The sequence below is a fragment of the Rhamphochromis longiceps genome, linkage group LG12 (assembly GCF_057381845.1).
Source record: "Rhamphochromis longiceps isolate RC_006_pf linkage group LG12, R_longiceps_female_GT1.1, whole genome shotgun sequence".
NCBI lineage: Eukaryota > Metazoa > Chordata > Actinopteri > Cichliformes > Cichlidae > Rhamphochromis > Rhamphochromis longiceps.
In genome coordinates, this window is record NC_140568.1 from 34,227,996 (window position 1) to 34,468,837 (window position 240,842).

Here is a 240,842-nt window from a genome sequence, read left to right on the forward strand (position 1 = left end):
AGAAAAAGACCAGTTAGAAACAATCACAAAACTCGCAGATTCCGATTTGCAGATTTCAGAGAGACTGACGCTAATGGCTCAACGGTCCAGCGAAGAATGACACAGGTCCGTCATCATAAATAGTGTTTCAATCCGCTGGGATCAACTGCAGGTGTGACGGTGAGCACAGGTGCATGGGCCAAGGGCGGGAGCCTGTAATGAACACCACCCCGGCAGAGGAGAGATGCACGGGGACCATGACAAAATCCACAAAGAGCAGTGAATATCGTAGAAGTACCACAAGTCAACTGATCACAGTCTGTACACAAAGAAAAATCTACTGAGCTCACAAAACAAATCATCATGTGAGTTATTTCTGGGTAATCCTTTTCCTTACCCTGCACCGCTGCCCCTTATCTTAGTGTTCCCCCACCTGCTCAATCCTATTTTAACCCATGGGTCTAAGGAACCATTTCATGATGCAGGTGAACAAAGGGAGAGCATGAAAGCGATACTATGCCCTCTTCAAAAGCCAGAAAACCTTCACATCCCCAACCCTACGATTTATATCAACCATCAGGTCAGCTAATAGCTAGTTCTTTGATATTTTTGCATAGTTATGAGAATGAAACTGAGCTTTTTTTCTAACTCTCTGCACAAAAGAAAATAAGCATGTTTCTAAGAGTGTCAAATCATTAATTTAAAGACAAAGTAACTGGGTTATATCATTAATTCTGCTTGTCTTTAATTAATTATTTGCCCCACTACGAAATAAATTCATGAATTCATCGGGGGGGCGGGGGGTGCAATTGTGTTGCACATAATTATACAGAAAGCGAAATTTATCCATAACACCATTTTTTAAATGAGGCTGCTGACCTTAGGTTCCTGGCATCATCCCAGTTTCTTCCCTCTGCTTTGAAGCCCAATACGGAGGCTGATTTCAGTGGTTGGCCTTTCATCATTAGTGTGGTTTAAAAGCTCCATGTGACTAACAGGAGGAGAGTATCCAGCATAGCAAAGAGAAAGGGGCATTTATTTCTTATCACAAACTCAACATTCAATCCTTGTTTAGGTCTTTGTATCAGTACTCTCTTTTGGTTTCAGAGGTTTTGTATGCGTTTTTTTAGCAATATGTTTTAGTCCACTTCTGAAAACCAAGAATGAGGCCAGCAGACAAAGACAGTAAGAACTCTGTGCTCTGTTAATACAGCATACTTCTTTGCTTAGCTGCTTCTTTGATGATATTCAGAGGTCCCATTACTCGTTAAGCTCTCAAATTGTGCATACACCATCTATTTTTGTGTGGGCAGTTTCATGCTCACAGCACTGAATATTATGTTGTCAGACTTCCTAATTACTATACATAAAAGGTTAGGGCATGTAGAGAAGGTAAAGTAGCTGCACTGTTTAGGCATCAGTAGCATCATATTATCGCATATATATATATATATATATATATATATATATATATATATATATATATACACACACTAGGGGTGCAACAATACACAAAATTCACGGTTCGGTTCGATACTTTGGTGTCACGGTTTGATATTTTTTCGATACAAAAAAAAAAGTTCATGCCTTTTTAATTTGTCATTTATTAAATTTTCACGGCACATTCCGCACCACATCTCTGTGCGTTCATCATTTGTTTGAAGCCTGCTCACCTCCTGCAACTACTTTTCCGAGAATACGTGCTTCTTTTGTGGTTCGGACTCCTTCTGACATTTCTTTGGAGGTGGAGGAACATCACAGTAATTGCTTAAAGGAGCTTGCTTCTTCGACATCTTTAAGAGTTCTAAACAAATGTCTGTCCTCCTTCTGAAAATCTTATGTATGCAAACACGCGTTGCAACTTCTTATCTTGTGCCCGTTTTTTATTTTGACAGCGAATGCGCACCTGCGGACCACTTATGTGCAGCCCTGGTTATTTCGCTTGTCATATTGCAGCCACAGAAATTCTTTTGTCCATGAAACCATAAAGCTGCACTTTCTTTTTGCCTTATAGTCTGATTTGTAATAACTTTTCCGTTTTGTGGTAAGCTTTTCTTTGGCTGTCACTTCTTCACCCTGACCTGTCTTATTTGGCTCAGCAGAACTAAAATATTGTGGCGAGCTCAGACAAAGAGGAGACGGAGGTGTCGTTTGGTCTTGCTTCCCGTGAGCTAGCCAGGGAGCACAGCCGTTTATTGACATCTGCAGAAGAACACTGCCGCTAGCTAACTGCTCAGCGCAGCAACAGCACAGCAACAACAACAACAACAACAACACCACACAGGGCGCCCTCTGACCCCGGAAGGACACGCCGTCGCAGCGAGAGGGCGTCACCCGTCACTATGGCAACATAAACAAAACATAACTGTACAAACAGAACCCCGAACAGCCCTGACCTGCTACAATATATATCCTGCTGCTTTTACACACGCACTCACATAACGCTCAGCGATTCTCTGCGCGATCAACCTCTCACATGTTTAAGCTTGCTGCGGGAGATTTCACTTGTCATGTTTGCATACTAGTAAGCTAACGATTGATAAGACTATGTCAGAGGAATTGGTGCGCAAATTATCATCACTCACCAATCAGTGCTGTCGCTCTCTATACACAGTTCGCACGATTGCAAAGTGAAAGCAAAAAAACAAGCGCAAATTCAAACGCGATTTCAATATGTCACATATAGGCAGTGGCTCATCGATGCCAATGACATAATTACCCAGCTACATTTCCGAAAGAATGCAAAAGCATTGACATATATTTTTCCTTCCTACGATAGCCCGACGGGCAGGGCAGAGATAGATTTTGGTAGCCCGACTGGAAAAAATCGCTAGCTCCAGGACATCAGGCAGGCGATTTTGCGATCCCTGTATCTGATTGAGGAATCATTCATCTTTGGAAAAGAGAGTTTATTACAGAGAAATGGCTCTTTTCAAAATAAAAGCTATACTATCCGCTTCTTCTGGGCTTTATTCTCAGCAGCATATTAAACATATCAGGTCCCCATAAGGAGAATCATGTGCTAACGGCTGTCTAAATGACTCGGGTAAAGTTTGTAGCATGCGTGCTTGTTGTTTTTGTCTGCTTCTACTTGTCTTTGCACTAGGATGATGTCGGTGTAAATGTGCAGTCATATTTGTTGTGTTCCCACTAGTGCTGTCAGCGTAAATCTCGTTGAAATGAGGTTAACGCCACAACACGGCAAATCTCCGTTAATGAGCTACTGCGGCCAACACGTTAACGAGCTAACTGCGCTAACACACTAGCTCCCACCCATGTAATTGAGCATTGCGTGGCACATCCAACATACTGTTTTACGTTTAATTTGCCATGTTGCAAGGAGAGCTTAACTTCTGTCTTGCTAGCTTGCCCTGCGCTCGGTGAATCTGCGTTCGACTACTCCGCCTAGGCTGCACTGTCGAGCGCAGATCCACTGAGCGCTCAAAACAGACAGCATCGTCAGAAGGAAAGTTGATCAAATAAATTAAAATTTTATTTTGTATTGTTCGATACATATGCGTACCGAACCGAAAGCACTGTATGAATGGTTCAATATCGATACGAGTATCGTTGCACCCCTAATACATACACACGCCAATGGAGCTGTTTAAGAACAGGTGATACGAGCAGCTGTATTTTGAACCAACTGCAGTTTATGGAGGGATTTATGAGGTAAACCATAGAGAAGAGAATTACAGTTCTGTTACTGTTCCAGGAAGATAACACGCTGGATGTTAAAATACGCATGCAATGTTCCCATGCCAGTCATTTGATAATGCTGAATAAACAAAAAAGCCGATCTGCAAAGCACTGAGCTGATTTTTCCGGTAGCTAAAAGTGTCTACTTTAATAGATTTAGCATTACTGTATATTTGTACTGTCCTTATGCATGTGTTAAGTGCAAATTGTTTTGGATATTGTCACTTTTCTTAGATGTTTGATTTCCACAATATAAAATAAAAAATATGTTCAGTTTTCCGTTAGAAGCCTGGTTTTCAAATTCACCTCATGAAAGTGGGAAAAGCTAGTTTGGGATTAGTCTGGAGTTCAGTCCTAATCCCAAAAGCAACCTAAACAAGAAACTTGAAGTCTGCATTGTACCTGAGAGTGAAGAGAGGTGTGGTAACATTTCGAGATGAAAAAACTTTCTATTTACAGAGATTTAGAATTTCTCAATCAGCCCAGGGAGCCGTCGTGTCATTTTTAGAGCTAAAGCAACCAAGCATTCCAATGTTTTATGGAAAATTCATGTCAGACACACATTATTCATCCAAGAGGCACATCTTTATGCTCTGTGAAAAGCCCTAAAGTTTAAGCACTGCAAAGGCAGAGCTGGTACCACTTGGCATGATCTTATAAAAGGAACAATTACTGATATTCAGTGACTAATTCATCCTCTTCAGGGTCTGAATGACATTTTTTAACCACCAGATGGTCTTTACAGTAACTTTCTTTTGGGGGCCGGACCAAGCCAGCAACACCACCAGCCTTTTCATAGTTATTTCATATAGTGAGTAACAGTGTTATTAGAGATTGCTTGAAACCCAGCTTGTGGTGGAACAGAATAATTGATTTTCTGGGTACTGTGTGAGAACTTTCACTGTGCAACTGTGCAAAAAAAGTTAAGTATACTCATATAAACATTTAAAAAATCGGAATTTCTAATATTTTTTTGAAACTCATGCTTTTAGAAATATATTTAAAGAGCAACTTAACATTCAGCTGGGGGCCCAAGTAAAAATGAAAAAGTAAACCATTCCTATTTACACTTCTCTATCATTTGAGGACAATAACACCAGACTGCATAGCTGAAAGTTTTAGAGATGCAAAACCCAAACCAAATACTCAACTTGGCACTTTAATTCAAAAGCGTGCATGTGTGTGCTCATGCTTTAATGTACAATCCCCTTGAAGACATTTCCCACTCTTATTCCAGGGTGGGAGGGGTGGATGGAGATTTTGCAGTGAATGATTGTTAGAGGCAGATCTCCCCCTGTGGATGTCACTGTGTGCCAAATCACAAAAGCAATTGACTGTGTGATCAGAGACTGGAGGGGACCTGGGAGAAAAGAGGGTAATTTGATTGGCATGGGTGTTATTGATTGAAAGCAGCGAAATTCCCTAAATTGCTTATGAAGGATGGTGACCAGTGAGTGTTGGAATGAACGATAATGAATCACGACACCAACCTAACATAAATTGGCATCCGCTGGTGATTAAAATCTGGTCACTATGAGCATCTCCTACACCCACAATCTACCTTTGCCTGTTTGTGCCTGCTATAGTCACATGTGGACAGACACACGTCACAGTCACATTAAAAATGTTCAATCTTTTTTTTTTTTTGTGGCTAAAAGAAACTGTGCGACTTCTCTTCCAGAAGTAGCAGCTCACAGTGAGCCTTAGGCTGCAAGCAGTGATCAAAATCAGCTGAGCTTTGGTGAATACAAAGCGCACAATTGAGTTCTTGACATAGCTAGAGATAACTGCGAGTCGTATAATGTGTCATCAAGGTAAATTTGGCCACACATGTGAGTCTTGTATGAGTTATGGAGACACAATTGTGCAGACATAATTATCACAGCTATATCCTGAGATGTCTCGGAACTTCCCCTCACAATCCAGTCTGGCTATAGTACAAGTCTGCCTTCTGAATAGGATCCATATGTGGGTGGATGCCTAATCATCTCAATATTCTGCTGGCTGAAAGTACACTAAATACTTCATTGACACCACATTTAGGATGCAGATGAACACCCACACCCGGCAGATATACATTAAAAATATTCAAAGCAGTTATGGTGAGTCACAGTCAGTTGGTGAAGTGCCTCTAATGTGGAGATAGTTGAGAGACGCAACACTTGGCTTGAAAAATGTGTGAGATTTATACACCTGTGATAAATTCGTTATTGGGACTATAATCACCCAAAAGCATATGGTTGTTTTTTAACTACTGTGCTAAAGACAGTCTCAATAATAGCGGTAACTTTTCAATACTGCTACTTCCATAAATTTAAGACAAGAAGAAGGAAATAGTGGGGGGAAAAGGAGAAAGGCAGGTGGAGGTCACTGGCATATATGTTTATACACCATAAAATAAAGTATTACTCCAAATGCTGTAAGATCTGAATACTGAATTGTAGCAATAAAATTAAATAAAAAATAAAAATCAAATTAAAAAAAATAAAATGAGGAAGAAGAAAGAAGAATGTTGCACAGAGTTCAGGAAGGAGTTGAGACAAGCTCTGAGTGGTAGGGAACAGAAATACAGCTGAAGTGGTGAGGGGAAAATGCCAAGAAGGTATTTGGTGTATCCTATAGACAGAGTAAAGAAGACAAGAAGAGTTGGTGGTGTAATGAGGAAGTACAGGAAATTATTCGAAGGAAGAGGTTGGCAAAGAAAAAGTGGGATAGACAGGTAGATAAAGAGAGGAGTAAAAGTCGCAAAGGCAAAGTAAAAGGTGATGCTGGACACTGAGGGAAAGGAAAATATTTATTTAAACTGGCTTCTAGGAGAAACTGGGCTTGAATATTACGTGCAGCAGTTTGGGGTGGTTAAGGACACAGATGGAAATGTACTAATGAGTGAAGTGAATGTGCTGAGAAGAAGTACTTTGAGGAGCTGATGAATGAAGAAAATGAAAGAGAGGGAGAGCAAGAGAGAGGAGGTACAGGGGTCAGATGGAGGAAAATCATTGAATCGGCAAGTGCAGACAATTAATAAGAAGGAAGTGAGGGCAGCTATGAAAATGACAGATACAAGAAAGGGGGTTGGTCCAATGACCTAATGTGGAGGTAATGGAGATGTCTAGGAGAGGGGGCAGTGGAGTTTTTGACCAGATTGTTTAACACAGAGAGTGGGAGGAGGCCTGAGGAAAGGAGAAAAAGTACTGCAGCCTTTTTCAATTACTAGGGTGATTTGCAGAACTGTGGTAACTATTGAGGAAGAAAGCCGATGAACCATGCATTGGGTTTATATGGGAAAGAGTTGCTGAAGCAGCGAGGAGTATGGCTCCATGCCAATAAAGAGCACTACAGATGTGATGTTTTCTTTGAGAGTGTTTATGGAGAAGCATAGAGAAGGTCAGAAGGAGTTGCACTATGTGTTTGTGGATCTAGAGAAAGCATATAATAGAGCACCAAGAGAGGAACTGTGGTACTGGATGAGGAAGTCAGTAGTGGTGGAGCAGTATGTGGGTGGTGAAGGACATGATGAGGACAGCAAAATAGTGGTGAAGTGCGCGGTAGGAGTCACTTCAAAGTGGTGCTGGGATTACATCAGAGAGCAGCTCTGAGGCCCTTCTTGTTTGTAGTGGTGATGGACAGGCTGACAGATGAGGTACTGAGAGTGGGGAGCAGGTGGAAGAGAGTCTAGAGACGTGGAGGTGTCCACTGGAGAGAAGAGGGATGAAAGTAAGTAGAAGCAAGACAGAATACATGTGTGTGAATGAGAGGGAGACAGGTGTAACAGTAAAACCTCAGGGAGCAGAGTTAGTGAAGGTAGATGAGTATAAATATGTATCATGTATCATATCATCCAAAGCAATGGGCAGTGAAGACAAGCGAGAGGTGAAGAAGAGAGTACAGGTAGGGTGGAGTGGGTGGAGGCAAGTTTCAGGAGTGATTTATCACAGAAGAATAGCAGCAAGAGTGAAAGGGGACATTTACAAGAAGGCAGTAAGACCTGGTATGTGTGTGGTTTGGAGACGGTGGCGCTGACTAAAAGGCAGGTGGCAGAGCTAAAGATGTTTAGACTTAAATTGGTAGTGACGAGAATGGATTATAAATGAGTATATCAGAGGGATAACTAAGGTCAAGGAATTTGGAGATAGTTGAGATGGTTTGACATGGAGGAAAAGTGAGAAAGGATTGGAGAAAGCTGCCAGAAAGGAGGAAAAGAGGAAGACCTCAGAGAAAACTCATAGATGTAGTGAAGGAGGACATGCAGAGGGTTAGGGTGCTGGTGATAGAGAGAGACGATAGAGCAGATGATTCACTGTGACTATGCTTGATGGAGCATTGACAAAAAAAAAAGTAACTTTCATCCTGTCACAGCTGTGATTGGCTCCAGTCCTCCTGCAACCCTGAACTGGATAAATGGGAGAAAAAATGGATGGATGCAAAATAAAATGAATAAATGTTGGCCTTATTTGACGATATCATAGAATATTTAATAATTAATTTATGCTTAAAACATTTTTGTTAAACCAATTTTCCTGACCTACACTAACCTCACCTGTACTGTATACACAGGTAAGAAAGGAGAGTCACAGAAAAACCATACATTTCTGAGTAATCCAAAGAGGGGATCCGGAGGCAGGTTGGGTCTACTGGTGTTTTTCAAGAGAAGGGTGACTAGAAATCAATACAGAGTTGTTCTGAGTGATCGTCTTTATGCCATGATCAAACATTTCTGTCCTGATCTGTCTTTGCTTCCAGGAAGACAAATGTCTCCATCCACAATAAGGGCTCAGTAAATGTAATGTAAAACTGATGTGAATCACATGACATGCACTTCACAGTGATCAAAAACAAGAAATGCTTCTCTGGGAATCTGTGCTATGAAGACTTAAAGCAGTTGTAAAGTCAAAAATGGCGACGACCTGTTGCTCACAAAGTACTGTATGCCTAATAAAGTGGCAGTTTAGCATTGTTACGGCCCTGGGCCTTGGAGAGAGTGAGACTACCCTTTTGTGCTTATGCAAATCTAAGTGTGCCAGGACTCGTAGATGACTGGCTGCTGGGAGTCCTGTGCCAGCCTTCTTTTATGCAGATCACAGCATGCCAGACCTCGTGGACGATTGGCTGCCTGGAGATCCCATGACCACTCCATGACCAATTGACTGGCTGATTGTCTGCACCTGGGAGTATAAAAGGTTGAAGAGCCTTCACACTATGGTGAACTGCTGCTCTGAAGTGAACATGCAGTGTCTTCCTTGGCTGCGGTGCATGTGAAGCTTGTTTGTTAAACCTGTTTGCTGTGTTGCTCTTTGTTTAACCCTTAGCTTTTACTCTTGCCTGTTCTTTTCATTGTGTATTAATTGTTTCCCCGGTGGTCTGTTGAACAGCCCCGTCGGTTTTCAGTTTAATGTTTGTAATAAAACCCCTTATTAACTCAGATTTCGTGAGAGGGCTTGTGTATGTTTCTCCCCTCCTGTCGCCTAGCAGAGGGGGTCGTAACAAGCATATATTATAATGGATCAAATGGCTCTTTAATGTGAAAGGCCTCAGTTGTAGTGATAAATCTAAGGGAGAATTACAAACCAACACTGCGTTGTACCTCCTGTCCTTGGAGCTTTTCCCCTGTTTTAACTCAGAGTTTTGTTTTTCTTGTCTCTTTACACCAACTTTGTTTCTAGTAGCAGCGAGCAGGTGGTTTAAACAAAGCTCTGGATCTGTTTTACACAGCTTGCACTGCGCTAATAAACAGAATGACAAAGTACAATGATGAGTGAGTATTGAGCTTTATTCATCAAACAACAAGAGAGGACGGCTCCAAATAAATGCTAATGTTGCTGTGCATCTGTTAGATGAATAAACTTACATTTCACCTAACTACATAGATAACAGAAGATAACAGTGTGCCATATGTTATTCTGCTGCCCTCAAGAGAACATAAAATTAATTAAGGCTGCTTAAAGAAGGAACCAAACAACAAACTTTAAGCAGGAAAAAAAGGAAAGTCATCCCACATATTGTGATTTATTATGCTCTGATGCATCCATTCGGCTGGCGTTTCTTTAATTATGTTTGTGAGGGCTATGGTATGTTGTGTACTGTCCCGTTGAGGCTTTTAAGATGGAGAAGGAAAGGAAACACCTGTGCCTCATCTGAAAGACTCTTCAGGAGAAGCTCCTATCCAGCATGTTTTCTTTCATTACCAGCATTGGATTTTTATGTCACATATGAAATAGGCATGACTTTGGACCTTTGGGGCTCACTCCAGGTGATTTCACTGATTTACATGGCTTCACCTGGAGAGGTGAACTAATCAGTGAAATTACCTTGGAAGAATAGCAAATCCATCAGTCCTGCATCAATACTTCTGTGCCTAGATACAATGGAGAAAAATTTCCCCCCAGATGTCTAGAAAATAAGTATTTCCTCAAAAGATGGATCAAAAAGAGGTTTGAGATGCACTGAGTGCTTGGTGTTACACGCACAATCAAGTGTGCAGCTCTTCATTTCCCCATCTGTTAAAACTGGCTCAGTAAAACACTACAGCACTCACTGAGAGTCTCAATGATTACCATTCAGCCAAGATAAAATCTATTGCATTTCATATTGGCAGTTCTTTATTTTTATGTTGGTTTGGCTCCTTAGCTTTGGCAATACTTGAGATAAGTGAACACTGAAAATTTTTTATCTGACTTGACCTTTCCTTCTTTTGACCTCTCCCGTATATGGTGTACAGTTTATCTGCATTGCCATGATAATCTGCTTTTTTGAAGCAGCCAGATCACAGAGGCTGCAGAACTTGGAAAGACTCTGGCCTGCATTAGGTTTAAACACAAATCAGGTGTAGTTGGACTAATATTTGTTGAGAATTGGTTAACTGGAATAATAAAAATAATGAATAATATGACAGCACACTCAGTGTCTTTCACATGGACACAGGTATACACACTAGCCAGCCATTTTACACCATACTTGTAATGGGTTGGACCCCTTTTGCATCCATGGCACAGATTTGAAAAGCTGCTGGAAACTCTGGAATTTCTGGAGAGAGATCCAACCACATCCCATAGGTGATCTGTTGGGTTTGGGATCTGGTGATTGTAAAGGGTGGTTGGGTACAGTTTTTGTGACATGATGTGTTATCCTGCTGGAAGTGGCCATCAGAAGATGCGTAGGCTGTGGTCATAGACATGATCAACAACAATACTCATGTAGATAGTAGATGTTGGCATTTAAACCGTGCATGTTTAAGGGGGCCCAAAGTATGCCAGGAAAATGTCCTTCTTACCATTAAACCACCACCAGCAGCCTGAAGTGTTGATAGACAGGATGGCTCAAATGCTTTCATGTTGTTTACACTAACATTGAGATGTTGAGGTAGTAACTGACCTCGGGCATCAACTGCTCGCTGGATATTTTCTTTTTCCAGCCACTCAGTAAATCCTAGACTTTAATCTTAAGTTGTGTAGACCAGTAAAACTCTTCTTTCTACTAGCCAGTGTTCTGGTAGGTAACAGGAGGCTAACAGGGGTTATAGGGACTGTTCTGCCATTAAATTGTTTATCTAACATTCAATTATGGTATAATATGAATGGCCATAGGGGCAGGAAAATCTGTAAAAACACATTAAAATACAGTTAAAAGTCTAAATGTTCACATTTTCTGAAGATGTCTGATGAGCCACATAAAAGTCTTTGCCGGGGCCCCGGGCCTCATGTTTGACATTCCTGCAGTACATCAGCATTCTGAAATACTTAGAAAACTCCTCTGGCACCAACAATTGTCTCACATTGAAAGTCACCTAAATCACCTTTCTTCCTTTTTCTGTTCCCTTCCTCCTCCTCCTTCTTCTTCTTCTTCTTCTTCTTCTTCTTATTATTATTATTATTATTAGTATTAGTATTAGTATTAGTATTATTATTATCTGCTATCACTCTCATCAGTACAGCTCTGATTTGAAAACGGTTATTAATTAAGTAACTTCTGTCGGTGCTGTGCTTTTGGAAACCGAATTTCCCAGAGGAACCCACCCGAGGGATTAATAAAGTTTTATCTTATCTTATCTTATCTTATCTTAATTATTAATATTCTGTTTTTCTTATGTTTTGCTTGATTGTTTGTGGGTTTTTTTAAATTTTTTTTTATTATTTTAACATGTTCAAAATAAAGCTGCATAATGAAAAAGTATAAATACAACATAAAAATTAACTAATGAATAAAAGCCCCAGGTCTCTTTAATTCTTTTCATTTATTGCATATTTATTACTTTTTACTTTCTCCCCAAATTTTTGGGATACTTATTTTATTTATGTATTTAATTTTATCTTGTTGAATGAGAGAATTTTATATAATTTATAAAACCGAATTTTATTCAATTAGAAATAAGAAGTTTGTTGCATAGTATAAACCACCTGTATTTATGTATATCGTTAGCTTCATAGCATAAGTGCCTAAGTCATTGACTTAGTCAAATGACTTAGGCAATTATGCTATGAAGCTAACGATATGTGTATGTGATAATAAAACTACCGCTGCTTCTGAAATATAAATTATTATACATTATAAAGATAATGTATAAAGGATCGTTTCCAACACCTTGTTGAATCTATTCCAATATTATTATATTGCAGGTATATAACATTGTCACAAACAGCAAGGAGATTACACTATTCCATTTCCGGTAGACATCTTTGAACGTGAGTTAGACCAGCTGCACTTTTCTTAAAAGCTCAGTTATTTTTCTACGGTCTCGATTTTGCTGTATTTTTGGAGGGGAGTGGGGTTTTTGTGGATACAGGAAACGTGTTAAAAACTCCGGTGAGTTATTTTTTAAGCACACTGTTGTGGATTTTAAACGCTTACCTCAGAAAAAAACAGATGCTGTGATGTTCATTGATTGCGCACGCGGGGCTGCTAGCTTCTGAGCTATCTGTGCGCACAGGTGCTGTGGAGCACTTCATGAGGCAGGTGAGCAGATGTGAGAACAAGTTGATCCACAGGACTTTTGATATTTGCCCAAAGCTTATTTAATTGGCACTTTTTTGCTCTGCAGCTGTAAAGATAAAACACTCCAGGGGCTGCTGTGTTTGTTTTGGGATGGTAAATATCAGAAACGGGCTGCATATGGTGAATCACGAGCCCAGTCATCTTTATCTGCTCAGTCGGTAAGGCCAAGTTAGCTAACAGCTAACGAGCCTGCTCAGTCTGCTGTAAATCTAGGGATAGCGTTTTGATTACTGTTAATTGCCCTGGGTAGCCAAAAGACTTTCTTAGAAGAAGTATGTATCTCAAGTGCTTTGCAGTGTTTACAGGTGTTGTTATGCTGGGATAAATGATTTTGCCCATTTTTTTTGTTTTTGCTGACAGTGCTGGTTAATGTTTAAATAATAATCACATCTTTTTCACCCTCTAGTAAGATTTTTATTTTTAATTTTTTGGTATATGCTGCATTTAAAGTAGAAATGGCAAAAGCCCACAAGGCCAAATAAATATCTAAAATACAGTTGAATTCACAACTGTAAATGCTTTTTTTCTGTTGGTGTCTAAGCAGTAGGAAAACAAAGTGTTTTTTTAATTCAAATATTTTAAATGTCAGCATTTTGGATCCATTTAAACAGATTATATTGCAGTACATCAAATATTTGGATTAGGTTAATTAACTGGGCACTCATAAAAATACTGAAATAGAGGCTACAGCAAGTAATATGGTTAGTGAGACTTGCTATGATATATGGTTTGGAGATAGTGATGCTGACAAAAAGACAGCAGGCAGTGCTGGAGGTGGAAGAGGTGAAGATGCTAAGATTTTCACCAGGAGTGACCAGCATGACAGGATTAAAAGTGCATCAGAGGGACACCTCCGATCGAGGAGTTTGAAGACAAAGTTAGAGAGACAAGGTTGAGATGGTTTGGACATGAGTAGAGGAAGGATAGTGGATATACTTGACAAAGGATGTTGAGATGCACCAGGCAGGGGAAAAATACGAAGATATCAGAGGAGGTTCATGGATGTACAGAGGACTGGTGTGACAGAGGCGAGTGCTATGGACAGGGTGAGACACATTCAGATGGGCGCCGCAGAGATATTTATAAAAGTTTTGCATTCATTTCTTCTTTCTCTTTCATTTGATGTATTTTGGCATTTTTTTTAATACTGCAAGTTTTGTAAATTTTGTAAAAGTGATTATTGATATTATTACCACATTTAAGAAAAGGCCTATGCACTTTTTTCTGACATTCTGCCTTGGCTATTATGTGGCTGTAGTTTAATCATAAAAAAAACAACAACATTGTGCTTTAGTCAGAGCCTACACGTCATTACATGAAATTTCAGTAATTATTTTAACATAATGATTTTGAAAATGACCCCAATTATCTGCATTAACTCTCAAGTAGTGACATAATCTCAGTGTTGAAGCAAACAAAGTGCATGTTAGTAGTAGTGATATGATGGAAGTGATGCAGAATTTAAGAACTAGCAGTGACAAATATATTTTGTCTCCAAAAGCGGTCTGTTTTATTCATTACAAAAATTTGAACCAGATCACAAAGCTCCACTAAAAATCTTTGTCAATAATCATGTGAAGACAAGTTTGACAAGCCAGCAAGAAGTAGATATTCAGAAATGTTCTTTATGATCGGTTTAACAAGTCTGTTGGGATAATGTTGGAGAGAGTGCCAAAGTACAGGACTCAAAGGCTGTTGGTTCATGCAATGTTCATTGCTGATGCCAAAAAAAACGGAGCACTGAGTTTCAACGGGCAAGTAAACAAAAACAGGAACCCACAAAAAGGGCAGAAAAGACACATGGAACTTAAAAGCAAAGAAAAAGATGAGGCTATATATCCACCATTTGGGGTGACTGGACTAAGGCTTGAAAGACATACAGGTGCAAAGAGTTAGACGAAGGTAAATGTATTGAGGGTGCAGCAAAGCAGGAAATAACATTAATTCTGGATGGAAGAGAACATTAACCTTCAAAGGAAATGAGGAGTAACTAAAGATAGGAGAGAAGAAGGTAAAAATTAAAACTGGAAAATATAAGAACTGAAAAACAATAAGTGTGTTACAGACACCCAGGACCACAACAACATTGGCAGTTACGGTATATCCATATTTTGTTGAACAAAGACACAATTTCTTTAATTTTGCTGCTGTACACAACCTCAGTGGATTTTAAATCCGTCAATATGAGATTGAGATGCGGACATTCAGCTTTAACTCGAGGGCTTTTACTGCAGCTGCTTTCAGTTGGTTCTTCTTTGGAAGTCCTTTTGCTTTTAGTTTTGTATTTCATGACTGAGAAGCTGCTATATTAGTTTGAGCTCAGGTGTCTGAGTTGGCCATACTGAAGAGCACCCCATTGCTTTGTCCTGAGAATCTCTTGGGTTATGGCTGTGCGATATGACCAAAATCTCATATCCCAATATAAGACATATCATCCTGATAACAATATATATCCCACAATAGTGCATTTTCTGTAAATTCTGTGAATCTCGGGCAACAAATAATAGTACATACGGTTATGGGGTAAGATTCAAAATAAAACAAAATTGTCCATAAAAGAAAAACGACTTCTTCCACCTCGTACGATTAGCTTAGCTTTTGTGGGCTAAATAACAGCCATTTCTCCCACCTTTTCTCTCCCACCTCTTTTTGAAGTGTTATTGCATATGTCAGCTGTTCATAAGCATGTAGATTTTTAACAGTGTGTCTGAACAAGGTGTTTGTGGGTCGGTTGCTCTGGGGCCAGCACTCAGTGATGGCTTTTTTGCTGGCTTCTTTCCGCCTATCTTTTTGTCTGTGTGAATTATTTCATTTGGAAAGTGTCCAAGATAGTGTCCTGTTCTTGAGTGAGTCCAGCAGTTTGCACCTTTTTGTAAACTCTCTGTATTTACATTTATGAAGATGTCTCTTGATTGTAGACCCTGACTTCTTGAGAGTGTCCTTGAGAGGGTAAAATATTATGATTTTTTTTTTCTCTTAACCATGGAAAGAATTCTGTCATGGTGTACAGCAGACAAAATACGTCTTTCTGAAAGTGGAACAACATTTAATTTATTCCTTTGTTATGTTCTGCCGTGTGCAGCTACCAAAACTCCCATAGAGGTTCATTATCTTGTTAATAGTGTTAGCTCCTCTTTGTGTATGATGCTGGCTTGTGGGCTTCTCTGAGAAAGAAACAAATCATATAGGTTTGGCTTCCTAGTATAACTCATAAACGTACACCTTGAAGCAAATGATTCATAAGCTGGAGAGAAAATGGAGTGGGGAAAGGAAAATTTTCTGCTCCATTAAAAAAAGCTAGGACATGTTACTGGGAACAACCCCCAGTGTTTTTTCAGCACTGCAACTGGGCTGACAAAGAAACAGAGTTTGGTTAAGCCACTTTAAGTAGACATTACTTGATGAACTTATTTACAAATAATATTGTAACTGCAAACTACCAACCCACAAATAAAGCTGTCAGATAAACAAATAAAGCAAATAAATAAGAATACATTTAAATAACAATAATCAAATCAAAATAATTCACGGCTGTCCCACCAACTTATGATTAAGTAGAGCAACTTCAGTAACTGCTGATATTATTTAAGACTCTTTCTCTCCAGTCAGTTTTTCTATACTAACTTCATTAATTCTTCCTCCAGTGCAGATTCAACGTGTCTACCAAACCCTGTTCCTACTAGACTGTTCAAATAAGACATAATTAATGGTAAGACTTAAGTTTTAAATATGATAATTTTATCTCAATTAAGAGGATATGTTGAGACATTCCCTAATCTACTGCTGCTACACACCCACTCCGACACACAATGAATAAGCAGTGCAGATTCAAACTTTAGAGTTAGTTAAACTTGCACACAAAAACGATCAAATTCAGTACAAGGACACACAAATACAGAGCCAAGATTAAACCTTAGGGCGTCTCTTTAAGTAAGAGTTCAATTATCAGAGCACCAATCAACTGATAAACAGTGGACATTAGGTTTGCTTCTAGAACAGCTTAATTACTATAAACTCGACTAAATTCAGCATCATTATACAGAGAGCTATCACAGCCTCCTCTGTCCAGGTCAGGTATCTATGCAGTCAGAGCATTACTTGCCTTTGAGATCCAGCCGAGGTTGATCAAAGTAACTGAGCTCACCTACATGTATGTGGGTGTACAGAGTAGGGTTGCAAAATTCCCGGAATTTTCAAAGATGGAATCTTTCCATGGGAATTAACGGGAATTAACGGGAATTTATGGGAATAAACGGGAATTAACGGGAATTTATGGGAATAAAGTGGGAATTTTCAAAATTGAAGGTTGGCTCTTCTTAGGGAACTTAAATATAGTTGAGGAAAGTATATTTTAGCATAATATTGACAAAAACAAACAAATGCAATTCAAATACACTTGAATATCCATGCCATTCCTTAATCACATGTACAGAGCACAAGCTTGCTGCATGGCTATTGAGACCACCTACTGGCACTGTGCATGCCTCCATCACATGTACACATGGACCACACTTTTGAGCCTGAAGGACAAAGAGTATTAAAGGCACACATTTGAGCCTGTGGACTTAACAAGTGAGGTAAGTTTTGATGATATTATGGGAAAATATATTCATTAAATGTTTAAATTGTGAATATCACATAAAATGTATTAATCTGGTAGATAGCAATCTGATAAGATGCTAAATAAAATGCTAGCATCTGATAAGATGCTAAATAAAATGCTAGCATCTAATCAGATGCTAAATAAAATGCTAGCATCTAATCAGATGCTAAATAAAATGCTAGCATCTGTTAGATGCTAAATAAAATGCTAGCATCTGTTAGATGCTAAATAAGCCATAGCTAGTATAACATAAAGAAGATGCTAGCTTCCTCATTTGGTTGTTTTGTTTTGAAGATCATTCCAGTTGTTTAGCTAGCCTTACTATTTATATCTGTTTATTATCATATTGCAATTGTATTATTACGATCTCTTGCATTGCATTAGCATTTTTACAAGCTCTTGTTTTATTTTACAGAAAAATGCCACGTGCGCTATCTGATGTGTGTAGACATTTTACACCAGCTAATGTACAAGGGAAATCTGTATATATGTGTAAGTATTGTGATAAGACGTACGTGAAGAATGCCACAAAAATGCAGCAGCACATTGCAAAGTGCAAAAAAATTCCTCAAGGCCCAACACATGCAGCAGCCAGGAGTTCCACTCAAGGGGAAAATGAATCTGTTTCAGCTGTATCAGAGTCAGATACCCACTCATCAGCTCCTGGTCCCTCTGGCATCAGAGGATTCTTTGATTTTATGGATGACACTAGCCAGAAAAACGCAGATGAGTGTTTCGCTTGTGCAATCTATGCAACTGGCTCACCCCTGATGCTGACATCCAATGTGTACTGGAAGAGATTTTTGAATGTTCTCCGACCAGCATACATTCCCCCAACCAGACATGCATTGTCTACTCATCTACTGGATGAAGAGTTCAGTCGAGTTCAAGCAAAGGTGAAACAGACCATTGACCAAGCTGACTGTATTTCAGTCATCTCTGATGGATGGTCCAATATCAGGGGACAAGGAATTATTAACTACATAATCACCACTCCTCAGCCTGTGTTCTACAAGAGTGTAGACATAAAGGAAAACAGACACACAGGCCAATAAATTGCAGATGAGCTAAAAGTGATCATCAATGACCTTGGACCAGATAAGGTTTTTGCACTGGTCACTGACAATGCAGCCAACATGAAGGTTGCCTGGGCACATGTGGAGGAGACCTACCCTCATATAACTACTATTGGCTGTGCAGCCCATACACTAAACCTTCTCCTAAAAGACATAATGGCACTAAAAACAATGGACACTCTGAATAAGAGAGTGAAGCAAGTTCTGAAATATGTTAAAGGCAAACAAGTAACTTCCGCTACATTTCTGTCAAAGCAAAAGGAAAAGAACAAGAGTACTACACTGAAGCTTCCCAGCATAACGCGATGGGGTGGTGTTGTTATCATGTTTGACAGCCTTCTGGAGGGAAAGGAGTCTCTGCAAGAGATGGCCATATCCCAGTCTGTAGGCATCAACAGTGACATCAAGAAGGTCATCTTGGATGATGTGTTCTGGGAAAGAGTATCTAGCAGTCAGAAAATCCTCAAACCTATTGCAGCAGCAATAGCGAAGATAGAGGGGGATGGTGCCATCTTGTCAGATGTCCAGTGCCTTTTTGCAGAACTCAAAGAAGAAATCCAGACAATTCTGCCCACTTCCCTACTACTGAAAGCAGAGGAAACGGCTGTGGTCAAGTCATTGGAACAGCGGAGGGAGTTCTGCATGAAGCCAGTGCATGCAGCAGCATACATGCTGGACCCCAAATATGACAAGGGCATACTTTCCGGGGAAGAGATCAACGGTGCCTATGCGGTCATTACAGCCATGTCTGACCACCTGGGTCTCGATAAAGGCAAAGTTCTAGGCAGTTTGGCAAAGTATCGAACAAAGCAAGGCCTTTGGAAAGGGGATGGAATATGGCAGTCATGCCAGCACATATCTGCAGCCACCTGGTGGAAGGGACTATGTGAATCTGAGGCCCTTGCACCTGTAGCCTCCATCCTCCTCCAAATTCCACCATCATCAGCCGCCTCCGAGCGCAACTGGTCACTGTTTGGGAACACCCACACAAAGGTTCGCAACAGGCTCACAAATGTGAGAGTGGAAAAGCTGGTCGGCATTCGGGCAAACCTACGGCTCTTTGAGCCTGACACAGAGCCATCCTCAACAAAGCTGGAAAGTGACACTGAAGAGGAAGACTCAGAGTTGGATGCTGAGGAAGTGGACATGTTGTTGGATGATGATGAGGTCCAGGAAGAGTCTATTGACTGAGCAAAAATGAGAAAAGAGGATTGCTTGAAGGAAGATTTGAATGTTTAATGGGACGTTTTGGAGGATAAGTGGCATTTTTCATTTAACCTTTTGAATGGGACTTTGTGGAGATTTTTGGACAGGGGGCATTTTTGAATGAGCGGGGTTAGGGGATGGTAATATTGAACTCAACATTTCTGTTTTTATTCATCCATGAAACAAGTTATTGAAACGTGTTCTATTCTACTGTACTTACAAATAAATCTGTTTAAATATCTGTTGAAAACATTTTGCATGGAGGTTTTCTTATGATTTCTGTTTATATTTATGCTTGGAAATAATATATTCCCAGTTAGTTCTCCTAAATTCCCATTAATTTCCATAATTCCCATTATTTCCATGGACAGTTTCCAATATGGAATATTTCCAAAATTCCCAAGCTTAACTTACCATGGAAATTTACCGGAAACTTTTCGGAAATTTACCGGAAATTTTCCGCCCCTTTGCAACCCTAGTACAGAGCTTTGAAAATGCTGGAATATAAAAAAAAAAAAAAACGTCCGCTCTAGAAGCACAGTGTGCCTTTATTATATGGCTACTGCTAACCCCAAATGATAGTGAAAGTTATTTTCATTATGATTTAATGTTATGTGAAATTATTATATTTATAGCACATATAATTGCAGTTTATTCTTGCATGGATTTTCTTTTTGGATTTGTTTAGTGGAAAGATAGTCCCGCTCTCTGGCTGGAGACTCCTGCAGGACTCAGTCCCATAAATCTGTAGATATACATTTACTTCGTGTGTGCAGAATTACTGGGAGCATAAATCCCTGTGATAAGCTTCCTCCCCGATGGCCTGTGCTGCTGCTTTTTTAAGGAGATTGTTTTTCAAAAATGCTGACACATGACAGGGTACAGTGGTATTACCAGATTGAACAAAATATTAGCCTCAGAAATACAATACTTGCAGGAAGGATTTCTAACCATTCATCATATTTCTGTATGGTTTTAAATAAGATTGTGTGGGATGAGCGCAAACAGGCAGACGTATTGATATCGTAACTGTAGTCTCAGCACTATATTAGCATGCCAATAGCAATCAGTTGATGTGATGTTCCACCTGAACTTATTACCATTACTGTTAATATTATTATTATTGTTGTACCCACTGTCTGAAGAAAGAAGAAGAAAAAAAAAACCTATTGGAGGATAGTAGATAAATAACATTCGTACTCTTAGAGACTCGTTCAATAAAAATCTGACATCAGTGCAACAATATACTCCTTTCTGTTGCAGAACTTCAATTTTACTCTGCAGTGAAGATTAGTATCTGAAGAGGCCCCGTAACTTTCAGTAGTTTTTCAAAATATTTTATAATAAGAATTTGATTTTTATGCTGTCTGCATCAGATTGCACGTTTCTCTACTGATTGACAAACTAAACGATATCACGATACGGCTTGGCTCAGGTTGATAAACTAAAAATTAATTTTTCTGAAAAGGTGACTTCATGGGAATTTTTAAAAGTGATAAACAATGCTGTGATCAAAGTTAGATTTGGTCACAGATTTGATGTCATATTCTATCTCAAACTATAAAATGGTAAATGGACTGGTTCTTATATAGCGCTTTTCTACTCTTCTGAGCACTCAAAGCGCTTTACACAACTTGTGCATTCATCCATTCACACCCATTCGCACAAGCACATTGTTCTAGGTGCTTTCTAAGTAACATTCACACACATTCATACTCCGATGGATGCATCGGAGAGCAATTTGGGGTTAATATCTTGCCCAAGGATATTTGGCATGCAGACTGGGGGAAGCCAGGATTCGAACCACCAACCTTCCGATCAGTAGATGACCTGCTCTACCGCCTGAGCTACAGCCACCCAAGGACATAATCAAAAGAGATAATAAAATGCGCATTTAGATAGAATATGGATTACTTCAGCAGACTTGGCAGTGCTTTTGACATACCATCTTTAATAATTTTACATTATTAAATAAACCGGCAGATGCATCTGCAGCTGTCTGGCTTATTATGAGCATTTAAGACTAAATTTAGTCATTTGGAAATGGAATCACAAGTGTTTTCTGCACGAATATCCAGACAAACATAAAACTTTAATTGATTTTAGAAGAATACTACTTGCAGCCTTCTTGCTATGCATATTAGGGTAAAGGAAAAATGAAAAAAAATAAAGTGAGACAGTTTTCACCCTCTGACTGGGACTACGTGAGGGAAGCCTATATGTGTGTCATCTTACATGAGCTGATCCACATTTCAAGTGGCTGCATGTGTACAGGGCTGTTCAGCGACAGTTGGTAATGAATTGGATTACCTTCATTAAAACAGTAATGTCCAGCTGTATACAGTTTGCATATATCATGGTAAAAAGAATATAGTGTTCGTTCACTGCAATCAATTGAGCTCTTAGTCAGAGGATTTCTCTTCCTCTCACATCTTATCCCTCTCCTGTCTCATTTGTCTTCACTCACTGCATTGATGTCTTCCTATTACCACTGATTTGACTTGTCTGTTAGTGAATACCTAATCACAGTGAAGATGCCACGCTTTCATTCCTTGAAGGCTTTCTCCTTTGCTCTCATTTCATCGTTGGGGTGACAACTGTTCCTTGCTGGAAGGGGAGATGTGCCACATTCAGTTTACACAGCCATAAAAGAAGCCTGTGCGTGGCATGACCTGCTTTGCACACCTGCCTACACACAGACGCCCATGCGCATGCATGTATTGTTTGAAATGTAATGTTAAAGGATTTCTTTATGCACCCAAGGACAGTTCTGTAGGTAGCTTTGGGGGTGCCTTCGGGGTTGATCTCAAGGTCTTGGTCAGCAGTGCATAGCTATGCTATGGAAAAATGTATGAATAAGTGATGTAGTGCTGTCCTGTCTAGAAAATTCATTTTAACCTTATCTCTTCACTAACTCAGTCTTGGTGTCACTTAATTATGGGTAAAGTTAAAGCTTTTCTTTCTGGCTCATGTCGCTAAGAAACATATTTTGTAGTGATAATTTGACAGTACCAAGACTTTGTGTCATATTTGTTGATATTTTTTTAAATTTGATCTCATCTTACTTAATGGTCCTAACAAGTATTTTTGATTCTTTCAAGACAGCGCTGAGCGTCCATTCTCCAGTGGTCTTCACCTGACAAACCCTGTTGCCGCTTCAGCTTAAGGTAGGACAGATTCTGTCTTTGCCATCATAGTCTTATGAATATGTTGGCACATTTGAGTCCATTGTTTTAAGTCACTTCCAGTAAATAAGATAACCTTTATTAGTCCCACACGTGGGAAATTTGTTGCTCTGGAGGGTCAGCTGTCTTTGAGATGTTAATGTCTTGGTCAGTGATCTGAAACTGTTCTGAATAGGTAACTTAGTTGCCATGTTAAAAGTGACCATAGCAACAGGAAGTTGTGGTCACTATTACAAGTATTTTTGTTAACAGTGGCAAAAAGAAATGTTGTTTGAACTTTGAATGTGGTGTTTCGAGAGGAATTTAAAATAAATGAAAGTTCTCTGATCAAAAATAAATTGTTATCATATAGAAAAGATGTCTTTGTAAAAAAAGAAAGTTTTGCAACTTTTTGACACCCCTCATACATATTTTATAGCAAAACAAAATTGGCCAGCCATACTCGGTAAACACTATGATACATTCAAAATTTATCTTTGCATCTCAAAGCCTGTGCATGTCTACTCCTATTTTAAATGCAGTAGTGCTACAAAAGAGCATGAATATGGCTCAAGTCTTAGGATTTTTTTTTTTTTAAAGAAAAGGACACAAACTTTTCTTTTTAATTTAACAAGTTGTATCTCGTGTTTATGTGTTGCTCTGCACAGCACTACAGAGGTGCAGCAGTTATCTCCGTCTCCTCACAACAAGAACGTCTTGGTGTCTAATGCACAAGCTGGCTGGAGTCTTTGTCTGTAGAGCTTGCATGTTCTCCCTGTGCCTGTGTAGGTTTTTTCTTGGTACTCTGGCTTCCTCCTATAGTCCAAACACATACATGTTAGGTTAATTGGTGACTAAACTTGCCTGTTGGTGTGAATGGTTGTCTGTCTTTCAGTTTTAACAGTCCAGGTTGTACCTTGCTTCTAGGATAGATTACAGCCCTCCTGTGACCCTGAACTGAAAAGGCAGTTAAGAAGATAGATGGATAGATTTTTTTTTAATGCTTTATTTTTGGAAGTGTGGTTAGTGAGTGTGCTAAGTTCTGTTCAGCCTGAGATCAATCATTTGTAACACAAAGATGAAAAAAAAAAGATGTCCAAAACTCCATCCACTTCAGGTCCCAAAGTCAAATGAACACCGAGAGTTAAAAACGGTCTAAATTCTTCCATCTTTAATAAAATCATCAGCGTTGCTGCTTTACCAGGTGTAACAATTTAACATCCAGGCATCCATGAAAACAGAATTTATTAAATTTAACGGAGTTAGAAGTTAACAGGAAGTTAGCTCGCTAGTTTCCACCTAAACATTTCATGGGGACAGAGATTTTTGAAACTAATTAAAACGTACAGCTTGCTATTATTATGAAAATAAGAAGCAAGGTTCAAACGTACCAAAACTAAACTGAGACAAGCAAACCAGCTCTGGGGATTATATTGGAAGAGCAGTGTTTCATCTTAGCTTACATCTGTATGTTTGCACAAGGGTAAGCCTGACTTCCTTACACATATCAGAGCAGGATTTTCATAGTTACTAAAATTGAAGTTATATCAGATTTTTGGTTACTAAAGTAAAAAGTAAACTATATTATGTCTTTGTAAAACTAAAAAGAGACATACTTAAGAGATGTCTTTAGTTTCGGTCTTTTGTCAATTTGGTCAACACAATAAGTATTGTGTACAAGTATTGATACTTTTACACTGAATACTAATCAAACTACTGAAATTAAACAGATTAAAAACAATATTTAAAAACTGAAAATGCAAACTAACAAAATAAAACAAAACAAAGCTTTTATAAAACAAGTTTTAACAAATCAGTCAGTACAAACAGTGCTACTCCTTGACAGCTTCCCCTATGTAGCACAGACTGTTACACAGTGCTACTATGTTTTAGACATCACAGACATCACGTTGTCACAGAAAAGCCAGTTGATGTTTTAGACCACATAGCTGAATTCTTATATACTTTGGAAATGTTAATATCAGTCTCATTCTTCTAATAATATTTGTGTTTGAGGAAAGAAACAATAATGAGAGGATAAAGTTATGCACAAGTTTGTTAAATGGAAAATTAAATTAACAATTATTATTTTGTAAACATATTTCTTATTTTTACATTTTCATATTTTAAAGTATGTCATTAGTAGTAGTCATATCTACAGCAGACAAATAATTATTGGAAATTAATAACAGCCCTCGAAGTACTACTCATGTCTCAATTTTTCTTTTCTTAAAATTGTTATTAAATCTCAAGTCCCTGGCTCTTCAGTCTCTAACACTTCTAAATATTCTTACGGAGCTTATTGTACTTCTGTCCATTTTTGTCTCCAGTCAACTGACAAACTAACCTCATACCGTCTCTTATTTCTCCTGAGATGTCACTGACTTCTGAGCCACAGGAATAGGCTTGAGGGAGGCTTTTAATACTGTTGATCTCTTTTTACTTTTGTCCGTGTTTTGTGCTCTCCTGAAGCATATGCTCTCACACAAAGCCGGTATTCTCTCCCTTAACTGCGCATCGTGTCACACTTTTTCTTGCCAGGAGACAGAGGGTGGGCATCTACAGCCTTGTGGGTGTAAATGTATCTATAAGTATCTTTTTATCTTAACACCCAAACCACCACTTCCACCACGTGCGATCAGCCATCCCTCGTTCTGGCCAAACTTGTAAACAACTTTTCATCTGAACTCATGCTGGTGGTATAAAGGGCTCTTTTAAATTTAAAAAAAAAAAAAAAAAAAAAAAAAAAAAAAGAACAAAACTTTTGCTTCAGTTTCTTACTTTACTAGGTCATGTGTGGGGATTAGGATGGAGGGGGGAAAAACCCAAATTACAAAAACAGTTACTGAGAGTGTTCTAGATTGATCATATTATTCAAAAGGAAAAAAATGCATCGGTAAGTCTTGATGGTAATAAATAATATGTAATTCTGTCACACACACAAATATCCTAAATATCTTTTGTAGGCAAAAGAGAACTTAACATTGAAGTTTGCTGTTCGGTCATAGGCAGGGACCAGACTCTCATTAGCAGTGATGGTACTTGAGAGAGCCTCTTCCTAGTTGGACATAACGAGAAACATTTCACCACCGAGGAGTAGCAGCTTTACTTCACCCTATCTCTAAGACTGAGAACAGACGCAGTTCAGAGAAAGTCCATTACTGCTGTTTGTATCCTGAATCTAATTCTTTGGATCACTACCCACAGCTCCGGGCCATAGGTGAGTTTAACCTTGGGACTTCTTTTCTGGCTTAAAGCCACACTTTAAGACCCAGAGAGGGTAATTCTGATACTAGCAGCTCCGCACTCTGCTTAATCAATAGAGTCACATCATCTGCAAAAAGAAGTATTGAGACTTCTGAACTTTGCTGCCTCTCAAGTTCCACAAACTAAGCAAGTTCAATAGGACTTAATGGCTATCTACATCTCTGGTGTCCACAATTTGGTTCAGGAGTTGCTACAGTGATGGACATCAAGCTTAAATCCATAACTCTGTATAGCCACTTCAGCAGTGCGCTGGAAGTTGATTATCTCCTAGACCAGGGATGTCAAACTCCAGGACTCGACGGCCGGTGTCCTGCAGGTTTTAGATGACTCCCTGGAAATAACACACTTGAATCAAATGATTAGTTCATTACCAGGCTTCTGGAGAACTTCAAGACACGTTGAGGAGGTCATTTAGCCAGTTAAATCAGCTGTGTTGGATCAAGGACATGTCTAAAACCTGCAGGACACTGGTCCTCAAGGCCTGGAGTTCGACACCTGTGTCCTAGACTGAGCTGCTGCCAGATGCTCCCAATACACCCGCACAGTGCATGTAGTCCAGCCAGGCCTTTCCAGCAACTTCCCCTGATGCCTTTTCTAGCTCACCCAAAGGTAGTGATCTACAGATCAGATGATCATAATTACAGGGTCAACGATGAACCCGAGGCTTGAGGTCTTCAGGTGCCAAGTGAACTTGCAACGTTATGTTTGAAAGTATTATCAGATATGAGCAATTTATGATAATCACAGAAGCCACCACCTGGTTTCAGCTCAGCTCAGCTGTTTCTCCAGTCATGCCCCTTCGGGTTTCACGAGCTTTGAGAGTCCCCAGATGGCTCAAATAAAGTTGGGTACCTTGAGTGCTGAATGTTTGGTGCATAAGTGCAAATGACAGTCAGGGCCTGATCCTCAGGAAAATTGCAATGTATAAGCATTAAACCAGGGGGGAGATAGCAGTTCATTTATATCCATATCCATTTTTTTGTGTGTGTTTATTTCACTTATTATATTATTAAAGCCAGTAAAGGTTCTAGGTAAACTAGAACACATTTTGATTGTTCTGCCAGTGCCTTGAACTGTATTGCAATTTGTTGGAGCCTATAAATAATGTAGTTAGCACTGTGAGGTTTACTGATTCATAAAAAGTATGTAGAGAGGAAAAAAAACACAGAAAAGATCAAAGGGAAACCACCGGCACATAGCAACGTCAGTTTTGCAGCATGAGGCTAAACAACTGATTTAAAAAGGTCACTGTTCCAGCAGGATGCAGGGTGCCGCCGGTGCATCGAGCCACCTGGGGGGCTCTTCAACTGGTGGGGGAGATTGTCACATCTTGCAGGAGCTTTCCTCTCCTCAGGAGCTCCCTCTGCAGGAGGGGGAGATACAGGAGAGGTGGAGGAAGATCTCAGCCTGGGTGTTTATTGTCTTATGTAGTCTGGAAGATGAGTGGATGGTGGGGTGGGTGCAGTTTTCTCTGTGGTGGGGTTGGGTGGACTGTCCCGGGCTCTGTGGGGCCGGGCGGCGCTGCTGCACTGGGCCCCGGTCTGGATGGGCCTGGGCCCCCTTTCCCTGGCGGGTCGCGGAGTGTGGGGGTGCCTACTGGGGTCAGCGGGGGAGCTGGCCCCAGGGAGGGGTCACTTGCCCCTCCCTTCCTTCCCTCCCCATCTCCAGCTGCCTCCCTCTTCCCGCTCCACCACAACCACCCACACATGCAGGGCCTTGGAGTAGGGGTATGTCACCAGGGTGCAGAGGAGGCTACCCCCCCCTCTGTCCCCTTCTGGCTGCCTCTGCCTCAATTTTATCCCACAACTTAGACATTCACATTACTCACACTCTCATTACACATACATATAGGATCTTGGGGGTGGGCACGATACACGGAGTCCAAAGTACCATCAGGGTGTACACCCCACCCCTGGCATCGTTGCCCACCTCTCAATTTTAAATACACATAGACATTGAGGGCTAGCAGGAGGGACCATGCGCTTACCTGCTGCTCTCTGGCAGGTAGCTCCAAGCCCTCCTGGGTTTTAAATGCACCTTAAAACACACATGCATCAACACTACAATGAGCGGTTGGAGGGAGGTTTGGAGTCTTCTCTCACCCCCATTCTCTGCGACCTGCTGGAGCAGGGGGGCTAGGAGGAGGAGTTGGCCGTCCGACTGCGGTCTGGAGTGTGGAGCCTTCCTGCTGCTGCGGAGTCGGGGCGGTCTGCCTCCCCCCACCGCAGGGAAAAGGGAAACACCACCTGGGTCTGGGTGCAGTTCCCCCCTCCAGGGGCGGGGGCACCTAGACCCGGTTTGTAGAGTACGCTTGGGGAGTGTGATCGTGTGTACAACGTCTCTTTATGTCTGTCTCCACGTTGGTTGAGTGTGGAGTAAGTGCATATGAGAGCATGAGGGTGGGAATGGATGTTTGTATCTGTGTGTGCCTGTATGTCTGTGTCTATATGTCAGGTTGGGTGTCAGGCGCCACCTCTCTGGGGACATCTCAGGCCCTCCAAGGTTTGGAGGCCTATCTCCCCCTACCACCACTTCCCCTGCCAGTGGCGGACCCCCTCAGACATCGGTGCGTTGGTGGTTCTTTGTGTCCGGGGGTGGGCGTCCAGGTACACACCGGCTCACTCCTTGGCGGCCGCTTATCGGGGCCTGGAGCCTGGGGCTCGCTCGGGCCACTTCGGAGGTGGGGTGCCCCCGGCCTCTCGGCCTGGGGCTCGGTCACTCAGGCGCAGCTGGCTGCCGGCGGAGCTCACGGGCGCGTCACTGCAACTCCCCCTGGCTTCTGCTCCGCGGCTGCTGAGTGAGCCCTCATCTGGGACTCTCCTCAGCTCTTTCCGGGACAGTGGCGCAGCTGCCCCTCTGTTGGTCTTCCTTGGTCTCTTGTGTTCTGGGGGCCTCTGGATGTCTGGAGTTTTGATCTCCTCCACACCTGCTTCATGCCCTGGAGGACGGGGCTGTGGCCCCCCCACACCCTCTAGCAGATTATTACATGAAGGAACCTTTTAAAAAACAAAAAACAAGCGCGTCCATGCTCACAGGTGTACACACGGGTGATCACACCCACAAACTACACCCTTTTTGGCTCCTACCTCAAAGCACACTGTGTTCTGTTGATCTTATGTGCTGCACAATAATGTTTAACATTTAGTATTTACTGTCATATTCCCATATATCATTGTGATGTTGTTTATTCTATTACTCTTGTTCTCTTCTGCTTGCTTTCTTTTTTCTTTCTCAGCAGGTGACCCAGGTGATTGATATATGCATTTTTTTTCTCTGCCCGTTCTGTTGGTTTTTGTCTTTTGCCCTTCTCCCCCGTCCCTCTTCTCAGCTGTTTCTCTTTCCCTCTTTCTTTCTCCCCTTCTTTCCCCCAGTCAAGTCTGTCCCGTATTCAGTAAGTGAAAATAAAATAAACAATAAAAGGTGAATCAAATGGACCATTACGGCAAGGCTGGGATGGTCAGTTTGGTAAAGTAAATCCGTTGGGCATCTTTCTTTGCCTTTAGACAACAATTCTGAGGGCAAAAGAGCCAAACGGGACAGGCCAAAAAAAAAAAAGGTCACTGTTACAGCATGTATAAAATAAAATAAATACAATTTGCTGTATAAAGAACTGCAAGACAATGTTTCAGTAGATTTAGCAAGGACATTGTAATTATTTTTTTTTTAATTTTCTCCATGACTCCTGCCTTGCTTGCAGTGGACTTTGATGGACATAAATTGAATGCTTTCTACAGTCACATTAAATTTTTCTGCAACATGGTAATGTAACTGTACTAAATTCAGTAATCACATTACAGTTGTGTTACTTCAGTTTAATACGTTTATTCAGTTATCTGTCTGACGGGCAAGTAGAAATGAAAAATGTCCCTTTTGTTCTTGCTACACACAGCTAGCATGAAGTTAGAGTGATGTCAAGCTGAATACATGCTAACCAGCTGGGCAGTCAGAGCCTGATCTTTGGTAGTAACAAAAGCAGTGATGAGCAGATACCGTCTCGTAGCATCATAGAATTCATTTCTACCCAAACATGGTTCCCCAGTAGAATAACCAGTATTCACAGTGAAGATCTTTTTGAGCTGGTTTCAACTTTGTTGTTGGCTTGGTTGCTATACTTGGACATTGAAAGATTCAATGTGTGCCCTTGTTAGGATAGGAATTCGTACCAGTGTGTGGGACTGTAGCCTAAGTTTAATATTGTTAAGTGGTAATTACGTGACAGTGCATTTCAGGGCATGTTATTGAGTAATGTGAAAGTAATTCAAAAACAAGTACAGCAAATTACTTTTCCCTGGGAGTAATTAAGGTAATGCTTTACTTTTACAAAAGTATCAAGTAATATGTAACACATTACTTTTTATGTGGAGTGGAGTTGCTTACATTTGAAGTACATTTGTTTTTAGACTCTTAGCTGGCTCTCAGAAGCTGTCTCAGAGTGCATTTGATACGAGCACAATCAGTTGTGCATCAAGGACTTGCTGACGTAAATTCATTTCCATACCGTTGGCCTCTGTGTACCAAAGTCCTTTGTGGAGCTTTGTTTGTGCATTGTTTATGCCACTTCACATTGTAGTGCCTGCAGGACCATCACATCTGCATGATGTGGAGAGGCTTGTGGAGTGTTTATTTGTTTCAATATCCCTGCAGGAGTCTGCTTTTTAATAGTGCATGAGCAGCTTCATACCTCTACCAAATTAACACTCTTGTGATGTTTTTGTAATGTCTCATTCCTGTTTGTATTTCAATTTCACTGTCCTCCTCTAACACCACTTTTCCCCCCCATTTATCAATTTGTTGATTTTCTTCTCTCTCACTCCCCATTTCTGTGAAACTCTTCTCAACCTCTCCCCCTTCTGTCACTATGCCAGTCACCTGGGAGTTGGGGTGCATTTGCTTGGATGTTTACCTTTATCAGTGATAAACTGTTTGGCTTGATCTGATCTGAGGTCTGGAGGTCGCCTTGTAATCGGAAGGTTGCCGGTTCGAGCCCCGGCTTGGACAGTCTCGGTCGTTGTGTCCTTGGGCAAGACACTTCACCCGTTGCCTACTGGTGGTGGTCAGAGGGCCCGGTGGCGCCAGTGTCAGGCAGCCTCGCCTCTGTCAGTGCGCCCCAGGGTGGCTGTGGCTACAATGTAGCTTGCCATCACCAGTGTGTGAATGTGTGTGTGAATGGGTGGATGACTGGATATGTAAAGTGCTTTGGGGTCCTTAGGGACTAGTAAAGCGCTATATAAATACAGGCCATTTACCATTATTTACCATTCATTTATACTGGTTAACTGCATCTGGATTGTGGGTATAGCGCTGCCCAGATCTTACTTTTTCCTCATCATTGCCTCCAGCTCTTCTGGGGGGGATACTGAAGCATTTCCAAGAGCTGTGATCTCCTCAGATCATGGCTAAGCTCCCGTTGCCTCCATCCCTTAAACACCTAAACACCTTACCTGTCGAAGAGGCAGAAAAGAGCAGTGCAGAAGACAACACACTGAACTTGCCGTCTATTGATGTGGCAGGGTAGCAATATGGAAAAACTGTAATTAGCATAGAGGTTCAATAACTGACAATCTCTCAGATCAGCCAGGCAATTATTCGTAATCACATCCTCAAGTCCCCCAGTGGAACAATATAGTCCACAGAAGATGATGGTCTCTGTAGATGGTGGACCCACACAAAGATGGCTCCACATAGTTTTTCCTGTTCACCGGGTGATACTTCCATCCTTGGTGAGGTAACTGGAGTTTGTGATGCTATAAAAGTTGTCTTTGGAGTCACACCCGTACTCGAACTAGACGCTTTTCTGTGTATCGCACCAGAAAACATTTGTCCTTCCTCCCAAAGAGTCCATTGGCCTGGACTGACATAATGATTAGCACACTAGGCTTCAGTTTGTCTTTTTTGCTTTCCCTGTTTTATTCCACAGAAAGGGGCTTTCTAAGTCTCTCTCTCCCTGGCCCACTTCCAGTCCAGCCCCTGCACACTGTAACTCTGTTTTTGTGCTCCCATGGAGTTGCCTCCAAATTAAGTTCTGTTCCAAACAAACTAGCCATAAGCAGAAGTGGCCCTCCAACACAAAGTCTGCATCAGCCAGGTTTACAAAACACACACACACACACACACAGTGAAGGTGCAACACCTGTTTTTGTTCGAGTCAGCTCCACACACGTGCAGATATTAATGTGTTAAAACTGATTATCCTTTCAGAAGAACACACAGAATTGAACCGTGCCAGTGTTCAATGTTCAATTACAATGCTTCCCTAAATCCTAAATAGGGCCTAATCATTGCAGAGTGTTTTTAGTCTTAAGGATTTTTTGAGTGACGACAGATAGTAGGATTTTGTAAACAACAATAAAATTAAAACAGACAGGCACATTTTGAGCACGTAACAGGCGTCTTAATTGTTCTATTTGATAGTATTGTGCATCCCTTTAGATACCAAAGTTTCTGTTGTTCTTCAGAGAAAGGTGAAAGTGTCCAAAAGGTCATACAAGTAAATTCCCTCTTATTGTGAATTCAATTAGCAGCTACAGTAAGACTCCACATGCAATTACACTTGTCATGGTGGGTGTATAGGCTGGATTGGACACACACGCACGCACGCACACACACACACACACACACACACACACACACACACACACACACACACACACACACAGAGCCACTCTTCATCACAAAGTGACTGTTTGTGTTTTGACTGGCCACCATCCTGCATCGCACAAACATGGTCATGATTTCTCTCAGTTTTCAGTGGGCTGCATGGAGGCAGCTGACACAGTCCAGCTGAATTCTGCCTGAGCCCGACCCTTAAAGCGGGCCAGGGTATAAAAATCAAACACACTGGACTTAAGGGATCAGATATGCTTTTGCACATCACGGATGCGTGTCAAGCCCCTCATTTAGGCTCAAGTTACCTTGGAAAGTCCTAGCAGGGGAATCTTGCCCCTGATATTCTAGGTGTCTGAGCCCATCCAACGTGGTAAGGGACACGGATGTATTTTTCACAGATGAATACCCAGAATTGCTGAAACTAGCATTGACTTGAATATCTTATAATCTTAGTCGCCACATGTCCTTACAGGCTAGTTCAATGTAAAGAAGTGTTTCTCTAACAGTTTTTAACCTTAATTGTACCTAAGATGAAACATACTCTAACATACACTGGTCCTCATTTGTAGCTGGATAAAAGAGCAGCACTCCACTAGCCCGCAGAAGCTGGATTATTACAAAACCACCTAATTTTTCATTCTGCATGTAATGTGGCCCAGTTACTGTTGTTTACATTCTTTCACTGACAATTAGCATTATTTGCTGCCCTCACGTTGACATGTTATCCTTTTGTGGACATTTTTGCTGCATTCCCATGACATTAATCAGCTGCTCTACAGGGCTCTCAACTTTTTGTTAGCATGTGTGCATGCTTTAGTGGATACTTGTTTAAGTGCGCTAATGGCATATTGCTGTGTGTCATGTCCAACCCCAGTGGCTGTTTTTCGTCTTTTTTTTATGCGTTTTTTCCAGCGTAGGGCTTTCTTTCCTCTAATCAAGCTACAGTAGAGTGAAAGGCTAGTTTTCCTTAGACTTTATTCAAATCACTGTCGGTGATATGAAATGTAGCTTTCCATGTATAAATTGTTACTCTAAATACATTTTGCCATTTGTCTTTTATTTTATGACTTTTACCTTTTTTTTAATGGATTGGTGACTGTGTACTTTGATTTTTAAACATTGTCTATGTTATTTTAACTCTTTTTAATTAACATGTAAAACATTGTTCACATTTGACATCAGTTATGACTATTTGTATATGGAATGCAGGAGTAGATTATCCTTATGCTTTTGGGTATAAGCAGTCAAACTACTTCTTCTGCAGGATACCACTGCTCACCTTTATGGATCGGGTGAGTAGTGTATAGGAATTTCTTTTACTTATGTATTAATCACATTATTTTATTGTTTAATGCCTTGGTGCCACTGGATTTTAACAAGTCTCACACTCATACATTAAGACAAATGGTGGGGGTGTAGTAAGGAAGTTGGGGGAAGCAGACAACTCCACAGGAAGAGTCTTTTGTCTCTTTGAGGACTCTGGTAGGTAGCAAGGGAGTGTGAACCTTAAGGTGTGAAACAGCTGTGTACTGCTTTTTGTTCCTGAAGAAGGTATTTAACTGAGAGCCATGCTAGGCTCAGGAAAACTCTGCTGACCGTCTGCCCCGCGGTCATGTAGGCTCTCCACAAGCTTGGTTGCCTGTTCTTCGTGTGTTTTAATTAAAGGATGTTAGCTACCCCTCACCGCTCGTCTGCAGGCTTTATTTAATGGAAAACTTCCACAACAGTAGTAAACATTTAAAGCAGCCACAGTTGTGGTACTGAATCAACTTGCTTCTTGGATGCCCCACTGTGGGATTATGCTGGAGAGATTGCGTATCATTTCTGCCCTGAGCTCAAAACAAAAGCTGCAGGTAGAGGCTGGGCAGAAGGACCTGCCGCTCCCATGGCCTGGACCTGGATAAGCGGGAGAAAATGAATAGTTGGGTGGACTGATAGATGGATAGCACAGTTATTTTGTTCCAAAGCCTGTGCTGGCAGGTTAAGAATGCTTATCATTGCCTTTTTTAGATGAGGAAGCACAACCGAAAGAAAAAAAGAACAAACAAAGCCAGTAAATGGTTTGCTTATCTTTGTGCTTTTGTGCACCATAATTACATTTTGTAGCAGTTCTTTGGAGTGACTTTTCCTGCTGTTTACATCAAAATATAGGCAAAGTCTTGGAGTGAATTCAGAAACAGGCAGGAGATAAACATCTTAATGAGAGGACAGACACAACAAATGCAGTTGGTTCTGTGGGCATGAGCACACTAAGTAATTTGGTGATTGTGAAAATGACGTTAATTGTATGCTGTGGTCTTCTCAGTGTCACGCAGAAGAGTAATTTGAATGGGATAAGTCATAAAAGACAAGAAAGCACGAATAAAGCCATGGGACCCTTAAAAGGAATAAAGGCAGATATTAAAACTGTAGGGGCGGTAATATTTCTGTATTGCATTATATTTTAAGATGTTCCACGTAGGATTGTCCACCCCCATGCAGATATGACATTGAGAATTATTCCTTCCAGTCTAATTCTTAGAGTCCTTACAGTCTAAGGAGCACAGGAATCAGTCACAAAATGACTCTCTTGTCACACATTTTGTAGCAACTACAATATCACTTTTATAACCAACACAAGGTTGTGTTGATTAATGTGGTACTAAAGCATCCGAATTAAATAAAGCCACTGACGTAGTTCTGAATTGCAAAGCATTATTGGAATCAAAGTAAATTAAAGTGATTTTTATTGTATTAACACCGATGTTCATAACCGATTCAATCACTAGCTATGCGTCATTTTACGTCATTACTTGCCTGGAAGCTTGGAAGGCAGAAATCTAGCTCTCATTAAGCTTGTCATTATCTGATGTTCTATAAATTTTAAATGAGCTTTTTCAGCATGTTAGTTAAAAAAAATATTACTAGTCCAAATAAATGAGAAGTAAAATTAAAGTCTTTAATGCAGCAAGGTTATTTAACAAGCTTACATTGGCTTTTGCAAGCCAGGATGTTAGTGTGCTTGAAAAAAGACCCAAAAACACAATTTAAATGTACTTTTACCTTCCTGCTATGCATGGCATTGTTGAATTGAACACAGATTTTTACAGAAATTGGGCTGTTGTTAAACTTAATTGGTTCTCTTTCTACAACCCCTGGAAATAAACTTGAGCAGTAGCCTCAGTGAGGGTGATAAACACAGCAAGGTTTTAGACAGGATTGTTGTGTTGTCCTACACAGAGCGTGTTGAAGAGGCAGAAAAGCTGTGCTTGCTGTAGAAAATCCTCCAGAAAGATATAGGTTTTTCCAATTACTTGCTTTTGTCTTTCCTTTCTCGCTCTCTCTTCCCCTTGTACAGCAGTGATTAAATTGGCTCAGAAATGTAATATCAGAAGTTTTAGTTAATTCAATTCTTTTGAAACAGAGGCTGTAGGCTAAATCCACTTTCTTTCAAATAGTAAATTGATGATTGTTTTTGGCATTTTTCATCCCAATGATTTTTTAAAAACGTATAATGGAGGAGACATGGTGCAGTATGAACAGCGCAAGGTAGCAGATTGGACTGTAATGGCATTGTTTATGCTACGTTGTTGTTGTTAAACTATTTTTGTTTTTGCATGTAGTAGTTATGCAGCCTTTTGAGGGGAAATGTTTATTCATAATATGCACAGGGTTTTATTTGTTGCTTAATTTCCCTCTTTATTGGATTTCCATTGTATTGATAGTTAAGGTGGTATTTAATATGCATGAACAATTCTCAGTTGGAAGACTAGTTTATTGAAATTTTAGTTAAATTAGAGTTGCTTTTTCTCCTGCAGAGAAACGGGTGCAAAAGAGGGTTATTTATGTGGGATGGTGGCTGAAGAGCTAAAACGGAAGTGTTTTTCAGATTAAGGGAAAGAGAAGCTGACACAGCACAGACTTAGTGATGGGAGAAAGCTGTGAGGAGAGAATAAGCCAGCGCAGACAGTGAGGAAGGGAGTAAATCTGACCTCAAGAGGACTGAGAAATTGCAAAGCCTCTGAGGCTCAGAGTAGGGATGGAGGGATGTTGATTGATGGGGGAATGGCTAGTCTGTTGTTTATCACTGGAGTTAAGATCCTGTTAAGTAGCCATATGCTGTGATGCGGGAGAAGAAAGAAGCAGGCAGAAGAGGGATGGGGAGGGTGTATGAGAGGAAAAATAATAGTAAGGTGGAGATTTAGAAGCTTACAGGCACATGATATTAAGAATATTGACAATATAAGGTCATATGGCAGAAATAAAGTTGATGTGAGACTTGGCACAAAGATTTTGTGGCTTTGTGTTTTTTTTATATGATATAATTTCACTTCTAGAAATTGTATTAAGCAGCCAAAAGTTTGGCCAGTTGCTTCTATTATATTCATTCAGACACAGTGGGCATATTTCATTTTCACTGCCATGCCAATCCTTTTTCAGGATCTACATAGTTATTTATTTTTTCTTTCTTTCGTTTATTTTTTTTTTTTTTTGCCAGCAAGATTTTTTTTTTACTTTGTTGCAACCAATACCATATTTAAGGGGCTGCTGAAAAAGGGTTTTATTTTTCCTGCATGGGCACCACTGATGGGATTTATTACATAATTTACCTGATTTAAAATACAGAAGATTTGAGAAATGGCTTTATATTTTTGAAAATATTGCTTCGAGGAGGCATGTTTGTTAAGCTATACAGCCAGCAAAGCACAGCATGGTTATAAAGTAGTGCAATTTAAAAAAAACAAACAAAAAAAACACAACTGAATTTCTCTTACATATTGCTTCCTTGGCTGTCTTATGGGGCACATAATAGTTTTCATAACTGAAGCCATGGTAATATATTTTTGTGCTTTTTTTTTCATAAGTCCAGACACACATGAATGCCATATAGGAAGAGGCCACATTTTTTGGTACACCTGTTCAGCTGCTACAGATCGAAGCAACTCATTGATTTAGTCATGTAGATGTGGTCAACAGGACCTGCTGAAGTTTAAAATGAGGGTCAGAATGGTAAAGAAATTTGAAGGTGTGGTTGTTGATCACACACATTTTTTTGTTTTGTTTTTTCCCCCCAGAAACTGCTGATCTACTGGGATTTTCCTGCACAACAATTTGTAGGTTTGATTTCTGTAGATTCTCAGTCCGCCCAGAAAAGGTAGCCTAAAAAGCTTAAAAACAAAAGCAGCTGGTCTTCAGCAAACTTGTCTCAGGTGACCTCAATAGGTCGTGTGATAGGTTGTCTGAGGGGTTTCACCATTAACTTGGGTTATGATAATGTCCCATGCCTTATGTTTTTTCATACTTTGGCTCATGTGGTGACTCACATGATCGGCACCATGAGGAAATCTCTTAAAAAAAAAAAAAAAAAAATTTTGAAAATTTGTTTTTAGAACTGAAGAAGTCTCTTGGATAATAGAAGTCCAGTTGCCTCTTCTTTAAGCCCTTAAGACATGTCTAGGTTTTACAGAGAAAATATAGAGTGGCAGTTCATTGGGCATGTTTTTGGTGCCAAAGGTCAGGTCAGAGGCGAATGGCCAGACTGCTTTTGAGCTGACAGAAAGGCAACAGTAACATAAAATAACCACTTATTACAAATAAATTATCCAGATGAGCATCTCTGTATGCAGATTTGTTAAAGCAGATTGGCTACAGCAGCAAAAGACTACACCAGGTTAGGGCTGGGCCATGTTGGGCAATGATAAGAAAATGAAATATAGCTATAGAATATGGGTAAAACGTGCATGTGCAGTGCCTTTGTTTTCATAAGCACATGGCGGAAAAAGCATGGCGGCAACAGAGAATGAGAATGGCGAAAGTGGATCGTTGAATGAAACGGATGAACCAGAATTGGTTTGTAAAAATGCTGCAACTTCAGTGGTGTGGAACTGGTTTAGCTTTCATCCGTCAGATACACAACAAGGCACTATTTTTGGTAGAGCATGCTAGCGGGCCGTCGTTATTACGTGTTGTTTGGAAAATACGGCACACTTAAAATCAATCCTTTGATATTTTTTTTTCTGAAAATCGACAGTGCCCCTTATTATCCTGTGTGCCTTATGTATGAATTCTGGTTGTTTACTGACCTCAAAACGATTTTATGTCGTACACGGCGCTCGAAAATCTGTCAAATGTTTTAGTACGACTTTGCTAAGCTACGAAGCACCGCTTGATGGATTGTTGGAGCATTATGGCTATCATAGGCAGGAGCCTCGCGGAGTGATACGTACTGTGCTTCAACATAGTATTACTGTATTGTGTGTGTATAACCTCTTTTTAAGTTTTGTGGATATTATACATGGTTATGCTGAGGATCTGTCGGCCAGTTTCCACTGGAAATGCCTTTTGGTTAGACTGTCAGCAAGGAATTTGCATTTGCACTGTTACATTTTTATATAACTTTAATGCACATAAAAAACAGCTGCTTGTTTAAGTGAAAATACATTGATGTTTTTTTGGGGTTTTTGCACTAATAAAGTTGTGGAGTTGTAAAGTATTTTGTCTAGTGTCAATTATATCATCAGTTAATTTGTTATCGCAAATTTTCAAATGTATATCGTGATAAATATTTTTGGTCATATCGCCCTGCTCTACACCAGGTGCCACCCTTGTTAGCTGAGAACAGGAAACCTGGCCTTGAGTCCAGCATCTTTTCCAACATAGGATTATATTATGTCTCGATTTAAAATTAAACCAGCAGGCAGAATGAAGATGTTTGTTTTCTGTTTTCTTTTTTGTTTTTTTGACCAATCTCTCCAGCTTCTTTCAACGCAGACATTCATTTCAAAGTTTGCAGTGGGGCAAGCGTGGCCCAAAAGCAGCATGAAGGGATACTTAATTAGGGGTATGAATGGATATTAGGTTGATCAATTTCCTGTGTTCAGCAGACCTATGTTGAGAGTTAATGATTGCTCATTAAATGTGGCTCTTTTCTCAGTGTTTTCATTTTAGTAGATGCAAATCTGATGCTGTTTATCTCCATGAATTTTATCGCTTATAACTTAGTTTCCAAAGTCAATAAAAGTGACAGAGTGTGTGGGAGGTTTCATTCCTTTGAGTTCATGACTAAACAAACATTCTCAGCAGTTATTTTCTTAGTTATGACCTCTGTGGTTTCAAACTTTAAATGTCTCAACAAATTTTGTATAAAGTGCCATAAAATATTCTGACACAACTAAAATTCCAACAAAACCAATCAACTGTAAAAATTTTCATCGCATGTTTCCCCATAGCACCAAGATGAAGTTTGTCTTCTGTGACATTTTGACAGCTACTTGATAGCCATGGAGTTTAGTATGGATATTCTTTGCGTTAAGCAATCTCCAAACAGTACTGTGGGCTCCCCAAGGGGAACTAACCACTGGGGAGCTCCTTCAAAAACAAACTACCTTCTTTTTCTGTGTTTGCAGTCACACTATGCAATAACAAGTAAAGTGAAGTTTAATGATGGATCGCAGGATGTGAATTACAAGTAACCATACTACTTGATATTCTTAGTTTCTGGGTACTATTCAGCTATCCTTCAAGGAGCTCACCCCACTTAACAACTCTGAAATGACTTCACCTACAGTACCTGAAACAGAATTGTGACCCTGCAGACCCTGTTTTTGTTAGGTTGAGCATGTATCATACAGAATTGCAGTCGTTTGATGTGTTTGCAAGTTTCTCCTGTTTGTGGAGTACTATGTTTTCTCACAGCGCCACACATCTTTTACACAATGCCTTTTACTTAGCATGTTTTCTAAGTTTGTTGTTTTTAACAGTAGTTGTTGCACATCATGTTCTTGTAGATGCTGGTAAAAACAAGTGAAAATATATACTTTAAGAAAAAGCTGCATACATTTTTAAGCATCCTTGAAGAAAATCAGAGGTTGGCATAAATAGTCATGTTATAATTTCCTTAGTCTAATTAAACTGAGTTCTCCATCAGTCCAGTGGTCTTTGTTTTGTTCTGTATCTGTATTAGTGCTTTGACATATTGGCTTATTTTTCTCAATCAAGTAATGAGAATGACTGATATCATTCTGTTTGTTTAATTGGGTTCTTTTTATCTAATTTTCCGACATGCTAAAATTGTCTTTTTATAGAAATACAGAAATCTCAGTCACAAACTTTTATGTATATTCTTAGTGTTGCACTCAGTGTGACCCATTGCCTGATCTTTTCTAGTTCTCTTAAACTGATGAGGTAATCTTGCTTTTACTGGACTCTTTATTTACCTTTTTGTTTTCCAGTAGGGCTGCCACAAACGATTATTTTGATGGTCGACTAGTCACCGATTATTTTTGCGATTAGTCGACTAATCAGATCGTGCATCCAATGGACGTAAAACGTACAGCTTATTGCATCTGCTCTTATATAACTATCATTAGCTTACAGCTTTAAGTGTTTAAGGTATGTGCTAACTAAAAATGAAGACAAGATGATAGTTTATTAAATTTTAATGACATTTGCAGATTGTTTCGGTGGAGTTTAATAAACTCAGCCTTCTGCTCCTTGCTAAAATATAACAGGACACCGGAGTATATTCTCGAGCATCTCACACTTCTGATAATCAGTTGTCTGCTTGACGTTTACTCAGCTGTGTAAAAACTATAACTTTAATCTCAGCCAAACCGATTTACTCAGGAACAAATAAAATACTGAAAAAAGCCAAACAATAAATTTTTTAGGTTGTCTAAGTTACTTATATATCATGTTTAACCTGAGGAGCGAAAGACGGCGTTGGGTTTGAAAACGATTTGCCGGGAGTCCGGTGTTCTCACGGGCTCTAGTAAGCCTTGAACCCCGGCTAGCTATCGAGCTAGTGGGTAACAGACGTCGGAGTGCTTTTGAAAATATGTGGTGTCTTAATAAACCAAGCAGATATTTGAAGTTTACACAGCTACATTCTCGCCTGAAAATATGTTAAATGTTTATTTTGTGACCCAGAAAGAATAATAAGAGTAATATTTAAACTAGCTGCCGCCATTGTTGGAAACTGAGCAGGGCCGCGCTATGAATTCTGGGAAACAGCTTCTTCTTCTTCTTCAATTAGTCATCGACGTAATCGTGACTAGTCGACTAATTGTGACAGCCCTATTTTCCAGTCATCGTTATCTTCCAGTAATTGAGATCAGTTAGGGCTTCACAATGGATTCCACAGGGCGTGTTTATTCCCTGAACATCGTACTGCTGTGCGTTACTTAAATGTTTATTCTGAACCAAACCAAATTTGGTACACACATGTAACAAGCCAAGACTGACAAATAAGTCCACGGGACCCAATGACGCAAATCCAAGACGTAGTCTGCCATTTTAAGTTAAAAATGTCATGTTTTACACTGGTACAGCTTCAAGGTGGTTGACCCCAGCAAGCTCAAATTGGTCAAGGAAAGCCTCAAGAAGTTGGTCTTACATTACACTGAAAAACTGGGTACTGCTCCTCCCAGGTTGACGCCATCCACCTCGAAAATGTTGAGAATATACATCAGACCCTGATGATTCTTCAGCACTTTTTGCTATTTTCAGACGTTTTTGAAGTTCAGAGTTTGTTTTTGGTTTTTATGGTGGGTTTTTGTGCTTTTGAGCGCTGCATAGTGGGAAGAAGAAATATGGAAATGCACTGTAGGTTATAATTATAATTCGATTGAGATGTGACATTTGGCCAGATGGTATTCTCCATCGCCACCTAGTGGCCATATAATGTGTTCTGCAGGGCTCAATGCGCCGGGGTGTGAGGGGCCTTTCATCACAGCTTGCAGCTTTAATTTATACACAGATGTTTCAGAGAATGCATGGTTGCATAAATTTACATATGTATATAAACTGTGATTATATCAAGATAAGGAATCTTGCTGATATTTCAAAGCATCCGTATCCAAAATGTGCTGGCCACAAACAGAACATGCCAAATGTACTCTTGTTTGCCGAAGGGCGCAAACAGAAGAATATCCTTGTAATTCTGAGACTGCTGACCCTGCATGGTCAGATGGATCAGCCAGAGTTTATGTTTAGGGACGGTCACAGATTGTAGAAACATAGTTTATTTGTGTCAAATTAAAGAGTGATTTGTTTTTCATGTCAGATTTTGTGGTTTATAGTTTTTTAGCATTACTTTAATGGTAGAAATGTGAAAAAGGAATGATTATAATACGAATAACTTAAAAGAAATGGTAATGCCATTATGCTTGCCTAAAGTGTATATACGTTATATGTATACTTTTAGAGCCTTTTTCTAAAAGTCAAAAACAGTCTATGGAATTTATCATGTTTTTAGTTGTGTTAAAAAAAATACAAATATAGTTTTACATTGTGTCAGTCAATAACTAAAGATACATTATTTTTTCCCACAAATGCTAGAAATTCAATGGAATTGGTCCTGCGATCTATTTCCAACACTCTGAGAAGCTTTAACTTTGTGATCGTTGAGATAACGGCTCACTCTCTCTCTCTCCACAGAATACCAATGTCATACTTACTCTCGTCACTGCAGCACTTCTACACTGATTCGTTTGAGGCACAGAAGCTTTTCCTTTTTTCTTTTTCTGCTGCTTGAGAAAAAATGTGAGTTAGGCGGGCAGTGCCAGAACCTGGGAGGAAGGACAAAGTCTTCAAATGTATCTGAAAATCCCAGAGGTTTTCCCTCTTTGTGGGTTTTCTAATAAAACAGGTGTTATCCATATCCGTCTGATATGAGAGCTGGAAATTGAGATTACCATTGCTTTGTTCGATGTGAATATAAATGAGGCAGGAGTAGGGATGGGTATCGTTTAGGTTTTATCCGATACCGGTGCCAAACCGGTACTTTTGAAACTGTGCCGGTGCTTAAACGGTGCTCAAACCGGTGCTTAAAGAATGGAGAACACAAAATTGGTCCAAAAACCTCTCATGTTCAGCTGTTTTTTGTTTTTTTTGTAAAAAGATAACAATGTTAGCCTTTTCTGCAGCTATGGGGCATATATGGTATCACTCTTTGCTGGAAGCAGTGCTTAAACAATAGAAAAAAACACAAACTTTGTCCAAAAACCTTTCATGTTTAACAGTTTTCCACTTTTTCTTTGGTCATTTTAGCCTTTTTTGCCAGGGTGAAGGGAGTATCTGCCATCAAACAAGAAGACAGCCGCATGTAGCTATGATGATGTTTGCTAGTTCACCTTACATGCATTAATTTAATAACGTGGTTAGCCTACTCAACGTAAATTACACACGAACAACATGAAGCTACTCACGCAGAGAAGAACGGCTGCTGCTGCATCATCATCCGTCATCATTTCTGCTATGCGTCACCAGGTGTTTCATCGGATTTGAGGTGTTACCTCCTTTGACAGTATCACAGTATCACCTTAAAGCATTTGTTGCAGGCTGCTGACTTTGCATCTTTTGCTGTGAAGTACAGCCAGACTTTGACCCCTTCGCTTGGGCATTTTTAATCTGTAGCTCTGCTCTAAAAGAACTTACGTACCTGGACCCACCTACTATCCTCGGAAACGTAAAATGATTGGCTAGAATTCAAAGTGTATGACATCTCGGGGGGAAAAAGGCACCGAAATGTGCGCTGCTTTTTGGTCTGGTTACTACCGTTTATGTCAGAACCACATACCGGTACCCATCCCTAGGCAGGAGTAAAGTAACAAGACTTTTCATCCCATCTCCTGTAATTTGACTTGGAACACTGTGGTTTCCCTGGCCATCAAGATACACATTTAATCTTCTTTGGCCTGCTGACACGGATAATTTAACAACTGAGTGAGTGTAATTAGGTGTCACACTTAAAGTTATCATGTCACTCTAAAGCATCGTGTTAACTGACATTAAAAGATCAGGCAAGAAGCCTGTGATACTTTAGCCTGTGATACATTAATTAGAATGTAGATTGCATTCATATTAATGTCGTATCAATGTGTGTATGATATAGCGGTTAAAATCAAGATTCCTGATGAATTACAATAAAATTCTGACAAACAGTTTACCTTATAGCTAATCAATATCTGTATTATTTAACATTGGGATTGTGACAAAATATCAACAAGGCTGCATATTTTATTGGTTTACTTACCAATACACGCTTGCCAAAAACAGGTATTTTTATGTAAACGTGCAGATGTTTGAGTTTTTTTTAATTAATTATTTTTTTTATTGGTTTTGGAATTTGTAGATGTTCCCTGTGCTCATTTCTGCACATAGAGATGTGTTTTATTTGTTCAGCTTACAGGACATTTTGTTCTGATTAAAATTAAGTTATGGCCTGTTAAACATAAAGGTTAAAATAAACAGAATATGCAGATTCTCATAACCATTAATCAACAACCACTGATCCAAGGTCAGCACTAATGATCAAGGAACTGACCTCCCACCCCATTGTTCCCTCGGTGGTGCTAGTTTCAGTCTTTATGCAAATGTACTGTTTTTTAACATTGGGGAAACCTTCAGGTGAGACTGAAGAAGTCACTTGGGTGAGTGACGAAATGTTTTTCCCACTGAAAACGCTGAGCAGAATAAACTTTTGGGGATTTACTAGAGCATACATCAAGACGTCCTATCTGATAAGTAGGAAGAAAATGAGTTTAACACGGAACCAGATATATCTGCCAAAACCTTCAGCCTGTTATGTAGGGCTTTGTGGTCAATGGTATTGAAGGCTGCACTGAGATCAAGCAAATGATCACAGAACAATTCCCTGCATCATTATAGACCCTTAAGAGAGGGGTTTCAGTGGAGTGCTGCTTTTGAAAGCCGAACTGAAAAGGGTCAGAAATCTGTAATCTGCATAATAAAGACCTGAAAAAATTCTAGTAATTTTCTTATAAATGGCAATTTTGAAATAGGCCAATAATTACTAGTAGAGCCAGGATCTACAGGGTGGGCCATTTATATGGATACACCGTAATAAAATGGGAATGGTTGGTGATATTAAAGTCCTGTTTGTGGCACATTAGTATATGTGAGGGGGCAAACTCCTCAAGATGGGTGGTGACCATGGTGGCCATTTAGAAGTCGGCCATCTTGGATACAACTTTTGTTTTTTCAATAGGAAGAGGGCCATGTGACACATCAAACTTATTGGAAATGTCACAAGAAAAACAATGGTGTGCTTGGTTTCAATGTAACTTTATTCTTTCATGAGCATGATGACCATTTTACCTATTACTGTAATTAAGTCAATTGGAGAAAAAGAAATAAATGACCCAGGACACCAAGAGCCATCTTCATAAGAGGAGGCACTTGAGGAGATTTTGGATCTCAAGCCCATCACCTTATTTATAAAGTGATTGAGAAAAATATTACAGTCTTCATCAGAAAGCAACACAGCATTCTGAGATGGAGGAGAAACAATACTGTTGATGGTCTCAAACAGAACTCTAGGATTATTCTTATGACGATTTATAAGATTATTGAAATAAGAGGATTTAGCCTCTTTCACTGACTCATTATATAGGTGAAGAAGTTCTTTGAAATCTTCACGATGGACATCAGACCAGTGGACTTCCACAGACATTGTGCTTTTTCACAGGAATGTCAAAGACCACGAGTTTGCTTATTTAACCAGGGTGTGCGGGATCTAACAGAGAGATTCCTAGTTTTGAAAAGCACACCCTGATTGAGAATGGCAAGACAGTGTTCATTAAGAGTTGATAAGGAGCTCCGCACACAGCAAATCAGGATTCCTGCTGCAATGAGCTGTGGCTTTCCTCGCTTTGAGATGACAGCCTAGGTAGTAAACATAAGGACTTGAGGGGATTAATCCAGCTCCCACAAGTCTCAGGCGTATCTTACCGGCAGCAGCCCAGTAATGAAGCTCAAGAAGATCCACTTCTCTCCGAAGCTGACGAAGCAGCACAAAAAAACCGACTCCCGCTTCCTCCAATGAGACCTCTGAAGCAACAACTAGCTGACTGGCAAGAATGGAGGTAAACTGGGTGCTGCGCCGTGCTCAAGTGGAAAACAACCTCGTTTCGTTGACTCTGGAAATTATCCATAGCAGATTTGATCGCCAATAACGCATGGCGATCATATATCCGAAGGGAGATGACACCAGACAGATCTGTAGCAAAAACACTTGCACAACACATAACGTAAACAAACACATGGATAAAGCCAGAGGCACAGCCAAACACATGTGCCATCTTGCAAGCAGCCATCCCACTTTCTATCACAGTGAGCTGTGACACCTGCAAGAAAGTGTGTGTAAAAGGGGGGCATGGAGTGTACTAGACCACATTGCATTAAAAAACAACAACATTATTTTTCAGATTCAAAGTGAAACATTTTGTTTGTTAATAAAATTGTGTTTACACACATACACACACCAGTCCCCCCCCCCCCCCCCCCCCCCCCCAACAGACCAATAAAAATGTACATGGACCAGCCAAGCTCTTAGGTTAGACACTGAGTTTTTACTAACATTAATTATTTACGTTGTAACGTCTGTTTTCAGCAGCATAAAATTTAGCATCATAGCACAGGATGCAAACTTCAGAATGCTGATATCCTGGCTTTTCTTCATTGGAGCCACCACATATTTTTAATGGCTTATAGATACGCAAACATGCTCATTCACTTGCACACTTAAACGTGAAGACACACATGCACAAAAACACATAAATGAATAGACACCAAATCCATGTCACCCAGGAGATAAAAAACACCGTCAGAACTCTTTTTGCCTCCAAATAATGTCAGAAGCCTTCCAACAAGTCAGAGTATGGGGATTATTATTTTATGCCTTAGTTTGGGTTGCATGTGTCCCTTATTTTATTTGACATTACTGTACTTGAGATAATTTAGATGCACAATTGATGCTCTGTCATGGTTTGTGGTTGTTTCATCCAGAGGTGTTTGGGATCTTGTTAAAATTGATGGATTTAAGGGCACAGGAAAGATACCATCAGATGATGCAGTGCCATTATAGTGTTCCATAATATGTTTTTCTATCAGTCATGGATTGGCTTGACCTCAACGTTATTGAAGCAGTATGGGATCAACATCCTAAGAAGAGCTTTGAATGTCCTTGACAAAGCCTGGAGAACTATTCACTGAAGACTACTTAAAAAAAATTAAACCAAATATTGACTTTCATGCGTGTCAGAACTGTAGAAACTAAGAATTGTTTTTGCTTTTTACATACTGTATTTCTATATGTTTCAATAAATTGCTGTACCTATTTCCTATTTTCCAAGCAAAATGTAAAGAAATAGATGGTTCAAGACTTTTGCACAGTGCTTTATGTCCCTGTACTTTTAGACTGAGTGGTGATATGTGTTATATATCTCAATATTTTCTGCATGCGAGCTATCACAACCACTTTTATTCAAACAATTTAAAATATAAAATGTATGAATTTTTTCGTAGCCTGTATTTCAAAGCAGTCACTTTCTCAGTCAGGAGCTGCTGCAGTTTTCAGGAAACGTTGGAAAATCATATTGCATATTTCATTATAATGTTTAATATAATAGCAGTTTTGCTGGGGAAAAATGTTTTTACTCAGTATGGGGTATTTTCGTTTCTTTGAAGTGAGGTTGTATGAGATACTTAAATGCTTGGTGTATTAATTACGCTGGATTGTGGCACACCACCAAACAGGACTGCCAGCTGGCACAATGTTTTAGGTTTGATCAACAGCAAAACACATTACAGTCACCTAAAACAAATTAAAAGCCGTTTAAGAGTCCTTTATATTAATTTTCAGTGCTTCAAGTGCCAGCAGACCCCTTTCATCAGACTGTAGCCATTACACTCTCTTCAAAGCCGCTGCAGTCCATTGCCAAAAACAGTAATTTTACCTTGCAAAACGTAGAACCTTTACATGTTCTGTGTCGTTATAGGTAATAAGCATCATATTTTTCATAGGATAGTTTCCTTTCCACTACAAAATATTATGCTATGTCTGTCTCTATACTGCATGTTAAATTTGAGAGCAAGCTTTAAATTGTATATGTATAGTGGAGGAGGGGCTATTCTGTGTTAGATGTTATTGATGTATATTGACATAAATGGTGGTGTCTCATTTGAAAATATAATATCTTAAAAAGTATATTATCCACCACAGATACAGTACTACAGTACTGTGCAAAAGTCTTGAGTCATCACTCTGTTCTTTATATTGTGCTAGGAAAATTAGAAATTGTTGGAGGATTTACAAATTTATATACAAATACAGTATATAAAGCAAAAACATTTTCTGATATATTTCTGATGAGCTTGAATGATTATATTTGGTATAACCACCTTTATTATTTAACATAGTCTGAACTCTCTTAAACAAGCTTTGTTTACATTTTAGGATTAGTTCTCCAGGCTTCTTAAATCATATTTCATTATATGTCAAGATGATACCACCTTGCTTCTTTAATATTGAGTTGCTGTCTCTGGGGAGCCCAGTCCATGACTGATAGTGTTCCACTGTGTGTTTTTGTACCAAGCTGTGCTTCTACTGCATTGGTTGTGTGTTTGGGGTCATTGTGATGCTGAAAAATTAAACTGTTGCCAGTTAGATGCTTTGCAGATATAGTACTGCATAATTAAAATCTGACTGTACCTTTCTGCATTAATAATTTTGACAATTTTGACAAGATTCCCAACACCACTGGCTGAAATGCAGCTCTAAATGATGACAGAGCCTCCACTGTTCTATACAGATGGCTGTAGACACGCTGAAATTCTCTCCTGACCTTCTCCATACATACTGAGGACGGCTTATACAAAAAAAAAGTCAAACTTGGGTTTGCCGTTCCATGAGTTGTTTTGTAATTTGGCATACCTCAGCCTTTTCTTGCTGTTTCATAACAATGACTTCTTGACAAACACTTTCAGGTATTGTTCATAGCTAGTTGTTTAGGCCAGCCACTTCTTTTGTCCTGCACTTTTCCACTTTCCTCAGATTTATTTGTAAGGACACCCTGCACACTATACTGAGATTTCGTAAATCACCTTGTTGATGCAAAAATATATATATTGTTCCTGTCAAACTATGTCGTCTTTGGCATTTTTCATAGATACAGCTAAAGAAATATGAACCAGTTATGTGATGTTTACATTTTACTAAAAACAATGTGCCTAAATATACAGTTTAAAATTGGTGCTTTCCAAAATGTTGCCTATTATGTATAGGCGCATCACCAATTCATCCCTTGAGGTAGTGTTTATTTGTGTTGCTTAACAAACACTGAAACCTTCTGATAAAGGTCAGGTACAAGGACTGGATTGAAAATGAGTGAAAATGCATCCATTGCCCAAAGAAAACCTGAAAAAGTTTCAGAAAGCCTGGAGAACTATTGCTCAAGAGCAATTATAAAATACAAGAAAGCCTGGCATCTTAAAAGCAAAGTATAATGAAATAAGGAGTGGCTCAAAACTGTTGAAAAGTACTGTATAATACACTTTAATCTGAGTCTTCTTTTCTTTTTTGGATTTATAGTGTTTCATTGTAGATATTGGATGTAAAGGACTTTTGTTCTTTTGCTGGATCTGCTTTTAAAACCAGGGGTTGAACCAGGTTGTTAAAGTGCAATGCCTAGTCATCTGAGTTAGTTCATTGTGCTTAATATGGATACTATTCCTTGGATCTCTCACTTATAAGTGTTGGTTGATTTGTTAAGCTATTTAAACAGATCATAAGTGATAGGTCTTTTAGTCTTTTCCTCCTCACAAAGGATGTGAAAGAAGTCTGAATACTGCATGGAAAAAAGGATGCTTTAGAAAGAGAGAAGACCTTTTATGCTTGATGTTTAATTAGCAATAATTTGAGAATTTTGTCCGTCTTAATTTGCAATAAAGCTTAAAGTTGGTAAATATCTCCTTGTTTAGAGACCTTTTGCTTAAGAGTATGCAGCATTACACTGGCACGTACAATAGGAATGTCATGCCAGAGTTAGTGTCTTTATTTATGTGGGACATTGCGGTGTAGTTATCAGGTCACATTCTCTAACTCTGTCAGCTACTCGGGCCTGTGTGTCGTCTGCAGCACCTGCTGTGTATCCCAATCCCGAGGCTGCGCACGGCTCTGCTTATCTGCAACCTCTGTGACAGTGTCAGTCTCTTTGTGGCTCTGTACTAATGGTTTCCTTTGAAACATAAATTAGACTTGAAAGAAGGGAGAGAACGAACACATGATTGAGGACTGAAAGGTACAGAGAGAGCTTGATAGATTTTTCCGTCATTAATAATACAGATTGTCTTACCACAGAGCCTCTATCATGTAGTCTAATTACATTGATTTTGTATGTCAGTCAAGTATTTTACCAGAGTGTAGCCTTCATTCGGTATGCATGTGTGTGCCTGTTGTAGAGAATTAGCCAGGTCAAGCAAAGGGCTGTCAGAGGACTTTGTAATTAAGGACTGTGTGGCAGCAGCATGTTTCCCATTAGGGCACCAGTATCACATCCCAGCCATGTGAGTCAGCCTTGGCAGTCTTGCCCTGTTTAATAGAGTTAAACAGAAACGCTTAGGCTAATTATCTACATCACTGATAGGATTTGCCTGTAGCAGTCACAGTATAAAGCAGCAACAGCTATCAATTGAACAGAAATGATTGGGAAGAGTGTAAGTTTTAGTCATGTGTACCTTTTTTTTGCACATTAATGTTCACAAAATGTAATTAAATTATTTTCAATTTTTTTTTTTTTTTAAATATGCAGACTGCACTGTTATTAGTTGCATTTTGAGAGACTCTGAAAAAAACTATCTCCGGTCTAAATTAAATCAACAGTGATCTGATTTCAGAAATACTACTCTGAAAGAACATTTCCTTCTCCTCATTTTTTTTTGTTGGTGTTTTTTTTAATATGTCCAGTTGTGCTCCTCCATTCTCTCGGTCTGTCTTTTTGTCATTCAGCTTGCTGTGTTGTCTCCAAACCCTAGTTTTTCCTCCACCATTGTCTGTAATGTTCCCAACAGGCCTCGAGTAACTTTTTTCAAAAAACGTCTTACAACAGAGAACATAATAATTAGAGATGCAACCTCAGATATGTCTGAGTTTTGTGCTCATCCGGAGCAGGCTGATGTTCACCTATCCAGTAATGTCATTGCACATGTAGCAATGCAGAACAATTGTGATTGTTCTGTTTGGTAACAATATGCGCGACATATTGATTGGCATGAGGATATTTCTTCTGTGATGCAAAATTTAAATGAGATGGGCTGCAATTGTGACTGGCTTGCTAATAATGCCAGTGTTAACAATAATGCATTAGCTGGCAACCAACAAGTGTAGTCTGCCGTTTTCTAGTTTTGAGAATCCTGCAAGTCCATATGGGAAGTCTTTCTCTTTTCCTTTAATAACCCTGGGGCCATCTGGCATTTTGAAGAAGTATTTACAGAGACATTTAGATGGGGACTCCATACTGTAGCAGTTTACTCATTTACTTAGCATGTGAAAGTTCATTGGTTCAATTCCAGTTGGAAACACAAATTCCTTTTGGGGTTAGTGTCCAGACCGCTGCCAAATAAAACAGAGTTCCCCACCTGTAACGAACCCCTTTTGGCAAGAGGATGGAAATGTTTTGTGTAGTTGAATCCTATTTATTCTTCAATGTGACATTTGTTTTTATGAAAATGACAAAAGGACCTACAACTTGGTGCAGATCTGGAAAAAAGTGTCAAGTGTTTTATGAATGTGCATTGAATTCTTAAACTTTGTAGGAAGAAATGTACAAAATGAACCATGTAAACTGTTAATTATATTCTGAATTAAATTTGCAGTTGGCTAAAATCTAAATGACCAACACTAAATCAGAATAGGATGGAAACATGGCAGTCTGACTCTGAAAATGCATCCATACAGGAATAGACTAGCAGTGATATAGTGACCAGGAACTGAGGAATGCTAGTGAAATTCAGCTACTTGCACCAATCACAGGTGACATACAGCCCTGTGGAAATGGAGTACAAAGCATGATGTAATAGCTTGTAGAGTCACCTTTAGCAGCAGTTACTGAAGTAGTCATTTTCTGTATTACTTAATCAGACTCTTAATCAGACCGCATTCTTGTGGAGGAATTTTCGCTTACTCTTCTTTTAATCAGGTTGACATCTGGACTTTGATTCTTTTCTTTAGTCCGTGACTCTGTGGTAGATTTGTGCTGTGCTTGAGGTCACTGTCCTGCTGCATGACCCAATTTCACACTGTGGCTGTATAACATGCCCAAATCATCATCCATCCTCTACTGTGCTTGACAGTTGATGTGAGATATTTGTGCTGATCTGCTGTTTGTTTTTCACTTACTGTGGCATTGTACATTATAGCCAGAATTCTTCATTTTGGACTCGTCTCTGCAAAGGAAAGATGTAGCTTTTGGGGTTTTTCCAGTTTCTCTGAGCATTCCACAGTCTGTATGGGGTGAATTTAACGAGGTGTGTTCTCCTGGGAAGATTGTGGCATTCTATTAACACATACCTAAATGTGCCAGAACAGCAAATTGCAAAAAGTTCTGCTTTTATAGAGGTGGTCACAATTTTCTGTAAGGAATAAAGATATACTTAAATTTCCACAGGTCTGTGAATTGTACCCTTTCACTAGACAGGGATATCTGTCCAACTCAAGACTGGGTATCTGTGATCAAAAAACCATCAGCTAAAAAGTGATATGCAATGAGTAGTGGTGCAACGGATCACGGTTGATCCGTAATCCGAACTGATCCCACTCCATGGTTCGGCATGCACGTGATCCGAAGATTCGAAAAAGAAGGAAAAAAAGTATGTGTATGGTGCGCGTGGTCTGTCTGTCAAGCAATAGTTATGGCTAGTGCTAGCGATCCAAGTGGAGGAGCAGAGGAGTTTGCAGCATTTAAGCAGCCCTTTGCTCCCCAATCCGACCGGGCTAAAGCTACTACAAAAGCTACTGGGGTGTTTAGCTGCAGACTGGAGGCCGTATTCCCTTGTGCAAAACAAGGGGTTTAAACTATACATATATATATATATATATATGTGTGTGTATATATGTGTGTGTGTGTGTGTGTGTGTGTGTATATATATATATATATATATATATATATATATATATATATATATATATATATATATATGTGTATATATATATATATGTGTATATATATATATATATATATATATACACATATATATATATATGTATATATATATATATATATATATATATGTGTATATATATATGTATGTATGTATATATGTATGTATATATATATATATATGTATGTATGTATATATGTATATATATATATATATATATATGTATATATATATATGTATATGTGTATATATATGTATATATATATGTATATGTGTATATATATGTATATATATGTATATATATGTATATATATATATACGTGTATATATATGTATATATATATATATATATATATGTATATGTATATATATATATATGTGTGTGTGTGTATGTGTGTGTGTATATATGTATATATAATTAATAGAATACCAGAACAAGAATAAAAACAAGAATACCAGAGGCGCAAAACAGAGAATACCAGAGGCGCAAAACACCAGCTACTGGTAGACAGAACAGTCAGCCGAGACTGCAAGACCAGACTGACAAACCTATGCACTGCCTGGATTGATTACAAGAAGGCCTATGACTCAATGCCCCACAGCTGGATACTGGAATGCCTAGAATTGTACAAGATCAATGGGACCCTAAGAGCCTTCATCAGGAACTCAATGGGGATGTGGCGTACAACACTAGAGGCCAACTCCAAGCCCATAGCACAAGTCACCATCAAGTGCGGGATCTACCAAGGAGATGCTCTGTCCCCACTGCTGTTCTGCATAGGCCTGAACCCCCTCAGTGAGATCATTAACAAGACTGGCTACGGATACCGACTACGGAACGGAGCAGTTGTCAGCCACCTCCTGTACATGGATGACATCAAGCTGTATGCCAAGAGTGAACGAGACATCGATTCACTGATCCACACTACCAGGCTATACAGCAATGACATTGGAATGTCGTTCGGACTGGAGAAGTGTAGTCGGATGGTAACAAAGAGAGGGAAGGTAGTCAGAACTGAGGGGATTGAACTACCAGAAGGCAACATTGCAGACATAGAGGACAGTTACAAGTACTTGGGGATCCCACAGGCGAATGGGAACCATGAAGAGGCCGCTAGAAAAGCTGCAACCACCAAGTACCTGCAGAGGGTCAGGCAAGTCCTGAGGAGTCAGCTGAATGGTAAGAACAAGATCCGGGCCATCAACACGTACGCCCTGCCCGTGATCAGGTACCCTGCTGGGGTAATAGGCTGGCCAAAGGAGGAGATAGAAGCCACTGACATAAAGACAAGAAAGCTCCTTACCATGCATGGAGGGTTTCACCCCAAGTCCAGCACCCTGAGGCTGTACGCTAAGAGGAAGGAAGGGGGCCGGGGACTGGTGAGTGTCAGCACCACAGTCCAGGATGAGACAACGAACATCCAAGAATACATTGGGAAGATGGCCCCAACTGACCGAGTGCTCAGTGAATACCTCAGGCAGCAGAAACCCAAGAAAGAGGAGGGAGACGAGGAACCATCATGGAAGGACAGGCCCCTGCACGGTATGTACCACCGGCAGATAGACGAGGTGGCTGATATCCAGAAATCCTACCAGTGGCTGGACAAAGCTGGACTGAAAGACAGCACAGAGGCACTAATCATAGCAGCACAAGAACAAGCTCTGAGCACAAGATCCATAGAGGCTGGGGTCTATCACACCAGGCAAGACCCCAGGTGCAGGCTGTGTAAAGATGCCCCAGAGACAATCCAGCACATAACAGCAGGGTGCAAGATGCTAGCAGGCAAGGCATACATGGAACGCCATAACCAAGTGGCCGGCATAGTGTACAGGAACATCTGTGCCAAGTATAACCTGGAAGTCCCGAGGTCAAAATGGGAGATGCCCCCAAGGGTGGTGGAGAATGACCGAGCTAAGATCCTATGGGACTTCCAGATACAGACGGACAAAATGGTGGTGGCTAACCAACCGGACATAGTGGTGGTAGACAAACAGAAGAAGACGGCCGTAGTGATCGATGTAGCGGTTCCGAATGACAGCAATATCAGGAAGAAGGAACACGAGAAGCTGGAGAAATACCAAGGGCTCAGAGAAGAGCTCGAGAGGATGTGGAGGGTGAAGGTAACGGTGGTCCCCGTGGTAATCGGAGCACTAGGTGCGGTGACTCCCAAGCTAGGCGAGTGGCTCCAGCAGATCCCGGGAACAACATCGGAGATCTCTGTCCAGAAGAGCGCAGTCCTGGGAACAGCTAAGATACTGCGCAGGATATATATATATATATATATATATATATATATATATATATATATTAGGGGTGCAACGATACACAAAATTCACGGTTCGGTTCGATACTTTGGTGTCACGGTTCGATATTTTTTCGATACAAAAAAAATGTTCATGCCTTTTTAATTTGTCATTTATTAAAATTATAAATATATATCCATCCATCCATTCGCTTCCGCTTATCCTTTTCAGGGTCGCGGGGGGCGCTGGAGCCTATCCCAGCTGTCATAGGGCGAAAGGTCGCCCTGGACAGGTCGCCAGTCTGTCGCAGGGCTAACACATAGGGACAGACAACCAACTCAAAAGTACAGTTTTTAAATTTAACCCTAACCCTTGTGCGTGTTTTTTTTTTTTTTTTTTTTTTAATATTTTTATTGAGAGACAAGTGTACAGTAGTTTACAATGACAACACAATCTGTTCCCCTCACATATTTTTTAGTTTTTCTTACATGAACAGACACAATAACACACACACACAGGCACACCTACACACACGCTTAAGTAAACAAACAAAACAAAACCTAATAAGAAACCCAAAACAAACACAAACCCCAAAAGGGGGGGGGGGGGGAAAGGGGGGGGGGGGGGAAGAGACATGATATTAATCAGCTGGTAGAGCGTTTAATGACTTGCAATAGTCCACGAAGGGGCCCCAGATAGAATAAAATTCTCTGTATTTGCCCTTCGCCACAAGGCCTATCTTTTGCAATTTAAGAGATGACATCACATCTCTAAACCAAAAAGAAACTGAAGGTGGCTTTGAAGATTTCCAAAGGAGTAAGATGCAACGTCTAGCCAAAAGTGATGTAAAGGCTAATATTTTGAAGTGTGTAGGGTCGGTTAGACCAGTGTTGACTGGAAGCCCAAAAACAGCTAGAAAAGGGTCCGTGCAGATTTGGGTCCCAAGAGCTTTGGAAAGAATAACTGAATACTGACTCCAGAAGCCATGGAGTCTTGGGCACAGAAAGAACATATGGCCTAGGTCACATGGGGTGGCATGACATCTCTCACACTGATCCATCACTTGTGGGTAAATCTCAGACAGACGAGACTTTGAATAGTAAACCCTGTACAACACCTTGAACTGGATGAGTTGTAACCTGGCACAGGACGTACTATAACGGACATTGGATACTGCTTTCTCCCATTGCTGATCCGAAAAAATTATTCCTAACTCCTGCTCCCAAGCCCCCCTAATTTTAGCAACGGAATGGACATTTAAATCCATAAGTTGTTTATATATTAAAGATATAATTGACTTCTTATTGGGTTTAAGGGATAAGAATTCCTCCCACGGTTGGACATTTGGGAGAAGAGGGTAGGAGGGGAAGAGAGCAGAAGTGCAATGCCGTGCCTGAAAATAACGGAATAGATTGGTAGCCGGAAGATTTGTTTCTGAACACAGGTCTAAAAAAGTTAAGAAAGTGCCATCTTTATAGAGATCCTTAAATGTATTAATACCATGACGCTTCCACTGTACATAGGTACCATCAATGAGGCCAGGAGTAAACAGATGGTTCTGCGTGATGGGCATGTGTACTGACGCAGAGATGTACTTAAAATGACTCCTGAATTGTGACCAGACCCTTAGACTAGACTGTACCACGGGATTTTGGGTGAAATGAGAAGGCTTAAGCGTGTTTTTTATTTTGACAGCGAATGCGCACCTGCGGACCACTTATGTGCAGCCCTGGTTATTTAGCTCGTCATATTGCAGCCACAGAAATTCTTTTGTCCATGAAACCATAAAGCTGCACTTTCTTTTTGCCTTATAGTCTGATTTGTCATAACTTCTCCGTTTTGTGGTAAGCTTTTCTTTGGCGGTCACTTCTTCACCCTGACCTGTCTTATTTGGCTCAGCAGAACTAAAATATATATCGTGTTGCTTTTACACACACACTCACATAAGCTCAGCGATTCTCTGCGCGATCAACCTCTCACATGTTTAAGCTGCGGGAGATTTCATGTTTGCATAGTAAGCTAACGATTAATAAGACGATGTCAGAGGAATTGGTGCACAAATTATCATCACTCACAGATCAGTGCTGTCGCTCTCTATACACAGTTCGCACGATTGCAAAGTGAAAGCAAAAAAACAAGCGCAAATTCAAACGCGATTTCAATATGTCACATATTGACAGTGGCTCACCAATGCCAATGACATAATTACCCAGCTACATTTCTGAAAGAATGCAAAAGCATTGACATATATTTTTCCTTCCTACAATAGCCGGACGGGCAGGGAAGAGATAGATTTTGGTAGCCCGACTGAAAAAAATCGCTAGCCCCTGGACGTCGGGCTAGCGATATTGCAAGCCCTGTATCTGATTGAGGAATCACTCATCTTTGGAAAAGAGAGTTTATTACAGAGAAATGTCTCTTTCCAAAATAAATGCTATACTATCCGCTTCTTCTGGGCTATATTCTCAGCAGCATAAGGAGAATCATGTGCTAACAGCTGTCTAAATGACTCAGCTAAAGTTAGTAGCATGCTTGTTGTTTTTGTCTTTGCACTAGGATGATGTCGGCGTAAATGTGCAGTCATATTCGTTGTGTTCCCACTAGTGCTTTCAGGTTGATCTCGTTGAAATGACCTTAACGCCACAACACGGCAAATCTCCGTTAACGAGCTACCGCCGATCGCCCCGTGCATGGGGCTAGACGGCCAACACGTTAACGAGCTAACTGCGCTAACACACTAGTTCCCACCCATGTAATTGAGCATTGCATGGCACATCCAACATACTGTTTTACTTTAGTCCATGACTCGCTTACCTTCAGGGTCATACGTCACATGAAAACCAAAATAATTCCAAACGCCAGATCTGAATGTTGCAAGGAGAGCTTAACTTCTGTCTTGCTAGCTTGCCCTGCGCTCTTCCTTCTGACTATGCTGTCTGTGTTGAGCGCTCAGTGAATCTGCGTTCGACTACTCCGCCTAGGCTGCACTGTCGAGCGCAGATCCACTGAGCGCTCAACACAGACAGCATCGTCAGAAGGAAAGTTGATAAAATAAATTACAAATGTTGTATTGTTCGATACATATGCGTACCGAACCGAAAGCACTGTATCGAACGGTTCAATATCGATACGAATATCGTTGCACCCCTTATATATATATATATATATATATATATATATATATATATATATATATATATATATATAAAAATAAATAATTGTATCCATCTTCGAAACACATCTCGATAACCAAATCTAGTCAGAACATCAAAAAGATAAGGTCACTCGACCCTATCGAATGCTTTTTCAGCATCCAGTGAGAGAAAGGCCCTCTCTGAAGAATTGTTTAGTCCGTCTATGTTAAAGACTCTTCTTACATTATGTAGACCTTGACGCCCCAATATAAAACAGTTTTGATCTCTATGAATTACTGAGGGGAGAGTATCTTGCAGACGTGTTGCTAATATAAGTTGAATGTTTTTAATAGGCGAAAAATACTTAAATAAGTTAATACGTAAATGTTAAAATCTTTGTCTTTTTCTTTTTTTTGCTGATCTGAATATTGATCCGATCCGTGACTTAAAACCGTGATCCGATCCGAACCGTGAGAGTTTTGATCCGTTGCACCACTAGCAATGAGCAAATCGCTTTATGTGTGGATGGTATTTAAGGGTATTATCAGATTGGGCATAATTGCCTTGTACCTTTGCTGAGAACGATTGTTCCCCTTTCCCTCTCGCCCACTGGCCTGCACACATTGTATTTAAAGATCTGAGTGCTTCAGTTTGGCTCAGCATCTCTTTTCTCTGCCATGTAGAGTATTCATGATTTAATGTGTTTTGTGTGCGATTTTGGAAACAATAACACGGTGTCCTCTTATCTATCTGTTAATTAACCCAGTGATTTTTTTTCTTTCTTTTTTTGTTACCAGAGAGAGCTGTTGTTGAAAAAGCACTGTAGTTCAGTAACATGTTTACTGATCATGAATCCAACTGAACCAAGCCCACCACCTCAAGAGGCCAGGCCATGGTACGCAATGATTTTGTGTGGATTTTGGGGGTCAGAGGTGCTCAGACATGATATCAGTTGCCAAGTGTGAGCACTCCCTAATGTTGCCTACAGTATGACATTGTTGGGTGTGTTGTGAACTCACTGTGAGCAAACAGGAGAGATTTCCCGTAGAAATGATTTGCACACCTGTTCAAAGGGAAGGTTAATTGACTCAGGACATGCTGAGTCACTGATGCAGCATGATGTGCAACAGGAAGAGGTGCTCGGTTCCTTTATGCCATGCCAATTGGCACATGAAGGCCAAATCAGGTTAACTGGACAGGTTAAAGTGTGATTACTCAATGACACATAGATGGAGTCAGAGGGAGAAAGAGAAAGACAGACATATGTTGGAGATAAACAGCCTCTCTCCCAGGGCGGCCTGTTTGTTTTCTATTTTACATTTTACCAAACAAACAGTCTATAAATGGCATTTTTTGTTTCTTTCTCTGTCTTAGAATATCTGGTGAAAAGCCACTTTTTCCAAAAATACTTTTGACCTCATGCTGCACAATTTATGGCATTTTAGTGAGGCTGCAATGGTACTTGTATCCTCTTTCGAGGTTGAAGTAGAGCTCTCTGAAAAAGTGAAGTTAAACTCATTCATCATGTTCGGTAAATCATTCTTCATTTATCACTCAAAAAAACCCTTTATCATATGTGTAATTCAGAGAGAACATGGTTATCTTTATTGCCAGACTAGAAAGTCTTATTGAGCACTCGAAGTGTCTTAACTACAAGTCATATTTAACTATATCGTACATCATACAGTTGCTTCATGCAATACACTTTATCAATATCATCCCTGGATAATTTTAAATCACCGGTTAACCTAACATGTGTGTCTTTAGACTTTGGGAGGAAGTGAAAGTACCTGGGGGAAACCCACAGAGGCATGAAGAATTTGCACACTTGGCACTGAAAGTCCCCACCCAGGAACCTTTTTGCTGTGAGGCCACAATGCTAACCCCCGCACCACAACTCCATCCAATGTCTCTACAATGTCTCCTTAAACAGCATTAAATAACACTATATAATTAGTCAAGTTAAAATGACCAGATGATTGGTGGACAGATTTAACAGCTGGTTTGAAGTCTGTTTCTTTAAAAATGAATTTGAAATTTCTTTAAAGGTAAATAACAAGGTGCTTGAATTTGACTTAAAAAAAAGAAGCTTTTAGTAAGAAACTAAAACTGTTATAGTTGCTGCATTTGAATTATTGGGTTAAAGATATGAACAAGGCTTTATGTTATCTCTGCATCCTAATTAAACAGCTCTTAGGATACATTACAGTTTAGTTCATTTACTTTCAATAAAATTCCCACCATAAATGTGTATGAGGTTGTAAAAAAATATTGTCTTACTCTAAAAACTAACGATTACCCCCACCCCGCCGCCCTGAAACAAATTCTAAAAAATAAAAACAGGAAGAAATCCACTAAAAAACAGTTTGCACTGTTCAATGAAAAACTTTCAAGCAAGTTTATTTTTCTGTCTGTATTACCGTAATTGTCGGGCTATAAGCCGCTACTTTTTGCACCAGCTTTGAACCCTGCGGCTTTTAGTCAGGTGCGGCTTTTCTATGGATTGTCCATGATTTTTGTCATATCGTAAGACGATTTGTTTTGTTTGTTCCGCTGTTGTACGGCACTACGTTGCCTGGCGGAAGGGCATGTGATCAGACACACAGTATCGGGGTTCAAGAGTGGTATGTTGGTCACATGTCCATCCGCCAGGCAACATAGTGCCGTACAAGTAGCGCGAAAAACAAACTTCAAAGTAGCGCTATGTGTTCAGCGGGAGTCGTGGATGACGAGCGGCGATAAACTTGCGAAAAGCAAGTTATACTCAATTCCACCGGTGGATTCTGACAGCGTGGAAAAGTGTGAAAACATCCACGATCACCAATGGATTTCAAAGGGCTGGACTGTTGCATGATGGAGAGGAAGACACCGCCACGGCCCTTCTGAGGGTGTTCGACTCCGACACTGACAACGAGGATTTCTTTGGTTTTGAAAGTGACAACGAAGGAAAGAAGCTGAGAGTGGATGACGAAGCCACCCTGAACCTGTTCATATCCGACACTGGAGAAGAGGACTTTGGTGGTTTTAGTGCGCAGGAAGAAGAGAAAGATGGTGGTGAATGACTGACTTTTCTTCTTGTTAAAGCTGTGTCACTGCACCTGAGCCTAAAAGGTAGTCTGAATCTATTTTTCTGGTGTGCTGCAGGTTATTGTTATGTACTACATTTGTTACTCATTTATGAAGCACAGTACATGTGTCCTACTTGTAATTACCGCTACTTGTACATATACCTAAAAAGTTATGCAAATATGTACCCATAACTTGTTTTTCAAAATATTAATAAAAGGGGTGTGTCTCCAAACAGCCATCTCTTTCCTGACAATTCCCTTTGTGTATATTCTTTTACATATGATAAGTCAACATTGAAACACCTGCGGCTTTTGGTCAGGTGCGGCTAATGTATGTACAAAACAGGATTTTCCCCTGATTTTAGCTTGTGCGGCTAATATTCAGGTGCGCTTTGTAGTCCGGGAAATACGATATGTTTGGTTGGCTGCTTGAAACTTGAACTCACACACATGTTTGCATGTTTGTATCAGTTATTGCTAAAATTTCAGTTAAATGCCTGCAAAGAGACATCCTGTTTGTTGCTTGTAATCAGGTTATGTCAATTGACTGACCAGCAGATCCTTTAAAGAGGGCTGCAGAAAGACTGGAGACAGAGCATTGTTATCTTTTGGTTTCTTTTTTACACTCACACACAGTAAGAGAAAGATTCACATTACATGGCTTATATTACATAATATTGTTCTCCACTGGAAAGCAACCCCATAAATCATTGGTCCTTATGTCCATGTCACCCTGTTATCCTAGAAAATAGAGTTTAACATGTTTCTACATTGTGAATGTTTTAAACCATCATCTTTTTCCTTTTTGTTGTTGTTGTCGTCGTCGTTGTCATTTGTTGCAACTGAAAACTTGTTCAGTACTAGTCAGGCCTGGTGACGTTGTCCCTCTTTTAAAGTGGAACCAATCCTACATATTTTTTAAAAATACTTTCATGGGTCATTTCAAATGCTGGGGACAAACAACTGATATGATCTTTTGGTTGTGGAACTTGTCTTATACAAAGGACAGGGCCTGTGTTCAGATGTTATTGATATGTGTAATCATGGAGTGTCCTACTCTAATAGAAGAAAAGTCAGTGCCTCTCAGGAAGTCTGGCCTTTTGAAATGTCACAGCTGTTTCAGAAGACTATCCTTTAAAAGACAAGATTTTAGTCCTTCGTCTTCCATTTGTCTTTCCTCTCCCTTAGTCATGTTCTTTCTTTTTGCACTCCAGTTTCCATTGTTCGTCCTCTCTCTTTGAAGACTTTAAAGCTTTGAAGAATGGCACAGTGTGCTTCTTGATTCAGGAGCAGGTAATGGGGAACAGGACTGTCCTGTTGCATTTAAAGGTGCTGTGTCACACCTTAATAGGTCATTCAGCTTGAGCTTGGTGTGCATATAGATGGATTGTAAAATGAAATGCTCTGTATAATCTTCCCTGGGGATTTCCCTTTGGAGGAGACTGCCATATTTTGAGCTGTTATTCAAATCCCTTTATATTGGAGACATTCACCTTTTCAATGAGACTATTGTTGGTGTTTTAACCTGACAGTGCAGGAATTTGAGCATTGGTCAAAGTCCAGACAGAAAACTAGTTAAACCTTTTAATTAACAAAAAGGAAAAGTAGGCAAACTGTTGCAGCAAGTAAAGCTTGTGTTTTCAGCATTTAAAAAAATCCTACATTTTTCATTTTAATTTCAATTTAATCCTTAACCCGTTACCTAAAATCTCAAAACCTGTAGATTAACATGCAAAAAACTGATATATTTACCTGTCTTTGACTTGTTCCTATGAATTTTTAACTTGAAAATGTCAAACTGCCTCCCCTTTGTGGTTCAGTAATGATACAGACATAGTTTTGAGAGACAGGCAGTGTGGTGGTTGGTTTTGTCACCTCCCAGCAGGGACCTTTATTTGTGTAGATCGTTCTCTCTGTGTCTGAATGTATTCTCACATGTTTTCCGGCCTTCTGCCACAGTCCACACACATGCATGGTGTAAATCGATAGTTTTGAGAGATATTGAAGTCAAGTTAAAATAACAAACATCAAAAATATTGGAGAATTGGGTTGTTCTTGATTGCATTATTGTTTGGCTGCGTTTGTCTATGTAATAAATACAGTTTAGACAAGTGACCCGCCACGTGTAAGCATTAAGGGATTTGATAATGATGGTAACATAAGACTTAGGATACATGTTACAAGCTCTAGATCTTTCCATCCGTACATCTGTCCATCATCAGGCGTGTAACAAGAAATGTTGCATTTGACCTTCACTGTTAAGTGGCATAAAATGGACCCTTCATCTTTCTAATGTATATTATTAGCTTTCTTTTGTTATTAGCCTTTTTACACATTTAAAAGAGTGCCCTAAAAAATTTGCTTAACTATATACATTTTTAAAAAGAAAGGGGAAAAAAAAAAACATCAAATGTTGTGACTTTGCTGTGATACCGTTATGTCCTGATGATGAAGCCTATGATACTTTCACTTCATGCTGGAAGTGAAGAGATCAGCTTCCTCTCTCTTTCTGTCTTCTGCTGTTTGGACAGAGTTACACTTATGCAGCTCTGATATTTGTTTCGGTTTTGTCTCGCAAGAAAAAAATAGGAAACAAAACATAATCTCAGAAAAAAATTTACACATGAAAATCTATTTGTCCTCCTTTTCGGATCTTTTTTCTAGGGGTATAGTCCTCCCACCCCCTGCCAGTAGGACCCAGCTGATATGAGTCTCAATCACTTGACCTTAACATAAAACCTTTACACACTCAGACAGGGAGTGAAGTGCTTTGCTTTACCAAAGGTCACTCCCACAGATTTCTCCCACTCTGCTGCAGAGCTTGGCAGCAAGGAGGAAAAGGGTGAACCCAGCAGGCTGCCGTTTTAGGACCTCAGGCTGAATACATTCCTGGACAAATATACCCTTGATCTGTCTTTACACTACAGTTTTAGGCTTTTAAACACCAACCTCTCAAGCTTAAGGCTGACACTGGGTATTTCCGCCTTAGCTCTCAATTTGGTCAACCAACAAGAGTCTGGTTTTATAAGCATGGCAAAATACCCATACACAAGACTTCCAGACATATGTGCAGGGATTTTTTAGCTCCATTTGGATGTGAAATGATGACTCGAAGAGAAAGTTAGGAGTAGAAAGTCTTACTTTTTTTTCTCTTTCAGTGCACCACTTACTCTCTGTCACACAGCAGTGTGAGAGAGAGAGCAGGAAAGCTGCAGGAAAGCAAGACTTTATTGCAAATCAGTTCTGTTCATAGATTTTCATCAAGATGCTTTTTTAATGGAAAAAAGACACTTACAATGCACTAAAAGTCTAGTAAATCTAGTGGCAGTTGATAAGTTGGCAAGTTAGGTGAACTTGAGTGTGAAAAGTGAATGCTAGAATTCCCAACAAATTAATAACCAAAATATTCAATAGTTAAGCTACCCTTAACGTTTATCGCACCCCATGTTTTTAAACAATGAATGCTAGTGAAAAAATTCCTATGTTTGAAAAACTCTGATTACTGCCAAGATTATGTCATTAGCCTGTTAATTAGAGCTGCGACAGTTGTTTTGTTTCTCGTGTTATAGATCAGGCACATCCCTTTGCTTTAAGACAGTGTGCTTTCACCCCTCCAAAAGCAAGCCAAGATGACTAAAAGAGAACCTTTGGCCAACAAGATTTTTCTAGAGTAAGCACAACTCCCAAGGTTTTCAAAGGTGAACCTGTGAAAGGACTATTAATGGTTGCCTGCAGCTCCCTTTGCCTACAGATCACTAGGTATGAGATCAGGGTCTGTCACCTGGTATGCATTCGGCAGCACACGACAGTTTTTTGTCGCGCTAACTCTGTCTTGCCCGGGGCTAATGTGCAGTCTCCTGAGGAGCCCAAGTCAGCTGCCACCTCTGTATCTTGGTGACTCCCATGCTGGAGATGGCTGCAACCTGTCAGGGACCAGTGGCTCCCCTTGCAGGATGAGCTTTGAAAAAAGTCCTCAGAGTTCATCATTTGAATAAAATTAAAAGTTCGAGTTCAGTAAATTCTTGTTTGCTAAGTTACTTTTGTGTTAAATAATCAAGATTTACAATATAATTATTGATCAAAATAGCCCTGAACACAGCTCACAGGTTCTTCTCTTCATCATGTTCTCTGTGCAAGTACTGATAATTCAATTTACATTAAATTGCATTTTATTTGTGTAGCACCAGGTCTTGGAATGTGTGCGGGTAGCCAACAAATATTCTAATTGTTAACATAATGGATACCGAATGCCGGCAAATTGTTGTGTCCTAAATAGAGATGGACCGATCCGATATTACGTATCGGTATCGGTCCGATACTGACCTAAATTACTGGATCGGATATCGGAGAGAAATAAAAAATGTAATCCGATCCATTAAATATCAGAAAAGCACCTCACAAAACTTGCAACACGGCGCAACTCGGCTCATAACCGTAGCATGTCGGAGCAGTATGCCTCACGTGATAGAGCGGCTGTGTGTATTTGTAGCCTCACTACCAAACCAGCATTTCATCTCTGAAGTTATCCCAGAGAGAAGTAAAGCAAGTGTATAAGTTTATCTCTGAATGTTTGTAAAGCATTCCCACGCTAAGCTTAACAACCGATATATGGAGCGACTGCCTCTTCTCTCTCCCTCCCTCTTCTTGCTGCTACTTCAATCGTGAAACTGATTAATGATCAGCTGATCGGCTTTTCTGTTGCGAGTCTGTCTCTCTTCTTTGTTTTTGGATCACTTTGCACCAGAAAGAGGAAACCAGCGGCTGAACAACAGCAGCACGTTTAAGCTTGATAAGCTGTTGTTAGAATTTATTTAATATTACTTTCTACACCAGGATCCTTTTCTACGCAGCTGACGGCTGTTAACTGTGCAGGGGCGGATCTAGCAAAGTTTAGCCAGGGGGGGCGATAGGGCATTAACAGGGAAAAGGGGGCACAAAGACATACTTTTCTTTCTTATTCTCATTTAAAATGTCTAGCTTTTAATAAATAATTATCTGAATCTTACACCCAAAGTTTTAATCTGATGTAAAATGAATAGAAGTCCATTACTGTATATATTAACTATTAAGTCTAATATGCCCTAGTAAGCTATACTACATTTTTCTTTGGGAAGATACCATCTGTGCAGTCTGCAATTCTGTAGAAGAAAGATGTTGAATCTATTTAATTATTCTTGAAAAATAATTGATTTCTATGCATTTTTTCCCCACACTGCATCAAATTAAAGTTGATTACGTCGATTAAGCATCATGAGGTGGGAGTGCTCATGAGGTGCTGGGAGTTTGGAACCCTATTAGTTAGGTTGCTTAATATTTCCACTAAGTACTCTTTAAAATACCAGAATAGGGAGGATGGAGTAGGTTTAAGTTTATTAAATTGATCAGTATTGCTATTACTATGAAATATTTTGTTGTACTTTTTACATACAGGTATAACAGAATAGCTTTAGTATTGTTGTTTATTTAAACTTGAGTATGAACTTATACAAAATGCAGCAAGATATAAAAAAAAAAAACAGTTTTATTGATTAAAAACACTATATCGGATTCATATCGGTATCGGCAGATATCAAAATTTATGATATCGGTATCGGACATAAAAAAGTGGTATCGTGCCATCTCTAGTCCTAAATGATATGCAGCCATCTGCTACTAGATGGAGATGCAGTCCCGACACAGTTATTGAAAAGTGCCAAAAAACGTTAATCTATTATTGTACGTTATTTTGAAGGTGAAAGAATTAGTTCGCAGACGTAATAGCCGAAATGAGCTTTCTCCGAAAGGGGGACGGGTTCAGTTATTTGGGAGAAGCTCAGAGTAGAGCTGCTTCTCCACTACGTCAAAAGGAGCCAGTTGAGCTGTCCCTGGGTGAGGTGTTCCGGATATGTCCCATCAGGAGGAGACCCCGGGATAGATCCACGATACACTAGAGAGATACCATCTTCCAGCTAGTCTGGGAATACCTCTGTGTTCCCCTGAACGAGCTAAAGGAGGTGGCTGGGGAGAGTATAATGCGCAGTATTCACAGTGCATGATATGAGGCGCCAAACAGTTGAGCAGCATTTAAATTATGATTAATTTTTAAAGAATGTCATTAATTGTTTTAAATTCCCTTGTTTAGACTGTTTTTGACATTGTCCATTAAACAGTCCTCAAATTGAACTTTATACGTTTCTTAGTTTTACAATGATGATGCTTTATATTGTATGGCAAAGACCTTACAATAACAGAGAAAACCCCAACATTCAGACGATCCCATAAAAGCAAGCACTTTGCGACAGTGGGAAGGAAAAACTCGCTTCCAACAAGAAGAAACCTACGGCAGAACCAGGGTCAGGGAGGGGGGCAGACATCTGCTGCTCCAAAAGACACGATACATTGTGACACATGTTCATCGTATGTGCTTTAAATATAGTCCCTAATTCTGAAAATTTGAAGCATATAAACAGAATCACTGGAAACAGGACTGTTCTAAGTTCATAACAAGCTTTATGATATTAGATTTCATGTAAATGTGTTCTTTGTTTCTGCCAGTGAGCCTCATGGGCTTAGGTGTTAACAACATTAAGAGAGCTGAATATTGACACAGCACCTTTCCTGGCGTCTCAAATTCATTTATACTCTGGTCTGTTGGCCTTTGAGATTCTGCTGTTTCTGATCTCTAGCGTTTCTAATCTGTATGACCTCAAATGTGACTGAGTCAGTCACTCCTCGTCTGTCTTTGATTCAGTCAAACACACACTATGCGCCTCTTTCATCTCTCTTCCCATCGTTTGCTTGTTTTTTTCCTTCCAGCCATAGCAGTGTGATGAGATGAGGACACTCAGTGTCGCTGTTTACAAAAATGACTGCCAACCTGACATTCAACTGTCCATCAGCTGCCTACATGAATTCATATTACCCACCGTGTCTTCGTGCCTGTCATTTTCTCTCTCCATCTCCAACATAACATGCCTTTCTTCAACACTATCTCAACTCCTCATTCTTTCTTTATTTCCATTCTTTCCTCAAATCACTCCTCCTCAATCTTCCACAGCTAGCCAAGGTGTCAGCTTTAACCTTTCCTCCTTTTCTGGCTATTTTTGCTTCCCTTTACCCCTTTACTTCTTACCTCTCCACTTTTCATTTGTTCATCTCACTTTCCTTTTTAGAGTAAACACAGCAGCCTTCTCACATCTCGCAATGTATCAGTTTGTTTGAACTGGAAACGGCTCTTTCTCCCTCACTTGGGTTTCCTCCCACCACCCTATCACATTTATCTTCATCCCCTCACTCTTCACATCTTCCCTGTGTGCTTTTCTGTGTCTTCTTCTGCCTGTTTAATGTTGTTCCATCTCCTCTGTATCATTTATCTTCCTCAATTTCTCCTACTTTAAAAAACTTGCCTTGCCCTGTAGTTATTTGAGATTAATGTACCTGTCCATATGTCAGGATTTTCTACTAGGCTTGAGGAAGTGTATATATTCCAGGAAACTAGAAAATCTGTCCCAGCCAATCAAAAAGTTATCTCAATTGGCTATTCGCTCATTCGTATTTCACTTCCCTGGCAGTTTAAAGTATCTTTTAGTTGATGTATTATGATTGTAGTGCACCAAAAGAGTTGATGCTGTCGAATTTATTTATTTATTTTTGGTTGTTCAGATTTGGTCCCTTTCTGTGAGCTGCTCTGCAGAGTTGAAAGACCTTGCCTGTGGGGTCCGCGTTCAGAGTGGTGGAAATGACCTCTTCTGATTTTTTTTGATTTTTTTTTTAATCGACAGAAACCTTGCTGATCTCACAGCTCCCCCTCTCTTCCCCTACTGGGCAGATGAAGACCTTTATCCCTCTATCTCTCTGTGACACAGCAAGACTCTGTATTCTCCTGCTTTGCTCTTCATCCACCTCTCCTTTATATTCCTCATATATTTTCTCACCTTTAACCTGCCACGACCGTTTATCCTGCACACCATTATTCCTCCCGGGACCCCCAAAAAATCAAAATGTCACTGCAAAGACTCATCCTGTGCTTTCCCATTCAAAACACATAATTTACACACATTATGCTTTTTAGATTTTTGCTTTGTTTGCATATAAAATTTTGCAAAGTCCACCGATAAAAGGATTTAATGTGTCCACCAATAAAACCCTGCTGTTTTAGCCACCTGCAATGCTTCAGTTCTATACCTCACTATATAACACACTGCCAAGCAGCTAGCTGTCAAACAAAAACTTACTTCAGATGAAACCATCTGTATCACAGCCAACTATTATTTCTTGTTCTAAACTCTAAAATATCTCAACTGTGCCTCAGCGAACCATGCCAAATCCTCCAACTGTTACAAGATTAAATATGTGTTGATGCACTTGCAGGATTTGACAAAAATGAAGAGCCCACAATAGGTGAATACCTGTCTGTTTAGTCTCTGTGCAAAACAAAGCTAATATAGCTAACACTACCATCTTGTCTTCTTTGTGCTGCCACATGTGCGACAGCCACAGTCGCCATTAACACCTGTTGCTAGGGTATACAAGGGTCATGCTAATAGATGAGGACATTAGAAATTGACAATGGTCAAAGTGATTGGCGAAGGCTTGTCAGACAGGGTGATTTTTAGCTAATTTCCCTATTGAGTTATTAAATTAATATCATTATCATGGTTATGGTGATGCTACAGCGGGCGATAGGATGATTGGACCAAACCTAATGTATATGTGTAAAATAATAATTGAAGGAATCTTAGAAGAAACAGGACATATTAACAGTATGCCTGAAGTGGTTAACATTAGTATTAGCTCTGACTGAATGCCGACAGTTTGGACCTGTGATGTAAAACTGAATGCTAATTATTAGTGCATGTGTATTGTAGTGACTTCTCATGAATCTCTCCTTTCTAGGTTTACATACCAAGCCTGTTTCAGAAGGTTATCATTGAGCTCCTGTGTTTTTAGCCAGTAGCTACACTGGGCTTTTTAAGAGGAGAACCTTAAAGAGATAGAGGAGCTAAAATGGAGCATGAAAGCAGGTGATCCGGCAATGTGCATGATTAGCGCACTCCCTAAAACATAACCTATAAATAAGGTTAGTAAGCACTTCAAAAACAGTGAATGCTGGAACACACCAAATAGTAATTTTTGTGATTAGTACAAAATGTCCTATTTAGAAAAAACTGCAATGTATTGATTGACTCAGTGTGTGTCTCTCTCCAGGGTAATAATTTCATAAGAAGAAGCTCGTTAAGAAGTGGGTATTTGGTGTTTTATTGTATTTATTTTTAATGTGGAAACGTAGACCATCTCAGCTTGGGTGCCAGACATCTCTGTCACTACATTTAGTGATTTCTTTTTTGCATATGCCTTAAGCTACTTTTTTCTAACTGAAAACCACCTACCATGAAAATCTATGGGCAGCTTTGCTCCAAGGAATTCAACATCTTTGTTAAGTGGGAGAACAGCAAACGGCAGCATCCAAAATGAGGCTGCACACTATGTGAGAGACATAAGTAAGACATCTATGTTAATTCTAACTTTACCTTTGAGTGACCCTTTTATATGTAACTAGAGTGGAAATCACAGAACAGAACTTTAACTTATTCGATACATAGGCTGTATGTAAAAGATGGACATCGACAGATGTGATTGTGCTGACCTGTTATGAAGCCTTCACTTGAGTGAGAATTCACTGCAAGCTGATAAGGAAGAGACCTGTCAATCACAAGCTAGGCCCACCCTAAGCACATCCTCTTTTATCCCCCCTTTTGACTCTAATTACAAGTTATTTATAAAATGATTAGTGTATTATGCTAAACAAGATGTAAACCTAGCTAATTAGACCATAATCCTTTTGAGGTTAAGACATTAGCCAAGAGTTCAAGCTCATTCCATCATGTCAGCTGAATATTTTATTTGTTGTAAATGTTTAGATTTTTTTTTTTGTGGCATTTTGCTAAAAGAAATGGCGACTTTTTACTTTTATTGGCAGGTGCCCTTTAATTTTGCTCATGGTTTGAATGTTTTGTATGAATGTACAAATGTTTGCTTGTATGTGTGTATGCACAGCAAGCTAGGATATGTACACTTCATTTTGAATTCAAATTTTTATCATTTTAGGGAGCACAGTGGTGCAGTGGTTAGCACTGTTACCTCACAGACAGAAGGTCCAGAGACATGAATTTTAGGTTAACTGGTGATTCTTATGTGTGTTGATGCATACTCAATCATCCAGGTAAGGGAATCCCAGAATTCTGAATTCTGCTGATTCTGTTCATTTGGCCATTGAGTTTTCAATGTCTAGATGAATACTAACATTGGAGTGACTTGAACATCTGAATTCAGTAATCTGGATGGATGAGTGGATACTTTTGGTAATATACCGTATTCATTATAGATTTTTCGACTGGGGAAACACCCAAGTGTATGTCTGTCTACTTCATTTTTTTTCCTTCCGAAGGAAACCTATTCAACCTTGGCACTGTTTTTTTCATAATAGTTGGGTTGCGGTCACGTGGTTCTGATGACGTGCGGAGGCAGCGCGATTTTTGAGTGGAGGGCGGAAGTAAACATGGAGGACACTGTGGAGAGTCAGGAGAGCAGCTATTGTGCAACTTTAGACCCCGTTTCTCGGGAGAGATATAAACAGATAGTTAAAAAATATATCGGACGTGATCCGTATTCTTTGAAAATGTCCGAATACACCACAGAAGTAAAGGATTTGCCTACTATCGAGGCTGTGGATATCACCAACTACTTGGTCCTCCAGACTTCTTACTACACTAGGCAGCAAATGAAAGCTTTCAAGAGTCTGGAGGCGTACAATTTTTTTGTCAGCGGGTGGGTCCACAACCTTGGAACAAAACGTCTCCGTGATGGATACAGTTTGGTGTTTGCAAGGGTGAGTGTTTGTTCTTATATTGCTTTATCTTAAACACGCTAACAGTTAGCGGTAGCGGCTTTAACGTCAACAAACATGCCACATCCTTAGGACTTCGTTAGAGTGACAGTTGTTTGTTTCAAGGTAAACCATTCTCAGCGGTCTAACGAGACACCTCTGAAGACTTGGGTAATTGCAAAGGAGGATGGAGAAGTGATTGCAGCTCATTGCAATTGTATGGCAGGGTTAGTAGCCTGTTCTCCACTGTCACTAGGCTCAAATCCGGGCTCTCAGCCGTCTGTTGCATATCCAAAATCGCCTCTGCACATCGATGCTGTTCTGCCTTAAGCTTCATTCTTTTCTCTCGTTTGAGAACTGATTCCGATCTGGGTTTTCGTTCGTAGCCGAGATTGACCGTCGGAGCCCAGTCCTCCGACTCTTCGTCATCCAAAGCACTTGGGCAGCCTATAGTCCCAATCAAGTCAATATTAGACTACTAACTTAAAAGCACTAAGTAAACGAGAATTTAACGACAACCTAATGCTAATAAGTTCGTTTGCAAACATAACATTACCTCTGACGAAGTGGTCGCTGCAGACACGGGCATTGGCAGACTCTGCTCCTCCCGACTGTAAACGTAAATTTAAAATCCATTTTTTCCTACGTTTTTCGGTTAGAATTTTCCATTTTTCTCCTCTTCGTTGGGCTATTTTTGGTACCCTAAAATACCATTTATCAGTTTCTCTGGTCGACCTACTGGAGCATCCGTAAACACAACAGGACATAGGCATTTTGCGTACTGTCTGTCTGTGATTTTGCGCTTATCTTTTTCACTTCCGACCGCCAGTCAAATTTCGCGCTTTATGTCGACGTCACGTCTACGTCAAATGAAACCTAGCTATTGCTGACTTTCTAAATATGTTGCCAGGCTAGCTTTGCACTTTACTCCTCTGTTGTAGATAGTTGGAAATGCAGTTCCAGCAGTTAAAATTGACTGTGAGGCAATAAAGTAAGACCAGAAAGTAATACCCAGAATTTTGCCTCTGTCACACTTTCGGATCCTCTGTAGTTAAGGTGTTGAATTCAAGTGGAAAAGCTGTTTTGTGCCATAGTTGGCACAGTCAGTCTAAGACAATAAGGTGCAGATTTTCTATTCAAAGAGGAAAGTGAAGCACTGGAGTAGTGGAAAACATCAAGGAGCTATGTGAAGTTGCGCCGTAGTTGGTCCAGAGGTCAGACATTTCTTTGTGTGGCTGTTCTGATAGAAAAGAGATGGCAGTGCTGTTGTTCTGATCTGCTTTACCCTCTCTCTCACTATCATATTTCTCCAAATTGCTTATCCCTTACTCACCAAATGCATTTTTTTTTCTGTCTCTTATTTCCCTCCCTTCCTGTCCCTCTCCAGTTCAAAAAGTGCTGCTTTGTCATACATCAGCTGAGCTTCCTCTTCATATTTACTTTGTAGCACTTTGCAGTGGCAATGGGAGTAGTGTCATCATCACTGAGATGAGTAGAGGCACAGGCATCAGCAGATTTATCACAGTTTTCTCCAGGCACATTTAAGCATTAGTGGGAGAGAAAGAGGATCAGGGTGATGAAAGCATGACTAGTGGGCTGTAGTGCAGTGTGGAAGAGGTTATTATGATACTTTGTGTTCATCTTTCTGAAAAGTCTTTATTTGTCCACCATGTGGAGCTTTGATCACCCTTTGTCCTCCCTGCTCTCATCTAAAAGCTGAAAAGCACTACTGTTAACCTGTGCTCATAGCAATTAAACAACTCCCTAAACTCGGAATCCATAATTAAGCAAATCACTTGTCTGATTGAGTAATTAAAATGGGCCGTGTTGTTCCCATTCCCCAGAAGAATTCAAAAAGAATTAACTAGCGTGGGCCTCTGTAATCAAAATAAACATATTCACTGCATTAGACTGTATGTCACAGGCTGGGTCTCTGACCCAGCGCTCTGAGTTCATGTTTGTATTTGTCTCATTTTGTTATGTGATTTAGTTTGTGTTATTTCCTATCTGCCTTTAGTTTAGGCAGTTATTGTTCCTGGGTTTTCTATGTTTTGGGGTTTTGTATTTATTCATCACATATTAGGTCTGTTAAGTTGTGTTGTCATGTTTTAGTTTTAGTATTTCCTGTTTTATTCTGACAATGTCATGTGTTCTTTGTTTATTGTATTTAGCTTTCCTCTCCTGGTCCTGTCATTAGGTTTATGTCTGTCAGCTGTTTCCCCCATGTGTCTCCACCTCCCCTGATCACCTCATGTATGTATTTAAGCCCTTTGTTTTCTGCATGCCATTGTCAGGTCGTCTGCTCATCCATGTCTCATCTCCAGGTACCCATGTCAGTTCACTATGGTTAAGGTTTTTCATGTTTTGTTATTAGTTCACCCAGTTTAGGTTATTGTTTAGTTTTCACCGATGCCCTATTATTTTGTACCCTCGTTGCTAACCTCAATAAACGGCTTGTTTTGTTAATCCACACCACGTTTTGGTCTGCGTTTGAGTCCTCCTCTGCAACACATACGGTCTGCCTCAGCCAGACCGTGACACTGTATAATGCTGAGTGAATTTCTGTGTCATATAGTTCAATGCAATATGTAAATATCCCCTTTGCAAAGCTTTTAATGGTCAGTTTGTGTTGAGAGCTGTTGAGGGGCTGGAGTGAGTGCGCTACTTTGTGTGATGCTCCTGTTATGATGAGTAATAAAAACAAATGCCTCTTAAGATATCATATACTATTTGTATTTCATATCATTTATATTTTTGGTACTAATGTAATGAAGTCTAATGCAAAGTAAACACTTTACTCTTACAGGTGGTAACAAGTACTTAGTGGATGTACAGTCGTACTTATAGGTTGTTGTACATGTGCAAATATGACAATTTTTTTTGACAATATCAGATTAGTTATTACATACTGTGTAGCAATTTCTATCAATCTTATGATACTTTTAAGTGTCAAGATATGAAAAGGTGCATTTTGTAGGAGCATACATGAACTGACTCAACCATCCACCTTCAAACAATGGAAGCTGATTCGTTTAAATGCATGCATTGATGCCAGGCTATTACCATTTCCCTCCTGTCCTAATTAATTGCACTGTGAAAATTTCCCCTCAAACTCTTGTCTTGAGCTTGACAGTTTGTTTGATGTGTGTGACTTTCCATTGTTCTCTGTTGGATCCCGTCCGTTGCCGTGCACCGTGACTCCTGGGCAGAGTGAGAGCTACCCCACACACAACGCGCACACACGCACACACACATGGATGTTCCTGGCCTTCCCTGTGCTACTAATTACCTTGTTTCCCATCTGGACTATCTGGCACTAGTGGCGCTCTTTCTCTTCTTTATACATCTCCTAATTGTCTTTTCTTCACTTTTTCAGCCACCTGCCTGATCAGAAAGTGATCCAGCTTTACAAACTCATATGAGAGCAATTTTCATTTGTTATAATTATTAATGTAGAAAATATCAGCTAATCACCTAATTTAAACAAGCAAATAGAAGATATTTTCTTTAGTTTATTTTGTGTAATAAACTGTTCCTAACAAAGTACAACAAAAAAGTAATTATAAATATTGTAATGTTAAATCTTAAGTCTTGAGAGGACTGGAAAAGGTTTTCACTGAGAACACTGAGATTATTTTTCTCTATCTGTCTTTCCCTTCATCTAGTCCCTGTTGCAGAAAATAACTACCACAGCATGATGCTGTGGCCTGTGTGTGGCCACTGGACTGTAAATAAAAGAACAAAGCTTCTGGGTCTGAAAGATGAGGGCAGTTTGGAAGTATTTTAAATGTGTATTCTTTTTACTAACCAGCAGTTGGAGGCTCCTCTGGTTGGCTAAAGAACGCTAACTGTGCAGAAGCCTATGGGGCAACAACCACATGGTTAATACTTGAGTTGTGACCTCAGGAAGCATTTTCCCATTGCTTGTTTTATTTATTTTTGTTGACTGTAACATGCGGCTAATTTAGTAAATTAGAGACAAAAACAACTTTGCTTACTATGGCCTTGTATTCTATAAAATACTTCTTCTGCCAAGACCTTGTATAAGTGCTTGTTTGTAAGTGCACTTGAAGTTTTAGAGTGTTTTAGGGAACCATGGTATAAGGATGCACCAGAGCTAATATAGCATATAAAGCAGAGTTCATGGTACCTATTTTGTGTATATTTTGCCTATGCAGAGTGAAGGATGTGGACTGTGCAACTAATGTAGCCATGTCTCCTCCAAAAAAACCAATCGTGTGTAGCCTGATTGAGATGAAGCTACGTGTAGGTAGAAGGCTGATTGGTTGGACCTGAACATAAAAGAGAGCAATGAGCAGAGTTCAGCATGAAGAAAAGTAAACACAAAAAAGTTTTTTTTGTGTGATGTTGGATGTTTTTCTCCAAAAATGAGATTTTTAAATCTTAAAAAAATACACTCCACCTGCTCTTTTAAATATTAATGAAAGATTAATAGGTTGTTTATACATAATAAATTAATCAGTATCTTAAAATTTGTTGTAGACGCTCCTTATGACGGAATTCTTGGCCCAGTTTAACCTGAACCATACTATATGAACAGTATGTAAGGGTTAAATAAGACAAGCCAGTGTTTTATTGTCAGTAATTGTGTAACACTACAAAAGCCTGTTTTTCCTCCGTCATCATTATTAATATTCCACAATGAGAAAACAATAAACTCACTGTGCATTTTAGGATCAGTCAAAACAAAATGTGGAAAACTTGAAAACTTCAGAATCCTCTTTAGATAATTACTTTGCTTAGAATCATGATTGAGCTTTTACCTCCATCACTGACGATGTTACAAGGCAGCACAACATTTTCTCATTTTTCCCTTTTTTTTCCAAAACGTCTCGTTGACTGCTTGGCAGCAAATCAGACAGCTCTGCTCCATATTAAGCACTTCTGTGTCAGTATCTGTTTCTCATATTTATTTGCCTTTTGTAGATGTTCCAAAAAGTTAATGTTTCTGTTCAGTCCGATATTAATTTATGGTTTTTGACAGATGTGACTGCCCTTTCAGGTGGTGATTCTGAGGAATAAGGTGCTTTATTTGAGGTGCCCCTCAACACTTTGTCAGTTGCTGTGAGTTCACTGAGAGTTCAGTAGAAGTTATTACACAATAGTCTTTATAATCTAAGTTTTCATTAATCAGCAGATACTTTTTTTTCTCCGCAGGCCAAATCCCTGTGTCATTTAGAATTCATGGACAGAGAAACAAGGTTAGCCTTTTATTTAGTGACTCTGATGATTTGTGACAGGCAGAAAATTAGATCATTAAGACCAGCAATGAAAATAATCCTCACAGCATGTTATTATGTGTTACTGGCAACATCTTTGTATTCGATTTTATTCATGTTCAACAAGTTCCAGATATCTGCTCCAATATTTATGATTCTGTGGTCAAATGAAATGTTATAGCCTGGGTGCATTGTAGTGTTTTATCTTTTTAAACAGAGTAGCTCAGGCTGAAATTGGTGGAATAACATAAATATTCATGTATTGTGAGATTTTGATTTGGATGTATGACATCAAGAAGAAAGATCAGTCACAATATGTGGCTGTCCCCCCCAAAAATTGGTTAATGATAATATTTTGTTTTATAAACAGAGTGTTTAAGTTTTCTAATTAATCAGAATATCTTAAAACAGACATAATATTAAAACAAAATATACTTTATAAAAAACTACTAAGGTTTCAGTCTTAGTAGGCCTAGAGACCGACCCCTGATTGTGGGGGGGAAATGTATATTCTCCAACTATTCAGTGATTGGTTGCTGGTAATCTCTGTGTGACATCAATTGCAAAGAGAGGTGTTTCACAAAAAACGTTGTAATTAAATAGTTGATTCTGTTCATCTGGACGTAGCGTTTTTGGGAGAAATGTCTCATCACTCATCCAAATGACTTCTTCGGTCTCAACTGAATGTGGCAGAATAAATGTGGTTATTTAGACATTTGTCAAAGCTGGGAAGGCACCTAAAGGATGCTCCAGGCGATCCAGAAGAGAAGATGGACAACTGCTGCCTAAGCAAAAACCCTTAGTGTGATCCCTTGTGTGTCATGAGTATCGGAACAGCTAAGACACATTTTCTCAAACACTGCGTCTCTGTCTCTGACTCTGTGTTTGAGGACAAGGGAGCATCTTCAATTGGCGGTACCATTTATTCATTTTGTTTGCTTTGGTCTTGGTTGCCCACAATCAGAGCTACTGGCTGAGCAACGCTTTCTCCTGAATATACCAGAACTTGGTTTTGCTTGCCTTGTGATGGCCAAAGTGTCAAAAATAAAAGGTGTCAAAAATAAAGAAAATAAAAGGCTAATAATATATTTAAATACCTACCTAGGCTAGATTTACTTTCTTTGTGAAACTAGAGCATGCCTCATCTTGGAACAAATAAAAATAAATGGAAAAAATTGATGTCCAATAAGAAAGATTGCATAATAATAATAATTGCCAAATAATAGTCTATTTCATGGCAGATGAACAACAGTTATTTCAGCATCAAGTCATCGTCACTGTGAAATGACACAATTTCCCAGATAATACGCAGTACAGTACATCATGCAACATTGTAAAGTCTTCTAATAAAGTTAAGCAACAAAATAAATAAATGTGGTATAAAATATAGCAATATACAACGAGAAGAGGAAAGCACAAACACAAATATTAAACAAAAATGTTTGGCTCAGATGCTCAAAAAGCAACAAAACATTTTTGTTTAATATTTGGTTTAAACTTTGCTGGCAGACTTAAAAAAATGGCAAGAAAGTAGACTAATGAGTGGGTAGGGGATAAATAAAACACATCATAACAATATAAAACAACAACGATAATAAATGGTCCTAATAGATGATGATATTATTATTATTATTATTATTATTATTATTATTATTATAATATCGTGTAACCTTTACTATGGAAAATATTTTGGAACATATCCGCGCACATAATCAAACACATAATTTATCTGCTGCTGTCAACAACTTCAAGCAGAAGAAAGTATATTTTACTTTATGGTTTTGCCAAGTCAATAGAAATGATCACTACAGAGAAGCCTTTTGATTATATAAAATTGGGAAACATCTGTTTAGACTGCTGAAAATATTGAACAGATAGGCCTATATCATAGAAAAGAAGTTTACAGATTTTCTAATTATCTTATCAATGTAGGGCTCAGTAACAGCCCTAGACACTAGTTAGTCACCATCTGTCAGATGCTTGTCATTAGGGGAAAATGGGTGTTCCCTGACCGACCAGTAAACCCACCAAACAATCACCAGGTGATTGGTTTCTACAGGTTGCTTGCATAAAATTGGTATTAATTGGCAGTGTATATACTGCTTTGGTTACTACCAGGTTGTTATAGTTGCCTGAAGGTTGCATTGAAGACACGGCTGTTCTGCAAACACTTGTCAGCTGCTTGCCAAATAAGACTGAAAAGTGCAAACTAGAAATAGAAATCATTTGCCTTTACAGTAAAAGTTTCACCATTTGAAATATGCTCTTTGCAACAGGCAGTTTTTACTTTAAAGTTTTCTCTTTCCAGTAGCAGCTTTAAATTTTACTACAGTTCAGAGAATACTGTTTTTTGATGAGTCGACCTTTTTCATGTTAAATCAGGGTCAACCTCTAGGATTTACGTAATGTACAAAAAAATTTGTTGTAAATTAAAAAAAATGTTTAAAAAAGGTGTTTAGTGCAGCGCTGTCTTTGCAACTGATTTTACTCAACACCAGTCATCATCTTCCAGCAAACAGCTGAATTTGCATTCTTCCTAAGCAACCAGAGGCTGCCAGAGGGTAACCGACTGGTCTCTAGGCCTGTGTAATTTATAGGGAGACTCTAGAATATGAACAACTAGCAGAAAGCAAACCCAGATAAGTATAGACAGGTACAGCTTCTTATTAGACATGGTAATCATTTTTTACTTTAATGGCCATTATAGCCAGTGTTTTAGAAGCTGGTACTCCTAACGTCTTTGCTAGTTAGATGACAAAACCAAAGACTAAAAAATTTGAAAATACGACGGATGTTGAGTCTTAAAGGCATTGTGTCATTCTGGCAAATGTCATTGCTTTTCATAGGTGTTCCAGAGGAATGACATGTAATACTCCAGGCTTTCCAAAACTGACATTCGGCATAGCAACCACAAGAACGTTTTAACATTAAAGCATGAATTACCTTGAAAAAATCCAAAAGGAAAACAAATTACCACAAAATTAGTTTAAATATATCTGACTTAAAAAAAAAAAAAGAAAGAAAAGTTTTTGCTTTTTGGTAATTCAGTGCAACACCTGCTTCTAAGGCCTGATGGCTATCCCTCAAATGATCTGTAAAACTGGATGACACTGTTTTTTTGTTTTGTTTTTTTTTGCCTATCAAAATTTCAAAGTGTGCCAATGTTGACAACTGTTAAAACGCTTTGGGATACCGAGATATCCAGCCAATAAGATACCAGGCTTACAACACCAGGTCTTAAAATAGTGTCGACTTGGTAGAATTTGCTCAGATGTTGCAGCCAAACACCAAAATGACAGCTTAATAAAAGACATAAGCTGACACGGCTAAAACAGTTTCTGGCAGCTCCCACTTAATACACTGATATATATATATATGGTGGGTTTCTTTTAGTAAACAACCCAAAGCGTTCCACACATTTTGGCTTATTTATCATGTATTTTCAGCTGCTGAGCAAAATCGGTGAGGCTAAATTTAAATCAGAGTAGTAAACAAGGTCATGTTTGTTTATTATTTGAACAATACATTTAAAAATGAAACTGCTATGGAATTGTGTTAGTGGAAACAGGTTGGCTCCTATGAATAAAATGTAAAAACTATTAATGCTATGAAATTTTAAAAATTTAAATCCATTCAGAATGGAGTTAAAACATAGAAGGCCTATAACACAAAGATAAAATGTTGTCAGTCCAATTGTGCCTCTAAAGTAAGACAAGTATTTGTTATACAAGGTGAAGGCAACTTTATCAGTTAATGTGTTAGAAGCTTCCTTACAAGTGCTCTTCAAATATATTCCTGATTTGTCTTAAGAAAAATCAGTAAAACCTAAACAAAGGGGTTGATTGAAGGGGAAAAACTGGAAGCTGTTAGAGAAGATGGATACGCCTGTATTTCAGCTTATACTGATTGGCAAATTTTTCAGGAAACTTTATTTGTATACTTGTTCAACTACTCTTCAACACAAATATCTAATCAGCTAATCATGTGGCATCAACTCACTAAATTTAGACATGTAGACAGAGTGAGGTTCAAACTGAGCATTTGAATGGGAAAGAAAAGTGATTTAAAGGCCTTTTAATAAGGCATGGTTGTTGTCTGATGGGTTTGTGTAAGTATTTCTAAACGTATCTCTAAACTGCTGATCTACTGGCATTTTCCCAAACGATTAGCTCTGGTTGTACAGTATGTAGGGTTTACAAAGAATATTTAAAAAAAGAGAAAATATCCAGTAAGCTGCTGTTTTCTGAGTGGAAAATGTCTTGTTGATGTTAGAATGGTAAAGCTGATATAGGAAGGTAACAGTATCTCAGTTAACCACTTGTTACAACCAAGGCATGCAGAAGAGAATCTCTGAACCTTGAAGCAGATAGACCATACCAGGTGCAACTCCTGTCAGCTGAGAACAGGGCATTGAGGATACAGTTCACACGGGCTCACCAAAATTGGACAGTAGAAGACTGTAAAAATGTTCCTTGGTCTGATGAGTCATTACCTACTACAATGTTGATGGTAGGGAAACAATATAAAAGCAAGGATCCATTTTGCCGTACATCAACACATCAGACTGTTGATGGTTGGGGATCTTTTCTTGGCACACTTTGGTCCCCTTAGTTCCAACTGATCATTGTTTAAGTGCTACACTTTGCTTGAGTATGGGTGCTGACTATATATTTCCCTTTAAAACGACAGTATACCCACCTTGTATGCGGCTGACAAATCTTCAGCAAATGTGTGATGCTGTCATGTCAACATGGATCAAAATCTGAAGAATATTTTCAGCACCTAATTGAAATTTATGTCACAGGAATTAAAGCAGGTCTGAAAGTAAAAAGGGGATCCCAACTGTTACTAGCAAGGTGTAAGTAATCAAGTGGCCAGTGAGTGCATATATCAGTTGATAATCTAATATCTAATCTGATATCTACCATGTTGACTGACTTTGGCATATTTGCTATTAAGAGCACATGGAAACACATGACTTAAGCAAAGACTTCTTAGATGGTCCATACCTCATTGCAAGTCACATTATTTGTCAAGTAACTCCATTAAACACAGTCACATTGTCCAATTCAGTGACGTGTACTGGTTGTACACGTCACTGAAGCTGAAGCTGGTTGTTAGATAGCGTTTTAAAACCAACAGTAGCTTAGCAGTATCCAAATGAAGGAGTTATGTAATATTCAGTTATTAAGAAGGGAGAAATTATCTGTAGATACCAAAACAGTTTGTGTCCCTGATTACTAATGCTGTTAAGGCATTTTATCATGGGACTATATGGGAATTAGCTTTCCCTAAGAGCCAGATTCTAGTGGCCACCCGACTTACTGCGGTTTTTTATCTCTTTCATGTTGGCTTAACTTGTCAGCCCCAGAGGTGCCCATTTTCTAGAGCAAGTTATATTTCACAGTGTTAGAGAGAATAAATAACAAAAAAACCAACATTTTAAAGCTTTCTGATATTTAAATCCTATAATTTTATAATGGTTGTAATATATAGGGTTGTGTTTAAATACTTTCAACACTAACATTCAGAGTTGAGTGGGGGGGTTCATTTTCAACCCAGATGCTTTTTGCAGGATAAACCCTTCCCATTAAACTATTGTGTAACAAAATGTTTTGTTTGTAGGAAATGTAAACAACAGGTAGATCATTGGCTTTAATTTTGTCTTTTTATCACCACAGACAGGGTCAGAGGAGGTCTTTGAATAAATGGATTGGAAGTTCAGAGACACAGATGCTTGTTCAAGTTAAATGGAGTTGTTTGTAAAATCCACTCCACCCCTGCAGTCGTATTGGCATCCATTGCTCTGACAGCTTGTATTTTTCATCAAGACTAAATTGTATATGTTTGCCCTTTAATACATTAGCTGGACGAAGATAAAACGGTGGACTGGGGTCAAGCATTTGAGGGCACAAATGCATGGAAAATTCCATTTAGCAAAGACAAAGTGCTGGGAGGGGTCTAACAGAAGAGGAGGGTGGCAAGGATGCCCACACCTTGGGTTAAGCGACTGTCCACCCACTCTGCTTTTTAATTCTGTCTAAAAACATTTCGTTGTGTCTCAGTTTGATAGAACACGTTTTGAAATTGCTGTCTTTAAAATATATTATGAGTGTTGCTGTGAAAGGATTTGTCACCATGATAATCTGTCAAAACAGGCTCGTCTGTGTGCTGTTTGTTTTGAGTTCATTAGTGAGATCGACAGGGTTTCCTGTCAGGGCTTATTCTCAGGACTTCACCGTTTTGATTCATTGCAATTTAATTTTCATGTGACACTGATTCTGTTGTTGTTACCAGGAGATCCCGTTGACTCTTAAGTGTTCCTGTTTTTGCCCAATAAATGATTGATTATATGACAAGCTTATGCCGACGGGGGGAAAAAAGAACAAAAGGGAAAATCTAATATGACAGACACGGCCTTGTCTGCCAGGTTAGAATGAACAGAATTAGCAATATGTGAAACATATGTGTTAAATGCACCTTAGAACACACATGCATCAACACTACATATGAGCGGGCAGAGGGAGGTTTGGAGTCTTCACACACCCCTGTTCTCTGTTGCCTGTTGGGGCCCTCCAAGGTATGGAACCGATCTCCCCCCACCACTCCCCCTGCCAGTGGCAGACGCCCTCAGACATCGGTGCATTGGTGGGGTTTTTTGTGTCCGGGGATGGGCGTCCAGGTACGCACCAGCTCATTCCTGGTGGCTGCTTGTCGGGGCCTGGAGCCTGGAGCTCACTCGGGCCCCTTCAGGGGTGGGGTGCCCTCAGCCTCTCAGCCTGGGGCTCGGTCACTCTGGCACAGCTGGCTGCCGGCGGAACTCACGGGCTCGTCACTGCAACCCCCCCTGGCTTCTGCTCCGCAGCTGCTGAGTGACCCCTCATCTGGGGCTCTCCTCAGCTCTTTCCGGGATAGTGGTGCGGCTGCCCCTCCGTTGGTCTTCCTTGGTCTCTTGTGCTCTGACGGCCTCTGGTTGTCTGGGGCCTGGATCTCCTCCATACCATGCCCTGGAGGACGGGGATATGGCTCCCCACACCCTCTAGCAGATCATTACATGAAGGAATCTTTTAAATACAAGCGCACTCACGCTCACAGGTGTACACACGAGTGCTCACACAAACAAACTACACCCTTTTTGGCTCCAACCTCAAAGCACACTGTGTGCTGTAAGTCTTACGTGCTGCATAATAATCAATATTTAATATTTACTGCTATATACACATAGAGTATCGCGATGGTGTTGTGTTTATTATATTTCTGTTTTTGTTTGCATGTTTTCTCTTTTTTTTCTCTCTCAACAGGTGATCCAGGTGATATATATATAAAAATATGTTTTTTGCCCCCCCCTTCTTTGCCCATCATCACTATTCCTCTTCCCCACTGTCTTTGTTTCCCTCCCTCTCCCCGGTCATGTCTGTCCCGTCTGTAACAACTGAAAATAAAATAAAATAAATAAATAATAACAACAAAGGTCAATCAAATGGACCAATACGGCAAGGCAGGGATGGTCCACTTGGTAAAGTAATTCCGGTGGGCTTCTCTCTTTGCCTTCAGACAATAATACTGATGGCAGAAGAACCAAACGGGACAGGCGGGCGGGGGGGAACAGCAATATGTGAAAACAAAACAATTCAATTCAACATGGTTTATTTATATAGTGCCAGTTCACAACAACAGTCACCTAAAGACACTTTGTGATGTAAAGACTACAATATTCAAAAGAAACCCCAACAACCACGCCATGAGCAATAGGAAGGAAAAACTCCCCTTTGACAGGAAGAAACAATACAGTGCAATCCCAAATCATGATTTTATGAATGAGAAATATCTACCAACATATTTGATGGAGTTCATGCAAGTGAGAAAAGATAAACGGGAAGAACACAAAGAAAACAACATGGGATCATCTGACCGAAAAGTTCAATTTGGCTCAACATCAGCCATTCAAAGCAAGAACAACTCGGTGTTCAGCATCTCAGATACCATTGAAATCAAGGAAGACCAGAATCACAGATTGTCAGACTTATTATTGACCACAGCACAGATGTTTTTAATATCACATTTTCAGACTCTGAAGCTCCTATTAAGTTAGAAATTAATCTTTCTAGCTCCAAATGAAAATTAAATGGTAGAAATAAGGAGTTCATGTTACACATTTGACAGAAATTAAACTCATTTGTTTTGCCACTGCTGTGTCCTGCCCGATAATAATGAACGGTGAAACACAAACTCTGTGAAATAAGAAAGGAACAGTTAAAATATATCAGTTCAGTGGTGATGGTAAGGAACACCCAGCCCTAGAAGAAAGGAGAAAGTGACAAAGCTGCAAATGTGTTTTCTTGGAAATGAAATGGGGATGTTGAAATTACATGAAATGCTTCACCGGATTACGGGAACTGTAGTTTGGACAAAATTACCTCTCTCCCTCTCTGTGTGTGTGTGTGTCTCTCTGTGTGTCTATAGATATAGATATTGTGAGTACAAGAAAACAATGATTAGAATATAATGTGCTTAAGTTTGATTAGATGAGAGGGTCCAGCTGTAGATCAGGTTGGTTTAGCTATAGGCCTGAGTGTGTGTGTAATTGTGCAGAGAGTGAGAGGAATTTATTGACACTGGGGGTCTGCCTGTCATAAAAGGAAATAGGAAGTCACAGTTAGGAGATGCTAGGACTGTATGGAACAGATAGGAAAGAGAGGAGAAGTCTGTTACCCTTGTCCCTGAATGTAATAAAGGCTCATAACTGTCACAACTTAGAAGTAGGTTTGCAGGAGACCCTCCACATGCTTAGCTGTAAGAGTAAGACAAACAAGAAGCCAACAGCTTAGTGGAAATTCCCCAAGGGATACCTGAGTGGGGGTCTCAGTGCTTGTGACCTGATAACCATGTTTTGTTTGGTGTAGCTTGGGTGAGGGGAGATGGACTTTTATGACCGGCAGGAAGTCACATATACACACCCAGTGCTGTAACTGTTACGACACACACATACTCACTCACGTCGCACACTCACAGGTACGCCCACACGCAGGCACTCACGTGCTCGCACATACATACACAAACACAGTGTTTTGGGTTTACAACACTCCATGTGGGTTTTACAATGGGGCGTCGTTTCTATAAAACTGGTTGTAACAGACGAAGGAGTTGAGATCTACAGAGGAATTGCCGGGCCCTGTATATCTCCCCTTCTAGAAGGTGCATGAGTGACTGAAGATGAATAAAGGTTTTGTGAAATAACTACTGAGTTCCGGTGTCGTCTCTGGAGGCCTGAGGAATAAAAAGAACTGGGGTGAAACTGAAAACGCAACAATATATAGGATAATCTCTTACACACTCTTAGACACAAGGCTTTTATTTATCAAAAATTGTGAGGAAAAAGTTGTGGCGTCACTTTTGACTGAAAAAGTCAATAACTGTAAAAAAGGGCCACTTAGAAATGAGTTCACCTGAATAATATGGGTGCTGTGTTTGTAACTTATGCAGTTTATGAATATTCTTAGCTGTTTAAATGCTTGGATAGCTGTTATCGGCAATGTTATAAAAAGGAATCGATTATCTATGTCAGTCTGCCTGATTGACAAGTGTAAAGATTACAATACAACATATTTAATGTGGCTGGAGAAGATCTCCAGAAGTGTTGATAACCTTATCTGGCTTGTGCGGTCACACCGTATGTGCTGCACAATGTCAGGCTTCGAAGGTCAAAGGCAGCTTTGTTGAAGTCAGATTGACAGATCAATAATAAATCATAGCTTCTGTAATATTGCAGATGTTGACTGTTTCCTGTTGTTTTTCACCTTCAGGTGACAGAACTGTATATATGTTTAAGCCGTTGTGATGTGTTTAATCATAAAAATGTTTCCCACTATCAATCTGCTTCGGATCGGATTTTTCAGACTTGCCCTGGAAATAAATTTTTTTAAGTTAAAGGCTTTAATTTTATTGGAAGTTTTCACTTCCATCGTGCCATGTATTGCAGACCTAGAACAAGATTCAGACATCCTGAAGTGCATGCTTTCACAGACATTTGAACAGTGGTTGTAGCCTGGTTACCAGTAGGGCTGGGCCATATTATACCGTTCACGGTAATACCGGTATAATGTTATGCAACGATAGGAAAATGAAATATCGCGATAGAATATGAGTAAAACGCGCATGCGCAGTGGCTTTGTTTTCATACGCACATGGCCGATTGTTGAGTGAAACAAATGAACCAGAATTGGTTTGTAAAAATGGTGCAACTTCAGTGATGTGGAACTGGTTTGGTGTTTGTCCGTCAGATACATGACAAAGCACATTTTTTTGCAGAACATGCAAGCGGCCGTCGTTATTGTCGGACTAAGATGCTCTTAAATCTGGGAGTAATCTGGGTCCTAAACTCCGTATGCTTCAGGTCAAACGAACACTGCAGCATCACTGAGAATTAAAAATTGTCTAAATTCTTTCATCTTTAATAAAACGATCAGCATTGCTGCTTTACCAGGTGTAACTATGAAGTTTAACTTCCAGGCATCCATGAAAACAAAATTTATTACATTTAACGGAGTTAGAAGTTAGCAGGAAGCTAGCGGAAGTTAGCTCGCTAGTTTCGCTAGTTACCTAAGCATGATATTGCATGTTCTGACTGAGAGACTGAGAGATTTCTGAAAAAAAATCAAACGTACAGCTCTGCTATCACTTCCAACATAAATGAAGACAGGAAACTAAAAAGCAGTGACGTTTATAGGGTTACTGAAGTTGGGCTAGCTGGTATTTAATGATGTGCTACGTGATCGCTAGCAACACAGCTATGTTAGCATAATATAAACAGTGAAGCTGGAGGACGAACACTAACACTTTTCCACTTAAAAAGGTTAACGTTAAGGTTTCTGATAGTTAGAGACAAATGCAATCGCATGGCAGGATGCTGTAAACGGACCAAACTTCAGTCAGAAGAACAACTGAGATAATCCATCCACAATACGAGGTCAGTCATTAATATACTGCAACAACATGGGAACAGAGCAGCTGCCAGAGAATTCAACATTAATGAATCAATGGTACAGAAGTGGAGGAAGCAAGAAGAATGAGTTTAATAAAGTTTGATTTATCTGACTGCTTTGTTTCGCTTAATGTGCCTTATAATCCTGTGCACCTTATGGTCCGAAAAATACGTACTGCACACTGCAGTTTAATGTTGCAAAGCACCTCTTTTTAACTTCAGTGGATATTATACATGGTTATGCTCAGGATATGTCAGCCCATTTCTACTGGAAATGCCTTTTGGTTAAACTTTCAGCAAGGAATTTGCATTTGCACTGTTACATTTTTATAAAGCTTTAATGTACATAAAAACCAGCTTCTTGTTTAAGTGAAAATAAATGGAAGGTTGTCTTTTTGCGTTAGTAATGTTGTGGAGTTGTATTTTGTCTCGCATCAATTATATCGTCAGTTATATCGTTATCGCAAATTTTCAAATATATATCGTGATAAATATTTTTGGCCATATCGCCCTGCTCTAGTTACCAGTACTATATCCTGGTACTGATCTCTGTGTGGGTGAACTGTTAATAGCTTTTAAAGGCAGGTGCAGTTTCTGTGATATCATTCCTTTTTAAACCAGCCAAGTGTAAAGCTCTGGTGAAACTGTGATGCCAGGACCCCTTTTTGCTTAAAAATGGCTAAAAACAATTATTAATAGAGGAGTTGTTGTGGTTAAAGAAGGCAAAAGGAACATTTTCCTGTATAAATAGGGCCATAACTGATGCCACTAAGTTTCTAAAGAAGTTTGGTCACTTGAGGGTTAAATGATGAATAAATATCAGGCTTTGCCACAGCTTTCAAAAGGGGATCAGGAAAGGTGGCAGCTTTACACGTTTACGTCTTTCAGTGTTCGTTTTGGTGTCTGGATCAGTTTGCAAGTCAATGTGCGTGAAAGGTTTCAAAAGGTTGGTTATAGGGACTGATTCCCTGCGAGTGTTTCTTACAGATAAAACCCATGGGCCTTCTTGCTGCAGCAAATAGTCCATCCGTGCTTGAAATCTTGTTGGAGCCAAGTCTTCCAGAGCTGCCAGCTCCCAGACAGTGAAGAATGATTACCAGAATGGGCATTAATATGCAGCATCCACCAATCAGGACAGTGCAGCTGGTATACAAATCAGCATTCCTGAGTGGTTGACTACACTACTGTTATATTTGATAGTACTGCGTTGTGTGATACTTGTGAAGTGACACATCCGCTTCTTTTATGTTTCTGTGTAGTAAAAGCTTATTCGTGCTTTTTAACAGCATGTAAACCAGCTGAGGTTATTTATTTATGCATTTTTCTTTTTAAAATGTGGCTTTAAAACGAGGAAGATGACTGCTCTGTTTGACTCGATTTCATTGTTGCACCATAATTGCAACATTCTGCTACACACAGCATGCGTTGTTAGAGGACTCTGTGTGTGCATGTGTGCACGTCTGTGTTTCTGTATATCTCAAAGGAAATGTTCTTCTTGTTTTCTGTAGCCACACAACACCTTTAATTGCTTTCAAGGCAGCACATTTTGTTGTGTTCTTAGGAGTTCAGAAGAGTTCACAAGTACTTGGCAACACAATCTATGTTGACTTTACATAACTTTTTATAAGTTGTCAGCATGGAAAACAATCTCAAACTGACCCTGGTGTCAGACCTTTGAGTCAGAGTAAGGTACGAATGACTAGAGTTTCGTGCAGAATTTATATTGTATGGTCTTTCACTTCCTATTCTCTTTGGCATTGTAGAGCAAGATGCTGAAGTATGGAGTATTGCTGTCATGGAGCCTATGTCCAGAAGCTATCCACTAAATATTAATGTTCAGTGTGTGTGTGTATGTGTATGTGTGTATGTATGTATGTATGTATGTATGTATGTATATATATATATATATATATATATATATATATATATATATATATATATATATATATATATATACACACACACACACACACACACAGGTACACATAGAGAGAGAGACTGTGCTGGGGAGTAACGCAATACATGTACCGGCGTTACGTATTTAAAATACAAAATATGAGCAGCTGTATTCCGTTACAGTTGAAGAAGTTGATATTCACAATACCGTTACTTTGTTGAAATAAAGGGATTATACTGCGGCCCTTTTCTGTTTCATATGTTAGGCTATGCCCTCTCTATTTTTGGTACTGTATTTTTCGAACCATAAGGGGCACCCAACGTATTAGCCAGAGGTCCCTTTACTATGGTTCGGAGCCGTGGACCTGTTTTATATACGCAAGGAATAGTTTTCTATACAGGATCGCTGCAAAAAGTGCAGCGTTACCTAATGTCAACCTACTGTTACTCATTTTATATTAAGATTTAAAAATCTAGTTGGTAGTGGTATGGCAAGTAGCCTTCAGTAATAGTAATAAACCACACAGCAATCGTATATTCAAGTAGATGTAAAAAGCATGACAATATATTAAGTAATCCAAAGTATTCAGAATACGTTACTCTCATTGAGTAACGTAACGGAGTACGTTACAAAATACATTTTGGGGCATGTATTCTGTATTCTGTAATCTGTAGTGGAATACATTTTAAAAGTAACCTTCCCAACACTGTGTGTGTGTGTGTGTGTGTGTGTGTGTGTGTGTGAATATATATATATATATATATATATATATATATATATAATATGTATACACATATACACATGGGCAGCACGGTGCCACGGTGGTTAGCACTGTTGCCGCACAGCAAAAAGGTCCTGAGTTCAATTCCACCATCAGGCCGGGGTCTTTCTGTGTGGAGTTTGCATGTTCTCCCCGTGTTTGTGTGGGTTCCCTCCGGGTACTCCAGCTTCCTCCCACCGTCCAAAGACATGCAGCTTGTGGGGATAGGTTAATTGGATAATCCAAATTGTCTCTAGGTTTGAATGTGAGTGCGAATGGTTGTCTGTCCCCTGTGTGTTGGTCCTGCGACCTGTCCAGGGTGTACCCCGCCTCTCGCCCTATGACAGCTGGGATAGGCTCCAGCGCCCCCCGCGACCCTGAAAAGGATAAGCGGAAGCGAATGGATGAAAATATATATATATATATATATATATATATATATATATATATATATACACACACACACACACACACACACTGTATGCTGTAGTTAAAGTTGATGTTTTAGGAAAGGACAGGATAAGGACCAGATCTGGACTCTTTGATGTCAGTGTATCATGGATTCATTGTGGGGAAAGATTTTAAGGTATAAAAAGTTAATCATTTATATTAATAGTCTCTACTCAACTTTTGGTTTTCTATACATATCAGCAGTTAAAACACGTTTGCTGATCTTCTCTGTCTAAAATACATGATAGGCATATGTCTCTGTTTATCGCTAAGACTCTAATTGGAAGGCTGCCATTTTCCACCACTTCTATGCTAGGATGGCACTCTGGTCCATATCAGCCCTAGTCCTGCTTGGCTATCATTGCAAGTCCAGCTTCTAATTTCTTCGCTCTAACCACCTGAAACTCTCTGCAATGCATCCAGAAAATGAATTCTTTGGTTGCTCTCAGTCAATTTAAATTCATGATTACAAATCATTTAGGTTCCATCGTTATCTCTTGAATGAATTTGCCTTTTAACTCTAGATTTAGTCTCCTGCAGTAGTGTATTATTGTTTTTTTTTTATCTTATATTATCTGTATCCTTTGATTTAATTTTAAACACTAAAAATAATTGTGAATTAGTTTTTTATGGCCTTTTTTTTTCTTCTCTTTTTTTGAGAATAGTTGCTCAGATTACTGTAGACTCATGTGAAAAAACCTACATTTCTGACTAAAAACAGACCTGCGATACAAACGTATTTAGGAGCACCATGTGAATAAAAAGCCTGACAACATTAAGCCCGCGCAGCCACTAGTTTCAAACAAAAACACTGATAGCAGTGATGATAACGCTGGCACATTTTAATGTGGAGGCAGAGTTGTTTTACACAAGAGCAAAGAGGCAGAGCCGAGAGGCTTAGCTCAGAGTGAAAAAATGTGCTTCTAGCTTTCAAAACAGCTGCGCTGTTCCTGTAATCACCATTGAAACCTTTACTAGAAAAAAGTCTTTCAACAAACTCCAACATGAAGAAAAGCAAACTTTGTAGTTGCTCCATCCACTGCTGTTTGTTTTGTACACAGAAACATCTGCAGTAAGCCTCCAGAAGTTGTATTAAAAGATGAAGATGAACTGTTAACTTAGTCTGACACCAGACTGGTTAAATCATACAGCTTGCTGAAGGCTAAATTAAACTAAATTGCATTAATATTTATTAATAAAAGCGGTTTTCACAAGCCAATAAAAATGTACATGGGCCAGTAAGGCACTGGCCTGAGGTTAGGTTGGACACTGAATTATTATTAATAATAATTAATTGTTCAATCGATAGATTAATAAAATGATCAATAGCTGCACCCCTAGTAGCCAGATGCTGCTAATCAAAGGCACTTGATTAATTGGTCACGTTAAGCGTTAGCACCTTTTTATAAACAGGGTTCATACGGGTGCTTGAAATCCTTGAAAATACTTGAATTTTAATGTTGTCTTTTCAAGGTTTGAAAAGTGCTTGAATCTCAGATGTGGTGCTTAAAAGTGCTTGAAAGTGTAACTGTATTTCATTCACCACAAATAACTATCTGATTGAATAGTTTTCTTATCAGATAGAGAAATAAAATGAGTCGCAAAATGTAGAGGCAAATTTTCTCCGCCTGGGCTGCCTTGCCCCTCTGTCTGTTTCAACGTGTAACCCCGCCCCTCCCTCGGACAGTCGGGGATGGGTGCGCTAACATACTTATAGGTTGCTGTTTTAATGAGTGTTTGATGGAAAACAACAATGGCGGAGTTTGCGCTCTCCAGTCACATGATAGGTGAGTCCTAGTAAATAATTTTCCAGTACGTGTACGTTACACATGCTATTTTTAAAAAATTATGATTATTATTTTGCTAGCTATCAAACTCGCTGGAGAAATGATTGAAATGCACTGCGTGTGATGCAGTATGGCAGCGCTATTATGGAATATGCTGTGAACTTAGCTAACATTACTTAGCAGTGAAATGAGTTAATTTACTCAAGTGAAAGCTTTAAACATTAGCCTGATACATAACTTGCTAACTTAAGGCTTTCTGGTTAACCCTCTGGGGTCGACCAACCCAGAGTCTCCATTTCAACTTGGGTCAAACGTGCGGACTTCAAACTATATACCAGTGTTTAAATTGTGTTGATACGCCACGTAAAACCGGTGTTTTTTGTTTTTAATAAAACAGTGGCGTTTCCTCCGGGAAGAAACGGTAAAAACGGCGTTTTCTAAGGAGAGCGCTAGCAAACACGCTTTGCTTGTGAGTGAAAAACAACAGTTATTGGTGAAAAAAGAAAAAACACTCCTTCCCTATTGGTGGAAAAATGTACCACGTCGACCAATCAAAAAAATGATATGGCAACATGTGGCATTTGGTTGTTTGGGAAGAGGGGGAAGTTTTAGGAGTGAGCGAAAGAGAGAGAGAGACAGTTTTGATACATGAGAAATTTGTGACGTGTACCGTGTTTGGAGTCTCAAGTTAGTGTGTTGTCTTGTGTAGTTAGTGTGTAGTGTAGTCGTTGTTTTGTTTTGTGTGTCAGTTCTACTAGTGATCGTCACAGTTGCTGCAAAAAAGCCACCAAAGGCAGATTGCAGTGTAAACACTGAGTGACACACCTGCTGTCAGACCTGCAGGTTTATCCCTGTGCTGTTCTCATCTGTGTTATAGTGGACACAAACTATTTTTTGGAGTTGCATAAATATTTTTTGTGCTTTCTTATTTGATGCAGAACACCTGATTATTCCGTAAATAGTTTGAAATGGTTATATAAAAAACGTCTGAGCCTTGGCTGCATTTTTAGGTAAATAGTACCATGTAACTTTGTTGTTTGCAAAACTTGTGCATATTTTTAAAAATGTACAATTTCTATTTGCATTTCAAGTTATGAAAATGATTCGTTAAACGTGCTCGTGGTTTCTACTTTCTACTTGTAAAATTTTGTCTGAATTTAGATAAATTGTGCTGATACAGTTTGTCAAAATGAGAAAATAACAGATTGGCAAGATAAACAGTTTTTAAAGGTGAAATATAGAGGCCAAATCAAAAGTAGTCAAAAACGGCCAATTATACCCTGGATCCCAGCTTCTTTGAGTATTTGAAATAATGGTAATATGAGTGATCCATATGGTCACAAAGATTAGCCACTTGTTTCTGTGCTACCAAAGTTCCCCGGCTTTCATTCAAAATGTGTTTATCGTCAGCACCTGCACATTAAACTACTTAAACATTATAAATGTCTTCAAGCTCACACTGAAGCCTGTGGGGCACCATCAGCCACTGAGAAAGTACACACATTTATATGTGTATTTGTATATGAATATTTCATGCTTTAAGGCTGCCTGTTTATTTAAGGGAGATGAACAAAATACATTGGACTTGTACATAATATCACAGATGATAAATTAAATAGATTTGAAGTAGATGCTTGTGCATTCTTAAAGCATTAAAGCATGTGCTGGAAAAGCTTGAATTTGACCCTGAAAAAGGCGCATGAACCCTGTCTAAAGCTGGAGTTGTGGGAAGTTGTTTATCTGGAGTATTCAGGTGTGTGTTAACACACTGCAGTAGAAAGTAGAGTAGACATCTCAGCAAGTTCACCCCAAGGTCAGATACTGCTGAGATACTCAGAGAAACTGCAAAAAAAATCTAAGAGGTACATCTTAAACTCTACAGGCCTCAGTTGGAAGTGTTGGAAAGGTTACCTCTTCCCTCTAAAAAATAACATGGCAGCACAGTTTTGGTTTGCAAAGTTGCATCTGAATAAACCACAAGACTTGTGAAACAAGGTTTTCTGGATAGGTGAAATCAAAGTGGAGTTGTTTGGCCATAATGCACAGCATCACATTTAGTAAAAATCAAACAGCATAATGGCACAATCACCTCGTACAAACTTTCAAGCACAAGGTTGTCAAGCTTGATCCAAACTGGGTCATGCAACAGGACAGTGATCCCAAAGTCAGCAGCAAAGCTACAACAAAATAGCTGTGGGAAAAAACACAAGTGCCAGCAAACTCCACTGAGCTGAAGCAACATTGTAAAGAAGAGTGGGCCAAAATTCCTGATAGAGTTACTAAAGGTGAATAGACAAGCCACTGAATCATGGGGTGTTCTTAATTTTACAGGACTGCATCTAATTTGATTGTATAAAATATGCTTTCATTTTTGATGAAGAGGCTAATTCACTAAATTAATTTCAATTATTTTTTACCACATGCAAGACAACACCAGGATCTAAGTAATATGGATGTATTGCCTGGGATTCTCCTGCATAGAGATAACTTTTGCTAAATTAAGAGTAAGGAAATTTGGAGCCTCTTAGATGTGTTTAATGTTTATATCAGTGTCATTTTTCATCTCTCTGTTCATGTTAGGTATTCATGCTTCTGGATTCCTACAAATGTGCTATGCCTTTAATAGCAGCTGTGACTCATAAATTAAACCACTGTAGAGCATAATATATTTTGCTGAACTTTTGAGTCGCCTAAATTTACAGCCATGTATCCAGCTTCATTGCTGCCAAACAAGAAGCAACAAAATCTAATGTTGCCTTTTAAACAACCACTTCCCATAAATTTAATTTATGCGTAGTAGAGCACATTACCGCTGTCTTCAGGCAGTAGATTGCTTGTGCAGATGCTTATAAAAGACCATCTAAATAGTTGATAATTTTCAAATATGTCACAGCATGATATTAAAACAATTTCTGGAACTGTATTTGAGTTTGACACCACTGTTGTACATGATCTGTAAAAAGTAAGTCAGTATAGCTTGGGAGGCACACTAACTTGGTTCCCTGTGATAACTTTGTATGTCATCATTTTATATAAATTGTGAGCCCGGTCAGTCTCTATTAGAGCACCGAATGAATTGAATACATGTGAGGTACACACTACCAACTACTCCATTGGTAATCGGATCTATAGGAGCATTAGGAGACAGAAAGGTGCTAAAGCTGTGGGGCTGGATGTTAGGTTTGTGTGAGTTTGCCAGCATGGCTGAATATTGAACAGTGGATGAAAGCAAGTGCTGAAGAATTAGCAGCATTAGAGTCTGAACATTACCCTAATGAGCTGGAATTGCATCTGTACTTTAGGGGAAATGTGACTCATAACTAGGACCGGGTAATAAGCCGGAGCTCTTTTTATATGCTTGGGTAGAATATTGTAGTAACCATTTTAGCTTTTATATAAACTGCATCAAAATGGCATTGGTTCAGAGCAATTTACTGGATGATGATGATGATGATGCAGAGGCAGCCCACCATCTCAGTCTAATCATGTACTCCTCACCTCAGTGAAGAAGAGAAATCTTTGGTATGGGAATAAAACGCATATTCAACACATAATGGTACCTAAATAAATCAATTATCTGCAGAGTCAAGCAGGTTCTGTAGTCGTGAAACATTTTAACAAGCGAATGGGTGTGTATTGTTAGCACAGTTATTTGATCTTACTGGTGAAACTCACAAACAGGACTTCAGTCTTCATCCTTCATCATTTTCTATCTATCATTTTTTATTTTGTTTATTCTCATTTACAATTCTTGGTTTCCAGGCTTTTCCTAATGAATCTTGGGGGGTTTCCTGATAAATGGCTGTACATATAGCTTCTCATAGAAACAGTGAGGATAAATTCTGCACACTGCACCTCTAAGAATGTAAAAATGGGTGACAAATTGAAGGAAATTACTGAACATTTGTCCACTAATTGAGAGGATCTGATGGTTCTGTTTTGTTTTGGGCATGATTTAGCACACCTTTTTTCCTGAGATCAGCAATAGTCCAGATCCAGACCCAGATGCTGTTTTTTTTTTTTTATGCGCCCAGACCTATTACTAGACTTTGACTGACCTTTTTAACCTTCCTTGAATTTACCATGGGGCTTTAATCTGTATAGTGTTTTCTTTTGTCTGTCATGGGATGCTACTCAGCAAATCAAATCATTTATTCAGAGCGCGTATGAAACAAAAAACTCTGCCAGGAGATGAGATGCAGAACTCATCTCTAGGGTTAGATGTAAGGTCATCTGTCCAGTCATCCCTTTCCTCACTTTATGAGGAAAAAGGGGGAGTTAATGCCTAGATGGTTAGAGAAATACAAGATAAAGGGAAACTTACACTACACCTTTTACCCCTCACACGTAAAAGCCTAATGGGGTTTTGTCAAAAACCCGCCAGGTTGGCAGGCAACATGAACACCCACGTTTGGGAATGGGATAAATCGAGAACTAAGCGACCTCAAGGTCATAGGTCAAGTTTTCAGAAAATCTTGTGAATTGAATAACTTGAGAACGAAGTGACGTAGGATTTTCAAATTGATACCATAGGTGAATCTACTGGGAGGCCAAGGGGTGCCACTGGCTACAGTCACCATTTTTTTTCTAAAGTCAGCTTTTTCAAAAGCTTTTTTTTAAAGTTCAGAATGCAAACTTATTTTACTTGAAATGAGAAAAGAACATTTTACTTTTAGAGTACCCTCTAGGTCATTGTGACAATTTATTTGTCTTACACACCCAACCAAACAGCAAATAAAAAATTAAACAAAAAGTAAGTTAAAAATCAAAATGTCTAGTCCAGCAAACATAGAATAAAATCTCTGACGTAATGTTAAGTCTTTTGTGCGATTTGGTGCATCTCAAATAAATAAATGAATAATCCAAAAAGTAGTTATATTAATACTGAAATATTTCCTCCAAACAAAACGTATAAATTCTCAATGTGCCAATCAGTCCGTGCATGATTCATTGCTCCGCCCATCAAAAAGTCACCTGCGCGAATATATCGCCTATCGTCATTTAGTGGACTGACGACTGTCAGCTAGAAAATTTTACATATCGGCCAACCTTAGTGTACAGAGGAGTTTATGGTTGACTCAATGACTTCAAGATGCCAATATGCTGTGGCTGCAAAACGAGCCCAAATCATCACCCCCTCTATCACTGTGCTTGACATTAGAAATGGGGTGCTTGTGCTGATATGCTGTGTGGTTTTCACCAAACGTATCACTATGCATTATGGCCAGACATTTCTGTTTTGTACAGTGTGCCCAAAGGACATTGTTCCACAAATCTTGTGATTTATTCAGATGTAACTTGTAACTTGCCAAACATGTTGATGATCAGTTAATCAAGCACATTTTAATATCAGCACCTGGCTGTTATTTATCCTCTTAATTCCCGGAAGTAGTAAGAGTGTACTGGAAAAAACTGATTTTCACATGACTTTTATATGGTGCGGAGAACCAATTATTTGATCCTCTGCTGAATTCTAAGTTTGTTTTCTTACAAAGGGATGAACAGTTTCTAATTTTATGAAACTAATTTTATGACACAGAATATCAAAAAAAGAAAATCCTGAAAAAACAAATTGCATAAAAGTTACAAATTGATTTGTATGTCACTGAAATAATCATTTGATTCCCTACAAGCTAGCCGGAATTGTGCATAGCAGAGATTGTAATCTGTCTCCCACATGGGCATGCAGATTTCAGTCAGTCAGTCTGTTACAGATACTCCTGATCTCAGTGATTTGAGGAGTATCTGAAGAAATTGATTCAGTCCACAGAATCAATTTCTTCTATTCCTCACCTTCGCCATAGGCAAGAGAATAGAACTGTCAAAGCTCACTTCAGAGACAACATTGTACACTTGCACAAGGCTTGAATGGGCTACAAGACCATCAGTAAGAAGCTTGGTGAGAAGATGACAAGTAGTGAAATTACTTGGAAATGGAAGAAATATAAAATGGTCTTCAGTCACCCTAAATTGTGAGCTCCATGCAAGATTTTGCCACATAGAGTGAGGATGATCATGGGGAAAAGTGGTGGGTCAGCCCAAAACTACATGGGAAGCACTTGCTAATGATCCAAAGGTAGTTGGGACCACAGTCACCAAGAACACCATTGGTAGCACATGCCATAATGGATTGAAATCTTGCTCTGCCCACAAGGTCCCCTTTATTTCACTCAGTGACATGAAAATCACTTTGTAACTTTTATGTAATGTCTTTTTTTTCTGGATTTTTGGTTGATGTTATGTCTTTCTCCATTAAAATGAAATTACCATAAAGAGTGTCCATTTCTTTGTAAGTGAGCAAACTTACAAATTTAGCAGTGGATCAAATATTTCCCTAACTGTAGGATAACTTCTAATTTCAAATGAACCTGATAAAAACAAACATACAAACTAAGAAATACACAAAGAAACAGCATTTGTCAGAAACTTTTGAGACTACTTTAGAGTATGTCATAAAGCAAATAATGGTAGAGGTAAGAAATAATTTGTCTTTAGAGTTTCAGAGCTTTCTAACTCAGAAGTGTTAAGAAAAATGCTTTATGATTATCACTGGGGTGTTGGATTAAGTGCTCATCCCCATGTGCCTAAACAAAAGATGATGTGTCTGTTAACAAGAGCAAGTATCACTTTCCATTAACACTTAGGTGGCTCATGAAAGCTACACTAATACACTTGACATTGATAACAATTTTTCAGGCTGAGCCCATGAGTTCTGTCTCCTGCAGCGTGTAAGGCTGCTGCTTGAAAGGCATCGTCTCTTAGCAGGATGTTACTTGGTGGGGGGGCTGTGTTTGTCCATGCAGCCTGTGGCTCCTCTCACACCCACTCTGTTAATCCAAAGTTAGCAGACAAAGTATTTGTTAGTTTAAATTAGATTCTTTTATCAAAGAAATGGTCTCAAGTCATTATTGATACAGTTTTGTATTTGTACATATTTACCATCTTTCTGATTTTTGAGTTTTTTGCATATTTTTCAAACTTGAATGTTTCAAGTTGTTTCAAAAACGCATTCTGTGTGTGTGTGTGTGTGTGTGTGTGTGTGCGCGCGCGCGCATAAAATTGGAAAATGAAAAATTGATCCTTAGAAATACAAAATAACTCATGTGAGGATACACTTAACATATGATCATACGCTAATTACTAAGATGTCCAGAAATGTGCAGGCTGGAACTTTCTTTTTTTCACAGTTAGAGAAATGTTGAAGTCTTTTTTTTTCTTCTTTTTTTTTTTTTACTAATCCATTATTTACTGATCCATTATTCATTTAACAGGTAGGACTTTATTAAATGAATAATGGATCAGTCTCCACAGCGTAATGATGGTATTTAAAAGAAGCTAAAGAAAGCAGAGAAATTCTTTCTGTGAGAGCCCTTTAGAAAGTTTGAACTGTGTGAAAAAGAACTCGACATGATTAAGTTGGTGAATTTAAGGTTGTCCCTAGTTATAAAAAAGCCATTGTCCTAGGACATTACGACGATGTCATGTCTATTAGATCCAAGGTGAGTCTGTCAAAGGACCTTTGCAATCCTTTATCCCTCGGTCTTTCATCAGCTGTTGTTTCCTTCCTTTGTGTCCTCTTACTGTCTTTGACTTTAAAGCCAAGCTGGTGCATAATCCCTGGAGGCTTCTTATAAAAGAGTGATGTGTGCCTTTCAGTACAAAGGCCATTTTAGCATTTTCAAGAGAACAAGATTCTGATATAGATGGGTTTTGTTAGAATTTTGTCAGTACCAGTATTGATACCTTTACTCCTACTCTGTTATTTTATTTTATCTCCTGAGGGGGAAGATGAGGTGGAGTTGCTTTATCTGTGCTGTTTTTTGGTTGTTTACCGTGTGATCGCATTATGCTGAAATTACCAGGCCAAAATCCTTAAAACTTGGGAAAGTGGAGCTGGGCAAAAAAAAGGAACCCATTTAAATTATAGTGTACTTTAAACTTGTAAAATGGGTCATTGTCCTCCCCAGTGGATACACTGTCGGTGAGCCCTTTTAGGCTTTTTCAGTTTAAAGGGTTACAATTTCAAGACCTAGTGCAACAGTGCTTAATATGCCCTTTATTATTGTAATTTGTCCGGGCCCTTCAGTTGTGTGTCAACTAGGGGTGGGTTTAAAAAATCGATTTCCTGATTCATATCGATTTTAGCTTGAATAATGCAATCAATATTGATTCATTAAATCCTAAATTTATTTTCAAATATAAATTGATTTTGCCAGAAACGCCAGAATCTCAGATTAAAGGTCACAAAACTATTTCAAAGAGTTAAAACACTTTGAGTTAGAACACTTAAAACACGATTAATAAGCAGGTAGACGGATTTCACTGCACGTACACGGACACGTTGTCTGGTGCTGGAAGCCGACATCTCACAGATTCTGAACCTGCAGGATTTGTCACTCTCTGTCCAAAATATACTGAACCAACAGCAAAAGAAGATCAAAACTACGCTTCATGTTTGAAAAACATTGTCACGAATTCCCGCTTGCTTTGGCTGTTTTGCTTCCACCAAGATAAAATCACACTTCCTGCACAGCCCTCTCTTTCTGTCTTATTATGCACCAGTCTACCATTGTGTACAGTGCTGTCGGTCACTATTTTGTTTTTTGTTTTTGTTTTTAAACAACCTCCGCTGAGAAAACCTAATTTAAACTTTTTAAATTGAAAAAAGCTTAGCTGTGTCTCTAATAAAACTTCAGTAACTTTGTTCTGTTTCACTTTTAGCAGCATCAGATAATGTTCATATGCTGATTCATGATTTTCTTCAGTTTTTTTTAATCTACTGCAGAATATTTTTAAGGCGGTTATCTGCTATGAAAAGCCAGGCCAGGAAAATCTCCATGTTTTTCTGTGTTTTATCCTCAGTTACTTTGACACAAAGGCAGCTGCTGTGATGCTTACACCTCTGATGAAGTCTCACAAGTGTCAGCTTTGGCTTTATAAAAATATGGATATGTACCGATAAATGATCTGAATTATAATATTTCAGATTGTCTCATTCAGAATCAAATCCAATCGGGACCTTGCGAATTGGAATCGAATCGATTATAGAAATCAAAATCGATACCCAGCCGTAGAGTCAACACAATGTCAGTTTTCCTCAGAGGAGATGTCCGAGCTTGCATTGCTATGGCAAAAAGCAGTAGAAAGTCCGACTGAAGAAACTTAATAGTGTCTGAAGGAAGCCAGAAATGGTGCATCTTTCCAAAGTGTTTCCATTGCAGTGACAACATTTACAACACACAATTAATTCTTTCCAAAATAAAATAAAAGTGATTCTTGTTCTAAAATAATGTCAGATCATGACTATTGTTTCCTCTGAGTTAATTACTGTAGCTCAAGTAACTAAAGAGTTTGGAGTTTATAGGAACAAAAAAAAAAAAAGAAAAGACTGGGGTGTGTGTGCAAACACTAGTATATATGGTCAGAGGCAAGCAAACCGTGGAAAATGTCATACAGATATTTAATTAATGGTGATATAAAGAATTAACTTTAGCTGGTGCTGCAGCTTTTTGAAATGAATGTGTTTTGATTTGCTGGAAGCGTAACTTTGTAAAGATAATTACTGTAGAGTTGTTTAATTTAAACGTATTCAGTGGATTGGAATTAGTGTGTTGATATGTGAACTGGAGTTTCTTGGGAATGACGTATTGTAGTTTATTGTACTTTTACAGCTGACCTACAATTACATGCAGTTGTTCACATAAGTTTGGCTGTGGCATTTCAGGTGTTTCAGGCGAGCACTTTAGCATTTCAGTCTGTCCAGAGTGAGTGTATGTAAGTAAACATAAGTCAAAACAGCAAATAGTTCCCTAATTTAAGACTGGTCATTAATAAAAATCTGTATATACTGAGAAGTCTTAAGAAATATGAAAGTGTCAGTTAATCATCCCAAAGAAAATTTTAACTGAATATCACCAAAAATGGAATTAATTTAAGCAAACATTATTGTGAGTAATATACAAATCTTGGCCTTTGAAAAGCTAAAATATTAGATGACAGGATTACTTCTGTATATCTACAAAAACGCTTTAAGGGATCCATTTATGGAAAATGTATTTGAGTCCTGCATGTACAGCCTGTTACTAATATGTCTATGATTTCCTTATACCACTGCATTATTAAAAGTTTCTAGGCACTTAAATACAAGCCTCTATGCTGAATTAAATATAAAAGGCATTAAACAAAAGGTTTTCAGATGAGATTGCATTTCACTGCACAAAGTGGCAACCCATGGGTAAAATGTAGGCAAAGCCATATGCTGTAAACGAGCTAATTCAATACACCAGCAGAGCAGAAAAACAGCTGATTGTTGCTCCTGATACAAGCTATAGCTCGTACAATTGTAAAGCCCACAAGGCAATTTCTCAGATTTCTTCACAAAGAAATTTGCTTTTAATTAGACAAAGTCTCTCAACAATTAACCTTTGCGTTCCCTCGCTACAACTAAAAAACAATAAAACGTTTTATCTTCCTTTATTGCCAGTTTTAAGAACATAATACCCACACGAATGACAATTTAGCGTTGCAGATTTGAGATGTTTAACCCGTTTAAAGTCAAGGATCATTATAAAACAGTGAGGTTTTATGATTAAGCATTACCTAAATTTTGCTGTGAGTGTGGAAGCAATGAAAATTGTGCTTCCCGCTCTCTCTCTCTCTCTCATACAAACTCTCTTATGCAGTTTCTGAAGTGGTGGATGTGTGCAGGCTTCTCTATTACTCCCATGCCTTAAACATTTTTGAGCAGCACTCAGCTCATGGGGCTCCTGCTTGTATCGAGTCCAACTTGGTAAACTCTGACACATAAATCTGCATCACTGACAAATAGCAAACCCATATAGACAGTGTTGACCTTTGAGGGAACACAGAGCTAGAGAATACAACATCAGGCAAGCTTATTTTCTATATTGTACAATCGAATTTTATATCAGGCTGCAGTGCTATGGTGTAGGTCATTAAAAAAATTAATGGCTTGCCAACAGTTGATTTGTTTGTTAAATAAACTTTGTGAAATCATTGCTGTTACTCTCTGATTGAAGATAGCAGGCAGGTCCTGAATGAATTAGAACATTCAGTATATTCCTGCTTAATCAAACGCTGTTGCCATGTTAAACTGACATTTGGGCAGGGTCACACATAGAAGACAGAGGCCAGACTTTAAACAAAACTTGTTCCAGTGCAGGCAAAAATGACTTTTTATAGTTAGAGGCACGTTCTCGAGTGGTTTAACCCTTAACACCTCATGTTCTCAGCCCTTCTCAGCTGCACCTAGCCTTGATGAGGGGCAGGACCTTTGCTAAAGTGCCCCTCATCAAGGCTAGGACCCAGTCAATCAGATCTGGCAATGCCCTGGCAAGTATGTGAAGTATGCTCTCGCTACCAACGGGATTTACCACAATGCAGGAAATGGTATCCAAACTATGTTCCTGTCAACGTTTCATAGCTAGTAGGTATTTGTTATCAGCTGCAGCTTGTAGACATTTTCTTAACTTTTATGTGGTAACATAAATTTGGGGGCACAGTGGAACAGTGGTTAAGACTGTTGCTACAAGGCAGGAAGTGTTTTAGGTTTGAATCCATCATCTACCATCCATCTTCGACAGTACTTTTTATTATCTAATAGAATAACTTGCTATGAAGTGGATTAGTCATTAGAAAAAACCTTTTCCAGTCATGTAAACAAAGATGAAATGTGTTGATTAAAGAAGGATTTAAAAAAAAAAATGAATGTTGCATACTTACTGTGGGAAATGGGATGACCAAAAAGAACAAAAAAAGCCCATTATGAGAAACATTCATCACCCTTCAACTTTACAAACACTGGTCTAAACATCAGCAATAGATCAAGTCCTAGATTCTGGGATACAATAAATGTTATCCAATAAAAGATAATGATTATTATCTTTGATGATTCTTTGATGAGACAAATGAGTGAGACAAATGAGCAAAACAAGGCTTTCCTTTGGTCTCTGATCCCGTCTAATACCTCTATGACTGACGTAGGGCTGGGCGATACGACCCAAAATTCATATCTCGATATTTTTTTAGCTGGATGGCGATATAAGATATATATCTCGATATTTTTTTTTAAAGCCATAAAGTAAGAACAAAAAGAGAGTTCTTAGTCAAAGCTGTGTCCCAGATGTCACACAGGCACTTTTATTAACATAGAGCAGATGTACATAAAATTTACTCAAAAATAAATTATGAGCATTTATTAAATAATAATGCTCCATAAATAAAAGAAAACAATGTTGTTTTTGTGCATAACAAAAAGCTCAAAATTGTGCAGTCAAAATGTAAACTAAAAGACGCTGAGCACAATAACAAAGACAGATTTCACAGCTGCTCTGTTCCCAACTTGTACTGCGTGACTGACAGCCTGGAGTTTGAAATCCGCTTCGCAACCACGTCTCTTAACAGGTGCCATTTATGGTCCTTATACACAGTAGGGTAATATTACGTTGAAGCACAGTACGTATCACTCCGCGAGGCTCAGCCGTAATGCTCCGACAATCCATCAAGCGGTGCAGCTCCGTAGCTTACCAAAGTCGTACTAAAATTTTTTTTGACAGATTGCTGAGCGCCGTGTTCCACATAAAATCGGTTCGCAGCCATCAAGCACAACCAGAATTCATACATAAGGCGCGCTGTCAACTTTTGAGAAAATGAAAGGATTTTAGTCCGTGCAGCACCTCTGGGCTGCATGGCGTTAGCGTGGTTAGCTCGTTTGCGTGGTTAGCTAGCTAACACGTTGACGCCGTCCAGCCCCGCGCACGAGGCGATGCGCAGTAACTCGTTAACGGAGATTTGCCGTGTCCATCTTGTCGCTTCCTGCAGGTGAAGCGATGGGGGAGGAGGGGGAGTTGTGTTCAGTGAACGAGAGGCGAGGCCGAGTAACGTTGCGTAAAGACGAAAGTGGACGAAAGAGAGACAAACTTGCGGCTCCACAAGTATAATTATAACGTAACATAGACTATATCGATATAAAGGATATTGTCACATCTTATATCTCGTATAAAAATATATCGATATTTTTTAAAAACGCGATATATCGCCCAGCTCTAGACTGACGCCACAGTTCACTCCCAGAAATTGTATTTAATTTGAGGGGAAAGTTTTTAACCCAGTCAAAAGGAGGTTAAGTATTGTGGGATCTTGTTCACGAGTGAAAAATTATACAGATAAGCAAATCAGTGTAGCCATAGCAGTACGGTTTCCAGTTACCAGGGGATCTACTGTGTACTATGTAAAAGTCTTGTGGCATGCAGGAGGACGCCAAATTCAGGGCTCGAGAAACGAGAAATAAACTTAAAAGCAGATCAGCATCCAGGAAATCTAAACTAATTCTCATGTTGAAAAAAACAAACAGCAAGGAGAGAGACAGCCATGGGGATGATGATGGAGCAACAGGTGACACTAATTACAGGTGGCGAGACAGGGGAAGTAGAACTAAAGAGACAGAGGCCACAAAAATTAAACGGGGAGAAACAAAACGCAGGAACAGAAACGCAGACTTCACACAAAGACGGAAAGTCGAACAAACATGGAGACAAGACAACATGGAGACAAGACTTGAGGCATGATGACAGAAACGAGAAACAGAATACAAACAAACTAAAACCTAGACCTAAGAATGCAAATACTGAACAGAGGAAATGGAACCGATATCCAAAATCAAGGACTAAGCACAAAGGAATAACAACTATAATAGGAACCAAAGCCTGAAACTACAATCTTAAACTCAGAATAGTAAATGAACAAGCAGAATTCCTCCTTGGCTCCTTCCTTTGGAGGCTTTCCAGGCTTGCCCAGCTGGGAGGAAACTACACAGAAGACCCAGAACTTGCCAGTAGGAATATATATCTTCTCTGGACCAGGAGCATCTTGGGCTTTCCCTGGAGGACCTGGAACATTTTGTTTGGGAGAAAGACTACAGAATATGCTGCTTAGCCGTTGTGACCTGACTTAGGATAAGCGAAAGAAGACAGATTAAGGGATGTCCTATCTAGATTTCTTTATTTAAAGACGTTAATAAAAAAAATCACAGAACATAAAACTTTTTTTGGGTGACTCCAAACTTTGCAGCAGTAATGTATCTGTTCGTGTCGACACCACTGAACTTTGGCCTTTACAGGAAACTCATAATTAATAAATCACAGAGCGTTGCAGACGTGCTGGTGTTTGATGTTATGCCTACTGTTTCACTGAGCAGTCTTCTTGTTCCTGTAGCCCAAAACCACAAGTGGCTAAGTTAGCAATATTTAATCAAAAGTAGTAGTTTGAGAAAAAATTGGAGGAAAAGAATAAGAACCTTTGCAACATGACAGTGTTTTGGAATATGTGTTGAAGCTCACAAAGCCAGTTACTCACTGATATCATTATTCCCCGTTAAGGGAACTCTTGCAGAGAGCACTTCACGAACCACCTAGACTATGAACTCCAAATTGAGCTACATTTTCTTTTTGCGAAGCCCCAAATGAGACGCATGAATGCGAAATCAATTTTCTGAACTAAGTGGTAACACAAAAGCTTAAAATTATTTTTTTAATTCAAATATTAAGTGACACTGGGTGTTAAATAACACAATCTCATCCTTTTTGAGTTGGTGATATAGCAGATGGAATGCTGGTACTTGAATTATTCCTCTTCAATTAAAACAACACTCTGTCCCACATTTAGCCTTCTGATGACATTCATTAAAAATGCATTAGCGTCTGCATTCATATTGCATGTGTTTGCATAAAGTATCCATGGGAATAACAACAACCTCAAATTCTGGGTAGTATTGTCATCTTCCACCACATTTCTAGTACACCCACTTCTTCTCTCATCAAAGCCATCATTATCAATTTGCCGTGATTTATTCTAGACTTTTTGTGTATTGATTTATACAGTTTTAAAAATTTGGATAGCTTTCCAGGGTTGCAAACAAATAAGGTTTTGTTGGAATCTGAAATAGCAAGACTGAATGTGAGGGAGTGGGCGACAGATGGGAAGCACAGAATCTGGTTTCATGTGAATGAGCTTTTGCCGGAATTATTGGTCAAATCAATCTGAAGGCTAGGGCTGTCAACCTGCAGGGCAGGAGTAGGAGTTTTATTATATCCTTTTCCTAGAAACAGACAGACGTACACACATACACAGACTGAAACTGTACTGGTTTTTACCTTGTAAGGTCTCTTGCCAATTGCTGTAGTAGGGTTGTACTTAAAAATGTTCTTTAGTGTATTGTTGATTTGTCAACAACAAAATGTGCTTTATTGTTATTGTACAGCAAATGAAAAGTTATAAAAAGTATTCAATACATTCATAATTTGAAACTTTTGAAAAAAACTTTTTTGAAGACGCAATTTGCTTTCGTAGTGTTGCACTGGATTACCTTAACTTGTAAATATGCAATTAGTATATTACTGTATATGAGACCTCTAAGTTACATGGGACAGCCTACCTCCATTCAGTATAAGGCAGTCTTTCTCGACAGTATTAGAAAGTGCAGCATCACAAATTATCATAGACCTGAGTCAGCACAGTTCTGCTACCAGTCTTAATAAAAGCTGAACATCTTAAGGTGATGCAAGGTCCAGGGCTGTTGTGTTTCATTAGATTGTGCAGCTCTCATGTCTTATCTGATTATTTTCTGTAAGTGTATTTTTTTTTTTTCTCTAGCTGAAGCATGCCTACTTGTCTGGTGATTGTGCTATGTTCTATTTACAGGAACACATGAAGTAGAAAATTCAGTTATGGTTTCTGCATTTTCAGCAAAAAAAGTAATGCATTTCTTCTTTATGGATAAATTAAAACATGTTTGAAAAAATATTCTGTAAGTCTCTCTATCATTACAGTCACATTAGAAAAGTTTCTAAATATGTAAATATAACTGTGATTATTCAATCTAGAATTATAATAAAGACTAAAAATAAAAACTTCCAAAATATGACAAATGCAGTAAACATTCAGAGTTGATAAGCTCGCACCAGAGTCCAGCTGAATTTGATTGCAAACTTTGTGGCACACGTTGTTCTGTCATCACAAAGAAGACGTGTTAACGGCTCAGTGTTATCTTTGACCTGATTGTCGTTGCTGTGTGTGAAGGAGGGTTCAGCACACAAACACGGGCGCCAGAATGAAGGAAAGCAAATCTTAATTTTTAAAAGTGAAAAAGTAGGAGAACCAGCTTTTTGTCTTGGTCCAAAGTTATTGTGGTGCATCTTTAAAGAAAAAATACCCCTTCCCTATTGGTGGAAAAATGTACCATGTTGACCAATCAAAAAATTATATGGCAACATCTGGTATTTTGTTGTTTAGTTAGAGGGAGAAATTTTAGGAGTGACGGTGCCGAGAGAAAGCGAGCAAGCGAAAGAAAGAGGGACAGCGAGTTTTGAGACGTGAGAGATTTGTGACGTTTAGCGTGTTTGGAGTCTATAGGTAGAGGAGCTTGTAAAGAAAAGAGTCTGGACTTCTTTAAGTTGCTTGAAGACGTTTCACCTCTCATCCGAGAAGCTTCTTCAGTTCTGAAGTAGCTTCTCTGACACTTTTCTTTGCAAGCTCCTTTGACTACGATGACCTGGATGACTGAGAACCTTCACAGACAGTCTATAGTTAGTGTGTTGTCTTGTGTAGTTAGTGTGTATTGTAGTCGTTATTTTGATTTGTGTCAGTTATACAAGTGAATTTCACAGCTGCTGCAAAAACTCCACCGAAGTCAGATTGCAATGTAAATGTTGTCTCCAGGTGGAAGACAGGAGTGATACACCACCTGCTGTCAGACCTGCAGGGTTTAGGCCTGTGGTGTTCGCCTTTATCTCACAGTGAACAGAAACTATTTTTTGGAGTGGCACAAATAATTTGTGTGACTTCTTATTTGATGCAGAACACCTGATTGTTCTGTAAATAGTTTTAAATGGTTATATAAAAAACGCAGGCATTGGCTGAATTTTTAGGTAAATACAGTGGGGCAAAAAAGTATTTAGTCAGCCACCGATTGTGCAAGTTCCCCCACTTAAAATGATGACAGAGGTCAGTAATTTGCACCAGAGGTACACTTCAACTGTGAGAGACAGAATGTGAAAAAAAAATCCATGAATTCACATGGTAGGATTTGTAAAGAATTTATTGATTGATTGATTGGTAATTTATTTCAACATGTGAACAATATACAAGTACATTTAGAAAAGAAATAAGAGAGAAAAAAAATACTATACAAATTACATACAAAAAAACATTCTGATTAATTTACATGTTGAAAGGGAGTGGGAAGAAGTATACACTTATTTAATCCCACCCCTTTGCCATAAATTATCAGTGAATATTTAGTCAGCTTCCTTACTGATATAATTTGTAATAAAAATAGTGAACAGATTTCTGATATACTATATACTATAATATCACATCATGAATTTTTTGTTTGTTTATTTGTTTTTAAATAGAGACATTCACTTAATTTAAATATTTTCCTTTTCTTTATAGATCGAGAAGATCATATTTTTATAACTCTTTTTGAACAGTTTTATGTTTGGACATTGCTTTAATTCCATATTCAGTTTGTTCCATAGTTTCACTCCATGAACAGAAACACAAAAGTCTTTTCTTGTAGTACGTACCTTCATTGTTTTGAAGTTACAAAAACCCCTTAAATTATAACTTCCTTCTTTCAACAAAAACATACTCTGAATATTACCTGGCAGTTCTTTATTTTTTGCTTTGAATAGAATTTGTGCTGTTTGGAATTTCACTATATCGTCAATTTTCAATATTTCAGACTGCAAAAATAGTGAGTTTGTATGTTCCCTATAACCTGCATTGTGGATGATTCGAATTGCTTTTTTTTGAAGAGTAAAAAGTGAATGTAATGTGGTTTTATAGTTATTGCCCCAGACCTCTGCACAATAGCTTAAGTATGGTGAAACCAGTGAACAGTAGAGAATATGAAGTGATGTTCTGTCGAATACCTGTTTTGCCTTGTTTAGTACTGCAATGCTTCGTGATACTTTGGAATGAATATATCTTACGTGAGCTCTCCAGTTAAGTTTTTCATCTATTATTACCCCCAGAAATTTATTTTCACTGACTCTTTCAATATCAACACCATTTATTTGAATCTTTGCATTTGTATTTAAACTACTATTTCCAAATAACATCAGTTTAGATTTATTCAAATTTAATGATAATTTGTTTTTATCAAGCCAGAACTTCACTTTACTTATTTCATTAGTCATATCCTCCAATAAATTCTGCAGATCATCACCAGAGCAAAAAATGTTTGTATCGTCAGCAAAGAGAACCATTTTTAATACTTTGGACACTTTACAGATGTCGTTAATGTACAAGTTGAAGAATTTTGGACCCAAAACTGACCCTTGGGGTACACCACAAGCAATGTCCATACATAAGGAGCAACCACCATTTATTTTCACAAACTGCTTTCTGTCACTTAAATAACTCCGGACCCAATCTAAAACTACCCCTCTGACACCATAACGTTCCAGTTTTCTTATTAATATATCATGATCTATAGTGTCAAATGCCTTTGTCAAGTCTATGAATAACCCAGCCACATATTGCTTTTTGTCTATGGAATTTGTGATGTATTCTATTGAATCTAATAGTGCCGATGATGTTGATCTGCTTGATCTGAATCCGTACTGACTCTCAGTGAGTAGTTTATGTTTATCTATAAATTTTTCCAGTCTGTTTTTAAACAGTTTTTCAAGAACTTTTGAGAATTGAGGTAGTAAAGAGGGTGGAAAATAAGTATTTGGTCACCTCAAACAAGGAAAATCTCTGGCTCTCACAGACCTGTAACGTCTTCTGTAAGAAGCTTTTCTGTCCCCCACTCGTTACCTGTATGAATGGCACCTGTTTGAACTCATCATCTGTATAAAAGACACCTGTCCACAGCCTCAAACAGTCAGACTCCAAACTCTGCCATGGCCAAGACCAAAGAGCTTTTGAAGGACACCAGGAAAAGTATTGTAGACCTGCACCAGACTGGGAAGAGTGAATCTACAATAGGCAAGCAGCTTGGTGTGAAAAAATCAACTGTGGGAGCAATCATCGGAAAATGGAAGACATACAAGACCACTGATAATCTCCCTCGATCTGGGGCTCCACGCAAGATCTCATCCCGTGGGGTCAAAATGATCATGAGAACGGTGAGCAAAGATCCCAGAACCACACGGGGGGACCTGGTGAATGACCTGCAGAGAGCTGGGACCAAAGTAACAAAGGTCACCATCAGTAACACACTACAACGGCAGGGAATCAAATCCCGCAGTGCCAGACGTGTGCCGCTGCTGAAGCCAGTGCATGTCCAGGCCCGTCTGAAGTTTGCCAGAGAGCACATGGATGATACAGCAGAGGATTGGGAGAATGTCATGTGGTCAGATGAAACCAAAGTAGAACTTTTTGGTATAAACTCAACTCGTCGTGTTTGGAGGAAGAAGAATACTGAGTTGCATCCCAAGAACACCATACCTACTGTGAAGCATGGGGGTGGAAACATCATGCTATGGGGCTGTTTTTCTGCCAAGGGGACAGGACGACTGATCCGTGTTAAGGACAGAATGAATGGGGCCATGTATCGTGAGATTTTGAGCCAAAACCTCCTTCCATCAGTGAGAACTTTGAAGATGAAACGAGGCTGGGTCTTCCAACATGACAATGATCCAAAACACACCGCCCGGGCAACAAAGGAGTGGCTCCGTAAGAAGCATTTGAAAGTCCTGGAGTGGCCTAGCCAGTCTCCAGACCTCAACCCCATAGAAAATCTGTGGCGGGAGTTGAAAGTCCGTGTTGCTCGGCGACAGCCCCAAAACATCACTGCTCTCGAGAAGATCTGCATGGAGGAATGGGCCAAAATACCAGCTACTGTGTGTGCAAACCTGGTAAAGACCTATAGTAAACGTTTGACCTCTGTTATTGCCAACAAAGGTTACGTTACAAAGTATTGAGTTGTATTTTTGTTATTGACCAAATACTTATTTTCCACCCTGATTTACGAATAAATTCTTTACAAATCCTACCATGTGGATTCATGGATTTTTTTTTTCACATTCTGTCTCTCACAGTTGAAGTGTACCTCTGGTGCAAATTACTGACCTCTGTCATCATTTTAGGTGGGGGAACTTGCACAATCGGTGGCTGACTAAATACTTTTTTGCCCCACTGTAGGTGTTTGCAAAACGTGTGCATAATTTTTTTAAATTGCATTTCAAGTTATGAAAATGATTCGTTAAGCATGTTTGTGGTTGTTATAGTAAAAATTATCATTTTTTTCTACTCAGATTTTGTTTTTTTTGTCTGAATTTAGAACAATTGTGTTAATACAATATGTCAAGATAAAAAAATGTAAATTTAGACATGTTAGGTTGTGTTGAAAAGAATGATATGAAACAGGGCAAGATAAATGGTTTTTAAAGGTGAAATATAGAGGTAAAATCAAAAGTAGTCAAAAAGGGCCAATTATGCCCTGGACCCCAGAGGGTTAATATATTGCTATTTCTGTTATTTTCTTCTTGGTTTTTTCCAACCATATTACCAAATTTCAATAATTTGTTGTGATATCTAAACTAGTCAGGACTACTGTCTTTAAACCAGTTGATCCACCTGTTTTTTGTTTTTTGTTTTAATCTGAAAGTAGTTTTTGTATTTTTATACTTACTGCATTTTGCAATTTAATTCATTTTTATTGTATTCCTGGGACAATTTTTTACAATATCACTTGAGACTTTCTGGGTTTGGCTTACATATTGTTTGTCTTGGCTCTTATATGAAAGCATTACCATACATGTCTGTGAAGGTTCTCAGTCATCCAGGTCATCGTAGTCAAAGGAGCTTGGAAAGAAAAGCGTCTGGACTTCTTTAAGTTGCTTGAAGACGTTTCACCTCTCATCCGAGAAGCTTTTTCAGTTTCTTCTTCATTACCATAAATCTACAGTTTGCAGTAACTTGTTCTAAGACCTTTGTTGTTACTGTCAATAGTTGTTGGATTCATTTGTCAGTCAGACAAATTGATGATGACCTAACCCTGACTGCCACTTGGACTTTATTGATTAAGGCAGGATGAGTTAAATGTGCTGAAACAAGAGAATTAGACCACATTTCAATAGCAGTTCTTGTATCCAATTCTTTTTGTGAGCTCTTGGTAAGGAACAGAGCAATCCTTGGAATCTTGCTAATTTTGGAGAGCCACAATGATTGAAGATGATTTGATTGGTAGTCTCCAGAAGGGAACTTCATAAATTAGAAAGTTATGGCCTGATTATCACATAAATTGCCCGTTAAATAGATTTTACTTTCTTGGCAGTGTGCATGCTTGAATTATATATGTGTGTGGAGTGGGAGAGTCAGAAAGTGAGATCCATTCATGATAACTTGCTCACCATTACTTGTATCAATGGCGCAGATAATGCTGGTGTGGTTCTTTTATTACCGTCATCAGTTTTATTGCTGTTGTTAATACTATGGTTTGTTCCCCTGGCAGTCTAATGCAGAAGAGATGAGTGGATCCATCACAGCTAGATTGGGTCCTGGAGGAGAAATAACCAGCGTCAGGCACAATGAGAGTTGGGTAACGTGAGCGGCAGAAAGAGATAAAACGCAATAACGAGAGAATCAGGTGATATGAAAAAATGAACAAAATAATTGAACAAACAAATGGAAAGAGATTAATGATTTGTCAGGAGAGAGGAGCTGAAAGGGAAAGACCAGAGGAAATGGGCTTTCTCCCTTCTATAGGCTTAAAAGTGATTTTAACTTCAGAAAAACAACAACAAATATCCACACAAAGGCTGTCTTTTTTTTTCTTGAGGGTGAAAGAGTGAGCTTTTGCAGGGAATGAGGAGTGCCAAGATGAGAATTATAGAAAGACTGCCAAAGCAAATAAAGTGAATGCTTTACTTTTGTCTGTGTTGCTGAATAAAGCACTATCAGCACTACCAAGACCAGAGTCTCTCTAATACTGATACAAACTGCTGTGTCTCCTGCTGTAACTCATTCGTTTCACTGATGGAAACCTTGGCAGAAGACAAGATGTGTTGGATTAGGTTTTGTTTTTTGTTTTTTTTGTTTTTGTCTTTTACTGCAGCCGCTCATCATTGTGCACTTTATTAAGTACTCAACATTACAGAGAATAGGTTGGTTCAACAGCTTGATGCAAAGACGTAACACACATAGCCACCAGTCCCAATTTATTAAACTATATCACTAATTTATGGCAAGTTGAAGACAAACAAGAGGCTGTTCAGTTTCAGTCACTGAGTCCGCTACTGGAGCTCAGAGTTAGGAATGCAAATTTTAAACTTACTACTAGCACTGTTGCCTCACGGCAAGAAGGTACTGGGTTAAAGACATGCCATTAGTGGGGTTAGGTTAATTAGTTCTAAATTGCCCATACATATGAATGTGAATGGTTATCTGTCTCTCTGTGTTAGCCGTGTGAAAGACTGGCAATCTTCTTCTCACCCTATGGCAACTAGTATAGGCTCCAGCACCCCCATGATCCTGACTTGGATAAGCGGAAGAAATGGATGGATTTTACTATTTCTTCTTCCTTTGGCTGTTTGTTTAGGGATTGTCATAGCAGATTTTCTTCCTCTATCTCACCCTGTCCCTTGCATCTTCTGTCACTTCAACCGACTGCATGTCCTTTCTCACTACATTCATAAACCTCCTGTGTTCTCTTGCTCATTTCATTTTGTCTGGCAGCTCCTTATCCACTATCCTATGTTCTAAAATAAAACAGTTTTTCACCCCTGACATGTACTGTTGGGAATTTGAAGAACAGAACGCCACTAAAATTAAAAATTTAATGGCAAAAATTCCAGTAATGGCTTTAACTCTCCCAGGAATTTCTAAAGTATTAAATACAGTAACTAACTTGCAGTCTTCCATAGTATATAACCTGTAACTTTAGAACTATTTAGTTATTGTAGGTTTGTATTAAATAATCATCATACCTGATCTACATGTTGTATTGATTCTTTAGTTTATGAGCTGCTGGCAACAGCAGATGTTCATCTGTAACAGATGTCCACAAATATAGTCAGAGAAACTTTAATATAGTCAGGGGAAATCTGTCATGATTTACTATCATCTCTAAAATGTTTTAATATATCAGTTTAGTTGTAATGTTCTTGGAAGCATGTGTAATCAGAGTCCTGCTGCTCTTTCTAAACGTCAGCAGCGTTAGCAGCTAAAGCTAATCGCTGCTGACAGAGACGAAGCTCCCGGCCTCTGTTAGCATTTTGAAATCCGAGTTTAGCGCGAGCCTTTGCTAACCGTTTAAACTGGACAGGGTCTCATTTGGAAATTGAGATTTAAATGGTCTCAGTCCTTCAAAATGATAACTAGCATTACTTTTTTTTATATAATACTGGTGAGAGAATTTAACGTTTGGAAGCATTAGTCAACAGCAAAATGTACCAGCTGTGATTCACTATAAGTTGCTTGATTAGATTATTTTCAATAAACAATGACTAAATAAAAAAACAAAAAATGATTAAAAAAATGGAACAAGCACTGTTTTCATGTTTGTATTAGTCCATCATCGCTACCAGGTCTCAACACCTCAGTTCCCCAGTCTAGATCCACACAGACTACCTTTTGAGCAGAAGGGACCGATATTTTTAAGTTGAGGGAACCAATGCTAGAGGTGGAGGGAAAAAAAATCAATACAACATAGTATTGTGATATTCTCCCGAGAACCGAGGGAGGTTGGGAGGGGGCAGCAGGGAGGAGGAGGAGGTGGTATCTTTGATTTTGGTTTATCTTTAGGGTGGCTCAAATAAGTCAGACCAAAGATATAGACCAAAAACAAATGACCACTATAGAGGACATGAATAATTGGGCTGGGTCTCATGCGGATTTATCTCAGGATGTGATATTGTATCATTTCAGGGAATCCAAATATCAGTATTTCATTAAATAAACTTAAATACTTAATAGTTAACACAGATTGACAAAGTTGAACTTCGAGGGCATAATTACCTTTGAAAAAAGGTGATAAATTGCAAAAGAAAAATGCAATAATATGTATCGTGAATGATATTATTGTATTGTTGTGTGTCTGGTGATCCCCACCTCTAACTGATGCTGAAAGTAATGATAATAATAATGATAAGTGTTACAGTTTTTTGTACTTCACATCAGGAAAATGTTGTGGCCACAGTGGATTTTAGTATATATAGGATATGTGTAGGAACAGGTGTTGGTGTAAAGAGAGGCTGGAATGCTACCAGTATAACTGCTCATCACTGTTTTTAGAACCCAGATAAAGGCCACACAGAATTCCAGTAGCAGACACATCTCTACATCCACTGTGCAAATCAGGCCCTTGTGGTCAAATAGCTGCTAAGAAACCACCACTAACAAGCAGAAGACTTTTGCTTGGACCAAGAAACACAAGAAATGGGTATTAGACCTGTGCAAATCTGTGCTTTGGTCTGATGAGTCCTAATGAGATATTTGGTTTCACCCCTCATGTCTCCCGCAATTAGCTGGGCTGACCTTATGGAATATGTTAGGTTAACTGAAGACGAGCTGGAACCATGCAGCTCAGGCTGAAGCCGGCGAAACGGCTGTCTCACTGGATTATAGAAGTTATATAGCAATACAACTTAAAAACACAATACAAGTTATAAACAATAAGAATTTAAAAACTAGGCATAGAAGGCGTAGAATTAAGACATGTAGGATAGGGTGAACAAGTGGGTCTTCAACATAGTTTTAAAAACCTCCACAGAGCATGCCTGCCTAATATCGTGAGGGACGTTGTTCCACAAAAATGGGGCATGAAAAGAAAAAGCAGGCTCTCCAATAGTCTTTTTTCTGGCGCTAGGTAGTACTCAGCTTTAAGAACTGACAGAGGCGAGGCTGCCCAACACTGGCGCCACCAGGCCCTCTGACCACCACCAGTAGGAAACAGGTGAAGCGTCTTGCCCAAGGACACAACGACCGAGACTGTCCGAGCTGGGGCTCGAACCGGCAACCTTCCGATTACAAGACAAACTGCCAACTCTTTGAGCCACGATTGCCATATTGGTGATGGGTTTGGAGTAATATAACATGTGCTTTTGCCCATTTCTGTTACAGTGGTGGATGTTCCTATTAAACCTGGCCAAAGTTTCACACATCAGCATATGTACAAGTAATTCCTATAAGCCTAAAGCTTGAGCTTCAAACTGCTCTAAATGCAGGGTTGGAGACTGCAGAGGGGTTTTTTTCTACGCTGGTTTTAGGGAATAGGGAAGAGTACTGAAACAGCTCATTTTAGACAGTGGTTGAACTAATTATGCAAATACTTTAATAGAGTCTAAGGATAAAAATACGGAGCTGGAAAGACCCCATTTGTCGTTACAAGTTAAGTCGTTGGTGTTTTTCAAGCGGTTGCTTTTACATATTTCTGTTGTTAGCTTTCTGATAAAATGTACGGGAAAAAAAACAATCAGATATTGGATTAACTCATCCATGACATGGAAATGTTGATATGCATCGGCACTAAAAGCCTCAATCAAGTACACTATTTGAAATGATGCTAAATATTGTATCAACCTCCTTGCCTAGTTGTTGTGATATGAGTAGAAAATCTGAGGCGGTGGAAAAGAGGACGACTGTTATTACCAGGCAGAAGAAGATGGTGCAGATAAGCGAGTGATAGCAAACGGGAAAAAAATGTAATAAGAGGAAAGGCAGCAGATGACAAGAAAAAAAAGGCAGAATTTTAGAAAAGGAGAAGACAGATGGTGATGGGAGAAGAGACTCAATATAGACCAGTTTCAGTCTGTGTTTCACATTAGCAAATGCAAAGCAAATGAGGAAAAATGTTTCTTTAGTTCTTTGTCGTGCTGGTTAAAATTCAAGAGAAGCAAGAAGAGGAGACTTGAGTGCCAAAGAAGCAGAGTTAGGAGGAGCAGAACAGAGAGAAGGATGACGGTAAGACAGAAGATGTTTAGGCAGTGTTTTGTAGTGTAATTAGAAGAGCTCTTACCCTGAGCTGTCATTGGGGATGTTTCTTTTCTCCACTTGAGTGCTTGGTTGTTTATCTGCACAGCTGGTTGAGAGAGGAAAGGGGCAGGGGAGGAAAAAAGACTAAATGTGCAAGTTGGAAACAGAGGAGGAAAGCGCTGGGAGTGTGTTGTGTTTTTGAAGAAAAATATGTGCACACCTGTGGAGGAGCTCATCACTTGTGCATTCTAAGATCTATGTGCATTTAACAGTATGCGACCCTATTAGCTACACTGCTGGGCTTTGATAACTGCACAATAAGGTAAAGAAAATAACTCACTTTGGAAATGATAAATTAGAAATTATAGGTTACTGATGTTTTTCTTTGTACATTCCTTGTATATAATTGCTTTTTCATCCCATTTAATTGTTACAGATCTTTGACAATGGAGAGATACAATAGTATAACTAAAGAAGCCTTAGGTCAATTGGGATAGTCTCTACAACTCTCGTTATTAAACGTCTTTAAACTTTTTCTTTACTTTTTTGATGTGCGTTTGATGTGTATAACAAAAATTGAGGCCTTTTAATTGGAGAACTGCCTTATGCTGCTCAGAAGTGAGTTGACTTTGAATTTGCTGGCTATAAGACAAAAAAAAGTCAGTGTTTTCAAAGACCTATCCATCAGAAGCTGCCAGAACCACATCGCACATTTTTCAGTGAGAGTGAACAAAGAAATGATCTTTATTTGTGATGAGCTAGAAAGACCAGCAGAAGGGTGTGATAAAGTGTCAAGTTGTTCAGATGAGGAGTAGTCTGCACTGAGAAACTGAAGTCACAAAAATCACAGCTTTATTTCTCGTCTCAGCGTCCCCTTTACCTTTTATTTTTTCTTTCTTTTGGTGCAGGAGAGAAATGGAAACTGTATACAGTATAGAAGCAAAGGTCACTTTGCCCTGACAAGAATGTTTTGTTAGAAAATGTGAACTGTTCATGAGTTGGGTGCTTAATACCTTAAGGTTATATAGTTCAGAGTACAAGGCTCACTGCACACTAGAAGACAAGCCCAAACTACAAATTAGGGCCCACTACACAAAAACAGAAATGATATAAAATAAATATCTGCCATTTAAAATTTTATAGCCAGTGTAGTGTCATGCCTGCACACAGTATTGCAGGCATTCATACAGAGTTTACATTTTCTCTAGTTTACTAGTTTTCGAGCAATTTAAGATTTGAAAATGTCCACACTGAAAAGAATTCTTGTGTGGTCGGTTTTGTTGGAAAAATATCTTTGAGGTGAAGAGTGATATTGTTGTCCTTGCCTGTGCTCTCTCTGCTGAACACCAAATGGTGGTGGACGGCTCACACCTACTATTACACGCCTCCACTACACCGAACAGATGAAGAAAATAAAGGCAGCTGACAAAAAGACCACATAGTCGATGTAGGCAGTGGAGGTAATTCATTCATTTAAATGCACACTTGGGTCTCTAAGATTTATAACTAATTATATTGCTGTCGGGCATTTCAAATCCAGCTTTAACACCAATGAAATCCTTTATTACAATGTGGGTTATTAATACTATAAATCCTTTAAATTATCTAATCTCCTGACTAACTTCCAAGCTCCATAGATTCTAATGATCCCCAAAACACTTTTAATATTATTTTATGTTAAGTAAAGTGGCTCTTTTATCTGTTATTGTTATTTCAAATGCAACACTAATTGAAAAAAATATCTTCTTGTAACTAACATATTTGAAATGAGGAATAGTCATTAAATACTGCTGTGAGTATGGTTCAAATCTGTTGAATTTAGGCAAAAACCTTCAGTAGAGGTGAGACACCGTTAACTACCTTTTGCTTTCTTTTTCAATTTCTTTGAAACTTGCGAGGAATGATTTCTAAGGATCTGTGCTGTGCTGTAGACTTCTTACTGATCAAATGGATATTTTAAAAAAATTGTGATATGTGACAAATAAGTAAAGAAACACAATAGTTACAGGTGATCCAAGCCACAGCGCTCTGCATGGAAAACTCAAGACATGTTCTGAGACATGTTTGAAAGTGATGAGCAGGCCCAAGTGATTAGATTTTTTCAAAATGCCAAAAAGAAGAGATCAAACTGACTTTGAAAGAGGGTTCATGTTCAGTGCAAGGGCGGCAGAAGCTTTGGTCACATAGTCTGCTCGGTTGGCTAGTGTCTGAATAGTAACAATGACTAGAGTGACACTTCTGCACACATCTGATCTACTGGAAAGATATCAGTGAAAATTATGAGCAGTGCACATTTAACAGTGATGCTCATGTATTAGAAAAGACAGAAGTGCAATTATTCCTCAGGTGACTGAGATTCCCCCCAAATAGGGAGAACAATCCCGTGACAGTTACATAGAGAAGAACATTACATTTGGGTTACAGTGCACAACTCCTTCATTACATCTGAAAAGTCAGTGATGCAAAAATCATAGAGGTCTGCAAAGATGAGTCATCCTTCACTATATTCTTGACAAGTGGGCGAGTGTATGTGTGATGCAGACTAAATGAACAGTACAGACTTGACTGCTTTAGCGTTAGGGGATCCAATAACTCAGTTAATGTTGTTGGGGGTATATTGCTAACACTGTTTTGGTCCACATGTCAGCCTAAAGGGATGGGTCACTGCAAATCAAGACCAAGTTGTTATAAGTGATCGCGGGGATTGGGAAGCTCATCTTGTAACCGGAAGGTTGCCAGTTCGATCCCCTGCTCTGTCTGTCTTGGTCGTTGTGTCCTTGGGCAAGACACTTCACCTGTTTCCTACTGGTGATGGCCAGAGGGGCCGATGGCGCGATATGGCAGCCTCGCTTCTGTCAGTCTGCCCCAGGGCAGCTGTGGCTACAACTGTAGCTTGCCTCCACCAGTGTGTCAATGTGACAGTGAATGAATAGTGGAATTGTAAAGTGCTTTGAGGGTCTTGAAAAGCGCTAAATAAATGCAACCTATTATTATCACCTTTCAGGAAATATTTCTACCTGGATGAAAGTGGTTTTCTAAAATCGATAGGGCATAAAGCATCACTGAATGGGCTTTAAAGACTACTGAAGACAGCTGAATACATATAGAGCATGCTTGATATCGTCCAAGCTATAATTAAACTTTGACTGAGAAGATATTTCTGAAAATAATAAAATTTCACCCCACCAGTAGACGTTCAATGCAAAGACCCAATTTATTATCTCTGCCATTATACAGTGCCCAAATACTTACTAAGATCATTTTTCGATGAGGTCTAATCTATATACCCCCTTGTGCTTGGATGTTGCAAAAATTCACTTTCAACACAAAGTTCTTTTTTTTTTTTTTTTTTTTTTTTAGCTCATCTGTCTGAAGCACCGGCAAGCTTACGTGATTGTCTGTCCACAGTTCACAAAGATCTCTGATCCTCCTCCAGTATTAGTCAGTATTTATTGAAACTTGTACAAAACGATCCACCCAAACTGTGCTCAAGATCACTGTCTGCAAGCCTCCATGACTTCACCGTGGATTTTTAATTGCCATTGTGTTTTAGTCATTGTGTTCACCCCCCACCCCTCCGCGTTTCTCTGTCTTTCTGCCAAAATCTGATAAATTCTTAGTGTGTAAGGCCATCACATGCACACGAGGCCATATAGCATTGTGTGCAACATTTCTATGTTGGTTATTTACTAGGCTGTTGTCACAACCAGCAACTAAGATTATGAACTCTACCAAGAAATCCCTTGTAAGGAAGGCTATTGATTGCCTGTCTTCATAAAGCCCTTCTGAATGGGTTGTTTTTATCTTACATCAGCTGAGTTTATACCTGACAGGATAACAAATATGCCAAGTGCTGGAGGACCTTCAGGTTAGATTTGAGTAAGAAAAATCTCCTTTTAGGTTGAGCACCCTGGGATACATGTTAAGCTGTGCTACAGCGAGAGAAAACCATAGACACAAACAGGTTTAAACCATCAAACACAACTTTTACACTCAAGAGGTCGGCCAAACCATGTTTACAAGACATGAAAGATACTGAGGCAGATGGACTCACATCATCAGTGACGTAAAAGCTGGTGATGCACAGTTGAATGCCAAACAGAAGCCTTTGAGACAAGTTCAGTGCGGCTAAATTATTTATATATCAACTACAGGTCTATCTACTGACTTCCAAAGAAACATTATAGTTATAAATCATCTGATTCATTTGTCACCTAATGTGGCACTGCTTGACGTCAGCGTAGTTATATTTCTACCCAGTTTATGGTTTTTAATATGAATCTTTTCTTTTGGCCGTGTGTCTCAGCAGCCCAAGTTGAAACACTTTGCCAGTTTTAGTGTAAATTATTCACAGTTGCATTTTCAATTTTGTTTTCCAATTACATTTCCTGGTACAAATGAAGGTTAACACATCAAATGGACCCAAGCGTATTGTTCAGGTGAAAACCAATTTGTAGTCCTCCCCAGGTGACATCAATGGGGGCAGCAGCGTTGCAAACAGAACATGGTCTGACTAGGCTGCTGCCTGTTTAATTTGTTTCCTGTTTAAAAAAAAAAACCCCAAACATTTGTCACTGAAATTGAAGTGTGAGGACTTGAAATGTAAGTGCCTTCAGTACTTTAAATAAAAGTGCCCTCTTCATTTTCTTTCTTTTTAAATGAAATCACATGAATGAGATGGGATGTTGAAAATCACAACTATGATAGTCTTATTCATTCAGTGCTGGTAACCCAGAAGATAAGTTTACAGTCTGTTCGTGAATCCTGTGTGACATAATTTCTTTTACAGCTGCAAATATCCTGGAGCATTCGACAGCCAAATTTATCAGTGTATGCCCCTAACCCCCCCCCCCAAAAAAACCCCCCTAACATCCAAGTTACTGCGTGAATCTGCACTGCTGTCCATTTTAGAGTATCCTTAGGGCATTGAGCAAGCTTTGCACTCGTTTCAAACTGCTTGTCATTTGCTCAGATAGCTTCAGAAATTTCCACACCTTTCCAGTGTCAGATAAGGCCCTGTCAGTGTTCGATTTCTGTGATTTCACATTCTCACCCACTTCACGCTATGTTTGGCCAGCTGTGAAGAGTGAATTAGCAGCCAGGCATTGTACTTTATCCTGCGCACAACAATATGAACAACAGAGTGCAACACTTCAAAATTTCTTCCTGGAGAGACTTTCATTAAAAGTTAAAGCAATAGCCAGTAATATCCTCATTCTCTTGACCAACTTTTTACTCTGACTTTGAGTGTTGTTAACTCTTTGGGTTTCTTGAACTGTAATTTATACAAGAGCTATGTCTGCTTTTGTAGAACCAGGACTTCCATCAGTGCTTTACAAGCCCAGTGGCCCATCTGGTTTTAGTTAACCCCCCTCAGACTGAAGTATTGGAAATTTTAAAATGAATATAGAGGTTTTAAAGATGTTAACAAAAGCTGCGAACATTAAGCTCACAGATATATAGGCTCAGAAACCAGTTGGCAACCCCCCAGTCAATCTCCAGTTGCTAGGAAAAGATGTGCATTCCCCAAACAATCGTTGAGTTTTTGCTGGCTTTTCGAAGGAAAAATTGGTCTTCTTTGTGATTGCTTTGGCTGCTATCATATTACCTCAGTTGCCCGTAGGCTGGGCACTAACTTGTCTACGAATAGTTGCCAACTACAGAGTAAAAGTTGTCCCTTAAGGCTGTTAAACGATCGTGGCTCAAGAGTTGGGAGTTCGCCTTGTAATCTGAAGGTTGCCGGTTCGAGCCCCAGCTCGGACAGTCCTGGTTGTTGTGTCCTTGGGCAAGACACTTCACCCCCATTGCCTACTGGTGGCGCCAGTGTCCGGCAGCCTCGCCTCTGTCAGTGCGCCCCAGTGCAGCTGTGGCTACAACGTAGCTTGCCATCACCAGTGTGTGAATGGGTGGATGACTGAATGTGTAAAGCGCTTTTGGGGTAAGTAAGTGGACTAAGTAAAGCGCTCTACAAATACCCTTAATGTTCGCAGCTTTTGTTAACATCTTTAAAACCTCTATATTCATTTTAAAATTTCCAATACTTCAGTCTGAGTGCCCAGCCATTTACCATTAAACGGCAAACACCTTGTGTAAAAACAACATGAAATTCAGAATTTCGAGATGCAAACCTTGCCGCCCACAAAAAACAAACTGAGCCGGTTCTGATTTTGCTAATGAAAAAAGGAGAAAACGAAGATTCTAGGTTTTTCTGATTCTAAAAAGAAAGCTGCAGGGAAAATTTAATGGTTTGATCAAGGAGGTGAAGCTGTATTACGTGTCCGTAATACAGCTTCACCTCCTTGATATACATATTTCAGGATGTCAGTGTCGTGTTTGATCTTTGTGCTGGCAGAGTTGGGACCATATCTAAGGAGGCAGAGAAATAATTTTAGAGACTTAACCTACCCGGAGAAGCATCTAGCTGTGTGTCTGAGGTAAAATAGGATTATTTAAGTATTCGTGTTTTTTGCTGTGTGATTGCTGAGATATGTTTATACACATCCCAAATATCGGAAAAATCTAACTCAAAACCGCAAAATAACTCCTGCAAGTTCATCCATTGTAATTATTTGTAATGATTTGTAATGACGACCACAGAAATCTGTCTGTAACCAAATATGTAACAAGTTATTTTTTTTCTTTCTTTGCAGCATTGTATGCCTCCATTCCTATTATATTTTATAGCCAAAATATCCAGAAACTACTTGCCAATCTGTCTGGAATACACATTTTCCCCAATGACACGTGTTTGTCAGCTGCTCTTTTGGTTATTATTATTATTATTTGTTACTAGCGAACTGATGCCATGATCGTGGTTTTACAAATGTATAAACAGAAAAACTAAACTATTACGAACTCCGCAGTAGCACCAAAGCACAGATGTTTGGTTTGTGCCACATGATTAGGACTAGTGCTAAATTAAATGAATACAAGACTAAATGTCCCTGTTTCCGGTGGGAGCCTCGGGGGGTTTTAGGCATAAATGGTACTCTTCTGTCCGCCAGATAAAGTTGTTGCACTGCTCAGCATTTGCTTCACTGTTCTTCTCTTTATTTTCCATTGAAAATAAAAGTTGTATTTATTCAATATTTCCCAGAGGGCCGCCACAGCAGATCCGCATGTTTGATTTGGCACAGATTTTATACTGGATGTCCGTCCTGATGCAATCCTTCTATTTATCCGGGGTTTGGATCTGCACCAGGAGTACACTAGTTTGGGACCCTGAGGCTTGGTTTGTCTCTTATCTGTCTGAAACTGGGAATATCTGCCGTGAAAGAAATCTGTGAAAGAAATCTATACACTATGGAACTAGAGCTGGGCGATAGAATGATAACGATATGTATTGCGAAATAACTTTTCCTCGATAGAAAAGTTAAACTATTGCGATAGGCCTCATCTCTCTTGTCCTCTTAAAAAAAAAAAAGAAAAAAAAAAGAACAACCAATCCAAATTAACTAGCGCAGAGCCGAACCAATCGCCGAACCAATCGTTCCAATGCAGGTGTTCTTGGAATCCATCCTACCTGACAAACCATCCTACCCGTTGTTTCTACGCATGCGCACAACACGAAATTCAGTGGCAAACCGTCCTACCGTTGTGAATATAAGCTACAAACATACTCTGATGGGTAAAATTATGTGCCAAACCGTCCTACCTTTGTATATGTGATGTACAAGCATACTTTAACTGCTAAAATTAAGTGGCGAACCATCCTACCTTTGTGAATATGAGCTAGAAGCATAATTTTACAGCTAGAATTAAACTGTTTGAAAAGCTAAGCTATACAACAAGGAGAGATTGAGAATTTCCTTTTAGTTCTCAGTTTATTTGATATTGACAAAAGTTAGTCAATTTTGTCTGTTCTTCTGTAAAACAAACTAAGATTTATTTTTACAATTAATATTTTGTTTCTAAGTGGAATTGACAATTTAGTAGTCTGTTTTGTTTGTTCTATTTTGAAACTTAAACGCTTTAGCGCAGGGGTGTCAAACTCAAATACACAGTGGGCCAAAATTCAAAACTGGAACAAAGTCGCGGGCTAACATTAATATTTATTGAAAAAAAAAAAAAATCTTCCTCCAGGTATAAGAATGGATCTTTTCTTATGGACTCAAATAAGTTTTGCTGGAAAACTGAATATGGAACAAGCAAAGCTTTATACTAAACAATATATATATTAGCTGTATAATACCAGCAGGCCAGCTCTAATAGTAATTTGGTATGGCTTCGCGGGCCAAATGTAATTAGGCTGCGGGCCAAATTTGGCCCGCGGGCCAGAGTTTGGGACCTGTGCTTTAGCGGCTGCCTTTTGTGTAGTTTGCAATATTTGCCTTTATTTATCTGAAAAAGTCTCATGTTCCTTAAGTACATATACCCTGTTGAACTTATTATGGGAAATAAATATTTAAATCAAAACAAGCTGCTGATTAGTTCACATTTTATTTGTGAGCAACGGCACATTTAAATCTTACAAATATAGTTATTTGGCTTATATCGTGATAGATATCGTTATCGCCTGAAATGAAAAAAACATATCGTGATATGAAAAAATCTCATATCGCCCAGCTCTATATGGAACCTTTATTTACATTACAGCATCACAGAAACGTGTTTTGGTTAAGTGTTTGTCCAAGAGACCGTGTTTTTACTAAAAAATATTGACACTGACATGCATCTTACTATGTAAAATTATTCAATTTTGTTGGATGGTGACTTAGATCAATCAATTGTTAACTCAAAGTGTTTTAGTTCACCTTTTTATTCATGTCAATATTATTAGCTTGTAAACCACAGTGTTCTTAACCCAGTAGTTAAAAACACTGAAAACTCAGTCTCAGTAAATGAGGAGAATTAAGGCCAGTTAGCACTGAGTTACAGCTGCTGTTACTTTCTATGTGTTGACAGTTGTTGATGTTGCCTTTTGAAAGAAATTTGGCACATTTTGTGCCGATTCAGAAAATAATTAGACATTTTCTGAAGGCTGCAAACACACTTGAACAATTTTAGATGTTGCTTTAATTGATGGATTTAGATCGATGGCTTGAAGTAGAATTGTGTTTCTTTTCATCTTTTATCCACTAGTGACCACCCGAGGCTAGGTGAGGAGAGCGTATTGAGTTCTACACCACAGTGTCTATATTTATATCCAAGGAAAAGAAAATGTCTTGATTTTGATTGATATGTTTTCTTTAAGACACCAACTCTTTACAAAAAGTTATTTATTAACAGCGACATACACCCTACTCTGTAATCTTGCTTTGTAACCAGCATTTTATCAAATTGTACCTTGGATCAGTTGTCAACTGGTGTCAGTACAGTTTCAGTTCACCTTTTTATTCATGGAATCAATATTGTGAGCTTGTTATCCTTATAAATCTGTATTTGGTATTAAAAAAACCTAAAAACTCAGTGTCTAAGAGCATACAATCAGCAAACCAAAATCGTGAAAATCAATTAGGCTAGCTAAATAATGTTTATGTCGGTTAATTTATTGTCTTCCACTCAGTACTGTACTTTCTGATCCTTTGAATAGCTGCAGTTGTTTATTGATAGAAAGTAAAATATTAGGGTTGTAATATTTTAGAACTTTGTGTGGTTTTAGATGAGAAGGGTAATAAATTTATACAGCAATGTATTTAAAATAAGGATTCAGTAAAATGTTAGGTTCATTAATTGTGGATAATTAAGGTCCGTTAGAAATGGCACAAGTCTGTTTCAGATTTCAGGTATTTCTTTGAGGGATTTATGTGGATTAGAGATGGCACGATACCACTTTTTTATGTCCGATACCAATATCATAAATTTGGATATCTGCCGATACCGATATGAATCCGATATAGTGTTTTTTAATCAACAAAACTGTTTTTTAAATATCTTGCTGCATTTTGTATAAGTTCATACTCAAGTTTAAAACAACAACTACACTAAAGCTATTCTGTTATACCTGTATGCAAAAAAAAATATTTCATAGTTCAGCAATACTGATCAATAGGGCTGCTCGATTATGGCAAAAATGATAATCACGATTATTTTCACTGAAATTGAGATCACGATTATTTGACGATATTTATTTAACCCTTTAAGACCTACTATAGAACCAAGTCCACCAGAGCTTATATTATTTTTATTTATTTTTTTTACATGCTGTAGTGCCATTTGTGGGAGCATTTCAAGTTGCTATACATCAATACAACTGTTATAGCCCATATTTTAATAATATGTATGCATTAAGTGCATAGTAATTACATAAATTGCAAAAAAGTGCAATAAACTACAAAAAAAATTGAAAATCGCTTTTGTTTTGTTTACATATATTTCTACTTGGAGAAGTTTAAGAGGTTTATCCCTCAAAACTTTAAATACAATAAAGTTGCAAAAAATAGTTTCCCACCACAGGAAATTTATTTTGAGTGTCTTCATAGTTTTATTTTGGAGATACAGCAATTTTTATATACTGCAGGAAAAACAAAAAACAATCCTATGATGCAAATTTGCAAAGAAAACGGCATGTGCATCATTTCACTGTGGGAAGTGTTACGAACAGCTGATAGGAACGGCAAAGCGTGTTTCTGGAATATTATGTTTTTGTTCCTGCAAGCGCTTTTTATGCAATTTTTGCAAAGCTATATGTGGAACGAAACCGTGACTGAGGACAAGCTGATGGCATAAAATGTAAGTACAACTCCTCTGGTTTCATATGCAAAACAAATTATTGCGCTAGCTTACACGGTTCAGGTTCTACGGGGATTTAAAAATAGTTACACAAAACGGAGCGTGCTGCTCTGACCGGCTTTAAAGGGTTAACAATGACTTTAAAAAAATAATATAAAATAGTGTGCAACACCACTGAAGTTTTTTTTTTTTTTTTTAAACTCTCTTTTCAACCAACGGCAGTCACTCTCCAAATAACTTCTGCTTAGCTTTCTGAGCTTCCCTCGGGTCCTTTTAATCAGCGGTCTCCAACCTTTTTTGCGCCACGGACCGATTTATGCCCGACAATATTTTCACGGACCGGCCTTTAAGGTGTCGCGGATAAATGAGGGAGGGGCTAATAATCGGCTCAGTCATTTTTAATGATCGTTGAAAGCCCAGATCGTAATCGTGATTAAAATTCGATTAATTGAGCAGCCCTACTGATCAATCTAATAAACTTAAACCTACACCATCCTCCCTATTCTGGTATTTTAAAGAGTACTTAGCATAAATATTAAGCAACCTAACTAATAGGGTTCCAACTCCCAGCAACAACAAAAATAAATAAATAAAAAATAGGGAACCACCCCTCACGCTCCACCTCATGATGCTTAATCGACGTAATCAACCTTAATTTGATGCAGTGTGAAAAAAAATGCACAGAAATCAATTATTTTTCAAGAAATATTAAATAGATTCAACATCTTTCTTCAACAGAATTGCAGACTGCACAGATGGTACCTTCCCAAAGGAAAAAGTACTATAGCTTACAAGGGTATATATATTAGACTTAATAGTTACTATATACAGTAATTGACTTCTATTCCTTTTACATCAGATTAAAACTTTGGGTGTCAGATAATTATTTATTAAAAGCTAGACATTTTAAATGAGAATAAGAAAGAAAAGTATGTCTTTGTGCCCCCTTTTCCCTGTTAATGCCCTATCGGCCCCCCTGGCTAAACTTTGCTAGATCCGCCCCTGCACAGTTACCAGCCGTCAGCTACGTAGAAAAAGATCCTCGAGTAGAAAGTAATATTAAATACATTCTAACAACAGCTGATCAAGCTTAAACGTGCTGCTGTTGTTCAGCTGCTGGTTTCCTCTTTCTGGTGCAAAGTGGGCCAAAAGCAAACTAGAGACACGGACTCGCGACAGAAAAGCCGATCAGCTGATCGTTAAACAGTTTCATGATTGAAGTAGCAGCAGGAGAGGCAGTCGCTTGTTAAGCTTAACGCAGGAATGCTTTACAAACATTCAGAGATGGACTTACACACTTGCTTTACTTCTCTCGGGATAACTTTGTCGGAGATGAAATGCCAGGTTGCTAGCGAAGCTCCACATGCTATCCAGACCACCGACAGGTCCCGCATGCCACAGCCGCTCTATCACGTGATGCATACTGCGGTGAGTTACGGCGTGTTGCAAGTTTTGTGAGGTGCTTTCGTGATATTTAATGGATTGGATTACATTTTTTTATTTTTCTCCGATATCCGATCCAGTAATTTAGGTCAGTATCGGACCGATACCGATACGTAATATCGGATCGGTCCATCTCTAATGTGGATGGCTTGAAGGAGAGTGATATACGTCTAAATGTTTTATCATTTTTTTTGATAAAACAAACTAGATGTACTACTTTGGCTAATTATTGGGTACAATGTCATCAATTGGTCAATTACCTGCTGAGTTTAATCAGACTCATCCTAACACATGTTGCTATCAGTGTAGTTACTAGATGACAATTTAAACAATGGCTTCACTTATTAAATAAGTGGCCTGCTGTGTGGCGTAGCGCCAGTGCTTGTTTTCCCTGCAGCTTAATAAGCCTGATATTGCATTTCATGAAAATGTTACAGTTCCTCATGACATTTCGTTCATGCAGGAAACGTCTACTATAAATGCTCAATGAAACCTTGGGGGCAGATAGGCTATATTAACCTTTCTGCAGCAACAACAAAAACAGCTTGTTTTGTGTCCTTGCCTTAATCCGACATGGTTTTAAATAAGTTCTTTGCTTTTGTTTGTTCCACATATTATGCTAAAAGCAAAATTACCAATGTTTTACAGAGAAAACATTTTGATGTTGGACAGGAACCCAGACATGTTAAAACTCATAGTAGCAGGCAGTGTTATCAAGCTTCTCTAAAAACTAAAATCAATTTTTTAATCTTTGTTAACAAAAAAGAAGAGTATTAGCTTCCTCCTACCTCACATCTTCTCACTTTGCCTCTCTGTTCACTTGCCTCTGGAGTGAAAACATTTTTCTTGGGTGTTGTTTTGTAAGAGTCAAATAACTTGTACGTTGTTTTGAGATCAAGCCTTACAGGAAGGTTTGGTATTTTTCACTTTGCAAAGATGTGATAAAGGCTGGCAAGAAGGCAAACAGTAACATCAGTGTTTTGCTGAAACCAATCTTCCACAGTGAGGATGAAAAAGTGAAAGAGGGCAAGATTAACATAGAAAATTCACGCTTTTGGGCTCCAGTTGAGCCCACCTAATGACCCTCACATGTCTCCTTCTCTCACTATGGCATATAACCACAAAGCCCTCAGCACTTATTGTATTAGTTTATCCACTGTTAGAGATGCAATCATGAGACCTTAATAAATCCTTTTTTCTCAGAAGTCTTCCAAGCCATGTGGCAGGATTGCATACACATTCACGTTACCCTTTTGGTGGTTAGTACATACACACAAAAGAGGCAACGTTTAATGTTGCAAACACCTAAAGAAAGAAGGGAAAGATGTCATATGCTGTACAGAATGTGTAACCTGGGGCAAAAGTGTTTCATGGTAACGGCTTATGTAAGTAATTATAATTTACTTCAATATGATTGGTATTAAGGACATAATGTGTTATGTGTGGAAAGGCCTTCAGTCCAAGAAAGCTTCTTTAAATCTCAAATAGATGACTGCAAACACAAAAATAAAAAGCTAGATCGTCAGTCAGGGCAGTTGCAAAGACTCTGTTGTCCTGTTTTGTCTTCAGTAAATCATCATTAGTTTTATGTCAGAATTCCCTAATCAGGGAATTTACTTAATGCTGAATATGGTTAAATATTTACTATATTTTTCTTCATAATGCAGTTTGCATTTAAAGAGACTGTTTGATAAGTAATAGATCACCCTGTAAAAACAGGTACATTTTGTCTTCTTTCTCACTGAAAAGAGCTTTTCTAGAGCACGCATGTGCACAACTTGTCCCCGGAATCATCTTGGTCCACTCCGGTACATTGTCCTAGAAGGAAAATAGAACAAAACTCAAAAAGTCAAAAAGGGGCATCATTAGGCAAAAGAATCTCCAGGTGAATGACTACAATGAGTCATTCTCCTCGACTTTTAGACAGCTGGCACAGTGTGGGCTAATTTAGATTTTTTTTTTTAATGTCAGTTACATTGTAACCTGTAACAATTTTTCACATCAGTTATTCAGTGGCTGGCTCTTCCCCTACCTTTTTTTTTTTTTTTTTTTTTTTTTTAAGTCAGTGTGCCTCTTTGGGGCCAGACTTTGCTGTTAAAATGAAATTTATGTAACTGTGGGCCCAAGGGTTCTAATTTCTGGATGTACGTCCTACCAGGCCCGTGAATCCAAAAAAAGTTAGTGCATTAGTGAATCTCCCTGTATTTTTTTTTGCTTGCTCCATAGACTTCTGTTAAAGCTGGCTTGCAACACAGGTTTAGATTCTAATTACCACCATTTATTAAGAAAATAAAGGTCCTGTGTGATGGATGAGGAGGGCGGGAGATCAACGGGCCAAGAAGGCGAGCTGTGAAGGAGGCCACTTAAATAGGCCCAGCCCACGTAATTCACAGTTATCCTGAATCTGTTATCAACGGAGGGCAGCTAGAACTTAAAGATACAAATCATGCACACATCAGCCATATGAAATCAATGTCAAACTGACGTGTAGCGTTTTACACTAGGATCATAAAAAAAACTAAAACCAAAAGTTAAAAATATCATTTAAAGATGGCTACTTTCCTAGACACGAAGTTAAGCCTAGTTGTGAGCTGCTGCGCACAGTATTGATTTTATTTATATAATGCCAAATCGCTGTGAATTGAGGGGATCTTGACTGGACAGGCATCTGAGATGGTGGATTGTTGTGAACTGGCCAGATGGTTAATGTTGTCGACTCACAACAAGAATACAAAGAGGGGTTCAACTCCATCAGTCAGCTGGGGCTGGATTTTTGGCACTCCAGCTTTCTCCAGCAGATGAAAAACATGCATGTTAGGTTAACTGCTGACATTTAGTTGGCCATACTTGTAAATGGTTGTCTTGTCTCTGCATGTTAGTCCTTCAATAAACTGGCGTCCTGTTCAGGCTGTTCTCCACCTCTAACCCAGTGACAGCCAGGATAGGCTCCAGCACCCACCATGATCCTGAAGTGTATAAGTTGAAGAGGATATATGGATGTTGACCTTTGACTAAAATGTCTGCTAGATCCTTATAAAAATATAGGGAATGGGGCAGTTTCCAAAGCATTGCACTAAACCAAACCTTATTTAGCCACAGTCTCCTAAGTATAAGAAGGTCTGAGCAGTGAATTTTACCTTTTTCTGCACAGGTCCCCAATTGCTATTAGAGTTAATGGTTTGCAAAACATTACACTGCTTAGCCTTAACCTGCTCTGTAGACCTAGTAAAGCCCACCCAAGCAGATATCCTAGCCTGTGGCCTCTGATAGTTCAGTGCTTCTCTCACTGGCAGACTCATAAAAATGCCACAGGACTCAGCCCAGTGTTTATTGCATTGTAAGCACTTTTTAAAAGCCAAAGTAACAACATACATTTTACAAAGTGGTCTTCAGATAACTACTTTCACAAAACCTATAGCTACACTTTTTTTTACTCATGTCAACTTTTATTATGGGTTTTGTTTTGCTCTTGCTGCTGTTTTACTATGTGCTTCTTTTATTGCACCCTGAGCTGCAACCACTGTATGAAAAGTGCGATACACATACATTAAGTTTAATGTGTATGTATATAGTTACTATGGCATTTATTCATTACAGCTGAAAAAACCCAACCAAAAAACATGGCTGTGGATGCTGGTTATATAACGGTTTTTCTTCAGTAGTTTAAGACATGAGGGTTAACCACAGAGTTTAACACAAGAAAATCAGACAAGTTGAAATGATTACAACCCATGTTTTCTTGGGTTGGCACGTGAACGCTTTACACTTCAGTTCACGTGCCATATCTGATGTGTTTCGGTGAAATTCAGTCACCCTGCTGTGATCTCTGCCTTCAGTACCTTATCATTTCACTTCAGTGTAACTCAATTATTCTCTCTTAAAACTAATTACTGTTTAGCCAAGTGAAATGGCTTGTATGCAATGTGTTTGAGCTTTGTGCAGGTCCATATTGTCCTGTTTCTTTTCTAATTTAACATTGCTGTCAACCTTTTTTGTACACCTTCAGTACAACTGCTGTGACCGTGAATACAAATATAGATAATTACACACCTCTCTTCTCTGACATTTTTCAGCTGTAGGTCAGACATCACTGAAGAACACAATGTGTGTGTCTCCACACATTCTCTCTCAAAGATGTCCCTGCACATCTGCTGAACTCTGATTCTTAAAGCATCCATTCATTTAATTGTACATCATAGTGTAACCACCCTGCTACATCTACCACATCTTATCACATCTACTTGGGCACTAAAACTCTGAACATGTATGTACGTGTGATCGATGGTTTTAAGCCTACAGAGGGATTATGGATGTTTTAGTTGTGCGTGACAATTGAACACACTCATAACACTCAGGTCAAGTGTTTACCCAGCTGCATGTTTGACTAATGACTCTGTTATTGAATTATACACGTCGTTAATAGACTAAGTGTCCACTAAACTGAAAAAAGATTGTACCAGGCAATGACTCCCCTGCATGTTTTTCAAAACTTGTATAACAAAATGAGCAACATTGAGTTTTGTGGAAACAGAAGAGATTTGCTTAGGCCTTTCCAGATGTGATGGACATTGTTTGCATTTGCTTTGCTCTGTGATGTTAATCATCAACATTTATGGAAACAGTGGTTGGAGACTGCTGTACTGCCAAATTAACTGCAACTGTGTGGAATTAACTTGTTATCTTGTTTCCTTTTAAAATATCTTTTTTAACTGCTACCTTCAAAAGGACTTTTGTGCGTGAAGACCAAAGACGCTGATAAAATGGCGAATAGAATCAGTCTGCTGGCAAATTCTAGTTGCAGAGTAACTGTGATTTATAAGAAAAAAATTGAAAATCTGTTGTCATCTGTTGAAAATTTGTTGTTCCCTACATACACAGAAATTCATGTTAAATGGAAATGTATATTAACTATTTACATGCAGAGTCCAGCCAAAGATAGTTTCATAGATTTGAAACTAATATTCCTCCACAACTAGTGATGAAATTGCTGCAGGACAGCAATTTAACTGCAAAATGATCATAAGGACATTGCAGTGTTGGTTTTACATAGGAAAATAACCAGAATACAACCAGTTCGATAAAGTTGGCAGTTTTACACAGAGGTCTGAAACACTGGTAGAAAAATAGAATTTTAAAGAATTAGGAAGAAAAAAAAAAGGAAAACATGTTTGGTTTTTTTAACTGTGCGTTCTCAGTCTAGTATTAAAGATAATTATAATATTTGTTTGGGTTTTGTTTTACTGCTATATGCAAAAACAAGGTTTGTTTTCAATATTTAGGTGTCACTGAGTTACTGCTCCATGCTAAAATGTGGTGGAGCTCAGTGCTATCGTAGCTGCCCTTAAACTCAAATTATTCACAGCTGTGATGAGTTTTAAAAGAGCTCAAAGAAGTGCGCCGCTTGTCACTATTTTAATCCACCATGCTGTACGTCTCTCTGTAATCCAGAAGGTCAAGCAGCAAAATCGCTCAAGAAAATTACTTATGTTGGAGAAGTTAAAAATATGACTTCAGTGGGTCCCTCTCATTATGAATCTGTCCTTTGCTTTCTGTTTCTGTGTGGAAGTAGGGCTGCTCGATTATGGCAAAAATGATAATCACGATTATTTTCACTGAAATTGAGATCTCGATTATTTGACGATATTTATTTAACCCTTTAAGACCTACTATAGAACCAAGTCCGCCAGAGCTTATATTATTTTTTTACATGTTGTAGTGCCATTTGTGGGAGCATTTCAAGTTGCTATACAACTGTTATAGCCCATATTTTAATAATATGTATGCATTAAGTCCATAGTAACTACATTAATTGCAAAAAAAGTGCAATAAACTACAAAAAAATTGAAAATCGTTTTTTGTATTTTTTACATATATTTCTACTTGGAGAAATTTAAGAGGTTTATCCCTCAAAGCTTTAAATACAAAAAAGTTGCAAAAAATAGTTTACAACAACAGGAAATTTATTTTGAGTGTCTTCATAGTTTTATTTTGGAGATACACCAATTTTTATATACACTGCAGGAAAAACGAAAAAACAATCCTATGATGCAAATTTGCAAAGAAAACAGCAGGTGCATCAAAATAAACTATTTCCAGCAGTGCAATTCGAGTTCTAAGCATCCCAGAAACGACACAGAAAAGTCAAACATGACCAGTATAGGTTTAAGGCCTACAAGTAAAAAACTACAATTTCCGCGAAAATGACATCACTTCCGGTTTCGGCCAGGAAATGGCGGACATGTGATAGTTCGTGCTGACGTCTGTTTCACTGTGGGAAGTGTTACGAACAGCTGATCGGATCGGCAAAGCGTGTTTCTGGAATATTATGTTTTTGTTCCTGCAAGCCTTTTTATGCAATTTTTGCAAAGCTTTATGTGAAAGGAAACCGTGACCGAGGACAAGCTGATGGCATAAGATGTAAGTACAACTCCTCTGGTTTCATATGCAAAACAAATTATTGCGCTAGCTTACTCGGTTCAGGTTCTACAGGGATTTAAAAAATAGTTACACAAAACGGAGCATGCTGCTCTGACTGGCTTTAAAGGGTTAACAATGACTTTAAAAAAATAATATAAAATAGTGTGCAACACCACTGAAGTTTTTTTTTTTTTTAAACTCTCTTTTCAACCAACAGCAGTCACTCTCCAAATAACTTCTGCTTAGCTTTCCGAGCTTCCCTCGGGTCCTCTTAATCAGCGTCTCCAACCTTTTTTGCGCCAAGGACCGGTTTATGCCCGACAATATTTTCACGGACCGGCCTTTAAGGTGTCGCGGATAAATGAGGGAGGGGCTAATAATCGGCTCAGTCATTTTTAATGATCGTTGAAAGCCCAGATCGTAATCGTGATTAAAATTCGATTAATTGAGCAGCCCTATGTGGAAGTAACATGGTCACTCAGTGTTCCTGCCTCAGTGACTGCCTCTTGTGAGATATTTATAGCTGCTGAGGGATTTGTACTCACAGTACCATAGGGTTCATAGGCATACACACTGTTTGGCTTTCAATATGATCAGTGTGTTCTTCCTTTCTTATTTTCACCACACATTGTGTGGTCTGTTGTTGCCATAGAAGCAGGGCAACTCTGGGTGTTTGTTTGAAGTTAATGTAAACTTAATATGAAGTGGGTGTTATCAGGCAGTTGGTGTTGATCAAACAAGCTTACATTGTTCATTATCAGTGCAGCCACTAAAGACTTCTCATGTTTGACTTTGCATCAACACATTTTACACAGTTAATTCTCAATTATTGCATAAAAGCTGTCAAGTCTTCAGTTCACGAATCAATTACCAGGCAGGCCAGTTGCATAAGAAATCAGGTTGCAGTATGATGTTTAAAGAAGATGTCTCCTAAACTCTGTTTTTGAAGTTTTTCTTTTTTTATTTAAACACATTTTGAACATTTTTGAGAGCAGAGGGGTTAATATGGCCCCAGACTTGAATCTGCATGTTTTAAGAATAGGATGAGGAATGCTTGCAGGTATCTGGCCTCTTAGTCTGCCTCAGTCTTTTCCCACCTTGCACGTCTGCCCAGGTGTCTCATACTCCACTGTAGTTAATTAAACTGCATGGCTGTCAGGGAGCAATGAAAAGCTGTTTAAAGGTATGATATAGGGGAAAATGTGAAGGTGTGAACAGAGAGAGATGACGGGTATCTGACGTGTAATTAGTACTCCTTTTTTGTGAATCCACTGCGAAGTGGAAACCTTTTTATCTGACAGTATCTGTTAGAAACAGCTCAGTGATCCGTATAATTATCATCAGATCCTATTAGTCAAAAACACGTTGATCAGTGTAATTATCATCAAATCCTTTTAGTCGAAAACAATCTGATCTCTGTTTTTCCAAGCCTATCTTCCTCCCCCTCCTGTTTTCCCTCAGTCATATTTTTAAAGTTTTGTGCATGCTTTAATGTTGTTTTTATGAAAGAACATCAAAAGTCACAGCAATTTGTTCTTATTTTGCCTCTCACACGTCTTTTTTATCATTCTGCCTGGGCCTGTCGAGTGGGGTCATTCAAAGGCAAGAAAAATATCATTTCACCATCGGAGATATTCCAGTGATTAAATTGTCTTTGAAACTGTACCCAAATTATCAGCTCACGTGTCAGTGGCAATGGGTCTTTTTCATAATAGACTTTTTCTCTTTCCATCTGTAGCAAGAACACAGGCACATGTGGCTTTGTTCAATTCAAGCTGTGACAGTGTGATGGCATGCTTTTATTTTGTTATTTACACTCGTACCAGTCCTATATGTGTTATTATTACATAAATACTTGTCAAACAGTAACACATCAGAATGTCTTCATTAAAAAGGGCTATCCAGCTTTAATTTTTGCTTAGCTATAATGAGGTAAATTTGATCACTTGTGGATCTAGAGAAAGCATATGGTCATATGCCAAGAGAGGAGAGAGGTAATCTGAGAGAGGATTATATCAGGGATCCGCTGGGCGCCTTCTTGTTTGCAGTGGTGATGGACAGGTTAACAGATGAAGTCAGGCATGTGTCTCTGTGGACTATGATGTTCACAGTCTGTAGTGAGAGTAGGGAGCAGGTGGAAGAGAGCCTGGAGAGGTGGAGGTATGCTCCGGAGAGCAAATGAATGAAGGTCCGTAGAAGCAAGATAGAATACAGAGGGAGATGGGTGGAAAGCGTGCAAGGAGCAGAGGTAGTGAAGGTGGATGAGTTAAATACCTAGAGTCAACCATCCTAAACAACAAACAGGGCAAAAGAGAGGTGAAGAAGAGAGTGTGGGCAGGGTGGAGTGGATCGAGATGAGTGACAGGAATGATTTTTCACAGGAGGAATAGCAGCAAGAGTGACAGGGGAAGGTATACGAGATAGCAGTGAGACCTGCTATTAGGTATCGTTTGGAAACACTGCCAAAAGAGAAGACAGAGCTGAAGATGTTAAGATTGTCATTAGGAGTGACCGGGGTGGACATGACTGGAAAATCATATTAGAGGACAGCTGAGTTGAGTAGTATGGAGACAGAGTTGGAGAGAGGCAAGGCTTAAGTGTTTTAGACACATGCAGAGGATGGTGAATATATTGTTTAAAGGATATTTAATATTGAGCTGCCAGGCAAGAGGGAAGACCTTAGAGAAGGTGAAGGAGCACATGCAAGACGGTTGGTGTGATAGAGGAGGATGCTGCGGTGAGATGTGGGTGGATGATCCGCTGTAGTGATGCCTAAATGGAGCATCCGAAAGAAGAATAGAATCTTTGAGGTAGTATTACTTTATATACTAGTAGGGCTGAACGATATATCGCATTTGCGATAATATCGCGACATGATCAAGTGCAATTTTCTAACCGCAAAGGCTGCGATTATACTCTGGACATGTCCAAATTCATGGGCTGCATCCTCCTGAGGCCGCATTTGTAGACCGATTACGTCACAGCGACGTGCCGAAGGCTGTCCAAATTACTACCATATCCCAGAATTCATAGCGCGGCCCAGCCAAACTCCAGTTTCCAACAATGGCGGCCGCTACTAAGTTTTAAAATTACTCATACTAATCTTTCTGGGTCACAAAATAAACTTTTAACATATTTTCAGGCGAGAAAGTAGTTGTGTAAACATCAAATATCTGCTCGGTTTATCAAGATATCCCATATTTGCAAAAGTGCTTCGACGTTTTCAGAGGCGTCTGCTACCCACCAGCTCGACAGCTAGCCGGGAGCTCGAGGGTTACTGATGCGGCCGAGAACGGCACAACTCCCGGCACATCATTTTCAGATCACCGCGGAGTTTCGCTGCTCGGGTTAAACGTGATATATAAGTCACTTAGACAACCTAAAAATGTTATTGTTGGGCTTTTTTCAGTGTTTTGTTTGTTCGTGAGTAAATCGGTTTGGCTGAGATTAAAGTTATTAGATTAGATAAAATAAAACTTTATTAATCCCCCGGGTGGGTTCCTCCTTGGTTTTCACACAGCTGACTAAACGTCAAACAGAAAACTTATTAAACAGAAGTATGAGACAGTCGAGAATTTACGCCAGTGTCTGGTTATATTTTAGATAGCAAGAAGCAGACGGCCGAGTTTATTAAACTCCACCGAGACAGCGGTGACGCTAATCAGAACTAGCCTTCTGATTAGCTAATCAGAAGGCTAGACCGTCCAATTTCACGCCTTTAAATTTTAAAGGCGTGTTTGTGTGTGTGTTTATACAATTGCTATTATGTTTGCACTTTATGTGTAATGTTACTGACTGCAGAGATCAGTAAGATGTGTGTATTTTTTATTTATTAGTTTTATTTATTTAATATTATTTTTTAATTGAATGACTGTCTAGTAGTTCACAGATGTCGAAAAACTGAGTGTGGTAAAGCCACTGATTTTTTTTTTTATGTATATTTCTGCAATCTGCACATTGTACTGACTTTCATTTTAATGTTTACACCAGGGTTCCTTGTCAGCACTTTATGCTCAGATGTTTGTAAGCTAAAAATAAACTATTGTGTATGTTCAAATATACTGTTGTGATTGAAGAAGTTAAATAAAAATGTCAGTCATCAATTCATGCATCACCTCATGTCATCATAACAGAGGTCTGTCTTCCAGGAAAGAACAGTTTAAAATTAATGTAATATAGTATTGGCCATACTATATGATGTATTGCTTGTCTTTGTTTAATAATACAGAAGACAAAGACCTTAAAAAATAATCGCATCGCAATCGCAATATTGGGGCAAAAAATCGCAATTAGATTATTTTCCATAATCGTTCAGCCCTATATACTAGTCATTAGTCTTTTTAGTGGCCTTGGATCGTGTAGTTCATTTTATCTACGCCTCATGTGCCTAGCACAGCAGTTTAACTAATTTATCTTCCTTAATGTTAGTATGTGCAACTTCCCAGTTGGCAGGATGTTCCAAAGCAACAACACAAGTTGTGATTAATTATACCTCACGGTGATGTTGCAGAAAGTTGAATTGATAATCAAATGATACCAGACTTCATACGGAGGAGTGGCTTTGTTTCAAACCACGAATAGCATAATTCTCACTAAAAGCGTTTTCCAGACAAAATGCCACCTGCTGCTTATGAATTAGTAGCTTTGTGCTACAATAAAATAAAATAAATGTGAGTAATAAGCACCAGTAGATGCACCAAATTATCAGCAGCTTTACCTGCTCATATTTACCTTGTTGACTGGTATTAGCCAGTAACTAACAAAACTGTAGCTTTTGTTAATTACGGCAGAATTGAAGCCTTTGTCACACATTTAGGAGCCGTCTTTCTCTATGATAAGGCTGCCGAGGAGCTAGTCTTCCCATAAAAAGAGAATTATCTGATGCATCACATTAGTGTTGCGGTCAGTGTATCTGAGATCATGTTTCATATATTTTATAATTGAACGTTTCCCACATGTTACATTTTAAAGTATTTAAAATGAAAATGTTGATGTCTGCTGCTGCGTATCCTACTACATGTTGCACAATTTGATTATCAACTGAAAACTGGATTTTTTTATTTTATTTGAAATCATCTGTGAGGGTTGATTTGATTGATGTGTAGAAGTCACACTGCTAAACAAAAGTAATTGGCTAAACGGTAGCAAATTAAAAATTTCAAGTTATTTTTGCTGTGCAGAATTTCCAATCAAGCTGCACTGATTGTTGTAAAGTTTAGTTCTCTTATTTGGAAAATGCAGAAGTTGCTAATGTACTTTTTTAAAAATAAAAATTATTTTTTTTAAAAGACCTCATCTATAGCGCTCAGTGAATCACACAAGATGAAAAGATTTCCATGCTGGCAAAAGACGGGTAATTGATTGACAAGTACAAGATAACAAATAATTGTGTGAAATTTTTTGAAAAGCTGCTGTTTGATACAGCACATTTAAAGCCTTTGTCACACATTTAGGAGCTGTCTTTGTATATGATAAGGGTGTGGACAAGCTAATCTTCCCATAAAAAGTGGATTATGTGGTTTTCTAAATTAATTTTGGGAGTAATTCTTGCACTAATATATTGTAAATTATACCACATGTTCGAATTCTGACTTAGATGAACAAATGTGAAAAAAGGTCATAACTAATCCTGTCAAGGTCGGCTGTGTGGCAGGCAGGATGAGGACCCAATCGCAAAACTCACGGACTCAAGGGATGAACTCAAAAGGCAGCTTTATTGCTGACAAGATGACAGGAAAATACAAAACTTAAACTGGGCACAAGAAACTAATACTTGGAGAGAGACACAGGGAAATCCACGCAGCATGAGGGAGACTACGACACAGAACTGAGGGAGACGCAGACATAAATACACAGAGGGTTAACGAGGGAAGTGGGAGCACACGGGGAACACAGCTGACACAGATAATCATAACGAGACAGGGCAGGAGTGAACACAACATGACGCATACTGACGAGAGACTGTCAAAGTAAAACAGGAAGTACAGAGGTTCAGACAGGAGGAGAGAGCACGGGGAGAACACAGACATAACAGGCTGGGGAAAACATGGAATAAAACACGAAAGGGGACAAGGGCTCATGAATACATAGAGGGGCACACAGGGGGTGAGAGTCACAAAGGGAAAGCACACAGGGAACCACATAACAGGGCAACTCAGGAAACAGAACCTAAACAGGGAACTGAATACAAAAATACAAGAGAACTAAGAATACTGGGCCAACACGGCCCAGGACCATGACAAATCCAGCTGTAGTGCTATTAGTTACAGATACACAACTCTGATTAAACAGTTTTATTTGATTGATAGCTGTCAGAATGTTTCTGTAAAGATTACCTACATGCACTATATCATTAAAGTGAAAACAGTGTGGCTGTAGGTGGAAAGAGAGCACAGTGTAAAGTTATAGAATTCCTCTTGTTCTGGGAAATCGATGATGCTCTCTGGCTCCGTGACGCAGAGCTACTGATTCACAGATTGATTTTCTGTGTGTGTGCGCGCAGTGAAGCGGTGAGACAGCTCACACCTTCGATTGAATAGTTGTGTATATTTACCATATTAGCATTCTTTTTTGGACAGCCTGGGTTTCTTGTAGACTGTAAATACAAGACTATCACAATGCTGTCCCAGCTGCGTAATCTATCTGCCTGCTCAGCAGAATCCCAGCTCCCTGGTGGTTTGTTGAAGAAGGCTCATACATGTCAAAGGCATGCGGGTAATGTTATCACTAAGTACATTATGCAGCACTGGATTTTTAAACTTGTGCTTTCCTTAATAAAACCTTGCTCAAATTGAATTTTCTTTATAATAGGAGGGCTCATTGTCTGTCTGCTGCAAACATTTGTCACAGTTATTATAGTCACATATTGTCTATAGATTATTTCACACCAAATACTGGAACAAAGTAATTGGTCATTGTTGCGGGGGGGTCCATCCCATTCAAGACAGCATAACAATGAAACTATGCAGCAGTTTATGGGGTTTCTGTATGAAGGATTGTGGAATCGGGATTGTTATGGATAAAAGAAAGTATGACAAATATATTTGTTTCCAGAAAATTCCACAGTATTGGGATATTCAATCCACACTGAAGCCATGCTTGTATTTGTTTAAATGGAAAAAAAACACGTTAAGATATGTGTATATATATTGTACAGATATTTGCGTGTATATTTTACATAGCTTATCCATATTTTTTCCATGTCTTATTTCTTTAATATGCAGAACCCCTCTAGCACTATTTTTGAGACATGCAATGCATTTTTGTTGTGATATGCACGGTTTGGTTTATTGTCCAAATAATAGTTTGTCTGTCTTGACCATCGCATGCTAAGCTGTGTCCACACCAGATCACCATAGAAAGTGAATGAAATTTGGTGATTTCAAGCAGCTGCGGGCAAAACAATTTTTGGTGACGCAAGATAAGCTTGTGATTGCTCTGGTTTTAACCGATTACTACACTCAACCACTCAGGGAATATACATTTTTCCCTAGTTACTGGGGGTTGCCATAGGTTGTTGGCCGGTATCTAAGCTTGTTGACAGTTTCTGTACCAATCAGTTTCACAGCAATTGCTAGCAGTCACTCAGCAGTCACGAGCCCCCAATTCATGTTTACCCCCCACACCCCCACCCTCAAGACCCAAGCAGCAACAGGAAACAAATCCTTTCTTTATAATGTGATTTATTTACAAAGTGGTAAGAAGTCGAGTCTAGGGACAACAAAACGGGAGTTTTGTTGTCCCTACGGGCCAAAGCCAAAATAATAAACAAAACAAATCTAAACAAATCCCGCGCCCCTGACCTTACCAAAATAAAGTCAAAAATAAAGACAGAGTCTGACCTCTGTAACTAATTTAAAACAGGAGAAAACTGGTGATCAAAAGAAACCGCAGCTCACCCCTACCCACTCCACTTCCACAACTTTCAAAACGGCACTGCAGCCAGCGGCTGCCACAGGTATACTGCTGGGTTGTGAGGAGAGACGCGAGAGCCTCCCTCGCCGTGGCACTCCAGCCTCCTTTAGTGGGCAGGTCCTCCAGCTGGAACCAGTCTCGTCGGGCTGTATATCCACGCACCAATCGGAGCAGGGCCCTGGCATAGCCGAATTAACATAAACAAATACATTAACTGCACAAAACAAACACATGAAATGCAAGTTCGGGACAAGTAGGAATGGGTAGTTGCCAACTCCTGTGTGGCACAGGGGCCTTAGCTGACTTAACATAAGGCAAATCTTTTAAAGTTGCAAGCTGTATGAAATTAGATACTTATACTGTTACCTTTTAGAAAAAGGTGTTGCTTCTGGAGTATTAATGACAGTTTCATAATATCCTAGCATCCTCAATGACCAGGGACTGGGAAATAAGCTGTCAGGCATTTGTTTCTGGAAGTTCTCTGTGATAACCCCAATTTTCAGTTATTAATCTGCAGCTCCGCTACAGTGTACAGTGATGCTTACTGATGAAAATCCTTAATATTTTCTTCTGGCTTGATGTGTAGTAGTTTCCACACATTTGCCTAACAAGCAAAACATCCCTGGTTCAGTTCTAGGAGGAGACGCAAATCCCTTGCAGGTTGAAACAAGGAGGGCGTCTGGTGTTAAATTCCCAAATCAAACATGTGAGGCTACCTGCTGTGGTGACCCCTTGTGAATAAGGGATCAGCTGAGAGTAGTTCTGCTCACTGACAAAAATCCCACTTTACATGCACTGGCAAAGCCTGCATCATAAATACTCTCGTGGCTCACTCTGCTCATGTCATTTATCAAACACACCCTCGCAATTTGGTAGTCAATTTAACCTGCAGACTTTCTCATCTCTGCCTCTGACACGTCAGTGCTGCTCTCCACCACCTGCATCCACCTGGAGGCTGAGAAGAGATATTTGTTTATTACTCTCCAGTTTTATACGTAACAAATTTGCATGGACTTCAGAGCCTGAAGCTGTATCCACACACATCGCACATCGCTTTGGTCACTAGTGGACATTTTAGGCTCTGGTTGCCTAGGTAACTCAAATGTATTTACTCATCTGTTGTATAACAATTACCTGTATCCTGTTCTTTAATTGGTAGCCACCTCAATCGCTCCCTCGAAATTGAGAAACCTTTATCCTGAGACTCACTTGCTTCATGTTGTCAGTGTTTTTTTTTATAATACTTAGTTGTTTGAAGCCCAGTCAGATTTCACAAATGGACATTTTGGTCTTTGTTTTGATCATTTCAGCCTGATTTATCGAACGGCTCTGGACAAATACACAACAAGCTTCTCAGTTTTTTGGTTTGTGAGGACTCTAGCCCATATGAGTGGTTTCATGAAGGAGTCACAATGGCAACATAATTTAATAACTACTCATGCCCACAAGCATTTTGGCTCATATTGATGCTGTTTTATTACATCGGCACTCTGTAACATCTCATTTTCACCAGTGAATCCCCAGTGTGATAGGGGCATAGATTCAACAAGGCATTCACAGCTTTTAGTCCATGTTGACATGACAGCATCACACAGTGCACATTTGTTTGCTGCACGTCCATAATGTGAATCTAACATTCTATCACATCCCGATGGTGCTTTATTGGACTGATATCTGATGACTGTGGAGGCAATTTGGGTAGAGTGAAGTCATTGTCATGTTCAAGAATCCAGTTTGGGAGGCTTTGAGCTTTGAGATATGGCTCGTTATCCTGCTTGAAGTGGCTATCAGAAAATGGGTACCATGTGGTCATAAAGGGATGGACATGATCAGCAACAATACTCAGATAAGCGGTGGGGTTTAAACTACGCTGAGTGGGTACCATGGGGCCCCCACATCACTACACTACCACTGACAGCCTGTTGATAGAAGGCAGGATTGATCCATGTTTTCATGTTTACACCAAACTCTGAGCCTACCATCCAAATGGTGCAGCCAAAATTGAGACTCATTAGTCAGACAACCAGGATGAAAAGCTGTGTCAATTTCCCGTTCCTAGCTGGCTGGAGTGGTACCCAGTGTGGTCTTCTGCTGCTGTCGCTCATTTGGCTCAAAGTTCGACCTGTTGTACATTCAGAGATTCTCTTCTGCATAGCTTCGTTATAACAGGTTGTTGTTTAAGTTATTGTCTTCCTCCTTTCCATCCACGCAGTCTGATTATTCTCTTCTGTAGGGATGGGTATCGAAACCCGGTTCTTGTTGAGAACCGGTTCCCACTGTTTCAATTCCTTGGAATTGTTTGCCATTTTTGCAAACGATTCCCTTATCGATTCCAGTCGCCCCGAATGACGTCACCACGTTGCGGAGCGTCATTTACCTGGCCGCAAACGCTCAAAAGTTTGATTATACTTTACGAGAACAACAGGGCAACTTGCAAAGTAGATATTTCATTAAGGGAGGAAACACTACGAATATGCAAAAGCATTTACTCACAAAACACACGATAACTTTAAATGAATGTCGTGTTTTTAATTCCGCTCCAGACTCGTGAATCTCAACCGAGCAGCGGCGGTAACGTTTGCACGTCCTCTCCCGTTAATGCGCCAGGTAAATAATCAACTAACAGTGCATATTATGTTAGCGCGATCTGCCTTATTACAAAACCTGCTATTACTGTGCATTTAGGTGACCATGATGAGAGAGACAGACAGAGTCTGGCTCAGATGCTGGCAGTTCTCGCTGCAGTCTACAGGTAGCGTCTCCTTTCAGGCCAGGATAGACAAATGTCACCGAGCAGTGACTAAGTTTGTGGTAAAAGGTTTGCACCCATTTGCCACAGCAGATGCCCCCGATTTTCAGTAAGTGAATGTGTTTAATTGTAGGCAGGGACATTACTGGATATTCTTGTGTAATTGCTACAGAATGATTTATGTTATACTTTGTTATTGCTACAGAAGAATATTGATTTTATTATTTTACATTTACAATTTTTTTTCCTGGGGACCCTGTGACACCCATTGAAGAGCCGTAGGCTGGATCTCTTAAGATCTCACTGCTGGGTTTGTAAGGCCATATTACTCCTAAATTTTTATCTTGTTCAAAGAGAAGATATAAAACAAAGTTCTAAGCTAATCGAACTTAGTGTTCTCCTTTTTAAAAAATAAGAATCGATAAGAGAATCGATAAAGAATCGAATCGTTAAACAGAATCGAAAATGGAATCGGAATCATGAAAATCTTATCAATACCCATCCCTACTCTTCTGACATCTTACATTGCCCAGAGAACTGCTGCTCACTGGATATTTTCTCTTTTTCAGACCATTCTCCATAAAGAGATGGTTGTGCAGGAAAATCCTAGTAGATCAGCTGCCTGTTCAGTGTAATTCAAATGACACCACTTCCAGGTATATGTTGCCGTTTTGACGCAAGCTTACAGTAATTCGTTGCTGTCTGAATTGTTCACATGGTGTGTTTACAACATAGTTATTTTTGTTTGCAGAAGGAAATCCTGGCTCTAAAGACTACCACTGACAGAAAAATATCCAAATGTGAAATGCTGCTATTTTCTGGGCGTTACCTTTGATATTTGATAGACAGGTTATCAGGCTAATTAGCTACCAGTGTCGGTTACAGCTGCAAAAGTGCGTCTTGATGACGTTAGTGTTCAGCATTACAAGGACTGTTGCAGGGTAGAGGGGCTTGTAAAGCTAATTTGTATGCTGTGGGGATTTCAGCTGTGACAGCATTCAAAACAAACACGGTAAACAAGTTTCTACTGCAAGAGGTGAGTTTTACAAATTCTGTGTTTGAGGTGATGCTGTAATTGTTACTTTTTAAGGTTATTGTTAGCTACTATAATCTTGTTGATTATTTAGCTATCAGTGAAATGCAATCCTTTTTTGCCATCAGTGCGGTGTTCAGCTAAATTCAGTATACGTAATGCGCTCTGACAGCATTCAGAGTAACCTTTCCATTTGTCAGATTAAGAGTGTTAATGTTGTCTTTGTGTATTTCAGTTTAAGTTCTTTAAGCTGTTCTGACAGAAACATGCAGTTCATTTCTGTGTGATTCCTCTGCTGCTTTGACATTGCCGTGGTTTAATAGAAAAATTTACAGTTTATCTTTTCAAGCTTTTGCAGAAAATCCAAATGATACCTGGATAGAGATTTAAGGAGAAACTCTTCCTGCGTCCTGCATGGACAGCAGTGTAGCTCATTGATTTCTGATACACAACAAGAGGGTCATGGGTTTTTACCCATCTAGGGCACACTTTCTTGTGTTTTTCCCTGGAGTTACAGTTTCTCTCATCATCTAAAATGATTTTTTGGTGCTGCCTATCTTAACCCTATCTGAAGAGTTTCATTTCAGAGTTGAATTGTTCTAGGAGGTGTGGAGGATGAATTTTAAACAAATGTATTCTGTTATCTTCTCTGTGTGCAGCTCCTTTACAGATAGATGAGCTGTTATTATTGTAATTATTGTAGCATATGTGTACGCTGCTTAAAAAATTAAAGGAACACTTTGAAATCATCAATCTCAATGTGAAAAAAGTCAGGCTCAATATCCATCTTGATATGGACTGAGTGAGGTGTTAGAAACTAGGATAACATATTCTTTGATGAAAGAACTAAATTGATAGACAACCAGAAAATCAAAGAGAGGAAAAAAAGACTTTTGCTAGAATTTCATTGCAGGAACTTAAAATGGTACTCAGTAGTTAGTGTGTTCCCTGTGTTTGAATGAATGCCTGACAATGTCGGGGCCTGCTCCTAATCAGACAACAGATGGGATATGGGATTTTCTACCTGATACTTAATGGCCTGGGTTCCAATTTCCAGCGTCGAGTTTGTGCGTCACTCCATGGATTTGCCTCCCCAAACCATCATTGATCCGCCATCAAACCGGTCATGCTGAGTGATGTTACACGCATTATAATGTTCTCCAGACATTTTCACGTCTGTCACATGTTGTGGTATTCTGGAATTCTACAGCAAATTCCAGTTGGGATTCACAATGCCAGACAGCAAGCACCGGATAGCTCCCTCAGGCCAACCTCAAGAAGTTTATTTTTGATTGTTTGGTCAAAGACATTCACACCAGTGGCCTGCTGAAGGTTCATTTTGTAGCTCTAGCAGTGCACAGCCGGTACCCACTCGGGGTGTGAGGAAGTTCTTTTTCAGTTTCTTAAATAGGACGTGCAAGAGAACATTTGAGGGGTTGCACCAAGGAGCAGTACATATAAAACAAATAAAGATTTTTATTTATTTATTTTTTAATACCGATGGGCCAACTGACCAGCTAATGTTTAATGTTCTCGGTCTGGTCAGCTTTGCGTATGTCTAATTATGCACCAGTCCATTTCATGCATCTGTGATGCATGCCCCACAGTGGCGCAGACAAAAATTCTGACAACCACACACTAACATGTTGTCAGCAAGGAAGCTCTTTGCTGTGAGTAAGTCCAAAGTAAACACTGAGAGGACCACCATGAAAATGTTTATAACAACAAATCTAATCAGAAAGTTAAATCACCCTCACTCAGCTGAACCTGAATTTTTTATAGAAACAAATAAAGGTTAAGTGGCTTAAGCTAGAGCCAGCAGCCTTGGTATGAGCAAAGGATCAAAAGCATTTATGAGGAAAATTAGGGAGATGAATGAAAAATGAGTAAAGGGTTGGTGTCCTATTGTCTCGTCACAAACATAAATAAAATAATCAAAATAACTGACATTTGTTTTGTTATCTAAATCTGTTGCACCTTCTTCTGTTTAGGTAGATAGAAAATGTCAAGTAAAGGTGGGCAACCTGTTTTCAGAGAATTATTTGTTCCTCCTTCCAGCAGCAAAATATACTATATTCAGTTGTTTATGTAAGAGGAGAAACCTGTAACTTACTAAGGTTTGGAGGAAATTGTAAAGTTTATTAATTTCATTTCATTAAAATATGAAAAAAATAATTAGCATTGAATAAAAGTTGATTTTGGTGTCATTTATAAATCTCGGAAAGAAAATTGGAAGCTGCAAAAATCAGTACTTTGCAATGTAGTTGACCGATGCCAATGGGTGCAACTCTAATTTGCAACTTTAAATCATGTAAAGCTACTCTAATAGTCCAAGAATAAAAAATATTTAGCAGGAAAAAAGCAATAACACCCCCTTTAAAGCCTCTGCTATTAACTCCTGGTTAACCCTACCCTAGACATGAATGCACCAGCTGACATCCCTTTGACTGCTGCTCTAAAATGATCCTCACTCTAATCTGTCCTGGCATCTTTTAATGGCTTTTGATTTTTAATCTTATTAATTCTTAATTATTTCTCATCATGGGCCCACTTAGGTCTGAGCTGTCACGTTGGCAAACTACAGCATATTAATTAAATACTATAATTGATCAGTTAAGTTTTAACGAGTGGAAGAGTCAAGCAAGAATAAATATGAGTGCTCTAAGGAGGTACCTGCGGCCCAGATCTCAATGTTGAAGTGAATGTTTTTACACGACTGCATTAATTTCTGTACTGTATGTTGACTGGTAAGATGGCACATAGAAAATTAAAATCTTGTTTGCAGTGTTACGTTGACCTGGCCTTGGCATACTGCTGTCTCTAGCTGTTTCCATGTGGTCTTGTATTCCCTTGAGTGGATTATATAACCCCATTAGAGACTTTGCTGTTTCTCTGCCTGTGTAATTTACAGTTTTACACTCTTTACTCCCATTTTGCTGCCTTGTCTCTTTCATCACCTGCCGCACCTGTGAAACACTACAGAGCCCTGGGAAGCTCTTATCAATGTCTGCCATTTCCCACAGGAGTTGGTAATGAATGTGGGAACTTGAGCCAGTTGAAATGGAGCGTCTTCCCATGGGGAGGGCTTAAGTTTTAATTAGCAAAGTTAATAGGGCAGAATGGGATCAACACAGTGAAAGACAGAGATGCAAAGGAAGAGTCTTTCATTGTGCCTAATGAGACTCCTGAATTGCGTTGATGTAGCCAAAGAAAAAGGTTTATTTGAAGGCAGCAGCACACGTCTTCACCCTTTTGTAGTAGAATCAAAAGCCTTATACAAACCAAAGGTAATCTCTCTCAGGATGGTGGCTTTTATGCTTGCGTAGCTCTCCCTTTGGAGAGTGTGAACTTGAATTAATCTGAATTAAATCTACCTTAATTTCAGATGATTACTCACTTGAGCTCCACCACAGCCAGTGCTATCAATTAGATAACCTGTTTAAGCTAGATTGTATTACACTGTGACCTATGTTGCCAACACTCATTACTACGGTTCAGAGTGGGCAAGGGACCAGCATCAGTTACATAAGAGCTGTTTTTCAGCTGATGGCTATGTTCCCTGCTTTTAATGATTTATAACCTACTAGTGAGCATTCGTGCAGCTTCACCTGTGTGTTGCTGAGCAAGGACAGCCTCGAGTTCTTCAACATCTCTAACCTCTTAATGGCAGTTCTGTCCTTGTTTGATTCCTACCTGCATATAGAAGTAAGCAGAAAACTTTTAAAGTGAAGTTTGCCACTAGAAGTCCAATAAGAGGAAGCAATAGGAGACCAATTCAGTGATACTAGCAGCAAGAGGCTGATATCCCTTAATTTGAAAAGAATGAAAGGCGTGTTGAAGAATTTGAGAGAATTTGTGATGGTGCAGGGCAAGAAAAGGGTTTGTTAGGTGGGTGAAATTGTAGCTAAGGGCATTGGGAGATACTATCAAGAAGGAAGCTGAGATTGTGTGTGGATGAGTGTTTGTTATCTTAAATCGCAAGGTGGAAGTCTTTCTCTGAGCCCTATGAAATGCCTTCAAATTATTCCAAAAAGCACTAAAAACATTTACATGTGATCGCAAGCATACATTACAGTATAATCCAACATAACGTCAGAATGCAGCATTTTTGACATGACTCCTCATACTCTTTTTTTCCTACCCAATCTCTCTCTGTTTTTTTAGGGTTGTGGTTGTAAATCAGCAGGGGCCTCACCATGGAGCAGGAGAAGAATGATGGGATAAACAAAGACACAGTCCTTCCACTTCCAATTCAGCAGAATAGACCCGCTGTAAGAACTGCCTGCATGTCTCTCTCCCACTGTCATCTCCCACTTACTCCACGGGCACTAATCTCAAAAGCTTTGTTCTTCACAATCACGAGAGAACATGCGTGGCCCCTTGTGTTTAATTCTGTTTGATGTGCCAAATCAGTGGATGTGATGCATCAGTGAGTCATACATGCCCGTCAACAAATGAATATAATTTTTAAAGGAATACTGACGTTATGGTAAATATGCCTATGTATTTCATTGCACCGAAATGAGGACGTCTATACTGTAGCATTTTCACATCTGACTTTGTGTGTTAGGTATTCAGCTGGAGGCGATTAGCGTAGATCGGCATAAAGACTGAGAGGAAGAGGAAATCATTAATAAGCATTCAAAAAGGATTTAAACTTCGTAGTATGTATTATCTGTACAGAGAAATTAAAAGCAGTGGTTTGAAAAGGATACATTTAGTCGCAGTATTTGCTACTAATTTGTTCCCTATAGATTTCCAGAAATGCAGATTTCTACAGGTGTCATTTTGAATGTTTTTAAGTCACAAAAAATATATATCTAATATAATCTATATTTGGTATGACCATATTTACTCTTCAACAAAGCCTGAACTTTCTTAGGCAAGCTCTCTTGTAATTTCTTCAAGTAGTCTTCAGGAATAATTCTCCGGGCTTCTCGAAGAACATCCAAAGCTCTTTTTTTGGATGCTGGCTGCCTTTTGTTCCTGTCTGTATAAAGATGATCGCACACTTCTTTAATAATGTCGAGATTTGGGCCTTGGAGAGGCCAATCCATGACTGATAGTTTGTGTTTTTCTATCTAGGTATGCTTTTACTGCATTGGCATTTTGTTTGGGATCATTGTCATATTAGAAAGAAAGAAAAGCTGTTGCCAATCAGAGTGGCAGGGTGAAATGTAAAATTATCTCAGAAAGTCAAGAGTTTTTCACAGTGCTCTGTCGTGCATCCTTTGACTTTGTGGATATGAATGTTGCTATTGAAATGAAAACAATACTTTTATAATATTTTTATAAGGTGTTTTTAGGATTCTGGGCGCATAAATGCTACAAATGGGTCATTTTAGCGCATTGGTTGGTGGTTGCCAGGCAACACAATGACGTCAAACTATCTGATCTTGATATAACCCTTCAGGGGCCTAAGATGTACCTGTGTGCCAGCTCCTAGCTGTGTAGGTGGACTTGGCGGGCCAACTCAGACAGATTTCATGTTGCATAGTAAGAGTTTGGGGTTTTCTGCTAAAGACGAAGTAAGCAAGCAGGACTGTTGCGTAGCTCAAACAAATCATGAGTTTAGCTCTCCTCAAGTTTTACAGATCTTTTAAAATTTAAATTTTACAATTTTGACAACAAGTAATGAGCTGCCAAGGTGAACAGCAAAGGCGAGTCGGGCTCTTGGCGCTGAAATATCTCTATGGCTCTAAATCAGTAGTGTCCAACATCAGCCCGCCAAAGACGACAATCTGGCCCACTGAACAGCTACTGAAAACGCGACATAGCTTTTAGACTTTTAGCTGTATTTTTAAAAGCTGATAAAGCAGAATCTATGCAGGATACAGATGACCAGGGTTAGAATCTGTTCTGGTCTTGGATGCATTTTGCTGGCATGATTTTATTCCCTAAGAGCCCCTGAGAAAGTAAAGAAAATATTTTGGGATGATCAAATCAGTACTCACCTTAATCTAAAAAACTGTTGTGGAAGAGCAGAAGTTCTTTCAAGTTAGCATGCAGATCTAACCCAAAGTCACTGGAAAAATGCAGCTGCAGTTTTTGTTACACAGCGGAGTGACAGAAAATACTGAGCTGTTTCACACACTTTTTGCCTCATAAATATCTTTGTATAACTTCCTTAAATAGGTAAACAACAGTCTAATGTTTTCATTTTTGTGAGTTGATTTTTAAGTTTTCAGGATATAATAATGCACAACTAGAGAAAATTCCCTCTGATATGTAGAAGCCGAATAAACTTTTTTTTTTGCCCTCCTTATTGCATGACTCTAACTGATGGTACATTGAAAGATTTTGTTTTGAAAGCATCACTACTTTAATTATTTCTATTCCCTGTCGAGTTTCCAAACACCACAGCTTATGAATGCAAAGCTTTGTGGCAGCTGAATAGCTCTGTGATCAGACTTCACAGCAGCATCTCAATGCACCACCAGGAGGGATTCATAGATCACCCCATGATTTTAAAACTCCATTAAAACTCACAAAAGTACAACAAAATTAAGTGACTCTAATCAAATCCAACGCACACGTGTTCCTTTTATGTAGCTTTTACTATATTGAGCAAGTTTCAAGGCCTTGAAACTTTCAGCAAAACTGAAATGAGCTAAAACTTTAAAGTGATGTCATGCCCAATAAGTCCACTCACATGCATTAAAAAACAAAATTCCTCACCAGGAAAGTGGTGATCACATAGCACAAGCCGTGCCAGCACAATGTAAAATCCCCTTCCTGTCTGGATCCGGGGCTTTCATTCATCTCTTGTTATGTACAACACTCTTAGCAGAAGAACAGAACTACAAAATAATAATCCAGGAAATTAATGACATATCATGGGCATCAGATCCAGATCGAAGCATTTCTACCTTCTCCTTGGAATGAGCAGACATAAGTGCGTAACTCTGGTCATCGAGCTGGGCCAGCTTATTTACACACAGGTTTAGCCTGATAATCCGCATGCCTCTCATTTTTTTGGTCTACCTCTTTTCTTTGTACTTTTCCCCTGAACGAGTATGGCCCTTTAAGTTATTGATAGTTCGATCCAAACTTTCATGATCATAAGGTTTTGTCTTTAAATTGACCTTATCTACCAGTCAGCTGCTCTCTTTTCTGGAATCCATCATCATTCAACTTGGAGAAAGTGTCATTGATCTTAGGAGATTGATTAGATCTTTTTTTCCCAAAGCCAGGCGATCACTCTGAATCCTGATCAACACAACACATCGACCATGATAATCAGTCGGTTGGCGTGTTTTATCGTACTGTACTGCAAATATTTGAACACCTGACCAGCAGTCAGCTTGCTCGGGGAGGCCTGAAGTGTGGTTGATTAGTATACAGTACACAGCCTGGCTTGTTGAGCGCATGAGCTGTTTGTTTGATTTGCACAGGGAGCGTCTGATACAGGGGCTCACATGGGAACTGTATTAATATTTACTGCACTGCTAGTAATGGCGTGCCGATATGAATTCAGAGTTAAACCAATCAAAGAGACAGAAAAAATTTCACAAGCTCAAAAGACATCAGGGTGCAACAAATTAAAGTCAAATAAGATAAGAAACATTAGTTTTAGCTTTATGTACGTAATAACATGGCAGTTGAGTGTTATTTCAAAAAGTGGATGTGGTTGTGGTTTTTCTGCATGTGACATCCTGTTTGTGTTGTGTCTGTTTTGTGTTTCTTCCCAGCTGTCATGTGGATTAAAGATCAGGAAAATGATGAAAACTGTGCCTCCTTGTTTGGGGAAGTTCAGGCCAGTTGTGGGCCAGTGCTGCCACCAGTGCACCCCAGACAGTCTGGTGAGTGTGCAGAGTAATTATGGATCTCTTTCACTGAGTAAAAAATGCTGACTTTATATGGCACGCAAAGGTTGTGAGTATAAAGATCCTCTTGTAGCTATCCCCATTCACATAGTGTCCTTCAGCTATAGCCTTTTTTTATACAGTAAATTGGATTGTGCCCCACACAGCCCATTCGTGGTTGATGTTGACATTCAGGTCATCTATCTTTATCTGTTTTTGTCATTGCTTAGAGCAAGAAGCTTGGACAAAACTATTCCCTTGGTTTCCACAACCTGCTGAGTGTCAATGAGACACAAACCAGGTAGTATGAGAATCCACCGCATTCGGGCAAAGCCACACAAATTTATTTGGTCCCAGCGCTCTCACTCATGCTCATTTCTTTGAATTGTATGCAGGTATCGAGGCTGGCTGGTGCGGAGGGTGTGCTGTGCCCTGTTTGTGAGTGGGTGCAAGGTTTACGGCAGTCCTGTTAGCGGCAGGCTTGAGCGAGTCTGTCAGAGTCACAGGTACCTGAGGAGAAAGAGAGGGAGGATGACAGGAGTAGAGATGCTGGAGGAGAGTAAATAAATGATAGGCAGAGATACAGAAAATGAAACGGGTTCCTGCAGTTCTGCAGAGAGAGAATGAGAAAGGACTAGTGGAGATAAGACAAAGACATGCAAAGAACAGAAAAGTAAGGCTATCTCAGTCTATAAAGAGTGAACGAAGAAAGATGGGATAACTTGAGGAGAGGTTTCAATCTCTGTCACTGTTCCTCAGTTTGAAGCTGTTGTTGTCCCTCCTCCTGTGTAATTGAGTTTAACCTTTATGTAACCTCCACACTCAGGGATGGTGTTGTTGTCTTACTGGAAGGCTGGTGTTTGTCTAAGTGTAGCACAAATGAAGCTTTGTTCCGTATTAACCCTGCTGTCCTGTGACCATGTGTTTCAGGGTGAAGAAGGCGCTCACAGCAGAGCACAAAGCACCTGAGGGGGGAGACGGCCACGGGCAGCTAGATTGTCTCTCACCATTCCTCCCCCTCATTAACACCTGCATCTCCTCTGGCGTCTTAAGGTTTGTTTATGTGTGCATGAGTCGATTGGGGGGAAAAAAAAGCTAGGTTCAAAGATGGTTGTTTGTGTGTATTTACTAATACATCACATTTGCATATTGATTCAGAGCTGTGCTGTGAGACCTTTCATTTAGAAATAACGAGTGAGATGTATCATATCGGTGTGCCTGAAGCAAAAATGGAGTTGCAGTCTGCAGCGATTTCTTTTAATGATTTTTTTTTAATCTTTTGATGCAGAAAAGATGAGCCTTTTGATGATATAACGATTCTAAAAGATTTTCACATCTTAATTTATGAGAAATTCCTATTTTATTCTCATTCATTCGCTGCTACTCCATAATGGCTAAGGAGTTAATTTTATGTATTTTCAACATTAAAGCAACATTGCTTTTCTAAAATGTAATTTAGGTCTATACGACTGCTTATCCATATGCATTGTTGTGATGCGAGTTGCTCAGTTTTAGAGATATTGCCTTTTCTTGAATATAACAGAACTAGTTGGCATCTTTTTTGTGATGCTCAAAGTGCCAAAAGATACTTTTTTTTTTTTAAAAAACTCAGCAGTGACAGCTGTTTTTTCAAATGTCATGGCCAGGTTACAAAAAATAAAGTGCAAAATTGTGCAGTTTCATGGAAGATTTTTTTCTTTTGTCCTCTCTCCATCTGCCAACTAAAAGATGCGTGCGGCGTCTTTTATTTGGAGGACATGATCGTTACTGACTTTTTTTCACAAGCCTCTCATCATGGGTAGATGCTCATTTTCTTCTGCGCAGTGATACAGTAAACGGGCGTAATTTGGTATAAAGAAAATAGTTCCTGCATGAAACTTTCTCTACTTTCATGAACGTGATGTTGATGCTGAGTTTTCAAATGTTTCCCCAAGTAACAAAATAGATTAATTGAGATTTATTCCCATTGTAATCAAGAGAAGCAGTATAAGAGAGAGACTGCATTTCAACAAATCCTGAATGGAAATCTAGGATTTGTTGGGCTTTGGAGAATTCTGTAATGGCAAAAATTATGTTTTTTTTGTTCCTGCCCTCAAAGAGCCAGTCAAGAGCCGGGCAGGAAACTGAGTTATTGCTGTTTCTGAATTTCTGCCCACACACAGTAAAAATACACCACAGTTTTAACTTTGGTTGTGCTGTATACGTACTTGTTTTTGACCCATTCTGTGGCCAATAACCTTCTCTTTTGCAGTAAATGTATAAGATCTGGATTTTTTTTTTTCTTTTAACTTTTTTAAAAATGACGTTATCGTGAAAGTTAAACCTGCTTGAAGACCAGTTGGTATCATCCAGATAAGCTGCGGGCAACTGCAGTGACCAAAACGATCATACGTTGAAACCAAGCACACCATTGTTTTTCTTGTGACATTACCAATAAGTTTGATGTGTCACATTTCCTATTGGAAAAACAAAAGTTGTATCCAAGATGGCCGACTTCTAAATGGCCGCCATGGTCACCACCCATCTTGAAGAGTTTGCCCCCTCACATATACTAATGTGCCACAAACAGGACTTTAATATCACCAACCATTCCCATTTTATTACGGTGTATCCATATAAATGGCCCACCCTGTATTACTGGCGAGTGACAAGACTTGCCTGTAGAAGGACTTTGATGGAAGGCAGACATGTCCACAGCTAATATCTCCAAAACTGGGCATTCCAAAATAAAATGACTAAAAAAAAGAGCCATCTAAAAAATATCAGGTCAACTGTCCCTTTAAAGCCTCGACAACACCAAAGCCACCCATCAACTGATCCTGCCAACAAGTATCATTTGTGCACTCAAGGTCTTTAAAGCTTTTTCTCATTTTCATTGAGGGTTTATTCTGTCCAAAAACTATTAAAAACACATTAATGAGCCATTTGCTGAATGTTTTTTAATGACAATGAACATTAACAATGTTGCATCAATTGAACTTAGACCGTCCTTGTGCTTTGTAGGTTTACTGTGGATCAGTGTTGAAGAATAGTCCCCAACAAGCATGGAGAAATTAATTAAAAAAAGCCTCTTTTAAAGTGACGTGGCCATTCATGAGTCACTTTTACATCTTTCATTACATAGATGGACTGAATAAGTGAAAAATGTTAAGAGCTTAACTAACACATTGTTGGCTTTAGTGTTTTTGCAGTATTAGTTGGCGATACCCAAAAACGCACAGCTGTGGTTGCTATGACGAACAGGCCAATCACAGGGGGGGGAAACATAGCTCTTATGAATATTAATTAGCAACAAAATAGCCCAAGATAATTGCCAGATTCATTAAAAAAAATTCATTTCAGTAATTATGTTTATTTATGTTTTTTTTTTTTTTTTTAAACCAGCAGAAAAAGCAGAATTTGAGGCTCAGGGTTTCGGATTTCTGTCTTACAAGAATGTTCTACATTTTTGTACACAGGATTGTTTTAAGAATTTTTACTGGAAAAAATTGGAATAGTCAGCTGTCAGTGGAGATATGTAGATATCACAAATTCCTACTTCTTTTTGGTCACTCGGGGGAAGAACAATAGGCTTTCCAAACCCTAAATTGTGTTGAAGAGACAAACAGAAATGCTTATGTGCTACTGTAAGACAGCTCAAAGCTTCTTGTGTGACTGCTTACAGATGAATGCCTTTCTAGCTGTCAATCATCATGCTCTTCAAGATGACTGACAGCTGTTTGAGACACAAACTTGTCCACGGCTAGTGGACGGCGTGTTTTTGATCTCTGCACTAAGTTGTATTTAAATTGAAATTGGATGTTATGACTCTATCATCTCTTGGGACCATGTTTCTGTAGCCTCAGATAGTGTCAGAAATTCTTCAAATGTCTAGTGAAATGAAGTGGAAACTTTATTTTGTTTCTAAAGAAACTTTTTGACTGTCTTGAAGTTTAAGAAATCTCTTCAAAATTCAATTTCTCCTCGCTTCCTCAGTCTCCCTCATTTATAGACTTTGTCTCTATCTACATCTGTCATCCTCTCACACTTGCTGTTTTATTGCTTACTGATTCACTTCTTTCCTATGTCATCATTTTTTTTATCTCCATCCTTTTCCCCCACTTTCTCTTGCCCCCACCTGTCTCATTTACATAACATCACATTTAACACTGTCCTTTCCTCCCGTTTTGTGCTAAACTGTTTCCTAAATTATATTATTGGTGATTATTTCTCTTGGCTTCATTTGTCTATTACGGCCTTGTGTGCATCTCTTGTCATTAACTTTTTCATCTCTTCTTTCTATACATCCCTCCACCCACTATCCTCTTTTGACTAGATTCGTGTGCTGGGCGATGCTGAAGATGTTTGCTTCTGTGTTCGGCAGCATTCAAGTTAACCTCAACCATCTGTCGGCTTTACACAGAGCCTCACAAGAGGTACAAATTTCTATAAATGCACACACACCTTTGTAGATTAAATATCTGCTTGCTGCAAAAAATGGAAAGTACACTGTGTGTTTGCACAGTGTTGATACTGGGAGGTTTTGGCTTCACATTAGGCTGTGCTCTGACATCTATTGAGATGGTAAACAAGCTGCCGCCCCATTTGTAAACACATCTACTCCAAAAGATTTCAAGGTAAACAGAAATGTGAGAATATATTCGGTAAGGTGAAGTAAACAGATCTAATTGTCTGGAATCTTTTGAAAGTTGAGGTTTCTCCTGCTTGCCTTTTTATGTGGAATTATTTTCTTTTTCTCCTAACAAACTTCACACTTCACAATTACATGGTTGACTAAATAAACAGACGTAAATAACTCTGAATCAGGCTTAAAATGGGCATGAATGATTTCAGTGAGCGAGGTCTTCAGCTTTGTTATCGCTGAAATGTTGTGTGTGTGTCTAAAGTTGTTTTCACAGATAAACTCTGGAAAACGTCAGTACATTCAGGATGTTGTGTGAAGTTGTGCTTTCTCACATGTTGCACGCGGCAGTGCATGTGAAAACAGCTTCCGCTAACAGAAAACCTCAAATGTTATTCTTATGATTTCTAATGGTTTTCAAATACTCTGCTGTGAAATTAAGTTAATGTGACTTTTAAAAGTAAAAGTCGCACATCCAGTCCTGATGAATAAAATACTCAACTTGGAAAGTGTTTCTGAAATACAATAAGTAATTCACTGTGACATAACGGCAGTCAGTGGAAAACAAAAAATCTTCAATCCAGTGAGGACGGATTCAACAAAGATCAAAGTTCACAATTTAAATCACACGCTGATGCGCGGCTCAGCTGGCTGGAGTGTTCACACACATCTTCAACCTTTCCCTCTCTCTGTCTGTAGTCCCAGCCTGCTTCAAAATGGCCACCATCGTCCCTGTACCCAAATCCTCCACCATCTCCTCATTGAACGACTGGCGACCTGTAGCCCTGACCCCCATCGTAAGCAAATGCTTCGAGAAGCTGGTCAGGGACTTCATCTGCTCTGCACTACCCGACTCACTGGACCCTCTACAGTTTGCATACCGCCACAACAGGTCCACTGATGATGCCATAGCCCTGACACTACATACTGCCCTGTCACACCTGGAGAAGAGAGACACGTATGTGAGAATGCTGTTTGTAGATTACAGCTCAGCATTCAATACCATCGTTCCCTCGAAGCTGGACAGGAAACTGCAGGATCTAGGACTGAGCAGCTCCCTCTGCAGCTGGATCCTTAGCTTCCTGTCTGACAGACGCCAGGTGGTCAGACTGGGCAGCATCACCTCATCCCCCATCACACTGAACACTGGTGCTCCACAGGGGTGTGTACTGAGCCCTCTCCTGTACTCACTCTACACCTACGACTGCACAGCCACTAACAGCTCCAACATCATTGTGAAGTTTGCGGACGACACTACAGTGGTGGGTCTTATCACCAACGGTGATGAGACGGCTTACAGGGAGGAGGTCAGCGCCCTGACCCACTGGTGTCAAGACAACCATCTCACCCTCAACGTCGCAAAGACAAAGGAGTTGATAGTGGACTTCCGGAGGTGCAGAGAAGTACACACCCCCATCACCATCAACGGCGCTGCTGTGGAGAGAGTGAGCAGCTTCCGGTTCCTTGGAGTACATCTGGCTGAGGATCTTACGTGGTCAGTACACACAAACAAAACAGTGAAGAAGGCGCAGCAGCGCCTCTTCTTTCTCAGGAGACTGAAAAGATTCGGCATGAGCCCCCGCATCCTCAGGACCTTCTATCACTGTGCCATTGAGAGCATCCTCACTGGATGCATCACCACCTGATATGGCAACAGCACCGCCTACAACTGCAAAGCTCTCCAGAGAGTAGTGCGGTGCTCTGAACGGATAATTGGAGGTGAGCTTCCCTCCCTCCAAGACATCTACAGGAAGCGGTGCCTGAGGAAAGCGGGGAGGATCATCAAGGACTCCAGTCACCCCAGCCATAAACTGTTCAGACTGCTTCCATCAGGAAGGAGGTTCTGCAGCATCCGGTCCCGTACCAGCAGACTGAGAGACAGCTTTTTCCATCAGGCCATCAGACTGCTGAACACGTCATAGACACCTCAGCTTCACTACTGGAACTTCAACATTATGCACTCCATACTGTATATAAATGCCACTTGTTTTGCACATATTCAACTCTGTATATTTTATATATTTTATTATTATTATTATTATTATTATTATTATTATTATTATTATTTTATTTTATTTTTATTTTTTTTACTATTTAATTTGTAAAAATGTGTATACACACACACACACGTAGGAAAATATTTAGTATACACATCCAGAAATGCATACACTATTATATATTGTACATATATTTATTAGTTTCAGGTTGGCCATTCTTGTATTTTGCTCGTTTGTGTTGTTGTGTTTGCACATCTCTGTTGCTTGTGGGGCTCGCACACAAGAATTTCACTCGCATGTGCTGTGCCAGTGTGCCTGCACATGTGATGTGACAATAAAAGTGATTTGATTTGATTTGATTTGATTTGATGTGACTTGCATCTTCAGATGGCTCAGTTAGTTTTTTGACACCCATGTGTCTGTATGCACATTAGGGTGGGTGTAGCTCAGGAGTAAGGTCGGTGGTTCGATCCCTGGCTGCTCCAGCCTGCATGCCAAATATTCTTGGGCAAGATACTAACACCAAGTTCCTCTCTGATGCATCCATCAAAGTATTAATGTGTGTGAATGTTAGATAGGAAGCATTTAAGCATAGAGAAAAGAAGTGCTTGTGTGAATAGGTCTTAATGGGTGAATGAGGTGTGTTGTATAAAGTTCTTTGAGTGCTCCGGGAGAGCAGAAAAGTGCTATATAAGAATCAGTCCATTAAATCCAACAACATCTGGACTTCTCCTGATAAGACAGCAGATGTTGTTCTGGGGATTTCTTCCCAGATTTGGATCTGAATAGCCTATGGTGCTATTTCTGTGCCAGAGCTTCTCAACTGGATTCAGGTATGAAGAGCCTGAGAACCCCTCAGTAGTATGAGTGCTTTTGTCATTCAAGCACTAACTACACCATTTGTCCAAGGGCATTGTGTTGCAGCAGGAGGAGCTGCACGAGCATGAAGTGGAAGTGGCTCTGAGATTTTCATAATTTCATCTTGGTACTATTGGCTGACACCTGGAGGTTTGTGTGACCCTCCAAAGATAATACCATCCCAGACCATCACTGACCCATTGCCAAACCAGTCTTGCTGAATGATATATTGCAGGCAGCTTAACATTGTCTTTTGGTCAGTTTGGTCAGAAACATGCTCATAAGTAACCCACTGGAGATGATTTTTTTCAGGGCTGCAGTGATATTTTTCTTGTACCTGTGTCCTGGTATCTCCTTCACACTCTACAGACTGATGTTGGGAGACACAGTAAACCACATTGGATGTACCATTACTGAGGAGCTCAACTACCTGTGACACCTAATTGGTTTGCAGGTAGAAGTAGTGACAAGGAGACCAGTGAAAAGCAAAACTAGAGAAAAATTAGACAGCAGCAATAAGACGAGCCCCCCCTCCCTTTCTGGGGGTTGCCTTGTCATTGCCTCTCCAGTGGAGGTGAAATGGATTCAGATTTGTGTTTATGACTTTGTATTAAACAGTGATGATCAAGTGTTTCTTTGATATTTTTGAGCAGTGTAATTGTCAGGATATATCGAGGGTTATCTCTGGAGGGACTGTGTACAAAATCAATTTAAATCTTGTTTAGTCCCATTGTCTAAATCTTTACCAATTTATTCATCCATAAATTGTTTCATGACAAACCTGAAAATCTCTCATTTTCTGCGTTATTGAGGCAAGTTGGGTTACAGCGTGACCTCACTGAACCGTTTGAACCACTGCATACTGGCTGTAGTTACAACCAAATTCATATAAAATAATTTCAGGTGTAACCCAGTTATTGTGTCTTTCACTATATTAAAAAAGCAAATAAAAAAGAATAACATATCTTTTATCATGAGTTTATGAAGACTACCAATGCTCAGGCTGCTTATGTGTTTTAATTATTTTATTGCAAAGCGCTTTTTGCTGTAGCGACAATATCGCATGCACAGAAGTGCCATCGTGTTTTATCTCTCTGCTTTGACTTCACTCGATATATAATTGAGTTTGCGATAGTAGCTCTTCATTTCCATGTCCATAATGGAAAAAATCACTAATGCTACTCGAAAGATAAGGGACCACAAAGCAAATAATAGAGCTGTTGTTGACACTGGGAAAAAAACAAAGTTGCGCTGTCAACTTCTACAATCAATCCAGCCATTCAGGCATACTCACCACCTATACTTGAACTGTGGCTGCATCTTTAAATACTTGAATGTTGACCTCACACATTTTTCACTGTGTCTTTGCTAGTTTTAAAACATAAAATAAATTTTTCTTCATTCCTTCCTGTTTCCTTTGTGTGGCTTGATCAAAAGCAGATTTAATCTAAGGTCACTGATTCGCTCCTTAATCTGTGCGTCACCTCTGCACAATCCGTGTTTGTTTGATGTAATGAATTACAATGTGAGGAATTTTGTTTATCAGAAGCTGCTTCTGTTCTCTAATTCAGGGATCTCTGCTGGTTTATGTGTACGTGCGTCAGAGCGCCGTGGACTGCGCTCTCATCCCTCTCGTGCTCTTCTATCACAGCCTCAGAGTCCCGTACACTGTTTGTCCTCTCCAAATTAAGAACGCCTCCCTAAGGTACATTCATACACACAAACTAAATAGGGTGCTGTGTTTATCACTTTTATTCACGCTACTATTTTTGAGCTGGGCAGTTTTATTTCAAACAGTGAAAATGTGCATGAATGACTTTATGCACATTTTCTTTGATTAAACTAGTGTTTGAGTTATGCTATGCTTTGTTTATCCTGCAGATCCATCCTGCAGAAAGTAGGTGTAGTCCTCCTGCCACCCTCTGCACCTACTGAGGACGATGCTGAGATGGACACGTTGTACCAGTCTGTCATGACTGCTGTAAGTTAGAAATAAGAAGGGTTAGTATATAAGAGTTCCTAGGTCTGGTGATTTTCATACTTTATTTTAAGGAAAAGAAATTGGTCCTTATATCAGACATCAAACTTCCGCTTGACTGCTTTAACAAGCAATTGCAGTGGTTCTGAGAGGCTTTATTTAAGTTAAATGGAAACATCAGGACATTAACAGGCACAAGCTGTGCCACACATGAGCTGGCATAGTGTTAAAGTAAACAGATGCAAACCTCATTCTAGCACATAAAAAAGGGAGATACTGACATTTGTGTTCCCTAAATGTCATAGCAGACCATGAAATAGCTGCTGAGATTTTTAATTTTCTACCCATTTTTTTCTAACTTGGGCAAATATTGCCTGTTTGTAGTCTAACCCAGTGTAATTAAAGGGGACCTGAGCATTTAGAGCACTCTAAAGTTTGAGCTTTTGGCTCACACTGATCACATTATTTGAAACTTTGTTCATGTTTGATACGAGAATCCATCAGTGTAACAGCATATTCACTTAGTGGCAACTTGAAAGGATCAGATGTTGGGTACCCTGTGGTCATAAAGGGATTGACATGGTCAGCATTTACACAATGACAAATTGGTCCTAAAGGACACAAAGTTTGTTAACAATATCCCCCACGTCATTACACCATCACCATCATCCTGAACTGTTGATAGCAGGGAGGATGGATCCATTCCTTTGTGCTCTTTACACCAAATTCTGACCCAACCGCAGCAGAAATCAGAACTCATCAGATCACGCAGTGTTTTTCCAATCTTCTATTGCCCAATTTTGGCTGAGAATTATTCCTGTTCTTAGCTGACAGAATTCTTCTGTAGCACATCTGCTTGGAGCTTTGACGTGTTGTGCTTTCAGTAATCTTCCATTGTATCATAATGTATCATGTAGACATGGCCAGGATCATCTCGGCTATGTCTACATGCCTAAATGCATTGATTTGCTAGCATGCGACTGGTTGATATAGATAATTGCATTAAAAAGCAGTTGAACAGTTATACCTAATAAAGTGACCAGTCAGTGTGAATTTAAACAGATTCTGTTTAGGTTACTTCTGCAGCACACCAGCATCAGGACAGTTTACCACTTGGGTCACAATATGCAAATGTCCAGTTTTATGGGCAACTACTAATTGAGGTTAGAGGCACAAATTTTTCTGTGCCACAAGTCATAAAAAAGTTCTCCTGGTACAAATTCCTCATTAGTGCTGTATGTGAAAGTTAAAATGGCACACTGAGCCCTGAATTCGAAATCATGTTGCTAATGCATTTTGATGAAAAATAAATCCTAGACAGCAGGTAATTATATAAAAATTAGAAGGTAAACAAAAATTCCCATCTTTGTAATTTTGCTGCTTAGTGTATGTGCATTCATTTAAATTCATACTCACAGACACGCAGGGACTTTTCATTGCACTACATGGCGGATTGTTATCACAGTCAGCTCCCCAATCAGAATGCAGCCTGCCACCCTACCATCTCATCCTACTTTCCATTCATTCTCAGAATTACAAAGTAGCTTCAGTCTTTGCTAAAGATATTGCAGCTCTGGAAGTTGGCTAGAGTGACAAAGCCATAAGAACGAGGGTGGGGAAATATGAAGAGCATTGGTAGTTTAAATCAGGAGCTTGACAGGTCGGTTATCTGGGAGATATTCGTGGTGTGTATTGTTTTCTCCCACATCTTGCATCTTTTATGGTTTCCTCAAGTGCCTGTCTAAGTGCCTCAGTTATTTTATTTTTTTACCAGTAATCCTCAGCATCTATTTATTCTTAATATCTGTTTATATCTAAGGAGCCAGCCGCTTTGTGATCTGTATCAGTTTACCTAAAGCCACATTTCATTTAAAGGCGCTACTGTCTTTACTAAGATCAATATTGTGTTATACAGTTCAATAAAACAGCTCAGTCTGACGTCGGTATACAGAGACTATAGCTAAAGTGAAACATAAACAGCCTGTTTATGAATTGATGCTGTGAGATGTTTTATTACTTTGTTTGTTTTCAGTTGCGCTTCAAGTGAGAAAGCATATTTGTTTTGCGTGAGAAGGCAGGCTTGTTTATTGCTTGTATTTCAGTGTTAATAGACCTTTATTGTTTATTGAGTGTAGGCCTGTTTAGCTGCTGTTCAATGGTAATTGAATTTCTGTTGTCTGTAAGGGGGAAACAGGATTTGGGGTGAGGGAAGTATCTCTGAATGTCATTAAGTGTCCCCCACAGTCCCGCTTTATCTCTGCTCTTTATCCTGCCTGCTTCCTGCATTTTGACTTGACTTTCCTCCACATTCTGCCTCTGGACTTTTTTTTAATGTTTCCTCCATCTTCTGGTTTGCATTATTGCTTATGTGTCTTTTCAAAATGCATTGTAGGCGTTTATGTTAATTGTTCTCTGACTCCCAGGATTTTTCACACCTCTGTCTTTGCCATCTTTCTCTCCTCAGCTGGTACGTGAGCTGCTACATGAGGGCCAGGCAATAAGTATTGGTGTGTCAGAGAGGTCTGGCCTGGGTGGCCAGTGGCTGGCTCGCATCAGGCAGCTCATCAAAGAGGGATCTGTCCCCGACGTCAGTCTGGTCCCCGTGGGCATCTCGTACGATTGTGTACCCAAGACCTACATTCAGGTGGATGTGTGTAAACAAACACTTGCAAGCGCACGCACACACTTAATAGGATCCATCTGTAACTGTTCTGTCCTCAGGAACAAGTGAACAGGTTTGCTTTAGTGCTTTGTTTTCAAACTGCAAAAAGGAGAAAGAACATGAGGCAGAAATACTGCATATGGTGAAAGGAACAGGTGCTTGTCAGTGTTATAAAAACAACAGGAAATTAGTTATTGCAGTCTGTGCCATTTTTTTTGGCTCACTTATCAACACGACAAACAGTTGGAGCGACAGCAGTTACTTTGACATACAGCTCATGGAGGCGATCAACATGCAAACACTTTTTAAGATACAACTGAGTGAATGTGAACACAAAGACCTTTCACACACAGATACAGTGTCACTACATCGGAGAAAAAAATAATGCTTTAATAGTGTGATGACTGTATGAATTTACCTAAAATTCACTTTATTTTGTACAGTGTTAACTTGGTTCCGTTATTACATCCAAGCATAGCTGTATGTATGTTTACTTTGAAAACAGGAACTGCTAATAGATAATAAGCAGACACGGGCAAGTTCACTCAAATGTAAGCAAATACAGCCTAAACCCCCAAGAACCCCCAAAATAGCTGTAGTTAGAAAAATAGGAAAAGAGAATTGTCTACTCAAACAGAAGAAAGACAAAGAATATTGAGTCCATTAAAAATAAGATTTTGTAGTTACAGTCCTGTGATCAGGATATCTGTGTTGTGTGTTGACGGCACAAGTTTCTCAGATTTTTGTCTAAAGAGGTGCTCACAGAATGAAACTTGTGGTCTCGAGAAAAAACCCAAAGTTGTCAGTGATGACTCTCCAACTTCGAGAGCTTTCACAACTTTGCTCTCTAATTTCTCACTGGGCAGCTTTGGTCGTTGAGTTGAGGTTTGCATTTTATTTTTTTTCAAGGCAGCTGTGATGATTATTAGTCTCCATTAATAACGCCCTTTGTTATCTGCACTTTGAGATGATACCGGAGAGTGGGTGTTGCTTTTGGTTAATTGCAATAATAAGGTCCTTGCCCCATCATTTCTGCTCTGTCATTCACACACTGTAGACACACAGTGCTGTACACACAGTTCCTGTACTCCTAAGCACACTATGAGGGCGGCTGTTTATCTTAGTACTCGTTATAGATCCTGCTCATTAGTGGTATTGCTGTTCACATGTCCTCCTAAATGTAAATATGTCAAGATATATATCTGTGTGTGTGTATTTTACATATCTTCATAGGTTGGGTTGAGATCTATCTTCCAGTGGTTGTGGTGCCTTTTCTGTTGGAGGCCAGAAGGAAGTGTGAGGATTCACCTCGCCCAGCCCTTTTCTGTCAAGGTACGCAGCAGGAAGCCCATGTCATTAAAAACCCCATTCAGCCGTACTGGTGTTTACTTTGAGCATGAGTTCTGAGCGTTTTAACAGTGGTTAAACAAACAGTCATGTTGTCCTAGTGGAAAGAAAGAAAGGCAGACATGTTTTTGTTGAAAAGAGCTGAGAATATTGTCTCGTTACGCTTTGTGGGATCATTTATTTATACACTCTTGTGCCAGTAAACAGAAAGCTTTGTCATAAATCACACTTTTCACATTGTAATAATTAAATTAGCTTCACAAATGAGTTTTGAAATTATTTCATTTTAAATTAGTCTTAGTTAAAATTTCCTTTGAGCTGTAAAATCTCATTTATAGCATATTATATTAAGTAAATAATAAATCAATTTCTACATTTATGCCCTCTGTTTTCTGCACGTTGAGACTAGAGAGAGTGAGTGTAATTCAGCACACCACAAGAAAGATAATAAGTTAAATGCCTCTTTGGTTGGCATTATTGCTTTTCAGTAGGAAATTTGCAGGATACACTGTATCACTATATATTAGTTTTAGCTAGATATACCTAATAAACTGGAAATGGAGTTACTAATGGAGACTTTGTGCAGTTTTATGAACCCAGTTAACAAGAGCATTAGTTTTAAGTAATTTAAAGATGCAAATTTAAAGCTCTTTGCATGTGCATGCGTGTGTAAACGATCCTGTGTGCGTGTGTTTGTGTGTAGGAGATGTGCGAATCAGGCAGGTGCAGAGTAGATGAATGGCTCCCTCTACAGGACCTGTTGCTTCCTGTTATCCTCAACAACCGGTAATCAAAGCTTCTGCATACATGCCTGTATGCGTGAGTGAACATTAATACTGCATATGAACAAACCACAGTGGAACTGCATTGTGTTTTATCTGGATCTGTGAAATTGAAAAGTTGTTTTCTCCTAAACTTTGAAGAACTTTTCTCTAAACCTTAAATCTGGCACAGATATGATGCAAGCACTGATGAGAGTTTTCATCCTCTTAGCCTCGGTCCAATTACCATCAACATTACACAGTCTGCCAGTGAAAAAAAGATAACGGAAAGAAAATAACATCCCCGCTCAATCTCTGCTTGGCTTCTGACGAGCAGAGTGGCTTCTCCCATCATACATTTAATTCTTATGAGAGGGATGGAGGAAAAAACAGCCAAGCGATAGAAAAAGAGAGGAGTAGAGATGGGTAGTTAGATTGGATTGTCATCTGCATGTGAGCAACTTCAACTCTCTGCGCCTACATCATAAACATGCTTGGGCGCTGCTCAGTGCTTCTGCTGCACTCTGTTTTTCCCTAGCTGCTGAGGTTTCAGCTTTAGAGCATTTGCATATCATTTAACCGTTACATATATTTAATTCAGAATGCTACAAACACACTGTATCAGATACTGAAGCTTAGACATTTTAGTGTATGTATTTGCATGTTTTGATTTGAATGCAACCACATTTGGGAAGGAGCATTGGCTCACCCTTTAACTACAATATGTAAGAGCTGAAGAGACAGACAACTCTAAAACAAACAAAATGTTTTCCTGATCTTGTGCAAGACAGGATATAAACTGCTCAGCAGTTTTGTTTTGACAGTGCACTTAATTTTTCAATGGTTTGCAGTATATCATCAAGCATTAAGGGTGCCTTCACAGATATGACCTATGTACTTGTATATAGGGATTCTATCATCAACAGATTCTGGGCAGCATGATGCACCTTTGGAGATTCTCTTTTTTTTCTTCAGTTTTTCCATGTAGCTCATAATAAGGTTTAAAGATACAGTGTTTAAGATTTCATCTCTAGATGTCAATGAATGAACTGAATTCAATGAAATAAGTAAATGAATCAGTGAAGCTCATGCCTGTCCAATGACAATGATAGCGAGGTGAGTTGGTCAGGATATCCTGAACTTTTCTGTTAGTAAACTGTGTTGTTTTTGCTGCTGTTAGTTGGTGTTAGCCTCTGTTAGCGGCTGCTAGCTGGCAGTAGAAAAACTTTCATTGTAGTAGATCTAAAATTGTTAGACTCAGACACTAGAATTTAAACTGTTTATCAGAGGGAATGCCAAGCCTAACATTAGCTTGTTAGCTTCTAAAACACAGTTGTTGTTGTTTTTTGGAAGCTTGGTGTAAGCTGTCTGGATACAGGTGAGGTCGCATGTCCAGTCTACTGAAAATAGGTAATTGTGACTGTTTGCCTCATTGACTTCTCAGTGGATTTTAATTCTCATTATTTTGGGCACTACAGCCAACCGATGACAATAAAATGTAGAACTTTCTTTCTATATTTCACACATTACAGTAACCTGTGATTTATAATGGATGGTGAGATGGATAAGTGACTATATGACTGACACTGTTTACAAAAGTGCACACACTTTGTAACTTTTCTTAGTTGAAATGAACAATTTCTGTCTAAAATGTTTTGATATCTTCTCTTAAAAATAATATAGAACCAGAATGCATCAGTGCTACACCACTTTTAACACAGCATCAGATAAACAGCTGAAAAACATTATTGCTCGTTATAGGCACAAATGTAGTGTGAAGTGATCCACTGAACTCTTACTGAACACTTTTAGAGTTAGCTTGAATTTGTGATGCATTTATTTATCTATTTTTTTGGGTAAGTGAAATTATTATTATGTAATATAATTATGTAATGAAATTATTCAATATAATTAGATAAGGCTGTTGAAATTTTTTTTCAACTGGAGCAAATAATATCGAGACTGATTCACATGATTTCTTACACAACTCCCCGGACAATGAGTCCACTTCACTTCAACACATTCAAATCGCTGACGGCCAATACAGGATCTTTTTAGTTCAGAGACTATGTTATTACTCTTTAAAGTTATAATCATTTCAGTTTCATTCCTTGTTTAATGAGTGCTTTGTTTGCTGTGATAATTGCAGTTGTGGTTTAATACACCTCCAAAGACTCATTGAGCACAAATAGAAAGGAACAGCTAGTGCTGCTGTTTATGGCGTCTCTCAGTATTTTTCCATTTACAACATTAAGTATATTAATTATAAATTATAGTAATTAACATAGTTGTTTTTTGTGGAGTGGTTAGCACTGTCATTTCACAGCAAGAGGATCCTGGGTTTGAATTTAGCTGTGTTTACATGCAGACACATGTTCTCACTGTGTCTGCATGAGTTCTCTCTGGGTTCTCCGGTTTCCTCTCACAGTCCATGCACGTAAGGTCACCTGATATCTGTTGGGTCAGTACTTGCCATGAATGTGAGAGTGTGTGATTATCTGTCTCCATGTTGGCCCTGTGATGGACTGGCGACCTGACCAGGGGCTACCCCCGACTCTGGACCTGTGACAGCTGGGATAGACTCCAGCCCCCCTGGGATCCTGAATTGGATAAGCAACAAATAACGGATGGATGGATGGCTAGAAAAAAGGCCAGGAATGGCCATCATCTCATTTTGTACGCTAGATAAACTATCGCATACTAAGTGCAGAGCCTGCTTCACAATAAAAGCAACCCCATGTTTTAATGTGAGATGGCTCTTATATGGAATACAAAGAGCGCATCGTGAAAGGCTGCTGCAGAACAGCATGCAGCACTTTTGCCCGTCCCCAGTGACTCCATGTGGCTTTGACAAAAAAAAACGACAGAGCCGATTTGTCCTCTCGAGAGCGGTGGTTTGCATGGGTGTACACGCGTAAATGTCTCATGTTTATTTAGAACATGTAACAGTTCGTGGGCAGATTTGTTTACTTTCACCACCAACCCTCCTGGTTTACCAGTGCATTTGATCTGCAGCTAGATTTGAGTCAAAATTAAACTGAAAGTGTTCAATTTGTTTTACTTTTACTATTTTATTTGTTAAGCCATTAGTCTGTTATATTTGGTTTATTTGCTGTCAATGCAGATTGCTTAAAATATGATTGATCTTTACAAACACATGCCGGGTTTTGGTTTCAAAGCGTCTGAAAGCTTTATAGCTATTCTGTAGACCTAATCTAAGAGATTATTTTTTTCTTCACTTTACAATAGTTTCATTTTTTTAGCTATAAATTAAATAAATAATGTTTCCAGTTCTATAATGTAATACCTCTAAAAAATGTTAAAGAAAAAGAAATATACTAGATAATTATAAATACCCCACTGCAGTCACATGTGGTAAAAATTTATATACTTAGACCTTTAGTAATGTCTGTGAGCTCATTTATACTTACTAGGCTGCCTAATCTTCATCAAAATAAGAAAAGTAAAGTTGTACTTTATTTTCCCCAAAGCTGAGAAGGCTTTGTTACAGCCAGTTAAAGTACCTTTGATAAGTAGGCATTATAAATTTCACTGGAGGTCTCACCATTTCTCCCATATAATATACAACTTAAATATTTTACCAAGAGGCTTTATAAGATCCTCTTGAGCCTCCATGTAGATAATGCTGACAAAGTAAAAGGCAGATTGGAATCTGACCTGGTTACTATAGAGCCAGAGGCCTGGAGTGGCCTCTATGGCCTGTGCAGCTCTCCAGTGTCCTGGTCTTTAACTCTGCTTGGGAGAGGCAATTCAAGATTTTACACAGGCTGTACATTGTTCCTGAGGGAATCCAGCCTTGTCCAAGTATTATGCTAAATGTCAGTCTTCTGTAAGATCTTATTTTCATTGTTTGTGGAGCTGCCCCCCATGTCCAGTAGTATAAAGTAATTTTTAAGCATGCTCTACATCTTGCTGCAAGGACTTGCCTGCTGGGATATTGAGCATGTGGATCAATAATAAAACTTCTAATCAGTCACTGCAAGTTGGGACAATTATGATTCCATTTGAAGCCTTAAAAGATAAGCCTTTCCTATTCTAGCAGTATAGGAAAGAGACCCATGTAACTACCTGGGTGTCTCTCTCGTCAGATGAAGTTGAGGCTTGCAGATCTGGCCTGGAAAAAGGATGTGATGCCATTGTTTAATATGAGACTACCCTGTCGTCCATGGATTCTCTGGACTCATTTTTACTGTTACTATTAGTACAAAACAAAGGGTTAGTAGGGAGAAGAGACATCCTCCTGGGGGATGTAACATGATGAAATAAATATGTCAATTGGGATCCTTAGCATTAATTTCAGTGGATCGGAAACACATCGGAAAAAGTGTTTCCAAAGTTTCTCTTCTTTTTCCATGCAGATTATACTTCTGCTACGATTGCACGAAGTTACAACAACATCCCTTTTAATTCAGTTAAAGAGACAGTGTGGAAAACTAAAGTACGATGTACCACCAAACTGTTGAAACTGGTGTGAACATCTACTGTGTCAGCACAACAAGCTGTTTTGCTCATCAGTTTTCCCATTTCAGTTGTTATTTGTCTCTTTGCCATCGGGGACAAGAGACCAGCTCTCTTTACATAGAACACTTTGAGCGCCACATCCTTCTGTCTCTCTTTCTATGGCATCATCTCTTCTATATAAGATAAATAAATGAAAATCTAAATTTATGCTGGTATTCTTCTCTTTTCACTCCCCCTTTTTTTCTTTGAAGCGCTGGCAGTGCATTCGGGCAGAGGAGAGTGTCGTGGCTCCTGCCGTCTTCTTATTATGCATCTGAACTTCAAGAGCCAAGTCGGTCGGAGAGAAACCTCAGCATTGCCATCATCCTCCACCTCATCTTCTGTAAGTACAGGATTATCTTCCTTGCTGAATAGTAAATGAGTCTATAATGGTATGCAAATTGTGCTGCATAATCTGTGTGTGTGTTTGTGTGTATGTGTGCGTCTAGCTGCAACTTCCTGCATGGCTGTGATGCCCACCAGTCTTATGTCCAGTCTTCTGCTGTACAAACATCGCAAGGTTCGTTTGTCAGCCCCTGTGTAGATGCAAACAAGTTTCCTCTTGCTGCTGTGAGTGTTAAAATCTGCTGCTACCCCTCTAAGGATCCATCAACACTCCAAGCGGCTCATATTGTTTTTTTTTCGTGCAAGTGTAGTAGAGTGTGACAGTGATTTTCTGAGTCATACCCACCAGTCTCTAACTAATGTCAGCAGATGGTTAATGTTCATGTCTGATTTTGGAATTAGATTTTTCCTTCTTCTCTCCTCCGCAGGGTGTAAGTACATCTGTTCTGTGTCGTGATGTGGCTTGGCTCACAGAGGAACTTTTGTTCAGGAACAAAGACGTCGGCTTTGGGGGAAGTTTGACAGAGGTTGTCCACTACTCCCTGTCTCTGCTCGCCCCTCACCTCATCATAGCTGCTGCTCCATCCAAGTCAGTTTCCTGTCATAAAAGAAAAATGCTGATGAGCTGTTGCTCATAAATAATACATTCTACCTTTTATTATTTTTCCTTTTGGTACACACCTCTCCAATTCTAGGAAAGACCCATTGATTGTGCCCTGTCCTTCTCTTGCTGCCACACTTCACCTCTCCTACATGGCAAAGACGGTCACACACGCCTTTATTTCGGAGGCTGTTGGGGGTGAGTGACTTTGAAGGCATGCGTTTTATGTAGGTAACATAATTTTCGTGGACGTTTATTTATCTATCATCTTGTCACCATCACCATGTGTTCTGGCAGGCACCGTATTTTTCGTAGGAGGCCTTGGCAGTTACTCTGTTGGCATGTCAGCTTGGAAAATCAATTCTAGAGAAAACATTTTAATTTTAAGAATTTATTATGCGTGACATTTAGGGGGTAGCAAGTTTTTAGCAGTGTCAGGGAGTGTGCACACAGAAAGAGTTTTTTTTAAACTAGCAAGTGTCAGCAGTGGAATTAAACTGTTTCATTTTAAGTTTACATTTCTTTAATGTCCATCGCTTCCAGCTTTAGGAGTATGTGGAGATTCGTATATAATGCTTGAACTCGAACCTAAACGTATAGTGGGGGTGCGCTGGGAATAGTTGCGTCAGGTATATCGGCTGCACATTTATGATGTGAATTTGCTGTTTCACCACATCCTAAAGTTGCTCTATTGGATGATAAAGCACAGAGATAGTATAGTTTTTAAGTTGTTATTAGTGTTCAATTTTTATTTTGTTTTGACTTTTTGCCTTTAATTCAGTTTAGTTTCAGTTACTTTCCAGAGCAGGTAGGCTCATTTTAGTAGTTTTTTTGAAACTGTGAAGTTTCACTTTAGTTTTTTTAGTACTTTCAGCTTTAGTTTTAGTCTTTATTAATTATTGTTGTATAGAGGGCATATGTCAGATGCAAGATTTAAGAAAATTAATACAGGTATTACTGCAAAAACAAAGAACTTTTTAAAGCACCGACTCACGGTCTTGTAGATGTCCAAATGATTCAATAAATATGTCCATCAAAGCCTCATCAGACAAGTTTTGATAAAAATGTGTTACCAAAATAACAAGCACTTAATCAAAGGATATTTCCTCTAGTTTAGTTCGTTTTAAAGGTTCACAGAATTGTTTGTTTTTTTGTTTTGTTTTTTCAAAAGTCGAATATTTATTTTAATTTAGTTAACTAAGATTTTTATTACATCTAGTTTTAGTTTTTAGTTTAGTTTTAGTTAACTATAAAATGTAATCCACTACAGATTACAGAATATATGCCCCAAAATGTATATTGTAATGTATTCTGTTACGTTACTCAATGAGAGTGACGTATTCTGAATACTTTGGATTGCTTAATATATTATCATGCTTTTTTACAACTACGTGAATGTACTATTGCTGTGTGGTTTGTTACTATTACTAAAGGCTACTCGCCATACCAATACCAACTAGATGTTTAAATCTTAATATAAAATGAGTAAGAGTAGGTTGACATTTGGTAACGCTGCACTTTTAGCAGCGATCTCGCATACAAAACTATTCCGTGCGTATATAAAACAGGTCCGCGGCTCTGAACCGTAGTAAAGGGACCTCTGGCTAATACGGGCTCGTAGCCAAAAATAGCTTTACTTTGTTGTCTGGGTCAACTTTGCTAGCGAGAGACAGAGAGAGGCGTTGAAAGACTGCTCCAACGGAACTTATTGTTTCAGAGGAAAACATGAACACGGTGTACAGTCGAGTCTTAATAGCTTACTTACAACTGTGCTCGTCAGGCACTCTTCTTGGCTGAAGTGGTTATTATTATATTTACATGCTTCCATCTCCCGTTTCTGATCGGTGACAACTCGTGCTTTTCCACTCTCCTTTTTCTCCCTCCTCGTGCTCACAGACAGATAACGGGTATGGCAGGCCATTCTCCCTGCAGCACGGACTACACTACCCATGAGGCTACATTCTTTAGGACTACACCTATAACACTCTGCCTATTGCCTTCATATTAAATAATTTAAAAAACATTTGTTCACGTCATTATGAGATTGAGACACAGGCATTTGAGCCTCTTAATGTGTGTTTTGTTTGGGTTTCCACCGGCGTGGAATTGCCAAAAATAGAGAGGGCATAGCCTAACATATGAAACAGGAAAATACCGGCGTGTAATCCATTTATTTCAACAAAGTAACTGTATTCTGAATACCACCTTTTTAAACTGTAACTGTAACGGAATACAGCTACTCATATTTAGTGTTTTTAAATACGTAACGGCGGCACATGTATTCCGTTACTCCCCAACACTGTTGACAGAGAATCAGATCTGATGACTGTGGAGCCCATTTGAGTAACCATCTCAAAGTACAGTTTGAGATGGTTTGAGTTTTGTGACATTGCTCATTATCCTGCTGGAACGAGCCATCAGAAGCTGAGTACATGTGGTGACAAAGGGATGACATGTTGTACATTCAGAGATGCTCTTCTGCATGCCCTATTTGTAGCGAGCTGTTATGTAAGTTATCGTTGCCTTCCTGTCAGTCTGGCATCCTCTTCTGACCTCTGACATCAGCAAGGCATTTTTGCCCAGAGAATTGCAGCTCACTGGATATTTTCTCTTTTTCTGACCATTCTCTATAAAGTCTAGAGATGGTTGAGTGGGAAAATCCCAGTAGGTCAGCAGTTTCTGAAATTATCAGTCTGTCTTGCATCACCAACTGTACCATGTACACAGCCACTTAAATCACCTTTCCTCCACATTCTGATGCAGTTTGAACTTCAGCAGATTGTCTTGATCATGTCTGCGTGTCTAAATGTATCGAGCTTTCATGTGACTGGCCAGTGATAGTATATCAAAGTAGTAGTATATAGTATATGTCAAATTTAAAACAACAGTACTAGAGTTGCAGTATTTTAGTTTTTGTTGGCTGAAGCCTGTCAGATAACTCTTACAGGTTTTATTTAGATCTTTCTGTGGCTGCATTTCAATTTCAGTCACTACAAATAAGGCCCTGAGAGCTAAACTGTACATCAACTGTCTTGTAGACAGTTGGCAGTTGCTTCAGTGACCATCCATGAGCAAGACATGGACAGCAAATCAGACTACAAATGCAAGATGTGCATTAGGGTCACAGTTGTATGGAATGCATGTAATTGAATCAAACTGTATTACACGTGGCACCATTAAAAACCTCCTCTTTTGGATAGAGACCGGAAATCCCTGGTTTGATTGTGTTATCTCCTGTGTAAAATTATGATAATGGACACATACTGAAAGTTTATCATAACCAACATATGGTGTTCACATATGCTGATTGTGCTCTTTACATTTTATTTCCATTCCCATTATGCATTCAGGAAATAGATGGCCTGGATGCGAGCAGGAGAAAATAGAAGTGTGGAGGTTTGATTATGGATGGGCGTCCAAGTCATTCATTTCCTTTAAAAGACATAGTTTGCCTTCTGTCACAGACCTACACTTTATTTTTGTGTTTTAATATCCGCAGCTGTATTTTTTTCCCCCACATTTTTTTTTAAACAATCTACACCTGTACCACAGATATTGCTGAAAGCAATAATCTAAAGAGTATTGGCACTGAATATCTGGTGTTTTAATTTACAGAATTATCCAGTGTCTTGTGTTTTTCTTTGGTGTTTTGGTTGGGAACAGAGCGATAATACATGACAGTAATATATGGTAATCGTCTAATGGCAGAAATCCTAAACCGTAAATCTATACTTTACCAGATCCTCAAGCCCAGAGCTATCTGCTGAAATCTTATTTTCATGCTGACAGGCAGACAGGAATGAAGCCATAGAAACTGTAGCCCCATTTTTGGATTCCTGGTGGAGGTAAAAATAATGGTTTGAAGTACAGGAAGCTACTTCTCCAGCATGATTCACTGTTCCTGCATGACCTCTTTTGGTTGTATAGGAAGTGAAACTGGTGGGCAGGGGGCTTTGTACTGCTGAAAGTCTCTTTGTTGTATATTCATACATGGGTGCTAACCTCAAGTGGTAAAAATAAGTTGCATCAGGTCCTGTATACAGTACGTCGTTGTGATGTTGTAGCAAATCGAAAGAGCGATATGATAAACACACATTTGGGGTTAGCAATAGTCAAATCTCCCCCGCCTCCATAATGGTTTTTGTTTAAAGTGGCTGTGTTATGCTCATTTCCTGCTTCACAGTTTTATTCTTGGACTCTACTGGATTAGCTTTTCATGATTCATAACGATTTATGTTATGCTGGGCATGGTGCGGTCCCTCAGGTTATTCCCAAGCCTGCAACAAGCAGTTTTACCACTTTGCAAACAGATAAGTTAAAAGGGTGGTCGAGATTACCATAATAGAAACGCCCACTTTTATTAACCTCATCCGGAGCCAAGAGTAGGAAAAAAGCTGTTTGAAGCCTGAGCTTTTGTCCATAGTAGTCATGTGCCCTTGAGGTGTTGCTGCTCACTACTTGGGACCAGAAATACTAGTCAGTTAAACAAGTAGCAAAATAAAATCCTTCTTTTATTTTATTAATATACACTGGCAGTGCCCTGTCATCAAGAGGTTACAATGACACTTGCCGACCTTCTTTATGCGATGGGAAGTTTTAAAGAAGCGAGGTGAAAAGGTCCATGAATGAGCGCAGTTCTGCAGTAATTTGATGCAGAAAATAAATGGCTGTAAGTGTGCAGAGCCAGAGTAAAATTACATATAACTGTCAGGCTGGAGCAATACCTAACCACACTGAGTGCAGGCAGTGTACTGTGGATGATAACTTAGCACAGCACAGCTAAAATTAACAGCACTCTGTTAATCGATCTCACATATGTGTGTTCTTATTTTTAGACTAGTTGACCAGTTAATGACTATTAAACTAGTTAACAGGAATATCTCAAGTCATTGTTTTAAATTTTTGTTTACTTTTTTGTTTTGTCTTTACTTTACAGTATAAACTGCCTGGAGGTGACTGCTGTTTTGATTTGGTGCTGTATGGAATTTAATAAAATAAGGAAAATGGATTTACTTCACAGGTTTCTCCATCAGGTTTGAATTTCCCGAGGTGTGACAGCTGCACAGTTTAGGAACATGAACAATCTGGATGTCAAGACTTTTCCACCAGGACATGAAAAAGAATGGATAATTGGGATTGAGAATGTAAACAAAGACTTAATAACACTTGTGTAAATGACGGAAATCCTAGCTCACGCTTATCAGCAAAATCTCATCAGTGTATCTATTTTCCAAAGAGCGTGTGTAATGGCTAACAGATTTCAGCCAAATTGTAACCTACTTAGCTGTCATAAACAAACACTTGCTTTGCCACACAACACCTGTGCTGCACATTTGGTCTTGAGGAGGCAAACAATAAAATGTTTGTGTTCGTAGCGTGTGCGGTGTCAGCCATGCTGTGCGAGGTGGCTCACAGTGGCGTCAGCAGCAGCGTGCGGAGTGACGTGGAAGGAGTGGAGGTCAAAGGTGACACGGAGTTTGATGTGGTGCTCTGCCAGTCTGAGCTCACTGCAAGAGCCTTGCAGCTCTGCCATCTCCTGCCTCCGGGCTTCATGCCAGTGAGTTTGAATTCATATCTCACACACACACACACACACACACACACAGCCAGCGTGTCTCATTCAATGGATGTTTAATGGAGCTGAACAGCCATTCATCCTGCTCTGCTGCCTCTGTCTCAGCCAGAGAGAGGTTTTGGATTGTATGCGTGCACTGTGTATCTGTGTGTGCGCTTGTGTGTGTGTGTGTGTGTGTGTGTGTGTGTACATGCTCCATCAAACTGACTTCAAGGACTCCGAATCTGAGCCAGAAATACTATTCTTTTTTGTTTCCCCACCTTTCATTTCGGCAGCTGCTCTTTCTTGTCTCTGCTGCTTGCAGCTACACATCTCTCCCCATTCCTCACAGAGAAACATCTCTCCTGCTCTGATTCCCCTCCCGGGCACCCCTTATTCTCGTTCTAAGATGATTCCTACGTCTCTACTACACACCTTATGTTCCCTGTCAGCCGTCTCCCTCTGCATTTTTTAGATATGTGATTGGCTGAAGCTGTTTGTAACCTTGCCTCACCATTGAATCATTTGCCCTCTCACGTTTTCTCAATAGCCTTGTCAGTCTTCCCAGAGTTTCGCGCTGGATGCCATTGACAGTCTGGTTCGCTGTGGCATCCTGATCCAGGAAGAAGTAAGAAAAATTTTAATAGTTTTAAAAGTTGGGCCTTATAAAACTGCATAATTTAACAAACAAAACTGCACTGAAATCTTGTCCTAAAGGTAGTTTAATGAATTAAATATGTAATAGATCTGGTGTGTGTTTTACCCAAAGATGCAATTTTAATGTTACCTTCAACTCTTTAATGTTTTCTTTGTTTGAATTTGGTTTTATAACTATTTAAGTTACTCTGTACTCATTGGAGACTTTATATCATACACCTCCACAATCTAATGCAGTCCAGCACCGCTAATGAGGCCACAGTTCACCAGAGGATGGTGTTGTACTAGAGAGCGTTCTATTGCATTGCTTTTAGACTTCAGTAGAAATCAGGTTCATTTAACTCTTTACCCCTTTAAAGCCCACTAGGAGTAACTCTTGAAGCCTTTTTCTGAATGCATTTCAGGTCTGCTTACAGGAAAAGAAGTGTCTGGGTTTTCACCAGAAGGCTCTGTCTATAAAGGTTCCCTTGGAAAAAACTACTCCAGTGGTGGTCAAACCACATCTTTATTTATAGATACTGAGATATCAAAACTCGTGGTTAAGGGTGCAGGGCGGTCGTCAAATGACGTCTTTATGGGGGAAAGAGTTAAAGACACAATGTCATCCATTTATCCTGTGGTCTCCATTATATTTTGCATATTATGTTAACCAGAGCTTGCTTCTGTCTGTTCTGCCCACTATCCTCTGGAGGTTCCCAGGGATGTTCCCATCTGTGATTTCTGGAAGAAACAGGAGGGTCCTCTGACCTGGACCACTTCTGACGACCCTTATCACAGCGATTCTGACTGCGAGGAGCCGGACTTTTGCTCCTATAAGGTACAGAAGACCACTGGCTTTCCTGAGCCCCTGTAGCTCCTTCATCTCTCTTCTGTTGTGTCCAGTATAGAGCTGGTTCCACATCTTTCCACTGAGAGAAATAAAAAGACTGGATAGACTGAAAAGTTACATAAAAAAGTTGAAATGACTCATTTCAACGTCTGAAGTGAGTAGGCTTCATAGACACTGAAGTGACAGTTGAAATTTAAGGCCCACATCTGTTATGAAGCCTTAAGATCTGGTTGGCCGTGATTTTCTTCCCACGGATATTAACTCATCGTTCTCTAAGTAGCACTACTTAACATTCAGCTCTCCGATATGTTTATTATGGTAGTTTGTTCTCAAAAGGCACCGTTGTGGGACTGGCTGTGCGCTGGCCCAAACTGCCTACAGGACATGCACAGAAAATACCAGAACAACCACATGAAATACAACTTTAAAGCAACTGAATCTCCATTATAAAAGCACCTGCATGGATAGAGCCCACATCCTGAATGCCAATTAGCAGTAAGGTCTTAGATTTAAAAGAAGTCCAACTGTCGTGACTGTTGGACGTGATATCCGACTTCCAAGGTGTCCAATTCACCAGCTGTCAAAGGTGCAGGCATGTTATTCGTATTCACTGCAGAGCAACTTTGAGGTGATGGTCTCGGGAGTCGTGACTGTGCAAATGTAAATCTGCATAGAGAAAGAGCAGCAGTTTTATCACATTGATGTGAGCAGGCATACTATTTAACAGCTCTGCTGGCAGCTATGGAGATAGCAGTAGCATTAACCAATGAAGCGTTTTAAATGCAAGCTTCAGCATCATAGAATCCAGTAAAGATGAGGATATTGTTATTCAAAGTTTTAGCATCCACGTGCTTGGAAGCATTTTGTTTTGCCAGATGATGGAAAAGGTAAGAAACTGCATATTTGCTTATCGCACATTAAAGAACCATAATGGCCGTGGGTGCTGTCATCTTAAAATGGCTTTTCCTGTTTAAATCTCGGAACAATGAACATTTGCTTACATTGTGAATAGTCGACACTATGAGCAGTTTAAAAAGAAAAAAAAGGTGATACCAGCACTTTACATTATGTTTTGCAATAGAGAGCATTTTCAAAGACTTCAGTGTATTAAGTCTTTATAGATGTGTTGGTTATAATATGTAGGACATTCAGTTATATGTGCCCACCACCTGTCTGTTTACAAAAGGCAAGCCATATATAGATTTGGTGCTTTTCAAGTCTGCCACTGAGCTCTGCATCATCATTGCTTCATTGCTTCCAAAAACACATCACCCTCCACCTCCTTGCCTCCTTCCTCCTAATAGTATTTAGTTGTACTTTAGTTGGTAATGTTAATTTGTTCATATTTGTTACAGGTTGTGTATCCCAGGTTCTGTGAAAGGAGTATTGTGAGCTCAGTGGTGCTTTGTGTGTGCTTCCTGGGATTTATTTCAAGCATCACATGAGAAAAGTCATACAGGCAAACAAAACTGTACTTTGTAATTCTCCAGTAAATAGTGGAAACCTACACCTACACTTTCAAATGAAAAAGAGCTGGCACATATACTTCAAGCTCGGGGGGAAAAAAAATCTAATGGTGTTACATTTTAGCTTCAGGGCATTTTTATGTTCCTATTAGATCATTTTATGATATGGACTGATAAATGGACTGACGTTATATAGGGCTTTTATCAAAGTGCCTTACAATTTGCCTCCCACATGCCCATTTACACACACACTTGTGTTTCCATTACCTCACAATCATTTCCTACAAACTTACAGACTGAAACTGCCACTTTTCTGAACCTAATTTTACCTTAAACTAAGTTTTCACAGAAAAACTCAAATTAGAACCTTTTTTCTTCCCAAACAGGAGTCAGGTGGTCAGAGCAAGATTTATATACCCACAACCTGAGCCATACAAGTATGCACACAGAAACTATTGGCAGTAAGGTGCCACGAAGATACTACCTAACCATAACCACTAGGGGCAGGGAGGGTAATTGGGGTCTTAAGCAAGTAGACTTTAACACGTGGGCAGGAAGTATCTGAGATCAAACGCAGACCACCAACCAGCAAGATGACCTTCTACCTTCTGAGCTACATGTCACATGATGTCATAATAGTAGGTAGAGCCGTCTTTCTGTATATGACCTGTTTTTCATATGAATGATTGCCAAGCGACACCTCTGAATACTGGAAATTGCACTCTTCAGTGTGGAGACTACTCTTCTTTTGTGCTTCGCAATTCTCTACTATTCATATGCCTAACTCTGGAAATACAGGCCCTGATTTTTTTTATAATTTAAAGATTTTACTAGCATCACCACACAACAGAAAGAGCATTCTTATGACTGGCTTTGCCACATGTAGCTCGCTGGTTGACTGCATAGTGCCACCCACGCTGGCATAACTTCTTCTCATTTCAGCTTTGTCCACCAAGGAAGTGCCGCACTACAGTTTACAAAGCTCCACTCTTTCAAACTCCATCTTTTAACTCTCTCCATCCAGTACGCTCATTTTTCTTATCCTGCCGCCTCTGCACTGCTATCCTCAGTTCAGGTGCTGAAGCAAGACTGCATACACCTACATAACAGACAGCAAAAAGTATTCCCTAACCTCAGTTTGCCTAGGTAGATTCACTTTTGTTTTGCAGGCAAGAAAAAGCAAGAAAACTTTGCTGTTTTGTTTTCCCAAATGTATGTATATATTTTTTTGTTTGTGCGTATTAGGTTATTTATTCATGCTGCCTCTCAGTTATGTGAAACAAACAGTAAAATGCAATATAAATAAATCAATATGATCGACATTTTAGTGTTATTGGATTCTGCCATTTTCCTTTTGGATCCAATTTTATTTCTGTAGTTTAAAGCTCCTTATATTATCTGTGTAAATATTGTGCTGAAAATGCATTTTTTGTTGCACTTTGCAAACATTCATTCTTTGTGTAATGTCTTTGCTAAGCAGTCTCTCTGGACTTGTTTATACAACAGCTGCAGTGCTGACCTTTTTGTTGTGATGTGCTTTTACTGCTCGTACAACTCAACTCGTGATCGTTACTCTGACGGCTCTGTTTTCATCCTGTCATTTTTGTCTCCAACTTTTTCTGTGTATTTAAGTGCTTCACCTTTTTTATAATGATTGTTTAAACGCTAATTGAATTAGCCCAGTTGACTAAGTGGCACCAGTTCATTAGCAAAAATATAAAAAGTTGTTATAAAAGCTTAATTAATGCATTATTTAAAAAAAAAAAAAAAAGGATTGTATGCAGATATAAGGTGCTGTGCAAAAAGCCCCATTTCTTTATATTTTGGGTATCTAAAGAAGCCAGGCTTTCTTGTAATGTTTTAAAGTGGTCTTGAGAAATAATGTTCAAGGTTCTGAAGGCCTTTCAGTTTTTGTTTGGACATTACCTGCTTTTTCCACCCAGAGGGATGTTTTTTTTTTTATTGTTTCTTCACCCACTTAACACTGATCTGTGAATCAATACTTCGGTAATTAGGCACCAAACACAAGGGATGAACAAAGAGTTGTTTCTAAAAATAGCAGACATCTTAGTGAAGAAACAATTTTATTTTAGGTGCTTTATTTCTAGCAGCCTGTCCCGAAACATTTATTCTTATTTTTTTTAGTCGAATCTATGGATCTACACAGTTTGAAAGGCATAAACAGAGTTGTTAGCTGAAAACTTGGTGTATCTTGGGTGCAGTGTGTCCTTAACTGGATAGGTAGAGGACAGAAGAAATAAAAGACCTAAAAATTATCAACAACATATGAACAGTATCTGAAAGTCATCTCCTTTAGAGAGAAAAAATCGACCTGACACAGAACCTGAGAAATGCATCCAGCCCTCCGACTCATCCATCCACTCCTCTGAAATGGTGGTAGGGTTGCTGTCAAGAAGCCATTCTTAGGGAAGGCAAACCAGGAGAAGAGGCTGAGGTGTGCCAAATTATACAAGAACTTGACTAAAAATCTGTGACAATAGTTCTTGATGGAGTGATGAATCCACATTTGACATTTTTGTTCAAAATGTCTACAGCCATCTGTAAAACACGGTGGTCTGTCATGGTTTAAGACTCTATTTCAGCAAGTGGTATTGGGAATCTTGTCAAAATGCATACCAGGTACCATCAGAAAGCATCTGACTGGAAACAGCATCATTTTTCAGCATAATGTTGATCATAAAAACACTTCCAGTGCAGTAAAAGCATAACTGATAAGAAAACCCCCCCACAGTGGAACACTATCAGTCATGGAGTTGTCTCCCCAGACCCCAGACCTTAACATTATTGAAGCAGTGTGAGATCATCTTGACGGAGAACGGACCAAAATGCAGCCAGTGTCCAAAGAAAAGCTTTGAATCTCCTTCAAGAAGTCTGGAGAACTAATCCTGAAAAGTTCTTAAGAAAAGACGAGGAAGCTTGTCCAAGAGTTCAGACTGTGTTGAAGAATAAACATATCAAATATTGACTTTCAAGGCATAAACTATGCCTTACATACTGTATTTACGTGTTCGTTTCCACGTTTCAATAAATCACTGCACCTTAACATATTCCTAGCAAAATATAAAGAAATGAGGATTGGCTCAGACTTTGATATACTAATGTAAGCCCCAGCAACATTTAAGGTATAAGGAACAATTTTATTACTTGATCAGACATTTTGGTCTGTGGCCTTCATCAGGGTGTCACCCTGAATTATCTTAGACCTCTTAGGACCCTTGTTCTTCTCCGTGCACTTTGAAAGTTGTGGCAGAAACCTCCATTCTCTTTCCACAAAACCTAAAGTTTAGATGAGGAGAGCAGAATCAACCAAATATGAGCTGCAAGCTGTTTGGTGCAGTTGTGTAATGTCCAAAGAAAATGGAACATTTTACAGGAGCAGCTGAACTCCACATGATTATAATGTCCCCACACACTTTATCAAGTAGTTTAATGAACCACCAGCTTCATGGCCCCTCTCATTATCTGATGTACTCATTAACGCAGTCTTTATAGCAAAATTTATTTCCAGTTTCTGAGACAAATGAAGAGCATTTTATAGAGTAATTACACAGTTTATCCAAAGTTTGAGTACACAGCCAAGGACCTTAATGTCAGGCAATGAAAGATCAAATTTTAAAGCATTTATGGATATTTTAGAGAACAGTTTGGTTCCAGTTTTTTGGGCAGCTGTCATATTTCATCACGACTGCTGTGGTTAAATCCAAGTCCTTAAAGAAATGCTTTTCTTAGTCTGCTGTTCAGGAATCTGACTTGCTGAATCTTAGTTTTCTAAAGGTTTGGTTTAACAATTTTAAACACTGTTAATAAAATTATAACCAACTTCAGATTCAGTTATTCTGGACTGCAATAGTGTTCATATGCCGGAAGTGACCTTGAGCTACTGCAGTAATTCATGTTATGGCAAGGACCACTCCACTAAGTAAACAGAAAAGACACTCTATCTTTACTTTCAGACACCAAGGTCAGTCAGTTTAGAAAGTGTAGTCGTAAAATCTATCAAACAAAAATGGCTATCGTGTTGTCTGCTTCAGGAGAGGAAGGCCGAGACTTCCCTTTGCCGCAGAGGATAACTTCTTAGAGACTCAGAGATGAACAATTAATGGCAGCTCAGATTAGAGCCCACATCAGTGCTTCCCAGAGTTCAAACAGCAGACACATCTCAATATCGACTGTTCAAGGGAGGCTGTGAATCAGGCCTTCATGGTCGAATTGTTGCAAAGAAACCTCCCCTGAGGGAAACCGATAAGAAGAAAAGAACTGCTTAGGCCAGGAAAAAGGGATGGGAATCAAGACTGGTCTTTACATTGTCCAATCCATTTTTTCCTCTGGTAGTTGCAAAACCATGATGTCAAATTCACAGGAGTTGAGCTTTTCCACAGGTGAAATACGTGATTCTAAAGCTGGGGGGAAAAATCTGTATAGTCTTAATTTTTTGTTCTTCTTTGTACACAGATCAGGAAGGATTAAGGGATTTGTATCAAACAAACTGTTATCAATATCCATCCCTACAAAGAAACACAAAGAATGGGTTTCTGGGCTTTGATCTTAGTCGAAGTTTTGGGGTTTAGATTTTTGGTTCAGCCCACTGCGACTCAGAGAAGGTGAAAGGATGTCGTTCCTGCCGTGAAGCATGGAGATTGTTGGTAATACTGTTACAGATTTATCCACAATTGAAGAGATCTATACAACATCCTGCAGTGACACAGCATCCCATCTGGTTTATGATTAGTGGGACAATCATTTATTTCTAACAGCTATTTGACCAGGAAGCAGAGTACTTCTAAACTTTTGGTAGGCACTGCAGATTAGTCTGTTGTTTGAAGTCATTGAGAAGGCTTTACTCTTTCATTAGTGTTTGTTTTCTTTGCTGGTCTTTCGCTTAAATGTAATGCACTTAAAAAAGGCCACTTGAGGCTGCATACCTCTGTCAAGGCTTAATATTACCTCTGCACCATTCATGAGTTGTGTATCTGGATTCGTTTTTTTGTATCTTCATAAAAACATTAAGAGATTTCTCAGATTTAACTGTGATATTAAAATTGTGCATTTGTTAGAATGTGACACAAAATGTCCAATTTACTCCCGTCTCACAATAGCAGCGAATCCTTCCAAAAAATCCTTGAATTCAGATCCATATTGGTATCGACTCCAAATGTTAATCATTTCTAAGTTGGGCCAAGCCCCACTTTTGTGAAGTTTTCATGCAGATCTGTCCAAAACTTTTTGAGTAATCCTGCTAAAAACGGACCAACAAACCAAACCAATCACACGGCTTACTTGGCAGAAGTAATTGGGCTCCTTCTGTCGTACCGTTAATAGTCTTGGATGTATTTATTATCCACTGCGATTTTCTTCTACAAACAGTACATCAGCAGCACTCTCATAAAAATATGTTGCCTTCAAATATTCAAGCCTCAGCGAGTCAACAGTTTATTTTGAGTAATATCACATCCCAGAGCTGTGCATCGTCCTCCTGACAGTGAGTTTAAGTATGTGGTATTGTAGTAGAAAATAATCTTTCAACTCTTCACTGCCTCATTCTGATTTACTCTTATGTGTCCTTCGTGGCCTGTGTCAACTTCTTCTAGATACGACAGCCAAGTCACTGTCCAGAGATGCTGTTCTTCCTCTGCAGAATGCTAGCTGGACATCTCAGGGCGCTATGCTGGACCACTATGGGGCTGGATCTCTTTGAGATGCCTCTGGCTGGTATGTGGACACTGTTTAAGGGAAGCTGGTCACCTGTGTTCAATGTGGGGTGGTAAACATTAGATAGGTCATAAATTCCTTTTGTGGTTACGAGTAATTTGGCAATCTCGTGATCTGGTATTAGAGTGACTTTTCAGTCAGGCCTACTCTAGTATCGATGCATGCAGTGAATGCTGGTGACATTTTTCATGTTTTGAAAACCAAAACTATACTGATTTAAACTCACCTGCAACAGCAATTTCCAAGGTGTGGTCTGCAGCCCCCTAGTGGCCATGAAGGTACTGCAGGTCAGCTACAAATAGTCACTAAAATTATAAAAACCCTTAATTGTTAATATGCAATCAAAGCATTTCAAACTAATTATGCATTAAGTATTTTTTTTATTTTAAATGGTCATTTATCTCAACAGTTTTTCATTTCTCTTGATTAGTGGTGTAGAAATGCCGTGTTGCCTAAACAAAACCTTTGACTGTCGAATCCACATCAAGTGGACTCCCAAAAGAGCAAAAATTAATCAATGAAAACAAAGTGCTGTTTTAATATGTGGGAACCTCTGCACTGCAGTGTTTTCTCACAGTGAAGCACTCACTGCTTCAACTAGAAATGCCATTCTGACCATTTTCCCATGTACATTTAAAAATGTTCCAGAAACCTAAAACCAGAGCACAAATATCAACTTTTGCCATAAATTGAACTCCCTTCTGTGTTGAAGATAATCACCAGTGATCAGAGCTGGTTCTCCAGCCACAACCCAAAGACCAAACAGCAGTCTTTATTGGAGGAGTTGGATTTTTCCAGGCCCAAGAAAGACCATCAGGTCAAAAACAGAATGTGAAGCACGCACATTGTTCTTTTTTTTTCCACGTTAACAGTGATGTACCTTATTAATTTATCCCCCATGTTCATATTGTGAGTGCAGAGTTCTACTATATCACCCTGTAACATCTGAGAGTGAGCATTAAGCACCAATGACCCGAGCTGCAGGGTGTGCTTTTGGCCACACAACACTATAGCCACTTACACTCCCCGCCCCCATTCGCCAGATTTAGCTTCTAGTGACATCTTCCTTTCCCACAAACTCAATGCAGAGGTGACCAAGGAGAGGACCTTGAAGGGGATACAAGCAAAATTAAAATCAGATATGGTTTTTGCTTTTACAGGACGAATCAAAGAGCTTTTATCTAGTAGCTTTTATAATAAGATGGCTTTATCTTAGCAGATTGTTCTCGCTTTGTTTCGCTTGAATAATTGCCTCCATTTTCATGTCTTTCCTGCTGCAGAAGCTGAGTTCGTGGCTCAAATACACTCACATCTTTGTGACACAGCAAATAAGAAGAAACAGCACTATGGTGAGTTCAACCTGACATCCCCTCTGGAAAAAAAAAAACTCACAAAGATCTTCCATTTTTGTGTCAAAACTTTAAAAGCTTGTCACCTTGCCTTTTTTTAAAAAACTGATTCAGTGTGTGTTATAACAAAGGTACGTAGACCAGAGAAGAAAAACAGCTCCTTTCACTCCCATCACATGCTATCCTCCTTGTTTAAAAAAAAAACACCATAAAAGATAACCAGAAAATACCCAAATGACCCTACAATGTTACACTCTGAAAAAAAAATACAGTCCCACTGGTATGGCTTTGTTCTCCTATCCCAACCTGCTTTTTCTATATTGGATATCTGTCTGTTCTTTTGTTTCATGTGCGTCTTTTTGCTGTATCTCACAGAGAGCTGCTCAGAGGAGGCGGCGCACACTGCAGTCAGAACACTAATAGACCTGGGGGTGAGTGACAGCCTGTGTGTGTGTGTGTGTGTGTGTGTGTGTGTGTGTGTGTGTGTGTGTGTGTGTGTGTGTGTGTGTGTGTGTGTGTGTGTGTGTGTGTGTGTGTGTGTGTGTGTGTGTGTGTCTCTCTGTCCAAATCTGCCTGTGTGCCAGGAATTATAGCTCCACTCAGGACTCAAAGTTGAGGTGCTATCCAACTCTAAAAAAGTTGAAGTGATCTCCAAATCACTATTAATCAATCAAACTGGTGGCATTTTTCAGTGGCTGTGAACAGAAACCTGATGTTTGATGCAATAGGAAGCCTCTCTGCCTGGCTGGAACCAACCAAATCCAATCATGTAGGAGGCAGAAATGTCAGTTCATAAAGAGAATTCACTGAGCCAAAGACATGAGTTATTTAAAATTAGGAAATGGAAAAAAGTAGCGCAGACAGGTTGAGGTCTCTTAACTGTGACAAAGTGGTTTACATTTGACATTCAGGTCTTTAACCTTTCCCACCTCAGAGGTCCCTGTGCCGGTGCCATTTTTGGTAGGGTTGCACTGAGAAGTTTTAAAGCAGCATTTACACATGAGATCAGTGTTTACAGTCCCATATTTATAAGGCTCTAATAAACTCTCTAATTCACAGTTGGAAGTAAAATGATCGATAGAACAATCAATAATAGTGTCTCATTATAACCTCACTGTTTTTAAATGAACCTGTAATGCTGCTATCACAGTCTATTTCTGTTTTTACATTTTCTCCCATTCTAAGTTTGGACTAAAGATTAAAACATCTTTCGATCTCTGTAGATGTGCTGCGGTTCAGCTTCTATGTGGAAAAGGCTCCTCTAAATGTTGGTTGGTTGGGATCAGTGATGCATCACTCTAATCCTTCCATCTCGAAACTTCAAATATCATAATTTTTACTGCATTCATTTCACAGCTGCAGTTCCTTGAGACTTTACACGCTAAATATATGACCCCCTTATAAAAAGTGATTTGTGATTACAGGTTTTTCTACCCGGAAGAATTTAAAACTACTAGACTCCTTTCAGTAATAAGAACGTAACCTTGAAAAAGCCACATGTTGTGGAGTGCAGGAGTTATACGCGGAATAGGACTTATTTTAACAATGAAGCATTGTTTTGATCTCACTGAAGGGTATTATGCTGCATATTTTGCTGGAGTGTATGAAGCAACAAAACTTGTTTTTTTGAGGAATCCTCTGTGGCACATTTCTCTTTCTTCCCGTTGGGTGTGAGATGACCTGATATGAAAGCACTCCACCAGGGCACAGTGAACTCTGGATTAAACAGAAACTTTGATGAGACTGGATAAAGGCCTCATGTATATTGTGATAGATTATCATGCTGCTGCAGCTTTCAAGTCTGCGGATGTTTTTTTTGTTTTTTTTTTCTTTTCATAAAATGAAAGTTGGAACACAGCAAATGGTTTGTCTTGCAGATGAATATGAGCCTCTCTTATCTCCATCTGCTGTGATTCTGCAAACAGCAGCAGGAAATATTGAAGAGAAAGAAGGGCACCAACTTAAACTCCGAAATCTGAACAGAAACGCAGGATTTTCCAGAATGATTTATTGTGTAGCTTTTGTTTAGTGTTGGTTTTATTCATGTAAAGGAGTAAAAAGCACCGTATAAATGAATGTTACTTACTTTTACCTTTTGTTGTAGGAGGTATGATTTTCAGAAGAAAGAGCAAAGAAGCAACATTTTTATCCCTACTCTACCACTACACCAGCCTTTCAACTCGGCAGGCAAAGTGTCTGTTCCCATCAGTCTTCTCTTTCAGTCTGCGGGTTGGGAATCGCGGTCTTTTTAAAAATAGAGCATCATTGACCCATTTATCTGCAAACATCTCAAGAGGCAATTATTAAGTTTATTATTGAGGTTATCAGTCAGAAATGGACCTTTTCTTCATCTTAAGCCTCCGATGGTAAGGCAGGGGGAATTCTAAGATCTCCAAGTTGAAGCAAACAGGAAATGTGCTTCTAGTTTTTAGGAAACTTTAAAAGAAAAAGGAAGGACAACACAATCTTAAGTTTGCCTCTTTCATTTGGCCTCATTATTTCAGACCTTGCTAAGTGAATTAGGTGATGTTGTTTATGTGAAATCTGTAGCTTTGTTTTTCTCTTTCATTTTTGAAGCGTTGTTGCTTTGGGAGCTTTTTGTTTTTATCCGTCTTATTACCTCACTGTTTTTTATTCAGCCTTGTGCAGGAAGCGCTTTGATGAAGATAAGAAAAAAAGCTGCGCACTCACTTTGTTCAAATAAAGGTTACTAAATAATAAGCACTGTGGTTGCGATGCTACTAACGTATCTGTGTTTCTGCTCGTTATTTTCAATTCAGGTCCTCTTGGAGGAGTGGCAGAAGGGAGGCGTCTTCCTGGCTGTTAGTCCTTTGTTCCAGTTGTCAGAAAACAGGCAGAAACTGCACCGCTTCATCTCTCAGTACCTCTACAATTAATACATTTAACTGAGCAGCATGACTCAAGGCTTCAACGCGGCTTTGTTTTCTTGCAGAGTCTGACCTCATCCTCTGTTTGTATCAAGGGAGCCCGTGTTCAGTTAAAACAGATGCATGCTGAGCCAGGACGCTGGTGTCTTTATGTTAATTGCATTTTGATTTTTCAGTGATGAGACATTGATTTTAAGTTTATCTTTAGTAATAGCATTTGCATAAAGCCGCAGGAGAGGAGGATTATTAAGTCCCTGTAATCAGTTGTGAGGACTCGCTGTAGGATGACGCTCGTTGGTACAGTTTGCGCATCCACGCATGTTTATGTTGTAACGAAGGATGCATCAAGTTTTGTCTGTTCCGTGAGAAAATGTTTGTTTGGTTCTTTATACTCAAATAAAAGTTCCTGTGTCATCATGACTTGAACAAAAGCGCAAAAAGTTCACTGTGTACAAACGAAACCAACTACAGCTCGCCTCTGTCAGTGCGCCCCAGGGCACCTGTGGCTACAATGTAGCTTGCCATTGCCAGTGTGTGAATGTGTGTGTGAATGGGTGAATGACTGAATGTAGTGTAAAGCGCTTTGGGGTCCTTAGGGACTGAGTAAAGCGCTATACAAATGCAGGCCATTTACAGCCCTTTAAAGTAGTTTATTAGTTATTAGTTAGTCTCTTGCACACAGCCATGGTTCTGAGCTGCTCTCCTTCTGGACATAGATCATTCAGTGCTGAGTCAGACCTCTGGAGAGTCTGTATGTCTCACGTAGACCTTTTGACATTAAGATGCAGAGACAAATCGATGGCTTGCTTTAATGGGGACTTGGAGGCCTCTGTATTTTGGCGTTCACAGCTGACTGTTTGTACAGTCACATGCCAGTGCAGCTGTTTTTACTCCTTCAGCGAGCACAGACCACAGCCGCAGTGGTTGAGCTGCCATCGGCCGTGAGAATCTACTGCCCTCTAGTGTTGAGCTGAGGATACTGAGTCCTAAATAGTTGTGGAACTGGCCTGTAGCCGTGGCCCACTCGGAACAGAAATTAAATTAGAAGGTTTGCGTTTGAGTATCTGTTTAAGAGCAGCTACCGAGACTTAAAACAGAGGATTTGCATAATAAGAAATGTGAGTTTTGAGGACTGTTTTCCATGTGAGCTGCTCTCACGTGGAAAAAAGAAAATCATGAACACCTTTAAAAACAAACAAAAAACAGGATAGGGATTGATTGGCTGTGGCATTTTGAAGTCGCAATTCAGACGATGCAAAATACTTTTTTTCTGAGTTATTATAATTATTATACAGTTGCCAGTGGGGGTGAACTAATTTAGCATTTTTTCCATTAATTTCTGTGAATATGTAAGTCTGATTTCATATTCGAGGTGTTCCTTTAGTCTTCATAATAAAAAACTAGAAGAGTGCTGAAGATTCCCTCTGCACTGCGCATGAAGTGAGGCTGTGGATCCAGAATAATAGATGGATCTGGGTTAGTTTGTTTTCTCAAGAACTTCAAACAGTGTCTCCAAAATTTCCTTTAAAGGGTCCTTCCACAAACTCGTGGATCCAGATTAACTCCAAAGGTTTATCTTGGGCCAATCCCCGCCTTCAGTAAACACTTTCATGCAGATCTTTTCATAACTTGTTTAGTAATCCTCTTGGCAAACAGACAAACCAATCACGTAACATCCTTGGATGAGATGAAAATCTCCTCTGTGACTTGTGAAGATTGCCTGAGGCTGAGGTTTTTTTGTAGGGTATTTTGAGGTTAGCGAGACACTGAGCTGCAAAGCACTCCACTTTGCACCATATATGTTCAACAAAAAGCTAACTAATCTTAAACTGGAGCAGTTTACAAATTATAAGGGATACAGTGGTCGAAACGTAGCTGCCAGTTTGAGGATGTCAACATGTCACACTGCTGCAAATTGTAAACAAGTACACTGAATCCATCCTTGAAGCTCTGTCAGACATATTTAAAAGCTGCTACATGAGTCGAAACACAGATCGAAGTAAAAAAACCAAAAAACAAACAAAACACACAGTTGGAAGCAGCATTTTGTAATTTCATTAATTTCCACACATCTAGTAATCTGTTTTCCTTCTTTTATGGGAAAGATGATGTTCTTTCACTTCTGACTGAAGTCTTTGATCCTGAATATTAAATCATAATTAGAAATACTTTTTACGTCAGTGTCAAAATACTTTTTTATTTTCACATAAAAAGAAAAATCAGTAGGTTCACGGTTTCTTCTGCACAGCACGAGTGGGCGGCTGCTGACGGAGGGTATTTTTTACAGCTCGTGATCACTCTGAGGTTGAGTCACATAATTACTCTGTTTTGTGTAGTAAAAGAAAATAACACATTTTCTCTCCTCACAATTACTGAAGTATCATGAATAAAACATTCATCAGGGAGTTTTACATATCTCCTGATGGTTTTTTCACATTATGTAAAAGGGGGAAAAAAACTATTTGAATAGTAATTCATTGTGAGGGTGATCAGAAGGTGCAGTTCAGCGGCTGATGTTCATTCATGGATTCTCTTCCCAGGGTTTACACCACTTTGTTGATTATAGAACCTAATTGTTCTATCTGGCACTCCACCACGTCCCCCTTCTGGAAGAAAAAAAAAATGTTTTAACACTTAATTAAAAAAAACACATTTCAAATCACTGCCTTATTATCTGTTAGTAATTAATGGGGGAAAGGACAATATAGTCCTTTTATGCCTCTTTTCAGCTACGTTTTTTAAATTCTTTGCCTTTACTAAAGTGGCTTTGCATTGATTCACAGTTTAATTTTTGTTTTCTGTTTTAGCTTCTTTCTCCAGGAAGAGCCTTGCAGCAATATAACAACCACAAAATGTCAATGAAATTAAGCGACTTGCAGCAACAACAGAAAAAATAAGTGTTAGCAATGCTAAGTAGGCAGGTCCTGAGTTGGCTCAGCTTTGCTGGCCTCACATCCAAAACCACTGCTTCTCATATGAGGGAGTGGCATGTTCATTAGATGGTTACCTAGGCAACCAGAGCCTGGCCATTAGTGACCTACTGTCGTCTACAATCAATTTACTTATGTGTGACCTAAGGCTTTATTCTGATTGGCCGACCTTTGTAAACCAAAGGTTTGAACAGATGTGTGGAGATTCTGTGCTCACACGTGGAAAAGAAAGTCATCACAGGAGACTTTCTTTTCCACGTGACTGTAAGCGCCTGAGATGACAACATTAACCCTCTGAGATCTTAAATCATCATCAGTTTCAACCCTCAAATTTAACCTGAAGCCAAATTCTCAACTTAGGTACTCTGAAAGAGCCATTTTTTCTTTCTTCACCCCTCAGCTGTACGGCTCATGCTGTATTACCATCGCCCCACAGGATGAGCAGGTGTCGTGGACACGCATGTTTGTGAATGCGATGACTCGAGAACGAGGCGGCGTAGGAGTTTGAAATTGATACCGTAGTGTTTTATTAAATTATTCTCCCAAATCTTAGCAATAAGGGAACAAATAAAACAAGAGCACTCAGAGAGCACAACTGCCCCCAAAGGGCAAATGCTATACTACAACTTTGATGTTTTATTATGTTTTTATTACAAAATGATGATGTCAGCCTGTTATATTATCATTGTGACATCGTAGGATGTTATTGAAAAAATAAAGTGTGTTATACAGCTCCCTCTATGCCCTTTCACGTGATATGTTACTCATTATTTATGATTTCTTGAAAAATGTTTTCATGGTCAAATACTTATTCAACCTAGGTACTCATGACCCCCAAGGCCTGGTATATTGTTGTGAAGTTTGAAGACGACTCATAAAAAATTGTGGGTAACACAATTTTCTTTACAGATTTTCACATTTGGTCTGACGTCGACTTTTGTTTCCAAAACCTAGAGATAAGGTCTTGTTATCACTTCTGATTACTTGAGCCCTGCATATTACTTTGTTGCTGATGGTTGGTTGTGAGCGACCTTCCTAACCCTCTAATGCAGGAGTGTTGAACTACAGTCCTCGAGAGCCAGTGTCCTAAAACTTTTCTGTCTCTGCTGCAACACACCTGAATAAAATTAGTAAATTTTATTCAGGTGTGTTTACTCAAGCACATTTATATATATTAGGGGTGGGTTCTTATAATCGATTCATCGATTAAAATCGATTCTGGCTTGGATAACGTAAAATCGATTCATTAAAATCCTGAATCGATTTTTTAATATAAATTTATTTTGCCCAAAATGCCAGAATCTCAGGTGAAATCTCACAAAATTTCAAGAACCACCAAACAGTTAAGACAGTAAATGAGAGCAGGAACACGGATTCTGCACAAAGACTTAAACACACAGCGGGACCCGCGGATCAGAATCAGTTAGATGTCGCTTTTCTCACAGTCGGGGCTGAAAGCCGACAGCTCGCTGACTCTGATCTGTCGGCGGGTCTGCGCTTTGTGTGCACGCCCTTTATGCGCCGATTCTAAAGCTGTTAGTTTGATCTCTCTCCAAACAATATTGACCGAACCAGCAGCAAAAGAAGATCCAAACGCTTCACATAAACATCGTCATGAATTCACTCAGACTTTTACTGTTTTGCTTCCACTGCGATGCACAGCTCTCTCTCTGTACTTCAAGAACAGTTTCCCTTTCTTCATTATTCGCTTGCTTGTTACGCACAAGTCTACTGTTGTTTACAGGCTGTCGGCCGCTGTTTTTTCCCTTTTACATTCTTCCGAAAAGAAAACCTCATTTCTGCTGTTCAATACTGAACAAATTTAAACTTTTTAAAATTATTCAAAATGCAAAACGCTGTGTCTGTAATAAAACCGCTGTAACTTCAGAGGTGATGTTCATATGTTGATTAATGGTTTTCTTTCGTTTTTGATGTACTGCAGAATATTTTTATAAAATCCCAGGCCAGGAAAATCACCTTCATGTTTTTCTGTGTTTTATCCTCAGCTACTTTGACACAAAGGCCTCTGCTGTGATGCTCACACCTGTGATAAAGTCTTGCGTGTGTCAGCTTCCTTTTTATTGATACAAAAATATGTAAATGTACTGATCTGAATTATAATATTTCTGACTGTCAAAATTTCCCAGATTTAAATCGAATCGAATTAAATCGAATCGTGGATCGAATCGATTCGGGGCCTTGTGAATCGGAATTGAATCGATTCTAGAAATCAGTGACGATACCCAGCCCTAATATATATATGTAAGTGTTTGGAAAAATGTACTTCAAAAAGTGCTTTTATTGCACCATGTTCATTCACTCAAGAGCTGCTGTAGCATGAATCAAATGGCTGAATTGCTGCTTCAGCATGCAATCAAGTTCAAGAGTCTTGCTAATGATCTACTAAATTTATTCAGGTGTTGCAGCAGGGATGCATGTAAAGGTTTCAGGACACTGGCCCTCGAGGACTGGAGTTGACACCTGTGCTCTAATTTAGTACCCTGTCAATCATCTGTATCCTGTACTTATTGGTGATCATTTCATGATTTCATGAACTGGGCTCAAAAGTTCTTGAATGTCACCGACTTTCTACAATCTCTGGTTTCAATATTGCTGCCACTTCTTGGGTAAGACTTCTGAGGGTTAACGAGCCTTCTTTGATACCATACAGAGATAAGAATAGAAGGGAAAAAGCAGTCTGATAGATATTACCTGTGCAAACACCAACCTCATTATTCAATACTTTTACCATGTTTGATAGAGGCATAAACCACATTGGTAACAAAACATGTCCAGACCAGCTGTACATGCTGCGAATTCACTTTTGTCAGACTATAAAATCACCTTGAGAAAGATGGGCGGCTTTCTAAATGCACCCACGCCTGGAGGAGTTCCTGTCAGAAACACATCGCCTGGAATCAATGTCACAAACCTATCAATAGGGGAAAAAGCACAGAGTGGAATATCAGAAGAATTACCATCACTTCAGCAAATTAGGATTTTCTTTCTCGTCGTCGCGCAGTATAATTTCAGTATTAATTTAGATTAAGCCGGAGCATGCGAAACAATATCTCCCACAGATTATTCCGCTGTCTGCACAGATCCTGTGAAAGGTGCTGTAGGCTGCCATTATTAAGAGAATAACACAGGCATTATCACCAGTAAGTTGAGCGAGAGTGGGAGAGGCGTTGTAGTCTTAAAATCTCAAATCAGATCAGAGAACGCTCCAGCTGGTCAGGGTGCCGGTTGGGGTGGATAAGTCTTAAATGAAGCGTGTAATTTTAGCTCAGAGTCGGCAACTTTTTGTGGCTTCATTTCTTAACTTCCTGGAATCTGAACTCTCAGCTTGAGTTACTCAAGCAGAAAAGAGTACTTTGTTATGTATATGAGTACATAAACACACAGTATCTGAACTTCTCATTTATGGAACTTACTTTGAGACCCAAGCGACAAGCGCTGCTGTCTTGAAGATGATCTGATCCGTGTTGCTGTCCTGGACCGTGTCTCCATTAACCAGGCAGCGGATGCTCAAGTTATGAGGATCTGAAGGAGAAATGACACATGAAGTAGTTTCCTACTTGTGACTTTAGGCCTAAAGATAGGAGACAAATTTGTAGGGAAATAATTTTATTATTTTAAAGAAGCTGGTGGAAAGTAGTCTAAACAAATTTATTAGACCACCCGTCATGAACACACTATTATTTTTTCAAGAGTACATCTGCATCGTGGATAACAACAGTTTTTATGTTTTAGCATTTAAATATCATTTCTGACCTGTAGACGGGGGCACTGTCTTTTCAACAGTGCACTATAGGATACATGTGATCACTCAGAACTTTCTTCTGTGCAGTGATGTTTACACAGACTAAACTCATACATTCAAAATGCCCCCGACAGCATAACACAGCCACCTCCTCTCCCTGCAGGGGGGTCAAGCATCTAGGCTTTTCCTTTAAATTGTCACCCATCCGTAGAGGGTTTTAATTGCTCAGCTGCCTCTGTTTTACCTGCACGCAAATAACCAAAGTAAGAGGACAACGACACTTGTGGAGGGTAATTACTAATAATAAAAATTATGTAATTATCATTTTCAAACAGGCAGACAAGCACACTCTACCTTTAAAGAGCGATTTTCATTCTAACTAAACTTAGACTGACGTGGTCTTTGACAGCGACGGTGTTGAATCATTTTTCAAGTGTGTTGTATAAAAGAAAAGCCTCGTCTCTCTGAAGAGGACATGTCAGCACGGCTTAGTTTTGCAAAGTTGCATCTGAACAATAAACAAAAAACTTCTGAAACAATGTCCAGATGAGACAAAAGTGGAGACATCCGGCTGTAATGCACAGCACCATGTTTGGTAAAATCAGCACCCTGTAAACCAGGGGTGGGCAACTCCAGGCCTCGAGGGCCGGTGTCCTGCAGGTTTTAGATCTCACCTTGGGTCAACACACCTGAATCACATGATTAGTTCGTTACCAGGCCTCTGGAGAACTTCAGGACATGTTGAGGAGCTAATTTAGCCATTTAAATCAGCTGTGTTGGTTCAAGGACACATCTAAAACCTGCAGGGACACCGGCCCTCGAGGCCTGGAGTTGCCCACCCCTGCTCTAAACTACGGTGATGGAGGGGTGATGATCTGGGCTTGTGGTCCATCCGGAGGCTATTTAAATGTCACCTTCCGTAGACGTGGGCACGCTGCTACCCTGCTCTGCTCCTGCACCATCTCCACACCACATCACAACGTTTGGTTATTTTGTTCTCCCCCGAAAAAAGTGAGAATGTCATCAGTTCTGATTGTTTGTCTGTTTGTTAGCAGTCTAGCATCCACAGTTCTCAAGAAATTATCTGTGAATGTAGCGCCAATGAGAGCTTGAGCTGATTTAACTTTGGTGAATTTTGGTCACACCAAATGTGAAAAATCTGTAAAAACTTCAATATTACAGCTTAGCTGTGATTCACACATACAACATCTGACATATACGGACTGCTTTACAGCATTGATGTGGATTTACATCTTTACTGTTGAGTTCAATAAATTTAGTCTTCATCCACGAGCCGTTTGTAACATTCACAAATGAAAGCCTGAATGGTAAATGGTCTGTATTTGTATAGCGCTTTACTAGTCCTCAAGGACCCCAAAGCGCTTTACACATTCAGTCATCCACCCATTCACACACTGGTGATGGTAAGCTACATTGTAGCCACAGCCACCCTGGGGCGCACTGACCGAGGCGAGGCTGCTGAACACTGGCGCCACCGGGCCCTCTGACCACCACCAGTAGGCAACGGGTGAAGTGTCTTGCCCAAGGACACAACGACCGAGACTGTCCAAGCCGGGGCTCAAACCGGCAACCTTCCGATTACAAGATGAACTGCCAACTCTTGAGCCACGATCGGCCAGAACGAATGAACTGAAGCAACAATGTAGCGCTCATTAAAAAAAATAAAATAAAAAAAAAATCATACAGAACATAATGATGAAGATTTATTGCAGTTAAAGATGTTTTTTTACAAGCTACTGAATGTGTACCCAATGTTTCACAACTGCATGTAACAATAACCATTTATAGTATCTTACGCGAGTTTTTTACTTGTCAGCTCAAATAATGGCCGTAACCCAAAAGCAAATATCAGCGATGATCGCCTGTTAAGCACAAAAATCATCGCGGGACATTTTTATGTGAACATCTCATCTTTGAAAATGGATATTATGATGTGATGCAGGAATATTCTAGTCTGCATATAGAAGTAAGAATTTCTTTGTTTTGTTATTAAACCGTTGGTAGCAGAAATTAAACCGTGGTGAATCGTAAACATGATGGCCCACATTTGACAAGAATGTTTTTAGCCTTTAGAAATCCTAATGGTTACCATTATCATCTGGTTGGGGCTTTCATGCTGCTCCCATCAGCTACAAAAACAACATTTCCTCACTGAATTGCAGCTTGTTAACTCGGTGAAGCTGCTGGCGTACGGAATCACAGATAATTGCATGAGTCACCAGATTGTCTTTAATTCCCCCTTTCAGCCTCACGCTTCCTGCTGCGGATGCTCGTTCTCTCACCTGTCACGGTGTCAGTGGTTACTAAGGCTGGGCCGAGAGGACAGAAGCTGTCAAATGTCTTTCCTAGAAGCCACTGCTTCCCGTTACGCTTCATCTGCCAGTCACGAGCGCTGACGTCATTGGCCACGGTGAACCCGGCCACGTAGGAGAGAGCGTCTTCCTCCTAATAGAAAGAGGAGTGGAAATCAAGTCAGAACAGCTGCTTCGCCAAGCGTGAAAGCACCGCGGCCTTCATTGATGCTGTGATGCTGACCTTGATGTGTTTTCCTCTTCGTCCTATCACAAAGGCCAACTCCACCTCCCAGTCCACCTCCTTCAATCGCACAAAAGGCCAAGATGATGTAAAAACGGCGTCAAGAAGCATCACATGTGTATTTTTTAGCATTAATAAATTAAAGTATACTAAAAACAGCTTGTTTGTTTTTTTTATGCAAGTGTTGTGCTGTTAAATTATTGTCCTGCTCACATCTATCAAAGAAAACAAAAGAATTAATTTGATTGGTTAAATTTTAATCAGGCACTAAATGTGAAATATGTCACAGGGCCTACTTTTAATGGCTAACGTAAGGAGTCCCCCAAATCTTTTCTATAATACTTTGGTATTTTCTTCACTCTAGTCTGGCTTGTCCAGACCAGATTCCTACTTTAAACAGTGACCTACTCAACCTTTAACCACTCATGTAAAAGTATTTTTCCATTAAAAGTAAATGTTAATGTGACAACTTTCAAGGGATTTGAAGTTCAAAGCTAGAGAGATGCACTTCTACACAATCCTATCCAATTCGCATACTCTGAGATCAGTATGTAGGCTGCTGATCAGCAGAAAAGGTCGCGTGCAGTTGACTTCAGTCTGTCTGCAGTGGTCAAAGTGTGTGAGCTGTGCAGACTTGGGCTAAACAGACAGCTCAGGGTGCACTGACTCTTTGATAACATACATTATCAGCTCAATGCAGTCTCTTCATTAGTTCTGGTGTTTGAACTAAGGAACAACACAACCCATTTGAAAAATATGACAGAGATGACCTTTATTATCTGCACACCACACTGCCTTTAACGCAGATAACGTGGGTCTGTGTCGTCTGTAAGGCTACATTAGATGTGTTACTCCTTTGGGAGTAATTCTGGATAATAAGAGCGGAGATTTCAGGCTTGTTTGAAGTCAAGGCTGATAAAAGCTAGAGGTGATAGCTCTTGTGGTGGTTTTTGCTCAGAGATCTTCAACAATCATCTTACAAGAATTTTATTTATTTTTTGTCTTTTTCTAGATATAACTTTGACTTCTTTTGAGTTAGCATTGTTCTTCCTATTAAGGCCTCTGTCAGTCTTGCCCTCACCTGGCTCTCAGAGGGCAATATGATGTCATCGTACGGCCCTGTGATGGCGCTGGGAAACTTGTTGAAGATGATTGGTTCTTTGGGGATTGGAGCATTTTGTTCCAGGCAGTGGTCGCGGTAGTTCATACCCACACATACCACCTTCTCTGGACCTGTCACTGGAGACAGCAGCTGGATGTCTGCTCGGTCTACTACACACTTACCGGACGCCAAAGCTCTGAGGATGATGATGAGGAAGACTTGTTTTAGATGATGTGGAAAACAGAAGTTGAACAGATGACCAAGCTTGTTGACGTATGTGAGAAAGAAGATTGTTAACTGAAAATACTAAAATGATGATGATTTGAGATGAGTGTAATCAAATAAGCTGATGATTGAGTCATTTGAGTAGAAGGAGCATAAGGCAATAGTATGGCTGTATTAATTAATGGCTTAATGGAAGAGAGTTGTTGATACCTCTGTGCACACTCCAGGCCCTTGTCTCCCAGCTCCAGAAGCTCTCTCATTGTTGACGGCATCAAGGGGTCAAATGCCTTCAGATCCACCACACTGTGCCCCTCACCTTGCTCCACTCCCACCCTGATGCTTGCTTCTTCACCACGACGTCGAAACTGCACCAGACGCATCGCTGCACCGCTGAGTCCTCGCCTCTGCACGTCCACAGCTTGCCCCTGAGCGATTACACTCCTGAAGATGCAAAAGGAGCGAAGAGGAAGTCTCATCTGTTCGTGTGAGAAGAAGAGGAAGTGGAAACAGATAGTAGAGGTCATACCTGATCCTTCAACAAATGCACAGTCCAAAGACATGGATGGTAGTTTAACTGATTTTGTGTGAATAAACATGAATAATCGTTTTTCTCTATATGTTAGCCCTCTGGTAGATTGGTGACCTGTCCATGGTGTAGTGTGACTCTCACTGGGATAGGCTCCGACCCAACTGTAGCCTTGAATTGGATTAGAGAAATAAGATGGAGGACTATAGCTTCATTTTCCTGTTGTTAGCTGACAGGAGCGGCGCCTGGTGTGATATGCTGCTGCTGCTGCTGCTGCTTCAGGTGTGCTGTGCACAGAAGTTCTTCAGTATACACCTTGGTTAATAAATGGTAAATGGACTTGTTCATGCTGCACAAGGCCGGGCATCATGGACACCCAAGTTTGTGAATATGAAAACTTAAGAATGTGGTCGTTTTCTGAAAATCACCTAGGATTTTAACATTTATATTAAAGGTGCAGCTACTAGGAGGCTGTAGTGTAGCACTGGTGACCACTACCATTTTCTACTTTTCTTGAGCAGTGTGGGGATGAACAAAAAGTATTTGACCAGCATAATATAATCTGCAGTATGATCATTGCTTTAACCATGTAACAGATAGCTTTAAGATGGCCTTAAGATGTTATGCATACAGTTATTATGTTGACCTTGTATTTCAGGTGCAGTTATGACTATTTTATACACAATGCATATCTGTGCTTATTAAAGAGTTGGAGCTCGGTCAATTAATTGGGGGTTGGAAGCTTTGTTCGGCGCGATGTTCGGACAATCTATTGTGCAAGTGACTTGGAGCCATAGAAGGAATTGCAATACATGCTTACAAAACACTTATATATCAGATCATTTTATATTAAGGTTTTAGTAGAGGTTCTTGGTTAAAACATTTATTTAGTAGAAGACATACACATAGTCTCAGTGAGCTTCTGGTCTAGTGAAAGGTCAGAAGTGCAACAGGTGAATTGAGAAAGAGCATTTGAGGACGAGACACAGACAGTAGGTGAAGAGGTGACACAAAGAGCATGTGAGGTCAACATATACACACACATTAGTTAGATTTATTTAGAGGAGAGATTAGTTATGTCTCGACAAGAAAGAGGAACAATTCACTTTAAGATAAGAACGGAAAGTACCAGCCATGAAAATAGAAGATGATCTTCTGGGTGAAAAGTCATTGTGGTGTTGATCTGATCTATGTATAAAATGTACCGGTGACGCATGAAGGGGCGTCAGTAAACAAACCCTGATGTTATAAAATAATTGTTTGTGCTTTAGTAAGTCGGAGATCACTTGCTGTCGGCGTACAGAGTGTTCTTCCCGCACGTGTGTATTCATTAAAATCATTGTTTGACCAAGACCTTCTGGACCAAGGGTGGTTTGTACTCTCCCTCCTCAATTGTGAACCTTAACAGCAGTCAGTCAGCATGTCTCATTCTCACACACACACACACACACACACACACACACACACACACACACACACACACACACACACACACACACACTCACTCTTTTAAATGTAAGTGACTTCTATCTAACATTCACACACACATTTACACTCCAATTAAGACTGACACTAAGCTTTAGTCTGAGATATCGAAATCCACCGACAGTAGACCACCTGAGCCACAGCTGAACAATGACTGGATATTTGATTTAAAGAAAATAAGGCATTTTCCCCCAGAGACCTGCCTAATATGACTGGATTGTTTCCCCCTCTATTTCTGACCATTCTATGTAAACTATAGCGCTAGCTGTGTGGGAAATCCTAGTATATCATCAGTTTCCGTTTATAATGCAGTGCAACGATTCTGTCATGCACTACTTTTCTAATATTCTCCAGATTCTGACTTTTAATGCCTCAGTCTAAACTCCTTAAACTCTTAAAACTTGCGTGAACCCTAACTTTTCTGAGAACCGGCTGCCATAATGGAGCAAGTGCAAATTAAGTTCGCTAATCTGCACAAAATAATAACACGTAATTATCTCCCGCTGTCGCATTGTAATAGAGCTGCAAGTTGTAACCACGGTGGAAAAAGCAGCTTCTCTGTGCAGCTTCTGTCCCTAGAAACGGTACCTGCAGCCTGGGATGATTTGCTTATCTCGGAATTTTTTTTTAAATCATTTTTAACTCTTATTTTATACTAAAACACTTACAGAACAACACCTACTGCTTCCACTTCGACCTTTGCACTGCCTTCAGTCAATACTCACCTCCGCAGTTTTTGCAGCTCTGCACAGAAAACACTACTTTTAGCTACTTCCGGTTAGCGTTTGTAGTCCGTCAGCTCAGTCTCGTCCAAAGCGAGATAAATCACTCAGCCAGCGACGGAGTGCAGCCACGATTATCATTTATATCATTGCTAGTTGTAATTAATATATATGTGTGATGTAATCATCTAAATTGAGCTTTTGGCTTTTTAATGAATCGGAAGTAGAAACTACAAATCCCTGCTGTGTCCTTATTGTGTCTTGAAGTACAGTAGGAAATTTGGCGGCCTGGCTAACTTAAATTTAGACATTTTCTACAACAAAACACGAAATAAATTTACAGCACATAATTTTGCTGCTTAACCACACACTGAAACCAGCCGTTTAGTGTCAAAGCTGCCTTTATTAGCCGACCCAAAAAGCACTTTACGGCTAAGCTTGTCTTTATCTTGCAGCTACGGAAGTCCCTGAAGGCAGCGTGAGTGGATCATGTGACCAATTCCTAACCGGTGTAGGAAGGATCATTTAGGCTTTTCATCCTGAAGGTAGCAGAGCAAGACGACAGAAAATGTGCACCAGGTAGTATTTACGTTTTATTTAAAATTCAAAACGGCTAATTTAACGGTTTTCTGACGTGCAGCTTTCTGCCGCATGCGCAGAATCGGATCCAATTTCAACATGTTTTGTATTTTAACCCACAAATAGCAGGCTGTGAAAATAAGATATATTTTACTGTAATATAAACTTAATGCAATAAGTCAGAGTGGTAATATAGCAAAAAGGAGGCCATATTAATCCACGTGTCTCACATAAACGCGTAGTTTTAAGTAGTCGTAAGTAGTAGTAATGATATTGCTGTGAGTGTGATTACTTGTTTAAGCACGTGTTTAACTGGCTTTGCACACAGCTGCGTGATATTGAATTTATTGTTTTACGTGTTATTTATTTAGTTAAAATGTGGATAAATCCGAACCTACCATCCTGCTTGCAGATATTTATTCATATCTAGTTTTCACTTTCGGTTACTTCTTCTAAGCGTCATATGATGCCAGAAGTATCTGACTCATGTGAAATGAGTCAGTCTCGTGAGTATTTTATTCCCTGTAAAGCGCAGGTTATTTGGTCTGGAGACAGTCATTTTAGCTCAAGCAACAAGATTTCTGGCTTCAAGTTGCATGGACAACCAAAGTCTAAACGTGTTTACCGCCACAGGAAATGTATTGTGTGACACTCCTTAGCAGCTGTAGACAACACAGAACCTTGGCCCACTTTTTTTTAATCAGTAGCCTGCATTATAAAAGACTGATTGTGCAACTCTGTCTTCTGAGATATCGTGTTAGGCTCTGCTGACATTGCAGTTTCTCTCTCCAGCGTCCAGCCCATCCAATGGACGAGCGACCTCAGGAACCAGAAGTAAGTATCAGGGCCCCACTTCCTCTTTGACTGTCAGTTTTTATTCTTTTGATTTTCTTAAAAGACCGTTTGTTTCTTCTTTCTAGTTTTGATGGGATTGTTTTAGTGACCCAGAGCCATGAATCCCTGCCCTCTGAACTTGAGTCCCTGAAAGCCCCACTGCAGGACTACAGTGCTGTAAGAGTCCGACTCTCTTCTTTCGACTATATATTTGCTTGCAGTTGTGCAAAAGATGGGCATAGAAGCTGGATTAAAACAATAGGGTTAAACAAATAAGACCACATTAAAATAAACTTGAGGAGAAGTTAAAATAAGGAGAAAAAAGGTACGTGTCAGTATATTTTCATGTTTTATGTCCTTGGAGAATTGTTACAAACTTAATGAAAAAGAAAGCAAGTCATGGCTGGCTGATCTCATCGGGCAGGGCATTCCAAATCTGATGGAAAAACACTTTCACATTTAAACCTTGTCTGAAACTTTCTATAAGGGCGTCACCAAAGCAAATAAAGGGCCAAATGAAATTAAATCATCTTAAATTGAACCAAGTGATTGGTAATCACAAGATCCACAAACCAAACAATAATCTCAATTTAAGCTACATTATATTAGATTTAAACAATCACTTTATTAAATCAGCACAGTTTTAGCAGATATTCGTCATTATATCTTGTTGTCATTCCTGCTACATTAGTGTGAAAAAGCATCACACAGTCTGTTATGTTACTGTGACAGTAAGAAGTTAAGGAAGTGTGATGGATGTGAGCAGCTGCATTGAAGGACCTGAAATTGCCTGCCCTCTAAACCTCAGTGTGACAGTGACGTCCTGCAGTCATGGTACTACTACTGCCCTCTACTGATGCATTGTGCTTTGTGGTGATTCTAGGTGGACAGCGGTCTGGGGGAGGAGGTGGTGGTCATCAAGGTCCCTGGCCTTCCTGGTAACCGCTTGGTGTTTGCCTCCACCGGCCCCGTAAACCGCGACTACGATGACATCAGGCGCTTCAGTGATGCAGCAGTCAACGGGATCCAGCGGTCAGTTGAAGGCAGCTGACTTTTTTTCTTCTCCTTCTTTGACTTGAATTGCTGGTTTACTTCCATGTTTCTTACCTCATGTGGTGTCTGTTTGCCCTTTCAGTGCCTTAAAAGCTGGCATGCAGCGCCCCCTGCTGGTGTGCCCTCCACACGCAGACTACAAGAACAACACCTTGGTGGCTGCGCTCGGAGCCCTTCATGCACTCTACATGGTGAGAAAATATCTTGATTGATGGTTTACCGTTTGCCAGTAATGACAGGTTTAGTGTATAAGTGCTATCATCCATGTATGGAAATCGAAAGGTGTGTGAGGTGGACACAAGCAGCTGCAGACACTACACACAGTCACTCTAGAGACGCTGTCCGCAATCATAATGATGCTGTGGCCAAGTTTAGAAATTGTATTCAGATAGTTTCCCTGTATGGAACCATGAATTAAAAACAAGAAAACGTATCTGTGTGCAAAAAGGACACTCATTCACCCTCTTTGTGCCCAAAAGCCTCTTGAAGTGAGAGAGAGCAACGTGAAAAAAAATGACCACAAGGTGTGTGTTCTGGGACTGTGGGCAGCGGAAGAGGCTCGGGGAACAAAGCTGGTGGAGCTGGCTAATGCTCTGGAGAATGGGAGGTGAGTCAGATACTTGAACTCATTGTCTGCACACGTTTCCTAAGCTGACCACATTTGGCCCCCTCAGACTGGCGTACCGTGACATCGGTGGATCAGACCCTGAACGTATGGCTGCTCCTCGTGTGGCTGATTACGTCCAGGAACTCTTTAAAGACAGCCCTGTGAAGGTAAGAACGAGTATTATTACATCTATATTCTGCTTTTGTTTTTTAAGAAAAATTCAGAATTTGGAATTTTTGTTGATTTTCAGTCTACAACTTTTTTTTTTTTTTTTAAATTTATCTTTGGTTCTTCTGTCACAGTTTAATCCACGTTTTCTCACCTCAAACCTCTGCGTTTGTTCACCGTCAGGTTGAAGTAGTGAGCGACCTGAAGACTCTGGAGAAAGAGTATCCGTGCCTGGCTGCGGTCAACCGCTGTGCCAACAGTAAGATGCCACTGACCCACAAAGCTGTTAAGATGGGTTTTTTTTTTTAAAGCTATCAAACTGATTTAATGTTTTCTTCTTTTACAGGTGTACCCCGTCACCAGGCCCGAGTCGTCAAACTGCAGTACTGCGGAGAGGGGCCGATCGAAAAGACGCTCATGTTGGTGGGAAAGGTGAGACTACACTCTTACGTGTCTGCCCTTGAACCAATTAAATCGCTTTATTTAAATATTATTCATATAACACCAGATCATTACAATAGTCAGCCCAATGTACTTCATATTATGAAGTTGAGACCCTACAAGATGATATTAAACCCAAAATGAAAACCCCCTCAAATATCATATAGTCATATAAAATATGAATGTTACACCATTTAACCTCAGAGCCCATGGCATTGACTAACTTCATGCCCACAATGAGCAGATATAAGCTTGTGATCAAAAGTGTATTTATCCAGATTAAAATGTCTCTCTTACGGCATGTTCAGAGTTTAGCACCAGCTAAAACAGAGAGCTAGTTTCTTCAGTGTTACACAGATTTGCTGAACACTTAACTGCTTAAATTGGCTGTGAGTTGCCAGGTTGTGTTGACAGATGGGCTAGAACTGTATGTAGGGTGTAGATTGTTTACTACATTACATATCCAATCTGGTAAACACCATAGAGGCGCAGATGCATATATTATTGATTCGTAACAGTGTTTGATTATTATGGGAGTTAACAGGAAGAATGGCATGCAGGAAGGTGTCAGGTAGGAAATCAGAAAGAAGTGGCGGGTATTCGTTTGTACTTAGTCAGCAAATGTGCCTCTGATGTGGCGTTTCCAGGGTATCACCTACGACACCGGTGGAGCAGACATCAAGGCTGGTGGCGTCATGGCCGGGATGCACAGGGACAAGTGTGGAGCTGCTGCTGTCGCTGGCTTCTTCCAGGTGAATAATCGCCTCTTTGCACCTGAACAATAAATACTTGGAATAAATATTCATCACTTGTGACTCGGCTATAAATCAGCTCTGCACGCTGCTGAGTCACCGTTAATAAAAACCTTATTAGATGCACAGAGGTGAATATTTCGCCTCCCTGCAGTCTTCAGAGGGCCGCTATACATACTGAGATTTGATACATTTTAAATGGTGGAGTGAAACTTTTGAAACTCCTCTTGCACTTCAGATTGTAGCCCAGCTGAAGCCACAGCACCTGAAGGTTGTTGGCGTGATGGCCATGGTGAGGAACAGCGTGGGTGCAGGTCAGTGGGCTTCCATTTGTTTTTCCACAATATTTCTGTGGAGTCTCGTCAGCTGACATTTTTTGATTTTACTCAGATTGCTACGTGGCGGATGAGCTGGTGGTTTCCCGTGCGGGTCGTAGGGTGAGAGTGGGAAACACTGATGCCGAGGGTCGTATGGTGATGGTCGACCTGCTCTGCGAGATGAAGGAGAAGGTCGGAAAGCTCGGGAGACATCTTTAGCTGTTAGTTTTCAGTTGCATTCCTTCTCAGCGTGACCTTACCTCTGCTCTCCACACAGGCAGTAAATGAAGTTTCTCCGCAGCTGTTTACTATCGCCACTCTGACTGGTCACGCCATCAGAGCCATGGGACCCAACTACTCTGTGAGTACTGCTGAAACTCAGACAATATCTTCAAGAGCTGTGTTTTTATTCAAGAGCATGTTTAACAGTTGAAATGAACCATTTATGTAAAGCCTCAAGCAGTTATAGCTGCTCTCTCTTTAAAACAAATTTCTTTTGATTGAGTGCTCCTTGCAAACAGAAGGTTTGAACAGCAGGCTAATGGGACTTCTGTGCTCACGGCCAGAACAGCGTGCCTGAGCTGAACATACGGAGGACATCTGCTCTCACTGACTTGTAGCCTAAAGTTAAAAAATAAATAAATAATAAAACAGATTGTTTAGAGTAATCTGAAGATGGAGCTTTTGGCTTACAGGGTTTCTTATGCATACACTAACTACTTTGGCAATGTTTAAAATGAGCATGCACTATTGTAACTAATTTTTTTTATCAATACAAAACAAAAAACAGTCTGAACACATTCCTCAAACCCAACCCACCCTACCCCTAGAAAACCAGATCAAGGATATGAATATAGTCAGACATTAACATATTTACTCAATCGTGTATAAAAATATGTTGTCATGTTGTCATTCTGTCACATGCATTCAGTACACCAATACTGCTCTGTGTTAGTAATGACAGCTTCCATGCTTATACTATACAAATTATATAAATGGTTGCCAGGTAACATAAAATGTGTTGTATCTGATCTAATTTAATTCAATTCAGATTTATTTATACAGTGCCAAATCACAAAAGCAGTCGCCTCAAGATGCTTTATATTACGAGGTAAAGACCTACAGTAATAAGAGAGGAAAACAACCCTCTGTGAGGAAGCACTTGACAACAAATCCTTCCATGGAGAGAGAGTGAGCCTTCTAGCCAACAGAGATAAGAAGGCAGTCACGTTCACTTAGAGAGATATCTAATGGGGCCACCCCAAACGGTGAAATCAATGGAGATGGATGTGCTGTTTGTCCACATTTTAGAAAACAAGCCAAAACATACAACAGTGGTCAGGATCCTCCGCATCAGTCACACGATGATCAGCAGACCAATGACCACTATGTACAAGTTTAAACTGGACTACAGTTTGCCCAGTTGGGTCTGAGGTAGATTCTCCCAAATCAGTTTCCCAGTTTGTTTTTAAGATCTTCTAAACTAGTCAGGTGATGCGTATTGAGAAAAGCATGGATTTTACTCATAATCTCTTTGTAATCAAGTTGGCATTTAGAAATCTGACCTAAATTTGTTGTTGTGGTACATAAACAGTAACAGTCTGAATTCTGAGCTAAATGAAACAAAGAATCTGTGACCCCTCCTTTATGATAGGAAAAAAAAAATAAGAGCAGTGTTTTAATCATCATTGTTGTACTAAGTTAAGTTTGGAACTTTTTGATTTAGATCATCATGGATAACGGACCAGCCCATCGCAGCGGGAACGCTGCTCAGTGGCAGAAAGGTGAGAAATATTTACAATTATAGATCTACTTACCTAAGGCTTCTCCAGCTCTTTCAGCTGGAGCTGAATCATTTTGTTAACAGTTGAGTTAGTTCACCTGTTTTGCCAGGTGTACAAACCAAAACAGCCAAGACAACTTCACTGACAGAGGAAACGCCGAATAACCAGTCCTTTAGTTATTTTAACTGTACAGATGATGCTTTGAATTACTCTGTTCTGCTCATTTCAATTACAGCTAAAACCATTATTCAATGAATGGACTCCTTGATTGCTGCATATTTACTCAGATACTTTGGTTAATTGGATTTCAATATGTTTTAAAAAATGAATTATGTTTGCATCGAACTCAGTTAAGACATAACTTTAGTGCAGACTACAGATTTATGGGACCTGATTTAGGGTCTAATTAATTAGAAAAATCTTCCCAGATCTTTACACAGACTGTCTAAAACAGGGCAGCCTTTCAAAGCTTATTTATATATAAATTGAATCATGTGACCTCTTTAGAATCTGTTTTCAACAGCTTTTAACTTTTTTTTTTTTTCGGTGTAACTATTATTGGAGCAAATTATAATGATATTGTCAGTGAGACCACTCCTGTTGGCCTAGCACGTTTTTGTAGTTTAGGCTTTCATAAAATTGCAGTACTACCGTTTTCCCAGCAGATGCTGCTATTGTAAGAATTGCAAATACTTGAAAAGAAGTAAAAGCACATTGCTTCATAAACCTCTTTCCACCAGTGCAGGGTCCTATCTTGTTCCTGTTTCATGCATTCAGCCCACACCACTATAAACCTGCTGATCTCATAGCTGGAACCACTGATGTTAGCTGAGGGGCAGCTGCAAGATACCACTGATAATGTCTGCTGTGACTTTCATTCTGTGAAATGACCCTACCTTGTCCTATACTAGCACAATGTTGCCTTCAGTTGGCAGAACGCTGCCTTTGATTTACACTAATACATGGCCTTCTCCCTTGCAGCCGGAGAGGTGCTGGGCGATTTGTTTGAGGTGTCTACTATCAGGCGCGAGGACTATGAGTTCCACAAGGGCCAGTCTGAGTACGAGGACATCCTGCAGTGCAACAACCTGCCATCCTCTGCTACACCTCGAGGACATCAGACACCTGCAGCTTTCCTCATCATGGCTTCAGGACTTGACAAGGTGCTTGCTGATTTTATTCATCTGCTATTCATGTGAAATGTGTGCATTCGTGTGGAATGACCTGTGTTACCTTGTGCGTGCCCACCACAGCACGGCGTGGATTCTGAAGCCCCTCTGCCGTACTCCCACATTGACATCGCCGGGTCCAGCGGTCCTTTCCCAGGTGTACCAACAGGAGCCCCAATCGTCACCATGGCAACCAACTACATACTCTCTGATCTCTAAACAGAGAAATTTAGTCTCTGCACTTAAACCCTGCACAAATTTCTTCCCATCCAATTACAAAAGAAACACCTGCTACAGCACCTAAAAAATTAAAAATAATCTGTCCTGTTTGACATGAATTAATACCTCAGACTGCTTTTCTGTAAGACTGTTTGCTGCTTCATATCCGAATCAAGTGTCAAACCAGCCTGTCAAGTGGCCTGAATCAGTACATTCTCAGGGGTTAAATGGCCGTGCAAACGTAACATCCTTTTCTATGTGTGCCTGTATGTATGCACCAGACTTTAGATGTGATTTGTGTAATTTGTGACACCATGTGCTTGTCAAACCAAGTACTTCATCAATAAAAAGGTTTTTGAGGTCTTTGTGTTCTCTCAACGTAACTTGTTTTCTTACAAGGAGGAAGCCCCATTTTTATTGCCTTTGGACCAAGTTTAAAATAAAAAAGGAAGTGATGGATTTTTATTTTTATTTTTTTTTTTAAACTGGAAAATCCTAACTGATGTTCAAAATTGTTGCACTTGTAGTAAACCTATTTTTAAAAAGACTAGATACATTTAGCTAACTATTAAGCTTTGTAAAATTTTGAATAGTTAGGTGATAGCTACAGTTAATTTACACATTTAGCATGCAAAACAGTCATATTACAGTGGTCATTTTATATGACAAATACATTTTGTTGTTTATATAGAACAAGTACTTTGGATGTGAAGATTAGCTCCCACTTTGATTTAAATTCAATACTTTGTCACTGAAAAGAAGTCTAACTACAGATTGAATCTGACTGATACCATAATATAAGAAAAAGAAGTTAAATCACAACAGTGTGTCTCAGTTTTGTTTTGTAGTAAAATAAATTGCAGCTGCTACACTTTGGACTTACATTTTAAGAAATAAATGTACTGCTCATTGCCCAGATTGTCCTGTATGTATAAAACAAAGTTGTTGTTTTTTTTTCTTTAGATGAACAAGAACTTCCATCCATCCATTCACTTCCGCTTATCATTTTCAGGGTCGCGGGGGGCGCTGGAGCCTATCCCAGCTGTCATAGGGCGAGAGGCGGGGTACACCCTGGACAGGTCGCCAGTCTGTCGGTTGTTCAGTCTGACGTCACTAGCCGTATCTGGGTCTAAACTCTGCTGCAGGTCCATATATCAAATGATCACTGTGGCATTACTGAGAGTTGAAAAACTGTCTAAAGTCTTTCATCTTTAATAAAATGATCAGCGTTCTGCTCTACCAGGTGTAACAATTGAGTTTAGCATCCAGGCATCCATGAAAACGGAATTTATGTCATTTAACGGAGTTAGAAGTTAGCAGGGAGTTAGCTCGCTAGCTTCTATCTAAATACAATATAGCATGTCCTGACTGCGGGGTTTTGGAAACAAATTAAAACGTACAGCTCTGCTATCACTTCCAGCATAAATGAAGACAGAAAACTAAACAGCAGTGATGTTTGTAGGGTTACTGAAGTTGGGCTAGCTGGTATATAATGATGTGCTATGTGACCGCTAGCGACACAGCTATGTTAGCATAATATAAACAAGCTAACTTTTTTTCCACTCGATAAAAGTTAACGTGAGTGTTCTCGGTGGTCAGAAACAAATGTAATCGCATGGCAGGATGCTGTAAAAGGACCAAACTTCAGCCGGGAGAACAACTGAGATAATCCATCCACAATACGAGGTTAGTCGTTCATATACTGCTGCATGGGCTGAGCTGTAGTTACATCCTAAGGTTTTAAAAACTGAGCTTAAATAAATGATTAGTGGTAATAAAAGCTGAGGGAGGTCAACAGGGATCACTGACTGTTTTAGGAGCTTTTTGAGATCAAATAGAAGAAAATACATAACATTAAACATGTTAACAACACAAAAGCCATATTACTACTTTAGACCCGGAAGTAGGATTCGTCGCGTCATCACTGAACAACCGGGACAGACAACCATTCACACCTAGTGGCAATTTGGATTATCCAATTAACCTATCCCCACAAGCTGCATGTCTTTGGACGGTGGGAGGAAGCCGGAGTACCCGGAGGGAACAAGAACTTTTATGGTATTTATTCATGTATTTCTTAATTACTTTGGTGTTGTATGAATGGCTATGGGAAAGGTCTTTATCGGTACTAAAAGCCTGTAAAACGTCTGAAAAAAATTCCAAAACGTGATGCCCACATTTTCCAAAATTATCCAGTGGGCCAGATTTGAGTTTTTGCTAGGTCGATTCTGGCCCCCGTGCCCTATGTTTGACACCCCTGCTGTACAGTGTTGTATAATATTCTGTATAATTTGTCCAGGTTACAAAATTGTCCTCTCCAACATGGCTGAAATAATCGCCCACTCTTTTAAGCGGTTGTGGCGTCGACAAGGAAACGGAAATGACGCAATCGCGCCCCCGAATCATTAAAACTGGCTGTTAGCGCGCGCTTCCAGCTTAAACTCCTCTGTACCGTGAAAGTGGTAATCACGTGCCGTGTCTGTGCTCGCCAGCAACACAAAACCTGAGCTCTCAGAGAAGCCTTTCTCATCTTTTCATCTGCGCAGACATAAAACTCCACAGCAACCATGTTCGAGGCTCGCCTGGTCCAGGGCTCCATCCTGAAGAAGGTGCTGGAGGCTCTGAAGGATCTGATCACAGAAGCCTGCTGGGACGTCAGCTCGTCCGGCATCTCCCTGCAGAGCATGGACTCCTCTCACGTCTCACTGGTGCAGCTCACTCTGCGGCACGATGGCTTCGACTCGTACCGCTGCGATAGGAACCTCGCCATGGGAGTCAACCTGAGCAGGTGGAGCACATATACCAAACATAAAAAATAGAGCTTATAGGTAGAAAATACTGTCTTAACACCGTTTGATGCCAGCCCGTTGCTGGTTCTTGATGGGGCTTAGCTAAGAGGAGTTTCTGCTGACTAATGTCCCCAGGTTGACAGGTTGAGTTGTCAAAGTTTATCGAGTCTAATAACACGGAAAAAAAATGGCTGCTTGGTTTGTGACGCGGTCACTATTTTTGAGTCTCACGATCGCTTTTAGCCCCTTTTAAGCGCACTTTATTACATCTTAATGCAGCTTCTGATGCTGACAAAGAACAAGGCCATCTTGGCGGAGTTGCCCGGGCATGTCTGCCTCCTGAACTTAGTTAACTCTTTAGTGACCGCTCTGAAATGGCGCGCTTTGTATATTAGATGTTGTTAAGGGGGCAAAAACATTTTAAAGTTTAAATTACGATTGGAGCAGTTTGAGAGAGTTCCGCTGCTTTGTGATTGCGCGGTGACAGCGTTTTAGCGCCAAACTGTGCGCCGGGATAGTTGGCGGGAATTGTTGTTGAACCCGGGAAATACCACTTCCGTTCCTACGTCACTGCCTGTTTAGTTGTTTACAACGCTTTTTAATCGGCAAATTAGACTGTTAGTAATATTTATTTTAAACTGTTTTATTGTTTAGCCTGTTGTCGCTGCAGGTCCTTCTTTTAAAAAGAGAACAGACTGAATGATATTTTTATTTAACTACTCACTACTTGTTGAAATTTTCAATTATATTTTGCGGAAAGGATATGATTTATTGTGTGAATGACGTGGTTATATTAGTTATTTATTTAGTTTTGTTGTATTTTATAATGCAGCGAGACTAAAGTTTACTGATTTATTTTTTTTACCTCTCTTATCCAGTATGTCAAAAATCTTGAAGTGTGCCGGAAATGAGGACATCATCACCCTCAGAGCAGAAGACAATGCAGACACGCTCGCCCTCGTCTTTGAGACTCTCAGTAAGTTTGAATTCTATGTTTATTCAGTAACATCAGTCTGACTGGTGGTGTCACGGTGGTGTATTTACCGCTTCTCTTCAATCTTGCAGACCAGGAGAAGGTGTCAGATTATGAGATGAAACTGATGGACCTGGATGTGGAGCAGCTTGGTATTCCGGTAAGTCAGCTGTTACATCCTCAATTTGTATACGGCAGGGTTTTCCTCACACGGTTGCTAACCTTTCCATGTCTGTCGGTCCCTCCAGGAGCAGGAGTACAGCTGTGTGGTGAAGATGCCCTCCGGGGAGTTCGCTCGCATCTGCCGTGACCTTTCACAGATCGGCGACGCCGTCATGATCTCCTGCGCCAAGGATGGAGTCAAGTTCTCCGCCTCAGGCGAGCTGGGCACAGGAAACATCAAGCTGTCCCAGACCAGCAATGTGGACAAAGAGGACGAGGCTGTGAGTATGAGAGCTCAGCATGTTTTGGCAGACATGGGCAAGACAATTGCATAAAATTTACATGTGAAATAATTAAAATGTGATGGTTTAAATATGCATTTTGTGCTCCGTTTTAACTGGCTCCTGGTGTAATGTGCTATTACTGCCAGAAGGTGGCAGTAATGCACTCACAAGCTGTTCAACAGTAAAAACGCAATAAAATAAAAAGAGAGAAATACTGACCTATGACTGGATCAGTTTAAGTTTCTACCAAGAAGTGACTTTTGCTGTTTGTACAGAGTACAGGTGGAGGTTGAAAGCTCTGCAGATGTTTCAGTGTCATGAATTCATGACTGTTTATTTAAAGGCATCAATTAGTTACCAGCAGATTTAAGACCAACTTTTTTTTTTTTTTAATTTAAATAAATCAAGTATTCTTAAATATTTGTTGCCATCTTAATGCTGAGACAGCAATTAAGGCCTTTACTTTAGAGCTTCTTATTTACTCTATGAGCTGGTGATCTGAGTGAGTGTGGCAGCACCTGTTAAGTTCTTGGCTCTTCCCTTCCTGTGTTTAGGTTACGATTGAGATGAATGAACCCGTCCAGCTGATCTTTGCCCTCAACTACCTGAACTTCTTCACCAAGGCCACGCCACTCTCCAAGACCGTCACTCTCAGCATGTCCGCTGATATCCCCCTGGGTACGTGCATCTGCTCTTCCCTCAAATGACTGCAGGATTCTTCGTTTGGTGTGTCGTGGCCTAGACTTGACTGTTTGTTTTGTTTTTCTCCCTACAGTGGTGGAGTACAAGATTGCTGACATGGGGCACATCAAATACTACCTGGCACCGAAGATTGATGAGGAGGCTTCTTAAGGTGTTTCTAACAGACCAAAAAGGGAGAATAGAGAAAAGCGAGACGACTGCGACTTGTCCCGAGTGATTGAAGCACTGAAGTGATCTCATGGCGGTCGATCACTCTGCCCCGAGGTTTCTGATCTGCTGTCCGCGGTGGAAGGTCGGCCTTTTATAAGCAGCCAGCTGTCAGCTGTATGAATGGTGCCATCTGCGTGATGCAGTGAAGCCTCAGAGCACCCGGCTCTGGTCCAGACATCCCCAGTGTAAATGTCAGCACTTGCTCAATCTAAATTAGAGTCGCTCTCTATTTTTGCCCGTTTTTGGGAAAGCAGATTTAAAATGTCATATTTCCTTTTCGTTTTTCCTCCCTTTTTTTCTTTTGTAGATAACACATTTGTAAATACTTCCTGTGGTTCAGCACTGTCAGTCAAACGCAATGTTTTTGTATTCATGGATTCATTCCCAAATAAATAATTGAGGTTGTTTAAAAATAATTTTGTCTCGTTTTTCTGGACATGTGTGAATATTCTTTCTGTATTTATCACACTCCTTGCAGATCTCTAAGCTGTTATGCTCATTTGCACCAAGGTACAGACCTACACAGCTTTTTAAAAAAGTTTTTATCTTTTATGTTGAGCACATTGAGTTTAGGTGTAATCAAATGTAGGATCTAACACTGACACTAGCTGTAAAATGAAATGTTTCTTTTTTGCACCATCTGCAAACCACAGCGACGTGAAATTACGGCTCAAGAAAGGAATCAAATCTAAAAAAAAAAATCAAAGTTTTTGTGATTTGGAAACAAATAAACAAAAATCCTCTAAGTATTGTCATTCCTGTCTGTTGACTTGTTATAAATAGTTTTGTTTTTTTGAGAAACAGGTCATGTTCTCTATTTAAAAACAGGGTTTTGCTAAGAGTTAATAAGAATGAAAGCGATCCATCTGGCCTGTTCATCATCAGAATCATTAAGAAAAAAGTAAATAATGTCCTGTTTTTTTGGGGGGGGTTTCTCTCACATTCACAAGCTAAGAAATGTAAATCAGTTCTGTCACTGCACAGTTTTTATCAGTTGTAAAAGAAAAGACCCAAGTTTGCATTTAAGGTTATAAAACTTGATCAGCAAACTCTTGTTATTTTTCCTAAAAACCTCCCCAAATCGTATTGATTCAATCTTCATTGAGTCAACATGATGCAGTAATCAGAAATGGCCACTAGGTGATGCTCTTCTGCTACTTCTGATTTTATTTTTCGGGTGAAACAAATGACCTGCAAAGTTAAAAACTGACTAAAATAGTTTTTTTTTTTTTATTGCAATCCTGATGATTTTCTTCCTCATTCGGGAATTTTCCTTTGCAGGAAAGACTGTGCACAAAAGATCTTCATGGTCCAAAACACAATTTTGCAGTTTTCAAAAAGTATTTCAGTTTATTTTGCACTTAAATCTAACAGCTGCCCAGCATCCTTTTTCATAATCTGTTTCCAACTGTGTAACTGTGAACTCACTGCATTTCAGTTATTCAACCAGACAAAGGGGATTTTAATGGATTTTCCCAGAATCGCAAACATCATAGATAAGCTGTTTGAGTCAGGGTCCTCTGGAGCTTCAGCTCTGTGCCCCTGCAGGTCGATGACCAAACTGAACAAACTTGTGCATATTCAGAGAAATCACTTAACATGCAGCAAGAAATGCATCTGAGAAACAAGAGTGTGTGGCTGCAGCTGATTGTGTTATCTGTGTTGGAGGGCAGTAGGCACTGTAGAGTCCGTTTAATCCTCATAAAGCTTTAATCTGACTGGCAGACGCATCTGGCACGGCCTGTGTTTCATTACACAAAGCAGTCTGCCACATGACATAACTACAAACTAGCTGGTAGTGTTAGTAAATATCAAGCTAAGAGATTGGAAAAATTAAGGTAGCAGATTTTTTTACTTCAATTTCACAAAGCAATTTTATAAAAACAGGGAACAAAAGGCAGAACAGAAACATTGTTTTAACCCAGAATTGTACAATAATTGTTTTAGTCTTGATTTACTTGTTTTTAATGTTTTTGTTGGAAACTAACATTTGAGCAGCAGAGGCTTACAAAAAGACAGAAGTCTTTTTGATTAGTCTACCCAGACATGTTATAATTGAGAGACTCAAAGAGGCCTGAAATTTAATATATGGGAGATTTCAACAACAGCAAAGAAGGTGGTAGAAACATGGCTTCCAGGTTTCACTGGTGCTTCTATACATGCAGCTTTTATGCAATGGAGACACCTGAAAACATGTAAACTTAGCTTCTTTTTTCCCCAACTTTATTATAAATCCCAAATTTTTTTATTTTTGTATATTTTATGTTAATTTCATCATCGTCCCTACGAATGCAACATTATGAGCTCCAAACAAAATCTTTGAAAGAGCACCACAGGCCTACCAAAGACCAGTCGTAGGTCATGTTTTTGTTAGGAAAGTTAATTGAAATAAAGCCTCATGAAAAAACTTTAATTGTTAATGTTAATTAGCTTAGTCCTTGTAAAAATAGATGATTTAGCATAGCGACAGCAAAGTGAAGGTTTAAGGTTTGTAGAAATTCAGACTGGGTAAAAAAAAAGGCTGTAGTTAGCTTAGGCTAGCTTACAGACTAGACACTTGTCTTAACTTGGTAATCGTTCTTAAACCTTTTCTGGTGCAATAAAATAATTTCAAGATTAGCAGATTTGAACCCAGGCTTCTGCAATGGGTCTCCTTCAGACATGATCCCTTTATTTTCCAGTCAGTCTCCAAGGCCCCCTAGTGGCTCGGCTGGGGAGCATCCCACAGTTTAACAGCCAATTTCAGGCTTTAGTTTAAGCCAACAAGTTTAAGGCTACACTGAGCTTTGCATACAGACTGGATACAATTAAGGCCATCGCAAGTAGGTAGGTATCTACCTGCAATACCACATGATATGTACCTCGTTTAATTTAAAGGGTAAAAACATGTCCTTAACAGGAGGGCTAGCATAACTTCATACAATGCTGGGGCTTGGGGCTAGCTGTAGATGGCTGCTCCTGGCCTATAACCACCTGCTTTGTTTTCTTGTCTGCAGATAGGTTGTCCTGGCCTTAGTTTAGCCTAACATCTTGGACAGTTTAAAAACAGCATGAACCTTCATGTGTGCTCTATGCAAAATGAACAGTGCACCATGTATCTTTAATCCATACAGAAAACTGAAGCATATCTCCCGCCTAGCAGTTGCCAGGAGACTGAGAGGGTTAGTTAATGCTCAGTGGCAAATTGTTTGTTTATGTAAGGATTAAACAGTATACCACGGGTTAATTGGTTAGCTTTAGGGATGAAGGATTTTGCTCTTTCAGGACCTAGTCTGGCTGTGTGCGCGTGTCCAAACTTGGTGGTATGCTTTTTACCTAGTATCAGTCTTCTCATTGTTACCACACAGCAACAAAGTAAATATTTCCCAGACTTTTTCCTTTGAGAACATTTCCCCATTTAGAGGAGTTTTCTCATCTTCAGGCTGTCAGTGAGCAATCTGACTTTGCTTTTACCTGTCCCAGTTGAATAAAGGATAAAGGCAGCCAGAGATAAGGGACAGCAGGGGAGAGACAGCGCAGATTATAACCTCACAGTAGACTGCCTGCTTTTGTAATCCCAGACTCCATCTGAATTTTTCTGCTGAAAGGGCTGAGCTTTCACCCAGCGCCACGAAAAGAGGATTTTTTTAATGCATTCATTCATGTCAGATAGATCTGATGAGATGTGCTTCATAACTCCTAGTACCTGAATGTCTAAATTCATTCCAGCACTCACTAGCTTTTTACCCTCTAATGAAATGTTCCACAGAGCCGTGCGTGCAGCTGTGCTCGCATTATTTTACTTCCTAAAGTACATTGTGTCTACCTGATAGAGCCAGTGCTTCAGATAAGAGCAGAAGTGTGTTGTCTCCAGATGCAGAGGAGCGAGGGAAAAGATGGGACTGTCATTTTAGGAAGTGACCGATAAAACAAAGCGACAGCGCAGCCATTTAAGCTGCCTCAATATTTAATTAAGCACTGCCATCCAGGTTAAGATTAATCACGTCCTGGAAGAGAGCGAGGAGGGTTCAGCCTGATTGGGGTTTCCACGCCTGAATTGGCCACAATTTTAAACGGCGTTATCAGCCGTGCTTTATAATAATGTCAGAGCTGTGTGTCTGAGTTCTGCTTAATGGACAGAGCCGACTTTGACAAAATCAGGCCACTCAGATAATCTGTCTGTGACTCAGAGCTCCACAGCGAGTGTGTGACTTTTGTGTCGTGCTGACTTGATATTGTTGGAAATCGTTTTTGTTTTCGTCTATCTAATTAGATTACAGTTACCGTAGATTGTGTTCTTAACAGATATAATCCAGAAGGTGATAATTACCACCCAGTCTTCAACACTGATTATTTGTCTTAACAAGCACAGTGAACCGCTTATTATCTGAGCCAATACTTTTTAAAATCTTCTTATTTAAGCAGCTCGAGGCAGCACAACTCAGAGGAACATTTCATATAAACACTGGGATTATTTATACGCTCTCGACAGCCACTTTGTTAGGTACAGCTGTTCAACTGCTTGTTAACACAAGTATTTAATCAGCCTACCACATCACAGCAACTGAATGGATTTAGTCATCCAGACGGGGTTTGGATGACCTGCTGAACTTCAACTGAGGATCTGAGGGGGAAGAAAATGTGATTTAAGTGGACGTGTTGTGGTTGTAGTTGTGCTGGTTATTTCAGAAATTGCTACTGGGAATTTCCCACACAACTCGCTCCAAGGTCATATGAGTTACTGTTTCCTAGGAAGACAACAGTAACTCAAATAACCAACTGCTACAATAAGCTATACAGAAGAGCATCTCTGTGTGCACAACACATCAAACCTTGAAGCAGATTAACTACAGCAGCAGAACACCACACCGGGTGACTGTCCTGCTAGCAAAGGACAGGAAGCTGAGACAGAAGATTGGAAAACCGTTGCCTGGTCTGACGAGTCTCAACTTCTGCTTAAGGATGATATGCAACGTCACATAATCTCAAACTGGTTTCTCAAACTTGCCAGTGAATTCACTTTCCTCAAATGGCCTCCACAGTGGCCAAAGTGGAGATTTGCATCATGGATGTGCAACCAGCAAATCTGCAGCCACTGTGTGATGCTATCATGTACTTTACACACAGAGTTTATCACTCTAATGGATTTAAAGAACTTTAATCATAATTCAGCTGAAAAAAATAAATACATGAATATGAATTGAGACATGTGGCAGCCTGGGAGTGAGGACTAAAAGGCAAAGTGAGAGCGTTATTATAAACAGAATGTCTGACAACAATTATCTCATTTATTCTGTTTTAGTAATCAAATTTGATTAATTAATTACATGCCATCCCCCATCACTAACATTTGAATAAACTGTATGCAAATTAGCAGCAGAGCTTGGAGTTTTCAAAGCAACATGATAAACAAGTATCAGAGAAGTCACCTGAAACTGAAACAAGTGCAGACGGAGTGAGTGATGGTATATAACAGTATATGGCCAACACAAGAAACAAGTGCAAAATCCAGTTTTGTTTCACAGTGACACCAACCTGTAGACTGAGGCGGGAAGTAAAAGTACAAATACAAATACTTCCAGCCTCCAAACATCAAACTGATCTGAGCCTAAACACATGAAAGGCAGTCCTGTTCGTTTATTACTCACCAGAGGATGGAGCATAGAAACTCAGAAATGGAGAAAGATAAGAAAGACAGGAGAGGAAGAAGAGAGGTTAGAATTAAAGGTAAGGAAAGCTCACATGTAAGTCCTCATGTTTTAAAATCAGATGTTGTGTCTGAACATGGGATCTTTTTTTTTTTTTTCATATTGTGAAACATGCTGCATAGCAAACTGAGATAGACTAACTGTGTTATTTAAAGGCTGCATGTTAGTGCAGGATAAAGAGGTTAGTTTGCTGTACTGTGATGGGTTTAAAGTAAAGAACAATGTGTAACTGGTGCACAGTAGCTGTGATTTCATTGTCAGAGTCAAGCTGAGTATAATTAGAATCTACTGATATTATTTATTATTATGTTAATACAGCACAAGGTTCAGTTAGCGTTGCATAAAAATAGAAACGTCCTCCAAAGAACTACTTTTTACTTTCTTACTTTGAGTACATTTCAGAGCCTGTATTGTTTTACTTTTACTTGAGTTAAGTAGTTGAATCAGTACTTCAACTTTTACTAAAGTATTTTTAATAGTAGTATTTCTACTTGCCAACTCTGCCTGTAGAAGATTATCTTTTGGGATTCAGCCAAACTAGCTGATTCCTCCATTTCTGGTCTTTGTGCTAATCTGTATGGACATGAGTCAGGTATTGATCATCAGCAAATAAGCACCTCCCCCAAATGTCAACCCATAAAGGGGGCTTGACAGAGCACAGGCTCCTGCAGGGCCACTGTCAGAGATTAATCAGTGTCGCTCTTCACAAAGAAAAGTTTGAGGAATCATATCTCACACAGGTCTGTGGCTGAACCTTTGGACCTGCTCCCGGTCAGCCTGTTGATATTAGATCTTGGTCTTAATATTATCATGTAAGTTCAGAAACACGTCTTTATTACCAGAAATACACTCAAAACCATAATCAAATGTTTATATTGTTTGTAACATGTCTATATTTGTTAATAGATGGTGCTCAGATGTAATTGTATTTCACTGTTGAATATTTTTATGCATTTTTACTGTAGTAGGCTTTCGCTTCTTCAGGATGTGGACTGTTGTATTCAAGTGAACCAGATGCCTGCTGGTTTATCATGAGGTTGCGTTCCTGCATCGCTCTGACTCGCTCCCTCTCCTCTGTCTGGCCTTTAAATTGCTTTCTGGAGGCAGGGGATTTTGGCCAGGAAGATAAGGGGAATGGGATGAAAGACTCTGCCTGGCTGTCTATCTCTGTCTTCTTCTGCGAGGCAGGGGGAGTCAGAGACAGAGAAGAGAGCAGGTTGTTCTCGGTCAGGAGATGCCGGCAGCATCTTTCAAACCCATTTCACACCACTATCGGCCTTATCAGCAGCAACGAAACAAACCGCTGGTGGATTTAAAGTGTCAAGCCATACAGTGGATTCTCTCTGAAAATATCGCCTGTATAAAGTGCGAGTGCTGCAGAACAGATGAAAGTCTGTCCAGTAAACAGATTTATGTTGTCGTGGTTTGCACTTCTCTTGTCAGCCAGTCAGGTCCCGGAGGGTCAGTCCCGACTCTTAGACCTGACTCTTATATAAGCCCCCAGTGCTCATCCGTCTGTGCATAAGAGCAGGTCACATGGATTATTGATGCCAGCAAAGAGCAAACAAGGCCGCACATGGCAGAGACATGCCAGTCACACACAATCCACAGTCTGCCTTGCTTCAGACTCCTCTCTTCAGTATTTCAGATGTTATTCAGTGGGATAAATGTGTGGATGTGCGGATGTGGGGATCCCCACAAACCCACCAATTTAGCTTTTTATGCACCCCATCCACAGTACATGCGTATCCACCTCCTCTTCCTCCTCCCTGAGCCCTGATTTTGCACAGTATGCCTCATAGCTGACATATGTGTATTTCTGACTATGCTCGGCGTGTTGAAGTCATCCCCGCATGGATTAGCATATTAATGGGATGTCCTCTTTGTCCCTGTTTTCTGTCACTCAGATTTCACAGCAGCAAGGGAGAAGAAGAGGCGATGCAGATGGGGAGGAAGATGCCCGCAGAGGCTCAGGAGCCACATCTGGGTGTAAGAAGTTCAGGTGGAACAAATAATTAATGCGGTTGTTTGCTCTTACTGTGTTCACCATGACAGTTATGTGTTTCTAAGCTTAGCTTATTTCCTCATTTTAAATATAGAAACTAAAGCACAGAAAGAAAACACACATTCACATTCCTGTTTGGACACAAAGTGGGAACAGAACTGAATAGAAATGAGCAATCACGAGAAGAGCCCAACACGTGTTCATGTGACCTCAAAATTTTACTCAAAAAAGCTTTTACTTAGTGAATTTTTAAATAACTGGCGTGTTTATACATTTTCAGACAAGTCATCAGGTTTTGGAATAAGTGGGTTATTTGTACGAATGTATGGACCCAAATGATTAAAGTACATAACTACGTAAGCAAGAATTAAATCAGGATTCAGGTAAGTTTCACTCTGGTAAGCATTGCTGCACAGAGACTGAGCAGGGGATTGGATTTTCCTTGACAGCTTAGTGTTTTTTGATAAATCCTTATAAGAAAGTGCTCAGTTTTCTTGGTGTGAAAGCTCCAATCTTGATCCAGCCTTAGCTCACCACTGGCAGGTGAACAAGAACTGCAAAGTCAGATCACTTGGGAGGTAAGTTACTCAGAGGGAGTGAGTCTCATAACCACCACAAAGGTGACGACAAACTGACAGAGAGTGGAGGTTTAAGCTGGCCTTTTGAATCCAAGAGTAATGAGTAGATGGGAGACCAGTGTGCTGACTGAGAGGAGGAGGCAGGAGCAAAACCAGACCTGTAGCCAACTCCACCTGAGAGCGAAGAGAGAGGGAGATGAGCTGGATTCTGCTGGAATCCTAACACTCGGTGGATAAAGTGATGAATAAATATACACACAGAGCCTACTGGCATGGTGGAGAGGTTCAAAGAGCAAGAGAGAGATGTGAAGCTTTGCAGCTAAATAGCCCTTCATATTGAAAGGGTGTGTTCCTGTTTGTTTCTGGGATATCTTTATGCAGATCTCCCCTCTATCCTTTCCTCTCACACACCAACTACCTGTCCTTGTGATTTCAAGATTCAAAGATTTTCTATTGTTAGTTTGCCACATTTACGGGGCATACAGGAGAACTGAAACACTGTTTCCCCCTCACCTTAGTGTAAAAGAAGAACTATTGAATTGTCCCCGATTGAAGACAAAAGGGGACAGAGCCTTTCAGTCTGTTGCACCAAGGCTGTGGAACAGTTTACCACTACAATTACGTTTGCTTGACTCTGTGGATTCTTTTAAAAAACAGTTAAAAACTCTTCTGTTCAAACAAGCCTTTTGTTGATCTACATATTTTATTTTATTTTTTTTTACATTATTTACATTTGATCTTTTACATTGTATATAATGTCTATTGATTTTATTGTTTATTTTAATATTTTAATATTTGTGTACAGCGCTTTGTGATTGCCTGTCTGCGAAAAGCGCTTAATAAATAAAGTTTACTTACTTACTTACTTACTTACTAAGTGAATACCAAAAGTATTCACTCACTCATCCAAATCATTGAATTTAGGTGTTCGCTTCCACGACCACAGGTGTATGGAATCAAACATCTAGGCTTGCAGACTGCTTCTACAAACATTTGTGAAAGAATAGGTCACTCGCAGGAGCTCAGTGACTGTCGCAGGATGCCACCTGTGCAACATGTCCAGTCATGAAATTTCCTCGCTGCTAAATATTCCACAGTCAACTGTTAGTGGTATTAGAACAAAGTGGAAGCGATTGGAAATGATAGCAACTCAGCCATGAAGTCATAGGCCACATAAAATCACAGAGCGGGATCAGCAGAGGCTGAGGTATATAATGTGCAGAGGTCGCCAACTTTCTGCAGAGCCAATCGCTAAAGACCTCCAAACTTCATCTGGCTTTCAGATTAGCTCAAGAACAGTGTGTAGATAGTGTAATGAATGGGTTTCCATGGCCAAGCCTCACATCACCAAGTGCAATGCAAAGCGTTGGATGCAGGTGTGTAAAGCTCACCAAGTTTGGGTTTTGGTGGTTGCCAGCACAGCGGTACTTCTCTGACTGCACTGTGCCAAATGTAAAGTTTGATGGAGGGGGGATTATTGTTTGGGGTTCAGGAGGACTCAGTTTGGTGTAAGAACTTGACTGGCGTGCACAGAGCCCTGACCTCAAACAGATATACACCGTTGGGATGAATTAAAGTGGAGCCAGACCTTCTTGTCCGTTCTAAGTGTTTGACTTCACAAGTGCACTACAGGAAGAATGGTCAAAATTCCAACAAACAGACTCCTAACCCGTGTGAAAAGCCTTCCCAGAAGAGTTGAAGCTGTTTTAGCTGCAAACGGGTGGGCCGACATCATATTAAACCCTATGAAGTAAGAATGTTACTGAAATTCATATGCATCTGAAGTCCGATGAAAAAATACTTTTGAAAGTATAGTGCATAAAAAAATCTAACCTATGTATAATAGTAGCAGTAGTGTAAGCTATAAATTAAATAAATAGAGTAGCTTTTGAGCCTGGTTCTCCTGGAGGTCTCCTCAAAAGCGAATTCTTCCTCTCCACCATCATCAAGTGCTTTTTCATAGGGGATCCTCTAATCATTGGATCTCTCTCTTTAATATTGTAGGCTGCCGCACAGTACAAACCCCTTTGAAATAACGCTTCTGAATTAAAATTGAATTGAACTGTTTGATATGTGATGTGAGAAGAGGTGTGATGTTGCATGTGTATGATGCAGTGTTGCTCAAGCTGCCTGCCTGAACTAGCATGCAGGCTCTGGTGCATATTTCCTCTTCATTTGCACATATCAGAGTGCACTGAAGACAATTATTATCCTTTATCTAAAAACGCAGCCCTGTTTTCAGGTTTGTGATGACACATTTCTCGCCTAATCTGATGCCTTTTATGTGATTTACAGACACTGCTAAAAAGTGCATCTTAATCCTGGGAAAACACTGAATAAATTTCAATATTAGAGCCTAATAAAGTTATTAATTAGTTAGTCCTCAGAAAAAAAACTTCTGTATTAGTGTCTGTTCTGATTTAGTATTTAAAAAACTGATTGCCATAGACCGACTGTTAAATCCTTTAATCCTTCTTCTAAAAATTAAGTGTTTTTAAAGCCAGTACAAAAGGAAAAATGTGTATTCTTCAACTGCAAGTTGTTGCTGATAGTCACTATTAAATCATAGGGTTGGACTAGCTAGCCATAAAGTATACCTTATTTATTGCTGCTATGGGGTGAGGCTGTGGGAATCTCCATTATGCACTAAATATTTCTTCTCTGCTCCCCTCTTTTCACTCACCATATGTTTATAGGCCACTGCTTCATGTCATTACCTTCTGTCTAGTTTGTTTTGTCTTTATCCTTGCACGTCCTCTCCTTTTATCTCTTGCCCCAACCAGTCACATCAGATGTCTGAGCCTGGTTCTGCTGGAGGTTTCTTTGTGTTAAAGGGGATTTTGTCCTTCCACACTAGGTGTTTATCCAGACTATACACTGACTCTTGTCACCAGGAGAAGAGGCAGCTATCTCAATGACCTTATATGATGGATCAGCATCTGTTCAAATCATGTTGAGCTAATATTTGAGTAGGAAATCTCCGAGCTTCATTGAGTTCTTCTCCTTTTATTGTCTTTTTCAGTACAATAAGACATGTATCAAGCATTAACTTAGGCTTCATGGTTGTCATGATTTATTTTTAAAAAAGCTAAATCCATAGAACAGTGAAATTAATATTTAGGCGCTACTCTGTTGGAGATTTGTACCCTGTACAATTTAGTAATATAGGAAAGTGCCTTACTGCACCTTGTTTCCCATCACAATCACATCTCTGTTTCTTCTCTGTCTGGGAAAGCCTCGGTTCGCTCCTTAGCAACTGTTTCCACGGCTACAAAGTTGCTCCTTGTTTCACCCCCATCTCGCCTCCACCCAAAGTCATTGTAGTCCTTCTGCTTCTCTGTGTCCACTTCCCAAAGCCTGGCGATGAAGCGAATGTTGTACCCGGGACATCAGTGAAGACTGCCTTTTAGTTTGATCAGCTCCAGTGGTGTTCCTCTGTGAGGAAGGATGTTACCTCTCAGCTTTTGGTGATTTTACTTGTCCTAGGAGGGCTTTGGAAAGTGTATCTCATTGAATGTGACAACCTGATGCCTATTGCACTCAGGCACTGAGACCATACAGCTCAGCACTAATGTCACTGAGACAAATTACACTTCATTGTCTGCACTTCCCCGCTAACTGTTCATGTTTCTGACTGTCATTCACACTCACACACACACACTTGCTCAGGAGGAAGGCAGATAAATCTATGGCTGTGTTATATAAAAAAATGTCCATAGAGACACATGAATAAGAGAAATTATATACAGTAAAGGCTCGGGGGGATATTCACACAAGAATCCAAGCTTTGGAGCTACAGAAAGATCTATTTATACCACTCCTAAAAATAGACATTCTTCTCCATAGAAACATGAAATCCTTCTGAGGGGCAAATTATTCTCGGGCTGCTGCTGGTGTGTGTGTGTGTGTGTGTGTGTGTGTGTGTGTGTGTGTGTGTGTGTGTGTGTGTGTGTGTGTGTGTGTGTGTGTGTGTGTGTGTGTGTTTTTCTTTTTCTTCAGCTTCTTTCAAAGGTGAAGGAAAATTACCAGCTGTATGATTCCAGCTGTGAGGCTCTTTCTTGGGGAATCTCCGCTCTCCCACTCCACCAGCAGCAGGCAGGATTTACAGTGCTTTGATCATCAAGCCCCATCCACCAGCTTTTCCTGCCTTCACATTGACGGGCTTTAAGCCGACAGGCATGGCGTACATTCATGCACATTAGTTTACAGTAGCAGAAGGTGGCGGAGGGGGGGGGACTCTGGGGCTAATCTGCTATGGAATTGTCTCGTTGATGTCTGAAAAATGTCAGGGATCTAATTTTATCTCATTCGAGCAAAAATGCTCAAAAGCCAAATAACCCTTGTGTAAAAATGTTAGCATTTAACTGCGCTTATAAAAGCTGACTGTGTTTCCCAGTGTGTTCTCTCTGTGATGAAACCTTGAGTTTATAAAATAAAATGGTAGTATCACCCTCACCTGGTTGATGTTCACTATAAGCATATTTATCCCTTGCAAGCTGCTTAGTAACCCACCTCCACTCCCATATTCATGGTATGCATGCCATTTTTGAGTCAATCAGTGTCTTATCTGTTTTCACTGATGCCTGTTTTGTTCTGTCTTGCTGTAGACTTGCTGCTGATGTTGCTGCCTTGCATTTGTGAAAAGTAGAGGCGGTCCCTGCACAGAGCCATGCGGCCAGATTTAAGTGACTAAAGAGGAAAACATAAGCCTTCTTTTAACTATAGTAGTGAGAAATGCCAGAAAACTGAAATGACCTAAACTCAGAATAAAACAGACTAACTGACCAAAGACTATGTTCCCCCTTGGGAAATTCTGCTACAACCCCAATGACACATAAATTAAAAAATTAAAGGGACAATCTAATTAAACAACAAAAAATACACGCTGTTGCTTTAATGCCGTTGTACCGCATGATGCAATTAAGCAATTAGTGTCCTCTGCGAGCTGTAAACATGCTGAGCTGGTCTCAGTGGATTTTGTTTAAAAAATAAATAATTGGCCACTGCAAAAGATTTAGATGAGTTTAAAGGTGGTTCAAAGGGAGTCCACGGGATATAATGAGTCACTGAATTTTTGATGAGCGGAGACATGACGTGAATCATTGAAGAAATTTTTCACATGACGCTGAAATGTTATTTTTTAAGAGTCTGGGAACAGTGATGCTGTTTCTGATGTTTCTAGTGTTCACTGAGGCTACAACCACCACTGCCATGACCACAAGAACCGAAGGGCTTGATGTGTCTCCATATTAGTCTTAAAAACAAGCCTTAAAAACAAATTGTTATAAGGGCATAATGTTTCTGGTGCTTTTAATTCAGGACTCCAGAAGGAGCCACTAGATAATAAAATAGAAAAGATTGAGGAATATATGCTTAAAGTACAGAAGTCCACACTTTTTTATTATATAAAACAGATTTCTATGAATGCTTCTGCAAAAACAAAAGAACCTAAGGAAGAAAATTACTCCATCCTTTCACAACCTCAAAATTTGCCCCCTGCTGGCCGTTAGAAAGGCTGCAGGTCAAAGGCACATGTGCATAGGCTTCCCTTTTCAGACCTGGAAGCTACGTCTTGCTTTCATGCAGTCTGTGGCCCCATATCTCATCTCTCCTGCAAGAATTCCCAGCTTTGCCTCCACATCTGTGCACTCCTCTCACAGGAGATGATCTCTGTGTGTCTGATGCATTTTCCTCTTTTCAGCAAAGACTATGGGTGTCCTTGGGGGGGGGACCAGCAATAGATTGAAACAGCTTGACTGAACCATCAGATAGCCCACCCAACACCCCCCACAGGGATCAGAGAGCAGCTGTCGATCTTCAGCAAGAGTGCTTTCCATCACGCTTCCATCACTGTGTGGTGCGAGATGCTGGAGTTCAGCTGTAGCTGACCTTTTTTCACTGATTGTTTGTCCGACTGAGCCGTTTTCTCCAATAACTGCCATTCTTTCTTGCTGAAGGGAAGCCAAACCAAGTGCTGAAAGTGTATTTTAGAGAAAAAGATCTTGAACTTGGACGATTGAGTAAAATAAAGCAGACTTCTTGTAAAAGTGTTCACTCACTCTGTCACTCAAATATTAATCTGCTGTTTTCCTCCGCTGGCCTCTAAATAATGCTCGCTAGTTATAGAACAGGAGGTTATTTGTGGGTCACCCGCTGTGAACACAGTATGCAGTTGTGTCTCTGTGTTACGCAAAGCTAGTGAGGCAAAGGAAATATGGGGAAGAAATAACTGAGATAACGTGAGCTGACAAGAAAAGATGCGCTTTGTCAAAACTAATTTAGAGGTAACAGTATAGCTACCAGAGTTATACCTTTCTGCTGACCCTCTGACCTTTCCACTCCAGAATATTTGCAAAAGCCTCTTTTCCACAAGTACTACTCTACTCTGGTTTTGCTTGCTTTTCCATTACATTTGAGTACCACCTCAATGTGCGTGGGGTTGTGATAGCAAAAGTAATGGCGTGATAGTGAAAGTCCGTGACGTCATTTGTGTGCAACACAAACACAACACAACAATGGAGGTAATTGAATATATGGTATACGTGCTGCTCAGTGTATGGCTTTTTGTCAGACTTGAGAAACACGGTGTTGGTGTTTTTGCTGCCGTTTCCCTCTCATGACGAGCCACTGACTAGCCAATCATCTGCTGACGTCACATTTTCAGATCCATTCAGATCGCTTGGAAACCCTGTCGAGTTGGTGCTAAAAAAGTACCTAGTAGCAGGTACTACCCTACCACCTAATTTAAAACCCTAAAAAGTTTTTATAAAAAGCTCAAGTTAAGCTGAGTAGGTACAAATGAAAAAGGGCTAAAAGTATTTACAAGTAGGATTTCTTTTTTCTTTTTTTGCATCACGTGACAAGACAGAAATATGATAGTGGGATGCTTGTTCACCACAAGCATTAATGTTTTGCCTGTGCACGTGACACAAAACATAAATATTGCATTACTGTGACATTGACTAATTTTCATCTTTATACGGTGTCAAATCTGCTTGAGTTTCCCTGCCAGAGAAAGGATGTAAAAAGAAAGTAATCTGTTTGATAAAGTCCTGCTCTGTAAATAAACAAAAAGCTGAATTCCAACAAACAGGCGAAAGTCATACAGAGAATAATGAGTAACATGGAGCCAAAATACAAGAGGGGGAAAAAAAATCTCTGAAAGACACAGTAAATATCATCTTGTAAACAAATCATAAGGAAATCCCTGGAAAGCTTGCCTACTTGGAGTACAAAGACAATCTGGCAACTGACAGAGGGAAATGGGAGAGTATATATATTTGGGAGAGTGAATAACTGGTTGGAAACAGGTGGTGCAGAAAAACTGGCAGGAAAAACGGCAACATGTGAAAGTAAAACTCAGCGGCATGCATGAAAACCCAAGATTACAAAATAAAACAGGATGTGACATAAAAGAAAAGAAACCTAAACACATGGTGATGAAGTGTCAGTGAGGAGTTTCTAAAAAACTGAAATGAGGACTGTGTGGTAGATAACACTGAGTTAGTAGACATCAGTCTTCGAGATGCTAATGCATCATAATGATTAATGCGTAAATATTTGTAAAACACTTTCACTTTCTTCATAATTAACTTTGAATTCATTAAAAAATGCTTCATCATTTGTTACTCTGTTCATGAATCATGAGGCATTACCAACAACCCTCTCAACATTTCATGACCATCCAACCATCGCGCCCATTAAAAATAAAGTATAACATCATCTTACGAAATCAATGTACTTTTTTTAACTGGAGAATTTTAAGTTATATCCTTAATAACAAACCACAAACGGCACATGCAAAGCAGCACTAAATATTGAAATAAGTTAATAAAGCTTACCTGAGAAAGGCAAACCTCCACCAACACTGGATGTAAATAGAATAACTTTGTTATTGTTTCAGCTTGCCAAACAATGGTTGCTGTTCTATATACAGCAAGTGTGGCTGATGCTTTAACTCTTTCATATAAAATGCTTTGAGTCCTTTTACCATTACTATTTTTTTTGTCATGAACAAAAAATGATATACTTTTGAAATACCACTTTAAGATATCACAGAGATTAAATGTAAAGTTAAACTTCTTTAACTTTGGGCTGTATGTGGCCCACGATGTAAAATAAATTCGACAGTCTTGCTTTAACCTCTTCACAATTTCTTCTCCATGCACCTTGGTGTAGGTAAAGTTGTGCCAGAAACCTCTCCTCTGTGTGCATTTTTTGGGTAAATCTGATTTAAAGTTGACAAAATGGAAAATGTTTCACCTGCTGAAAAACGATCTTTTGATATGACTGAGAGCTTCTGAGCTGCGCTCGAGGCAAGGTCGTTTTTGTCTGCTTTATCTGGTCATATCAGTTGTTTATCAGAGACGCTCCCAACATTAAAGGCAGTTTGTTCAAACCTTCTGGGCTGTTTAATCCTCCTGTTAAGTTAAACTCTATGTGATGGGATGCAGGATACTTTACACAAGGATTTTAATAGAAATAACCGAGGCATGGATTTACCATTAAATTATGTCCATGCCAGTTTAGTTTTCCATGCTGAGATAACACCCGGGGCTCACATCACTCCAAAAATGATGCAGATTCAGGCTTGTGTTACTTTAATTGGAGGCTACACTGCTTCCCTTGCTGTGTTCAAGAGAGTGTCTGCCAAAGTATTTTCCTTTAATGTTTATTGATATAAAATGTCAAACCATAGCCTGTTTGTTCTTTTCACCTGAAAAACAAAATCCCCAAACTTGAGGCAGTAACAGCTGCACAGCACTCGATGAAATGAGCAATCTTGGTCTGTAAGTGTCGTAGACACTTGAGAAAAGTTTGAAAGTTCAATGAGTCTGCCATCATCAGGTAAGTGTCCAAGTGTCCCAGTTTATGTGGGACTGCACATCATTTTTATCCCTCATCCCACTGGCCCACATATTGACCAAATGGCCCACATTTTGACTGGCTCTAGTTTATAAAATTCAACACTCGCCAGACGTTTCAGTAGTCACCTTTCTTGTACCATGTTGGGCTCTTGTTTACCTTCAGATCTGCCTTAATTCTTCATGGCATAGATTCAACAAGGTGCTGGAAACATTTCTCAGAGATTTTGGTCCATATTGACATTTTACCGTCACACAGTTGCTGCGTTATTGGCTGCACTGCACTGATGCAAATCTCCTGTTTGACCACATCACAAAGGTGCTCTACTGGAATGCAATCTGATGGCTGTGGAGGACATGATGATCTAAGCTGTAACATAGTGCGCCATCCTGCTGGAAGCAGCCATCTAAAGATGGTTGCTCTGTTGTTGTAAACGGATGGACATGGTCAGCAACAATCCTCAGGCAGGCTGTGCCATTTAAACAACTCTCGGGTGGTATTAAAAGACCACAGTATGCAAAAGAGATGATCTTCTGCATACTTTTGAGCTGGTTTCCTATCAGCTCAAAGCCATTCATTCTCCTCTGACCTCTGGCATCACTGCAGCACTTTTACTGAGAGAACTGCGGCTCACTGGATATTTTCAAATCATTCTCTGTAAACCTTAGAGAGAGGTGTATTAATTTGCTGCCACATGATTGGCTGATAAGATGTTTGCATTAAAGAGCAGTTGATCAGGTGTACCCAGTAAAGTGGTCACGAGTATGTGTTTCTGTTTTTGAGGGAAAAGATTTCTAAGAAATAACTGAGCGAGTGAACTAAAGCTTTTGTACACCAGCTATAACATTTGTGCAAGCCTCAATTCAATACCTCTTAAATATACAGTGAGCAAAATGAGAACTAAACTCATTGTGAATGTGTGTTTGCACAGGAAGGTTTCTCGTGCTGCCGTGAGCCTCTGCCAGCACGTGGAATCGTGTCTTTAGCTTTGGTGGCACTTTTATTACACAGATGGCCTTTCCTCATTCATCCTTCGGGCTATTTACATTTCTTGGCTGTTCATTATGCAATCAGCGTGATGTGTGAGGATGCTTGACCTGGCTTGATTGCTATTTAGCATCTCGTTACAGTCTCCATCTTTCTGGCTCTCTCAAGCGCTCTCTCTCTGCTTCGGGCAGCTTCAGAGAACCAAGGTCGCCAGAATTGATTCAGTTCCTCACTGAGCACACACTGATTCTCCACCAGGGCTTTAATTGCATTTCTGTACC

General features: G+C 39.5%; 4 protein-coding genes across 13 annotated transcripts; 3 read left to right on the plus strand and 1 right to left on the minus strand.

The window, feature by feature from the left end:
- The first annotated feature begins 12,339 nt into the window (after positions 1–12,339).
- Positions 12,340–198,114, plus strand: gpat2 (glycerol-3-phosphate acyltransferase 2, mitochondrial). Of its 8 annotated transcripts, none has more exons than XM_085425967.1 (25): positions 12,340–12,474; positions 22,650–22,715; positions 59,698–59,795; positions 154,283–154,389; positions 157,810–157,920; positions 158,154–158,224; positions 158,319–158,429; positions 158,854–158,976; positions 162,239–162,338; positions 166,971–167,104; positions 167,281–167,380; positions 169,842–170,027; positions 171,273–171,371; positions 172,090–172,172; positions 176,881–177,011; positions 177,118–177,188; positions 177,442–177,602; positions 177,709–177,812; positions 182,990–183,171; positions 183,719–183,796; positions 184,517–184,642; positions 191,730–191,850; positions 193,131–193,199; positions 193,575–193,630; positions 195,980–198,114. In XM_085425967.1, the coding sequence occupies exons 4-25, from the start codon at positions 154,315–154,317 to the stop codon at positions 196,094–196,096; spliced, it is 2,409 nt and encodes an 802-aa protein (XP_085282093.1). In that variant the 5' UTR covers positions 12,340–12,474; positions 22,650–22,715; positions 59,698–59,795; positions 154,283–154,314; the 3' UTR covers positions 196,097–198,114. The 8 variants fall into 8 exon arrangements, with proteins under 8 accessions (XP_085282093.1, XP_085282091.1, XP_085282095.1 ...); XM_085425968.1 differs by having other exon boundaries at positions 12,346–12,474; positions 22,654–22,715; XM_085425965.1 differs by lacking the exon at positions 59,698–59,795.
- Positions 198,115–198,264: 150 nt separating this feature from the next.
- fahd2a (fumarylacetoacetate hydrolase domain containing 2A) lies at positions 198,265–209,620 on the minus strand. Of its 3 annotated transcripts, none has more exons than XM_085425975.1 (8): positions 209,343–209,620; positions 206,874–207,139; positions 206,418–206,634; positions 205,337–205,396; positions 205,084–205,246; positions 202,452–202,560; positions 201,862–201,949; positions 198,265–198,693 (listed from the first exon to the last, which is right to left on the minus strand). In XM_085425975.1, exons 2-8 carry the CDS (start codon positions 207,137–207,139, stop codon positions 198,631–198,633), a joined length of 966 nt encoding a protein of 321 aa, XP_085282101.1. In that variant the 5' UTR covers positions 209,343–209,620; the 3' UTR covers positions 198,265–198,630. The 3 variants fall into 3 exon arrangements, with proteins under 3 accessions (XP_085282101.1, XP_085282102.1, XP_085282103.1); XM_085425976.1 differs by having other exon boundaries at positions 209,337–209,620; XM_085425977.1 differs by having other exon boundaries at positions 209,400–209,619.
- Positions 209,621–209,861: 241 nt separating this feature from the next.
- On the plus strand, positions 209,862–217,682 carry LOC146657694 (putative aminopeptidase W07G4.4). Its single transcript, XM_085425974.1, has 16 exons — positions 209,862–209,975; positions 210,768–210,809; positions 210,896–210,986; positions 211,693–211,841; positions 211,945–212,053; positions 212,342–212,469; positions 212,537–212,636; positions 212,821–212,896; positions 212,984–213,069; positions 213,726–213,830; positions 214,069–214,144; positions 214,221–214,339; positions 214,425–214,508; positions 215,874–215,931; positions 216,913–217,094; positions 217,185–217,682. The coding sequence occupies exons 1-16, from the start codon at positions 209,965–209,967 to the stop codon at positions 217,317–217,319; spliced, it is 1,551 nt and encodes a 516-aa protein (XP_085282100.1). The 5' UTR covers positions 209,862–209,964; the 3' UTR covers positions 217,320–217,682.
- A 2,058-nt stretch (positions 217,683–219,740) lies between these two features.
- Positions 219,741–222,855, plus strand: pcna (proliferating cell nuclear antigen). Its single transcript, XM_085425978.1, has 6 exons — positions 219,741–220,107; positions 220,987–221,084; positions 221,174–221,241; positions 221,330–221,524; positions 222,082–222,205; positions 222,303–222,855. Exons 1-6 carry the CDS (start codon positions 219,887–219,889, stop codon positions 222,377–222,379), a joined length of 783 nt encoding a protein of 260 aa, XP_085282104.1. The 5' UTR covers positions 219,741–219,886; the 3' UTR covers positions 222,380–222,855.
- The last annotated feature ends 17,987 nt before the right edge of the window (positions 222,856–240,842 follow it).

What these genes read in the sequence shown, in the direction of transcription:
- pcna (XM_085425978.1), top strand. Translation starts at nt 219,887, where the DNA reads ATGTTCGAGGCTCGCCTGGTCCAGGGCTCCATCCTGAAGAAGGTGCTG. An exon ending in ATGGGAGTCAACCTGAGCAG is followed by an intron (nt 220,108 to 220,986) that starts GTGGAGCACATA and finishes TCTCTTATCCAG; the next exon opens with TATGTCAAAAATCTTGAAGT. An exon ending in TGGACAAAGAGGACGAGGCT is followed by an intron (nt 221,525 to 222,081) that starts GTGAGTATGAGA and finishes TCCTGTGTTTAG; the next exon opens with GTTACGATTGAGATGAATGA.
- LOC146657694 (XM_085425974.1), top strand. An exon ending in AGCGACCTCAGGAACCAGAA is followed by an intron (nt 210,810 to 210,895) that starts GTAAGTATCAGG and finishes TCTTCTTTCTAG; the next exon opens with TTTTGATGGGATTGTTTTAG. An exon ending in TGGCTTCAGGACTTGACAAG is followed by an intron (nt 217,095 to 217,184) that starts GTGCTTGCTGAT and finishes TGCCCACCACAG; the next exon opens with CACGGCGTGGATTCTGAAGC.
- fahd2a (XM_085425975.1), bottom strand. Translation starts at nt 207,139, where the DNA reads ATGAGACTTCCTCTTCGCTCCTTTTGCATCTTCAGGAGTGTAATCGCT. An exon ending in AACCACTGACACCGTGACAG is followed by an intron (nt 202,561 to 205,083) that starts GTGAGAGAACGA and finishes TTTCTCCTTCAG; the next exon opens with ATCCTCATAACTTGAGCATC. An exon ending in CTTGTCGCTTGGGTCTCAAA is followed by an intron (nt 201,950 to 202,451) that starts GTAAGTTCCATA and finishes CCCTATTGATAG; the next exon opens with GTTTGTGACATTGATTCCAG.
- gpat2 (XM_085425967.1), top strand. Translation starts at nt 154,315, where the DNA reads ATGGAGCAGGAGAAGAATGATGGGATAAACAAAGACACAGTCCTTCCA. An exon ending in CGAGTCTGTCAGAGTCACAG is followed by an intron (nt 158,430 to 158,853) that starts GTACCTGAGGAG and finishes CATGTGTTTCAG; the next exon opens with GGTGAAGAAGGCGCTCACAG. An exon ending in ATAGCTGCTGCTCCATCCAA is followed by an intron (nt 177,603 to 177,708) that starts GTCAGTTTCCTG and finishes CTCCAATTCTAG; the next exon opens with GAAAGACCCATTGATTGTGC.